Here is a 283,718-nt window from a genome sequence, read left to right as displayed (position 1 = left end):
CTAGTGATGATATATATGCAGGGTTTAGTCGGATTCTTGAAAGCGAAATGGGAGTTTGGTCTGAGATATCTCCATGTGGACGCTCAGTCAGACGTCGCAAGAAGTAGGCATCAGACAGATATTTTTAGACTCACTGTGGGTTATATTTACATACGTTATTATCTCTGATATGCATCAAAAACAAAATACCCGCAAAACTGCTTTGACATTTCTAGAAAACGATGCTGGAATGATTTTTGTGCGTGAATATTAGGTAGTGGGGGCTATTACTGGCTTGTTTGATTTTATAGGGTATTATTTTTTTATACGCTCATGTTCCTTAGCTTAATTGTAAACCGTCTGTCGTGCCAGAAGCAAAATAAACTGCAGATATTTTGGTAGCAACACAGGTTGCTTGGCTGTCACCATATTACTATGAAGCTGTAATCATCATTCATATTTGAGGAGAGGTGTCGGCATTTATTTATATGTTTGCACCATCTGTCATGGGGAATGTTTATCTTGGAGCACTTTTATCTTTAAGAGAACCTCTATGAATGTGTGCATGTGTGTACACTAAGACACACACACAATAATTTGACAAGTGGAGGAATAAAAACTATGCACCAATGCCACTGTAGCTACTTTTTAGTTTTTAAAAGCCACATGATTGGAGATTTTTTTTAATGCAAGTAGCATTGCAAATGGTATATTTTTGAGTATTGATATCAAGTTGAAAATCTTAGTACAGTGGTACCTCGACATACGATCGTAATCCGTTCCGAGACTGAGATCGTATGTCGAGGTTTTCGTAACTCGAGCGAACGTTTCCCATTGAAATGAATTGAAAGCAAATTAATTCGTTCCAACCCTCTGAAAAAACACCAAAAACAGGATATTGGATTGGAAAAAATGTTTTACTTCTTCTAATTTCACCATGCGCGTTGTGCGTTTCCTGGTCGAAACACGTCTGAATAAATCGTTCAGTCCTCGTAGATAGAGTAGTTATACACAAAAGAGATGCGGCAAAAAAGACAGTGCGCTACAATGATAAACAGCATCTCATGTCATGGCCACCTGGCTTGGTCGCATCTCGAAATTTTAATTGTATCGCGAGCGAATTATTCGATCGAATTTTTTGTCGTACCACGAGCATGTTGTATCACGAGGTACCACTGTATCTGGACAATAGTAGTTTTTATGTGTAAGAAAATCATATGCCAATATAGTCCAGGAAAGCTTAAATATGAATAGGACTGTTTTCTTGTAAAATTTGGTGAGTGTGGTAAACCTACGGCACTATAAGGCAGTGGGTGTTGAATAATTATGTACATGCATACAGTCAAAGCAGTCTGTTAGTAAGAACTCTACCCTTGAAGTATTGGCCGATTTCCCCATATCAGGCTTTGCTGAATTCTGCGTTCGTGCCAAACTGGAAATTGGCATAAACCTCGACTAAAATGAATTCTCTGATGAGTCAATTTTCTGCTTGGTTACACAGTTATCTCTGTTGCAGAGTGACTAGCTCCACTCTAAGACCACCATGTAAAAAAAAAAAAAAAAGTAAAAGACACAATGTCCTTCCAGTGTTAAATCCCCTTCAAGCATTATAGAAATGCCTAGAGTAAAAGCGGTATAGTTAAGGGATGGCTAGAACAGGACAAGCTTTAGATACTAAAAAAAGTTCCATGCACAGACCACATCCGTATATTCCTCGATGTTCCTGCAGATCTTTTGATGCTTGAGTATAGTTCATTTGCATTTCCCGCAGGTAACAGCATCACATTATCTTACAAAAAAATGTAAAGTCAATTTATAAACATGTATGCAATGTGCTCTACTGTATAGATCTTTTGATCTTCTCTATTCAAAAGTTTGACTAGAAACTGACTTCCAAAAGCTAATTTTGTCCAAGGTGACATCACGCACAGATTTCTCCAGTGTTTAAACAAGCTGATCCTACATAACGATGTCCTGAACAGATGATATAAAGTGCAGGGGTGTTCAGACTAAAGCCTGCGTGCTAACTGTGGCCCGTTGAGCAGTGTTTTAACCCCCAGCAAATAATGAAAATATCTTTGAATATGGCCTGCACAAGAATCTTGAGTTCATTCTGTATTGAGTTGCACTTCTCAGCTTTAACTTTAGTATGAGGAAGTCACTTAAACTGCACCTCTGCTTTAGCTCAGAAATCAAAACATGCTGAAATCAATGTAGGAAATTGTAAAATTGTAGTATTTAGTTTTGTATAAATACATTTAGAAAAAAAATCCATTGTAATAAATTCACACCTTGATTGTGGATTTCTTAACATTTTCTATGCTGTCTCTGGACATTTTTTCTTTGCTCTGGAAATGTGAGGTAATGACAACTGAGTTCAAAAGTAGCCCATTTAATTTACCATCGTATGTCTATCGTTTGCCTGCACAAAGAAGCCAACAAACTCCTAGTGAGCACCTACCGGCTAAAACCTGCTGAGTTCACCATAGCAACAAAAGAATTACCTCTCTCTGTTGTTCTGGGATAATTTTCTCAGTAGAGAAATTACGTGCTAATTTGGAAACCCAGCGGTAAGCCAAAGTTCCAAGTTAGTAAACTGATGTGTTCTTTTCATTTGGCTCCAAAGCCCTGAGCATCCAGCCACTTAGTCACTCAGTCTTCAACCACTTCCAATCCGGTCTGGGTGTGGCGAATGGATGAATTCGCCCCTAGCAATCAAAATGGATTGGATCAATCAAAGACGAGCATTCACAACCAGCCCTCCCAGTTTAAATCAATTGTCAAACAGTTCAATACAATGAAAAACAAAATTCAATTTTAGAGTGTTACTCGGGGCCCAAACAGTGTATATATTTCAGTTTTAATTCATTTTAATTGTATTAATGATGTATTTACTAGCAATGTAAAAATGAAATAACTATGAATAATAAAATATATCATAATAACAATACAGCCAATGCTAATTTTTTTTAATGACCAAATTAAGGGGCCCAGAAAATGAATCACTTGCCTACTAAACGTTGAAGGTCTTAAGTATCAACTTTTGAATAGTTGTAAGGAACACTGTCCCTGAAATGGTTAAGGATTGTAAAAAAAACACAAAAAAACGGAGACTAGCTTGAGCGCAAATGTAAGATTTGTCACTCTAACAGAACAGGCCACATACAAACAGAGAGACATATTTTGCCAAGGGGAGTCAAGCCCTCGCTACACGTCTTTGTGTGTATCCAAGGGGAATAGTGTGTTTACAGAGGTATGCATGCATTTGCATTTGGATCTCCTTCTCCTGTCCACCAGACTAAAAGTGACGCTGTTCTTTGCAGCACTGTCTATAAATCTGTTTTCAAAGCCTGTGTTGCACTGCACGTGTGTTTGTGTGTCTCTCTGTGTCTATGTACACGCTGTGTGAGCTTTTTAGAATGGGAAGCCGGGCGAATTAAAATGACCGTGACAAAGCCCGGAAAGGTTGCCGATCAACGACGATAAGCGCAAAGTCGCAGCTCAAATGCGAACTGTATTTCTTGGCTTTCAAGATAACGGGTCGTACATCATTTTAGTTCTGAATGCAGACAACCTTTTTCATAGACGTAGCAAGAAAATGAAAAATAAAGTTGTGTCAGATTCTTGTGAACGAAGAAGTCACGAATTGCCGCAAAAATGACAAGCTGCAATGAGATACAGATTTCCACTCAGTGCCAATTGGTCTTTGGGGATTTTTGACACATTTATTACAAGAGTGAGACAGGGTATTTGGGAGTTTTTTTTTTTTTTAAGCGCCTAACCAGATGGGAATTAAACCAAAAGACATGTCAGCCTGGTTGTTATTGCCCATGAAGCGTGCGTGCTAAACACATGGAGTTGCCTGTGGCTTTTTTTTGTTGATGTACTTTTAGTGGCTTCAATAAATACTGTAAGAATTAGGCCATGTGGTGTGAAACATACAGCCCGTGGGCCACTAGGGGGTCCGATCTGGCCTGCGGGGTTGTTCCGCCTGAAAGGTCTTTTATAGCTCATTCATACTGTACAAAAAGAATCAAATTATTATTATTTTTTCCTATCCATAGTCACATTGGTTCTTTCGACCCCTACAGTCAAAATGGCGGCATCGATAAGAGTTCTCCAGGAACATTAATACATTAATTAATACCAACAGTTGTTACAAATGTGGCCCGCCAACCAATCAGAATTTGACGCCCCTGTATTAGGCACTTCCATATCATCTTGTTAACAACCTCATGCCATTGTACATATTTAGATAATGAGGTTATTTTTCTGTCAGACGTTGCCCCTTACCTAATATTCCCAACAGAAGTGCTTAATGTGGTTCCGATAAAAAAAGACGAATGAAGCACAGCTTAAAACGGGATGAATCGGTTACTGTTTCAATTATACACACTGTTGCAATATGGCCTCATTTCCTAATAACCAAGTTTATATTCATCGGCTATTATCAGTATCACTCATTTGCCACATGAATAAAAGTCAATGAAATATTCATTCTATTAACTAACTGGTGCCCCTGCTTATCAGCTGTCTTTTTTTTCTGCAGACTGTGCAGTAGCAGTTATCAGTCACTGAGCTGCTGCCGCTCTTGCATTTAAATGCACAAATTAATTGGGTTACTGACGGTCTAGCCACATTTTCTCCAACTCCCAATTTTTACGATTTGCTTCCATAGCAATGTGGTACTTTCACACAGACCTATATGAATTAAAATATTACTATTTGCTTTTTTTTTAGAGACTCAGTTTCCCCAAACCAACGTAGTGAAAAGTTAGCAAAGATGGTACCAGTTAGCCGACCCTGAGCTAATGCAGATGCACGTTTTTAAGTTGCTGGCTCCATCTAGTGTTAAAGATGAGTAAGCGCGACAGAATGCAGGCTTAATTTGAGATTCTTGTGCAGGCTAAATTCTGATTATTTGCTACAGGCCCAAAAAAACCCTGTCAGAAGGCCACAGTTGTCCCACAGGCCATATTTTGGACACCACCGACTGAGATAGTTTAAATCTAAGTAGCTCAGTAATTTCCCAAGAGTTTTGCGGGATTATTTGTGGAAACCTGCCTCCTGGGAATATAAAAAAAATGGAGATGAATCAAAGCAGGGACATTCCAAATGGACAGCAAACAACGAGCTAAAACTCATTATAAAGCTCATTAAAGCGAATACGAGCTGCAGTGTCAGTCTTTCTCTCCTGCTTCATCACCATGAAAGGAGCCTTATTATTTTACTCCATTTGGCTGCCTTAAACACATGCTGGAAAATCAACATGGTTCCAGGCTGATGTGCCTCAATTTTGAGTAACAATTATTATAATTAATAATTATTGTAATTGCTATAGCAACATGGAAATGTACTTGACTGGCTATTTTATGTCGTTATTCCAGAAATACAATTTTAAATCATAAATGAGTTGATTCAACCATGTGAGTTGTATATTTCCCCATGGTTGTCAATAGATATAGAAATAGATGCTATTTTTATTTTTTGTTTGTATAATGGGCTTAATGTTTCTCGGCTGGCCACTGTAAATTTATACTCCGCACAAGAATGTAAACAGTGTCATCATCTAGCTTGCTTACCACAGCAGTGTGTCCTGACATTCATGTGATTATGAAAAATGTATAATGGCATTTAAAAAAAAATTGTAGCTTCCTAGACACTGACCATGGGAATCTGAATGCTATCAATAGTTTACTGACATTAGCGACACTGACCCATTGGCTACTCGGACGATTCGCCGAAAGACGTTTCGCCGACGGATGTTTTGCTGACGGACAGTTCGCCGAAAGAATTAAAGTGTTTAATTTATTATTTTATTAAGCAAATAAAAGGGGGGATGTTTCTCATTGTGTTGTTTTTTGTGCCGAGGTTGAAAAACATATACACACGATCCGGGGGCGGGGCGAGCGCACAAATCCCGTTTCGGCGAAACGTCTTCCGGCGAATCGTCCGGTCAAAAAGCTTGAGTTCAGTCCACATTGTTTTGCAGTTCTTTCAATTAATTGACTTAACCTTCAAACCGACCCCAAAATGCACAGGTTAAAACCAGCGTAATTGTCCCTTGCTCGTAGACCATTTTGAACAAGTTGAAGACAAGCGAGGGAAGACCGCCTGACTCCAAAATAAAATATATTAAAATAATTCCTCTGGTAAAGGCATGAATATGGAGCAGATGATCTAAATAACCACCGTATATGAGATAAAAAAGGGTGACCATGAAATAACTGAAACAGACTTCAGGCTGTACTTTTGAAAATGTACACCAGTGTCAATGATGTAGCCAAGAAAGCTGGAGAGGGCGCACAAAGGAAAAAAAATAAGAACCAAGGATGACAAGATTGATAGAGTGGGACATGATTAGATGTTTGGAGGATAGATAAAGGAGGGCGACAGAGAGCCAGTGATGTTGTATAATGTGAGAGCAAATCACAAAGAATGGGCTTGAGAAAAACTGTGTGCATTTGTGTGCATTTGGGGGGAGGAGGGTTGCAGCTTTGATGGCTATGTAGGAGGAATGAAAAGCCTGTCTCCTCCTCTTAACGTCACACATGCTTCATCTTGCTCTTTCTGCCTCATTTCTCCTCAACTTGTTCTTTTCTTCTCGCAGCTCACCTCTTTCTCCATCGCCTCAAACTCCTTTTATTTTCTTTCTTTGTTTATCTTCCCCTCTAATGATGCCAATAAGAGTCATTTTTGCTTTAACAGTATTTACAAAGAGTAAATACTTTGTGTAAGATGCGCACGTTTATGAGCCCAAGAACACTTTAGAAATACAATGAGCTGTCACACACAGTCAAAAACATCCTCTTTCCATTTTAGACTTATAGATGGATCCTTCCCACATATTCAAAATAATGTTAGATAGTGGGTGACTATGCATGGGGTCTTCTATAGGAAGGGTTGTATTAAATCTGTTAGAATTTTTAAGATGACATTATATGATCGTTTGTGCTTTTTACAATAAGCATTGTTTTAGAAGCAAGGTTTTCTTATCCTGTTTTTTTTTTCTCAACAATGTTTACCTTTAAAGTAGCCATGGCGAGAAAATACATAACACTTGATGCAGTGATGGTTCATTTAAATGTAGAGATAAATGAAAATTGAAAATTTGGTAGTTGAAAAGCTGAGGTCTGGGAAAGGTAGAAGGGTTGTCAGAATTTGACAACAACCTTCTAAATCTGACACAAGAAGATTGTCACGTCAGAGAGAATGGGGTGTAGCAGAGGCCCCTAAGGCTAATGGAGCTGACAGCAAGAGAAGTAACAACTTTAGTTATATGGGGCGCATCGAAGGGCGATGTCTGCTCCCATCCACGTTCAGTCACCTTTGCCAGTTCTCACTTATAGGAGGGGAATATTACCATATTAATGCAGTATTTCGACCAAAGGTATATAGGTCATTCCAGAATTGGAGGATGTTTTACAGCCCGTCCTTTGAATTTTAAGTAACCCACATACAAAATACTAAAGCAGTCAGTAAGTCAATGTACTTGTCCTCAGATGAAATAAAAAATAATAATAATAATAAGTTTGTATTATCACCTAAAATGTCTTTGTCTCTTTGTCCTTCATTACCACATTCATTTTTTTTTTATAAAACATGAAAGTTAAATATCACAGAGTATGAAGCAGAGTGAAGGTAGTGAAAAAGGAAATAAATGGCAACGGATTAACGCGGAGATGAAGAGAACCAAGCAGGGAAAGGGGGAGGAAAACATCCGACAAGAATATAGAAAGAGATTTATGTGTCATTCTGTTCAACAAATCAAACCATGTTAAAATGACTCTACTTCAATATTCATGTAACATTGAGCTATATTAGCGAATTAGAATTCGCGTCTGGAATTGATCCTCCCAGCTAAAAAGTTGAGAATTCTAAGCTTCTCATAAGTGTCAATTAAGCCAGTTATTTCAAATTGTATGCAATACTGGAGTAAATGCATACTATGTACTTTAGAGCAAATTTCAATGTGTTGACAGGAGGAGAAAATAGTGGTAAAGGATGTGTTTTGAACTACAATGCACATCTCTGTATTTTTTTGTGTATTGTGTATGAATTTGCTTTACGAGGTACATTTCTCTAGTGGCAGACACGAGGGCTATGTCGAAAAATAAATTGGTTTCTTTAAGCCTTCTGGACCTCGCTTTCATTCCATAAATATACTGCATTGCATTCCTCTTTCTTGCTACCATGAATTAAACCTGAAGGTCAGCTATAGTGTTTTTTAAATTTTGCATGGTTAAAATAAATGAATGTTTGACACAAACTATGCTCACACAAGTATGGATTAGTGTTTAAAAGTAGAAATACCCAGATTTACTGCAATTGTGGAATGGTTGAGTGCATTGATCCGGACTCTTGATCGTGGTTTGCAGATCCCAAAGATAGTCTCCGGCTCAAGCACACTGTAAAAAATAACAAAACAAAAACAGCCCTTTTTACAATACCTGTTCAAGTTAAAAGATATCCCTAATACAACTCAATGTTTGTGTCTTATAACCAGAAAATTACAAGCTTTTCTCAGATCAACACAATGTGAAATGTAGTTCTTTTCCATAGAATCTTGATGCATTAGTATGTATTTCTTCACAGGTCATTGGTCTGAATTGTGAGTGGACGGCGATGATGTCCATGCCAAGTAAGCAAACTATAATTTCTATTTTCCCCAAAATCAACTCTTCCTTCAATAATATTTCAAGCCTGTAATAACTGCCAAACCGATTACAATTGTGTTACTGCGGTACAATGCCTCTAAAAAGGTTTGAAAAGTGAGGTGTACAAGGACCTCAACCCTTTCGTACCTGAGTTATCACTTTTTTGTTTGACCTTGACAGTGCAGTGCTTGGCTTGCCATTGACAGCAAATAAAGTCCAATCCATTTTGATGAATGAAAGTTAATTAACCCCCCTTTCCATTCCTCTATTTAACAATAAAGTAGAAGGATTTTCAAGTTGGCCCTTTGTCCTTGGATTTTGGGAAAGTTTGGACACACCCGGTTAGAATGGATTTATTGCACATACATAAAGCGCATGCTTTTTGTTCCTGTAGTGAATGAGGCGGACAGTGTAGTGAAAGTGGCTGAATGGCAGAAGACCTACTACGCATCGGATTCTGGCATTCAATCAGGAGCCACCACCGTGCGGGATGACGACAGCAGTACTGGGTGCAGTGGGAGTAAAGAGTACACAACCAGTACGACCAGCACAAATATTGCCCCCACAACAACTGGGGCAGGAGTGGCAAATGAAGAAGAATGTGACACAGGTGAGACTTCCTATCAGTTTAGTGGCTATTTTTGGTGTCATTTAAAAAAAACTAAAGATCCGCAATTATTATGGTATCTATTTTTTTGGATTATTTGATCATTATTATGATATTCCTTCATTTACATACATTCCTGTAGGATTACAATGTTGACAAAAACTGAATTACTGATATTAAAATGGTTAAAAACAAAATTCCACACTGTTTATGGCCCCCTAGTAACATTGTAAAGTTATTTTTTCTTAGTATTTTATGGAATTGCATGCAATTGATGCCGGTTGACGTCCGATTCATTTAAACCGGGAAGGCGGGCCGTGAATGCTCAAAGGAAAATATTGAGGTAGGACATGGCACCTCAGGTATTGGTATAATCGTTTCACATCGCTTCACTAATGTGATGCAGCCTACAGAAATGGTCCGATGCCCGCAGCATATGAAAACCCTCAAGCTGTTTTTATCATTATGTTTTTCAATCACAATTTATATTTGTCACTTCAGATAAGGGATTTCTTTGGATTTTCTTGTTCATTGTGAAAAAAAGTGCCACACTCGCTGAAAGCAACCAATATTTATGTGAATCTGATTGAAGGCAATGGCACGGTGTGCTTCAAGAGAGAGATAAACCACAAAGCGAAAAATCCAATGGTTGTTGCTTATTGTGTAGGCTGAAATACCCCTTGCATGGCTACCTTAGAAGGATTAGATTTTCATACTTGAACAAGTATGCACTAAAATCAATTGATCCTCATACCTTATACAAGCTGGTATGTTCATTTTCAGGTCTGTTAGTCTTGCTTTATGTTGAAGTTTCGATTCCTCATAAACTGAAGTGACTCCCTTGGGTCCTATCTAAACGTGGTTCACACACGCACACAGCTTGAGAGCAGGTGAAGTGGGATGAGATGAGTAAATTAAACAGTTCGGAGAACAAAACGTCCTTCAGCAAACGTCTCTCGCTTCTATTTCTTGAATGCGTGCCTCAAGTACCTCGGCAGTGCTCGTCTCCCTTTTGCCAACTGCTTTTTTTTTGTCCTCGCATATTAGATTTTTCTAATTTGTTCTCAATGGATAGTATGACTTCATCTTCTCCCTGTCTCGAATTTCCTCCTCAGATTTAGATGCTCACTACTCATTAACTCGGGCCCAGCGCGTAAGGGCAGCCATGTTTCCAGAGACGTTGGTGGAAGGAGAGGCAGCCATACCTGTTCAAGCAGATCCGACACAGCAGAGCAACGTGCAAAGACTGGCTGAGCCCTCTCAGTTACTAAAGACAGCTATAGTTCACCTGATAAATTATCAGGATGATGCCGAGCTGGCCACAAGAGCGGTGCCAGAACTCACCAAGCTCCTTGCAGATGAAGATCCGGTATTATAAAAATATATTTCTATAGTCGCTTCTCCCCATTTCATGTTTCCATTATTGTTCCTACAGTATAAACTTTTCATATATATTTGGCGGATCCAAGCCGCGATGCGGTGAATCCGCGATAGTCGATCCACAATGTGGCGAGGTATTACTCTATTCCACAGGTATCAAAGTTGCGGGCTGGGGGCCAAATCTGGCCCGCCGCATTATTTTTTGTGGCCCGAGAAAGTATATCATGAATGCCAACTTTCTGTTTTAGGATCAAATTAAAATTAAGAGTATAGATGTATATTAAATTTCCTGATTTTCCCCCTTTTAAATCAATAATTGTAATTTAATCCATTTTTTCTGTTTTTAGTTCAAAAATCATTTTGTAAAATCTAAAAATATGTAAAAAAGCTAAAATAAACATTGTTTTAAATCTATAAATAACTGAATATTCAGGCCCTTTAATCCAGTTCATGTAATCCATTTATAAAAAAAATCTAAATATTATATCTAAAATGGTCCGGCCCACATCAAATCGAGTTGACGTTAAAGCGGCCCGCGAACCAACCCAAGTCTGACACCCTTGCTTTAGTTGGGTTCCCGTTAGGCTTTTTGTAAAGTGACTTGCAACTGAAACTAACGTGTTTGACCCCAAAAAGTTACACTTATTGATCCTTTTGCTTGGTTTTACTAGGTAGTGGTTAACAAGGCAGCCCTGATTGTCAACCAGCTGACTCGAAAGGAAGCTAGTCGCCGGGTGCTAGTGCAATCTCCAACAATGGTTGGAGCTGTGGTTCGTGCCATGACAGCAGCAGTTGACATGGAGACAGCTCGTTGCACTGCGAGCATACTCCACAGCCTCTCACACCAGAGTGACGGACTGCAGGCCATATTTAAATCCGGAGGGATACCCGCGCTCGTCCGCATGCTGAGGTAGAATGCTTTCCATTGGATGACTTAAGATTCCTAGCTTCAAAATGACACATCTGGTCCTGCTCTTGTATCCCACAAATCCGTGCCTATTTTGTATTTTAAAGTTTTAAAACATTCAATTAATAACATTCAGACTGGTATTCTTTGTCACTTATTTCACAGTTCACCTGTGGAGTCAGTTTTGTTTTACGCCATAACCACCCTGCACAATCTTCTACTGCACCAAGAGGGAGCCAAAATGGCTGTACGTCTCGCAGATGGCCTTCAGAGAATGGTGCCCTTACTAAAAAAGAGCAACCCCAAGTTCCTTGCCATTACCACAGATTGTCTACAGCTCCTGTCTTATGCCAACCAAGAAAGCAAGGTGGATTGCCGTTAGGCCTAAAGCAGACATTCATTTATAAAGTCTGCAACACAAGACTGTTTCCTGTTTTTCACAGCTAATTATACTCGCCAACGCGGGCCCAGAAGGTCTGGTGTTCATAATGAGGAACTACAACTATGAGAAGCTGCTATGGACCACCAGTCGGGTTCTCAAAGTACTGTCTGTGTGTCCCAGCAACAAGCCCGCCATAGTAGAAGCTGGTACAACTGAAGAAATAAAATGTTCATGTGGAATAATGACAGGTGATGAAAACATTGAGTCGTGCCAATCTACGTTTACATCCGTCTACAGGAGGTATGCAAGCTTTGGGTCAACATCTCACTGGGTCAAGTCAGCGCCTGATTCAGAACTGTTTATGGACGCTACGCAATCTGTCCGATGCGGCAACCAAGCAAGTATGTATGGCTCAATTTCTAGACTTTCAAGGATAACACCTACTGTGGAAACCAAATTTGGTTACCAGGAGAAGGTTGCAGAAACGATAACATTTCGCCCTCAACTGTTCTTGCTCTCCTCAGGAAGGTTTAGATGGTCTGCTCCAGATATTAGTCACCCAGCTGGGTTCAGACGATGTCAACATGCTGACCTGTGCAACAGGCATCTTATCCAACCTCACTTGTAACAACTCACGCAACAAGGTAGGCACATAAATGTATTTTAGGGCCTTTCTGAAAAAAATACACACATTTTTTAACTTTCAGTATTCATATATATGTATAAGCGTTAGGGGGTTATTGTATATTTAGCGATTTTCTTTTCATAGCCATTAATATTGTTGTGTTATGTTTTAAAACCTCCTTGACAAAGACTCTGGTCACTCAATTTGGTGGGGTTGAGGCACTGATCCATGCTGTACTGCGCGCCGGGGAAAAAGAAGACGTTGCAGAGCCAGCAGTTTGCGCTTTGCGTCACCTGACGTCGCGTCACCACGACGCCGAGCTGGCCCAAAATGCTGTGCGGCTTCACTACGGCGTGCCTGCTGTGGTCAAACTACTCGGACAGCCACATTATTGGCCTGTTATAAAGGTGGGTCAAGGAGCACTGAACTACTGCCCAGTTAATAATAATAATAATAATAATAATAATAATAATAATAATAATAATCGGACATAGGCCATGTCGTCATTACCACAACACAAAAAAGCCTACTTGTCATCACACGCAGAAACTGCGTGTGACGAAATTGATGGTGCTTCTCCATAAGCTACGTTTAATCGGCAAAAGACCTAAATAAGTGTAAGTTACGGACTTGTAATTTGTCATTCCGCTGTTGTGAATACAGGTCGCTTACCTCTCGATTACATACAGGTCGCTTACCTCTCGATTACCGCACACTGTCTGCCACTTACCTTCCTTCAAGTCAGCTAGGAGGCGGCAGATCACCAACCAAACATCTATTCATATGCCGCAGAAGGGAATGTGTGTATGTTAGCGCGAGTTTAGATGTCTGATGGATGTGGGGAAAAAACTGTCCTTAAGCCTATTTGTCCGAGCTTTGTGGGACCTATAGCGTCTGCCAGAGGGCAGCAGCTGGAACAGATTGTGACCAGGGTGGTAAGGGTCCCCTATGATGTGCTTGGCTCTGCTGAGGTAACGCGGGCTGGCAATGTCTTCAAGTGAGGGCAGAGAGCAGCCGACAATCCTCTGGGCAGTGTTAATCACTTTCTGCATGGCCTTTTTGTCTGCCGCCGTGCTTCCAGCGTACCACACTGTGATGCCGTACGCCAGGATGCTCTCTACAGTGGTTCTATAGAAGGTTCTCAGAAGATTGGAGCCCAAGTTGTTCTTCCTGAGCACCCTGAGGAAATGGAGTCGTGTCTGAGCCTTCTTGGAAAGCAACTATACTCGTTTAGCTGTCAAACATCAAAGTGAATTGATAGTCTGTGAGGCATGTCCTTATCGATTATCTTATGTAGGAATAAAAATACCTTGAGATGCAGCCACAGAGAAGAAAATAGGTATACAATACATCATAACACACATTTTCTATTATACTTTGACAGCACCTACTAGCATGTTGTGTCCCTGGAGGGACGCATGTTCTCTGAGTGCATCAGCAATTTGTGTTTGCTTTCTCAGCGGTCAGAGAGGGGAGAGATACTGGTAGTACTTAATTGAGGAGATTTTTGTTGCTGTCATTTCCACACTGACTAAAAGCACCATAACCAAAATTTCTCAAAATTGAAGAAAAGAACTTACACCCACTGCCCCTGACTATAAAGCACATTTATCTTTGTATTAATCAGATATATTATATGAAAGGCATCACTATATTATGTTATAATGTTTTGTAACTCTTTTTAAATTTGGCCAGGGAATCTATTCAGTGTTTTGTTGTTTCGTATGTAACTTTGAGGAAATGAATGAGGTGTTTAACGATATCTGTGCCTGCCTGCCTGTGTATGTTTGATTCCTTCCAGGCTACTGTTGGCCTCATCCGCAACCTTGCACTGTGCCCAGTTAATCAAGCGCCGCTTAGGGATGCAGGGACAATCCCCCGATTGGTTAACCTACTATTAAAAGCTCACCAGGACACACAGAGACATGGCTCTTCTTCCCAGCAGACATATCAGGTATGAAAATGCAACATACAGGTCGATACAAGCGAAAAAATTCAGAAAAATCGAAGGAAGCTCGGGCCAACTTGAAATGAATATTGGCTATGTCCCTGAACGAAAAAAAAACTGATTTAAAAAATATATTAATTTGTTTTTATTTTCAAGTAGTCACTCATTGGCTAATCAGGAAACATGATCACTCAAAGCAAAATGGATTTGATGTCTAGAACTGGGAATGGCAGTGAATGAGTTCAGGGCTACAAGAAACAATAATAATAATTCAGAACTAAAAATAATTTTGCAAAGATAAAATGTTTTGAAAATCTACAAAATTACCTACCTTGATATCAACGTATTGACAGGTTTTAACACCTGAACTAATGCAGAGGCACTTTTTAAATGACTGACTCCATCTAGTGTTGAAGCTGAAAAGTGCAACAGAATGTAGGCTGAACTTAGGCTTCTTGTGGGGGCCAATAAAAATGGTGTTGCAAGCCAAATTTGGACAGCCCTGATCTATTGCATACAGTATATTGCGTATATGTGGTATTACCGTGTTCATTTCTGTGCTAGATGTAGACTTCTTTTCTAAATATTTTAATAGGACGGAGTACGCATGGAGGAGATTGTGGAGGGCTGTACAGGAGCACTTCACATTCTGGCCAGAGATCCAATTAACAGAGGAGAGATTGCTAGCATGCAGACCATACCGCTATTTGTGCAGGTACACGCTGTTTCCAGACTACAAACATAGTCAAATTCATATGGTACAAATTGGAGAAAGTCAGTTAATTTACAAACTATGGAGATTACATTGGATTTAAAGGTTTGAAATTTAACAAACATGCAGTTGTAAGAATCTATATATTCGGCAATGGCAACTGATGACTAAACCTATAGATTTGTATGTGTGTATTTTATGTCTAGCTGCTGTACTCGTATGTGGAGAATGTGAAACGAGTAGCCGCAGGAGTTTTATGTGAGTTAGCGCTGGACAAACAGTCTGCTGAACTCATCGATGCAGAGGGTGCATCAGCGCCACTCATGGAATTACTGCACTCCAGCAATGAGGGAATTGGTATGTCTTTTATATGTTAAAAAAACTGTATATTTTGTATGTAGTATATATTTAACAATATTCTTGTTTGTGGCAGTGTCAAATTTACAAGAGTTTTAATTATAGTTTTTTTCAATTCACCTATATTTACCGCCATGAAAATTGTACTTTGCTGACAATCCTAAATATCTTTTTATCGTAAAATAAAGAACTATGTTGTACAATTTTGCGCATTGTGCATTAATCAGATGCAAATGTCCCACTTCTTTTAATTTGAAATTGCTGTCGATAAAACTGCTTTTATGTAGTGATACTCACTGTCTCCCATGCATTTACTTGCTGGTAAAAAAAGACTACATCTGCAGAAAATATGGATGTGTATACAAGTCTATTTATAAAACTGCTGCTTATTCTTACAACCTTAGATATTGGAAAGGGGCCTTCTTATCCGAGGTTAACACGAATTTGCACGTGGGCTAATCTAAACTTTGATTTATCTCCGCAGCCACCTACGCTGCAGCAGTGTTATTTCGGATTTCAGAGGACAAGAGCTCAGACTACAGGAAAAGAGTGTCAGTGGAGCTCACGCACTCACTCTTCAAACATGACCCTGCTGCTTGGGAAATGGTGAGAATTCAATTTGTGTCGTGGTGTCATCACGATAATTCGGTGTTTTTGTATTGATGTATTTGAGGTTTTATTTTATTAAAGGCGTATGGGCTTTATGAAAAAAAAGGCCAGGCTTTACGATCAGTGACACTCATAGAGAGACACTGTTTATGTGACTAGCACTATCTAGTGTTATATCTGGGAAGTGCAACGGAATGAAGGGCAAATTTAAACATCTTGTGCAGGCTATATTGAATGTTATCACAATTTGCTTGAGCCAATTCAAACTGGGCTGCAGTTTTCAGCTTTGTACATTTTTGAAAACAGTTCCATTGAATTTAGTGTACCACCAAAACATATTTTAGTCATTGAATATCATAAGAAGAGACTAAGCTGGTTTGGAATCTGTATGTGGAGTGAAGTATTGGAAAATGCTCAAGAAAAGAAACATTTTTGTCACTTATTATTTACCGTGTCAACAAACTCGGCTCAGAATCACTGATTTACATTATATTCATCATTCCACACATACAATATGGATATTATTATTTAATATTTTGCTTCTCTTTCAAGGCTCACACAGTTCCATTGGAGTCTGCATACTTGGCTGATGGTGAGTCTCAAATTTCTATACTTTGACTATCTACTTTTGTTATGTTAAGCCTGTTAGGGAAAATGTTCACTACAGTGGACAACAAGTTAAATGATTACCTTTAACCCTTTACAGGGCAAGCGACTATTTTTTCCATTGTATAAATCATTGCCTCCCATTGATGGCAGTAGATACCCAATATAATGCTAATCTTTCAGTGCCATTGATGACGCACTTTAAGATGGAAAAATATGACCTTTTTTTCCCCCTCTGTTCGCCTTTAGAATTAGATGGTCCATACCCTGCTTATGGCTACACGGACCTCCCTCTCGACACCCTGCCGTTAGACCCTGACCTCCATGAGTCATACATACCCGACATGACCTATGACCCAAGACAGAACTACCCTGAACCTCTTTAACAGGTAAGATGGAAAACAGCTTTACACTTAGAATTGACCTTTCAGCAAATTTCCGCCCCACTTAGACACTGTTGCTACTCAGCCAAGCTTTGAGACTCCGACTGTAGAATCTATGGTGAGAAAGCATTTACTGGAGTATGTCAGTGATTTGTTTTGGAGCAATTCCAAAGCAATATTCTCTAGATCGAGGCAGAAGGGCTTTGCATTATGCAGTGGAGGGTTGGATTTGCAATATAAACATTTGTAGCAAGGGGGAAACTACAACCGTCACAGCAAAATCATGGCTTTTCTGGGAGCTATTTTCTGGTGCCTATTTGTGTCCATTTTAGTGAGAGAATGTCATACTATGTTTGTTTTATTTCTTGCAGGAACATTAAATGACTGTTAAGGGGGGTGAAAAAAGAAAAGACTGGAGAAACTTGTGACGGAGGAAAACTTCTGAAAATCTTAATTACGAGGAGAATCAAGGCTTTTCAACATTTTTTTAAGGTGGAGGATATTCTATTTGGCAACCAAGAACTAAGGGAGAGCGATTATTAAATGTGTTTAATGTTGGTGTAAATAACACAATTAATATTTTGTTATAATGTCTTACAGTGGAGTGGAAATGTTACAAGGGTAACTTTAAATAGCAATCACAAATGTTTCATTTAGGGCATGTTGGATGAGCAAGAGTTACGATACAGCCGGTTTATAAAGATTAGTACTCCTCTCTGCTTCAAAAAGACACTCAATAAGAGGTTACGTTAGTCAATAGTTTTGGCTTATTCATTTTTTTTTTTTTACAAATAGACTTTTTTTTAGTTTACGTTAGGTTACTGATGTCATGTAACACAAAAAACGTTTTATTTTGACTAAAATTAATGCTAACAAATGCTACTCGTGTATCCCTGCAATCTTATAGTTGTCTACTCTGTGTATTTGAACTGTAACACACCCCAGGGTTCCATAAATGGTTGTTGCATGGTAGTGTAATGTGCCTACATTGACCAAATGTCCACCTTTGCTTACTGAAAAACAGGCATGAGAGAAGTGAAATGTATTAGACAGTATTTGGCCCAAAACATTTGAAATCAACTTGCTTACATGTTTATGGAGAAATTTGGTTCATAACCAACATACGTAACATAGATTGGTGACAGAATTTAAGATCTAATTAACACGACATTAAAGATTCAGGCTTGAAATAGTTTGTCAGTTGATGACTTTTTTCGTTTTTGCTTCTTTCATCAGGTTAAATTATTTTATCTGGTTAAAAGAAAATAAAGGATGAAATAAAAAAATGCACTAAAACATAATTTTTACTCAAACGTGATCAAATTTATGGTGTACCAGAAATTTGAATTGCATTAAAAGTCTTATTTAACTTTGATTTACAATACATCCGTACTACTTTCCTGTAGAACCAATTTAAATAGTATCTTCAGAATAGTTTTTTCTGCCATTTGCTACCCGTAATATTAAACTCTTAAATTTAAAAAACAAACAAACAAATAAAAACATCATATCACACTGAAAGCATTGGAACAGCTGAACAGTAGTGCCAAACAGTCATCATCCGTCTGAATTTAAAGAATATATTTTCACTTGCACTTGTCATCATCCACAGTCAATTCATGTTTAGTGTACAGTAAAAACATGTAAATCCATCACGTGGAGAATGGGCAGTGTCAATACGATGATAATAAAATTGTTTGAAATACTTGCTGCTTGTTCCCTTCATTTTCTGCAGCTCTGAAAACCGCACCCACGTATTACCTTAACTAGCATCACATTTACCATTCACAATGTGCCTACACCATGTAGTACGTGAACTGTTAGCTTAGCAATTAGCCAAGCGCGACTAGAACTAATCTCGTGCTAATCAATTATCATATTATTTGCACCATTACCACGGTACGTAATATTCAACCCTTCAAGACCCCGGACTGGTTTCACGATTTCTTGAACGAGACATAGATGATCACAATAACAGATTAAAACAATTTAGCATTGTGGCTATATCTATAAAATGCCTTGCTTACCGCAGCGCACCATGAGTATGTACTTGTTGATCACAGCTCTTCACAGCAAGATAAATGCACACGTCTTTGTCCTAAGAAGTAAACGACTCGTTAGACATCGATATAAATGACATTAACAGTGTTTTATCGGAGTTTGTATTATATTTCGTACCACAAACAATCTGCTCATTCAAGATGCTCATAGAAAGGGCGTGGCAAAGGTAAATGAGTTGTCATATTCACTGCTGCCGCTAGTGGTCAGTCTATCCGCCCAAACCGATAAAACGAAAGCGAGTTAAAAACAAACAATTACAACGCCATTCCAATTAAAAGATAAATCAAACCAATTCTATGATCAGTAGATCAGTATCTGCCGCCTGCTTTATGGATAGGCTTCACTATTCACATTTCTATTGGCATTTCCTAAAATATTGACAAAGTATTTAATGAGCCATGACCGATGGTATAGTACATTTTTAAATGTCACTCAAAAGAAAGGTTAGTCAATAGTGCCACCTGTTGGCCATGTAGAAAACATTTGTTAGTAGAATAAACCTCTTGCAGTTTTCAGGTAGAGGGGACTATTACTTTTGTGATGTAGCTATTTGACCACAAGAGAGCAGAAAAACCCCGTTAACAACATGGGCTTTGGCTGAAAGATTTCCATCTTTTAAAACAAAAGGTTTAAATTTAATGTAAAACAAACAAAAAACAGTCCGTTTTTTAAACCCTCACAGGGCACTTACTCATTGGAATAAACACCTACCGTTGATGTACACACTTTCCCCCTTTTTTTCTTGTGTCCTAAAATATATTGAATACGAAAAGCAAACGTAAGAAATTGAGAAAACCAAACTTTATTATTGACAAGTGGATGAACCATAGTACATGCACATACACAATGAAAGTGCAGGAAGCCTCATTTCGAACCACAACACTTACTGGAAGCAGCACTTAGATAAAGTAGTAGCCGAGTTGGACATTCGGCATCATCAGGACCTTCAGTCATCCTGTCTCTGAGCATACATCGTCTGTGGGAACATCCACAACTTTGAACTACCTTTAAGGGGAATTCGAATTTGAAAGGGATTATAAAAAAGGAAGATATGTGCATAACATCACCACAAATTGGGAGCATTTGTAAACTGAATGTGGTGCTAAAAGTGGCCTTTACAGCCAAATTCCCCAAGTAGCATCATTCAAATACATCACAGATTGATCTATATACAACATTAGCTTGCTGACAAATGATATATTTTTATATCTATATAATTGTGTAATATTTTGTTTCTTTTTTTTTTTTAGAGTTAAGGTTGATGGTCTAAAAAAGTAAGCCATGTCACAAAAATAACACAAAAGCAAAATCAACGGAATAAAAATAAGAAAATGTACATCTACAGCACTGATATGTCTCAGATTGATGTGAAAATTACAAGTTACATGTGCAAAAAGCGTAAACAATGGGCTCATATACTGCATAACTACAATGTCATTATGTGTGAAGACTCGTTAGAAATCGGAAAATGACTTGATAGAAAGAGCTAGTTGGCCCTAACAACTGATCTATGTGTCTAAATCTAAAACATTATACCATTATGTAGTTCATATAAGATAACATATTCACTGCACGGTTGAAATATCATACATTGTTTGATTATTACAGTATATCTTATCCCCCATTATTTATAAATTATCACACCATAAAAAGGCGCAAACAAAATACTTTTTTTGTTTTGTTTTGTTTTTTTAAACAAAAAGCATCCTCTGTTATAACAATTTATTGGAAATACTTAAACAAGGGGGAAAAATAACATTGAAATCACATTGCTGCTACTCAGGACTGAAATGCATTAGTTTAGTTAATTTATAATTAACTCATTGGCTGGAATTGACGGCAATAGAACGATATTCATTCACAAGCAGCACTGAAAGACTTCATATCTAAATAAAGGATTTGAGCTGCTTCTCATAGTCCTATTTTTTGATGTATTGCAAAGATAAAATAAAAAATCAGCCTCTCTTGAGATGCATGACTAAATCAATCATTTGTCCATATTTTAGCTTTCAAAATAATCAACTATTTACTGGACAAACCCCTTTTCAATCTCTGTACTATTCAGAAACTAATAACTTTGGTCATGACTACAATGGCATCTCTATGTAAATCAATGGAAGATGATTCTATTGTTTAAAATCCAAATTGGAGGTCATCTGTAAACTAGCCCAAAAGAACTAACTAAATTGCAGTGAAGCATCTTTGGAAAAGCAAATAGCTGTACAAACACAAAATAAATAAAAATAAAATCTAACAAAACACTTGTCTAAAATTCAATGCTGGATATTTTATAATGAACATCACTAAAATGCAAAGTGGTAGAAAAATAGTTCAATCGCCCCCAAAACAAGAGAAAAAAGAGTCATGATCTCCAGAAAGAGTTCAAATAACTAACAATACTTTGCTTCTCTATGTTTTTTTTTTACTTTATTTTTTAAAATTTGACCAGGGGTGTCCAAACTGCGGCCCGGTGCCTAGTTTTTATTTAAAAACACCGTGGATATGGCCTGCACATTAAACTTTGTTTGAGCTGACATTTTGCTGCGCTTCTCAGTTTTAACACTAGATGACTATTAGCTCAGGATTCAAAAACTGACAACATATTAAAACAAACATAAAAATCTGAAATCCTTACATCTCTGGAGTCCATGTAGACCTCAACTCATTTGCAGCGCTCCCACTCCAAACGGATTGGACATCCATCGCCGTCAATGGCAGCCAATGTGTTCATACTTAGAAAAATAAATACATATAAAAACATTTTTCTGAACGTAGCCCTCGGGGAAAAAAGTTTGGACACCCCTAAATTAGACTGCTTTGCTCTTTAATGTTCCCCCCAAAATTCTTCATTTTATATGGCAATGTTGTCAAGATCCCAAACCGAATCGAAAATGCATCCGTAAAAATTAGCAAGTGCAAATATTGAAGAGAAGAACAAGAGTTGAAAAGCAGAAAAAAACAATGCTAAGCCATGAAAAGCATGAATCTCTAAATTCTTGTAATATCCCACACACATACGCACACACTCCTGAATAGAAACAAAAAAGACACCTTTGTATCATTTTAGCAATATAAACAAGCTTTTGAGATACATGCTTTTCATTGGCTAGAGTGATTTAAAAATATTAACAAAATCTCTATAATACAGAGTCGGTCGGTGTTACCGTATGTACAGTACAATAATATGAATTCGATAAATATGTCCTGTGTCCTAATTTGGAACTTACACATTTTTCTTCTAATAGTAACATGGACAATATATTTCTACTGGTTAAAATGTGTAAATCTTTCGAAATTAAAACCCCACAATATCAAAATACACAGCACAAAATATCTGAGGTATAAGATGAAAAATATCAGCTGTCGTTTTAGTCCTATATACTGTATTTTTCTCTCTCTTAGGAGATGCTCAAAAGGATGCTTAAATTGCAAGTATTGCAATACCCAGGCCTCAGCAAAGTCTCTCTTCCGTCCACAATCATTCGTTCACGCACACACACTTAGTCGGGGTACACTCAAACACTCACTTTCATCCTGTCCAGTTGGAAGCTTGTGTTTCACTTGGGAAGTGTTGCTAATAGGGAGCAAAACGGCTGTAGCCTCCCCGGTATATACTAGCCTGGAGGGAGGAGAGCACAAGTCCGACGTCGTCAACATGGCTCCGTGTTTTGGCATCTGTCAGAGGGGTGAATGCATTCTGAAAAAGATGTGCAGGAAAAACAACACGCCGTTGTAAACAAACCAAAAAAAAAGAAAAAGAAGTTAAACCTAAGTAAAACCAACAACCAAATCTAAACCCGACATGTAAACACATGCTAACACCTGTCACTCAAGCCCCTCCCCTTCTCCCAGGTAGGCTAACAACTACTATTACAAATGCACCTTTACATTACCGTTTATCCAGTGCAAACCCATGGAGATAGATGGTAAGGCCTATGACGGCAGCAATCGTCATGCAGCAAGCACAGCAAGACACTTCATGCCAAGGGAACATGCCAATAGCTATGTGAAAGAAATCCAGTCAATAGAACCATTACAAATTGGATTAAAAAAAAAAAGAAATCTCAAATGGGTCATTTGAAAGTAAAGGTGAATTCTGATTGAAGATGGATTATTTTGAATGACCGTATTTTCTTTCTTATTGACCGCCTCTGCGTATAAGCCGCACCCTTAAAGTCAAAACGAATGGGACGTCTAGTTCCATCAATGGCACTGAAACAGGATGATTCATCGCCGCTCCTCTCAGTTTAAATGGATTAGCCATCGAGTTTTGTCAATGCTGGGAAATGAGTTAATTTTGGGTCACTTCCTTCCTGGGGATGTTTTTTTTTGGTTAAATCTGTGTGGACTCATGTTTTTGGGCACCAAGTAAGACGAGATACATGTTCAAATTTACTGTTTTAAATGAATAGGGCTTTTTTTGTTGACAAATCTGCATTTCGGGGTGAAATTGGTAGAGCGTGCATCACGTGAACATTTCAAACTTCGAACGGTAAAAGCGAATGTGCTGTGGATGGGGAGAAAAATACAAATATTTTATGTGGTGCCCCACAATATTAATAACTACATGCAAATTAGCATTAGATGGAACCATTTATTATTTTTTCATGATTAAAATTCAATATAGAAAGGGCATTTCAATAATGTCTACCTGCACCTCCCTCGATCACTCTAATAACAGACAGTATTTTTATTTATTTATTTTTTTTACAAGGCAAAAAGCAACCATTGCAATTAAGCAGCGAATTGATTGAGAGTGGAAGCAGAGAGCTTCGGCGGAGCGATTCGACATAATGAAAACTGTCTCGGTTTGAAGTCATGCTACATTTTAAAATGGACTTTTTGTGAGCTGATGTAATACACAGTAAGAGAGGTACGTCATAAATCATTCAACACAACAGGCAAGTTGTTGGCAAGTAGACACTGCGGCCATTTCACATAGTTATGGTGCGTCTTTTGGATTTGAATGGCGACAAATGATCCCATTTGAATACTCCTCTCTGGCCATCTCTCACTCAATTCTTCCTCCCGCACGTCCTCCCCGTGTCGGCAGCGCCACAGGAGATTTAATTATCAAAATGACTAATTATTTCATTACTGAGGAGTGCGGGGTGAGGTGGTATCCACCAAATTAGAAATATAATAACTAACATGGACTGGGCTGCCAAAGCATGAGGACATTCATCACCTTTTACAGGCGGGATTAATGTGGCATTTGGACTGCCGTTAGCGCCACAGACAAATTCAATTAAGTTTAAGTGAGGATATGTCAGCGCTGCAGAAAAGCTCACGTACAATGAGAACTTGGGTAAAGGTATGAAGAGCGGACAAAAAAACGGGCAATAAGTGGTATGTTTAAATGTTTCGGATAATGGAGCCATTTTTTTAAAAAGTTGATTGTACCTGTGCTCGATCCCATCAGCATTTATGCACTCCCGGATGAGCGTCTTACTAAAGTCAAAGCTGTCACAGCCCCGTGTAAAATAACATGTCAGTTCTGTGTGCTTTATTTTAATGTTAGTAACTTGTCTAGAGTATTTGAGCTTTGAAAATAATTTGCGATTTAAAAACTTTAGTTCGACTTAAATCGTCATTCTTGTTTACGTCGCAATGTGGTGACGTAAAACGTGCTGGTCATTGGTGGAATACTCTCCAGGTTGTATGTTATAGATAGGTCTACTTACATTAAAATACAACATAAATAAAATCAACTTGCCACGAGTCATTTTTTGTGTTTAAACATTTTCTGCATTACCAGTAGTCTAGACAATTTGTGCAAAGTCAAAAAGTATTTTTTGCAAATTTCTTTTACATGAAGCTCACTTATCAGATGTCATGTTTACTTTTTAGTAAAGAAATTAGAGAATGTGTGAGAATTCAAACTTTAGGTAAGAGCCCTGAATAATTGCACACCGTGTTATTAGTCTAGGGGTGTCCTAACTTTTTTCAACTTTAACATCCTTCCACTTTCATTAATTAAACACAATGATATACAGCATATTGTCATATTGTGCAGCACTAATATGTATGTATGTACATGCTAACACATACATACATATCTCTGCTAGCCTCAGTTGAATTGGATTGGACATCTATCAATGACAGTGAAGGAGTTAAGGGCTACAAGTAACAAAATAATCCAGAGGTATATGAAAATTGCGAGACAAAAAAATACATATTTATACGACTCTAACTTTTCAGAACAAAGAGGAACTGTCCAGTGACAGTAAAATCTAGTTCTCCCAGGTGTACTTGGGACTTCCAGCTGTATTATAACAAGCCCACTATCGCTGCTCTGCTTAAGTACACTGCCAAATGAATGGGTTCATAAGTATGAGTGCAATTATGATGATTAGCTCATTGTAATGTACAATTTGAATCGAAAATCTCAAATGGCCCGGAGAATTATCAGCATGATTTTGCCTTTTCCCTCATCAGTGAAACAAAATGTAATAATTGGCCACTTAGCTTGCATTATTCCCACTCCACTCCTGCCCACACCTACTGCGGTACTGAACAATGAAAACACAATTAAAGCAAGTGACATGCTCAGCAAAAGGAGGAAATGAATACAATATGCCATTGCTTTGTCCTCATAAAAGTAGCCAACAACAACAACAACAAACTACGGCCTGCGGGCCAAACTCGGTCCGCTGCCCTATTATTTTTTGGCCCTCAGCAAATGATCAAAATATCATCGAATGTCGTATCAGAAGCTTGAGTTCAGCCTAAATTCTGTTGCATTTCCCATCTTAGAATTTAGAATTTCATTATTTGTATTTTTGTATTTTTGCTAGTAGCCCTTAACTCGTTCAGTGCCATAGAGAGTTTTAATGGTCAAATCTGTTTCAACTGGATAAGGTTGACATTATATACTGCATTCATATTAATGTTGTACAGGAGCACAATATATTTAATTATTGTCTATTTTAACTAAGGAAAGTGGAAAGATTTAAATAACCCTGTATCCTCTGATCTTTAGAAAACAAAAATTGGACACTCCTGACAAAGACGGAAATGAGAAAAGGGTGTGTGTGGCAGGTGTGAAGGTCTTACCATGGCACCAACACTGTATGTGGCTGCTGGGGTGAGAGTGTGGTTGTAGGGATCGGCAGCATATACTCGTCCATAACTACAGAGACATGGGAGAAAAAAAAGAACGGATAGTTTTTTTTTTATTATTCATATATAAACACACTAGAATAAAACAAACAAATGAGATAGTTGGGGCTTATTATTAAAATGATTGTGGGGAAGCTTTGCATAGTGTGATTTAAAACAGACTGTCCATGCTCGTAATGGTCCAAAATGCCTTCAACTATAATCCAGGCCAAAATTCGCTAAATGTTGCTACCATTTTTCTGTTGGTCGAAATATTAGAAATATATTGGGAGAAAAATTCTAGCGATTGTAAACAAGTCAAGAAAATAACTATTGAGATAGCTCAATAGAATTTGCATTCAATGTAAATGAATTCTTAAATAAATTTAAAAAATAATTCCACAGTTTTCTACGTTGAACATCTGGTTCAGTTTTGACTTCTGAACTAACGTAGAGGTATTTTTCAAGTGACTAGCTCCATCTAGTTTTTAAGATGAAAAGTGCAACAGAAGGCGGGGTGTACTTAAGCTTCTTGCACGAACCATTTTCAATGAAAATGTCTTTCGGGTCAATAAAAACAGCTGCAATTGGCCGTAGTTTGGACTTTCCTACACAACGATTAAATCCAAAACAAGGGAAAACTGAAAGAAAAAAAATCAATATAACCTGAATAATTGTGGGACCATGAAGCACATTCTCTATAGCTTATAGTTTAACCGAAACACAGAGCCACCGCTTACTCGTCTAGTCATGCTATGTCTGACCAGAATCCCCCTCCGCCCAGCCTTCTTGTGTTAATCCTCCATGATAAAAGCCAATCAGGGGCTAGGGTGTGTGCCCATAATTGAGCAGATTTGCATAGCAGCCCAGTGGTTGAAGCGATTAGAAGTTAATCCCGATTAGTTTTGGACATTGCTATTCAACAGCAGCACCCATCAAACACTCCCACTCATCCCAGCACTGCATTTGACCTATCTTATCTCACAGTGCAGAGCCCTTACGACTCATCAGCGTGGAAGTGTGGGCTAAACCACAACATTTACACAAATTCTAATGCAATTTAGGTCCAATATAACTTTTAAAAATGACCGTGAGGTGAAAAGATAAACAGTGTAATATGGATTTACAAACAAGTTATGGTAACTTTAATGAAATATTTCACGCGGCAGCACACGGTAAAAGAGCTAATCAATAGCGAATGCTGTGTTTCATTGGCAATTTGTTGGATGATAACAGAGGTTGTTGTTTTTAAAGAGGACGACCCGTTGTGATGACTTTCATCCAAGTTTAAGATCAATCAGACAATGACATGATGCACTCACATAGCTTCATTAGTTGACTTCATGTGTGAATTATTAAGAGTTGAAAGCTCATATTTACCTGCCTGAGCACATCAACATATCTGCATGGGCGACTATATTGCGTTTGAATTAGTTTGTGCACAACGTAAATCGGGTTTGGGGCTTAAAAATAAATAAAATAATTTTCATTGTATAAAGAGACAAAGGTGTGTTAAAAAACTGCTAACCACTTTTCAGGGCCAATAGAAAAATGTAAATCAAGAAAAACAATTACCGCTGAAAAAGGCCAGCTCTTTGTTTTCCATCTCATACACTTTGGATGCCATAACATGCATTTTTTAAAACATGTTTAGTACTTCAATTGTTTCTGTTTAGCTTACCTGTCACTGTATGCAGCTGCGGCGGCGGCAGCAGTAGGCTGGGCAAATCTGTAGGCAGCGTAACCACCCTAAAACACACATGATATTGAGAGAACTATTGAAGATTGAGTTTATGATGTATACATGGATTTCAACATGTCACGTGGGAGGCGTTGTTTAAGTAACTAGCACCGTCCATTGTTCAAGCTGAGAAGCTCAATTGAATGTAGGCTGAACTCAAGCTTCTTGTGTGGGCCATACTCAACCACATTTTCATCATTTGACAAGTGAGGCCAATAAAAACTGGGCCCTTGGATACTCTTGCACGATGGCTATCATAATATGTGGCATTACTTAAATGCACCATCCGTTAATTTAACTTACATTACAGTCTTGAGTAAAAGCCAAAGATAACACGACAGTGGCACTCAACCTCCCTTCCCATGTTTCGCAGAGTCATTTTTATAATTAGAAAGACTGGGTAAAACACACGGGGTTGAGATACTTGTACTTTAAAGACTCACATGGGAAATTTAGTAGAATGCTTTCTGAGCACTTACTCCATCAGTTATATTACAGCTATGTCACACTCACAACACTAGTCTCCTTCCATAACATCCCGCATCACATTCCGTTTTTCGAGTAAGAATGCCAACAGCATTATTCTAGTCATTGAAATTGAAGTTAATTTAAACGTATTAGTTCAAAATAGTTAAAACGCCTCATAGTGGAATAACTGCATTTATTTCAAAGGATACGCAATATCAAACAAGAAATACAAATAAAAGATATTCATTAATGATTCATCGATGTTCAAGTGTAAAAAGAAATCTAGAGTGGCTATTTTTTAAGTGGTTAATAAAAATGAAATATCTACATATGATTAAAACAGGGTACCATAAATGTTTATTTCTTGATTTTAAGGGTTGGGCACATTTAAATTATTTTTTTCTTTTTAAACTTCGAACAGATGTTAAGTACTGCATCTATTGTTATCCTATTAACATACGGTAATTGCCAACCTCATTCATAAATGTTTATAGAAAACAAAATTGACTTGATTTAATTTGTGTGGATTAACAATCAGACCTAAAAACATTTCAAGCATGTACATTAGAATTTGTTCACTGATATAGTTAAATTAAGTAAAAAATGACTTAGGCAATTATGCTATTAGACTAATAATACCCCCCAAAACTAAAGCTCTCTGTCACATGAAGTCTCCTGCATTGGTAAAACACTCCTTTGAGCAAGGTAAAGAGTTTCAGGAGCACTTAAAGCCTTCAGTCATGTACACAATATTAATTTTCTGACTAGAAGTATTGATTCACAGGGTTGTTAAGGTGGACAAGCAAGTCAAAGGTTATAGGAGCAATCCCGTATAACACAGATTTAGCTTTACAGAAACAATGCAGAACACAACACTTGAAATCAATTTTCACCAAACACAATATCTCCAATACAGTCGTTTCTTAGCTACTAATTGAACAAAAAAGCAGCAGGTAAAAGGAAAGATTGTATTAACGGTAGGATTTTTTTGGGGATTCAATGCAATTACCGGAGATGGCTGTCACATGCAATTTCGTACCGGTAAACTGTACTTACATAAATATCTGCACCATAAAATCCATCCTGGTAAACAACACTGTAGAGGATGCAAACACAGACAAACAAACACACACACAATCAACATAACAAAACAAAACAAACAAATAAGAAAATAAAAAAAAGACATCCATATTAGTGCATGTTGACATGCAGGCACTTGGCTAACTAGTGACCAACTAATTCTCATATCCACAATCCAAACGAGACCCAACAGAAAATAAAGACTAAGACTAGAGTCAAAAAAAGAAAATGCAGCAAGCACCCCACTCTGGCCTAATGTGTAAAAAAGGGGAAAAAAATTCAGATAAAAACAGACAAACAGAAAATTGCATTTGAATGTCTAGAACACAGATCTCTTCCTATGACAATCAAACTGCCAGTTTGGTCAAATGAGCCCCTGAAAGCTATTCAAAAACCATGCGGTACTGAAGATTGGCTTTAAAAACGTTCAGTTGAAAAAAATGGCTTGCTGTTCATGGATTCATTTTGTTAAAATGAGCATTATTTATTTTTATGTCGGGGACGGCCACAAATGTCATTGAAGAAGGCGGTGTCCAAACTTTTTATCCCCAGGGCCACTTTCAGAAAAATCTAATGATGCAAGATGAGTCCCAAGTACAGTGGTACCTCTACATACAAGCTTAATTCGTTCCGGGACTGAACTTGTATGTCGATCTTCTCGTAACTCGAACGAACGTTTCCCATTGAAATGAACTAAAAACAAATTAAGTCGTTCCAACCCTCTGAAAAAAACACCAAAAACAGGATATTGGATTGGAAAAAATGTTTTATTTCTTCTAATTCACTATCTATTAACAAAGTAACACATAACTAGTGGTTTAATAGTTATAAAATGTGTTTAATATAACTAAAATTAGACTGATTACGCAGAGGGTACACAGACGGACATAGAAACAGGCGGGGGGGGGGGGGTCTTTATCCACGGCAATGCACTCGTAACCGAACAAACAAATTTAAATTAACTTGGATTAATATATACAGACACACTCAAACATACGTTTAATGTAACTTTACACAAAACTGAATTCTATTTTTTTTTTAATTTCTTTGTTCTCCGGGTTGACTCCACCTGGACGTTCAGCGGGAGTTTTTAAAATAAACGCATCAAGAGTTGTTTGTTTTTGCCTTCCCTTCAAAATATTTCGAAAATGAGGCGCACAAATGTCCTCACAATACGATAACCCGCGACCACTTGCCAGCTTGTCAGGGTGCCTCTTTTCTACATAATCAGAAAACTCTTGCCACTTCGCTAGGATGTCTTTGATATCCTTTGTAGCCAGGCGGCCCCCCTCGTCCACCTACTCCTCGCTACTGAGTTCCCGCAACACCTCCAAATGTTCACTCTCCTGGAGCTCGATTAAATCCTGTGTCATTAGTTCTTCGTGGTGCTCGGCGATTAGATCACTCACATCTGCCTCGTTAACCTCCAGCCCCAAGGAATTTCCAAGTGACACGATATCATCCATGACAACGAGCAAGCTCTGTGACACGAGAAAATGCAAGCTCCGCCCAGTGCTCGTTGATATCTGTTATACGCGAAAGAGATGCGGCAAAAAGACAGTGCGCTACAATGATAAACAGCCTCTCATGTCATGGCCACCTGGCTTTCTCGCATCTCGAAATTTTTCTCGTATCTAGAGCATCTCGTAGGTAGAGCTGCTCGTATGTAGAGGTACCACTGTAGTATGATATTGCAATATGTATTGCCACATTTTGATCGTATGAGCTAACAGAGGCAGCGTATAAGGAAATAGTTCTATCTAGTGTGCAACAGAACGTAAACTGAATTTAAGCTTCTTCTGCAGGCCGTAGTTAATGATATTTTCCTAATTTGCTGGGGGCCAATAAATACCGTCAGCGGGTCGCAGTTGTACTGAAAGATATTATTGTGTGACTGCAAAATATTGCACAACTTTGGAGACATTAATTCAGCATTTTGAAACCTAGGTAATACATATTTATTATATGAAACAGACGCAATGGCTCAAAAATTGCAATAACACAGAAAGTATGGTAGACGTTCAGATGTCTCACATACCACCCTCATACCTCATATTTGGGTTTTACGAACACTGAGGGAAAAGACGCAGCCTGCCGAACAATAAGAAATAGCAATCAAATGGTGTCAAACCACCAAGGGTTCATCCAATTGTTCTTTAGAAGCATTGGTGAAAAGGAGGCTAGAAGAGGAGTGGGGGCTTGGAAGAGGGTTTTTTTTTACCATTGCGTGAATTAGTGTACTTTGAATTGTAGATGACGACACATTCTGACATTATACCCAAACAGAGCGCAGTCCAAGGCCAAGTACACAATAATTTTCCATGACTCCATGAAAAGCAAGGCCTGGAGCATGCCTACGGGTTAATTCAGCATGCAACAGAAGTGGGGGAGTTTTTAATCAGTGTGAGGCTTGCATGCATCGCTTCGCTGTCTCGGAGCGGTTTTGGGGCTTGCGCCTCAGAGAACTCAGACAAAAACACTTGAACAGTGGAAGAAAATCAACAACAAAAGTAAAGAAAAAATTAAAGAAGAATTCTCACCCTCCATAGGCTGGAATGTGGGGAGGTGGAGCGGCTGCCCTGAACGTATTGTAGATTGTTCGTCCTCGACCTCGTAGGTGGGTTCCTCTGTATGCCGCTGCTGCTGCTGCTGCTGCACTGGCTGCTGGGTAGGGAAAACCTGGCACTGGAGAAAAAAATATGCCAGAATGTCACAGTTCCAAATTGACAGAATTATTGAAACCTGCGCATTAGAGCGCATAGGTGTCTAAACTGGTACTCGGACGTTTGGTCGCCCGGACGTTTGGTCGGCCGGACGTTTGGTCGGCCGGACGTTTGGTCGCCCGGACGTTTGGTCGGCCGGACGTTTGGTCGGCCGGACGTTTGGTCGGCCGGACGTTAGGTCGCCCGGACGTTTGACAACATGACAGAGAGTTTACTGTTGAAACCAGCTCTCAAAATTATATTCATGAGAGAGAGAGTTTAATATCTAAATATCTACTGTTGAAACCAGCTCTCAAAATTATAATCACCCTGGTGACCAAACGTCCGGGCGACCAAACGTCCGGGCGACCAAGCGTCCGGGCGACCAAGCGTCCGGCGACCAAACGTCCGGCGACCAAACGTCCGGTCACGGTCCAAACTATAGACATATAGATGGGTGCCTGTTTTTTTTTTTTAATTTGGAGCCCACAGAAAATTAATACAATTGAATAAGGCCATCACAAGAAACTTAAATTGAACCTATATTTTGTTGTGCTTCTTAGTTTTAAGATGAGATGAACATTGCCTGATTAAACAGTGCCTCTCCGTGATCTCAAGAGTCAAAACCCTAACAAATTGAAATCAAAGTAAAAAAAAATAATTCTATGTGATGAATTGGGCTTTCTTGGTTGTGATATATATATATATATATATATATATATATATATATATATATATATATATATATATATATATATATATATATATATATATATATATATATATATATTGCAATATCCTAATACCTCTGAATGACTTTATTGCTTGAAGCCCTAACTCATTTCCAACCAAGACATCAAATTCACCTGGGGGAGGCTACCATCGAGCGTTAATTTTTAACCGCTTGATGGCAAAAGATGTCCAATCCAATTTGACTGGGGCCAAGCATTGATCGAACTGTCCCTAAGGGTCAGAGCATATGTCAAAGGTCGCTTTCCTCCTGTTGCCCTGCACCAATTCGGTGTGCCTCATCTCCTCCCCATAGTTAGCCAAGATAGGCTCCAACACCCTCGTGAGAATAAGTGGTCCGGAAGATAAATGAATGCTATGAATAAAATAATATGACCCCCTGTGCCTGTGCCCCCACAGGCAGGAGTCATTTTTTCCTGCTTTTCCACTGTGCAGTTCAAGCCTTATAATCAAGCAGCAATTTCTCCTCATTTTATTTGGTAGTCATAACACACAAAGATGTGTATCGGAAATAGACCTCAGTAATGTAGTCGATATGATATGCAACGCTAAACTTGTAATTTTACCCTTTCGTGCATGAATTATGACTTTTGTTTACGATGACTGGGTTTGCATTTAGCGCGTTGGCTGCTGCTGACGGTGCAAGACGTCCAATCTATTCGACCGGGAGGGGCAAGACGTAGATTGGACGTCTATTGCCGTCAATGGCAGCGCCACGTAAGCATTCCAGTCCCCCCCGCTTAAATCAATTGGTGACACCAAGTGTAATTTGAGACCGCGCTGAGAGAAAGTGAAGAGGAAGATCGAGGAATGATTTCCTTTCCTAATTATGCCTCTCTTCAAAAGGGAGATCTAATGAAATGGTAATAGAAACAGTGAAGCATTCATTGACCTAATAAAAAAAAAAGGAACGCTTGGGCCAAAGGACAAGGGTTTCTCAAAGACAGAGTAGGAAAGGAGTGCGGTTGCCAATCGTAGCGATTCATCTTTTGTCACCTTGAGTTAAAGTAGGGACCACAATAGTTACTAATATCACTAAAGGAACATGACAAATCTCTAAATAATCCCAAATTGATGGCTGAGGAGTGATTCAACTTGAAATATATGCCAAAAGATAGATAATTAACAAGCAGAAGGCAGATAGATAAGTGAAAATGTTGACACTAATGGTTTTGTGTCTAGGAATTTCAGTCTTTTAACAACTACCACCACACATAAATACTCTTTGACCTGCGCTGACAGTGAATAAGTTAAAATAATGCTAAATTAAGGAAAGAACATTGATTCACCTGCATAGAATTCTGGGCTGTAGACAGCACTGACTACTGGATTCAACTTCCAGCCTGAAAAAAACACAAATCAAGAATGACAATATGTTTGAGTGTAAACAGGTTCATTCAACTGCTTTACACTTTTCAAAGCACAATTTCTCATTAATCCAATATGTCAGGTTTTAACATCTAAGCTAATGGAGACGCTGTAAAAGTGACAAGCTCCATTCAGTCTGAAAGCTGAACTCAAGCTTCTTGTGTGGGCCACATTTAACAGTATTTTCCCACTTTGCTGCGGGACAATAAAAACTGGGCATCTTGGCGATATGCAATGTATTCAGTTGGAAAAAAAATGTTCTACCAATTTTTCTCAACATATTAAAAACTTCCTTAAGATAATTCCACATTGTGTGTTGGTTCACATACTATGCTGCAAATATACAAGCATGTAGTGCGTTAGTACATTTATGTTAAGCTTACCATTTGCATATGGGTTGACCGTCTTCTTATTTGTCATTACTCGCGCTGTTGCATTGTTGACCTAAAAAGGGGTAGGGAGAGAACTCTGAATTATAACAATTGTGCAACTGTAAATAACAGCTTGTGAAAGTCTGCATGCATCATTTTCTTGTGTTGTGTATAAAGAATTTTTTTTTAGTAAGGAAGCAGCACAGGTCCGTATAAACATTCATGTCATTTGTGTGTTTTCACAGTTGCATTCAGAAACACCGGGGGGAAAAACACATCCAGAACAAATCACCTTTCCTTTCCATTTGCATATTTTCTATTATTTTTCACCATGCACTCTACTTAAGTGACATTTCAGTAAATAAATAGGCAAAAGAAAGAGAAAAAAATCAGATGCATTTTGGGGATTTCTCTAATTTTGTGAACACAGATGCATGCAAAAAGCAGGAAAATGAAACCAAAGGGAAAAAAAAGAAGAAATGTCAATAAAGGCGGGGAAGAAGAAAATATGCTGGAAGATTTATGCAACATCCAGTCAATCTTCGAAATTGAGATAAAGCACCAAAAAAAAACATTCACATTCGGACAACAGCCTGGACTTGCACGTGGAAACTAAAAATCCCAACAGAGATCGTGTCATCAAGTCAATCAACCACCCATTGAAATCATTCCAAAGATAAAATCAAAGTTAACAGGGAAAAGTCAAATGCAGATGCATTATCGTCAAACCAAAATCCATCAATTATTTTCCAACAATCTCTGACGGATGTGCAAAATGGATCATGTCTCAGTCCGTATCGCTTCAACACGCAATTCTAGGAGAACACTTAGTGAATGGACACGTTTACGGTCACTTAGGAAAAAAAATATAAAGTCAATATACAGCATCAACCCAACCACAATTCAAAAAGAAATGTCACGTGAGATTTAGCGTTGCAAACGTTCGAGAGGAAGAGAGAGAGGAAATGCTGGCAGAATGGCTTGCTCGCCCACACTTACCATTCCCAAACCTTTTGGCCCCGCCCACTTGTTTGTGTACTGTTACCGATGTAACTTTGTTGGATGGGGCCCTAAACAAGCTACCGTTGGAAGGAGGGAATGAGAAAGGAATAAGCATCATTGTATTCAGGTGGCCAAGAAAACTTTGCAATCATTCCACTGCACAAACTCTCTCTTCTAGCTCTCCACTTCTTTTTTTAACCCCTTAGTCACATGTGTCAAAGTGGCGGCCCGGGGGGCCAAATCTGGCCCGCCGCATCATTTTGTGGCCCGGGAAAGTAAATCATGAGTGCGGACTTTCTGTTTTAGGATCAAATTAAAATGAGTATAGATGTATATTAAATTTCCTGATTTTCCCCCTTTTAAATCAATAATTGTAATTTTTTAATCTTTTTTTCTGTGTTTTTAGTTCAAAAATCATTTTGTAAAATCTAAAAATATATTTAAAAAAAGCTAAAATAAACATTGTTTTAGATCTATAAAAAACTGAATATTCAGGGCTTTTAATCCAGTTCTTTTAATCAATTTATTTTAAAAAAATCTAAATATTATATCTAAAATGGTCCGGCCCACGTGAAATCAAGTTGACGTTAAAGCAGCCCGCGAAACAACCCGAGTCTGACACCCCTGCTCTAAGGGTATTTTGTCTTTTCATTAAACCAGTATAAAAAAAAACTGTTACTATTTCTGAAAAATAAAAGAAAACCTACTTTCAATCAGTCGCTTGTAGCAATGATTTAAGGACGTATTCATTCTGGAAAACCCTGGGATTGGTTAATAAATAATATGCCATTATTATTAAATAAGTTACAATAAGTCATTTAAGAGGCAAAATTATGTTGGAAGTAAGGGATTCATTATACAAGATGTGACGAACAGGTATATATATATATATATATATATATATATATATATATATATATATATATATATATATATATATATATATATATATATATATATATATATATATATATATATATATATATATATATATATATATATATATATATATATAAATATATAAATAGTTTTTTTCTTGAATGACCATCAATTCCAGTGACAGTGTAAAATGAAATATAAACAAGGATTATCAAATCCTTGTCATCCTTCATTCAGAGGAATTTGCTGCAAATACAAGCGGTTTAATATTCAAACTGATAAGCATGATTGCTTTTTTCATTGTCGCAAACACTCTCTTCATTTTGAACATGATGGCTGTAACATGTCGTGAACAGGCTGCAGGAAACGAAAGCCAAATTTGAGAGTGCAGACCCCCCAAACACAATCTCACGAACCAATGAGAGATGCTTTGCCCTCCAAGGAACGAAGTTCACTATGCCAATAGCGGCTGAAGTTGGAGAAATAAAAAAAAAAATGGGGGAAGTCTTCGAGTACCCCAGGTGTGTGGGGAAACCAGCTTGAGAGTGAATGAAAAACTACACTGTGTTTGTGTGCAAAATACACATTTCTTTTTTGGTCTCACTGTCTGAAGTCAAATCAGACTGAACCTTTCCTATTTCAGGTCAGTCAGGCTTAACAAAATTAATTGATTTTGTTGAAATAGAGATTTTTAGGAGAACTCGGACGCAAGAAAAAAATGAAAAAAAGCTATAAGGGCCCCATCCTGCAGATTTCCAGATATATTAGCCAAAAGTAATATATCAGAACTGAATAAGAGTTATAAGAGTAAACCGTCCTCACTGTAAACAGTAATTTTTCTAAAAACCTTCTCTCAAGTGCATTTTCCATGATTTACAGATATCATTCAGTATTTATATATTTTTTAATGAAATAGCCAAAATAACACTTTTGGCCTAATATTGTTTTTATAAACAAAAAGATTCATGTCATTGTGAGGCCGCCACAATAGTTTCTATTTATATTTTAAAATGCTCTTGTGTAAACGTGGCATGGGAAAGGTTCCATTTTCCATTTGATCCTGTGCAGGAAATGTGGTAGAGAGATTTTTTTTCCACCCTTATGCCACACTTTGGGAAATAATGCGCAACAAATAAAACCGCCTACTGACTGAATGTGGTTTTAAGAAAACTGCAGGCACATACAAAAGTAACACGTAAATTGACTTTTGAATGCCCTTTCATAGAAAATCTATAAGATGTGTGTGTTGTGGTCCACAATTGAATGCACACACAAACACACGATCTTTCTCTATTTTTCTTTGACATATTCATGTCCGAAGAATTTGTCTGCATGTCAATGGTCTGCAGTCCTCGTCCTGCTTTGTTATTGATTTGTTGGCATTGGTCTCTGTCATTAGTTGGCTTTTACCTATTGTCGTTTCGTGCCCGTTTTTAGGAATTTTCCTTGCAACTAAATCTAGAAAGTCACAATACCTTATTCATACGCATGTATCAATAGGTGACAAATAGGACAAGGAAAAGAGAGAAGAAGAAAGGAAGATTTGAGCACACATACCTCAATTTTACGGCCTTCAACCACAGTGCCGTGTAATTTCTCCCTGGCCCTGTCAGCTTCCATACTATGCTCGAATGTTACGAATCCAAATCCCTGCGCAAAAAAAGAGCAAAATTTGTATTTGTACTTTTGTCCACTTGTTACATTTATGATCACATTTAATTGCACATTTAGGCAACATTGGGGAAAAAAATACACTACTGTAGTGTGCTTTACCATTAAAACTTCACTTGGAAAATGAAATGATGCATGTGATAAAGTCATATGGCAGTAAGCTAGATAACATTAGTCCAAGGACAATATCTCAATGCTGCCTTATTGATCTGCCATGTCTCTTCAGTTTGTTCATTTAATTGAGAGAGGTGATATTTGATTATCTTTCAACACCTGCAACCAATACGCCGTGTAAAATATCAATGTGAAAATGTTGTTCCTCATTAATTACGTTAGTCAGTCATTAGCCCTCTTTTTTTTGCTGTAATTAATTTGTAACTATTTTGTAACTGCAGCCATCTACCCAGTTTTTTTGGTCAGCAGAAAATAAAGTGTACAATTCCTTTATTTTGTTCCACATGAATGGATTTATATTTAAAAAAAAATACTTCAACTGTCCTTAGCAAAAGAGTTAACACTAAAAAATAAATCCTTAAATAGAACTATTAGAAATGCTCAGAAAAATAATCACTGACCTTCGAACCACGCTCGTTGAAGATGATTTCCACATCTAAGATTTTTCCAAATTGCTGTTATTAAATGAAAACAGAGAGGTCACTTTTGAAATCAGCAGCAATACAGAGCATACCATCATTACAGCAACAGAAAATAATGTCAATAATTTACAGATACAATGTGTTCTAGGCTAAATAGTATTTTCCCCCCACATTTCATTTTCTGAAGCAAATCCGAGGGAAAAATGGACTGATATTTTGTACTCACGCCAAACATTTGTCTGAGGTCTGGGTCTCTAAACCTGAAGGGGATGTTTGAGACATGTAGTCTTTTGGGTTGAACCTTGCCGTCTGTGCACTCAGGTACAGTCTGCGTTGCTGGATGACTATCTGTCTGTGCAGGATCGTCTGTCTGCTGGAAAACACAAATGATTAGTAAACCGCACAATTAGGAACATTTTCAAAATGAGGAAATAATAAATGACTTCCATAAATGATGTCATGCACTCACTACGTTGTGTCTTTTGTTCATTATCCCATAATATAACTTTCTTAAGTGATACATTCTTAGGCCCATGGCTATGTTTATTGTCAATATTCAGGTTAAGGTCAATATTGTCTTTTTCTATTATTCTTAGGAGCTTAAGACCCTGCAAAGTAAGTTTCATTATTTTTGTTTCTAAATACATGAAGTATGTTAAATGCTAAAAACATGCAGAGTGGGTGTATGTACAGTAAACCTTCATGTATGATGTATTTTGAACATCTGAACATTTTAATAACAATGCATGATTGTGAAGGACTGTAGAAAAGAAAATATTTTACAATCTTACAACCCCTCAAATTTGAAGGGGTGGGGAGAAGTAATGACTTTGACAATTATAATTGCATTCCAAATAGTATCCATTTTTGAAATCTCATTAAAAGCACAGCAGAGATCTCAATTTTCAAAACGTCTGTTTCAATGGAGTTATTCACATATTCAGCTGTTTTCTACATGCAAACAGTTTGATTCATTTGGGGAAAATTCTAAGTTCTTGCCATTTAAAACTACAGTAAATACCTGGGTTTGCATAATAAACACGTATAAAATTAAGAGATTTCAATAGAAAAAGAAGAAAAAAAACATCCAACTAAACATATGCTACAAAAACTTAAAATCTTGTGCGTGACAGGTTTAAAAAAAAGTCATGCCCACGTACAACAATATTCCTCCCATTTCAACCACCTCTCTTTTTTTCTGCCTTGTGCTTAGTCCAAAGCTATAAGCTATCTAAAAATACAGCGACTGTGTGGGTTAGTGGTGTGTGTGTGTGTGTGTGTTTCAGATCAAGAAACAGAAGCAGCATAAGGCCAGCAGACTGCAAGTCTTCCACGCAATGCCTAAGTATACATCGGAACACGAGAAGAAGCGCGCACGTACCCAGCCACAACTGCCATCTGTGTGTGGCAACATCCGCCTACTCTCTCAGCAAGGATGTAAAACAAACAAATAAACACACTGAGCATCTCGTCCCGTTTGGCATCAGAAACTGATATGTGAAGTGAGGACAGGCTTGAGTCGGGCATATTGATGAAATCAAATGGAGTCTAGCACAAACATTGTTACCAATTAGCTTGGATGCAGTGTTGCCACACTCCTAAAATAATGGACAAAGTCATTTGGACTGTTTTTCAGTCTTGGCGGTAAATGAGTGAAGGCCTACAAACAACAAAATAATTTAAAAAAAATATGTATTACTATGTATTAGGGATATCCGCGATCTGATTATGTGATTGGTAATTATGTCCTTTTTTTAATCATTTAAAAGATCGATATCGGATGAAAAAGATTGGATTTTCAATATTGATTTTTTAAGTTGAAAATCTTTGCCTCTCCATTGACGCCAATTGCTGACCAATCCATTTTGACTGGGGAACCTGGCAGCGACTGTTCAATGTGTTAAGGGCTACAAAGCGATAAAATATGATATGCAAAGATATCGTCAAAAGAAACAAACAAAAGTATGTTTTGTACTACACAAAAGTTTTAGACGATCAGAATAAGGTGAAAAAATGTGTTTAACAACCATGAATTATAAAAATAATTATGCTGGACAAGGATATTCTTGTTTTCTGTATCTTCTCATTTTATAGTCTGAGATGCACTTTTGTAGGAGTAGGCAGGTTGGCATTAAAACGGAGTCTTCCTGTTGATCAACTTTAATTATGTGTTTAACTTTGTCTTATTAATGATCAAGCCATCTGGTGTAGTTTTTGTTTACCCCCCACTTTTAATTTTGATAGCTTTGTCCTCCGATGTTGACTACTTTCCTTTACCGATGGGTAGCTTTATTCTGCATCCCAAAACAAAATAAATAACTTTGGCCCAGTTACAGTAGACATCTAATTTGTGTATTAATATCACTGAGTTACTGCTGCTTTCATGTTATTTTGGGAATCTTACTCCTTGCAGGAACAAACAGTTGATGTGAAACGGTTGGAAGTTACACCCCCCAAAAAGAGAGGGAGCAAGAAGAGAGGGTGAGACAAAAAAAGAGTGTGTGTGAGAGACGAGGATAAGATTTCAGAAAGGAAAGAAAAATATAGCGGTGAGTTGATGTGTGGGAATGAGCCCAGCAGACAGCCAGACTGAAAGGAAAACCAATGAGCCCTCCAGATGCCTTTTTTTTCATGTTTCGTCCCCTTAAAGCAGCAGTGTCCAAACTACGGCCTGCGGGCTAACTGTGGGCCTCTGCCCATTTTTTTTATTGTCCCGCAGCAAAGAAAATACTATATCATTGAATATGGCCGCACAAGAAACTTAAATTCATCTTATGTTATGTTGCACTTCTCAGCGTCAACAGTAGGTGGAATTGAGTGATCGTGTTATTGTCATTGACAGCGATAAGCGTCCAATCCAATTTGTCTAGGGCAAGGGTGTCAGACTCGGGTTGGTTCGTGGGCTGCGTTAACGTCAATTCGATTTCATGTGGGCCGGACCATTTTAGATATAATATTTATTTTTTTAATAAATGGATTAAAAGAACTGGAAAAAAGCCCTGAATATTCAGTTTTTTATAGATCTAAAAGAATGTTTATTTTAGCTTTTTTATATATATTTTTTTAGATTTTACAAAATGATTTTTGGACTAAAAACACTGAAAAAAATGATTTAAAAATTACAATTATTGATTTAAAAGGGGTAAAATCAGGAAATTTAATAAACATCTATACTCTTCATTTTAATTTGATCCTAAAACAGAAAGTCGGCACTCATGATTTACTTTCCCGGGCCTCACAAAATGATGCGGCGGGCCAGATTTGGCCCCCGGGCCGCCATTTTGACACATGTGGTCTAGGGGCAAAAAGAAGCCTCCGGAGTCAGAGACATTAGCAACATTTGGAAAGGACCAATAATAGATAAATAAAACCTAATTCTCTGAAGCCATCCATGTTGAATTCATTGGACTATTCATCTTATGGTGTCTTACTGTGGCTGTGCCGGTGACTGTCTGACGGATGATATCTGGTCCATTCTGGTCGCTGTGGGTCTGTGGAGACTGGTACATATTAAGTGGATGCTCGCTGACAGAGGCCTGAACTCCAGAGTAGTCTTGAGGTACTGGGTGCTGGTGTGAATGCGGATGTGGGTGAGGATGCGAAGCTGTGAATTCAGCGGTAATGCCATTCTGAGGGGCGGGGGGAAACTGAGCTGATGGGTACGTCTGGGCCATGGATGGATCTGTGGGTGCTGATGTGTCCTGGTTACCCTGTGAAGAAAAGGAGGGCACCTTTAAATATTACAGCAACAAAAAAAAACATTGCGAAAATGAGCACCCACCCTATGGATACGTCATGACGCTCGTAGGACATTCATTCTGTATTTTGCCGTGAGAGAAGGAGAGTGCAAAACAGATACAGATCTTGGCTAAACGTGCTGCAGTGTAATAAGAACCACATTTAGAGCTCCGAAATATGTTTAACGTGGCAGAGCACTGCACACAAAAACCCGCCCACCAACCCATATGCATGAGCTCAATTGGGGGTGGGGGGCTGAGATTTATACAACTGTGACAGACATACCGGTGTATAGAGTTAGTTTTTACTGTAAAGAAAATACAATGCTGTACTTGCAATTAAGTGTGTTACATAGTAAAATGGCAATTTAAAGTAAGGCTTATCTTAAAAAGAAAATCTCACAGGAGTTTGAATCAAAGTGATCATTAGTTCTTTCAGTTGAGTGCAACAAATTCAACAATATTTCTTCACTCGTATCCTAGGAGGTAACATCATATTTATATGGGTTAGGGTTATTATTAAACCCTGTAGTATTATTGGTGATTTTTGCTGTTATCCTGTACACTACTAGCATGGCAGGCATACGGTTCTGCTCGATTCATTCATTCATCATGCAGTAATGTGTGGCCAACCTCAAGTCCTCTAACCAGCTCTCGGCCATCTGATGACCGAGCCAATCAGGGGAAAGACGTGATCAAGAAGCGGCCATCTGGTTTAATTCACTGGCGGCGAGCAAAGGGGTCGTTGTAGAAAGGTCAATTTCCAAAGTTTTTCTCAAAATAACACTTTGTTTCCTCATCAAAAGTACGTCATTAAAAGCTTTTTTGACAGGAAACGATGTTTTTGGGCACCTCCTTATCCAATACACGTCATACTAAAGTGTAGTAATGTGTACAAGAATAGGCATCGTCCAATCAGCTGCCATAAATGCCTTGAAGGTTCCTCCCACGAAAATGGTCTCGATTGGATCTTTTCTCAGATTGATGTGTGTAGTGTGTAGCAGACATCTGGAACAATCAATCTGGCGTGCCAGGCTATGATAGGGGAGATCCCCCAATACATCGATACATGTCTGACACCTATAGTGTAAGTGTATATTGTTTTACAAGTCAAAGGGAAAAAAATCAATTGTCCCTTGCATCCTTCAATTCTTCTGAAAATGGAGATCCCCTCCAATTCGTCAATTAAACCAACTCAAAATATAGTCGTAAAAGAACAATTTCTGCTGAACAAACACTTCTACATTGAGCAGATGCAACTACAGTACTTCCACTTTTTGTTACTCTATATAAACATAACCATTCCAACATGCTTTTGCACAGACGAAAACATAAAAATGGGGTTTACCGACGCTCTCACACACACAGACCACTGCTCACGTGACCCATAAAAGCGGCATACAGCAAGCTGCTTTCTGCAGTCACAGCATAAACAGCATGGTGCCACAGAGTAGCAGTAGAAGTGACAATGAGGAAGCGAGAGAGAGAGAGAATGAGAGAGAGAGAGAGGGATGAAGCAAGAAAAGAAATGTGTACAGTATTCTCAGGGGTACCTGCTCTACCATGTCGACTCTGCCTTCCATGCATATCCAGCTGTGCTATAAAGTCCAGCCCTGCAGTGTTTGCCTACAGCTAGCATCTATTATGGATGGCTCTGTGTCTGTGAATGTGTGTATACGAGAAAGTGTGTGTGAGTGAGTGAGTGAGTGAGTGAGTGAGCAGCAGGAGGAGGTGCTACTGGGAATGACAGAAGCATTCCTTAAAACTGTCCATGTTTTTTTTTCTTCCCTGCAACTTAGTTTCTCTTCAAACTTTCACTCTCATTTTTAAGCATAAGGAAAAGGACACCGTTCCCTGTAAAGAAAGACATTAGTGAGGTTTGGCATGATCACAGTTTAGATTTATAGTGTAGGAACAATAATACAAACACGAAATGGGGAAAAACAGACAAGTTAAAATTGGAGAGTATTTCACTGGCCTCTTTCTTCGGGGGTCAATCGTAGAGTTTTAAAATTCAAAATAATATTAAATAGACACCAAAAAAACATGATGTCCCTACATCGTGGTTATTCACCTATTGCGGCAGGTCTTGGAACTTATTAACCGTGATAAACGAGGTATTACTTGAACTCATGACTGCCATTGATACAGAGTGACATCCAGTTGGATTGAACATCTATCGCCGTCAATGGTAGTGAAAGATGATGAATCAATGCCAGCCTTTCTCGCTGAAATAAAATTGATGTCTATAACTGTCAACAGCAGTGAATGAGTTAAAGGGATAACAGCAAGAAAATAATTCCGAAGTAAAAAAAATCTAATTCTACCATTTGAGCTAAAGAGAGGCACTTTATCAGTGACTACTGCCATTTAGTGTCAAAGCTGACAAGTGCAACAGAATGTAGGGTGAACTCTGGAATATAATGTGGGCCACATTGAATGACATCTTCATAACTTGCTGCGGGCAACACTATGCCCGCGGCTCATAGTTAGAACACCTTGTTTTAGACCAGCCATTTCATTAAAGCCAATGAGTTGTGAAGACCTCCAACGTAGAGCACGCCATATGCCAGAGACGAGAAAGATAAGGGAAAAACAGTTAATGGAGAGAACCCCCTGCTAGTACAACTGAGCAATTCATTTGCGGGTAAGATGTACTGATGTGATTGATGAAATTCCAAAAGCTCTTTGCTGGAATGTTTTCCCATTAAATATCCATTTTCATACATTGACGACCTGGGACACCACTAACTGTAACAACGCTTTCAGATAGAGAGCAGATAAGCGAGGCTCAGCATTTATTTTTTCAATTCTAATCTTTCCTCATCCATGTCATGTGTACAGTATGCCATCATGTCGACAAATAATTGACTGACAGAGGGGAGGTGAATAAGCAAAAAACGAAAGCTGGTCAGCGACTTCTGTTTCAGCTGCTGACCACAAGTGCATTGTTGCTTGGCAAAAGCTCCATTCTCTTCTTCTTGAGGTTGTCCACTTCCTCTAGCATGACCTATCGTTTCTCTTTTTTGCACATTCCTATTCCTCGAGGTACAGAACTGAACAAACTGTTATAGTTATTTAACAATATGTAGTATCTTATTCCATAGGTTATCTACAATTACTCTCTGGGTTATCATTCTCCTTATGTTTAACCATAATACCCAGATTTTATTGGCCCGCCACAAATGATGAAAATAACATTGAATATATGGCAAGCACAAGAAAGCCTATATTCTGTTGCACTTTTCAGCTTTACCATTAGAAGAGTTTTAACAGTGCATCATAGACTAAGGTTCTTGTGTGAGCCAAATTCTATCATTTAGATCACATGTGTCAAAGTAGCGGCCCGGGGGCCAAATCTGGCCCGCCGCATCATTTTGTGTGGCCTGGGAAAGTAAATCATGAGTGCCGACTTTCTGTTTTAGGATCAAATTAAAATAGAGTATAGATGTATATTAAATTTCCTGATTTTCCCCCTTTTAAATCAATAATTGTAATTTTTTAAATATTTTTTTTCTGTTTCAAAAATCATTTTGTAAAATCTAAAAATATATTTTAAAAAAAGCTAAAATAAACATTGTTTTAGATCTATGAAAAACTGAATATTCAGGGCCTTTAATCCAGTTCTTTTAATCCATTTATAAAAAAAATATGTAAATATCATATCTAAAATGGTTACTAGCGACCTCTATCATGTGCTGCTAACCACTTTACTCACTTTCATATATATATATATATATATATATATATATATATATATATATATATATATATATATATATATATATATATATATATATATATATATATATATATATATATATATATTTTTTTTATATTTATATATATATATATTTTTTTTTATATATTTATTTTTATTTTTTTATGCCTGCATATGTGTGCACTTTAAAGTGAAGCTTCAAATCTCAATGTACTTGGATAATGGCAATAAAGGGATTCAATTCAATTTGCTGCAGGCTGCTAAAAATTGGGCAGCGAGCCGCAGTTAGCCGGCCAGCCGTAGTTTGGGCGCACTATCAAAATGGGTTTGCACATAAGGCAGTTATCAAGCCGATATTTCTACTTCATCTTGGCCTGTCTTTCCATTGGTTGCTTCTCACAGATGCTCCTCCATTTTTTTTTAAACACAGCCCACATACAATACTGTACATCTCAGGCTGGAAATGGCTATAGTTCGCAACATAAAAAAAATGACAGTAATAAATCACAACGCAAGCAGAGAACGGCTATACACATACTTGTACATAGGCTCACACATATACACACTGGCGGTGTATCATCCACAGATCAATGGCTCACTAAACTGGCATGGCCTTCTGACTGTCTGATGGCCCAGACACACACACACACACAGAGGAAGCGAATGGACGCACAAGTGGGGAAAGGGTGGGAATCATGGGTGGCATGTGTGTGTGTGTGTGTGTGTGTGTGTACGTGTCTGTGCGTCTGTGCTGGATGTGTGTTTATATTGGTCTTGTAGTTGACAGATGGTTTGGGATGAGATGAGGCAAGGTGTGCCCGAGCGGAGCTACAGCGAAGAATGAAGATTGAGCACGCGAGTACAAAAACATGCATGGGCGTGCACACACCCACACAAGTACACCAAGTATGTTTGCTCCTGTGGCCACTTTACGCAAAATGTGTATATAAGTATGTTACAGTAATTGTGGGGAAGCTTTGCAAAGTGTGTATTTGTAGTGTTTGTTTGTATATGTAGTATACTGTGTGATGTAGTGAGTGGCGTGTGCCAGTTTTATTAAACATTTGCTATTGTGCTTCACAAGCTAACAGATGTTAGCCCGTTATTGGGATCAGCATTTTCATTTTTGTTGCATTGAAAATCCATCATAACTGCATATGCAACTAGATGAGAGTGATGGTGGTTGTTAAAATACTAATGATGCCTTGATAATATTCACCACCCATCTGTGGTCCTGCGACTTGTACTTTACACAAACTTTGAAAAATGCTCATAAATAAAGACGTTTTAAGAGCAACTTTGTGTTGCCTTTTATGACTTAACAATATGCTCGATTGTGTCTAAACTAGACTAGATTGTCAACAGTCTAAAATGAAACCTTTCTGACAGCTAAGGAATTGGTTAGAAATGCACTTCAACTATTCAATGAATCGCTCTAATATTTTAATAAACATTAAGGAAACACTTTTTTTTGCAAATACTGAATGATTAAGCTTGGATCTTCCCATTTTAAAAGTCAATTGTCAGCCTGTAAAAGTTGAGGATGATCCAAAAAAGCTGAAGCACCGGGAGAGTTTGTTAATTTGATTAATTAAATGGTTAAGAAATTAAAGGCTGCCAATTGGCTCTTATCATAGAAGCCAATATGGCAGAGTGTGTGAATATGGGTGTATGCAAACATTTTGCAATCAGGGAAATCTTGCCATAACGCATTAAATACTTTTAAGTACTTTTTTTGTGTTAATTTTCAAAACCTTGCACGGAAATTGTAAGAGTTTGCAGAATGGAAGACGAGGTGCAGAATATTACCGTTTACTACCTGCAGTTTCATTTAATTAATCGTTTCGTTTAATGCGATCTTCTGAACTTTATGGTTTTTCTTTTATGATACATGCACTCATGTCTATGTTTACAATATCAAGGTCAAGTGGGTAGCTTATTTAAATATTTCCCTGAACTTTCTCAGTAAAGCGAATAAATCTGCTTGCACAGTGTTTTGCTTTTGCAAATCGTTTCATGAGGAAATTCTGACATTATCGTTGCACTCATAACTGGTAAGTTTCATGTTGTGGAATCTCCCCCCCAAAAATGACTAGGTTGCCTATATTCAACAACAAATTGAATATGTACATATGCCTGTCTTCCCGCGTCAAATTCTTCAGGGAAAATTAATGTTATGCAGGCACAAACACTCAACAGCCTGTTCCAGCGACAGTGTATTAGCCGAGTCAGACATCAGGGAGATTTCTGTTTCAGCAGCGAGCCAGCAGCGTTGGCTCGCTGCTGCCGCAGTCCCAAAATCACACGGGAGTGGAAACGTTATGCAACGGAATTGAGATGCACTCTCTGCACGCTTAACACCCACGGAAAATAGCAGGGTTCCCAAGCAGTACGGGCAGGCTGTAAATAATGCATGTAAGAATAAGAACGCAGAACACACGGGCGGGCGGGCACACCCAAGCACACGCATTTCCTTTCTAAATGAGTCGTCTTGGAAACGAAACAATATTATTTTATGGGTGCTTACTTTTACAAAAATGAGTGAGCAAATCAGGGTAATCTTCATCATCGTGTGTAAGTAATGCAATTGAACCTTTTCATGGATGAATGATGGTTTTTTTAAAGTCATTGGCTTCCAGGATGGGGCTAGATGTCCAATTCGTTTTGACTGGGAGGGCTGAATGAATGCTCTTAGCGTGCCTTGGGACTTTTAAAAGTGTGCCATGGCTTAAAGAAGGTTGGAGGGGGGAAAAAAAACTCAGGCGCAAGAAGACTGATAGGCTGATGCTCTGCTGACATGTTAGGTGAATGATATAAGTACTTCATTCATAGATAAGTGAACATCATGCGTCAGAGTCTTTGAATCAGTGGATATGTTGACATGCAGCTGATATTCAGGTTAAGGTTAACATTAGGTTTAATCGACATCGGGAATAATGCGTTTAGTTGTAAGGAGAAAGATAATAGTGCTGCTCCAGAAAGAAACACAAGAATTTATAGGCATGACTGCACATGACACCTTAAAACACATGTCAAAGTGGCGGACTGGGGGCGAAATCTAGCCCGCCGTATCATTTTGTGTGGCCCGGGAAAGTAAATCATGAGTGCCGACTTTCTGTTTTAGGATGAAATTAAAATGAAGAGTATAGATGTATATTAAATTTCCTGATTTCCCCCTTTTAAATCAATAATTGTAATTTTTTAATCCATTTTTTCGGTGTTTTAAGTTCAAAAATCATTTTGTAAAATGTAAAAATATAAAAAAAAAGCTTAAATAAACATTGTTTTAGATCTATAAGAAACTGAATATTCAGGGCTTTTAATCCAGTTCTTTTAATCCGTTTATAAAAAAAAAATCTAAATATTATATCTAAAATGGTCCGGCCCACGTGAAATCAAGTTGACGTTAAAGCGGCCCGCGAACCAACCCGAGTCTGACACCCCTTCTCTAGATCACATGTGTCAAAGTGGTGGCCCGGGGGCCACATCTGGCCCGCCGCATCATTTTGTGTGGCCCGAGAAAGTAAATGATGAGTGCCAACTTTCTGTTTTATGATGAAATTCAAATGAAGATTGTAGATTATTTCCTGTTTCCTCATTTTAAATCAATAATTGCAAAAAAATGTACTAATTTGAATGTCCAAAAATGATCTATCGATTAGCACGATCAAGAAAGCTGTCAATTTATTAATCGATTAATTTTGGCAGCCTTGTTGGAAGACATAACAGCCCTGCGGATGTAATCGAAACTACCATGTGGCCCGGGACAAAAAATGAGTTTGACACCCCTGCCTTAAAAGCTACAGTTATAATAATTCAAAAACTATTGACGCATTTAGAGTCCATGATTCAGTTTTGGCAAAAATCAAGATTAACATAACATTTTTTTTAACTCTATTAACCATTTTTTTCATGTGTATAACTCTACAAATGAGCTCGGTGGTTTCTGCTGGGCTGTTTTCTTTTTGGAAAAGGCACATTTAAAATGCAAATGTCATTATCACTTGCTCATAAATATAAGCAAGCCATAGCCCCACTTGGCCAAATGACAACATTGGAAAGGACTCTCAGGCTGCTCCAATTAGCTGTCATTAAGTCCAACATTTTAGATGATCAGTCACACTGGCACGCGTGCGGATTCACACAGGCACATCAGCACAAAAAGATCTACACACAATCAGCGAAACAAGCGAGAAGTTATTAAAGCTGTAATTAGGGTTGAAATTTAATCAGGCAGATTTTGCAACTTTTTAATTTTTAAATCCATCATGTCATAACACTTGTCTTTGGTCTTCAACGTGAAAAAACGTTTTGTCATTCTGTGCCTCGAGTCGTTCTTTAGCTTTCGACCAGTTCATCTCTTTCTGTTAGTATTAGATTTTAGAACAGAGTTCTGACAACGTTAGCCTGGTGTAAATACGCCCTTAGCGCTAAGACTTTTTTTTTATTCCAGCCACAAAGGGTTCAAAAAGACATTGTAACATTACAGCTGAACATATTAATTGGACATCAGACATTTGGAACAAACTCTGATTTTTCAACGAAGCACCTTTTGCCCTCAACCAAAACTTCAAAAAGACATAACAGCTCCTTAATTGACTCTAACTTAGGGGTGTCAAACTCAGTTTGCTTGGCGGGCCACATTAATGCCAACTTGATCTTATCTGGGCTGTACCAGTTTATTTATGGCCCAAAAAGTCAATTTACTGGCCGCCATTGACGGAGCGAGATGTCCAATTCATTTTGACTGGGAGGGGCGAACGAACAAAGTGCGAGTCAAAAGCATCTAGCGCCGTCAATGGCACTGAAAAATGAGCCTTCACAGCCAGTTTAAGTAAGTGAATTGGATATCTATCATTGTCAATAGCAGGCATTCGTTCATTTTGCGCCCTTTCTTCAATTTTAGGTTACTTCCAGGTCACTTTAGGTAAATCGTGTGTCATTACCTATTGATTTTGAGGGACTTTCCGAGATGCTTTGATGGCAAGGCACGAATGAACGAATGTGATTGCGGATAGAAAATTAAGCAACGCGCATTATAGTGCGCTCACTTCATCACACATTTCACAAACATCTGGTTTTGCGGCGTCCTTGTTGAAAATAAATGAAAGCATTGAATTCTGTATGTACACTATGAATGAGCTACAAAGTGGCCCCACATTTGACACGCCTGCTCTAACCCTTTCAGGTACAGTGGTCACTATTACATGACTTACAGTATTTTAATTGCCAGATTAGAGTAGCGGCCTGTAGTCCATTTGGACCCATAAAACAGTAGTCCAAAAGACACAGATGGGCAATAATGCAGGAAGTCAGTATAGCCATTTTTGTTCGACAATGTACTTTGCATCAAGGGGATAGTTACACACATTTTGGCAATTATGGCGCTAACAGTGCCTGGAGCTAACGGATGGGCAGAATAGTACTAAGTGATGTCTGTTTAAGGTGAAGAAATTTAATTGGGCGTTCAGTTCAGGCATTTGCTGTTATCACTATTTTGTTAAAAAAAGCAAACAAACACATTTAGTAGGTCAACTAATTCTCTATTACTTGAATTTTATGCCCTATAAATAAATCACGGAACAAATGACAGCTAATTTGTTTGTGGTTTATTAAACGAGGTTTTAGAGCCAGTCTTTTATACTGGCAGCTAGTTTTTATTTGTACTTTTCATGATCCAAGTTAACTGGATGATGCATTGTTACTAGTAACAAAAATGAATAATTGAGCAGGCAATCTGGAGCCTCTCTTTGCCGAGTTTGCGTGCGTTCCCTCTGGATCTTCCGGCTTCCAAAATCATTTATGTTAGGTTAATTGAAGATTGGAAATTGCTTGCCGGCCTGAATGCGAGTGTGAACGCGTGTCTGTCTCTGTGTGTCAGCTATGTGATGGACTGGAGAGCTGTCTGCCTTTCACCCCGAGTCAGCTGGGATAGGCTGGCGCTCCTCTGTGACCCAGCGCAGGACAAGTGCTATGCTTGATGGATAGATGGGTTAATTGGACCATTCTTGAAAGTCAAGCTAGATTCGGGATGTCCAATACCCAATGTTGATTGGATCTACGTAGTTGTGCTGATAATGTGCATCTCCGGAAGCTCATATTTAAAAAAAAAAATCACAGTTGCATATGTCACTTTACGCAGTTTCACAAGCCATCATTGCCTCTCTCTTCGGGGAAAAAAATAAAAACAATCCCATCAATTCATGTAGTCTTCCAAACTTAAGTTAGTAATAAAAGGAATAATCAAAAGGTATTTAAATGTGGCTTTATGTATGCTTTCTGGATGCAATTGCAATTCCTTCACTTATATTACTGTATATTCCGGAAAATGAATCAAACTACTAAGAAAAAAATGTGAAAACAAACCATGTAGGTTAAACCGAATTACACCAAGAATAGCTTTCTTACTTTATTTATAAATTTTCTGAACCGCTTATCTTCACAAGGGTGATGATAGAGGTGCTGGAGCTTATACCAGCTGACTATGAGTACAAGGCAAGGGACACCCTGGTTAATAGCCAATCACAGAGCACCAAGAAGACGAACCACAATTCACATATGTGGGGGAAACTGGATTACCCAGTGAAAACCCATGCAAGCCTGGAGAGACCATGTAAACTCCACACAGTGAAGACCCACCTGAGATCGAACCCTCGACCTAACAACCACAAACCTAACTTGCACTAACCACACCAAAAAATGACAACCGCATTAAAGTATTCAAAATTAATCATCTGACCCAGAATGTCACAATTGTTTCTTTAAATATATTGGACTGTCAAAAAAAATGCAAAATCCAATTCCTTTTGTGATACCCATAAATATCCTTACATTCCTCTTATTTTTTTTTTACATCTTCCTTAGCTGGTAAACCTTAAGAAAATTCTACATTGCAATGCATTGTGCTGTCGATAAACACCTCATTTTAATGAAAAAAAATGAACAAAAGGGTGTAACATATTGAACAATAATAACATATCAGAGAAAGTGCGATGACATTACGTGGGATTTTTTTTCTCACCGCATAATTAGCTAAAAAAGCGGGGAAGAGAAAGAGAGCAGGTAATTACAGCGTATGTGCAAGCACACACGCACAAATTGTACATGTGCACACTCTCATAAGACATTCAGAAATTCCGCTTCAGGAAAATTATCTGCGTGTAGGTGTGTGTGTATGTGCGTGTATGTGTGTGCGGCTCCTTTGCAAAAGTGCTTGCATCGGCAGGTTCACCCTGAGAGCCTCTCAAATCAAATGACCAAGAATAATGCAGTGCAGAGAACTGCTGAGGTTGGCAAGGCAATGCACATACACACACAACACACACACATTTACAGTTGTTTTCCCCTTTTTTTTCTCTCGTCTGTCATTAGTTCTTTCTCATATTACTTTTCTTCTTATCTTTCTTTCTAACGTTTCTTGGAACAGCTAAAGGATCCTTTGTTTTTTTGTTAAAAACACAAACATGGTCCAAAAGGGTAATTTTTCTGACTGAACCTCTGCATTATTTCTTAAGTGTTTTTATTACGTTCATATACAATAAGGATCTCAAACTTGGGGCCAAGAAGATATTTTGTGGTCTGTTTCATATCATTCAGACTTAAAAACGAATTAAAACAAATTGTAAGAAAGTTGTAAAAAACATGTATATAATGAAATTCAGAAAAAATGGTGACGTCACAGTTTAACTGCCATTGACGTTACTAGACGTCTGATCCATTTTAACGGGGAGCGACTTTTGAATAGTTGTCCACTTTCCCTGAAAAATTTAATAAAATATAATATGAAAGAATCTGAGACTGTATATATGTACAGTATATAATAATTTAATGTCCCTGTGAATTAAAATCCAAATATCTAAAAACAATGTATACATATTTCAGAGGTAAAATACTATATTTACTCCCACCAAAGACTGTTTGTGCATATTTAAGTATGTGTGGGTGCTATCGTATGCGTGTGTGTGTGTGTGTGTGTGTGTGTGTGTGTGTGTGTGTGTGTGTGTGTGTGTGTGTGTGTGTGTTCATGGTCCTGGGCCAGTGACTAGCACAGCGCACCATTGTGGATGCTGTATAACAAATAGGACCTGTCAGCCCAAGCGGGGGAGAGCGAGAGACAGCACAAATGATTGATTACTACAGTGTGTGTGTGTATAAGTGTGTCTCACACATGCACAAACACAGTTCTGAAACCAAGCAGAGGTGCTGGTGTCAACAATTTGTCCCTCAGAACTAAAGAGTCGGAAAAAAGCTGGTGTTGTTGGGGGTTTTTTTTGTTGTATTTTTTCCATAGGATGAATCAAATAGAGCAGGGGTCTAGAAACTTTTGAAAAAATGGGCCAACTTGTAATCCTTCCACTATCATTAGTTAGTTGGGATCAGCTTAAAAATAAAATATTACCTGTACACGGCCAATGTTTTGACTGGTAGGAATGATAGAGAATGAACATGGATAACAGTGGCATGGACATCAGATTATTCCTATTGGAAATTTATTTATGTAAAACAAAACATGGAAATTCTACACTGTTTTGCACAATGATGTCAACATGTCAGTTTGACTCCTGAGCTATCCCAGACGACCATGGGCAGCAGGCAGGGGACACCCTGAATTTGTTGGAAGAAGCCAACTGTATGATTGTAACATTTCATTTTCGAATTTAGTGCCCAGTTTTCCTGATTTTACTCCTCTGTTTGCAATCTCTTCTACTTTAAAGAAATATTTTATGTCTTGGAGAAGTAAAATACTATTGCTATTAGTTTCTGTAAACAGTAACAAACTATTCATAGTCGAATATTCAATTTTTAATCCCAATGTAATATACATTAATATCTAAAATGTTCATCCCAACCTTAAATTTCTAACTTGTATTATCACTGACAAACATTTCTGAAATATTGTAAAAGCATGAAAAGCGGATCAAACGATTATTATTAATTCTGAAATCATAGCATGCACACCTGAAACGCATCACGCACGATAACATGATTTATACCTTATCTGATTTAATTCACTAATCCCAAAAAAAATGTGATTAATCTCCTATCAAAACAGTTGTTTGTGGCAGCCAATGTGTGTGCGCGTGCGTGCATACAGGTGGAAACCTGAATGTATGGCCAGGCTTTTGTACGCTGCAATTAATCAGACCACAGTAAATGAGCACCCACATTATACACAGCAAATTTACACCCACACGCACATGCAGACATTCAGTAGTTGGGAGAAATCAATCAGTAGCAGAGATAGTCCAAGTCCATCAGTCTCACTCTCTTTGTGCGTTTGTTTATCTCGCTATGTCTCTCACTCTGTGCTCACTGTGATAAGTGGGTTAAGCTCCTTTGGGTTAATTAGACTGTTTCAAATGTGACTAATTTGCTCCATGTTGGTCCCACAATATGCTAAATGACCTGCGTGAACTGGGTTTTTGCTTTTAAACCCTCCTCTGAACTAATATTTCCCTCCCAAAGGTAGACACTACCCTCTATTGGCCAGTGAAATCTGACATGCCTTTCCCCCCCTTATTTCGTGTTTGTATTATTGTTCCGACATTATAAAATCTTCATACATATTCCAAGCTGCGATGTGGTGAATTCGCAAAATATTACTGCAAACGAAACAACTATTATTATTAAAGTGGACTGTCCATTCATTAAGTTCTATGTACGTTTTTATTTGAATTCTTTAATTGTGTGTGCTTCAATTCCGCTATCTTGTGTTTTGCTAAGTTTATTTCTAACTATAGCTGCTGGAAACTGGTCTGCGAACATGTATTTTTAATGGCTGGAGCTTTCTTTATCTTGACTGTGGTTGACAACATTCAGAGGGACTTTAAATGGCACAAAAGGAGCTATAAAAATCTTGGGACAGTCTTAAATTGTCTTTGTAGACACGTGACGGGAGGTATGAGGACTGAGCAGAGAACGGAGGGTATACTGAACGTTTTGAAGGCTCGCTGGACAACAACTTGGTCACTGTTATTTGTGACTGTGTTCAACGCGGCGGCGATGTCGACGTTTTAGCAACTATTCAATTCGTTTAAATAGTTATTTTGTTCCTGAAGTAATACAAGTGGTTTACCTCTGAGTAGACAACATTGGATACATTTCCCCCCCAAAAATTGGACTTAGATATAACTTATATCTACGATTGTATCGTCTTGTTTTTTTACGAGATCGACATGCACTTCATAGCGACCTATAGTCCGGAAAATACGGTCAAAAATATACCTTATTTCCTAATTTAGCTGTGTCTGGTTCCAAATGTTAGCGAAAAAGACACAAATCCATTTTAAGCGAGTCTTTCTTCCTGGGTATACTACAGTATACTATGTTGCCTAGTTCATTCAATAAGATGTGGTGTTTATATATCCGAGGGCATGTTTGTCACACACATCTCCCGCACACACAAAACAACCATACAGAACGACACTTTAATAAACGTAATCTCATGACTTCCTCTTGGTATTAAAAACATAAAAAGGGCAGGAGTAGGTTATTATTAAATTCCCCAAATAATATAATAACCCAGACGGTGAGCGAGCGGTAGAGGTAGGGAGGGACAGAATGAAATAATGTGGGTATAACTGTAGAGCAAACCCACAAAAGGCCATAGATGGAATGTTAAACAGTTTCCAGATCGATGTCAGCGAACACAACTTGACTAAACCATTTGTTCGGCCGTGAGAGATGTCAATACACCCATGAGGCTCCTCTGTCTCTTCTTTCAGTCCAGTTGTTCACACTCCACACTTTGAAAGCACATTAAATAGCACTCAGAAAACCAAATAGACTCTATTTTTCCATATAAAAAAAGGATAAGGCCTCAATACACTCCATGTCATGAAATCCAACTCCAAATCATCATCTGCGGGATTGTGAGCATCCAGTCGTTCACCCGAAACATTTCCAACACAATTCTGGAGGGCGACGTTTTATTCTTACGGAACGTTCCGATATTTTAACGTTACAGCGAGGGCGAGAATCCAGGAAGAAGAGAGTCTCCAAAAGATAAGAGAGGGGGAAAGCTGCATGGAAATGAAGAAATGGGGGTGGGGGAGTGGTAGACTCCACAACCTCATTATGTCTGTTGGCATTTTAACTCCTTTTGATGATTTAGTAAGAAGAGGGGATGGAGGAGGAGGATGGGAGGAGAAGATGTGTTCTCTTCTATGTCCACAACATCATTTCAATCCTCCGCTCACGCATCCCCCCTTCTGTTCTCCCCACGATGGAGAAGAGAGCACGAGAGAAGAAAAAGAGAAGAAAGAGAAGTGAGCGTCTTTAATTTAGAGGGATCCCAAATGCGTGAAATCCTTTATGCTATCTGGGTCACAGCGTGCCTTACAGGCTGAAGAAACACACCACAGAAAAGTGCCAGCCTGCTGGTTTGCTCAGTCATTCGCTCGCTCTGTTACGTGCGCTGCTCAGAGCGTTCTGGGATGTACAAGTGCTCCGATGACCATATTTGCTTCAAATCTCTATTACGACGAGTGAGCACGCTGCCTTTCTGCCCTCAGAACAGGATGTCTTGTTGTGAGTTCTGTTGGTAGGTGTCTGCCCAAGTACACCGAACAAGAGGGGTGCCCAAAGTTTTTTTGTTTCATCCTCCGAGGGGCCTCTTTCGGAAATATGGTCCCGCTAGAGGATCGGAAACTGAAGCAAAATATTGCGTTAATTTTTTTTATTCTTTGTGCAGGCCTCAACCAAATTGAAGTGGATGTTTATCGTCGTCGATAGCGGCGAAACAGGATCACTCAGAATTAACAGCTACAAGCAAATAGAAAATATCCAGAGGTTTTAGGATGTTGCAATAATTAGGTATTTCCATTTACACTACTGAAAAAAACTTTGTAGAATGAAGAACAGGATATCACAACTAATATAGTTCCATGAATCCCATTTAATTATTGAAGTAAAAGAAAACCCTAAAATTCTATACGGTTTCCAATATTGATTTCAACAGGTTTAAAGTACTGAACTAATGGGAAAGCAATGTTTAAATGACAAGTTACCTCTAGTGTCAAAGATGAGAAATGCAACAGATTGTAGCCTGAATTTAAACTTCTTGTGCGGGCCACGATCTACAATTTTACATAATATGCTGTAGATAATTCCAAATAAAATAACATATTTTTGAACAAATTCAAACTTCTAAATATGAACATTGTAATGAATAAGAAAATAGGAATAATAAAAAACAAATGTGGCCCTCGTGTATTTGACGCTGGGAATTTTCCTTTTAATTTAATTTATTTCTTTTTCTTGTGACCACATATAGACCAATTATTTTGCTGCCATTAATGGGGACAAACGTCCAATCCATTTCAACTGGGAGGCACTGGGAGCGATCGAACAAGAGCATTCATGTCGCCGTTTTTCCCCCATTATCTTTTTTCCATTGGAGCTGTCCATTCAGCACCACAAAATACAACATGACGCCAGTGGGGCTGATGCAAAACCTGTTCTCTCAGCACATTCACACTTATAACATTTTCTTATTATCAATCTCCTTGGTTTTAACCCCAAAAATGAATACATACAAAAAATTGTGATGCCAAATAATCACATAAGGATTCGGCAACATTGTCGTTTGCACTATCTAACATCTAACTTAAGCAGTGTGGGGGGAAATGTATTTTTGAACAAAGAATAGCAAAGTTAGTTGCCTTTGGCCTACTTCTGTATTCTCTTGCTTCTAATCCCCTTTCTTCATCCTTTCCACGTCGCCCGTCCTTTTCTCTCTCTCTCTTTCTGTCTGTCTGTCTCTCTCTCCTTCTCTCTCCTTCCATCTTACACTCCGTTCAAGCGTGCAGTGCTAGCGTGTCGTTACATGAACACACCAATCGCCTGTGCATGACGGTTGCGGAGTAGCGAGTGAAATGAGCAAGTGCAATGAAAGGTGAACGTGAGTCTGTGTCAGTGAGTAATATACGATGTGATGTATGGAATTAGTTATCTAATTCCACTTGAAAGGTAAGCATTTCAAATTAAATATTAAACAGTCAGGTGTCATTTTATATATTCCGTTACAAGTCTGCTTCTTATTCCAGCAGACTGTTTTGACTACAGAATTCTTTTTTTTTTTTTAAAGGAAAATCTATAGGTGCACTTAACGAAGCTCCACATATTATAAAACCTCAGCACTCCACCAGGAAAAGCTGAGCTCTGAGCTCGACTAACCAGAATCTTCTAAGTGTCTCTTGGACATGTCTTAGGAGATTGAGCTTTCCAGTTGGCAGCACCTAATCTTTGGAATAGTTTTTTTTAGGTATCTGGACTCTGCAGACACCTAAAAAGTGTAAAAGACAGAGCCATCCCATGGTTCACATTTTTTAACTTGTCCGTTTCCGCTTGACTGGGGCTAAATTATTCTTCATTTAAAAAGCCCATTTATGAACAGAATTGCCATACAATGTGTTTTGTGATATGACAATAACTTTGGGGCAGGTCTTCCAACAAGGTATAAAAGTTGTCTAAAACAAGAAGGTCCAAACTTTTTTCACTGAGGGTCGATTTTAGAAAAAAACATCTTGAAATCTTTACTAGAGAAGAGGTATTGTCTGCTATTTAGCAGTCATGCTATCAATGTTGGAGCCTATACTTTAAATGGTGGTAAATGTCAAACAGTAATAGCAGTCAGGATTGAACATTTTATGAACATTGACATTGACACGAGTATCCATAAAGATTTTAGCTTTGTTAAAAGGAGAGACAATGGGGAAAACGTAGGCGAGCAAAAGTGATTAAAATAACTACAGATTCTAGTGGATGTATAGCACAATCCCATAGTACGACTACTACCACTTCTACAACTTCTACCAGCACCACTACCACTACCACTGCCACCAATACCACTGCCACCCCCACCTCCACCACCACTACTACCAGCACCACCACTATAACTACCACTGCCACTAATACCAGCACCACCACTATAGCTACCACTACTACCAGCATCATCACTATAACTACCACTACTACCAGCACCACCACTATAGCTACCACTACTACCAGCACCATCACTATAACTACCACTACTACCAGCACCACCACTATAACTACCACTACTACCAGCACCACCACTATAACTACCACTACTACCAGCACCACCACTATAACTACCACTACCACTGCCACCACCACCATCACTACTACTACTACCACTACCACTACCACTGCCACCAATACCACTGCCACCTCCGCCACCACTACCACTACGACCATTACCACTACAGTACACAATCCGATGCCCCTTTTATATGAAACAAATTTCAAGATTAAATGCCATTCATGAAATGTATAGGGCACCTGAAATGAACAGAGTATAATACGCTATGCAGATACAGCCGAATATGATTACAGTAATGTTCAACATATATGTGATGGAAAGTATGGTGATGTACGGAATATATACTATAAAAGGCAGCGTTTTCACGCGCCGTGGCGTGGAGGATGATATGATCAGTCTGAGCCACAGTTTATATCAAACCTTGTACCTACTACTGCTCCTTCCATTACTTCGACCTCAAAATCTAATCTCACACACACATATACACATACACACACACACACACACACACACACACACACACACACACACGCATGGCTCAACTGACCAAAGCAGATTGCAATACACTCAGCCCGGTATTTTTTTTCTTCTTATTCTTTCTTCAAAGCTTGTGTTGATGAGGCAAAGGGGGATTGGTATAAATAATATTATGGAGAGCATCCTCTGGGTCTGATCTATATGCAAATATTTAACTAGACACACACAATTTAAGATGCAATGTTACCTATATTTTCTGAAACTGCACACGTCCCCGATCATTGGAAGCAAAAATCAATAAATCTGCTTTACAATCCCCCGATGTTTCCTAGTGTACGAAGCTATTTTATTTTAAGCAATTTCATCTTCCTGATTCCACAAGACAGCCCACACCCCTGGTTATTATTCCTTACTTTTAACGCTCCACTGCAATTCCAGTCTGGCAGCGTACTATATGACAGAAGAGGCGTTGTATGGTGCCATTCTTTAATCTGGTGCCAGTAAACATCATTTTGAGCAAACATTTATTCACAGAGGATTTAGGCTTGTCCAGAAACAAGTAGACAACAGCGAGCATTTACTGCATATATTAAATGAATACAAACAGTGTCATTTAACACTATTCAAAAGTTATCATTAGCTTCTACATTGACAACCAGTGTATGTGAAAGAATACGTTTTATGGTGGTTAGTAAAATAGGGAAAGCGATGTAGAAAACAACTACTGACGACAATAGATGTACACAATAGCCCCTTCCATTTCAATTGGAATGGTCGTCTATAGCCGTCAATGGTGGCCATAGAGTTGAGATAAGTGAGGTCACGAGAGATTTATAAAACAAAAAAAAAAATCATACCTCCAGGCCACACTTATTTGAAGTTGTCTTAATTATTTTCCCCTTTTTTACAATTATTCAAAATTTAATTTGATAGTTTTCTTCTACTTAATTTTAGGTAGAATTATTGATATTTATTACTACATTTTTTTATGTTCAGCCTTTATTGAAGCTATTCATTTTATTTAAAAGGAAGTATATGTATATATTTTCTTTATAGCCCATTGCAAAATAGGAGCAGGTAACACTCATGCTATAATTGAACATCGTAAAAGATTGTCTCCCAAGCTACTATTGGTCCTTAGGCCCCAGTTTCAAGACCCCTGTTATAAATCATAAATCACAAATCATTAATACTATTAATGTCAGGTTATTTCATGTGATGCTTTTGCCAGGCCAAACTCTCTAAATTTGAAGAATAGTGCATGCAGACTGTCCTGTGTGGACCAATGAACATTCACAGAAAAATATCTTTTGTGCTTTTATAAATAGAACATGTTTTGTATAAAAATAGAAACAATCAAACGAAACTGCCAGGTCTTGTTAGAAGCAGGATGAAACCTGTCCAACACCCAAAAAAAAGGAAATGAAAAAATCCCTTTAGCCAGACTAGCAAGTGATGGACCAGACCTCACATAGACATAGACACATTTATCTATATGCGAATAAAATGTTTCCTTTGACAAGGAATTGCATAGTACTTTCAGGTAAAACTACAATTCAACAGATTTAGGAAGTGAAAAAGGAAAAAAAAACAAATGTACTTTGAACACAAGTCATTAACCTTTTCAGGGAAAGTGGAAAATTACAAAAAAGAGGGAAATTGACATTCAAAACACCCTCAAATGATCGCTTTCAGCTTTCCCCAATAAAAATGGATTGGACGTTTATCGCCATCAATGGCGGCCAAAGAGTTAAGATAGCACACTGAAGACTACACAAAAACCTCAGCACTACTGCATTTAATGTAAATGCTCAAAGACCCGTTTTGAAGTCAGATAAAGCATTTCTGCGCTCTTAGATATGCGTGATGAATATTCACACATAAGCATGTATCCAAGAAAGACTCGGGCAAAATATGCCAAGACGTTAGCAAAAATGGAAATAAGTAAACACTGCTGTATGAAAACAAATGCTCTTACGCTTACTTAGACACTGCAAGATGGGATGAAAGGGCTGGATGAAAGAATGGGACTAATAACAGAAAGTTACTTAATGACAAATTGGGAGATTGCAGGAGCCATTTTCTCGCAGGACATCATCCACTAAAATATTCCTCTACTTGAGGCCAATCTCAGCCACACATTCTCCCCCTCTTCCTGCTTCCCAAATGCAACTGGGTAAAAAAAAAAACACTGCATTTCACACCGACTCATTTACCACGACAAAATGTTATAACGTCAAAGACAGGAGCATATAGTGTGTTGATACCAGGATTGTATCTGCCATATTATATTTGGAAAATGCTTTGACATGGTGTTACCCATAAAATCTTGCAGAATTCACAGCCAGTGCTGCATTATCAATATTATTTTTATTTATATATATATATATATATATATATATATATATATATATATATATATATATATATATATATATATATATATATATATATATATATATATATATATATATATATATATATATATATATATATATATATATATATATATATATATATATATATATATATATATATATATATAAATAAATACCACTCCAACTGACTGGTGGATCTCACAAACAATTGTAGGGCTACTTTCATCATACTGCAGAATTTCTGTTAATTGCGATATTTTGGTTGCTGTTCAAACCACATTTGAGAGTCGCAATGTGACAGCAATGCTTGCGTGAGCGCTGCGACATGTCGTCACGTGTCGCAGTGTTTATGGTAGTAAATAAGGTCCCTCAGGGAGGTCTTGGCCTTCACGCTTTTGTTCAAATTTCTGAGCTTTTTATGCTATCGGAGGCAACATTTCTTTGGCCTGATCGCTTCATGCGTGGTTTTAAGAAGCATATGGGATTTCTTTGTTTTGTGTTTTTTTTTTATTGTATTTGGTTAGCACAGAGGAAAACAAACAAATAGAAATAAAAATAAAATATACTGTGTGGGAAAAAAACAACCTCCCCCAAATAACTGTATATAGTAAACAGGCATTAAAAAATATACATAGGAAATACTAATATCAAAATATGCCCTCCGCGGCCCACAAGTTTTGAGATTCCTGATCTATAGGAATGTAATAAAAACATTTGAGAGAGAAAAAATCCTAATTCGTGCACGAAAGCGATTGAGGGTCGTTGGCCTTTCGCCCGAAGTCAGCTCGAAGTCAACTAGGATGGTCTCCAGCACCCCGCGACCCTGCCTGTTTAAAGTGTATGGATATTTTAAAACAAGTGCCAAGTAGATGGCACTGTACCATGACTGTCCAGAAGTTTTAACGAGTCCTGCTGACTAGAAAAGAGAAATCTGTGCGAGTTTGTCGTCAATATTGCGCGAGAAGTAATCACCATAAAGCCCCGACTTGGTAATATCTAATAATTTGCATTTTTTCTGCAAAGTCCGTTTAGTTCAAAAAAATGTTTTTGAAGGTGTGCTTCCCTGGCCAATTTCACCAAATCTTATCCTGAGCTTTGCGTATACTTCCTCAGGACATCCAACTTGCATCGAGTTGTCCAAAAAAAGCCAACAAAAAGTGAAGAATTCACTGTACTAGATGATGGTTTTGCAAAGAATGCAAAGAAATCTGCTTATTGGTTAACACGTAAAATGCGCTTTTGCTTGGTGCAACCTCATTCTGCTGTTTTAGTGTTGCGTTGTGCACGTAAATATGGCCCAAACACTGTCATAACAGTGAATATACTATTATGCAGATCTTCTTAATGTGCATTTTTAATTGTATTGTTTTTTAAACTGGCTGGTCTTAGGCCACACACAGAAACAGACATGCATTGGCAGTCACAATCACACAGGAACACCTGCAGCCTATTTGGTGTAAAAATAAATACATAAATCCAGATTTGGCCATATTTTTACATTTCACACCATATTCAATTACATTTTGCTTCTTGTGTAATTACAAATTTTGCACACTGTCGCTAAAGTACTAATATAATTGCTTGGGTTAACAATAATAAACACACACGCACACACAAGGATTATGACATTTTTTTCTGTATATATGCATTTTGCTCAATGTGGATTGACGATGAATTGAATGTAGTTTATGGCTAATAAAAAGGAAATAATGAGGATTCAAATACGATCAGATCAGTCCAATCAAAAGAAAGCAAATTAATTTACAAGGAGAAAAAACACTAGTAACAACAAATACACGCACACACAATATTAATCATAGTCCCTTATTATCATTAAAGTAGCAAAGAATACGTAATAAGCACACCCAAGAATGTATATCTACAGCTGGCAACTATTCCTCAAAAGAACCACAGAGCCGATTTATACCGCACCTTCACTGAATTGCAACTTCTAATGATTTTAACAGTGACTAAAAAATATTTGCCGATAAACAACTTGAACGTGATCTCACAAATTTGTCAGGTTAACCCTTTGCTATAATTCCTGAACTGAGTACGGCAAACATCCTTATTCCAGAAAACTGCAAAGCAAAATCTATCCAACAACTACTAAATGAGCATTTTTTAAAATTCCAACTCCAACTCCAATAGCTAATGTCAACTCTCTAATTTGTTGTCACACAACAAAGTACTGCTGGCCACAGTTCATCACAATACTAAATATCCCTCTCTGGATTTTACTGTATTCTCTGCGCTATTTAAAAATCATCAAAACATCCCTGGTTATTCCCCTTGCTCTATTCCTGAATGGAAAAAAAACAACAAACAAAACCAGCAGCATGCATTTCATACACACACTCACCTGCTGTAAATACATAAAGGTGAGGGCGGCGCAGGACAACTGAGGACAGGCATCCACATTGGGTAACGCCACACATGTTCCTCCAGGATGCTGCATGGTGCCTCCTCGAGATGAACGCAACCCCCTCGAACCCAAAAGAACGCACAAAACCTAATCTCAACAGCGAGGGGGGAAAAGGGGGACTCTTAGGAGTGGATAGAGACACAAGAGAAAAAGAAAAGCTGGAATGATTTTCAGGAGTGAACTGAAAAGATTAGGCTTCAAGGGAAGCAGCAGACAGTCCCATACGGTGGAGTACCAAGTGCTTTCTGCTCGCAGGAAGGCGAGATGAGCGCTTGCAGAGGAAGAGAGAGAGCGAGAGAGTGAGAGAGAGAGAGAGAGAAAGAAAGAGAGAGAGAAAATACTGTATTGCAGTGTAGATGTGAGAGTGTGAGGTTCAACGCGACTGTGCGTACGTGTGCATAGTTGTGTGTGTACGGGCACGTAAAATAGAGAAGGGAAAAAAGAGAGCAGTCCATGTGACTGCGATTGCTGGGGCGTAAGGGAGCCATAACATGGCAAGAGTGTGTGTGCACAGGCGCGAGTGTGTGTAACATGGCAAGAGTGTGTGTGCACGGGCGCGAGTGTGTGTAACATCGCATGAGTGTGTGTGCATGGGTGTGAGTGTGTGTAACATCGCATGAGTGTGTGTGCATGGGTGTGAGTGTGTGTAACATGGCATGAGTGTGTGTGCATGGGTGTGAGTGTGTGTAACATAGCATGAGTGTGTGTGCACGGGCGCGAGTGTGTGTAACATGGCATGAGTGTGTGTGCACGGGCGCGAGTGTGTGTAACATGGCATGAGTGTGTGTGCACGGGCGCGTGTGTGTGTTAGCCAACGTAGCGTCCGTGTCAGAGAGTTCAGTGGCGTGCCGTTTGTTGCCGCGGCAAAGAAATGCTGATATTTTCTCTCGTGCTTTTTGATGAATTGAAGTTCTGTGACATGTTACTGGAGGCGATCAAGCATGCTGACTGCAGCCCTGACACAAGCTTCGCTTTTTCTCTCGCCAGCATAAGTTTTTCTTTTTTTTTTAAAGATTTCGGTCCACTAAAGGAAAGTGTAGGAGAAAAGTGTTTCGGGACGAGGGGTGTCCAAATCTAAGCCAGTGGGCAGATTCTGGCCCACTGGACAATTTTGTGTTTTTTATTTCTTCATGAATAATTTGGATTTCAGTCATTTAGGGTCAGCTGTAAATTTGATGCTGGTTCGGTAATCGCTATGAGCGAATCGAACTATGCTGCCAATAGCAAATAAATGAATTATACAAGATTTCCCTCTGCAAATATTTGAAACTAAGAAAACCCTCAATCCAAAATATTTCAAATCGAGCCCTAACCATATCATTTTCATAAAGATCGGAGATCGGCTGTGCACGTAAATATGGCCCAAACAGCGTTTGATTTTACCCATTAACTCATTGTCATTGATGACGATCTACATCAAATCCAATTTTGAAACGTAATCACTCATTGGAATTGCCGTATAACTGTTAAATAACATTATATAACATCCGATCGCAGGCTGGTCCTCCCCATCAATTTTCTCAATGTTTCATCTTCTTTTTCAGTCCACTGACATTTTTTGGCTTTTCCTTGCCTGTTTGGGAAGCTTCCCATTCTTTTTAGAGTCTTTTTTGGGGTCTGTAAAACCCTTTGAGATGTTGTTGTGATTAAGTATGACATAAATGTGACGTGACTTGACCTTCAAGTCTAATGACTGTACACGCCCCGTAGATTCGGCTTTCCCGTCACAATTGCAAGTGGATTCCGGACTTCCTGAGAAATAGGTCACGCTGAATGGAGCTGGTGAAGTGTATATCTAGCTTCAGGTCTACTAGCGTTCTGTGTTCTGTCTTCGCCCAGTACGCAAACATCTGTATCTCTGTCCATTGAGCACCTGAAGCTCGCCGATTACACTTGTGGGCCGTTTCTCCGGGGAAGACAAGCCTGGTCCGCGATGGAGAAAACAGTTGGGACGGTGCTTGCCTTCGGGAAAAGAACATCCCCATTGCTTCACTTGACCTGAACATCACGGGCTCTTGTGAAAAAATGTTGTTGTTTTTTTGGTCCCTCAGGTATTGGCTGCCCTAGCAAGTACAAAATATATTTTCTTCAAAGTCCAATTGTATTTCGGAATGTTAAAATTGATCTTGGGCTTTTAATCTTTCAAGAAATAAATGTGATTCCTTGTTTTTTTATGAAATATAGATATATAAGAAAATGTATTAGGATACTTCTGATAACTACATTATCAAAATTATTCGTTTTTTGAACCACTATCCTCACAAGGATACAAATTATACCAAGATGCAATTTAGAGGGTTCAACCAGCCTTTTGGAGGATGAGAGGAAACCAAAGTACCCAGAGAAAACCTACGCAAAAGACTCTAAAAAGAATGTAAAGCTTCCCAACAAGCAAACTCCACACAGGTGGACCGACCTGGATTCGAACCCAGGTCCCCAAACCGTGAGGCCGACGCACTAACCACTCAGAGAACATGCGAACTCCACACAGTCAGGACTGACCTGGGATGAAACCATCGACGCCACAACTGTGAGCCCGATGCGCTAACCACTGGTCCGCTGGGCCGCCACGTTATATAATTGAAATAGCAATATGAAAGAGTGGAAAACGACAGGTAAAATATACATGATTATATTGCGTTTTTCCAATTCATATGTTGCATAGCATTTCCCCATGCTAATATTCCATTACTGTTGCATTTCATTTCATATTTGCATTTTAATGCAGCGGCTATAACGGCTCCTTTCTTATATTGTCTCAAATCAATATTAACAAATGCAAGTTGTCCCTCTTGTGTATGTCACAACTAAATCTTTTTGACATTTTTATGAGGCACAACCCCACATCACAAACAGCTGCTCTCAAATTGAATATTGATTCTAATGATCTCTTTGGAGCTGCAACCGCTTGAATCTTAATAAAGTGCGCAGAAATGTGCCTCAATCTCACATTCCTCCCCAAAAAACATATATTCAGACCTCTTGGGAAATGTTGAGGTAATCTTCTGGATTTGTGTTTCGTTTTTCGTTTTTTTTTTCTTCCCCTTAATGAATAATTCTGGTTTCAGCAGTATAAGGTCAGCTTGAAATGTTAGTCTGCCTCTGTAATCGCTACGAGATGATCAAACTATGCTGCCAATAGCAGATAAAGTAATTACCCCCTCTCTATAAATACTTGATAGGGAAGTCCCCGATCCAATCACGAGATTGGAAATTGGGCCCTATCAAGTCATTTTCAGATGCTGTTTGGGATTTTTTTTTTACTGGGTCGCTGGTCATTGCTCTTGTAAAGGTGTATATATGTAAGCATATATGTATGTATATATAAGGGCTCAATTTATTACTGGATTATTCTTATATAATTATTTAAAATGCTGAGATTCTACACAATTTGGTATATTGATTAGAAATAATGGAGGGTAAGTAACAAGAATTATCTAGCATTAAAGTTGAGAAGTGTGCCATAATGTAGGCTGTATTTAAGCTTCTTTTGTAGGCCATAGTTCACTGATATTATCATAACTGCGCGCCAAAAACTGGAAGTTGCCAGAGGGCGGAATTAAAAAAGAAATGTCAGGTGTACGCGAGTAGAGTACTATTTAAGAATTTAATATTTACGTCTTTAAAATACATTTCTTTTTAAAAATGCCCACTGGCCACCGAACCAATAAAAACAATTCATGAGCCTCATTTTAACTGCAAGTTTAATCTCTGTTCTTCTCATTTCTCTAATATCCTGAAGGAAATACTCATTCATACTATATTTATGGCTATAGTCAATTACAAAAGAAATTAAATTTGCTGGTAGCGGAATGTAGAGAGGATTGCAATAAGATGCCATGTCATGAATAATAACACAGAAGCCGATAGTTTATTTTTAGACTGAAAATGCACCCACAAATTAATGAGAGCTCTGCTGCATGACTTCAAAGCCAAAATGAAGCACCTTTGCCATAGCTGCATTTTCGAGGAGACTGATTAGAAATCAATTATACCGTCTATACTGTATGAATGTGTTTATTATTCCTGTAACGGTTCACGTGGATGTTTGGGTTTTGCACGTTCCGTTCGGTTCACTTGAGGATCATTTTGGGTTTGTTTTATTATGCATTTTTCCCCTTTAAAATGTATTATTGGCAAGAGGTTAAAGCTGTGTGTGGAACTAAAGTCCTGTGGGAGTTTCCGCACGAAGGCTTTATACGGCGGACGCGGGCATGACAAATGGCATCATGAAAAATGCAAGCGAGAAGCCCGAGTTAGACCTTTTCTCTTTGCTACGGCGAGAGACGCTTCCGCTGGTAACGGCGCCGTTGAACGCTTTTTGGCTTCCCCGTAGAAGGGGAAGACATTAAAACGATTTCATCTCTGATAGCTAAAAATAAATGGTTATGCTTCATGCCCAATGGCAGAATTCAACATCCAATCCAATTTTTATACTTTCATGTTGCACATGTTTTATTTATGGTAATTTTATTCCTAATATGACAGTTTTACAAATGTTGAGGTATCAGTAAACATTGTACTTTACATGTGGTACATATATTGCAGGCATTTCTGTTTTATGTCGAAATGTTTGAAGTTCATATCTGTTTGAGCGTTTTTTTTTTTTTTTTTAAGTCAAATGATATTTTAAACGATTTTTTAATGAGAATGCTGTGGTGTGCACGATACAAAACCCTCCAGGGGTTGAGAGCTAAGATGCAATGATGGAAAAATGAGGGTAGTGGTGATACGGGGTGGGGGGGGTGTATTGGCTTGGAGTTAAAAAAGATGCTGAATGAGCAGGAATGCTAGCAGTCCCCCAGTGGGAAGCTATATCTCAAACACTACTCAGCTCATAATAGGGTATGAGAGGGGCTGAAATATGATGAGAGAAAGGCAAATTCAAACAATGCTAAATCCTTAGTAATAGATATGACAGACTGTTATTTCAGATCTAATAATGTGACATGCAAAAAGCCATTTTTTATAGTATTTGTGTTTGCATGCACATATTCGTATACAAGTAATAGTCATTCATTTATCATGTGATTGGAAGTCATGCTTAATTGTGTTCTGTTCAGGGGAGCCAAATCAGATTTTAAAAAGGTATATTTTATGTTTTAAGAGTTAACTCATTTGCAGCAATGGACGTCCAATCCATTTTGACTGGAAAGGTTAGCACTCAAAAAGGGGGGAACCCAGTTGAAATGGATTTGATGAATCGAGAGGTATAAGGATATTGCAAAAATATATACATCAAGACTCTGTATGGCCAGATCCTCAAAAAAATGATTGTGACCGGTATATTTTCACTTTTAGGTTTGCAATTTAAAAAAGGAAATCATATCAGTTCCACTGTTGGAAACCTTATCGGACACAACAAAATTCTGATTGGACAAAACCAGCAGAAGGAAGTGTATTAAAAATAATAATAATAATTAAAAAAAAACACTGTTGACATTCTACTTGACCAATTTAGCCACTATTTGCCATACAGTCTTGCCCATGACCTTTGACCATTCATGAATTAAATAGTTAATTCCGTATGCAAAACTGAGCCGCAGGGTTCATGTTTGTCAATTTGCAATTGGCTATTTCGAACTCTAAGATCATTAGTGGAGCAGGTCACTTTCATTACCATGAATAGCTATATTCTATCTAAATGTAAAATGGATTACAAGTCAAGAATGATTGTGTGCTTTTCTCGGACTCTTTCCTTAATTAGTTTGACTCAAAGAGCAAATGAATCCTAATGTTCTCTAAATGCCTCCTTTCTAATCTTTGATCAGGAAAGAAAGTGCTGCATACTTTACTGTGACAGGCAAAGCATCCAAATACCAATGGAGAATATCTCTGCACGGCAATAATTGGATTATCTCACACTGATATCATTACAGCCAGTGATTCACTCTGATCATTGATTACATTTTTCAATTTACTTCACCATTAATGTGAGTGGCCTGAATGAACAATCTTCCGAGGAGTTTACGGCTTCGTAAATAGCTTCCACACCACACAAAAAAGTTTGTTATATATACATACTGTGTGTATGCATGTGTAAATATAAAAATATATCTATATATGTATATAGCTGGACCCCTGAACATCCCCACTCATGGTATTTTCATCACTATGAGTGACACTTTCCAACAAGCAATTAGTTTTGCATGAGTAGAGGAAAAATGAATATATTACAAAAAGGAAACTTGCCAGGACATGACAGTTAGAATGACAGAAATAATTATAGAAATCTCAAAAGTGTATGGGTTTTTGTATTGGCTTTCTCCTGTTGGCTATAATTTGGAGTGAAGGCATTTAACTCAGGTGTTTATTTCATTGCTATGTAAAAGGCCTGGATGTGATTAAAATCTTTGCTCTGGTAGAGAAAAGGGATGTCACAACTGATAATTCTACTGTTTTAAATCTGCTTTTTGTAACACTGCTAAAATGTTGAATCAGGAAAATTTAGAAAAGTTAAAAAAAAATGCTTTACAATTGATTCACTTGATTGAATTTTAATTTAGAAGGCTTAAAGAAAGAGAAAACAGCAGAAATCTTGTATCATAAACTAAAAAAACACAAAAATTATAGTTACATAATGTGGACCAATAAAAAAACTAGGCAGCAGACCACAGTTGGCTCGCAGGCCATAGTTTCGTACAACCCTGGTTTAGTTAGTTAGCGGCTATGTTGCAAAACACACACACAAATTATGAATCCGTTGATAAAACACATCGAAATATCATTCCAATTCATCCCCTATTAAAATATAGCACCATCTACACTTTATCTTTCCTTTTACACTACATTATTTTACCATCAACATTGGCAAAAGAATCCTTGCCTTGGCTCATGACTTTTCTTTTTTTTGCACTGTCCACAAGAAGTAAAACTGGCCAATGGCAGAGTAGCCAATCGAGTTGAAAGACACAAAGAGCTTTGCATTACCGGAAGGACAGAGAAGCGCGAGTAAATTAAGGCGGGCTGTAAAAAAGCAGAGAGCATAGCAAGATGGGCTTGCTTGGAGAATAAGAGCTTCCTTTTCTAATTCCACAGACCATTAAATTGTAATTTCAGAGCTTGATATATTTATGCATTAAAACATTATGGGAGCCTACCCAACCAATTACTATGCAGACGCAGCTTCTCACACTCCATAAGGATGTGGCACGATGATCATACGCTGAAAATATAGACACCAAATATCTCAGGTGAAACATTTTATAAAACATATTGTGCTGTGCTACAGAAAGAATAATAAAAAAAATCTTGCACTGTACCATTTCATTCATAAATTAAGTTTTTTTTAAAACCGTTTTTATCAAATGCATATAGGATGGGCCTACGGACTGCGGGGGTGCTGGAGCCTATTCGACCATGAACGGATTGCCAGACAATTGTAGGCAATTGACAAATAGACAAACAACTCTTGACAGGCACAATCTCATGAAGAATTCAGAGGAGAGGTGTCAAACATACGGGCTTCTTCTACCTGATGTGGCCCCTCCGGTCAAAACCATACCAATGAGTTTATAAGAAACCTCAAAATACCCCAAAAGCAACTAGAAGCAACTTGAAAATGGCCAAAAATCAGCAGAATGTGACAAACACAGAGGAAGTAGCCTGGAAAACTCCCCAAATCAATACGAAATGATCCAAAATTTACATTAAGTGAACTGTAAGTACTCTAAATTGACAAGGAATCTCGTTTCCTGCCATTGAAAACGATGGAGGTCCAATTTACTTAAACCGTGGATGCTCATCTTTCAGCTCCATCAATGGCGACCATTAAGTTACCTTTAATTGGCCAAAAATTAATATGTGAAGCCCAGGATGGAACTCTCGGTCACGAAACTGCAAAGAGTCATTGCTAACTAGTTAACCACTCAATTCCCCCTTAGTATATATTTCTATATTGCATGGCCCCTAATTTTACACAACCTAACACCGGCTATCCGTCTTTGATCGGGACACAAAATGGCAGCGCTGCCTCGCCTGAGATGTCAGACAGCTGCCAATTAGATCAGCTCAGCCCCAGGCAACTGGAATTCAGCCTTGCAACGAACCAGCAACACACACACACACACACACACACAGGGTGCCTATGTAGAGGTTGCTGCCCATTGCAATCCACTGCTGGAGTGGCATGTTTCAAAACGGAATAAATATTGTCAAGTTGTTGTTTACCTCAAGTGACAAAGATGGGAAAAATACACTGAAGAAATTCTTGCTCGTGTTTCCATCAAAAGTTTAGTTTGTTCAAAATACTTTCCAAATGTAATGAATAAGTGGTGATTGCACCATATTATGTTGTGTAATATTTTAACATGTGATGTTTAGTCTGTCTGTTTTCTTTACATAGCGTCAGGGGCCGAGCTAGAAAAATATTTATACAGTGCGAGAGGGAGGCAGGTACTTTAAATGCATTATCCATTTTTTAGAAAACGGCCTTAAATCAATTTACCATATTTTTACGACTATAAAGGTACTTAAAAGTCTTAAATTTTCTTCAAAATAGACAGGGCGCCTTATATATGGAAAACAATTAAAATGTGTCATTCATTGAGGGTGCGCCTTATAGTCGTGAAAATACGGTAATCCAAAATTATGAAGACATTCAACACAATTAGCACAAATGTACCAAAAGCAATTAAAAAAATACAAATTAGCTTTACTGAGTATCACAATTTTTTGATGAGCTTTTTGTTGTAAATAGATTTTTTAAACAAAACCGCATTTGGAAGCAATAATCATTTTGATTCAATCGAGTTTACCAAATCAATATATTGATCCCATCGGTACCCCGGCGTCAACATATTCTAGTTGTCAGATATTAGAATAAATTTACCCCAAACTCCAGCTGATACCCCGGAGACAAACGTAAACAATGGTGTCAGACATCTCATCCAAGTAAAATAAGTGTGGTCCACGACGCTAATGTTATACTGTTTAATCCCAGGCCAAACATTTCTGCCACACTGGTTAACTTCGCCTTCTTTTGTCTTTTTGCTTGAAGCTAAATCTGACACAAATGTGAGCAATGGCACAAGCAAAGAACTGCACGCTATAACATTTTTGTCACTCCATGTCCTACAGAAAGACTATCGGAATGTCTTCAAAAGTTATTCATTATTTCAATGTCTGGCTTTTGTCAAGTAATAAATTGTTAAATTACCCAACAAATGGAAAGAGTCAAAATGGGGAAAAAAAAGGAAGCTCATTTTTTTTCTCCCCCCTTTAGGCAAAACTTTTTAAATGAAACAGAATTCACAGCGTTACATTATCTGTGCCCAAATAATATGTTAGGGTGACCTTTCGGAGCCATTTTTAACTTGGAGAGCCTAAAGCCAGAGCGGTGAAGTGAGCCAGAGACAGGAATGTTATAAAGTCTTTTAATATCCGTCACCTAGCGTTAAGGTCTTCCCCCAGGCACTGCTCATTGAATCCCTGTTTGGCTGTATTTCAAAACCATGATCCAAGCTCTGCTCAAAAAGATGGCTTGGCCTTTTGTAAAAGAAAAGCCAATTACATTGGGGAATATAGCCTGATCCGGCACTTTTTGTCATTTCGTTTTTTAACAAAACGTTTTCTCGCTAAATGTAGACTTTCAATGGTGATTGTCATCACTAGGTTACATTACATTAGAAGGGTCATTATCATTATTGCTTATTTTTCCCAGGATCATAGAAAAAGCTTCACAGTATCATAATTGGCTAAATCAAAAGAGAGATCAAACCTTTTTGTTGACTTTGTATTATAGTATCGTATATGCCTGTAACAAGATAGCAATTTCTACGACACAATGTGGCCTGCTGGTTGTCACTTTGTTATGGGTCACATAATTCTATTTTACGATTTGGCCAATACTGCCCCCCAATCGTAGCCAAGAGCCAACCGAGAAAAAAACGTTGGGGGGATGCCTACTGCAGGGCTTTAATGTGCATAAATCATCCTAGTCTGGCCCTCAATGGGTTGATAGAGTTGCTAAAAAAATCATTCAACAAAAAATGGCAGTGCTGGTCAATCAATGGAAAAAGGTGACAGAGTCTGAATCTTCCTAACAACGGAAGGGCAGGTGCAACATGAAAGGAAAGGGAGGAGTAGACCAAGAGATAGTAAATAGGAAACGGCATGACTGGAAGAGAGAGGCTGGTGGATTAGTGTAAATCAGGTGAGAAGGTGGGGGAGGCATTAATATGTAATTTATTGATGAAGGATAGAATATGCGTACAGAGCGGACTCCAGAGTGGAGGCGAAGCAAATCCAAAGTGCCATGCAAGTCCCTGACGTTAGCATTATGCGCCTTTCCATTTATGCACTTCATACATACTAATACATTCTCTCTCACAAACACACACACACACAGCAACCTGCATTGCTAGTCTGTTTAGCTAATAACATCTACAAGACATTGGAAACATCAACAAGACACAGGAATGAAAGAAATACAAAATGTATTATCTATATACATGTGACATTGCAGCTAATTACTAAACTTTCTATTGGATTGGCATTGAAGTGAGTAATGGCAGTCAGACTCAACTTTGAAAAAGGGACATTTATTCCAAAAAGCCAATTAAGCATGAAAATACTGTTGCCATGTCATGTGGAATTGTAGGTTGCCATACATAAATTAAATTATAGCTATGACTACAAAATTGTATTAGTAATACGTGATAATATTGACGGTTTTCCCAAATAAGTACTTGTTTTTTCAACTGATAAGCTACATTACAAGCGAAACATACACGACTAGGAACGCATCGCACTGCATCCAAGCATCTGAGAATAGTAAATGCAACTGGGGAATTTAAAGCAGCCATAAAGTAATAATAAAAAAAGAAATACTAGTCTGACTGCTGCGATTGTAAAGTTGAAACAAGCAGAAGTATATGTGATGGTGGGTGGTTGTTTTCGTACATCACCGAGCTCCAGCATACGGATCTTTGGTCCTATTTTTTTTTGCAATCTTTCGTGCTAAAAGTATAGGGGACGGATCAAGGTCGTCATGAAAACCGGGCCACGCCCCCCACCCACCCAACCAATCCCTATTACCATCTTTACCTATTGCTTTTACAATTCGCACTAACCTATTACATGTTCAATGACTTGAAGCCATGCAAAATAGTAAATTATCGCATTGTTCTAAGCGTGTTACTTACATTTACTGTAGATAGACTTAAATGGAAAAGGATAATGTGCTGTGGCAAGCCAAAAGGATGCAGGGGGGAACGTGGAGGTTGCTAATTGATTAGCCAGCAAGGGAAAGTCAGAAGCTTCATTTATCAAAGTGCTGTTGGGGGTGTAAACTCCATCACCCCTTTCAATTGATACACTCTGTTAGACCTTATCAGAGTCAGTGTGATCAAGTGTGCCCCGAGCCTATTGCACGCTGTTTACCGCTATAACCGAGAGGCCTAATGTGCACACGTCTTCATCGGAATCGCATTTACCAAAACGTGCCTCCAATGCAACGCACGTAACGTGCATGGATGTGCATTTGCGTGAAAAAAAAATCAAACACTTTATGAGTCTATTTTTAAACACACAAAGGGTTGTGCAATTGCTGTGTGAGCGAGTGTCTGATTTTTTTTTCCACCAGGAGCTGTATTATTATACTCGCCCACACACACTACTCACAATAGCGACGTTAATATTAAATCCTTATGCAATAACAAATTGAGTCGCATTCCCCTCCCAGATAGATTAAGGCATGTATGTCGGTTATGTTATGTTTTTGATTGATGAGAATAGATTAGGACAATAATTCAGACTACACGATGCCACCTAACAGTCTTATGGGTCAAGAATAAAAATTGTGAGTAACTAATAAATGCAAGGTTTTAATCCTTTCACGCACAAATTATACATATGTTTTAAGATAAGCGAATCGGAAAATGAATGTTTTCATTACTTTCATATAGGACAGGGGTGCTAACAGGACAATATTGTGCCCCATTCAATTGTAACCATATTGTTGCCCACAAGTATTTTATAAAAATATAATCATGTGAATGTGTTTATAACTTTACCTTAGCATTTATCCCTAGAGCAACTTGTGGCTGCAATTAGCCGTTATTTTCCTAGAGACTAAAAGGGTACAATGGGGCTAGATGTCATCACTTGTCAGCCATTTTATGTCGGAGCCAGTGAGCCACTTAAACGAAGGTAGCTACAACTTTTACAAACAGTCTAAACCAGGGGTAGGGAACTAATGGCTCGGGAGCCACATGTGGCTCTTTTGATGGGTGCATCTGGCTCTGCCAACCTGTGAGCTAAAATATGGAAATCGCTGTTGACAGAACTGAGATATTACATTTAGAACTGCTTTAATCTTCATTTTTTTTGCTTTAATCTTCATTTTTTTTGCTTTAATCTTCATTTTTTTGCAGTATACTCTTCTGGAATGCATCCTCTCATTGATTAGCAACAGCACAAGAATCTTTTAAAAAATGTTCATTTTTTCCACTTTAAAAGTGGTGAAATTACAAAAAAAAATTGAAAAGGCACTCGTTTACATGTATGTATTTTGACTTTTAAATTTGTAGTATGGCTCACAAGGAATAACATTGGAAAATATGATTTTTTTGTGGCTCTCTTCGTCAAGAAGGTTCCCGACCCCTGGTCTAAACTAACAATGCCTCCCACCACTAGAGCAACAACAACAAAAGTACCAAATCTCAAATGAGTCACGACAAAATCGAATTAAAACAAGGACGAATAAAAGGTAACTGAAAACGACGGCAAAAAATTGACAAGACTCCAAAGTTGCCCAGTTTCACCTCAACAGGTGATTTCATTTTTTAGACCCAATCACACATGCGTGTGCCCACCTACGCACACCATGTAGTTCTGCTGATGTGGTGTTGGCTTGGGGAAAACTATTACAGCTGAGTGGTGAGGCCAGTGTCATAAACTACATTAAACCACTCGAAGCTCCTTTTATAAAAGCTGACCTGGATAACATACTCTATATCACCACTTAATTCTCACCTCAGGTTAACTTTTCCCACAGTCGTTCCTGGCTTCACAGTCGAGACTTAAAACTCTAAAAATGACTGAGCATGAACTCCAGAGTTCACCGTCTCAACCTCATAAATATTATGCACCACCTCACTGCATAAAATGACACGTGCCATTCAGGGCTAAAAATGTCCATTTAAATGAAAATGTGTTAAGTTAAATAGACCTTCTCCTCTTATGTACTGTATGTTCCCTGCTGGTCATATAATGGACCCTTCATTACATGGGTTGGGAGCTTAAAAAATAGATTTCAACTCTGGGAACATTCATTCATTTTACCGAACCGGTTATATCCACAATGGTCGCGGGGGTGCTGGAGCCTATCCCAGCCAACTATGGGTAATAGCCCGAGGACTCCCTGAATTGTTTTTTCCAGGCAATCGCGGGGCACAAGGCGATGGACAACTAACTAATCATAGCGTGCATGTTTTGGAGATGTGAGAGGAAACCGGGGTATCCGGAGAAAACCCATGCAAGCCCAGGGAGAACATGCAAACTCCACACATTGAGAACCCACGTGGGATCAAACCCACGACCCCAGAAATGTAAAACTGGCGCGCGACCTACTCGATCACCGGGCTGCCGCTCTGGGAACATTTACATTATAATTTCAGACCTGGAAACTGCAATTTCTGGAGATATTGTGTGGGGATGCTTTGCTTTCCCTAGGGTGACTTCCTTTAGATTTCCAGTCACCTATTCATTTTCAGGTCAATAAGTTGTTAACTCATTGGCTGCCATTGACCACGCTAGATGTCCTATCCATTTCGAATAAATATTGGCTTCCAAATTTAAATTATTTAGACATTTGTTGTTGTCAGTGGTGGAGAATGCACTAATGTTGGTCTTTTTTTGTCAATTTTATCTTAACTGTAGGTCACTTTCTGATGATTTTTGAGTCACCTCCTGCACATTAAAGGCAATGCTGTCTTTTCCCAATAATTTCTATCAATGGTAGTGAAAAATTAATTACTTACTGCCAGCCTTCCCAATCAAAATGGATTTAATGTGTATAGCTGCCAATGTATAATATATCCAAATACTACTGAAATGATACAGTTTCCCTACATTGCTTGGAAATAAAGCAGAGCCACTGTTAAAGTACAGCACAATGTAGGCTTAATTTAAACTTCTTGGTGGGCTATATTTAATGCAATTTTTTACAATTTGCTAGGGGCCAGTAGTAGGCTACATTACTCCATCCTTAAAGCTATGGTTTGGAAGAGCTGCAAATATTTTCGACGGGATTTTTGTGGCAATAAGGAACGTCTTTTTGACCCTCTTTATAATCTCCTCATTTTAGACAGACAACACAATGCATTGTTAACTAGAAGACTTAAAAGTAGAATAGACTTTAGGGCACCAGGTGGTGAAAGAGCGAATTAAAAAGTCACGGAATGAGGGCCCAAATACAGAAGAATAAAGGAGTCCGAAAGACATTGGAGGAGAAGTCTATTTAAAGAAAAACGATTTCCCAGCGGTATAATTTGCTGATACAGATGATACAGTGATGAAGAGAGAGTAAGATACACGCACACACACAAACACACAATTAAAGAGAGAGAAATCCCCAATGGCAAGACTAAGAGTAAAAAATAAGGTAGAAAAACTAATTAACTGATGAAGTCCACAGTGGGCCCTCTTCCCTCTCTCTCTCCATCGCACACTACACACACATAATTCTGCAAATTGGGAGTGTTCTGCCCCCTGTTGTTCACCCACACATGGAGTCATTCACGCTCAGCGAGTGTTGCGATCAAACAAGAAATATGAAACAGTTGGCTGACAATCGCTATTGTCAAAAAACGTAATTACTATGATGCATGGCACGCGTGTACGTGTGAGATGTGCAAACTGAATGCAGAGTCATGGCTGCATTCCGTCAAATCAGTCACACTCGCTTGCCGGCATAATCCCCACAATTTCTTGTCGTACAATATATTGTCATTCACTCCATCACCTGTTCGCAGGAACGAAGATGTATAATAAAGAGAATAAGAACACTATATAAATATGTCATGAAGCTATTCAGGGACACCTATTCAAAACTCTCTTATTACCATGTGACTGTTATAAAACAGATCATTAACCAAGTCTATGGCAAGTGACAAAAAAACGTAATATTAGCAATTATTATTGTATACATTTTTAAAATTATGAATCAGTATTGCATGTTTTAATATATTGATACAATGTTACGAAAAATTAAATTGCTAATTAAACCAAAATGCATAAAAGAACTCCACTGGTTTTGACCCCGGGTGACCTCAAAGTATTTTATTTTTCTCTTTTTTTTTTTTTTTTTTATATTTGACCAATTCCAAGCCACTGACGGCGTTAGATGCCCAAAATATACGAGGACCGGCTGTGAATGCTCATGTTTGAGTACCATTGATGGTGCCAATGCATTTAATTAGTGCCCTGTACAAGTTAAAAAAAATGAATAATTTGTGCAAGAGAGTTGTAATCAAAGAGGGGGCGTGTGGTTTTAACCCGAAGACCTCCCACTGCCTCCCTTAATAGGGACTATTCAAGAAGTTTTCAAATCTGGAAATAAAATAAATAAAAGCAATGAAGGCCACTCGGGAAATCATCACGGAGCAGGAGGTGAGAAACTGATATTGAATTTTGAATATGATTTGAGAACTTATTTACATAGCTCACCTTGGAAAAAATGCTTATTTATAAATGTAAAGCATATTCCATTTTGTGGGTTAGTTTTATGGGATGCCCCCCACTCTAATAATACACGGATTTGGTGAAATCAAAATAGAATGGGGAAAAAATGTATGACTTGCACATTACATAAGGGTTACCTAGAGCTTTATATAAATTTCATTTGCAACTCCTAGACAATTTTCAAAAAAATAATAAATATATATTTATATGTATATATTTTTAAATCAAATAAAATATGATTGTGTCCTCCACAAGGATTATTGCCTCATCTAGTGGCAACTGTCAGTTACGGCATGTGTTTTAGTTTAACTGGCAGACTATATATATACATAACTTGATGATATCAAATTCTTCCATTATCAATTGAAAATCAAACTCAGTATCACCATTACTAATATAACAATTATTTTTAAAACAATTATGATTACATGCCCCAGGATTGGCTGTCAACTTGTTTTAGTTGAGAGATGGGATACACCTTAAAGTTGTATAAATAAGTTTTACTCCATTGAGAATGAGGAATATCAAACATTTGAGCCTAAATAAAATGGACCCCCCAAAAAAACATACATACAGTAAAAGTTTTCCACTTAACATGGACAATAGGTAGTAATTAACAACACTGCAATCAGTCTGGAGCATGACTAGTGGCTTGAATGCATACAATGAGCCATCAACTATATTTCCAAGAATCAAATACTATTGATATTGCCTTCACGGATCCAATATATGAATATATAAACACTTAAGTGTCCACCACTGTCTGGGAATGTTTTCCTCCTTTTTTGCTTTACTATTTCTCTATTACTCCAACAAAAGTTACGTCTTTCTGAAGTATAGTATGCAAATGCGTGGACATCAATATGCAAAAGAAAATTTTAGTTAATAAATCCATTTTAAATAAGAACCGTTCTATCAGTACTTACTATTGTGATTGCTTAAAACAGCTCCTTTTTTGTCTCTGTCCAAGGAACACCAAGACAGCACATTGGCCTTGATTGGACCAACCTATGTAATCAACAGCATTTATCAAACTTCAAGACCCTTAATTTAGCCATTTATCACACTGCTTGGGCTGCCTGATTGGAATTATAAACTCTCATCCTTCTCGCCACTCCGGCTGACTCTGAATGAGGAGTCTAATTGAATAAGTAGAATCGCTACCTTGACTGATGACGCTTCTCACATGAACTGCTAAAACAGCTTTTCCCATAGAAAATGCAAGCGATAGATGTGCTTATTACTTCTGCTCGGGGCATTTTATGGCTGCAATCCTCTGCGAGGTCTAGAGAGACAGAACCATTTCTTTGACCGAGTCGTCGCATCTGATCAAGTCGATAACAGTAGCCTGATGGCCCAGTGTTAATATGGTATACTACTGTGTTGAGCTTCCACTTACCTTATGAACACAGGACTTACCTGGCCACTCCAAATTTGAAAGGAAATCCCTGCATTATTGCTCTTACCTCCAAAATTAGGTTTGCATGGTTGAAAGTCAATATTTACAGTTGTGGTGCACGTGTAATGAAAATTGACTCATTACTTCCATTTTTTGGGGCATAAATTTGAACTTCTGACATGGTGCTTAATTCAAACCAGGAATTTAATGGCACAAACCACTAACAACATTCAAAAGGGGATGCCAAATTAAAAAGAATGCACATTCACTGTCTAATTATTTACCTTCATCAATTATTCACCTTACCTTTTGCTGTGGGATGCTGAAAAGAAGGCTTCAGTTTTGTCCAAATTCCGGTCTTTTCAGGTATGTTGTGGTTTTTGGGGAGGGGTCAGCAATGAGACCAATCCATGCTCCATACGTTGGAAATTGCTGGAAAGTATATAGAGTAGATAAGCCTCAAAATATGAGAGCAGAGTGCATGGATTGACGAGAGGACGTGCCTGCCAATTCCATAATGCATCCAAAATATATGGGGAAATCCTTTAATATGAAGAAATTACCCAAAATACGAGGATTAAACAACACAAAAATTAATCAGTGGCAACAAGTGGAAGGCTAATTTACACTTTACTCCTACTCTAGATTAGCATTTATGACCAGTCCTCCTTGTTCAAATGAATAAATATCGTTGTCAATGGCATGCAAAGAGTTAAATATGATGAAAATAAATCTAAACTTAAGATTAGATTTAGATTTATATTATTTGTGGTCATAACCAGAGCGTATTTCAGTTTTCATTCAGAATGTCTCGTGCCTACTCCCCATAATTAACTGACATACGCTCCAGCACCCCCGTGACACTTGCGGATGCGGACATAAGCAGAATGGAAAATGAAAAAAGACTATTATCGATCAGATTTGTAATGACAAAAAATAGCCACTAAACTGCCCTATTAAGGGGTTAAAGGTCTTTAGTGTTGAAATAAAAAAATAACTTAAATGACCAAAAATAGTCACTTGCCCTACAGAAGGGTCAAATGTCTCAATTTATGAATAGCTGCACACTGTAGTGACCACTTTCCCTAAAATGGTTAAGTGGCAACGGCATGAGCAAATGCAGTTATCATTTTTATTGAGCGACACGTACATTACAACAATAAACGTTTTGGGATCCGACATACATACGTCACTTGCTTCCAGAAAGGCTTCTACCCTGCCTGCTTAATTTTTGACGCACTTATCTTTGAAAGAAATTCTCTCCAGCGTTATCTTCATTTCCTTTCTGATCCTCCGACTCTTTGTTTTGGGCTATTCATGCTTCCAATCCTTCCCCTATTTTTACTTGACCCGTCTTCCCCTCAATCAGGGCTTTCTGGCAATCCATTCTTTCACTATTCCATCTCTCTCCTCCCTATCTCGGTCTCAATGTGCAATGTATGCATACTCTGATTAAATTGGGATTAGCCAGGCTACGGAATAGGTACGTGAAGCTCGGCGGAGAATAATGATAAGATTGTCGAATGTTGTAAGCGTGCAAGAGGAAAAATGAGTACAGAAAAAAATAGCCATTGTATTACTGTGACCATAAAAGTACATACATATAGAATGATAGTGTATATTAAGGTAAACTGACATTTTTTTAATAAGCCGTTCAGGGACCATTATGATTATAGGTCAAGTGAACATTTTTAGTCGTAAAAAAAAAAATCTATATTATCAATTATTATTACTTTAATTTATTTCTCTATTTCTATAATTCTTCAAAATGATATATTTATATATTTTTTTTAAAAGCAAAAGGGAGATTTTTTCCCCTCATCATAGTAAGTTAAATGATACATGAATGAAAATGATAAATATTACAAAATAAATCGATTCTAGCTGAAGTAGTGGGCGGGTCTGTAAAATGTTAGAAAACAGGCCAAATTTTGGAAAACTACAAGTTAAAAAAAAATTTAATGGCAACCAAGATTTCGAAACGATTGGAATTTTCATTCTACATCGCAAGTAAACTACAAAACGTTACATTGTATTAAAGACAAAATGGAATCGGACAATACGATCCAACCCAGGCAGACATGGAACCTATATGACCAAAAAATGTCCACTATTAATACAAAAAAAAAACAGCAGCAGGGCGTTCCTTTCACAACACATGCTTGCATCCAGTCCGTCACGCTGTGCTGGAGTAGCTCTCTGCTAAACAGGCTGAACGCTTCTTGGTCATTTCATCAGATGGGAAACAGCACGTTGTGACTGCGCCCATATATCAGGTCCAAATGAGATGTCAGGGGTCAACTGCAGCGCAGCACATCGCCCTTTCTCCAAAGGCTGCCTATTTGTCACCACAAATGAGGAAAACAGCATCCTCTGGGGTCCTTGACACACTCACGCAAACACGCACACACAATCAGAAGCACTAATTAGGCAGCCCACACATGGCTGAGCGTACACTATAAGCAAACCCCCTTATGCCAATGAGCACACACACACACAAACCAATTTTGGGCTTCAGGGGGATTTTATGAAAAGCAAATTTCTGTAAATCCTTTTGAACTAAATGTGTTCCTCTATCACATGGGCATCAAAGTCCTGTCTTTATATTTTTGGGGCCACTGTTTGCTTAAAATATAGCCAATAAAACCCACAACAATATTCTGATATTACATTTTCACATAACTATTATCATTAAATTATTGGCACAGCAGCAAATATGAACATTAGCCTCGCAAAAAACATGTTTACTTATTTATTTTTGGATTTTTTTTATCTATGATAATATTTTTCAGTTTTTATTAAATACCATTTTAAAAAAATCAATATGTAAATAATATATATGCATATATTTGGTATACTTTGTGGTTGTTTATGTTGTTTGCACAAATGCAGAATTCATCTATCTGAGGCACTTTTGCAATGTTACGTACTATAAAACATCTATTTTAGTTTCTTTTGGAAATATCCTTGCCCTTCCAGATGATTATCTTTTGCTTTGTAGCTCTTAATCATTTTAACTAGCAATAAACACATGCTAAAAAAGTGATATTTTTCTCCCCGATTCCAACCCTCTAAAAAGCACGTGAATGAAAAATGCATGGGAAATACATACGGGGATTATCTCGCACTTTGATGGTGCACATATTCCCACCAAGTATGTCTGCTTGAAGTGGCACTATGGTGGATTTAACGGTGTTAGCATCAACATCTTAAGACAGATCGTGAATTTCAACTGAGTATAAATAGCTTGGTATCAGCAGTGGTCTTTCCTGGCAGAGACACTGAGCTTCTGCGCGCATCATGGCAAAACCTTTGATGTGCACAACCATTTTGCATGCTGCTGATCCCTTTCCTCCCTCTCCCTTCTGTACACAAACACACGCGCGAGTACACACAGCGCATCACACACAAGGAACGCTAGACTTGAGGTAGATGTCCAAGTTATCTAATGCTTTCTCTGAATGTTGTGCTGCCAGACTCCATCTGGTTTGAACCGCTTCCTAATGAAGAAACAGCCAGGATGCAAAATCAAACGTGGGAAAAGCCACAAACTGGATGAAAGGCTGAACGGCTTCTGTTAGTGTATCCATCGGTACTCTCCGTTTCATCTCGACTCATTTTGGAATGAGATGTTGAACGTTTAAGGAGAAAAAGAAACAAATATGATATCTTGCTTCTCTTACATTAAAAGTTTCTTTTCTGTGTTTTTATTTTACCATAAAACGAAACATGAGGACACAAATAGACATGGAGGACCCTATTTTTGGGTCCTGCGCAAAGTAAAGAGACCATATTTTAGTTCTTTGGTGGACTGGACATGCGTCAATATTTGCCTTAGAATGTTTGATAGGGAGTATTTTTGTATAGCAAGGGGGTCCAAACTTTTTTTAACATAAAAAGTATTAACTAGTTAGTAGCAAAATCCATATTTACTTTAATTAGATTGGACATTGATCACCGTCAATAGAATGGATTTGTGTCTCTAACTGTCAATGGCAATTGCAAAATATTGTCAAAAATACTATTTTAGAGTGTGGTTGGTTTACTTAAATTTTCTTCTCTTTAGTTAGGAATTCACCTCACTTTGTGATTTTCAAGTACACTCATTTTAAATTGTAGGGATTTAGTATTCAGAGGCATTATGAGCAATAAAAAGCTTCCGCTGTGTTTTGGGATGTGATTAGAGAAGTCCAGTGGGAGGATCCAGCTGTTATCTGATCGCATTTTAACCGGCTCACTTTACCTCTCCAATCGCCGCATAATATCTTTTCAGGTTAAGACCAGTGATCTTGGCTATCGCTTTGATATCCTAAGGCGCTCGCTGGGGCCCATATTGCTTCACTGCTGATTATTTTCTATGTCTGTCTGCGTTTACGTTTCAATTATCGCATCACAACATGGCTGTACAAGAATTAGCGACACAGTAATACCTCGCCACTTTGCGGATCGACTATCGCGGATACACCACATTGCGGCTTCGTCTTACCAAATATGAAAAGTTTATAGTGCAGGAACAATAATACAAACATGAAAATGAGGAAAAAAGGCAAGTCACAATTGGAGAGTATTTCACTGGCCACTAGGAGAAGACATTTCTACCTTCGGGAGTTAAATAATAGTACGGAGAGGGTTTTCAAAATACAAATAATATTAAATAGACACCATCAAAACACTGTCCATAAATCGCGGTTATTCAAATATTGCGGCAGGTCTTGGAACCTATTAACTGCGATAAATGAGGTATTACTGTAAATTTGCGAGGAAATCAATCTGGAAGATTCAGTGATACAGGGATTAAAGAGGGAAAACAAAGTTGTTTTGAAATGAAAAAATAAACTATCTCACAGACAATCTGTCAAAAACCTTTTATCTTCCCCACTGGACCTGACATATAAAACTGTCTGGTAGCAAATATAGATCTACGATCACCAAAATTAATTATTCGAGGCAATGAATCTATAACATCAGTCACGGCTGTGATTAGCATTCACTTTCTTTTTATTTTAAATTGAAACTTTTTTTATAGTTTCCCAAAAAAACAGTCGCTACCTACAATAAAATGGAAAAATCTAATCTATCGTGAATAACATTAAACGAAAATCAGGACGGCGGCTTTTGTGATGAAAGCATTAGATGCTACTTTTATAGCACCAGAAGATAATGCTGTTGCTTGTCTATTAATGCAAAGAAGCCCAGATCTAAGCAAATCCATCTTAGCAGACATACTGATAGCAGCGCACAGTTCGCTCATGTTCAAGCACATATGCAAAGACACACTGTCTTGTTAGCATTCTCTTCCGTATCCCACCCGCTGACATTGCTATTGATTACACCACGGACCTGAATGACCCTGCACAGTGAGGAAAGCAACACAAATGCATAATTTCTTCTTCACTTAAAAGGCTGGCCCTGAGGAGTGTCAGAGGTTTTCAACCAGGAAAACGTCAACTTAGTTGGTAACCAGGAAAATAATGACACATTATTATAATAATTAAACATTATTCGTGCTTAAAAGGGTTCAAATAAAAAATGTAACCTCAAACATTTAAAGGTAATGTAAAAACTTTCATCTAACAACTTGCAGTAAAATCTCAAGGGTTGTTTTTTTTCTCCATTACACAAAGCCTCATTTTTGATTAACTATTAAAATTGGTAATTACATATTCTCAATCATTACACACAGCCAAAGTGTGACAAAATGATCAAATCTAGTGGTCTAAAATAACCAGCTCCAATTTATGAAAGCTATGAGTTATGAGAGACTGTAGTTGCTTACTTCTCTAACCATATTTTTCCCGGATACAAAAATTGGGTCGTTCTATTGGTTGGGGGGAAAAAAATCATATTTCTGGACACCTATTGTCAGAGGCATAAGTGGATCATTCTGCTGTCTGGAAAAAAAAAACATGTGTGATAGGAATGTAAATCTTTTTCCGTGCCGGAGTGACTTGCAAAGTCAAAGGAGAAAATGTAAAAAAATAAATATATTAAAAAATTGGGCTTTGGTAGCAACCTGGCAAGGTAAAATAAAAGTAAGAAGTATCCTTGCAGATTGTGTTCTAGTAGCAGTTGTGATGCAGGATTTAAAATAAATGGGTAGACCTACACCTCAGAAAAAAATCAATGAAATATCACATAGCCTGATGTGAAATAAATACATATTTTAACTGTAATCTAAAGAAATAAAGATCATGCCTGCTAAAATGACTGAAGAGGTATTGGACTGCCTGCCATGAAATCCTAGGTGACATACATGTATAGCAAACAACCAATGACACTTAGTATAACATTTTTACATTAAAATAAAAGGGGGGAAAAGGACAAAATGCAAACCTGATAAGATGAATGATTTAGCCAAGATTCGAACACTCAACCTTAATGTGGCAGTTACAATCTCCTTAGTAACACTAGTGTATAAAAAACACAATTCCTACTTGCGCAATCATAGAAAAAAATGTTTACACAAATTTATTTCATCAATACACTGATGGGGGAAAAAAATCCCCGAACCAGCAATGCTTCCAAATAGAACAAATATAGTATAACCTTTTACAAACATTTGTGAATTCTATGCGTAATTGTTGTTTGTAAAAACTCTTAGGACATAAGTGTGATTACGCGCACCTGTGCGGTATGACTATGTGATGCAGTCATTAAAAGAAGATCTAAGCAGGCATTATTGGCGTTTAATGTGATAAATGCACTCACCTGATATTGTTATTATTATTATTATTATTATTATTATGAAGAGGCCACTTCCAGGGGGGCTTTACACGCCACGACCACCACGAATCCTGCACGCTCCCTGCTTCTCACTAATCAGCCGTGACAATAAAGTTAGCTAGCGGCACTGTGGCCGTGTAAACGGAAACTGAGTACACTGCCTTCAAAATAAAGGAAGGATGGCCGGCCGCAGATTCATGGTGTCCAACGTCTGGTTCCCATAGTTGGCTGGGATAACCTCCAAAATGAATAAATGCAAGCCTAGAAGGTTTGGAATTAAAAACAAAAAGGTAAATCTGAGTGTTTTTCTAGGCTGGAACAGTTTCAATGTGAAACATGAGAGTTTAGTGTACTCAAATTATGGTTTATTCAGAAAATGCAGAAAAATGAACAGAGAATATACTGATGCAAATTATGACTGACTAGATATGCTATGTAATATAAGTAGCTTTGCTATCACGATGTTACTATGTACTCTTACTATTTTGACTGGGAAGGTGCATTTTATTATTCATTTCAATTAATCGCTCTAAACGTAACCTCATAACATTTTTAAAATGAGTGACATGTCCCAAACCATTATTTCAGGCAGCGGTGTCAAACCAATTCCATGAAGGGTCAAAAGGTGAAAGTATTCCTCTCAACCAATGAAAAAGACACATTTTCACCTGCAGGTGTACTCAGTTGATTGCAGTCAGGTACCTCTTGTTTCCCCAGAAAATTCATTGGTTCAACTGCCTGCACTGCATTGGTTGGAACGAAATCAGGGACCCTCTTGACCTTTGTGGAATTGGTTTAACATCCCTGATTTGAGGACTTTTTCCTGGTAAGAAGCTTCCTGGCTTTTTGGAATATTTCTCCACAGGGAGGCATACATGAGGCATTATTGACAACTCCAGTTGAGGCTCATGTCATGTCGACAATTTCAACCTTTTCAAAATAAAACTTTTTTTTTTCTTTTGTTTTAAGGGTGACAGAGAGAGTAAATCCTTATTGACGTCTATTTCCGTCAATGGCAATGAAACATGATCACTCAATGCCACCCTTCCTTGTTGAAATGTATTTTGTCTATAACTGTCAAATGCAATGAATGAAATGTGGGCTACAATTATAATATATTGGAATATGTATGATTACACTTGCTCTACTGAAAGAAATTTGCAGAAGAAAGAAATAATATCCAGTGACAGCAAAAAAGTCAAGATAATCACCAAGATATTCCATTCTTTCTCATTTGATTACAAAATACTTAAATTCTACAGTTTCCTACATAGATGTCAAAATGTCTGATTTCAACTCTAAGCTATTGGAGAAGCACAGTTTAAGTGACCAGTTGTAGACGCTGAGAAGTGCAATACAATGTAGGCTTCACTCAAGCTTCTTGTCAATGATAACTTCATCCATTTTCATGCTGCATGCCATTCAAACTCGGCTAAAATGAGCCGCAGTAGGCCTGCGAGCCGTAGTTTAGACCCCCATCTTCTCGAGTAAATATATTTGAATTAACACATTGGCTATTTTCCTAGACAGAAAAACATTTTGGAATTTTGCATTCTTAATCAGGTTATGATCGACAATTAAATTCATTTCAAAAGTTTGCAAACATTTCCGTATGAAGTTTCTGGCTTTCGCTTAAGTGTCTCACTTGTAGCCACAGGGGAGAAATTGGAATGGAGGGGGGGTTAGAAAGAGAATTTCTACTGAGGGATTTTCCAGGTGGTGTGTGCTTCTCCGCCCACTATCCATCCGTCCCCCTATCAACATGTCCCCCTCGGGTCCAACCGAGCCGGGGGTCGGGGGGCCGGAGCTGACTATGAGGGTTGGCTTTGGGCGGGCCACTGTGACTGTGACTGAGTGCTCGCGGAGCCCACTCGGAGACCAGAGCCACACAACTGACGGGACATCATCACTCCTGCTACTCAGACATCTATGTGCCCATAAGCCACCACTGATTTGAATATTAATTGTTTTACGAATTCATTTTGGGAGAGGGAAAAAAAAACCACCAACTTTATCTCACCAGACTTAAATTGTCAACTTCAGACAGGATGTCGGCAGTCTCTGTGAATGACCACCTCGAAGGGATTTTATCAGATTTTGAAGGTATGTGAAGTTGTAATATAGAATTGCTTTATTGCTTTACTGGTTTTGTTGCTGTGGTAAAAGGAAATGCGTAAATTGCACCCTTGGGCTGTTTGCTCATTGACAAGTTTCTTGTCTGCATTGGGAAGTTGGATACAAAAGCTAAGGAAGGATAAAAGTATCAAATACATCTGAGACTTATTGCATGTTTATAGTGGCAGCTGTAATGAAAAAGAAAAATACCATAATGATAAACAAATATCTTGTATTTGTAGTATCAAGATTGTTGGATGAGGACGAATACACTCACTACATTGAATATGCTGAGTCAATTCCAAAAATGGATGGTCTCATAAGCGCATAACAACCCAAGAAAAGGGTCAAGTACATACTACATTATGAGCACTTAAAGTACTAGTACCCCTCTAATTAGATGGTGTGATTGAGTCCGATGAAAAACCCTCAGGAGACATAAGAGGTCATCTATTGCAAAAAATCTCAAAAGCATTCCTCTAATTTGTGTGGGAATGAATGAGTGTATCTCATCTGGAGATAATAACGTCTCTGAAGCAGCAGAAAATTTGGCGTGACGACCGAACGGCCTGTTCGAATCCGTCCCATCCTTTCCATAGCAATCTCGCTGTCCACACTCGTGGCCAAATTACTTAAGTAGCACTTTTTCTACATTTACCGCCCTCTTATCTTTTATCAATGCAGCCATTTATCGGACATTCTGGTCATAGACAGAGCAACACACTCTGTTCTTCACCTGGGTGATCCATCTTGTCGCAAGGCCCCGCGGGGCCAGAGCAACAAAAGATGCCCTCTCTCCTTTCATTCTTAACTCTCTTTCCACATTCCTCTGTTAAGACAGGTGTTGATCTGCGCTTCTAAAACAAATTAGTGTAGCCTTGAGTCATAGACAGCAACAGTAGCCTCTTTTTTTCACAATTGTGGAAGACTTATGGACACTGCGGATCAATGTCAGTCTTAAAAAGTCAAGTGGTCTGAGAAATCAAAGGGAAGTCATGTCTGTTAATCAATAAACTTGACGCAAAAAGTTGGATTTCAACTTTAATTTTTTTTGTAGACATTTAACCAATTGGCAGCCATTGATGATGCAAGATGTCCAATCCATTTTGACTGATTCTTCATTCGACCCAAAAATGGATATGACATTTGTCGCCGTCAATGGCACTGAATTTAATGCCAGACTGAGTAATTAATTAAAGATTATGAAAAAAAGTGTGACTAGTCAGTGTATTTCTTTTTTTTTTTCATTCATTTAAATTTTTAAATTTATTTCTTGTTTAAATTGTATGCAAGTGACTGGCCATCAATTCAGGCTGGTGCCAGTAATTGACTGGGATAGGCTCCAGCACCCCCGGTGACTTATGAATGTAAGATGATAGAATTAAAAATAATAACAAGAAATTAATTCCATACCTTCATTAACCTGATAGACAAAAGTAATGTTTGTTATTTCAAAAATGTAAGACTTTCCTCCTCTTTTATGTAATAAACACAGTGAGCAGAAGAAGTATATATTGATATTTGTAAATATATCTCCTCAAAATTACAACTTAAGTCGTCTCAATTTAGGTTTTGCAGTTTGGTGGCAAGACAGGAATGAAAAAAAAAAGTATACCCTTCCTATTGTAGGAAATGCGGGAATATTTAATGCATCAATTAGGTTCTATTCAGCCAGAGAAATTCCTTCCCATTTAAAGATCTTATTAAAACTGTAATCGTGTGAGAGAAATTAGGAGTGTTTTTTTGGTAAACACTTTCTTTGCAGACTGGCAATCAGATTTACCTCGTCTAAATTAGATATGCTAACAGTGGGACAAGTGTTGACGCTGTTCTGTAGCTGGTTGTGGAATGCAGGCTGAACGCTAGCTCATCAGCCCCCAAGGGTGTGTGTTAAAAACTTGCAGAATTTCACACACGCTAGCATCCAATACACACATCACATGGAGAAACCTGACGAGGCGTGATGGAACCAAACGTTTCTTCTTCGCAAAAATGTGTAATTGTGTGTGAAATACTTTTGTTGAAGTAATATTTCCCATTTACACGCTCACGAAGGGCAATGGAGTTTGAGTGATGAGACCTGAATGAGAAAAAAGTGTCAATTTTTTTTGTATAGATGAATTAGAAATGCAAAGAAACTGAATTGAATGTCACAATCGCAAATTATTTAGTATTATAATTATAACCTTCAGGTTACGGTTTGTTGGGATACAGTTCAGACTAATATATTCTATTTAAAATTACACTTCACATTCAATTTGTATTGTAATGATTTTTTTTTATTTCAAGCAATTGCATTCAAGCGTTATATTTTGAATTCAAGTCTTGCATTTCAAATTCGCCCTTTGAGGTCAAAAATATTTTTCTAAAAACTTTCATTGAAAAGCTACCATTTTAATACAACTTGCGCCATACTGTCACATGTTTTGTATATACATAAACACAATTAATCAATCAGTGCAAAAGCTGAGCAACTTCTAGAATCTAGACCTATTTAACAAAAATGGACATTGCAATGACAAATAATAGTCAGTTTCTCTCATTTTAGCAATACGACTTACTTGAACCTGTAAACACTGCCGAGGCGATTGATAGGCCAGTGAGTCAACAGAGTATTCAAGCCTTTGGGTGACCCTGCAGATTAGAAGAGGCCAGGGGGGGCTCAAAGCTGCCTTCCAGTCCCTGTCACATCCTGGTACCGCTAGAGATCAGAGAGGGTCCCATGACTTTCTGACCCAGTCACCCTTCACATACATACTATACGCGCACACATCCACGTTGAGGTCGCGGACACGTGCGCACCTACACACAAGCTCGTTCTCATTTCTCATAACAAGTTGTACTTACAAACGCATTCCAGCCTGTATTAGCATAGTGGAGGATATAAACCAAGGACCCAGACTGTCGGGAGTTGTTAAAGTTACAGAGAGGCAGAGAAAACAAAGGGGATACAGGTAATTGGATACAGATTTGTACATGCGGCGACCAGTCATTTTCTACCAGCACACAGATTTTTGTTGGGGTTTGTGCCTAGTCATTTCTATATTATTCTTTCTCTGAGACATCTGTCTCGTGTGAATCCGTAACCCCGAGCAGGTAACCCCGAAGGTGGCTCGCTGCCAAGCCATTCTTCCATAATGGATCAGTAGTTGGCAAGACATCAGTACACGCTGTCTTTTATTCTGACTTGTCTGAAGTTGTCAGGCCCTGACGACACCCTAATTATTTTATATTAACAAATGACAGACCAGGGAAAAAAAGCATTAGTGTTAGCTAAATATAGTTTATCATTGCACTAATAAGAAAATTGATGTGGAGATGATTAGTTATTTTTGCCTGCATGCCTTCCTTTTTTTTTTTTTGCAAGTTTACCCTAGTAATCTGAAATTAAAGGTGAAAACAACAGTGAATTGACTGTATCAGTGTCATTGGAAAGCAAAACCTAATGGTATGGTGGTCTGCTTCCATTGCAATCACGCGATTGGAAGTCAGGCCCAATCATGTCATTTTCAAAGTATTAAAGGCTGTAAAAAAAATTACTATACTACGCAACATTGGTTGTAAACACCGCCGATAGGAAAATGTTATGATAGCTGTTGTGGGAAGTTAACGGTAAATTAGCTTCATGCAAGAGTGATCTTTACTACAATATGCCAATATCTTACATTTGAATGTGCATTTTTTTCCTTAATTTATTGCCCACCATTGACAGTGATAGAGGTCCAATTTAAACTCGGAGGATTGGCTGTGAATTCTTATTTTTCAATGCCTTTGATGGCATGACACGGGCAATTATTTAAACTGGGGGAGTGTCGTCTGCCTTCTTGCAGTAAATCCGACGGCATTAACAACATGCCCTGCTTGAACCCTGAATAGGATGAAAATGGATGGATGGATAAATCAATCTTTATGTACAGTTCGCAAATAATATTTCATGTATTTACTTTACATTTTAATTCCAAGCAAAATATCATTAAAATGGCATTTTTTTGTTATGATTTTATGGACACACTTTAATAGACCGTTGCATCTTTCAGTCAACAGGTGCTTATGAGGTAAATAATTGCCAGACATGTGAAATAATCATAAGCACCAGTTGGGCTTTTGAGTTTGAATGTGCACATGCCTGCTTATGAGTTGCCTGGCCCTGTGTCATTTTCAGTGTTAAAACATCATTGCAAAGGTCTGCTTGGAATGTGTTTTCCAGATGTGCTCTAACTAAATGGAAGTTGTGTGTCTGTGAGTGTGTGTTTATGTGTCTGTACGAGTGTCATCACGGAAGTGGGTCCCGCAAAGTATCTATATGTATTCATTTGTGAATGTGTATGTCCTGTACATGTGTGTTGGAGCACATATTCATGTCAGTGTGCATGTTCTCTTATCTGTCTGGGCTACCTGTATGGAATGTGCAGGAAAGGGAGGGTTGCGGGGTTTGTGGGGGGTAGGGTCGCCAACATGCCTGGACTGGGCCTCCTCTTATTGTATGTCCACAGGACAAATTGGCCCTTGCATCTTTCCAGTTACTTATTGGTTCTCAAAATAATCCATCTCACTAGTCATCGCTGAATATTCATCATATTCAAGGAGGCCAAGCTTTTCTCTGTAGTACTGACAGTTTGTTTGAAATCTCAACATAACTAACGTCCTAAGAGGAAAATTCCTGATGACACAATATGTTCTTCCAACTTTTATCTACAAATTGGATGGGGTGTTCATTGCTGAAAATGCCAGCCAATGAGTTGATGCTTTCAAAAAAATTAAGACCAGATTTTTTTTAACCCTTTTCCCATCTTCACTTTGACAAATGAAAGCGGAAGAATTTGAAGTCGACCCCTTTTTTCCAAAGCAACCCCCATACAACAAAGTTTTGGACACAACTGATTTACTCTACTTATCAAGTGCACTCTCCTTGACGTGCCGGCATATTGTACAATGCCATCATCAAAATTATTTCACGCCACGTTGATTAGCTTGTTTTCATAATGATACCACACAGCGCGTAAGTTTAAATAGAGTTCCAGCATTCCGCAAGAGACACGCTCTTTGGGTGAGCTGCTGTACTTTCCTGGTGGTGTCACTTCTATGGACAAAGAAAAGGGGCCTGCTGCCTTATCGCTGAACATTCTGTCACGCCTTTCCTTCTTGAACGCAGTCCTGAGATGGCAGTGCAAAAGGAACTATTGTCCAGTGTTTTGACTTTCTTTTTTTTTCCAGCGAACATTAAGCACCCTATTTTCATACTCGTTATAAATCAGCAGCGTCCAAACTAAGGCCCGCTGCCCAGAATTTATTCTTATTACAAATTTTTAAAATGTCTTTGGATATGGACCATGTGAGAATCATCTTAAATTCTGTTGCACTTCTCAACTTTAAGACGGGATGGCGCTAATCACTTAAACATGCCTGGTGGCCTTATGTTCATATTAAAATAAATAAACAAATTAGTAGTAAATAAATAAGTAGTCAACAACGTAAATAAGTAGTCAACATAATAAGTAAGTAGTCAACATAGATAAGTATTCAACATAGATAAGTAGTGCTCATAGATAAGACGTCAACATAGATAAGTAGTCCTCATAGATAACTACTCCTCATAGATAGCTACTCCACATAGATAAGTAGTCCACATACATAAGTAATCCACATACATAAGTTATCCACATACATAAGTAGTCCACATACATAAGTAGTTCTCATAGATAAGTAGACAACATAGATAAGTAGACAACATAGATAAGTAGTCCTCATAGATTAGTAGTCCACATAGATAAGTAGTCCACATAGATAAGTAGTCCACATAGATAAGTAGTCCACATAGATAAGTAGACAACATAGATAAGTAGTCAGTATAGATAAGTAGTCATTGTAGGTAAGTAGTCCACATGAAAGAGTGGTCACATAAATAAGTACGTACAAAAAGTGACTAAAGTGGTTAGTGATTATTTATTGATTATTTATTTGTGTGCCTCATGGTAAAGCTTTAAATCTCATTATACAATAATAATACAAGCTTTTAGTTCAATTCAATCAATGGAGAAAACTGCAGAATTTCCGTATTATGTTTTACATGATAAAACCCGAAAAATTGGGCTATAGTCTTTTGCTTCCATCACCATTATTGACATTCAAAAGATTCTAAAACTAAAAGATCACTTCAAGTAACAAACACCCTTTTAGATTAATAAATTGTAGCATTTTGGCATTAGCGAGAGAAAAGAAGTTCAAGGATTTGTTTGTTAAAAGGCAAGTTGAAGTTGTACACAACTCTGAAAAGAAGGAGTAGAGCCAAAGGCTTTTCACAGCACTCAAACACACGCCACGCAAAGCAGAGACATGATGCACAATTGCCACCGTAATTATTTCCCTAGTCTCCAGGAGGGTGCCAGCAATTACCTGATACCAGGACTCTATCTTTTGTACTGGAGGCAGGTTCACACTTGTAACCTCAGTCAGCCCTCAACACACACACACACGCACGCACACACACACACACGCACACACACACCCCTCAGCCTGCCTGGAGCCTTCCGTGACCATGAGTCTTCTCAGGAAGGAACTGAAATTAGACTTTAGTGACTCTTTGTGTTTGTATAAAGCTACAAGCCCTAACGTTGTTTATTTTGTGATTTGTTTTCATCATGGTAGAGTCCCTTATCTACAAAAACCTTGACAAAAAGTGGGGCTTATCAGAGAAGGTGACATAATTGATGAATTTATTTCATGCATTATTTCAATAATTGTGATTCAAAGTGGGAAGAAAGAATAGTCAAGATACAGAAGACAGCTCAAATGTTAAAACAACAGAGGATGATAAGGACTTTGTTGTAGTCTCTTGGAAGCAACAGGATGTAACTCGACTCCAAGCAGTGATTTAAAACAATGGCACCTTTAAATAGACGACATGCGTAAACTCTAACCAGGGGTTTTCTCAGCTTTAGAAAACTCTAATTATGCAAAGATCAACAAAAATATGCAAAATATATGCTGTTAAAATGGAGACGGGACACAGAATGTAGACTGAATTTGAGCAATGTTTACAATTCCAATTGATAAACCGCTATTTCATTAAATGAACCCTATATGGAAAAAACTGTCAATATGCCCCCAAAACAGTGAGCTTGTCTATATGGTCCTACTGGGTCACTGGTCTCGTTGTATGACTTATAGAGCCTCTTTGAGTCTTAATTTTAAGTGAAATTACAGCATAGCTTATTCGGCTTAGTGCTGTAGATCAACACACAGTCCTCACCTGACGTTTAAATGCCCTGCTTTGTATGTTTTTTCCCCCTAAACAGCTCTGAAAGTAGAAATACAAACGTAAAAACATCACATGTCCGATGCAAGGTCATGTACATTTGCAAATAACTTTAAATATGAACTTGATACTGCTCCTCTAGGAAATACTATGAATAGTGTAACCCTTATCATTCAAATTTTCAATTTTCAAATTAAAAACTCATTTTTTAGCTAAACCACCAGTGCAATCGTTCTCCTTTTGTGTTGTATTGGTAATGTAAAACCCCACAAAAACTTAAGCTCCGACCTCAATCTTTCTTTTGTATTTGCAGCTTGAAGTAAGAGTGTTTATGTTCAACAGGGTAAAGGGACACCATTGCCATACAAAGGCAAGTGTCAAAGATCATTCAAGCCTGAGGAATCCGAACAAAAGGGAGAGAAGGCTGAGGAAATTAAATGTAATAATATAACCCCAAACAAGTACAGTCTATACAATATATCTATTTGCGTTGAATGTGTGTGGTCACGGAAAGATTTTGGCCATGAATTTATGTTTCACTCCTTTAAAAAAAAGACAAAATAGACTTCAAAGTATTTGTCTCCTCCATTTAGTAAAAGGAAACCAACTCAAATCAACACATTTCCAAGGTCTTGATTAAGAATAACAATGGCTGACTGAAAAGGGGGAGTTGCACCATGTTGTTTTGTAAATAGTAACACAAAAGTCTGATGCAGATCTAATTCTGACATTGAATCCCTCTGAAACCCATGTTGAAATTCTTTTTTAAATTCTTTAAATGGCTTTTTTAGTTAGTTTAATTTCCATTACTAACAAATGCAACAATTTTCCCCCTCAGCCTTGAAGAGATCCTTTGACATTGAAGACGTGGACGACATACCATCCTTCTCCTCGGCATCCACTGCTTCCTCCCCAGTCTCTCCTTCGCCCTCCCATTTCTTCCACAGCCACAACAAAACCAGTGACGTGAGAGTCGTAGGACAATCCCCTTCTTCTTCTTTCAACAACATCAACGCCCTAGGCTCCGCAGGATACCAGAACCGCCTGAGCCGGAGCTCCAATCCTAGCCCAGTCCTTAGGTCCCGCACGCTTGTCAGCAGCCTGTCCTTCAACCGTGGAACCACGAACAAGCCGGCCATTTACAACAACTCCAGTGTGAATCGGGCAGCATCCTTTCAAAGCAGGGTGAACCCCAACAGTGGGTTCTCTGTGTTGCGTGGACCAGGAAGTGACAACGACAGCCTTCATAGCTCCACTTCCAGCCTTGAATACTCTGGAGTGGGTGGAGGTTCACTTCAGTCCAACAAATTGATATCTTATCCAACCTCTCCACCCCAGGGTGAACACCCCCAAACCCAGCCTCAATTCTCACCGCAGCAGCTCCAAATAGGTGAAAACTTGAAGTTCTCCTCTCATGGGACTGCTTTAGACCAAGGGATAGGTTTAGTGTTGGGGGCACCAGATTCTCACGGGATTAATCATGGCTCCATGTCCAGTTTGGACATTCAGATTTGTGATGGAGGAGGTGGAGTGGTAGGCGTGCAAAGAGGCCCCGTTTCCTCTGGCTCGAGATATAACTATGCGAATGCCAGTTGGAACAGACGTCTTCAAAATGCGAATTCTCCTGAAGTTGACGGTAATTACGGCCCTAGCCATCAACATTATTCAGGCCCCCAGACGACCCAGCCCAAGGCCAAAGACACTCCGCGACTTGGTAAATTTCCCTTGGACCTGGAAAGCTTGGTGAGCACCACCTCTGTTGCTAAGATTGACCAACAACCCGTCAGCCCAAACCCCCCAAAGCCTCCCCCGAGGAGCATCGGGAGCCTACAGCATCACGTTGCTCCTTCAAGCCCATCTGCCCCCCGTTCTCCGACCCAAACCCTTCCCTTAGGAACACTTTGCAAGCCACAATTTGCCCAAGTGAACCCCGTCGCTGCCGTCTCTCCTAGTCCTTCCAATCGCAGAGCTGCTCGCCTTTTGGAAGATCATGCCGGAGATAGCGTTGGCTCCATTTTACAGAGGATTGCCTCCTTCTCACGGCCTGTCATGGCCGATACAAGCCCAGGACCAGTACCTGTCATCCAGCCTCCGGCGGTGCCAAAGAACGGAGCGCTGTCTCCTCAAGTCAACCGTCCCGCAGAGGTGGCGTTTATGGCGACGAGGGGAAATGGCAACAAGAGAAACAAAGGTAATGACGACAAATGCATCTTTCAAAGTGCTTTTATTATCTAAGAAATAGCTTTTGATTTCCGAATTTTTATGAATACGCTTGCTAAATTTGAAATCCTGTTCCTTCATGAGATCTAGTTGCATTAATGTGGCCCGCCAACTAAACTGAGTTTGACAGCCCTGCTCTACACACTACAAGTGTGTGTTTGTGTGATTGGGTGGCGTCTGTGTGAGCAAAAAGGTCTGTTAACCAAATGATGAACGGGGACTTCCCTGATGTCAGCTAAGAAAAACAAGACAAGGTTAACAGATGAGTTGCTAACCACACCCATTAGAATGGTTTCCTGCTCAACTGAGCTTTAGGACTGTATACAAACATAGAAACCGCACACAGTCATACACTTACAACATTTGTTTTTCACTGCTTACCTATGCCTGCTGACGAGGTCCAAATTGTTCATTTCTTTTACCATTTTAGGCTTGTTGACATATTTAAGACCTAAAATTATTAGACCGTAGTTCAAAGCCTCCTCTTTTTTGGCTTCTGCTTCCCTCCCTCTGACAAAGTGAGCCAAAAATTACGTGCAAAGTTCAGCAATCTCCAAGATGCTCGTCCTAAGTAATTCACTCATCAAATCAATACCTTTTTAATGTCCTGTGGTAGTCAAAAAAAATACAATCAATACTTTTGCACTGTTTTTTATACTCTTACACGACATTACACTACACTACACTGTACTACGCCCTGCGATTGGTTGGCAACCAATTCAGGGTGCATGTAGTTATCTGGGATAGGCTCCAGCACCCCCACAACCCTTGTGAGGATAAGTGGACCGGAAAATTAATGAATTTATACTGTACCATACTATAATGTACTATACTATACTAGACTATGTACTAGCCTACACTGAATTAGACTTGTATATATTTTATTCCAACCAATCTAAAACAGACAGTTTAAGTTTAACCAACCATGTTTCTACTAAAACAAAGCAGAACCTTAATGTTTTCTACTCATGACCCTTGTAAGACACCCGATTGGTGAAGTCTGGATCAGATTTGTCACACATTTGCATATTTTGACGGAGTCCTTTGCATTTCTCAAATTCTGTAAAAGCTTCCTTGACTTGAATTCAAACCTGTTTTATAATAATATATAATGTTACAAGATTATTTTTCTAATATTTAGAAATCTAAACTAGTCTCTGTGTTTTGCTCCCTTTTGGGGTTTTGTGTTCCGCTACAATGACATAACTTTGTAAAAGTTCCCTCAAAAAACTCACAGACAGCTCTTTTAAGGTAACTTTTAAAACTGTCTGAGAGAATAAAAAATGTCAAGAGGGATGATTCATTGTGGATTGTAAATCAGAGCTATGAGTAAGGCATGGGGACCATAAAAAGGTAATACTTCACTTGTGAGGATGTGCAATAAATCATAGCATCATCAACAGATGGTGGATAATAGAATTCTTAAAGACACTTTTTTGCGCTTCTTCACTTGCCCTTCACTTTTGTATGTGTGTATGTGTGTGTGTGGGACGTTGGATCCTAGAATGGTTTTAGATTTTGATGTTTTATTGTTATTGGCAAGAGGTAGTGGCATCAGAATAGATTTACAATGTTTTAATGAGTTGTTAAAAAAATCTGATAGGAGCGAAATAAAAAAGTAGGATTTTACATTGCCTTGGTTAGAATGACTTTGATCACCCTCCAAAAAAGACTTGTCAGTTTGATGTTAAAATGTTCACATTGTTGCATAGTTCATGTTCTCTGGCATGGCATGAGAGAAAATTAAAGGTAGAAAAGAATTCACATTTAATGGCTATATCACTCACTAAAGTCTATGACTGCCCTGAGTTAAATACACAGTGGTGCACTAGTTGACACTTGTCTTTTATCTTTAAATACAATACGAATATATTTCATGTTGTGAGAGTCTGATGTGAGATTAGACGCAATCTAACTCTTTATCTCCCTCTTAGTGTGTCCCCCCAAAAAAGATTCCTTGTTTTAACACATTTTTCATCCGAGCTAGACGCAGGTCTGTACATGTACAAGTGGTACCAGCACACACACTAAAAAGGGGGGAAAACATTTTCACCAGAGAATGTACAAAATTGAAAGGTCAGGAAACCTGTCCAAGTCACTAAATGTGAATGGTAAAAACTCTTGCCAAAATGCTGGCTAAACTTGGTCAGTAATGCATACCTGTCAGCCTTTTTCTCCATTTATGAATAATTGCAATTCCCCTTATTAAGCGATAATAAACTGTACAAATGCAACATGGCACATATTCTAAAATTTCCCCAAAATGGACGTAGTTCTCAATCAGTCGGTTTGCCTTCTGGTACTAAAATCAAGATTCTGTAGATGTCGCTGTATGACGTTGACTATCTGGGTACATTGCTTGCTGACACGCCATATTTATATAGTGAAAAGGCGGACTTGTGAAAGGGGAATGTGTGTGCGCATATCATGCTTATAGCATGACAATATTAGCAGTCGACGATGACGTTTTTGTCCGCTACCAGTGACCGAGACGATCCGATTAGAGCTGAAATGGGTAAAACGAGATCGGTTTTACAAAAAAATGTAGTTTAAAAAAATCCCATACAAAAGTTGTCATACGCCGTACACAATTTGAAATGATCAAAAAAACTAAAACTATGAAACACGGGAAAATCGTACAAGTTGACAGGTATGGTAAATCAAAAGCCTTTATTGTCATCATAAATGTAAATGTATGTATATGGTTGTATGTTTCAGTAATGTAAGATTACCGATAGTCTTCATTTATCCCCTGTCTGTATTTTTATGGGAGACCCACCCTAACCTTGGTTTGTGGGATTATTACAAACAATTATCCGTATCCAGTGAAGATTCAAGACAAGGTCATTCCCATGATCTGCATCAGCAAGTCCTTGTAATGTGGTCTTTGGCCCCAGGGTGCCCTGCATTCACTTCTAATCCCTCTAATTCAAGATAGAGAGAGGCATAAAGAGGAAGGTGAGCAGAGATGGAGCAACTTTTGCTCGCCAGACAAGGGAGGAGGACGGAAGGTTTAGTCAAAGGAAGAAAACAATCATGAGATATTCAGTTCCTTTCTCTGGTACCCCAAGGGAGTAATGTTCGTAGGTCGGCGTCATTACTTGACCCGAGTCTTCATGGCAGTGTATTATGTGTGGGTTTTATAAGGGTGAAGACAGTTGATTTATAACTCTATCCTTTGTGATTGTCTTATGCTTCTGACTTTTTGTATACGGTGGAAGGGTTCTTTAACAACTGTGGTTGGCGTAGATGCGTTTGTGATATACATGAATTTATCCTTGAGAATTCTGTCTTTTTTGGGTATTAAAATGGGGGTTCAATGTTTTAAGTTTGGAAAGATTTCCGGAAAATGCGTTTAAACAAGGGTGTTATGTACAGATACTGTATGTAAGGTTTTTAATTATGATGCCACAATACAGTTTGAAGACCAAATTGAGGTCAGTGTGCGGAGAACTGGTTGGAATATCAATAAATTCCATGAATAATGTAAGAGCAATGTAGAAGGAGTACTTTGTGCAAAATACTCTGTATGTGTGTGTGAGAGAGGGAATGGAAGCTGCCTGTGTTCCACCTTAAATTTGGTCATAAATGTCCTGACATTGAGGAAATACCCAAGATAAGCCTTATCATCAATGCAAACAAAGGTGTGTTTGTTTGAATGCATTTGTCTCTCTCTCTCTGGTGACAAACTCTCTGACCTCAAAACAAATGTTGTATTTTTCTGGCGTGTAATTAAAGCATAGGATAGGTATTTCTCATTTATTTTCTATGCAAGTATTTTGGAGTTGCTGTATTATCCCCCCAATATTATAAATAGTTGTTGTTTTTAAACAGCATAAACAACATAACATTAGACAAAAAAGCGTAATTTCAGACTAGTGTTTTATGATTTTGTGCAGTCATGACTTTTAGGCATAAAAATCCTCCACACTTTGGCATCAGTAAGCAGGTTATTTTGTAGTTCTTTTTAAAATACAGGAGAGTATTTCAGTGTTTGAAAGGTTGTTGTGGTCGCTGAATAGACCCGGTGGTGATTAATCATCACAGAAATGTGCACACAAGAGGAAAAGGCAGAAAGGTTGTGACTTTCCTCGCAAAACACATGCTGTACACAAGGAAAGAGTCGCTCATTGACCACATGTGTTTCCTGTATCTGATCACCATCAAACACGTTTTGTTTTCAGTTCACTGTCCAGTCACATTCTAGAAACAAAAAAAGACTGTTTTGGGCGTATGTAGATAGATAGCAAGCACGAAACATGTATGAAGTAAATATTCAAATCATTGTTAAGGTTTCGTAATACTTCTCAACTAAAGCTTGTATTTGCAATATGTTGGTTGTCATCATTATCAGGATTCTTACTGTATTGTCAACTTCCGTTGTACAAACCTCTTTTATTATGTGGTTAATCTTATCTTTCGTTTTGTACGACTTACACTTCCTGTTTTATTGGTGTAACTATGCTGTCTTATCTACCTTTCATATTGCACCAATTACATTTGCTGCTACGTGTAATTGATGTTTGTCCCATTTGTACTTATACTAGTTGCATATATCTATTTTTTTTGCACTTTATTCTTCTGACTGTGGGCTTGTGCTATTACAACACTTGAATGCCCCTTGGTAGCCTAGTGGATTGTGTAGTTAGTGCGTCGGCCTCACAGCTCTGGGGTCTTGGGTTCAAATCCAGGTCGTCCACCTATGTGGAGTTTGCATGTTCTCCCCGGGCCTGTGTGGGTTTTCTCTGGGTACTCCGGTTTCCTTCCACATTCCAAAAACATGCTGATTGGACACTCTAAATTGCCCTTAGGTATGAGTATGAGAACCCTGTGATCGGCTGGCCTCTGGCCCGAAGTCAGCTGGGGTAGGCTCCAGCACCCCCTGTGTCTCTAGTGAGGAAAAAATGGTTCAGAAAATGAATGAATGAATTTCCCATGTGGTGTAGCAATAAAGCAGGGGTGCTCACACTTTTTTGCCTTTTTATTTTTATTTTTTTAAACTTTTTTTAACTTTTCAAGGTTCCAACCTCGCGCCTTCTACTTTGTTGTTAGGTTAGGGTTAGAATTCAAGGGCCCCTGTGGGTGCACCTTTTTGTTCCACAGACCCCAAGTTGAAGTAACGAGGGGTGTGCTGAAACCAGAAGCACCTGATTGCAATTCACTGATTGCATTTGTAACCACAATTTGTGGACAAGTATCACACTTGAATTACTGCAGGTGTTCAATTTTTTTGCTCCAAGATCTACTTTTCAAGAAGGTAACCTTCCACCATCTATCTCTAACAAAGCTCAGCAATTATGTCATGATATAGACTATATAGCATCCCACATAAGGGTTAACGTAGGGGAGAAAAATAAAAACTGCAATATATGCTTTCCTCACATTTGCACTTAGAAAATCACCATTTATGTGCATGTTAACACATTCCCCAGTTGCAGATTATTTTTTTGTAAGATCCAGAAGCAGCGAAGTATCAAAAGAATAACAACGTTTGATGTGTCAACATTAGATCTCGTAAGTCCACTGATTTTATTACAGGACTTTAAAAGGAGAATTAAGTGACTGTGGAAAATACTCTTTTGGGAAGAGTGTCAGGCTCTCCTTTTAGGATCTGAAACTTTTACCCGTGTTAGTGCTATAAAAAGGGGCTAGTGGTAAAAACAACTGGTGCCAGGTTGAGAATACTTGCATACCTGTCAACCTCAGCCGATAACTGCCCTTATAAATGATTATGATTCCCCTTACAAACCCCCAAAAAACCTTACAAACACCGTATGACTCGTACGGTGTTTGTAAGGTTTTTTTGGGGTTTGTAAGGGGAATCATAATCATTTATAAGGGCAGTTATCGGCAGAGGTTGACAGGTATGTAACTTGTAACATGAAATGTATCACAAACGCAAGATCATTACAAATTTAGAGCTAAAACACATTTTCTTATGCATAAATCACATTCTTTCATAATAAAAAAGTGGAACGGAACCAGCTCAGAGACAAATCAGCTATTCTGTTGAAGACGATACATTTTCACCAATCTGGTGTCTTAAAAGTATAATCAGATGATTGGACTTGAGTGCTACTTGTTTCAGCAGAAAGCTGGGAGAGGCCCCAGAGACCCCCAGAGACCCCCTTTGCGACCCTCATGAGGATAAGCAGAACAGAAGATGAATGAATGAATTAGTTGTTGTGTGTACGTTGCAGCAAGTGGTGCTAATCAGGGACAATTTTAAACCTGAGCTCTCAAAGTATTTCATGTTTACCAACAATGAATTTAATAGGATTACCATGACTGTGAAATGTTCTTATGCAGCCCAGCTGTCAATCAAACAGTTCCAACTTTGGTGACCATGTGGAAACGTCATTTGGAGTCCCCTTTAAAGTGATTTATTTCCAGCCGTGAACTTGCGATCGTATCTGCGGAGAAGCATGCTAATGACTTATTAACCCTTGTAAAAATTTACTCGGATAGTTTTGCAGCTTTCCCATGATTGAAATGTCATTAATGCTCTTAGGCAGACATTCTCAGACAATTCCATCAATCAAGCCATTGATTCAGAAGATTCATTCCAAAAAGTGTTGGTCAAAGGGTAATTACAGCTGGAGGGCGGTGCTTTAAAGAAGGGTGAGGAGTTCATCTTCACCATTTAGCAGCAGTTGCCATGTTGGAATATTTCAGTGTTAAAAGGTTAGACTAAATATTTTCGGTTCTGCTAATGGCTAACCATTAAGGAAAAAATGTGACAGAAAATCAGATGGTTGGGAAAAATGTGTTATGAACAAGCTGCATTTGGAGAAATGAATCAGTATATGACAGTTCCTTTAAAAACCAAAACTTTTACAGGCACTGTAGCGAAGGGAAAGTCTTGAAAAAATTTGGAAGTGGAATAAATGTATTTATTTTTATATGACGAATTAGGATAGAAAACATTTTTGTAAGTTGTTTTTTTTTTACTTTTTTTTATAGAGAGCAAGTGTGATAAATAATTAATTCTAGTCATCAGTTGAATGGAATTTGATTCGATGGAATGACCAGCACACACAGATTGTGCAAATGTGCAATTTCATTCTGTATTTCAATTTCTACATTATTTCTTTAAACGAGAAAGATGAAAATAGACACATTTGAGCTTCAAATTGGGAACACGGGATAAAAAGGCAACAAATCTGCTTTCTAGCTTCTGTCAGGATGCTCTTGACACATAGTATAACAATTTAGTCGCGCTCTGGTGGTACACATCTGTATTACAACCCACAAATGCACTTGTTTCATTTTCACAAATTGAGTATACTTTTGCAAACATTTAATTGAAGCTCTAGTTATGAACTACAAAACACTTGGCATAGAATATAAAGTCTTCTTTACCATTGTACAAGATGGATATACTCTCTTTGATGCCTGGTGTATAAAATACGATAAAAATGAGGAACAAAAGTCAATCAAAATATAAAACAATTACTATTTACCATGAGAATCTTGAATGAGAGAGACTTTTATTGGAATTGGCACCACCCTGGCCTACACTTTTCCTTGCCTTCATCCTGAAAAAACACTGCGCCGTGCCATTTAAAGATTAAATCAACCTAGTACAATATAACCCATAATTCAGATTGAAGGGCCCAGTGGAGGTATAAAACAAGCAACAATTAATTTTGAAGGTTAAATCAACAAGACACATCTGCATAGTAAGTTTTCACTGCTGTGTTTTGTATTCTTAAATGTAATCCAGCCCCTCCCAATTGTAAAAAAATGGGCAGCCATTGCTGTCAATGTGTGTTTTTAAAACTCAATTTTCTTCTTTTACTGACTGCTACAAAAAAGGCTGAATGAGTTAAGCACAACAAATGACACACAAACCATCCAAACTTACTGCCTCAAGATCCATTAATTAATGTGGATCATATTTTTAGCATAATTTTCCAATGAATTTCCCAATGAAATTTTCCACTTGCTTAATACATTGTATAATCAGCATCAATTTTTTTTTAATGTGTTCAGTAGAATTTTACAATGTTTTCTACACGTGCATACTTGACCATGTCAAATACATTAGTTAAGTTAAGTTTTAAATGATAAAAGATATGATCGCCAGGTATCTGCATTTTCACAAAGATTTTTTTTATTGTATTCTTGGAAATATAAACCATGGGAAGCCCGTTTTAGTATCGGATGAAGGACAGGTATGGGAATGTGAGATGTCTGGGAATTGTATAATGTGGGCGATGTTGGAATGTTGTCATCTCTCAAGTGTTCCACAAACTTCACTCTCGATTGGAGAGGCGATAAACAGGCAGAAAGAAAAAAAAACTGAAGCCAGGTAATTGACAAAGCAGCCTATCCAACCCATCCATGGGAAAAAAATATTTTTACAAAAAAAGACAAATTGACAGCAGCCAGTTCAAAACCCAGATTTTTTTTAATTGAAAATGACAACACACCTTATTTAAATATGATCCTTCTATCTCCGATGACATTGCAGGCTTCACATAATTATCAATCAATCAAAGGGTTGACAAATGGAGACAGCTATGTGACAATCAACTATTCAACTTGCATTTGCACCTTTGGGCGTTTTCAAGGTGTCAATGAAAACATGTTTAGTGACTTCATGTGGACTGCCAATAAAGAACCAATAAGAAGCAGAACATGCAATCATGGAAAGGCATGAGTGTATCCCTAATTGGACCCCAGTGTTGCCCAATTAATTTTCAAAGACAAAAAAGGGGAGGAGAAAAATGCACCAAATTTGGTATACTTATATGGTGCATACCTGTCAACCTCTGCCGATAACTGCCCTTATAAATGATTATGATTCCCCTTACAAACCCCCCAAAAAACTTACAAACACCGTACGAGTACGGTGTTTGTAAGTTTTTGGGGGGGTTTGTAAGTGGAATCATAATCATTTATAAGGGCAGTTATCGGCAGAGGTTGACAGGTATGATGGTGGGTTTGGAAACTGGTTTTGATTAGATTTAAAACTAAACTTGGATTTCTGCTCTTAAAGTTTAGTCTTATAGCTTATTTAAGTACAGCCTCTTCTTCTTTGCTCGAATTATTTTGTGCAGTCGGATTCAACAAAAATGTGTTAGATGCATAGTGTTTTTGTGTTGGTTTATTGCTCCTGAAACATAAACAGTAAATGTAATGTCAATTTGCTAAATTCTTTGTCCATTCTATCAATCATTTAGTGACCATACAGCTGTAAAAATTTTAAGTATATCTAAATGACTGATTTGAGGGCCTTTTGGTGTGTTCATGTTGAAACAGTGTACAACTAACCCAAAAAAAAAAAATTGAAACCAGGAAACGGTCCCCCTTGCCCCAGGCCAGGAAATGCATCATCCTCTGACTGACACTAGCACATACGCACCATGATACACACCCCTCCTTACACACAGGCAGTGATATGACATCCTGCCCAGTTGTGTGTCACTCCTGAACTGCGAAGACTCCACATCAGGTAAAATTAAAACGTTTTCTCCTTCTTGTTTTTACACCCTTTAAACGTAACAAATTGAACCAGTTGTATATTAGCTATGTTTTCACTCATTTTTAGTTTTCCGTCCATTACAAAACTATGTCTTGGTTGGTAGTACTTCAGAACTGGATATGGGAAAGCTAGATTACAGTACTTGCTGTGTTTTATTTAACTTTTTGTGGATAGGAGTAAGGAGCAGTTTAGTACTGTGTTCTGTGTGGGAGAGGAAGTGGAAACACACGACTGTCAATATACTAGTGATGTCCAAATGTGTTGGCGACCATTGCTCAATCATAAGAGAGAAGTGTGGTTGTATGCAGGATATGAAAAATTGTTCAGAGTAACGCATTTTTACAAAAAGTTTGCTCAAGTTGACTGCTTGAAATCGCATTAAAATTAGAAAATGGCTAATGAAATTGATCTCGCATTGTGTTAATTAAGCCACATCTACTTTATAATAAGCCCTGCAGCCGACTGATTACTGGCTCGGCCTCACAGTACTGGGGTTGAGGGTTCGATACCAGGTGGGTCCTCACTGTGTGGAGCTTGCATGTTCTCCCCAGGCTTGTGTGGGTTTGCTCCGGGTTCTCTGGTTTCCTCCCACATCCCAAAAACATGGTGCTGGTTGAACACTATAAATTGCCCCGAGCTTTGATTGATTGTGCTTTATCTCTTTGTGTCCTGCGATTGGCTGGCCACCGATTCAGGGTGTCCCACACCTAGTGTTCGTAATTGACCCCCCACGACCTCTGTGAGGATAAGCGGTTCAGAAAATGAATGAATACTTCATAATATAAGGGTTAGTTACAAGTTGGCGTACATTAAATTACCATATTTTCCACACACTAGCCGGCAATGCGTCTTATAATCCGATGCGACTTATATATGGATCAATATTGCTTAACCATGGTATAAAATTCCCTTTACCACAGCTCCATCTAGAGTATGTGTTACACAACCCCCAACCTCTACTACTACTACTACAACGACTACTGCGCCTTATAATGCAGTGCGCCTTATATATGAAACCAAGTTTTAAATAGGCCATTCATTTATACTCTGACGCCCTTTGTAGTGCGGAAAATACGGTATTAGATCTGTCCGGTGATTGGTGAGTTGTGGTGTGAGGACTCCCAGACACCAGCCCAGCTTATGTCTAGAGAAACGTTTACATGAGAATGTCATGGACGTGGAGCTTGCACAGACACACCCTTTGGAGAGGAGAACTTGGACACCCCTGAGCGGACCCGTTTGTGAGATGTAAAAGAAGCAGTCTGGTGGCCGTCGTACTTCTCTCCCAGACAGGTCAGCCACTGCAGAGTAAATGATTCTGACGGAGGAGAGGGGGGGAGGACGAGGCAAAGGGAGGCCTCCTTCTCCACTTGGGGATTAGTGGAAGCTCCTTGGCCAATTTACATGTGAATGGATCCCGGTGCTGCTTTTAGCCACCGACACCCCCCTCTCCGTCCCTCTCTTTGGCCGGCTCCTCGCACTTCTCCTCACATCAGGGAGGAACAGAAAGCGTGAGGCAACCCCAGAGGGAAGCGTACAAAGCCAGGACATCACTGTTGTTGTTGTCGTTGTTGTTGTTGTAGGCAAACTTTGCAGAAAGGAGCGTTAAGTGGACAAGAGAGTTGTTCCGAACGGTTCTTTGCCAGAGCATCGCGCAAGTGGGGATTTTTCATGATCGAAGGTAGGAGTTTTCTTTTTGTTCTTCACATCCCCCATGGATATGAATAGGGTACGCTCAGTCTTTGGGGCTAACAATGAAAGCTGACAGAATCCTCCACTTTGGCGGTCAAAATATGGAAGGAGTGGAGGGGGGCTGTTGAGTAGGCCTCTTTGAAGCTCTCCAATCAAATACTCCTTAAACTTTGGTTCGCGTGGAATGCAAGATTCCAAATTGAATGCCATTTGTTCAGAGTTGATCAAGTTATTCAAAGTATGTTTTCTACTTTTTGAGTTTCAGTATCTCGCTTGCACACTACAACAATACTTAGGTGCAAAAATCCAGAATTGCAAAAGATTGGATTTGCAGAAGGGAAACAACAATCTGCTAAGGTGGACAGGCTGACTAATTAGGACCATTTTATGTAACAATATCAACAATTCTTACCAGATTGCACAAAATATAACTGTTGTGCTCATTCATGACAACCAATGCAACAAGTCGGTCAATGTGCTCAGAGTTATTTACCTGGATTTAGGAGTAATGTGATTGACCAGTGATCCTAATTTGGATAAATGGCCAACGTTGTATGTGTATACATAACAAAAAGAACATGTCCAATGGCGGCAAAAAAACCCTGAAGAAAATCACAGCCAAGACAGCTCTATTTATCACATTGTTTATATTTTTATATAAGTTTATTTATGTAAAATAAAATACTGAAGTTCCACACAATTTCTTACATTCATTACAACACGTCAGCTAATAAAGAGGCAATGTTTAAGTACTATCAGCATCTAGTGCTGAAGCTGAGAAGCGCAACAGAACATAGGCTGGACTCAAGCTTCTTGTACCGGCCATATTTTATGATATTTTCAGAATATGTTAAGAGCCAATAAAAACTGCACAGTGGGCCGCAGTAGTTGTAGACCGCAGTTTGGACAAACTACAGTATCTACAGCGTATAAAGGTTCCACCACTATATTTTTTACACATAATCACATCCTGACTCATGTTCATTAATACCTTCGGGGAATAGATTGCATCATTTGGGCTCGCATCCAAGACATTATTCATTGTCTGTCGTCACTGCTAGTGTTGACATACACAGACGTCTGTACTATAGAGATGTTCTAAGATCTTTCCACTACTTATTTGAAATTCTATGGAGGATTTTCTGTCCACAATCTTGATCTGAATTAATGAATGCATGGTTTGCTGTTTGTTTGCATCTAATATTTTACTCATACACAAGAAAGTTGAGTATTTCTCAAAACCAACAAAGTATAAATTTCTATTTATATATAGCCATAAATCACAATACCCCAAACGGCTTGACAGGCACAATTGACATTAAAAAAATGTATATACCAGTAAATGGGCAATGACCATAGTTTTTATTCTATATTTTATAATTCCACTTATTAATAATAAATAGAATAAGTCGTCAAATTTAAATAAATATTCATAATTTAAACAAATATACAGCAGCAGTTTATGATATGATGAGTGTTTCCGCTTTTACTAATAATTTCTCCTAAAATGGTATTCTTTACAATCTCTTTATAAATATTAGTTATTTTTTTCTTTTTTACAATCGCAATCTCATTTCCAGTTACATATTTTAAGTAGTGCATAAACTGTTTTAAAATGTTTTCAAACATTAAATCCATGATATTAACAGAAATGTATTCTTATTACATTTACGTGTTTGAACTGTCCAACAAAATTGGTGGAATATCTTCTCGTCTTCTCTTAGTGATGTGCAACATTTCTACAGAGTAGGAATACACACATGGATGTGTGTGTATACGTGTGTGTCCTTTTTGTTCTTGGTAAATGAGTTTGTGTCAGTTTCTTCCTTACAATGTGAGTGTTTGCCCTCTTTTTTTGTGTTCTTAGTATATGAGTGTGTCCGTTTCTCTCCGGCAATCTGACACACTGTTTGCTTTTCACATACATTACTACTCATTACACACTCTGCCTGAGTGGGTTTAAGTGCACATACATTGTTGACTTTGTCTTCTATATGTGTGTGACTCCTCTTTTTTGGGGCGGGGGTGAAATAAAATGCTCTGTATGACTAAAGTTCTAATAATGCAGTCAAATAATGCATGTAATTAACCCTTTTATGCATTATTTAGGTTTTTAAGCCACACAGGGCACTTGTCTAACTCCTTGGCTACTATTGATGGAGCTAGGCGTCCAATCTATTTTGATGAGGAGGTGCGAATGAACGTTCGGGTTTACATACATTGTTTTTTTTGCTGACAGAAGGTAAAAATGACAATTTTTAGCGCAGGATTTGTTATTGAATACAGCTTTAAAATTGAAGTATATGTGTGCTGATTGTTGCAGTATTTAAACAAAACCCAGACTTAAATGTGTTTCACTCCTCCTCTGTCTGCCCTCATCAGGATTATCGGACTCCCAATGGTTTTACAGTTGGATATTTTTAGCTGATTAAATGATTCAGATTAACACTGCTGGAGTGCTTCACATTGTGTGTGGGGTGTGTATTTTGGTTGAGATGGAATATGAGTGATTGGCTGGCCCCTAATACACGGTGACCCTCACCTGGTGCCCACATTTGGCTGGAATAGGCTCTAGCACCCTTTGAGGATTAGCGGTTCAGAAAATGAATGAATGACTTTAACACAAGTTAAATAATAATACTACAGCACAAAGGGAACTATTAAAATCATCAAAAATACTCCTTCAATGGATGAATGATGATACGTATATTTTTGTAACCTATTGGCACTATTGATGGCGCTAGACGTTTAATCCATTTTGAATGGGAGGGTCAAATGAAAGTTCTATTGACTCACAGGAGAGTGGTTGGAGGGTTAAACATTCCATAAACAATCGATTACATTTGGAAATGATTTTTTGGTGTCAATGTCATTACACAAAAAAAATGCATTTGAACAGGGTTGTATGTTTTTTTTAAATGCCCTATTCTATAAGTCATTCACACACACACACGCACACGTCTACTAGTCATGCATTTCTAAGCACACGTGCAAGCACTCATGTGTCAATCCTCTTACGGCACAGACCAGACGACAGACACAGACCGTACACAAACACTTCTGACACTTCACCGGTCCGATAAACCTGGAAGTGTTTATGTATGTCTGTTCCTTTAGTTACCTGGCCATGGGAACATTGGATTCTATTCATTTTACTTGTGCAGGTCATTCATACATATGTAAATATGTAAGTTTTATATATATTTTTAAATTATTACATATTTTAACTTATCTAACCATGACGTGGCTCGACGTCTTGTGCTGTCAATGGCACTGAAACATGAAAAATAGCCCTTTTACAGTCAGTCCTCCCAGTTGAAATGTGTAGAATTGGGTTACTTAATGTAGATTTTGGTGATTTCTTAGATCACATACTGTGTTTTTTTTTTTTTTTTTTGCCACTTGAAAAGGTATCATTAGTAGTTTAAATGGTTTGGACACTCAATAGAATGGAATGAGTTAGATACTATGAAGGGGGGAATCATAACTCATACTCATTACAATTGTAAAAAAAATGATTACGGAAAACGCTTAGGAAATAAAATCATGATATTAAATGCATTGTTCCAACTTTTGAATGAACAAAAATGCTCAATTTAACTCGGATTACAGTTCTTTAATTTACGAAAAACTGTTCGGTGCAGTGCCCACTGTCCCCGAAAGGGTTGAATTGGGCAAATTTGGAAATATGAAAATACATGACACGTGCATTTCAAGCTCTAAGTCACATTGTGAAATTTTAAAAGAGCAATCCATTACAATCCACCATATGATTCTAAACTGTAACAAAACTCACCTCTCATGGATACGCATGTCGATCCACAGAAAGTGCCGCAGAAGAACCTTCCCTGATGGAGGAACGAGAAGAGAAGGAGAATGGAATTGTGGAAGAAGATCAAGTCACTGAGGACAAGAGTCAAGCCATTTTAGCAAGCGACGTGACCCAAGATTCTGCCAAAGAACCAAAGGCAAATGGTTTGGAGGTCCATCCAGAGTTGGAGGAGAAAGAAAAGGAGAAAGGAATGGAGGAGGGAGAAATGAAGAAGGAGTTGGAATCAGAGCTGAAGGAGGAAGTGTGCCAGCCCGTCCCACTTGTCCCAGACCTGCAGATGAGTTTTATCCATGGAAGTGACCTTTTTGGCTATGTGGGCATTGAGGCAGTGCTGGACCAAATGAGACACAAGACCATGAAGGCTGGCTTTGAATTCAACATCATGGTAGTTGGTAAGTGTTCATGTCTATCGTGTGGTCTATGTACATACTATAAGAGTACTTAACTGATTATTAAGAAACCATAAAAGACAGGCTTGCTACCCCATCAATGAAAAAACATCTGACACTTATCATATGTTTACACTAGGACAGTAATTTGGGTTAAAATGAATTAATATGGATCAATATATTGATTTGCTAAGCACAATTCTCTTTTTAGCTATCTAAGTTGATTAAAATGTAAGGTGATAACAATTGCAATGTGCTGTTTTCTTTTTTTTCAATCATCAACAAAATTGTCACACATTAAAACAGATTGGTATTCTTTTATGGCTGTAGTTGCATTGGAGCTGATTATTTTAAATGCATTCACAGTTTTGGATTAAATTGATTCAGAGCCCCCATCGTAGAATATCGAATGAATTGATCACATCATAATCCACCATGAAAAAAAACTAACCGCCCCCCAATAAATATTTTACTAGATCCCCCCCTGGGAAAACTTAAAACCTAGCAGCAAACTAATGAAATGTCTTACCAACCTCTAACAGAAATTGTTATCTGCAGGTCAAAGTGGTTTGGGGAAGTCTACAATGGTCAACACCCTCTTCAAGTCAAAAGTCAGCAGAAAGTCCTGCACCCCAAACTACGAGGAGAAAATCTCCCAAACAGTCAAGCTGCAGTCAATGAGCCATAGTGAGCACACCCACACACACACAAATTCAGAGTTTTTTGTGATTTTTTTTTTACCATGGCTAAGAATTTACAGTCTGGGGGACATCCCCTATAAACATTTCCCTCAGCTCATGGCTCTTCAAGCCAGGACTACACATCACCTCTGTAGTACACACACTGAAAAATAGAGCACAAGAGCAAACTTGTCCAGAAGGCTTCAGCCGTGCAGAAACGTAACAATAATAGCAATTTGTTGAGGTCCACGAAAGTGAAAAGCCTTGATATGGTCATGGAACTGAAGCGTGCAAAGATTTTTTTTACATGACAACCTCATTTTTCTATTGTACTTCTTTTAACAACATTCATAATGGATGGAGGAACATTTATGTCACATCCTTATAATAAAGGTCTCCCACTTTATGAATGTTTAATTAAACACACACACAAAATGGGCTATTGAAAGAAAAATTGAGGAAGTAAACTTTACAACCACATGACGAGAAGTTAAAAATGAAAAACAAATGTTCCTTAAAACTGTCCACACTAGGACCCGCTTCCCAGTTTTTATTAGCCCGCACAAGAAGCTTCAATTCAGCCGAAAGTCTGTTGCACTTTTCATTTTAGATTAGATTAGGCCTAAACCCTGACATGTTAAAATCAATGTGGCAAACTGTGGAGATTTTCTGAACTTTGTTTTACATATTGGCCATTGCAAGGCGACACTATTTCTAGAATTGGATGATTTTATTAATATTATTTTTTTACCAAGCTCTACAATGTCTGGAGTCTGTCTTGCTACAGCAACCAAGAAATTTCCCGAATACGGGATGAAATAAAGTTCTAATCTAATCCAATCTAAATCAAGTACCTGTCCTATATGAATGTAATATAAACAATCTTGTAATTGTTATGTGAAAGAGTTAAAGTCGCCCTTTTTTGATTTCTGTCTAGTGATTGAAGAGAAGGGGGTTAAGATGAAGCTGACAGTGATTGACACTCCGGGGTTTGGAGACCAGATCAACAATGAGAATTGGTATGCTACACAAAAGCTGAGGCCATAGAAAACACACACATTTAACACACACAGTGGATTTGGAAGTTAAATCAGGTTGCATTTATCACAAAACAAGATTGAATCTTGTATTCATTGCCACATCAGATCTTAACAATTTTAAGTATTGTGCATTTGAATGATATTTTGATATTGATATTTTTGGATTGCTTTTTAAAGGAATTTTATGTGTTAATTTGATTTTCTTCCTAATCATTTTTTGCTTTCTTTAAGTTGGGAGCCCATTGTTGAATACATCAACGAGCAGTATGAGAAATATCTGCGAGAGGAGCTTCATATCAACCGCAAGAGGAGAATACCTGACACCAGAGTTCACTGCTGCGTTTATTTTCTGGCTGCAACAGGACACAGGTAAAAAAAAAAAGGAGGGGTAAAAATTATCCATTTGATCGGCGGGTTTTAGTCATAAAAAATAGCAAATTGAATCGGCTGCATGACTTTTTCTTTCGGGAAAAAAAGTTCGGACATCTCTGTAATAGAACCGCCGATAAATGTCTTGTTTTCTGTGTGCCTTTTACAATGCTCTTCATTTCAATTAACCCAAGATGCACTCCGCAACCAGGTTACGTCCCATCGACGTGGAGTTCATGAAGAGATTGGGAAAGATAGTGAGTATTGTGCCTGTCATCGCAAAAGCTGACACACTAACCATTGAGGAACGGCAGGAGTTCAAAGAGAGGGTAAGGACGTCAGCATGTAAACTCACGCAAACGCTCATGTATTTCCCCTCGTTGACCTGCGATTGACCTTTCAATCAACAACAGATAAGGCAAGACTTGGCAGGCAATGGGATTCGTGTTTATCCCCAAAAGGAATACGACGAGGACGCAGAGGAGAGCTTTCTCAACGACAGGATCAGGGTGAGAATCTAATAAACCTGATTATAAGCCACACCCACCAAATTTTACAACAACTCTATATGCTTATATTGCTATACATAAACGTATATAGTAGTATATAACTTGGCGGCTAGCGACCCGGTCGACGAGCGGTTAGGGCGTCGGCCTCACAGTTCTGGGGTCAATGGTTCGATCCCAGGTCAGTCCAGTTTGCGTGTTCTGTCCGAGCTTGTGTGGGTTTTCTCCGGGTTGTCAAAAAAATGCATCCTAGGCACGCTGGTTGAACATTCTAAATTGCTCGTAGGTATGATTGGTTGCCCTTATTCTCCTTTTGCCCTGCGATTGGCTGGCCATCAATTCAGGGTGTACCCCGCCTTGGTGCCCAGAATCAGCTGGGATAGGCTCCAGCAGCCCCCACGAACCTTGTGACGATAAGCGGTATAGAAAATGAATGAATACATATGAATTGAATTACTGTGGAGACATAATGCTTGTTTTTGTCAATGTATGATAACAGGTCAAATTGATTTGTTTTCAGGAAAGCATTCCCTTTGCGGTCGTGGGGACGGACAAGGAGCATCAGGTCAACGGAAACAAGGTTTTGGGCCGTAAAACCAAGTGGGGAATTATTGAAGGTGAGAGGAAAAATATAATCCCATCAAACTCAAAAATAAAGCGGTATAAGGTGAAAGCTAGAGTTGTCTAAGAATCTTTTTACCACATTCTAATTAAGATTGAAAAATGACTGCACTACTGCAATTTGACAACACAGGAAAATAATGATTCATGTATGACGGCAACAAAAACTTCATTTCCCATGATTCATCCCTTTTCATATGATTTTAAATGATCTGATTCTCCCCTTTTTCACAGTGGAAAATGTCGCACACTGTGAGTTTGCCAACCTGCGAGATCTACTTATCAGGTGAGCTAGAATTCTGAGGATAATATTAACCCTTTCATGCACAGTACAGTAGACATTTTTAAAAATGTAAACAAAAACACTTAACAATACATCTCTTTTTCCTCTTTCTTTAAAGATCACATTTGCAAGACCTGAAAGATGTGACCCACAACATCCACTATGAAACATACCGTGTGCGACGGCTGAATGAGAGCAACATGAATTTTATTGAACAAGGACTTTCTAGCTGGCCGCTAGAAAACGGAACTGCCGACAAATTTGAATCAGATAGCCACCTCTGATGCCTTCAAAATGCTACTCAAAATGAAAGATGGGACAAGAGCATTTTTACCGCATGAAGCGGGTTGGGGAAATGTTCAATTTTTGTTTTGTTTTTTATCATTACAGTGACCAACTATGGAATGGTCTTCATGAAAGTTTTTATGGGAGACAACAAAGTACTGATGTTATTGAATGTGACTAATTTTATATACATTTATATATTGCTAGATACATTTAGTTATGTATTACCATTCAGCTTTAAGTGTTGCACCAATACCATTTTTTTTGCTTTTGATATCAATAACTGGGAGTGGCTGCAAACATGCATACACTTATCGGGAAACTTCACCATACTAGTATCAGTGCAATGTTACTTATAACCATAACAGAACCCACAAAAACTCTTATAAATGAAAAAAAAACATACTCACCTTTCTTGTACCAAGTGTGCCCTGTAAATTGTGTTTAAAAGAGTTAAGGTTCTTATGTAGTAGGTAGAAAATAAAACGTGCAGTACCCTGGGGAACTAATTTTTACGTGTTGACAACAATTTTTTTTACCCATTTTTTGATGAAATTGGGGAAACAATGTTTTGATTTGCCTATCTGGGTGCATGTAGTTAAAACAAATGACATGCTCGAGAAAAACGGGATTCAGTTTTGGTATTTTGCACCTAAAAAGTAGCCGTCAGACCTCAAATAAACAATTACATACATAACTATTGATACTGTACAATATGACAATTGTTGCTATTGTCATGTGCAACAAATGAAACTGGAAGGATTTCAAGTTGCTGCTTTCATCCTTCCATTTTCCTAAAATCAGCTCTCGGAGAAAAAAAAGTTTCGACACACCAATGAGCAACATTATTGTTCGATATCAAGTTTATTTTGAAATAACATGATCTGTGTTCTCTTCCATCAGCTCACTGTATTGCTTATGACTGTACAGTACATCTCACTACTTCCCTATGTGTATCACCAAATGTTTTTGGCCCAGCATAAAGAGTTGGAAATATGAGCTGGCCTGTTTAATTTATTGTTACTGAATTGTAAACTATACATTATTCGCTTAGTTTTTTTCTGTCTTCTGATATTCTGTCTTTGCCGTTCAACACTCCGTTGCTTTGATTTGTGTTTACTTCATTTTATCAATCTGACCCCAACAAAAGATACACATGCACACTATTTCCAAACTATCACGTTCGTCCGTCTGTGCCTTAATATGAATTTTAAAGAAGGCAGACATTTAGCTTCTGCAGTACAAGTTTAATACAGCATATTGAAGGGTTGTAATTGGATCAGTCCAATAATTATTCCCCTACTGTTTTGGTTTGCAATGGCTATGTATTTTTGTCAAGTAACATGCAATTTATCTGTTTTTCCTACTACAGTTGCAGATAAATTAGAGTGGTCTTAAAAATTTCATTTTATATTTTTTTTCCATCCATTTTAGATGCATTCTTGGAGGAAAAATTCATGGTAAATAATTTAGAATGTACTAAATAAACCTAACATCTTGAAATACAAACATACCAGACTACCTTTTAATTTTCATTCTCATGTTTGACAATTTTTTTTGAGAAACAGTCATTTTTTTGTTATTACCCAGTTGATATTGATGAATGCATTCATTTCTAAAATTAAGTATTTTTTTATGTTTTACTTATTTCATATGGGCACCCAAGTTCTGACATACGCACATAATTTCGGTATTTTACCCTGTAATAAACAGAACATGTTTAGTCAAGACGAATTACAATATAGTACTATATATACTACTATATATTCAATATTTAATGGATGGTCCTGAAGCAAAATGGCCGACAAGGGAAGATGCTTGTCCCCATTGGTTCACATGGCGCACCAGACATCTAGCTACATTTCTGTGTGATATCTCAGTTCACGCCAACCACCATAAAAGCGTCGGTGTTTTTCTTCGCTGAGGCTAGCACGTAAGCCTACACTTTAATAAAGACAAATACTAACAAAATGACTGTATTAGTACTTGTTTGTAACCTAGTTTTGCTTACACTTGCAAACTTTATTATGCATGAACAAGTTTTGGGTTATACCGCCGGATCATTTTAACAGGTCTTTTCTTTTTGAATGAAATGATACTTTGACCTCAGTATACAGTACGTAGATGCTACAGACAAACAACTATACCAGTCGATAGATAAAATAATTATTCTATTTGCAAAACGAAATATTGTTCAACTTAGTGTTCCTACAATAATTATTTTGTCTATTGATTCCCTTTTTTATTTTGTACCACCATCTGATCTTGTGTCCCAAAAGATTTAACTTTTATTAAAAATTTATATTGTATCCATTTTCAATCAATCAAAAGCCTTTATTGTCATCATACACAGCTGCGTATAACGCAATTCGTGGTGCTACTCCACAAAGTGCGTTTTCCCAGTAAAAAAAACATAAGTAATATGAAAATATAAAAATATAAAAGGTCACGTCCTGGCAAGGTAAATTCTAAAATATTGCACTATCTATCTATCTTCTTAATACTAATACAAATATTTTAAACATATAATAATAGTTATTTTATTTATTTTTTACAAATTTTAATGTCATTTGTTGAAATATGAGTTTTTTTTATAGTGACCAAAAGTATTAACTATACTAAAGAAATTGCTTATGACTTGACAAAATGTCAAAAGAATATTGTGTTCTAAGTATACCTGTTTTTTTGAAATACTAATTTGTAAACAAATACCCCAAAACAGTACACAATGGTTATGTAAAAAATGCAAATTGCTATTAAGTGTTAACAGTGTTATAAATGTCAATCTGTGTTAACCCTTATCAATATCCACAGATATTGGAAACATATTTTTCTGAGGTTCTACTATTCTAAGACCATGATTGCAGAGCCATGGACCAAATCACCTTTCAACATGATCGTGTTCTGTCAGATGTCCACATGTTGCTGCCCAATGCCCACCACGTAATGGCACGCCTCAACCAAGTTGGACAGCCTGGTCAGTATATGTATAAGGCAAATATTTATTTTTGACTGTAATGAATGCAATGAGTTATTGAGAGTTTACCTTGTTGGTTGTCGTTTTCCTTTCTGCAAGCACAAACTTAAAATTTGAGACCATGTTATATATACATGGTTGAGTGAGTTTTATTTTTAGCACCAGCAACACCTGCTTGGTGATACTTAAACTGTGAGTAAATCAAGGCTCTTAAGTTAATGACAACTGCATATTTTCATCAAATTATACAAAACTAATTATTATTTTTACTCATACATTTGAACACAAAGTAGACGTGAAAAAAAATCAAAATCACAACTAAGGCAAGTCAACTTATCATAATGGATTGTTTTTAGTTTATTTTATTATTTTAAACAAAATATCGAAACACGACACAGTTTATTACATTTATTAAAACATGTAGCACTGTTTAGGTGACTAGCTCCATCTAGTGTTAGAGCTGAGAAGCACAACTATATTGTTTCTCACTCAAGCTTCTTGTGCAGGTCATTTTTAATGATATTGTAATAATTTCCTCCAAAAAGTGGCGGTACTTTGGACGAACCTTTTTAAAGATTGTGATAAGATGAACTTTGGCGCGAAACATCACTCTAAATTTCTGAAACTTGAATGCTGGAATCCAAAATGGCAAATTGATATTTTAGGGTTGACAAAATAATGTTTGATCATTTTTTAATGAAAGCAGAACATATACACACTGATCACATTATTTAAAATCCGTTGTGGTGCTGTCTGTATAAAGTATGGTTGTAAAGAGTATGTTTTTTTTCCCACACAGTTTTCATATCCAAATTCAAGTTTTTATCCAACGCCGAAAAGCAGGACAGTAAGTGTCAGGCAAGGAGTAAAAGCAGTGATTCTGAAGCACACGTTCTACAAGTAGAAGACAAAGAGGAGAACCATGAGAAAAACGAAGAGCCAGCTTTGGATGAGGATGGAGATCTCGACATTCCACATCGGTAGGGAAAAGCTCCAATCGAGTTAATGTTGTCGTCTTTTAAGACATGTTGATTTCTATCAAATGTTGCTTTGAATTCACCTTTCCTTTAGACCTAGGAATAATCTTTCAGGGGATTCCACCAGGGAGGTGGTCTGCCCTATCATTCTCAAACAATCGTGTACAGCGGCGCAACAAAACGAAGATGATGACGCAGATGAGTGCTTTGATGACATTATACGAATTGGTAAGTACCAAAGTGCTTGGTCATACGGCTAGATTGAAGCACTTAACATTAAAAAAAATAAAATAAAATGTGTCATTGAGAATGACTTTATCGTATAACACAGGGTAGAAAAAATTCAGGGGCATTGGCTTAATCCAAGTTGGGTTATTTTTAATTAAGTCTACCTGTGCTGTGAAGAAAAGGATTCATTACATTAATATAATAAGAGAATTGTAGTTTACTGGCATTTGTGTTCAAAGGAGGAAGAAAAACTTAGTTGCGTTCCAATTTGCATTTATAAAAATGTGTATTTTTGCAGAGCATACGATGGCAACACCCCTAGAGGATGTTGGCAAACAGGTCAGTAAATTGACTTTTATTTATTAATTTTAATGTCACATTCAGCACAGTAAAATTATTTTTTTCCCGCTTGTGTGTGTGTGTTCTAGTGTTGTGTCAGTTAAGTTTAATGATGATTTAATTGGTCAATGGAGAATGGATCAGGAATAACACTATAATATTGTTTTTTCTTTCTTTTATCAGGTTTGGAGAGGAGCATTACTCCTGGGGGACTTCATTCTTTCAAAGCCCCTCATGTTCAAAGGCGCAACCGTTGTTGAGTTAGGAGCTGGTGTCGGCTTAACCAGCATTATTATGTCCACGTTAGCCAAAAAAGTGTACTGCACAGGTAATCACTTATAGAGAAATTCGAATTTCTCCTGCTTTTAATCCACTATCCACTGACTTTGTTTGAATGTATATACTGAAATGAGTATTAAGTACTCTAATTTTGTGTTACAGATGTCGGAGAGGACCTTTTAAGCATGTGCCAGAGAAATATAACTCGAAATGAACACATGATTGAACTTGCAGGTGAGGAATTTGCAACAACAAATTATTGTTTGTTATTTTAAATAACATTTTGTTAGGGACATTATCAATGGTGGGTTTTTTAAACAATAATTTCACAAATCAATTATTTTCCCACACTGCAAATTAGGGATTATATGAACTAAACCTTAGATAAACTTCCATTTTGAACCAAAATATCTGTTTTCAGTTAAACTTATTCTTCATGCACAGCTTTAGAAAAATAACTTGAATGTGCGATTTTACTGTTCCGTTGTGATTTTCTTTTAGGTGGGGAAGTGAGAGTGCGACAGTTGGATTGGCTTCGATCTGATCTTTGCACAGGTCATTTAATTATTCATTAGAACTACATCTTTATATTTCAACTTTCACTTTTATGCTTTAAAAATAAATTCATTCCCTTTGTCTTGACTATAGATGCTGATGTGGAATTTAGCTGGACAGAGGAAGAAGTAGCTGATATTTATGACAATGTCCGTTTCATCATTGCTGCTGATAGTAGGTCATCCAGAATCTTTTTTTAAAGCCAAAGCTCATATAGTTGCAGTTAAGGTTTTCAATTAAAAGGATGAAATAAATAATAAAAGGTAAATATACTAAGGCTATATACATTCAAGGTCAATTCACATTTTTTTGCCCAAATCATGTAATTTGCATGCAGTGTACTATGAACAGTCCGATTCCAATGTCTTGAAATCCAATCTGGGCCTTTTTCCCCAATGAATATAATTGAGTTGTGTTAGGGTTTTTAACGGCACACAACGCTCATCCGCGAAAGTGAAATGAAATGCGATGAGTTCCTCATCGCTAGATATAATACCTTACTGATAAATTGGGATTCTGATTAGATATATCTGCATTTTGTAGATGGCAGTCGTAACACTGGTGTAAAAATAATGTGTTTTATGTCCATAGTTTGCTACGATGACGAGCTGACCGATGGTTTCTTTCGAACACTGTACCGACTGTGCAATAATTTTGGTCATGATTGCACCATCTTTATTTCCATTGAAAAAAGGTAACATTATCTAACTGTTGCTCTCGTGTAAAATACCGCAGCAATGAACTCATCATTTTTGGGGGCATGTAACGCAATCATTACCTAATAGCAGGTTTATTACAATTTCCAAAAAGCACTCTTAAAAGGTGCTCACATTTATTGTGTCATAACCAGAACTAAACCAGTGTTTAAAAATATTGTGTGCATATCAAGGTTAATTTTGTACATAAAAAACCAATCTTTTTTTTTTTTTTACTGAACTAAAACCCAAGTGATTGATCATTTGTCATGTTGTTTTCATCAAGGTTTAACTTTACCTTGCGAGAAATGGATGTATCCTGCGACGCTTACAACCATTTCGAACACTGCCTGTCCCAACTGGAGGAACTGGTGGATGGCCAATGCAGTTTCAAAGTAGAACAGCTTCCTTCTACGTTCCCCCAATTTCTTCAGTATGAACGCTTAGATCAATTGGTAAGAAACACACCTCTCTTATAACTTCTACATCACTTGTTCTACTATTAGAATTTCTATTTTAAAATAGAATAACAGGATAAGAAAAGACAGACAAATGCAATTTTACAGCGTTTTTTTCAATGCTTAGCACATTTACCTAGTGCAGAGGTATTGTTAATGTAATTGGATAATATTATTGAATATGCCCCAAATATGAAGATTAAATTCAGCCTAAATTCACACTTAGGCTTCAGTTGGATTGGGTCATCCCGTAAATTAAAACTTCAAAAGTTACACTAGCTTTTACATTCATTTTGGGGAACTATCAAATATATTTTGAGTTTAATTTATAACGTGAGATTGCACATTCCCAGTTTTTCTGCCGAACAGCCATAGACAACTGGTACAGAGACAGATTGATTTTGTTTTTATATGAAAATTATTCGGTCCGTTCTCTTGTTATTTATAATATCTTTACATTTGACTCCTAGTATCCGTTTTTTTAATAGCGTTCCATTATGAATCTGTCATGATTCCAGGAGCTATGGAAGGTGACTGCCAAAAGAGTGTCATTTGACAAAAACAAGTCCAATTCCAAGGAGCTTACATCTTGACCAGTACTATCTATCACCACCAGTGGACAGCAGTCCTCTCCCAAGAAACCCCCTAAATCTCCAACTTTTAGTTCATGCGCATGTCCGTAATTTCTTTGGCTTCAGCCAATTATTTATTAATTAGGTGCATCCCTACTGTAGTTATGACTCCACTCCTGAGAATTAACAGGTGTCTGATACACACTGTGCATCATGTTGAAAGTGCAGTTCCTGTGTGGTAATTATTGTTGTACTGATACTGATAAAAGTATCTGAAAAGCCGTAATCGGCGTGTAGGGAAGACATCATGCATGGATGTTATGTAATAAGAACAGGGCAAGATTTAGTTGTCCAACTCATAATGGAATTCTGCCATAAAAGAAGCAGCGCTTCCCAAGATGGCTGACAATTACAAGTGAGTTTGCAGTAATTTAATATTAAAAATATATATCTTTATATCTTTTCTTTTTTTATGTCGTACAGTATCAGCATCGGGAGCACAAAAAATGTTTCAACACTGCTAGCGATGAAATTGTCTTAAATTGGAATCACTTTAGACTAATTTTATATGAAACTAATTATTTGAAATCTGATGATCATCATGATGGTCAGATTAAGTAGTCACTTAAAATGGCCCCTTGTAATCAAATGTTGTCAATAGCCTGTAGTGTTATTTTTTAACCATATTTTTTTATATATTTCTGCAGTATTGACCTTATTGGGGGGGTTGAAACATTACGTAATCCGTCTTTTTGGGGCTTTAGGAAAAAAAGTTGTTTTCAATTGTACTTGCCACTAGGGGGACCGAAAGGATGACAAATGCACAGCGGGGAAGCAGCCAATCATACGCGGCTCTAACGGGGAGGGCAACTCGGTACGGGGAGAAAACTGCACCGTGTGAAGCAATCAGCCCGCTTTTGTAAAGGCGTTCTAGAAAAGAACGATCTCCCCCCGGATCCGTTGGCAGTGGAGAGGCAAGCACGAGTGGTCAGGCCGACCGACCACCAGGACCGGAACCGCGAAGCCGAGAAGGAAGAAGCCCCTCCTCCCGCCCGGAGCGACCTGCACGGCGGCTGCAGTGGAGCCCTCCTCCGACTCAGCCGTCCGATTTCGCGGTGAGTAGACGCGTGTGTGTCACGGGGGTGGGGGGTCTGCGTCGACATCCCATGTGTCCCCCCCCCTTGCGAGCCCGAGTGTGAAGTGAGAAGGTGGTCCGCAGTGTCCATGTCAATGATGGTGCAGCCTTGCAGGATATTTAAGAGAAGCTCGGTAACTCAGATGTTCTCTACTCATTCATACATAACACCTCATGTGGGATCCAGTCGGATCCAGTTGGAACCAGATTGGAATGAGGACCCCGACGAATAGTTCCAAACCAACATTCAAAAACAAGTTGTCATGGTAGACTTTAGATGGGCTATTTGCCGTGGAAAAGCTTTGCATCCATGAATAATAATAAGACACTGTGTTTGACCTGCACCTGACTACCAAAAGTTCTCTCTTGAATTTTTGCATAGTGCAGATTTACATCTTTTTTTAGGCATGAGCCCATTTAATGACTTTTTTCCTTTTTTTCCATACCTCACAATTCAAATGTGTAAACTGTTTTGTGTTATAAGGTCATACAATACATCAATATTTTTTTAAATGGGCAGAAACAAAAAAAAAACAATTGCCTTTTTACTGTGGGTTCTGGAGTTTATAATGTGAAATTGGATTGCCTGTGGAACCGTTACAGGTTAGATAAGTGGTGTCCAAAGTGTGGTCTGGGGGGCCAACTGCGGTCCGCTGCCCAGTTTTTATTGGCCCGCAGCAAATGATGAAAATATCATTGAATATTGCCCACACAAGAAGCTTAAATTCAGCATACATTCTATTGCATTTCTCCGTTTTAACGCTCAACCGAGCTAGTTATCTAAACAGTGCCTCTCCACTAGCTCAGAAATCCAAAAAGTAATGTGCATTTTTGTTCGATCGCTGCCATCCCTCCCAGTCAAAATGGATTGGACGCCTATCACCGAAATCAGCAGCCAATGTATTCATACTTCAAAAAATTAATACATTGATATTTTAATTAGCATTTTTTTTACCAATGTCCAATCCTCTGTTTAACAAATGAAAGTGGGTGGTTTATTTGCATCTTTTGAATTTGGTGAAAATGGCCCTCAGAGAATAAAACATGCTTGCAAACCTGGTGAGAGTAGTCAAGCAGCTCTGCTCTTTAGCATTGCAATACTGCAGTCACGGTTACACAACAGTCCATTTGTCAATGCACTTGCAGGTCATAGGACAGACAGCTTATTTGATTGGTCCAGGCCAATAGTGGGATACTCACTCTTTGGATAGTATAATTCTCAGTCCCTAGTGCACTTTATATAGACCCAATCTGGATGGATTTTTTTATGATGGTTTGCACAGGAGTAAAACAACCTTTCGTAATGTTTACATCAAAGTAGTACTCGTAGTAGTGCTGTTGATAAAATACAAATATGTCATCCAATGGTAGGAAGATGTTAACCTTTTGTGTTGATATTGGCAGGTTAAATATTGAAAGAAAAAAAAAAAAACATTGTCAAACATTGTTTTGAATGCAATCCTTCTGTTGTTGGTTTAGGTACATTGTCGAGGAAATTCAACAAGCATATGTTTGTTATTATTTTTTATACAAATGTTGCTCATGCAGTATGTTTGCTCACTAGATGTTGGAGATGGGAATTTGCCCTGAATTGGTTATCACATTCTGTAATGTTAAAAACTTTTGGAATGGCCAACAAACTTTTAAATTAAAAAAGCAATAGACTTCAAATGGATTGGACGTCTACTGGTGATAAACTCATTGTTTGCTGTCCAATGTTCCTGTAAGGGTTAATGACTTGCCACCACTGACTGAGACAGATTTCTCTCGGAAACAGAGTATGTGGTCATATTAGACATGAGATTTAATCACCCGAGATGTGAGAGTTAATTATGAGAGTGTTTGGCCCAGTCATGTGATTATTTTCTCTCCAGCAAATCGCTTTAGTCCTTGACACTTATATACAGACAGTGGGTGTTTTGGATGAGAAATCTTAGGACATTCCAAGTTCAAAGTCTGAAGTAAACAGAAACAGAAATAAATCATTAAAAATAAAAACACACCTCAAACAAGGAGAATTGGTTGAAATTGGTTAAAATACATTTATCTTTATTTTTTTTTCCATTTATTACATTTTTTTTTAATTTATTTTATATACATCATTATATATATATAAATATTTTTATTTATTTGTCTTAAATTGCCCATTGGAAAATATGTTCAGGCAACACTAATATTATAATTTTGTGTTAAATTTGGGCCGCAAACTATTCTCCCGCGGCCTGTATTTGGCCCCTGGGACCGCAGGTTTGAAACCCTGTCATATGAATGTAATAACATTTTATGCTGCAGTAAAAAAAACAACATCTTTTGTTTAAAATATATATATATATATATATTTATGACTCTTAATATTACCCCATCCTACTTCTCTTTCCTAACACCAAAACAGATGCAGTCTTGTGTAACACTCTCGGAACCAGTTTCATCCAGTTCGCGAGGTGTTGCCAAGTAACCGGCTGTGATGTGTGCGATAATCGGGGTGTCCACTGTGTGAAAGCTGGAGTTTTCCCCATTTTGCACTCGATATTACATAAGCATTCGGAAAGCAACACAACATAAAACTCATTTTCTGATATTACTTTTAACAGAATTTGAAAAGTAAAGTAACTTGTCTAGCAGACTACGTACAGAATGTATATATACTTGTATAATGTCATCCATTTGACTCAATTTGCATGTAGGCCTCCATATTAACCCTTTAATGTACAAAATATGATTTAAAAAATAAAGGTCTTATATAATGTATATAGTATATAATATTGTATAGGTCAGGAGTTTTAAATTTTAGACGGTGAGGCCAATAATTTGCAGTATTTTTGCAGTATTTGTGTTGCCTGCACATATTTTGCAATGGCCAATATAAAGAAAAACTAAACAAAAAAAGCTCTAAATCAATTGAATGAATGGATTAAAACATTTGTTTTTGGCAAAAAAATCTGTTCAAATAAGCCCCCTTCCCCACGATGTGTTTTTTATGTTTCTCTCTTTCTTCATTGTGTTTTTTTCTAGCTAGTATGACTCTCATTGCGATTTGTGGTTATAAAATTTGGGATAAATGGTTGACTTGAATAGGCGTACCTGTTGCCAAATATAATCCTTATTTGTCCTGGCCTTTCCTCGCTCACCTCCTCCTTTTTTCCCAATCCCAGCTGACCTGGTTGGTGAAGGTATATAAGGGCAGCCACTGCCTCTCACCAATTCCATCTGACACCTGCCATGGCATCCTTCGCCATCAGCCGTCATCTTGCGCTGTCCTTCCACAAAAACCTACGCCTCAGCGTTACAGGTAAAGCCATTGTCCTGTTCAACAAATACAAATATCTGTATAAAAGTCCTTTTTTAATTTCATAATCACTGTAATCAAAGTTAAATTTGATTTGTATCTTTTTCACTGTTTACCTTGTATACAAGAACAGACATATCTGGAGTATTCATGCCATTTAAATAAAAAAATGTAGTCCTTTATTTCTTCCAGTCAAATCAATGAAGACTATTTCTTCATGAAATTTAACCAATGAGAATGTGTTTCGAGAGGATAAGGGAAACTTTCTAGGTATTTTAAATATAGGTCAAAGTGAAAATCACAAAGGTCAGATTGGGTTTTATGAAAGCGCTTGACAAAGTTATGTAATCTTGATAATGTTTGACTAACTTATGTCGGCATGAAGACAGGGAAGGTTAAAGTGCAGGTGGAAATCAATATAAGGTACTTTAGTTTTTGGACTATAAGTCGCTACTTTTATCTCACAATTTGAACCCTGGTGCTCATTATTTTTGGAGGTAAATATTTCCAGATGGCATTTTAAATGGAAATTTTCTCAGAACCCTGATAAAATGGCTTTAAAGATTTAATAAAGAATGTAAAAAGGAAAAAAAAACTCCACCTTTGCATTTTCAGGATGTCGTTATGCTAGCAAAGCGGCCCCAAAAGCCCAGGTGGACTTTGATTATGATGGACCCTCCATGAAGACCGAAGTCCCTGGGCCGCGATCACAGGTTAAGGACACACACAAACAAGTAGCCAGTTGATAGATATGTAATCATATTCATATGCCGGACTTTTGCTTCTCTCTTTAGGAGCTAACAAAACAACTGGGAGAAATTCAGGTAAATTGAAGTGTGTTTGTGTGAAATGGTGCACATGCGTGAGTGTGTATTACGGTTGAGTACATTTTGAAGTGGAGCTCCAGGATTACAAAAAAGATATGAAAAATTAGACCTACCTTGCATACATTTGGGATGTGGGAGGAAACCCGAGTACCCGGAGAAAACCCACGCAAGCCAGGTAGAACATGCAAACTCCACACAGTGAGGACCAACCTGAGATCGAACTCTCGACCCCAGAACTGTGAGGCCGACGCACTAACCACTCATCCGCTGGGCCGCCAAATATATTTATTAATTTAAAAAAAAAATCATCCATCTATTTCTCCCGCTTACATTGATTTAATATAACGAAATACAATATTTATTCATTGTACAATAATATAATTGAGTCTGACATCCACATACATGTAGACCACACTTGACTAAAATGTCTTTATTTTTTTATTTTTAAATAACTACTCTATGTATCTGCGTCTGGCACGGAATAGCATCCTCAATTCTATCTGCCCAGTGAACCAGTTAAATTGAGCCTGTAGCACTAATGCTCTGCTACCACTTGCCTCTGTCCTCGTTTTCTGCGTTCTTTTGCAACGTTATTGCACAAGTGATGCTTGTATTCATCATCACGCCAATTATTGAGAGTTGTTTTTACAAAATGGTGGGGTCTTCTTTTGCTAATTTAAAAAATATATAAAATGGAAAGGAATAAAAACTGAAATACGCTAATTATGAGCCCCAGAGGAACTCTAAAGTTGATTCTTTTTTTCCCTCCCAAGTATTTAACTCCTTGCCTGCCCATGACAACAATAAAACAAATACAAACAAACTAATTAGATAATGAAAGTGTCCATTAAAATACACGCGAGTATTAGTCGCAGGTCCAGCAAGTTAGTGAAATTGTGATTTCTAGTCTGGAAATTATGGTATCAGCTATTCACGTTTTTATTAAATGGAATTAATGTTGATTGACTGATGTCATTAATTATTAAAAGCATGAGCAAGTACTTATAAGCTAAAATAGTCAGTAGAATAGATTCCTACATGAAAGTACCACAAGCAACAGTGCAGTTTCTTGAATGAATCTTGTACTGACTTAGAAAAAACATAATAAGAGTGACAGCTGCAAATATGTACACTTTGTTTTCAGCTCGCGGTAGTTTAATACCTGCGATGCAGTCATCTTCTGGCACTGTGAATGAGAGAGCACATTGGAGCGCGCTGCCCGGCAATTCCGTATGGCCACAGGGCCCAGTGGCTAAATATTAATCGAGCGTGATAACAAAATGAACCTTAAAATCAACTCATTCAAGCGCAGTGAAAGGAGACTAACACGACACATGCAAACGGAACTGCCATCTGGTGTAGGTAAAGTACTGACTGCCATGGATTCAACTTTTTTGTCAGTGTTTGAAATCTGTCAGCTGGAAACCCCTCAGTTACTTCCTTTCCTTCCAAGCCAGCTTTTTTTGTTTATTACAGTTGAAGTCTTTTTTGTATTGTTTTTGAAATACATTTACAATGAAAAGAGGTGGATTTTCTTAATTTAAGCTCCTCGAATACCACCAGTGTAATATTCCTCCCTCTCAAAATCAAATGATTTTTTTTTTCAATTTAGTCCAGGTGTCTTTGCACTTGTGCACATTTTTTTCTTTTTATGAGATTGTTCCCGTTTGATCCTGCGATTGGCTGGCAACCCATTCAGGGTTTCCCAGACGGTGGTCTAAATATGATATGGTTTTAAATTCAATTGTGTTTGTTTTCTGAATAGAAATTATGTCTCTTCCCAGAATGTTGGCGCCGTCAACTTTTTCTGTAACTACGAGGAGAGTAGGGGAAATTACCTGATTGATGTGGATGGCAACCGGATGCTGGACATCTACACTCAGATCTCCTCTATTCCTATTGGTTAGTGGCAAAAGTGCACGCTGCAGTTATCAATGCATAACCTGAGTAATGATCAACAATGCATCATGACTAGAGATCATGTCTTTTTCAGAGGATGGTGTTTATTTATTTTGAAGTATCAACTCATTGTCTTTCCTCAGGATACAACCACCCTGCTCTCCTCAAGCTAATGTCTAACCCCAACAATCTGGTAGGTGTCCATCTCAATATCATCTCCTGCCAATAGGTTACAATTCATTGTGTTGAATCCCGTTGGGTTGCAGAGTACCATTGTGAACAGACCCGCCCTCGGAATTTTGCCACCAGAGAATTTTCCTGACAAAATTACAGAAAGTCTTCTTTCAGTGAGTTACTTTCACGCAAACTAGATCTTCTCGATTTAGTATTCATGTTTAGTAATGTATGGTATAATGCTTGCTGTTTAGCTTTCTTTAATTATATATTTTTGTCTTTTTCAGGTAGCTCCGAGTGGAATGAGCCGGGTGCAGACAATGGCTTGTGGCTCATGCTCCAATGAGAATGCTTACAAGGCCATGTTTATCTGGTATAGGGTGAGGACACTACGTATGCACTCTGGCAAAAAGAAACTAAACAAAAAAAGATTTAGCAAAATGACTGTAGATGTTTAGTTATGCTGATTATTATAGAAGCATGATGTTTCTGAAGATGATTGGTCAGAAGTTTGTGACTTCTGTGAATGGAATAAAAACATTACAGGGGAGAAACATCATAATTTGTGCATGGAAGGGTTAAACATCATATAAGTCGCTGGCGCTGACAAACTATGAAAAATGTATAATTGCGAGGCGCCATTTTAAATGTGATTTCAAACCAAATGTTGATGCAATTTTCTCTCAATTCTTGATGTAGAATAAAGAACGAGGTCACAACTCACCATCAGAGGAAGACATCAAATCCTGCATGGTAAACCAGGTGAAGAAAACACTATTCTTTGGATTCTCCATCTTTCTGTCAATCTTAGTTGTGACCCTTTAATTTTCCCTTTTTTTCCGCAGGGTCCGGGTTGCCCAGACTTCAGTATTTTATCTTTCATGGGCGGTTTCCATGGCAGAACTATGGGTAAGTGACAAATGTAAGATTTACAGAAACAAATATCACTTTAGTCTATTGGGAAAAAATCCAACTTCAATTTCCTTTTTTTTCCCCCAGGTTGCTTGACAACGACACACTCAAAAGCAATACATAAGCTGGATGTGCCCGCTTTTGATTGGCCGATTGCCCCATTTCCCAGACTGCAGTATCCATTGGAGGAGTTCACCAGAGAGAATGCACAGGAGGAAGCTCGCTGTTTGGAAGAGGTTGGCATGCATGCATGCATGCATTTTGTTGTTTCCTCCCTTGTGTATTTCCATTGTTCGCTCTTTAGTAAAGCTGTCAATCATCAGGTGGAGGACCTGATCGTGAAATGGCGACAGAAGGGAAAGCCTGTAGCTGGGATTGTTATTGAACCCATCCAAGCTGAGGGAGGAGATAATCACGCGTCGGTGGATTTCTTCAGAAGTCTCCGCAAAATTGCAACCAAGGTAACAAGATAAGCATCTTTATAGATGGTTTTGTTAATAAAATGATAAATCCTGGTTGGTATTACCATTTAATACTCATTTATTAGAAAACAGTGTAACAATGTTGTTAAAAGAATTCAAAGACTTTGTACTTAGTGTTGAAATTACAAAAAAAGCTCACATTTTTATATGTTTTTACTTTCAAATTCTGGCTCTCAAGTAATAGCATTTCATGACACATCATGAAATGATTTGTTTATGGCTATCTGTAAAAAAACAAGGTTTCTGACCCCTGATTTCAAGTATTGGCCCGCACGTTGAAAATACTTTTTTTCTGATTTGTTTTATTTCACAGACTATAGTGAATTTTTCCTTTTGTTCATGCAGCATGGCTCTGCTTTCCATGTGGATGAGGTCCAAACTGGAGGAGGGAGCACAGGAAAGTTCTGGGCCCATGAGCACTGGGGCATGGACGATCCTGCTGAAATTGTGTCCTTCAGCAAGAAGCTCCTGACGGGGGGATACTATCATAAGGTCGAATTACAGGCTGATAAGGTTTGACATGTTTTACTGCATACGTCATAGTTGGTTTTATAGCTCTTTTTACTTGTAATCTGAGAATTTTTCTTTTGGACAAAATACTTATTAGTCATGGTCATGTTTTAGTTATTTCTCAATGTGTTATTTTTACTTTATTTCTGCTTTTCAAATGCATAGCTCACGTTATTTAATAGCTTACAAGGAAGTATACATGACATGTTCTACTCTTACGTTAGCATGCTGTAGCTAGCAGTAAAAGAAAGCTTAAATACTAGGCTCGATTTTCACTAAACATGGAAATCATTATAAAAAAATTAATGATGACTAAACTGAAATTGTATGTTAAACATATCTTGTTTTTATTTAAAAAATCAATTAATCCACTTAGTTAGGAAAGCCGTAGGTAGAAAAGAAAAATGTTGCAGCTTATAGTCCAAAAAATACGGTAATTAGAATACAGTGTAACCAAACAAATCTTCTCTACACATTGATGGGGGGTTCGATTGCTGTGATAGCATTGTCACATTAATTTTTTTGCCTGTTTTCAGCCCTACCGCATCTTTAACACATGGATGGGCGACCCTTCAAAGAATGTGTTACTGGCCGAGGTGCTCAATGTGATTCGCAGAGAAAACCTCTTGGTAGAGGTCAATCGTTCGGGGAAAGCCTTGATGAATGGCCTGTACGATTTACAGGTAATGTATTTGAGCCATGTTAAAGTCCATTTTATACTCAATGTAAAGCTACTTTTCTATTGACTTACTTTTTTTGAAGCAATTTGAAGTAGTTGTACGTGAAGAATCCCAAATCGTATTTTGAACATTGCAATATAGTATATTTCTATTTGATACTGATGTTTGCACTTCCCAAAAACTAGAGTATGCTTAATTAGCAATGCATAGCTCTGAAAATCAGCAATGGGTTCTAGCTTGACGTTAAATAGAGCATGACCTAGATGTCTTTGCTCCTCAGGCTCAGCATCCTGGCATCCTGAGTCGGGCTCGAGGACAGGGAACCTTCTGCGCCATCGATATCTGCGATGATAATACACGCAACGACATCCTTCTAAAGGCCCGTAACAAGGGTATGTGATCTTTCACTCTTCAATTATTTTGTCTTGTTTTTTCCTGGAGACAAAATATTCATGTTTTCCTACTAAAATGACATCACAACAAATAAATATACACATTCTGATATGGGATCCAAGAGTGAATTTATTTTTAATTCATTCGTATAGGACCGAGATCTCAAACTTGTGGCCCACTGGACAATATTTTGCGGCCAACCTTTTGACATCCATTTGTAGTATTAGTGTTGCACGCACATATTTTGCAAAAAATAATATATATCATTTTAAGCGAAACGGATAAATTAGTTCAAGGATCTGTTGTGGGGGGAAAAAAATCTTGTGCTTCAAATGGCAATAAATGAATACACAAAAAAGGCATAAGCATTCATATTTTTTTCTTAAATACGACATTAAAATTAATTTTGAAACATCGAAACTTCAAAAATAAATTAAACAGAAGAAAGACTAATTTAAATGAGTGTATTTTGCTCTGGAAATATGATTTGTTTATTTTGTGTTTCAAAAAATTCTGCTGCCATTGCCAAAAAAAACCCCGAATTGATCAAACCAACGTGACAGGACATACACTGATCTAATTTCTTGACTTTGTTTTGTCAATAGGAATCCTTCTGGGAGGATGCGGGGATCGCTCCATCCGTTTCCGTCCATCGCTGGTCTTCAAGGAGTACCACGTGCACCTTTTCCTCAACATCTTCAACGACGTGTTGGCTCAGATCAAATGAAATGCCAAACAAGGACATTCCTTGACGCAATTCTGCTATAGGCAAGAGGGAGGGGAAGCTCCTTGTAACATCCATGACCAGATAATCACAAAGCACAGTAATGAAAAAGACCCTTGAATGAGCCAAGGTAAGGTGAGATTACCCAAACCATAACAAGGATAACATTGTCACCGTACATGTGATGTCATTAAGATGTAGATTAACATCTTCACGCACAAATTATGACCTGTTTTGTTCTTAATGTTTTGATTACGTTCATATAGGACAGGGATCTCAAACGTGCGCCCCCAGGGGGCACTTGCAGATGGCGGGTCAATTTTTGTCTTGTTGGAGTTGAAGTATTTTGCGATGGGCAATTTTAAAAGGTGAGGAATAATTTTGAATAAATTGAATTATTTGAAGTATCCATTTTGGATTTGCCAATTGGACAACTGTTATGGTTACGGTTTGGATCATTAGCTTTGTTCATTGTTCTTTTTTTACCACCTAATGGCCAGGTTTATAGAAGGAAAAAGCAGAAGAAAGTTACGTGATATAAATAGATTCATCTAAACTGTTTCAAAAGTCTTTCATAATCAACATGCTTTTAAAAAAGGTTTGGACATCGGCTGAGATTTTTTATTTTTTTTAATTGGCATTAGCCTTTGAAAACACCATATCTGTAATACCTCCAATTTAAATAGTTACTAATTCCAAAAAACTAATTCAGAAAAAGCCAGGAGTGCTAAAAATTCAAAATGAAATAACATTAATTTGAAATAAATTCACTTAAAAACATCAATTTAAAGAAATTGGAAAAATGTAGACCAATTCCAATAAATGTGAATGTGTGTATTTAGCATTGAGAGTTTTATAAATGTATATTTTTTGGTTTTGAGCCCTCATATAGCTTAACTCATTGGCTGCCATGGGTGGTAATAGGCGTCTAATTCAAAAGTTGAAATGGATTGGATGCCTATTGCCGTCAATAGTTGTTTTCAATATCAATTTCCCTTTTTTACTCACAACCATAACACACTCTATGACCTAACCTGGCAGTGAAATAGTTAAGCTAACCGTAGTGGTCACTGTACCTGAAAGGGTTACATTAGTAATTCAAATCATTGACATTTCTCTATAAATGTGGGGATGGCAAAAACAAAACAAAACAAAGCGAAGCAGAATCTGTCACATCTTAAAAGACGTCGTAGACACGAGCACAAATTCCATCACTATATTCTGTATTCTTTGCCAAAAACATCAACCAGCCTTTCTCAAAACACATCTTTCACCAGCTTTTACCAACACAACAAACTGTGTATCTTTCATCTTTAAAAAGATGTCATCATTTAGGCAAGGACATCGCAAAACAAGGCCTCTTTAGTCCAACCGTCTTAAAAATGCAAAACTGTTATTTACACACAAAAATCCCTTTCTTTCATGGTACAAATAAATTAGACTAAAATGTTTTTGGAGGTCAGAGCAAAGTACTTAATGAGGTTTCTTTTAGTTTATTAATGGTGATCCTGTCACTAAAATGACCATAGATGCTCATTTGAGAATGCCCACAGAAATCTTTGGTACAGGATTCAGTGTTAGTGATGAGTACTACGCCAGTCTGCATGTAAGTGTCCCATTTCGTAATGATTCTGCCTGTTGTCTTGCTATGAATAGGAATGACTCCGCTTGAAATGTAGCCCACACAAATGCCAACCTTAAATTGACCTGAAAAATGTCTGCCAATTTTTAGTGCCTGCACCTGCATGAAAATAGGCATTTTTTAATTTTAAACTTGCTTTTTCTACTCATGCAAATACTGCAGCCCTTTACATAACTTCCTTTTGCATATTTTTTTTTACCATAAAGGGACCACACTGCATTTGTGTTTAGTTAAAAAAAGTCTGTTGAAGTAAAAGTAAAAAACTAAAATATGGGATCCCATGACAATGTGATGATTTTGAACTTAACCTTGAAACAGAGTGATATTTGCTCTTTCTAGTCATGGTCTCTTGCGATGCTTGTAGATTTTACAGGTGTAATTTCAAGTTCAGCAACTCACGTTATTCTTGTGATTTTTACAAAGATGTAGCACATGTCTAACAGCTTTATAACACACGTAAATGTTTGTGTCATTTCGGAAGATGCAGAATGAATTACATTTAGTTCATTGGCTGCCATTGATGGCTACAAATCTGTAATTCATTTAAATTCCCCTCATACAAATGGATTGGACGTCTATTGCCGTCATTGGCAGTTAAAACGCTTCTTCATGTTGGACTGTTTTCGTGAATGTTCAGAAATGCGTATCACGTACGATACCATCCGTCTTGTATGAATTACCGTAGTTTAATGCTGGGAATACCATAGTAATAATCTTTCTCCACTCCTCAATCTGGATTATTTACACATACACATACATAAACTTCTTCAAACATTTTGCACTTGTGATAAAAATCTAGATGATTATTGATGTAATTATTTTTAGATGGCTATAACTGTTGTCTTTTAAATCTATAAACACACTGTCAACGTGCTGTGATAAATAAATTACGTTTTGATCAATTTGTCTCTTAGTTTTATGTGTTAAATACTATGACATTTGTCATCACTGCAAGTAATTTTGTGACAAAATAATAGAGGTATTCAAATAACACTATGTTAGAATCCTCAATTGTCTTGCCTACATTTGCAACACGTAGTCATGTAGTATTTCAAGTACTTTTACAGTGTTTCGTCACTTTTAAATTGAGTAAACGTAGCCCTTGAACTTGGGTGGCAGAAAACTCATACAAGGGGGTTCACGTCTACGTGACAACGTGGCGCTTCAAAGCCAATAAGAAGGCTCGGAGCGATCGTATTTAAGATGATTGGTTAAAAGCTTCTCAGCCACTGTCTTGATTGGGTATTCAAATATCAAATCCCTCCCCTCTCGACAGCTTTATTTAAAGGTAAAGAGTGCCAACGCGGACAGAGTTTCTGCGTGGCGTCAAACTTTTCATCGAAGGATCCCAATTAACTTGGAAGACAGTGGTAAGTTGTTCATTAATACATATTTTTAGCTCGATAGCATTTTTAAAAAAGCATAAAATACAGGCTTTTCAAAATACGATCGCTCTCCATCGTGTTCCATTTGCATGGCAATGAATTGACCCTAACTGCTAGTCTTGTTAGTTATTAGGATGATGAAAGTTACATTTACGAATGTTTTTCTCTTGTGAAGTAGTTATAAAACTATAACATGCAATTCATATTACAAACGATGTGAAATAAAACATTTCTGCGTGGAAAGTTCACATGCTGATCCTAATGCTCCTAATTGTTACATTTCTCAAGTAGATGAATGATGATTCGGGATTTCCTTAAAAGGAAAGGGTGACTCTTGCCAAATTTTTGTTACAAATCGCTCCACTACTATTTGATCAAAAGTAGTTGACTAAACTTAAGCAAACTTAATATCCTGGTTAGGATGTCTTTGTCCCCCAGTTTCCATTCCCCACTGTGACAATGGGTGTGTCCCTTTTTTGTCCAAGTGAGTTAATGTAGCAAATTGGATGGCCCATCTCTGTCACTTGACTGTAGCTTCATGATATTTTTCAGCTAGATCCATACTTTGCATTCAATATAATCATGAAATGTGGCCATTTTCAGGTGCTAGCAGGTGATCCAAATGTTGCTGAAGTCCCTCGCATCCTTGTGTCTCCTGGCTGCCACAGCCTTTGCCGTCCCAGCTCAGGAGAAACGTGTCCATCACCACGCCGACTTGAGCGACCACGCCCACAATGACGGTGAAGGCTTCCAGTACGATCACGATGCTTTCCTGGGCAAGGAGGAGGCAAAGACCTTTGATCAGCTGACTCCTGAGGAGAGTAAAGACAGACTGGGGTAGGTTTGGCTTTTGTCTGAATAACAGGGACTGCTACACATCATACACGCGTCATATTCCTCGTGATATTGAACACTTACTAAATTGTTACTTTTTTCAAGGTGGTATTTTGGTAATGTTGTCGTTGTCATAAGCACAGAAGAAATTACGATTTAGAAAGACGACACATCATCATATGGCAATTAAATCTCGTCATGAATAGTGTCCAAACTGATGACTGGTCTATACAGGAAAATTGTGGGACGCATTGACCTCGATAAAGATGGCTTCATCAACCACTCAGAGCTGCATTACTGGATCAAACACCGACAAAGGAGGTACATCGAGGAGAACGTGAATAAGCACTGGGACGACTATGACAAGAACCAAGACGACAAGATAGCCTGGGGCGAGTACAAAAACACCACCTATGGATTCTACCTCGGTAAGTTACACTCCATTCTCATGGGAATATCTGTCAGTCTGTTTTTTTTTTGAACCCGCGAACACTTCTCCCTTCTCAGGCGAGGAGTTTGACGACATCGAGGACAAAGACACCTACAAATCCATGCTCGCCCGAGACGAAAGACGCTTCAAGGTCGCCGATCGTGACAGCGATGGGATCGCCACGCGCGAGGAATTCACGGCCTTCCTCCATCCTGAGGAGTTTGACTATATGAAAGATTTGGTCGTACAGGTACAGACTCAAATTTTATACAAAATTGTGAATTACTATTTGTTGGAATACAACTACCGTCATTTCTGCAGCATAAGCTGCATTGCCCAAATTAAAAAAAAAAAGGAAAAAATCAATAATGCCCTGTGTCCATGTCTTAATATGGGACATTTACATAGAGATGTTGCAAAGAAAACTTTAATGAAAAATATTTATTTACCAAAAAACTATTAACACCAAATATGTCCTTTGCACTCAGTGGCCTGCAGAGGGAGGCAGACACCAAAAGTATTAGTTGCGTAAGTCTGAAACAAGGGGAAGGGGGGGGGGGGGGGGGGGGGGGGTCGCTAAACATAGGTACGTATTTAAATGAAGCCCCCTCTTTTAGAAAAATTAGAAGATGCTAGGGCCAATTTGGAATACTTCCACTTTCATTTGTTCAAGTAAAAAAACGGTTTATTTTAAAGTATTAACTCATTCTATGCCATTGATGGTGATAGATGTCCAATCCAATTTGACTGTGGGGCTGGCAGCAATCAAATGATCTTTCTATCCTCAATAATGGCGATGAAACGTGATCACCAATGCCAACCTTCCCAGCTAAAATGGATTTGATGTCTATGGCAGTGAGTCAGTTAATCTGCAGGAAGCAGTTTCATACCTGTCAACCTCTGCCGATAACTGCCCTTATAAATGATTATGATTCCCCTTACAAACCCCCCAAAAACCTTACGAACACCGTACGACTTGTACGGTGTTTGTAAGGTTTTTTGGGGGGTTGTAAGGGGAATCATAATCATTTATAAGGGCAGTTATCAGCAGAGGTTGACAGGTATGCATCATACAGCGCTGCATATAATGAAATGGGTGAAATATCATTCAACAAAGGTACTCTTAAATGAGTCAAAATGGTCAAAAGTCTGCATTTTGATGGCCAACATTTACAATAGGTCCAGAAAAAGACTTGGACTGGCTTGGAGAGTCTGCAACAGGGGTCCTCGAGGGCCGCTGTGGGTTGGGCCAGCATTTTGTTCCGAAACATCCAGCACAGACTCGGACTCAGTTGAAGCAACGGGGGTTGGGCTGCAAGAAGCACCTGACGGCAATCCACTGATTGCACTTGTAGGACACTAGTATTGTGGAAAGCTTGCTCTTTATGAAAACCTACATTTTGTGGAATAGTTTGAAATGAAAGCTTAGTTTTATGGGATGCTATGCCTTTACATCAAATCAAAAGCCTTTAGTGTCATCATACACCGCTGCATAGAATGAAATGGGTAAAATATCATTCAACAAAGGTGCTCTTCAATGAGTCAAAATGGTCAAAAGTCTGCATTTTGATGGCCAACGTTTACAATAGGTCCAGAAAAAGACTTGGACTGGCTTGGAGAGTCTGCAACAGAGGTCCTCGAGGGCCGCTGTGGGTTGGGCCAGCATTTTTTTTTCGAAACATCCAGCACAGACTCGGACTCAGTTGAAGCAACGGGGGTTGGGCTGCAAGAAGCACCTGACGGCAATCCACTGATTGCACTTGTAGGACACTAGTATTGTGGAAAGCTTGCACTTTATGAAAACCTAGATTTAGTGGAATAGTTTGAAATGAAAGCTTAGTTTTATGGGATGCTATGCCTTTAAATCAAATGAAAAGCCTTTAGTGTCATCATACACCGCTGCATATAATGAAATGGGTAAAATATCATTCAACAAAGGTGCTCTTCAATGAGTCAAAATGGTCAAAAGTCTGCATTTTGATGGCCAACGTTTACAATAGGTCAAGAAAAAGACTTGGACTGGCTTGGAGAGTCTGCAACAGGGGTCCTCGAGGGCCGCTGTGGGTTGGGCCAGCATTTTTTTTTCGAAACATCCAGCACAGACTCGGACTCAGTTGAAGCAACGGGGGTTGGGCTGCAAGAAGCACCTGACGGCAATCCACTGATTGCACTTGTAGGACACTAGTATTGTGGAAAGCTTGCACTTTATGAAAACCTACATGTTGTGGAATAGTTTGAAATGAAAGCTTAGTTTTATGGGATGCTATGCCTTTACATCAAATCAAAAGCCTTTAGTGTCATCATACACCGCTGCATATAATGAAACGGGTAAAATATCATTCAACAAAGGTGCTCTTAAATGAGTCAAAATGGTCAAAAGTCTGCATTTTGATGGCCAACATTTACAATAGGTCCAGAAAAAGACTTGGACTGGCTTGGAGAGTCTGCAACAGGGGTCCTCGAGGGCCGCTGTGGGTTGGGCCAGCATTTTGTTCCGAAACATCCAGCACAGACTCGGTCGGACTCAGTTGAAGCAACGGGGGTTGGGCTGCAAGAAGCACCTGACGCCGATCCACTGATTGCACTTGTAGGACACTAGTATTGTGGAAAGCTTTGCTCTTTATGAAAACCTAGATTTTGTGGAATAGTTTGAAATGAAAGCTTAGTTTTATGGGATGCTATGCCTTTAAATCAAATGAAAAGCCTTTAGTGTCATCGTTTGTAAGGTTTTTTGGGGGTTTGTAAGGGGAATCATAATCATTTATAAGGGCAGTTATCGGCAGAGGTTGACAGGTATGCAGTTTGGAATGATTTTTGTCATCTCATTGTCTTTGTTGTCTACTAGCATATTATTGGGAAAAAGTTGCATTAGCACTTTTCAGAATTTTATTGTGATTTAAAAATGACTGATACTTTGTGGGGCAGTATGGGTTAAGGTCTGCAAGCACGTTTTCTTACCTGGGGGAAAAAATACTTCTTTTAGGAGACAATTGAGGACATCGATAAGAACGGCGATGGCAAGATCAGCTTGTCGGAGTACATCGGTAAGTTAGCAGCTGATCAACCGTTGCCTTTCAATCTGAAGGATGAGTGTAACATGTTGCGTGTTTGTGTCTTGTGTCCACAAGGTGACATGTACACACCAGAAGAGGGAGAGAATGAGCCCGAATGGGTGCAAACTGAGAAAAAACATTTCACCGATTTAAGGGACACCAATAAGGTAAGGTGTCCATTTGCACAATTTTCCACTTTCAATGATAAATAATATTCCTAGTACTTCCACTTACACAATACCAACACTAGATGGTTCCAGTGTAATGTTTCTATTCGTACCGAATACCAAATGACAGGTTCCCCCCAAAAGTACACAAACAGGTTACATACCTGTCAACCTCTGCCGATAACTGCCCTTATAAATGATTATGATTCCCCTTACAAACCCCCAAAAAACCTTACAAACACCATACGGTGTTTGTAAGGTTTTTTGGGGGTTTGTAAGGGGAATCATAATCATTTATAAGGGCAGTTATCGGCAGAGGTTGACAGGTATGAGGTTAAGTGACAAATGCTACAAATATGTAGGAGTTCAATCTTTATAAACGTGCATTATATGTCACACAGGATGGTCTCATGGACTTTAATGAGGTGTCCAATTGGATTTTGCCCGGAGAAGTTGACCATGCTGACAATGAAGCCTCACACTTGATCCACGCGACAGACACTGACAAGGTAGCCTTGCCACACACGTGACACTATACACGTACTTTAATACTTTTGGAAAGTGGTTGTGAAAACTTGACAGGTACATGCCCAAAAATGGACAGCCAAAAATACATTGCATGAATGGATGTAGAAATATCAATCAATTGATAACAGGTAAGAATGACACAGGAGACTGGGGTGTCCAGACTGCAACCTGTTTTTATTTGCATGCACCAAATTTGAAAAATATTGTTGAAAATGGCCCACACAAAGCTTTAATTCAGATGCAATTTTCAGATGTAACACAAGATTGAAATATTCGCTTTATACAGAGATTAGAGAGGGTCGAAAGGTGGCATCGCATTGAAATCTATGTAAGAAAATATTTGATTTAACCATTTTTATCTGTCTAAAAAGATTGGATGTTTATCGCCGTCTGTGGTAGCCAATGAATCGATACTTAAAACAGGATTTCAAGTTGGCCCTTGCATTTTTTTTAAACCGGTCATAGGAGGAAATAGTTTGTGCACTCCTTCAGTAGATGGTTTGAGTCATAACCCCAACTGGCATAATTCTTGAATAATTGTGACTAAGTCATGTTTTAATTAACACAGACTAATTCTCTCCTGGCTTAATTTCTCTTCCTCAATCATACCAATGTCGGACGCAAATGCGGCAATCAATCATCTCATCAGGATGCGAAAATAACCAAGAAGGAGATCTTGGCCAACTGGAACATGTTTGTGGGCAGCCGGGCCACCAATTACGGAGAAGATTTAACAAAGAGTCACGATGAACTTTGAGGAGCTGTCGCGCCCCAAGTGGAGCCTTGTGTTATTTCAAATGGCGTCCGTGCGCCACTTCTGGCACCGGTCGCGGGGTATCGTCACCCTCAAAGAAACTATTCCACATGCAGTCACATACCGTGTATGTGGTCACAGGTGATTTGTACTCTGACATTTTTTTTTTTAATCCAAGTTCCAAAATATTTCAATCAAGTCCTAGGAATCTGAATATCTTCCACCGTGCACTGATATTAAACGGTGTTTTGAGTTTGACCTTTTAATTCTCAATAATACCAAACTATAGCATGGTGACATTACACTATTGACCACCTTGTTGTTATTTGACTTGAATATCTTCAATGTTCTTTTTTTGTACTTTTCATTTAAAGTGATTTTATTGGCTTTTCTAATTGGAATATTTTAATAGTTGTTTGAATGACTTACAATTTAACAACTTTATCTCGTCAATTTGCTGTGTAGGTCAGAGACCACTTAGTTCAAATGGTAATGTTACTGCAAATTGGACAAATAGTTTTATTTTTTATTCTGGAGTATTTGTCCATTGTATATTGGGACCAGTCGCTTTTCACTATTTTTCCTAACTACTACTTCCATTTATTGTTGCTTTTTGTTTTCCCCATCCTCCCTGTTACTGATTAACAGGATGGACTTCTGACATTGTCTGAGATGCTAGACAGGTTGGATTTCATCAAGATCAGCACCATAACAGACTTTGGAGCTATGAAGGTAGACGAGCATGATGAACTCTGAACATAAGTACCACTAAAGAGAATAAAAATGTCTGTTTTACAATAACAGCACTCTTCTAAACAGCTTGTCAAGTGTACCATATTGTGACTAAGACTGAGAAATATGACGATATAGTTAAAATTACTCTAATAGTGATAAATGCACGAGATATTAGGAGGGGAGAAAAAGTTCTTTAAAAATAATACCGTATTTTTCAGAGTATAAGTCGAATTAGTAAAAAAAAACATCACTGGACAAAAGAGTTAACATTTTTGAAGGAAAACTATATATGTTTGCCATTTATTGCCAATTGTACCAAGAAACAAAGTCACTAGTATTAATTTAGGAACAAATATAACAAAATGTACTGAGAACTTCAATAATTAAATCAAACAACTCAATCGATATCAACGCCCTATCGCAGCTCGTCACGGGCTCATCCAAAGTATGACAAAAAAAATACGACTTCTAATCTGGAAAATATGATACTAATTGCCTTGTCTTTCACACTTGCATTACTGGACGAGCTTCTTTGGCCTTGAGTTCGACTCCAGCGCCTGAAAAACCTGTTCCTCCCTGTCAAACAGACACCAAACCAAAATCTTAACAAAATTTATAAAAAATAAATAAATAATGTTACTGTGTACTGCATACTGTATTCTACTATTGTACTAAATAACATGAAATACAGATACATACCCTCTGGATTGGGATGATGTCTTTGTCAGAAAGCTTTTCTCCATTCACGGGATCCGTCATGTCTATCTTGATGAGCCTCTCCACGCATTCCTGCGTTACCACGCACCCCCTGAACACAATGCGGAGAGGGGTGAGCCCACCTTTCCAAACTTTCCTGCGAAATCATGCGTGAGTTATTTGGATGACTCACGAAGGTCGCAGGACAGCGCAGGGAACGCTGTTGCCTAAAATATCTTTGGTGACTGCACACACGTACCGGTCCTAAAAAAAGAAGAATAAAGACAGGTTGGTGAAACTGTGACTATAGTGTATTTTCCGGACTATAAGTTGCACTATTTTCATAGCTTGGATGTGCCTGCAGCTTATATAGTATTAATATTTCACGTTTCGTTTCTACAAACTGACCTGGCGGTTAATTAGGGCAACTCGGGCCAGGCTCGGATCTACCGGGTTAAAGCGAACTGTTATCAGCTCGTTCATCTTGATTGGCCGTCCTGACATCGGACACAACACGGTCTTGCTCTGATGAGACATTGGAGAAGAAAGGGTCAGTCGCTGAAGCAAATTCTTTGCTTCCGGTCACATTTTGAAGCCTGTGGACAAGGTCAGCTGATCATCGACGTATAAACAAACAAAACAGATAAAGGACACCATGACATTAAATTTGAAGGCAAACGGTTAAAAGGCATCTCACTGGGCAAGTATTCAAAAGGTAAGTCATTCACTGTCACCCTAGTTCAGGTATTGGTGTTGTTATAGTTAGTAAAAGTGGTTAATTGATGGCCAGATGTCCAATCCATTTTAACTGGGAGGAACTGGAAGCGATGAGTCGACTACTCCCAGCTAAAATGGATTGTATTTCTATTGCCATTAATTGCGAGGTCAAAAAACAATAGCTTCTTTGTGTGTTTTTCTTATTACGATTTAAATAAATGCTTTCCCCCAAAATTGATTCTTGAATCTATTATTTCATTTCATTTATGTATTGTCCATAACTAAATATGTACAAGCAACACTAATACTACAATTGGATGTCAAATAGGGGCTGCAAAATATTGTCCTGCAATTTACAGAACTGATTTTTTAACATCTTTGGACAGAATGTGCTAGGATTTACAGCAAGTACAATGGACCATATTTAGTTTTTTTAAGGGTTAGCTTTTGTTTTTTGATGGTAGCGATTGTGTAAACTAAATTACCACAGCTGGCTTTTAGCTTCCTCAAGTTAATCCATACGTGTCCGAAATAAAATGAGTTTGAATTCTTGGCAATACACTGGGAAGTAGAAAATTCACATTTTCAGCAAATTTACATCCAAGGCAGCCACTCACTGGTTTCTTGAGAAGGGTGGGCTTTGCTACTGGGGTCAGTGAAGGAACCCAGAAGCTTGGCAAATTCTGGCTGGAGGAGGCCACTGAACTAGTGGAGGAGGAGGAGGAGGATGATGATGATGATGCTGTTGCTGATGAAGAACTGCTGTTTAGTCCGATCTTCTCACCTACTTTGCTTTGCCCTAAAGCAAAAAACACGGTTGATACATTGCGAAAATAAATACCCAACAATAGAAATGTAATTATTAGTGTTGGGTGTTTAATTTTCTGCGCAAGCCATGATAGCATGTAGTATGCAGTCATTTAATTTTGAAAAATAAAAAATAAATACTTATTGTTATCTGTATCCAAAGCAAAAAAAAAAGAGTATTGGTGCAACCCTAGTGATGATCACAGTTGGATTTTGACAACCACATACCCGAAATGAAAGGGTTGATGGGTTTAGATACGATGCTGTTCTCCCTGGTTTTAAACTTTTCCACTTTCTCACGTTCCTCTGACTTGGACACCAGCTGACTGTCAGTCTTTTGTGCTTGTTTCTGCTTCTCGTATGCCTTGAAAAAAAAATCCAGGAAAATGCTGTTTATTGTCTATAATACTGGACGACTCGTGAACTGCTACGATATTATGAATACATTCCAACATCCTCAAGAACTTACTTTCATCTTTCTGGCAATTTCTGTCTTTTGATGCAGAATGTATTCAAGAATGGCTTGTTTTTCATACAAGAATCCATCCGGACTGACAAACAAAATGTTCATGTCATGAAGAATCAGTATTTTTGAAAATTATTGTTTAGAAAGAGTATTGAAGAACATACGTAACCACAGGATTCTGACAGGGCTGCAGGGATAAGCAGCAACAGTCAAAATCTTTAATGGCGTCTTTACCCAGGCGGATGCTCTGTGTGCCGTAACCAGACGCCGCTGACGGGAAAAAAGATATTAGCCACGTACAAAAATTGCAACTGATTTTAGCAGTGTTACTTAATCCTCACCTGTATCTTTCTTTTTCTCGTGGTATGTGTAGACGGCTCCAGCAGTGCAGTTCTTTCCGTGGCGAGTCATTTGCTCAGTGTAGTGTGACCAGTTAATTAAATTTAAGATCGCAGCTCGTCGATAACACGGAAACACGTTTTATTTAAAAAGTATGGAGACGGAACCGTGTTTAGAATGAATCAGTCATTCTCACCAGTGTTTTTTCTTTTTTAGATTGCATGAAATTAGTATTCCCTCACCGATCGAGTAAACAATTGTTTCCGTTCACGGGCGCGCAGACAATGACGTCATATTGTGTCGCAAAAAATTAACGTCACCTTGTATAGTACAGTGCGTTCATGTTAGGTACTACTATATCATACTATTCATTCATTCTGGAGCCTAAATTGACTTTAACCTTTCAGTTTTACATTTCAAATAAAATAAAATAACTCTAATCCTATGATAAATTCACTAATCTTAATGAAAAATGCACTTTCTGTAAGTCTGAACCTGTTGTGCATTTATTTTATCACCTTGCTTATATGTAATATCTTTTACACTTACTTGTACTTATAATAATGTTTTTATTACTAGATTATTATCTCGGATAACTGGGAGAAAGTTGATGAATTAAGGTTAAATGCCACATGACTATATTCAATTTTTTTCCACTGTCTTTAAAAGAAGTTTAAATCCCCAAATGTCATTTTCCTGATGAGAAAACTATCCTACGTGCTTTAGATAACTTGTTTATTTGTCCGTCTTTCAATAGCATTTCCTGTCTTTGCTACTGTGAATTTCCTGTGAGCAGATCCCCCACCCATTGCAAAAATCTACATCTAACACAACTGTGTTGCAGTATATATACTGTAAATATAAGATACATCATCATTACTATCCATCACTTATATCAGAGTAAGCACACAACATGAGCAAATGAGAAGCATAATGGTCTATATATCCCTAAAAGGGGATGTCCAAACAAACACCTGTTGATCCTCGAGTTTTTATGTTATGTTATGTGCAGAAATATTCAAGCAGTAACTGTCTTAATTAGTGCTGATGGAAGGATTCATCAGTATTAAAAAAAAACTTCTTTCATAAACAACAATCCTCCATGGAGACCCGCCCTTCACTTATCCAGAGCATTTAACTCCTCTTTATCTGCCCTCCTTGAGCTTGTGGAATATACTGTATCACTCCATCAGCACCCTCATTTTGCAGCAGTCTTTTCCCATCCTGATTCCCACTCTTTTTCTCTTAACTTTATCAGCACATCCTTCAGTAAAATGCTTTTAGGAATTTAAATTATGTTATTTTTCTGAGGGCTGCATTCAGAAAATCAAAGTATGCCAAGTCCACCTTGAAATACTACCACTTTAATTTGTGGAAAAAAAGACCAAAATTGGGTACAACATTTTTTTAAAAATGTATTTAAGTATAAACTCTTTGGCATCATAGGCTCTAGCACCTCCGCCACCAGTGTGCTGATAAATTGCATGGAAAATTGATGAAACTAACTTTGCAGAACAAAATGAAATGTTACTTCAAGAAATTAACAAGCGAGATAGCTCAATTTATCACATTGGATTCTTTTATATCTATATAGGTTCATGTATGTAAAGCAATATACTGAAATACACATTTTCCTACATTGATTCCAACATGTCAGGTTTTGACTCTTCATCTAACAGAGAGTACTAACTCTCTACATATATTGTTAAAGCTGAGAAGTGGAACAGAACATAGGCTGAACTCAAGCTTCTTGTTTGGGCCATATTCATATTCAACGATATAGTTTGGACACCCCAGATCTTGACAGAGCATAAGCAATATAAGTGTTAAATGTCCACATTGACCTTTTCCTGGCCTCCAGAGCTGGATTCAGAGCCATCAAACATCTGCATCTCTTTATCTCCATCTCTCATTACCTCCCCCAAGCCTCCCTCCTCCATGATTCTCTGGGTGTTTGTTGTTCGCTTCCTGTCACAGAGGAAGTGCCTCACCCTGCCGTCTTGCACGCTATTGGTCCCTTCTTTGATCAACTGGGATTTTAAGGCAGTTCAAGGGCTTGCAAAAGGATACAAAAGGGATTGGGATGAGGACCCGGTCAAACTGCAGAGGAAAGTAGGCTGCTCACGATGCCTTTCTACTTTATAGAAGGAAAACACATTTGTGGTGAAGGGAAGGTAAGAAGGTTGCCGCTAACTTTACACACTTGGAAGCTCAGTTATTTTTTTGGGAACTGATGTTTGTTGTAAAATTGTATCCTACTGTTGACTGTATAGCCGCTGTCAAAGTTTTTGAGACCCATTTTTGTGTATACATGTGAGATTGTGTTGTTGTCCATATGAATTTATTTAGAATATACAGCAAAGGGACATTTTTATAGATATTTCTATGCATGTATATGCAAAATTTATACAGTTAGATATATTTGGTATTGTTTTCTTTTAAAAAATACTTTTGTTTGACCTTGCATGTAGTTTTTCAATTTATTTACCAACCATGTGGAATCAAGTCTTATCTAACTACAGTTTAGATGACAGTTGCAATTCCTTTTTGATGTATGCTGCCAGTCTTATGATTTCTTGGTGTGGCTACTCCCAATCCTTGTACCAGTGTCTTGATTCCACACGGACGCTGGACTGGTTTGGGGGGAGTTGTTCCAAGTAAGAACCACTGGAACTTTATTGCTCTTTTCACAATCATATTTCATTATGAGTCGTCAACACAGTATTGTATGTTTTCTTAAATGAAATTGATGAGAGAGAAAGAAAATGTTTCACTTTTGATGGTCAAAAATGTGAACAATGCAAAATACAGAAAGTTCCTACTGTTTGACAAGCAGATTTTGTTGATACATGTGACAAATAAAGTTCTTATCCAATGAATTTCTTGCTTTGTCTGTGTTGAGTCCAGAAAATGTTTATTCTTAATTCTTTAGTTGACACTTTTTTATTAATACCTTGCACTGAGCCTGACAAAAAAAACAAATGGAGCAATGTAATGGAGGATTTATTATTGTTTGTAATTTAGTATATTAAAAAAATATATATATATATATATTTCAAATGTAGAGTGCACTGTTGGTGTTTGTGGTTCACGTGCCTCACTTCCGTGAATCAATTCATATTAGCATAGGTTTCAGTTCCTGAGAAAAATATTCTAAAATAAGTACAAATAAGTAAAATTAGACTTAAGAGAGAGGAATTTTGACGTCAAAAAAGAGGAGAATAAAGACATAACATTCAAATAAGTGGCAGCCCCTGACATTATTAATATTCTCATTATTATTTAGTTATTTTTTATACAAGAATGGTGGTCTCGTCGGCAGGTTCAGCCCAGTCAGCCTGTCAATATGAAAAGCCCTTCTTTGTATTTATTACTGCTATACTATGTTTAAATAATTGACCCACCCCATGGCCTTGTACAAAAAGTGAAATGTAAGGGAGAAAAAAACGACACCTTGCGGCCAAAGTAGAGAACTATAGATACTAGAATGAATTAGTGTATGACATTAAGTTTGGGGACGTTCCAGTCCAGGCGGCGCCTCGTCTCCAGCTCTTCTATCAAAACTTGGAAATCTCACCACCCAAAAAGGTACTATTTGGAAAATATTTCCTTACAGTTAAATTTGACACTACCTTAACTATTTTTACAGTATGGGTTTCTTTAGTATCGATTTAAAGCTCGAGTATCACCCAGGCTACAGGTTGTACTGTACACACCTTCGTGTATTGCTAAGGCTATTCTAATAGTTATTTAATTCAATTCAACGCATGATATTTTTAAACAACATCCTGGTTTATTCTGAACTTTTCACGATGCTATGTTTAATCGGTTGCTAACTTTGAGTTCGATTCTCGCCGATGAGTTCTACTTTCACGGTTTATGTTTCTCGCGAGTTCGTGTTAAAACTTCTTATAAACGATCCATTTATCCTTTCCAAAGTCAAGTTTAATTCATTATGTTGTCAAATTTTATGAGATAAAGTCAAAGGTTTGTTAAACGTGAGTGAAACGCTAAGTTTGTGTCTAAAAGCGTCACTGTGACGTCACAGTTTTTCAATCGCCCCATGAAAAGAAAACCAATAATATTCTATCGTCTTTTATATCTAAAAATGTTTTGTTGTTGTTATTTATATATGTATACATTAAATCTATACACAGAAAGCGAAAGAAGGATATATGTGATGCATTTTGGGAAATCCCCACGGCACACACCTCAAGACAGTATTTCTCGTTTTGTTGTTGTTTTTGTTTTTTAACCTTTTTATGATACTTTATGAATGTTTAATGTCGTTATTACGTTCATATAGTACGGGATCTCAACCCTGCGACCCAGGAAACAGCTGACAATTTTTTGTGTCCCCTATTTGACAGCCAATTGTATTATTAGTGTTTCCTGCATCTGTTTTGCATGTGCAATAATAATATGGATACATTATTATATATAAAATGAATTAATAAAGTGATCTATTATTATTTTTTCAGGGGGTAGATCAATTATTTGAATAGTAACAAATACAAATCAAAAAATAAACTGAAAAAATAGATTATGTACTATTTACATTTTAAAACAAATAAATCAAACTAGTCTTAAATGGAAAAGTCTTATTTTGAGCTGCCCCAACCCAATTAGTATATTGGATTCCAAACTAGGATCCATTTAATGTATCTCATCTTTCATTTTGTAACCACTGTAACAGTAGATAGAATGCATTTTCTAATCCACCATTTTTTCATTCATATCAGTGATGTCTATGATTCGCTCTTCGTCGGTGTCCTCCATCTCTCTACTTGAAATCAAAGCTGAGACCCGTCTAGTTCTGCAAGCGTTCCTCAAACAGACATTGTCCGTCCCGTTTGTGGAGCGGCCAGGAAGAGTAGGAGGGGGCTACAAGGAGCAAAACAAATTCAGGTAACCTCCTGGTAAAATTGTTTTTTTTTCAAACTCCAATGGAATTCATTCATGGACTTTATTTTCATGTCATTGGGGGGACTATAAATCAAAGTGTATTCTTTTCACACTCCTATTTGACAGTGCTAGTGTCAAGCCAAACCCAAAGGCAAAAGATGGGTGCGATTCTCAAGGTGAAGATCCGAGTTCTGCAGACGAGAAGAAGAGAGGATTTAAGGATTTGGTGAAGCAACTGCCCCGGCGTAGTGCGCGCTCTTCTGCCAAATCTAGTTCTTTGGAGAAGGACACCAAGCCCAAAGCGCCAAATATTAAAGAGCTATCTGAGGTAAAGAAATGACCCAGTGGATAAAGATTTTCCATCCTGGCCGGGGAGGTAGAAGTCAGGATGTAAACCTGCTGGAAACCCCTCGGTTACCTTTCCCTTTTCTACAGTGTATTTTTTTTTTGTCGACATGTCAACCCTAAATGCTGACCGTTGAACCTTCTTTCTGCAGGAAGACCTTTTATCTCCCTCCTCGACATCGGAAGAAGATGACGCTGAAAAGAAAACGAAAAAACTGAGCAAAAAGAAGCTGAAAAAAAAGATTTCACAGTTTTTCAAGAAGAGAGAAAGAAAAGAGAAAGAAAAGGAGGATCATGATCAAGAGGAGAAAAAAGGAGAGGTGAAAGAAGAAGCTAATTCTCAACCTCAAAAGCCTTCCACATTGGTAATAGACGAAACAGCCGAGCCAAGTCCAACCCTTGTTCCACCTAGTAAGTTTCTCTAGTTGAAAAAAAAGAACTAAACAAACCAGCTTTGCAAACCACAACAAGCGTTGGAACCGCTATATCATTACCTAGAAACCTGATGTAATCTAACATTATTTACGCCATGTTAAGGGGTTGATTTCTATTTTCTCTTTTAGTTTAATAACAAGTTCACTCCAAAAACATAACCGTGCATACTAGCTATTGTAGCAAGTAATTAATCTAATACCAATGCTTTTCTACGCCACCTGTAAAATGACATGAAGCATAACCTTTATGTTTTTTTTTTGCCGTGGCTTTTAGATCACCCTCCTGAATTCTATTATGAAGTTGCAGACAAGCTGAGAAATATCGCCGAAAATCGGCCTTCGAGTACAAAGAAGTTGACTCCTTCAGGTACCTAACACACCTGTGTACATACAGGCATATAAATCTTACAAGGAAATAACTGTAGAATTATTTATATTTTTTTATATCATTTATATATATATATTTTTTTCATGATGTATTATTTTTATTACCCATGAAAAGTTTAGCCATGAGAAATTACAGTACTAAAAATAGTCAGTCCTTTAATGCCACACGTCCAATCGGGTCAAAACTCATGAAATGCTTTTTTTTTGCCGTGGCTTTTAGATCCCCCTCCTGGATTCTATAAACTTGTAGACAGGGTGAGAAGTGTTGGCGACGTTCGGCCTCCGAGTACAAAGAAGTTGACTCCTACCACTCCCCCGCAAGCTTCTTCAGGTACCTAACACACCTGTGTACATACAGGCATATACAGTGGTACCTCGACATACGATCGTAATCCGTTCCGAGACTGAGATCGTATGTCGAGGTTTTCGTAACTCGAGCGAACGTTTCCCATTGAAATGAATTGAAAACAAATTAATTTGTTCCAACCCTCTGAAAAAACACCAAAAACAGGATATTGGATTGGATTTTTTTTTTAAATTTCTTCTAATTCGCCATCTATTAACAAAGTAACACATAACTAGTGGTTTAATAGTAATAAAATGGGTTTAATCTAACTAAAATTGGGCGGATTTCGCCAACGGACGGGAAAGAGAGACGCACAGAGGGGGCGGGGGGTTCGGTTTTTTTTCCACGACAACGTACTCGTAAACTGAACAAACAAATTTAAATTAACTTGGATTGATATATTGATATATACACACTCAAAAATACGTTTAATGTAACTTTACACAAAACTGAATTCTAATTTTGTTTTAATCTTTTTTTTTACCTTCGTTCTGGCCGGGTTAGTTTATTTGCCACGCCTCCACCATCACGTTCGCTATCGATGGCATGCCATTGATTGTGGGTAATGAAGTTTTATTCTGAGAAAGGGTGCCATTGACTATTGGTGTTGTGTGCACGAGTATACTTCATTACCCAGAAAGCCCTCTTTTTTCTCGCGAATGCGTGTTGTGCGTTTCCTGGTCGAAACTTGTCTAAATAAATTGTTCGGTGCTCGTAGATATTGTTATTCACGAAAGAGATGCGGCAAAAAAGACAGTGCGCTACAATGATAAACAGCCTCTTATGTCATGGCCACCTGGCTTCGTCGCATCTCGAAATTTTAATTGTATCGCGAGCGAATTATTCGATCGAAATTTTCGGCGTACCACGAGCATGTCGTAGGACAAGCATGTTGTATCATGAGGTACCACTGTAAATCTTACAAGGAAGTAACTATAGAATTATTTGTATTTTTTTATATCATTTATATATAATTTTTTTCATGATGTATTATTTTTATTACCCATGAACATTTTAGCCATGAGAAATTACAGTACTGAAAATAGTCAGTCCTTTAATGCCACACGTCCAATCGGGTCAAAACTCATGAAATGCTTCTTTTTGCCGTGGCTTTTAGATCTCCCTCAAGGATTAGATAACCTTGCGTACATGTTGAGAAGTATCGGCGAAGTTCTGCCTCCGAGTACAAAGAGGTTGACTCCTCCCACTACCCCGCAAGCTCCTTCAGGTACCTAACACACCTGTGTACATACAGGTATATAAATCTTAGGAAATAACTATAGAATTATTGATATTTTTTATATCATTTTTATATTTTTGTTATATTGAATTTTTTTCATCATGTATTATTTTTTATTGCCCATAAAAATTGTAACCATGAGAAATTACAGTACTGTAAAAAGTCAGTCCTTTAATGCCACCCTTCCAATCGGGTCAAAATTCACATTAAATGATTCCATTCCTTTTTTCATCAAGCCGTGGATGACAAAGAGCTGGTGGTCCAACAGCTAGTTCAGGTTCTGTCTGTCGAAGCCGATTCTATCAACAATAAGGTGAGCTTCATGGTCATGGGATATAGGGATATACATAAAGCTGTATTTCAGCACCACATCATTACCAAGTCTCCATTTTTACTCCTGCTCCTTCCACATGTCCAATCTGGCCTACTTGGCTTTTCTATTGGATCAATCCATTTTTTTGTGATCTTGTAAAGATCCAGTTGGATCCATTTCTGCGCTCGAGTTTGGCTCGGCTATCGTACCCATCCTTCGCCAGGCTTCTGGACACCGTCAGCGACACTTGGGTACCGGACGTCCCGCTCCACCCGCCCACGGAGAGCCCGACTTTGCGCCGCATGGCCGTCTCCATGGAAGTCTCCAAGCGTATTGTGACGGCTACTGGCGTCCATCGCATGCAAGGCTATGCGGAGTGCTACATGGAGACTTTTACACCTTGGTTAAAGAGTCGAGGAGGATGGGTAAGTGCTTATTAAACAATCATGTTATATTGTTAATACGGGCAATGCCGTTTTACATTTTAACATTTTCAGATGGATTTTTTTTTAATGCAAAAAAGTGGCTAAGATCTAAAATCGTTGGAAAACATGTTTGTGCGTGTAAGGGTTAAGTGTACATCACGTGTCATCCTTAATAGAAAATGTTTTTCTACTCTATTATGAGCTTCAGCCCCATGATATATTTCATTTCATCCTCAGGAGAATGTGGTGGTTATGAAAGATCCTGACGAATACGACTGAAGACGGTGTTTCTCTTTACTACATAAATTAGGTCGATCGTGCTACTGAGGTCAGTTATTATTATCATTATTGTTGGTTATTGTTGAACCAATTTATTGCTGTGAATACTCGTCAAAATTGGATTATTGTTCCGTCAAGGAACTGTTAAATATTTTTAATGCGACTGAAGTTGGCTCAGGAATAATGACATAATGACCGTTCGTAAAATCCGCCCCCAAGATGACCATTGACTCAATTGTCTAATAAAATCATTTGGTGGTTACTGTAAGCTTCTCAAGCCTGCCAAATGCAAAAGTTAGGGATTTAACTCAAATAAAAAAGCGTTAAGGAATAAATGAAAATATTCCATTTTAAGAAAGTTCTCTTCTAATAATACCTGCAAACTACAGTATTTGCAACATTTGACCATAATAACGTCATTCCTAGCAAAATGCTTAATACTACCTCCATTGAATATGTAGATTTGAGCTGCTGGGTTTACCTTGTTATGATTTTGTTGTTGTTTTTGTTGCACAATCGAAGGTAACAGTAACAATCATGCACCTCTGTGTACAAAAGTGTTTTTTTTATATGACTGTTTTTTGGAATAAGTCTTGAAAATGTTGGAGATATGCAAGTTATTACATATGTGTCATTTTTATGTGAGGATAATTAGATTTTATTTTTAAATTGTTGGTTTATGGTGGTAGGACTTTATAACCAGTGCAAACAATATTTTTTTTATACTACCAAAAAAGTTTAAATACTTGAAAAAAAATATTGCCGTTTAAATCATTGATTTTTTTTTTTACAAAAATGGAACATTCAATTAAGTAATTTTATTGTTTTATTCTGTCAGCCCTTCAGGCTAACACTAATACTACAATTTGATGCCAAAAGATGTAAATAAAATGCTGCTTTTACTGTTGGTGGTATCTATAAAAAGAATATTTTAAGACAAAGAAAGCAGCGATATACCGTATATTTATTCACAGCCTGAACAAGTTTGTCACTACAGAATTTGAGGAAAAAGACGATTATTAACGAGTTTTAGCAAGTCTGTGAAGCAAGGCCACTTTATGCATAAGTGCCAAAATATGAGCTTACTGTTTTTGCACTGTTTTTGTATTGAGTGTACATTTTTTACTTTGTTTTATAAAAATAAGATCACAATCTGAAATATTTAAAAAAATAAAACTTGACTGGAAACAAGTTTTTTGGAGCATTTCATCCATGGAAATATCCAATAGACAGTAATTTAGTGTAGACAAATAATCAACCTTATAATAAACAAGGACAACAAAAAAATGAAACATCGTGAGGTGAAGAAACAAAAGCCTAAAAAAATATCACGGATCATTGTTGAAACTAACAGCCTGACAACAAACTGAAGAAATACTTTTTTTAATCGCAACTATGCCTAATAACAATAAGGAAAATATTTCCAAATGACGGCTCGCGGGCCAACTGCGGCTCGCTGTCCAGTTTTTGGTGGCCCCCAATGCAAATGATAAAACTATCATTGAATACGGCTTACACAAGAAGCTTGAGTTCAGCCTGCATTCTGTTGCAGTTCCGATCTTCAACACTAGATGGAGCGACTCACCTAAACGGTGCCGCTCAATTAACTTAGGAGTGAAAACCTGATGTCGGAAACTAGAATTTCAGTATTTTCTTTTACATGAATTTCTATTAAAAACAGATCGCAACGTGTGTCAGTTTGGCAGTGTAACTGTAGCTTGGCTTGGTAGTTTAAACAGGAAGCAGATCCACAGTCAGTCCAAATACTTCTCGGCGCACACAATTTGGCAGTACATCAGCATGGAGAACACCAAAGCCAAGATCTGATTGGGAATAAGATAAAATATTTACACGTCAAGGCATAGCAATTTAATAGCACTCATGTAGAATGAATGCCCTCAAATAAAACCACATTTTGTCTTTAATCTATTGCTATTGTGGTTTTTATAAGGGTTTCTTGACGAGTTTAACATGTTGACAAGTACCTGAATGACACCAATGCAAACTCCAAAGACCAGAACGGATGGAATGTTATCCAGAAGCCAGTCCCTGGCTTTTTGGTAACAAGGCTGCAGAGGAAAGAATATCATTTCAAATCTGCTTTGCCAAACATTTTAAATGCGACTAAAAGCAGGGGTGTTGAAACTACAGGACCACCTCTGAATTCTACCCTCCTCAGTGCTGTTTATGTGAAAGAATTCATGCATCTGGACTGAATTTAAAACTCCTGAGAGGATTGAGGCTTATCATTTCAAAGCACATTTCTGTTGATGTTGTCGTGTATGCAATTGAAAGTCACCTCAATCCATCCTTCAGTGCATTGGTCAATCCTGGCGGAACAGCAGGACGAGGGCAGCGTTCCGTTCAGTACTTCATACCAATCGGTTTCATTGGTGACGCCACAACATTTAAACTGGAAGAGAAGTGTAAGACAACTAGGATTTTCTTTTCTTCTGCGGCTCCAGTATGTCATCATTTCTAATGTTTTGCTACACTTTGTTTATGCGTACCATTTTTTGGAGATTATCCCACGATTCTTTAAGGCCGGGTTCCGATTCGTAGTTTTTCATCCCTTTCTTTAAATCGCCTTGTGCTGTAGAATCCAGCTAGGAAGAAAAGGGGGCAATAATGTTAATTGTCATGTTAAGATCTACATACCTGTCAACCTCTGCCGATAACTGCCCTTATAAATGATTATTGATTCCCCTTACAAACCCCAAAAAAACCTTACAAACACCGTACGAGTCGTACGACTCGTACGGTGTTTGTAAGGTTTTTGGGGGGTTTGTAAGGGGAATCAATAATCATTTATAAGGGCAGTTATCGGCAGAGGTTGACAGGTATGCATCTAGCAAGTCAAGATTAGCTTCCACATTTTTGTAATCCGAAATGAACCCTAATCAATGGCAATGGCCGTGTTTTCCGGAAGGGTGTGCTCTCCGCGTGATTATGAATGTGTTCCACCTGCTGCGTCTTTACTGCCTACCCTCATGTGACCCAGGTGTTTGCAATTGCCTTGTCATCCCCTGCCTATGTATTTAAACCCCGTGTCATCGTCAGTCTGGGTTTGTTTATTCTGTTAGGATTGCGCCTCGGCTGTGGAGAAGAGTGGAACCCAGTAGCAGGAAGCAGGCGAACGAGAGGAAAGTGCAGGTGTGCAATTGAGGATTTTAACGAAAAATAATAATAAAAATGGGGACTAGATCAACAAAAATACAATCTTATCAGGGGAGACGCACACCGACGAACAGGCAAACATCACCCGCCAGGAAACAAGAGTCCCACAAGGACATACAAAAACACGGGGTTTAAATACACAAGACAGGCTGATAACAATCGCAAACACCTAGGTCACACAAGGGGAACAGAGCCAAAATGGACACAGCAGGTGAAACGCATACAATCACTAGAACAGAACGCATGGAAAACATGCATCCACCAACCCCAACTAAACTTGATGGCATTACATTTCTTTAATCATTGAGCCTTTAATGCTAAAAAAATAGAAATAATAATGTGTCTCATATCTATATAATACAAATAAAAATCCCACTTTTTGTGTACATTTTGCCTTTCCATGACTGTCTACACAAATTGACTGTAAAAAAAAAAATGTGTAAAAGGTGAGCTCACCTGATCCCGAAAGATGTGTACCACCAGTGCGAGACCCACTTCTGTCAGAACCAGGAGTAACAGGATCACAAAAAACTGCAGAGCGAGGTACCCATTTAAACTCTTTTCGTGGCCATCCCTAATGTGACCTCATTGGCATCTTCAGCATCATTCGTAAAAAAAAAAAGAGGCGGTCCTACCATGAACAACAGGCATCGCTGCTCCTTGAGCGCTCCGAGACAACCAAGGAAGCCCGTAACCATGGTGATCCCCCCAGCGACCAGCAACAAATTGGCCGCCGAGAGCGACGGGAAAGAAAGAGGAAGAGATGAAAACTCGGCTTGAGTGAAAGACAGCCAGACGCCGACGCCAAACAATCCGCATCCTCCCAGCTGTTAAGGACACACGGTATGATATTTAAATTCAACATAAGCCAAAGCATCATTCACCGTGTACTAAATGTATCAATATAATTTGGGGGAAAAATAGGCCATTACTTACCCAGAAGATGAGGTTAAAAACAAACATCATATATTTGACGCAGCACAAACATTTCCGAGACGCTGACATCCTGAAATAAAACATTAAAGGTAAACATCAGTTGTAATCCTGTTATCACCAATCCTACTTTATTAGTATATATAAAAAATTAAAACGAATTGCACAGTTTCACATTGATTTCAACATTTGACTTGTTACCAACCGTGAGCAAATGGAAAAGCACTATTTAATTGACTTGTTCCATCCAGTGTTAAAACTGAGAATCTAGGCTGAACTCAAGCTTCTTGTGTAGACTATTTTCAATGATGTTTTAATTATGCAGAGCGAGCTATTAAAAACTGGGATGCGGGTGCATAATTTAGACACTCCAGCACTACAAGTAAAAAACGTGGGTCCCGACCGAGTGCAATCTGACACGTGAGCTCACACAGGAAGTCAAAGCGCTGGTAGGAAGGAAGCTTCCTCCCAACCTCAATAGACCTAATAATACTACAGAAAGCATTTCCCATGGCCACCATGAACTTGTGACCCACAAAAGAACCTCCTTCAGCTAACTGCTACGAATGTGTACTGCGTAATAAACAACGTGACATTTGAACCCTTTCGCCAACTAATGACAGGGCACTCATTGACGTCATTGGCTACCATTGACGGCAATGGTCGTCCAATCCATTTTCTTGAAAAAAATGTTACACATGTTATACATGGTATTTTTTTTCAAGAAAAAAAGCCTTACTATACAATGTATAGTAAGGCTTTTTTTCTTGAAAAAAATGACCATGTATAGTATACATGGTCATTTTTTTCAAGAAAAAAAGCCTTACTATACATTGTATAGTAAGGCTTTTTTTCTTGAAAAAAAAATGACCATGTATAGTAAGGCTTTTTTTCTTGAAAAAAATGACCATGTATAGTAAGGCTTTTTTTTCTTGAAAAAAATGACCATGTATAGTAAGGCTTTTTTCTTGAAAAAAATGACCATGTATAGTAAGGCTTTTTTTCTTGAAAAAAATGACCATGTATAGTAAGGCTTTTTTTTCTTGAAAAAAATGACCATGTATAGTAAGGCTTTTTTTCTTGAAAAAAATGACCATGTATAGTAAGGCTTTTTTTCTTGGAAAAAAAGACCATGTATAGTAAGGCTTTTTTTCATGAAAAAAAGACCATGTATAGTAAGGCTTTTTTTCTTGAAAAAAAATGACCATGTATAGTAAGGCTTTTTTTCTTGAAAAAAAATAGAGGAAAAAGGTATTGACCCAGGATGGAACACTGAATCTCATGACTACAGGGTTGACACTCTAACCACTCGGCCATGGTGAGACTACTTTTCTGGTAATAATAAAAATATGGATCACATAAAATAAGGCTTTTAGTTGTCAAAAAGACTGTCTAGTAAGGTTATTTTTCTTTCAAAAAGAACAGGCAATGTATAGAAAGCCTCCTTTTCTTGTGAAAAAGGTCCAGACAGAGTATTGAACCCTGAATCTCAGATGTGTGAGGGTAACACACTAACCACTCAGCCACAGTAAGACTATTTTGAAAAAAAAGACCTTGTATAGTATGGCTTTTAAAAAAAGACGATGTATGTAAGGCTTTTTTTTGTAAAAAAAGACCATGTATAGCAGTGGTCTCCAAACTATTCCACAAGGGCCACAGTGGGTCCGGGTTTTCATTCCAACCCAGAAAGAGGACACCTTTTTTCACCAATCTGGTGTCCTACAAGTGCAATCAGTGGATTGCAGTCAGGTAATTAACCTCAGTAAAGCTTTTTGTGGAAAACAATGAGCATGTATAGTAAGGCTTTTTTTCTTAAAAATAATTACCATGTATATTAAGACTTTTTTTCTTAAAAATAATGCCCATGTACAGCAAGGCTTTCTTTTTCTTAAATCTAATGACCATATATAGTAAGGCTTTTTTTCTTAAAAATAATGACAATGAATAGTAAGGCTTTTTTTCTTAAAAATTAATGACAATGTATAGTAAGGCTTTCTTTTAAAAAAAAAATAATGACAATGTATAGTAAGGCTTTTTTTTCTTAAAAATGATAATGTATAGTAAGGCTTTTTTTCTCTTAAAAATAATGAGCATTTATCGAATGACTTGTTTTCTTAAAAATAATGACCATGTATAGTAAGGATATTTTTTCTTTTAAAAAAAAGACTATGCATTGTAAGGCTTTTTTGGTTTAAAAAAATCATGCATTTTTCACCATCCTTTGCTCCGCCAGGGGCCGAGCCTCCCCTTTTCTACTGACGCCCCTGGTGCATGTTTTTTTTTTATTCATACTGTGCAAACCTCAAAACGATGACATTTAAGATTCCGTGCAGTGACAGCAGGTTTTACCTGATGATGGCTTTCACTTCTGTCCAACGTTGTTGATGTTGTTAGGTTCCGTTTAGAACTCCCAGATTATTTTTTATAATCCCCTCTTTTTCCTCTTTCTCTCCAGGAAGGAGAGTTCCCGGAGCAGGCAAATACCTCAAGAAGTTTTCTTTATGCTTCTCCACAGTGTTCTTCTTCCACTGTGGTCGCCTCTTCCCCCAATTAGCTTGTCCTCTCTCCCGATTCCCAACCTTTTGACTTCATGTATTTTTCCATCTGGGAGGCTTTATCCTAGTTTCAAAAAAGTTTCCAGATGTCTGAGTTTTCTCTGTCCTGCTTTCTGCTCCTCCCCTCCTCATTCTTTCCATGTACCCCCCCCTCAACCACCCACAACCCACTACCTCTACATTCGGCCTGCCCCATTGCAGCTCGGCTTTCTCATTGTTCCCAAACATTGTCAAGATGACTCTAGGAAGGCCGCTATTTAATACAATTGGACGTAGAGCCTTTCAAACTTTGTGGAGGATTAGACTTTATTTGCTATTGGAACAAACTTTCAATTGTACAAAACCAGCTACTCATTTTCAAACATTGTTTTTGTTTTGTTGGTTCAATTACATTTATAAGTTAGCAGCCTCTTTCACTTTGTTGCAAAGAAATGAAGAAAAACATATATTAGAATTGTTTTATATAGTTTTGCTATGGGCAATCAGGACTGTCAGAGCCTACAAGGACTAAAACATATCTGAATCACAGACTGATGTTAATTATATTTTGGCCATGAATACTTATTTAATAATTCCAAATTGTCTGTCAGATTCCTTTCATTGCTTTTCCTCTAGTTGCGCTGTTTCCAGATATGTTTTCACATTTAACCCATTATATTTCAGCCATCACAATCAGTTCTGTAGACCCTGCAGCGTAAAAAAAGGCGTGGATAAAACTGTTGCTTTAACCAATCAGATTTCGAGTTAGCAACACCAAGGCCTCCTCATAGGCGTAGGTCACGTCATCGCTTTCACAAGTTTGCATGGAGATGGTGGGAGAAAAAAACCTTACAAACACCGTACGACTCGTACGGTGTTTGTAAGGTTTTTTGGGGGTTTGTAAGGGGAATCATAATCATTTATAAGGGCAGTTATCGGCAGAGGTTGACAGGTATGATGATGACACTAAAGGCTTTTGATTTGATGTAAAGGTATAGCATCCCATAAAACTAAGCTTTCATTTCAAACTATTCCACAAAATGTAGGTTTTCATAAAGAGCAAGCTTTCCACAATACTAGTGTCCTACAAGTGCAATCAGTGGATCGGCGTCAGGTGCTTCTTGCAGCCCAACCCCCGTTGCTTCAACTGAGTCCGAGTCTGTGCTGGATGTTTCGAAAGAAAAATGCTGGCCCAACCCACAGCGGCCCTCGAGGACCCCTGTTGCAGACTCTCCAAGCCAGTCCAAGTCTTTTTCTGGACCTATTGTAAATGTTGGCCATCAAAATGCAGACTTTTGACCATTTTGACTCATTTAAGAGCACCTTTGTTGAATGATATTGTACCCATTTCATTATATGCAGCGGTGTATGATGACACTAAAGGCTTTTGATTTGATGAAAAGGCATAGCATCCCATAAAACTAAGCTTTCATTTCAAACTATTCCACAAAATGTAGGTTTTCCTAAAGAGCAAGCTTTCCACAATACTAGTGTCCTACAAGTGCAATCAGTGGATTGCCGTCAGGTGCTTCTTGCAGCCCAACCCCCGTTGCTTCAACTGAGTCCGAGTCTGTGCTGGATGTTTCGGAACAAAAAAAATGCTGGCCCAACCCACAGCCGCCCTCGAGGACCCCTGTTGCAGACTCTCCAAGCCAGTCCAAGTCTTTTTCTGGACCTATTGTAAACGTTGGCCATCAAAATGCAGACTTTTGACCATTTTGACTCATTGAAGAGCACCTTTGTTGAATGATATTTTACCCATTTCATTATATGCAGCGGTGTATGATGACACTAAAGGCTTTTGATTTGATGTAAAGGCATAGCATCCCATAAAACTAAGCTTTCATTTCAAACTATTCCACAAAATGTAGGTTTTCATAAAGAGCAAGCTTTCCACAATACTAGTGTCCTACAAGTGCAATCAGTGGATTGCCGTCAGGTGCTTCTTGCAGCCCAACCCCCGTTGCTTCAACTGAGTCCGACCGAGTCTGTGCTGGATGTTTCGGAAAAAAAAATGCTGGCCCAACCCACAGCCGCCCTCGAGGACCCCTGTTGCAGACTCTCCAAGCCAGTCCAAGTCTTTTTCTGGACCTATTGTAAATGTTGGCCATCAAAATGCAGATTTTTGACCATTTTGACTCATTTAAGAGCACCTTTGTTGAATATTTCACCCATTTCATTATATGCAGCGGTGTATGATGACACTAAAGGCTTTTCATTTGATTTAAAGGCATAGCATCCCATAAAACTAAGCTTTCATTTCAAACTATTCCACAAAATGTAGGTTTTCATAAAGAGCAAGCTTTCCACAATACTAGTGTCCTACAAGTGCAATCAGTGGATCGGCGTCAGGTGCTTCTTGCAGCCCAACCCCCGTTGCTTCAACTGAGTCCGACCGAGTCTGTGCTGGATGTTTCGGAACAAAATGCTCGCCCAACCCACAGCGGCCCTCGAGGAGCCCTGTTGCAGACTCTCCAAGCCAGTCCAAGTCTTTTTCTGGACCTATTGTAAATGTTGGCCATCAAAATGCAGACTTTTGACCATTTTGACTCATTTAAGAGCACCTTTGTTGAATGATATTTTACCCATTTCATTATATGCAGCGGTGTATGATGACACTAAAGGCTTTTGATTTGATGAAAAGGCATAGCATCCCATAAAACTAAGCTTTCATTTCAAACTATTCCACAAAATGTAGGTTTTCCTAAAGAGCAAAGCTTTCCACAATACTAGTGTCCTACAAGTGCAATCAGTGGATCGGCATCAGGTGCTTCTTGCAGCCCAACCCCCGTTGCTTCAACTGAGTCCGAGTCTGTGCTGGATGTTTCGGAACAAAATGCTGGCCCAACCCACAGCGGCCCTCGAGGACCCCTGTTGCAGACTCTCCAAGCCAGTCCAAGTCTTTTTCTGGACCTATTGTAAATGTTGGCCATCAAAATGCAGACTTTTGACCATTTTGACTCATTTAAGAGCACCTTTGTTGAATATTTCACCCATTTCATTATATGCAGCGGTGTATGATGACACTAAAGGCTTTTCATTTGATTTAAAGGCATAGCATCCCATAAAACTAAGCTTTCATTTCAAACTATTCCACAAAATGTAGGTTTTCATAAAGAGCAAGCTTTCCACAATACTAGTGTCCTACAAGTGCAATCAGTGGATCGGCGTCAGGTGCTTCTTGCAGCCCAACCCCCGTTGCTTCAACTGAGTCCGACCGAGTCTGTGCTGGATGTTTCGGGAAAAAAAATGCTGGCCCAACCCACAGCCGCCCTCGAGGACCCCTGTTGCAGACTCTCCAAGCCAGTCCAAGTCTTTTTCTGGACCTATTGTAAATGTTGGCCATCAAAATGCAGACTTTTGACCATTTTGACTCATTGAAGAGCACCTTTGTTGAATGATATTTTACCCGTTTCATTATATGCAGCGGTGTATGATGACACTAAAGGCTTTTGATTTGATGTAAAGGCATAGCATCCCATAAAACTAAGCTTTCATTTCAAACTATTCCACAACATGTAGGTTTTCATAAAGTGCAAGCTTTCCACAATACTAGTGTCCTACAAGTGCAATCAGTGGATTGCCGTCAGGTGCTTCTTGCAGCCCAACCCCCGTTGCTTCAACTGAGTCCGACCGAGTCTGTGCTGGATGTTTCGGGAAAAAAAATGCTGGCCCAACCCACAGCCGCCCTCGAGGACCCCTGTTGCAGACTCTCCAAGCCAGTCCAAGTCTTTTTCTTGACCTATTGTAAACGTTGGCCATCAAAATGCAGACTTTTGACCATTTTGACTCATTGAAGAGCACCTTTGTTGAATGATATTTTACCCGTTTCATTATATGCAGCGGTGTATGATGACACTAAAGGCTTTTGATTTGATGTAAAGGCATAGCATCCCATAAAACTAAGCTTTCATTTCAAACTATTCCACAACATGTAGGTTTTCATAAAGTGCAAGCTTTCCACAATACTAGTGTCCTACAAGTGCAATCAGTGGATCGGCGTCAGGTGCTTCTTGCAGCCCAACCCCCGTTGCTTCTACAAACCCTTTGCCCACCCCCCAGCTAATTGGTGACGGCGAGGAGGTGATCGTTACGATCCGTCCCAAAAAATGGCAAATGAAAAAGCACTATGTAAACGCTAAACGATTATCCCCCGACTTAAACCCAGCCGGGAAGAAAAATATCATGGAACATTTCAGGATGAATACTTTTAGAGTGACCTCTTCCAAAAAAAAAAAAACAATCGCCTCCGCCAAGGACCTTTTTCAATTTAACTTTACGTGACAGATCTCCAATCCATACATATTGCGGACATACGGTTAAATAAATGGTCAGGGAAAAATGTATGATGACGCAGAAATTATTTTTTTTGCCTTGACGGAGACACTGGCGGCGATTGTTAAACAACTTTAAAAATGTTTCAAGGGAAAAAAAGCCTTACTATACAGTGTGCTTGTTTTCTGGGAGTTTCCACTGTTTGTAAATCCATCTGGCAGTTTTAGCCAGCGGCGATGACAGATTTTAGCTCCTGGATGCCACAAATTAGTCATAATGGTTGGACTCTAGTCATTTTCTCTTCCTAAAAATCCAAAAGTTAATATGTATTTGACTGCGGTTTCAAAGTAAACCATCACACACACACACACATACACACACACACACACACACACACACACACGCGCGCACAAACGCGCGCACAGACGCGCGCACAGACCCGCGCACACAGACGCGCGTGCGCACAGACACACGCGCGCACAGACACACGCGCGCACAGACACAGACACGCGCACAGACACAGATACGCGTGTAATGGTTTACTTTGAAACCACAGTCAAATAGTCAAGTACAAGTTTTGGCTTTTAAGGACGAGAATATATATATATATATAAATGGGTTCAATAAAACTGAATACAGCAGTTTCAAAATAAACCATTACACACACACACATATATATATATATATATATATATATATATATATATATATATATATATATATATATATATATATATATATATATATATATATATATATATAGGGGTTCAATAAAACTGAATACAGCAGTTTCAAATTAAACCATTACACACACATATATATATATATATATATATATATATATATATATATATATATATATATATATATATATATATATATATAATGGTTTATACTGTATTCAGTTTTATTGATTTGAGAATACACATCTCTTTGGTAGCTATACAAAATAGCTCTGGTCCATCTTATGGTGCCGATATAATTCCGTTTTTCAAAATAAATCATTCATTGATTCAATAGTTTTCCGCACCGCTTTACTTCGCAGGGGTTGCAGGGATGCTGGAGCCTATCACGGCCAACTATGGCTTGCCAGCCAATCACAGGGCACTGAGACGAAAACACGCTGATTAACTTCAAATGACTTCAGGTGGTGGGGCTAGGCACACTGTATCTCAGACCTATTGCACGCCAGTCAGGTATAACAATAATTATAACATTTATTTTAATGTCTTACGAGTTAGTTGCTTGTTATAATGAACAAGTGTGCGTTTATTTTGATGTCTTACGAGTTACTTACTTGTTATAGTGAACAAGTATGCCTTTAGTTTGAGCTGAAGATCGCCATGTTGAGCTCCGCTAAGCAAGCATGGGTTAAGGTTAAACCTCAAGCTTAAATTTTAATGTTATTTTGCTAAATTATGTATTGGGCAAGTATTCATAAGAACCGAGCGGTGTTCTTAACGCGGTGGTTATTGTTACGGGATTCCAACTGTCTTTTTTTGTGTGGAAATATCATGCTAATGAGCGATTAGCACGAGGCTAGCGCTAGCCGCGAATGGCTAATCGCTACGCTAGCAGGGAGTCCACGTAGTGCTTCTAACTGTACTTTATTGTGGATGCTAAATGAGCGTTAGTTAAGCTAATGTTCATACTCCTATGATTTTGTTTGTAAAAATACACTTATTTGTCGGTGCGAATGGGCTCAAAGTTTTGGTTAATGATGTTAAATGCAAATGTGATTGATTGACACACATTGTATGGCATGCACTTGTTGTAGTGTATGTACACGATGGAATGAAGGCTATAAATGTTTGTTTAGAAAGCAGACTAAACTCTGTCCCTGTGTGGCTTTTTTAAGTTGACGGACATCTTCCTGGACAGCGGCTTGAGTTCTAAAAGGCCTGGGGCCACCTGGTCTGACTGCACCAAGCAGGCTCAGTACCTCCGGGACACTAAAGTGAAGTTCAACCTGGACGGCATGGATGGACGGACGGACGGCATGGACGGACGGCATGGACGGACGGACGGCATGGACGGACGGCATGGACGGACGGCAGGGACGGACGGCATGGATGGACGGCACAGACGGACGGACGGCGGATTTATGGATACTTCTTCACAGTGGAGTTTTGGACACTTTTTTTACCCATGGATTTATGGACACTTCTCCCCAGCGGAGTTTTGGACACTTTTCTCCCCAGTGGAGTTTTGGACACTTTTTGGACACTTTTCTCCCCAGTGGAGTTTTGGACACTTTTCTCCCCAGTGGAGTTTTGGACACTTTTTTACCCGTGGACGTTTGGACACTTTTTTACCCGTGGACTTTTGGACACTTTTTTTACCGGTGGACTTTTGGACACTTTTTTTTACCGGTGCAGGTAAGTATTTTGGTCTTTTGAGTTTTGATTTGTGGACACTTTTCTCCCTAGTGGAGTTTTGGACACTTTTTCTCCCCAGTGGAGTTTTGGACACTTTTTGGACACTTTTTCTCCCCAGTGGAGTTTTGGACACTTTTTCTCCCCAGTGGAGTTTTGGACACTTTTTTTCTCCCCAGTGGAGTTTTGGACACTTTTTTTCTCCCCAGTGGAGTTTTGGACACTTTTTTTCTCCCCAGTGGAGTTTTGGACACTTTTTTTCTCCCCAGTGGAGTTTTGGACACTTTTTTTCTCCCCAGTGGAGTTTTGGACACTTTTTTTCTCCCCAGTGGAGTTTTGGACACTTTTTTTCTCCCCAGTGGAGTTTTGGACACTTTTTTTCTCCCCAGTGGAGTTTTGGACACTTTTTTTCTCCCCAGTGGAGTTTTGGACACTTTTTTTCTCCCCAGTGGAGTTTTGGACACTTTTTTTCTCCCCAGTGGAGTTTTGGACACTTTTTTTCTCCCCAGTGGAGTTTTGGACACTTTTTTTCTCCCCAGTGGAGTTTTGGACACTTTTTTTCTCCCCAGTGGAGTTTTGGACACTTTTTTTCTCCCCAGTGGAGTTTTGGACACTTTTTTTCTCCCCAGTGGAGTTTTGGACACTTTTTTTCTCCCCAGTGGAGTTTTGGACACTTTTTTTCTCCCCAGTGGAGTTTTGGACACTTTTTTTCTCCCCAGTGGAGTTTTGGACACTTTTTTTCTCCCCAGTGGAGTTTTGGACACTTTTTTTCTCCCCAGTGGAGTTTTGGACACTTTTTTTCTCCCCAGTGGAGTTTTGGACACTTTTTTTCTCCCCAGTGGAGTTTTGGACACTTTTTTTCTCCCCAGTGGAGTTTTGGACACTTTTTTTCTCCCCAGTGGAGTTTTGGACACTTTTTTTCTCCCCAGTGGAGTTTTGGACACTTTTTTTCTCCCCAGTGGAGTTTTGGACACTTTTTTTCTCCCCAGTGGAGTTTTGGACACTTTTTCTCCCCAGTGGAGTTTTGGACACTTTTTTTACCCGTGGATTTATGGACACTTTTTTACCGGTGGACTTTTGGACACTTTTTTACCGGTGCAGGTAAGTATTTTGGTCTTTGAGTTTTGATTTGTGGACACTTTTCTCCCTAGTGGAGTTTTGGACACTTTTTGGACACTTTTCTCCCAGGTGGAGTTTTGGACACTTTTTGGACACTTTTCTCCCCAGTGGAGTTTTGGACACTTTTCTCCCCAGTGGAGTTTTGGACACTTTTTTACCCGTGGAGTTTTGGACACTTTTTTACCCGTGGACTTTTGGACACTTTTTTACCCGTGGATTTATGGACACTTTTTTACCCGTGGATTTATGGACACTTTTTTACCGGTGGACTTTTGGACACTTTTTTACCGGTGCAGGTAAGTATTTTGGTCTTTTGAGTTTTGATTTGTGGACACTTTTCTCCCTAGTGGAGTTTTGGACACTTTTTGGACACTTTTCTCCCCAGTGGAGTTTTGGACACTTTTTGGACACTTTTCTCCCCAGTGGAGTTTTGGACACTTTTTGGACACTTTTCTCCCCAGTGGAGTTTTGGACACTTTTTGGACACTTTTCTCCCCAGTGGAGTTTTGGACACTTTTTGGACACTTTTCTCCCCAGTGGAGTTTTGGACACTTTTTGGACACTTTTCTCCCCAGTGGAGTTTTGGACACTTTTTGGACACTTTTCTCCCCAGTGGAGTTTTGGACACTTTTTGGACACTTTTCTCCCCAGTGGAGTTTTGGACACTTTTTGGACACTTTTCTCCCCAGTGGAGTTTTGGACACTTTTTGGACACTTTTCTCCCCAGTGGAGTTTTGGACACTTTTTGGACACTTTTCTCCCCAGTGGAGTTTTGGACACTTTTTGGACACTTTTCTCCCCAGTGGAGTTTTGGACACTTTTTGGACACTTTTCTCCCCAGTGGAGTTTTGGACACTTTTTTGGACACTTTTTTACCCATGGATTTATGGACACTTTTTTACCGGTGGACTTTTGGACACTTTTTTACCGGTGCAGGTAAGTATTTTGGTCTTTTGAGTTTTGATTTGTGGATACTTTTCTCCCTAGTGGAGTTTTGGACACTTTTTGGACACTTTTCTCCCCAGTGGAGTTTTGGACACTTTTTGGACACTTTTCTCCCCAGTGGAGTTTTGGACACTTTTCTCGCCAGTGGAGTTTTGGACACTTTTTGGACACTTTTCTCCCCAGTGGAGTTTTGGACACTTTTTGGACACTTTTCTCCCCAGTGGAGTTTTGGACACTTTTCTCCCTAGTGGAGTTTTGGACACTTTTTTTTACCCGTGGATTTATGGACACTTTTCTCCCCAGTGGAGGTTTGGACGCTTTTCTCCCTAGTGGAGTTTTGGACACTTTTCTCCCCTGCTGAGTTTTGGGGACGGACGGCAGGGACGGACGGCAGGGACGGACGGCAGGGACGGACGGCAGGGATGGACGGACGGACGGCACGGACGGACGGCACGGACGGACGGACGGCACGGACGGACGGACGGCACGGACGGACGGACGGACGGACGGACGGCACGGACGGACGGACGGCACGGACGGACGGACGGCACGGACGGACGGACGGACGGCACGGACGGCACGGACGGCACGGACGGACAGAGGGATCAAGGTGAGTGCAAAATTCAGCACACCTTGCTAAAAAAATGTAATTAATTTATTGGAAAAATTTCAAAGACTTGAACCTTTTTTTCCCCCGTGGACTTTTGGGCATGAACGGACGGCAAAGATGGACGGCAAAGATGGACGGCAAGGATGGACGGCAAGGACGGACGGCAGGGACAGACGGAGGGATCAAGGTGAGTGCAAAATTCAGCACACCTTGCTAAAAAAATGTAATTAATTTATTGGAAAAATTTCAAAGACTTGAACCTTTTTTTCCCCCGTGGACTTTTGGGCATGAACGGACGGCAAAGATGGACGGCAAGGACGGACGGCAGGGACGGACGGACGGCAGGGACGGACGGACGGCAGGGACGGACGGACGGCAGGGACGGACGGACGGCAGGGACGGACGGACGGCAGGGACGGACGGCAGGGACGGACGGCAGGGACAGACGGAGGGATCAAGGTGAGTGCAAAATTCAACACACTTTGCCAAAAAAAAAATATTGGAAAATGTTCAAAGACTTGAACTTTTTTTCTACTCTGCGGACTTTTGGGCATGGACGGACGGCAGGGACCGACGGCAGGGACAGACAGAGGGATCAAGGTGAGTGCAAAATTCAGCACACTTTGCAAAAAAAAATTCCTTAAATTATTGGAAATTTCCAAAAGCTATAACTTTCCCCCCCCCCCCCCCCCCTGCGGACTTTTGGGCGTGGACGGACGGCACGGACTGATGGACGACAGGGACAGAGACAACTGCGGTGAGTCGGCCACGCCCGCCGGCCCGTGCCGTCGTCCAATCGCAAGCCGAGCCCATTCCACCCGTGTTTGCTCTCTTTCAGCGTGCTTCACGGGTACGTGTAAACTAGGAGTCTTGAGGCCCTGTCGTTGGTGTTAGTGACTGGCGGCCATCTTACGACAGACACTCTGAATTGGCTCAATTCTTCAAACGTTTTGGTTGGAAGGAGGTAAGTGATCCAAGATGGCGGCGCGGGTGGATGCAGCTGGCTCTTGCTCTCCAGTTTGGTGTTTTGTTTCCTCAGTCTTGTCGTTGTTTGCTAACATCTGCCAGGCAAACCTTTTCTACAGTCGCCAGGATTTGGTTGCTCTCGGGAGGAGATGCCATAAATCCATCAGAGCAGATTGCCAACGAACCTGCCGCATGTCCCCGAGGACATCTCGAGACGACCAATTTCGTCATACGCTGCTGTGTATGATGACAATTAGGCTTTTGATGATTCGATGATGATGATCAAGCCCATGTCTGAACAGTTAGCAATCCCTCATTTTCTGTTGCTTTGGGGATATTTTTGCGCCACTTCCTCTTGATTTTGAGGGAATTGATCGCATCACTCACATTACAAAAAAGATAGGGTTGTTGGAAAAAATATTATAGAAAATAATTCAAATTCACAAGATGGGGAAGACGTGCTGGCGGCTGTCATGGAGTTCCGTGCGCATCGGTCGCGCCATGCAGGCAAGCCCCGCCCCCCCAGGGATGGAATTTGTCCGTCCGTCCGCTTAATCGGGTCTTTGCTTTCAGCTGGACGAGAGCGGGAAGTCGGTCTTCACCGTTCTGTGGGGGGACGTGGCCGCTGAATTGAGGAAGGTGAAGAACTGCGTCATCTGTTACGGTGGGTAGCCACAAGAGATTTGGCCGGCTTTTGGTCGGGGGAAAAAAGGCTTTTATCTGTCCATCGTTAGGCTTTTTTTTCCCCTAAAAAATGACAATGTTTACATAGTCATTTTTTGGGAAAAAAGGCTTACAATAGATGGTCGTTTTTTTTTTGTTTTTTTTTAAAGCCTTATACATTGTTTTTGTTTTAAAGCCTTACAAAAAAGCCTTAAAAATGACCATGTATAGTAAAGCTTTATTCTTAAAAAAATATATAGTATATATAGTAAGGCTTTTTTTTCTAAAAAATAACATAATATAGTAAGGCTTTTAAAAAAAAAAACGACATAGTATAGTAAGGCTTTTTTTTTCTTAAAAAAACGACAAAGTATGGTAAGGCTTTTTTCTTAAAAAACGACACAGTATAGTAAGGCTTTTTTTCCTAAAAAAGGACATAGCATAGTAAGGCGGTTTCCCCCTAAAAACGACATAGTATAGTAAGGCTTTTTTCTTTAAAAAAATTACATAGTATATAGTAAGGCTTTTTTTCTTAAGAAAAAACGACAGTATAGTAAGGCTTTTTTTTTTTAAATTAAAAAACGACATATTTTAGTAAGGCTTTAAAAAAAGACAGATAGTAAGGCTTTTTTTTAAATTAAAAAACGACAGATAGTAAGGCTTTTTAAAATTAAAAAACGACAGATACTAAGGCTTTTTAAATTAAAAAATGACAGATAGTAAGGCTTTTTTTAATTAAAAAATGACATAGTATAGTAAGGCTTTTTTCTTTTAAAAACGACATAGTATAGTAAGGCTTTTTTTCTTAAAAAACAACATAGTATAGTAAGGCTTTTTTATTTAAAAAACGACAGTATAGTCAAGCTTTTTCTTAAAAAACGACATAGTATAGTAAGCCTTTTTTCTTAAAAAAAACAACATAGTATAGTAAGGCTATTTTTTCTTAAAAAACGACATAGTATAGTAAGGCTTTTTTTCTTAAAAAAACGACATAGTATAGTAAGGCTTTTTTTCTTAAAAAACGACATAGTATAGTAAGGCTTTTTTAATTAAAAAAAATGACATAGTATAGTAAGGCTTTTTTTCCTTAAAAAACGACAGTATAGTAAGGCTTTTTTTTCCTAAAAACGACATAGTATAGTAAGGCTTTTTTTAAAATTAAAAAACGACATAGTATAGTAAGGCTTTTTTTAAAATTAAAAAACGACATAGTATATCGTAAGGCTTTTTTCCTTAAAAAACGAATCAGTATAGTAAGGCTTTTTTTCCTAAAAAAAATGACATAGTATAGTTAGGCTTTTTTTCTTAAAAAACGACATAGTATAGTAAGGCTTTTTTTCCTAAAAAACGACATAGTATAGTAAGGCTTTTTTTCCTAAAAAAACGACACAGTATAGTAAGGCTTTTTCCCTAAAAAAAACGACATAATATAGTAAGGTTTTTTTTTTTTTCTTAAAAAACGACATAGTATAGTAAGGCTTTTTTCCCCTAAAAAACGACATAGTGTAGTAAGGCTTTTTTCCCTAAAAACGACATAGTATAGTAAGGCTTTTTTCTTAAAAAACGACACAGTATAGTAAGGCTTTTTTCTTAAAAAACGACATAGTATAGTAAGGCTTTTTTTCCTAAAAAACGACACAGTATAGTAAGGCTTTTTCCCTAAAAAACGACATAATATAGTAAGGTTTTTTTTTTCTTAAAAAACGACATAGTATAGTAAGGCTTTTTTCCCCTAAAAAACGACATAGTATATATAGTAAGGCTTTTTTCCCTAAATAACGACATAGTATAGTAAGGCTTTTTTTTTCTAAAAAAACGACATAGTATAGTAAGGTTTTTTTCCTAAAAAACGACATAGTATAGTAAGGCTTTTTTTCTTAAAAAACGACACAGTATAGTAAGGCTTTTTTCTTAAAAAACGACATAGTATAGTAAGGCTTTTTTTCCTAAAAAACGACATAGTATACTAAGGCTTTTTTTCCTAAAAAACGACATAGTATAGTAAAGCTTTTTTCCTAAAAAACGACATAGTATATATAGTAAGGCTTTTTTCCCTAAATAACGACATAGTATAGTAAGGCTTTTTTTTTTCTAAAAAAACGACATAGTATAGTAAGGTTTTTTTCCTAAAAAACGACATAGTGTAGTAAGGCTTTTTTTTCCCTAAAAAAAATGACATAGTATAGTAAGGCTTTATTTTTTTTAAAACGACATAGTATAGTAAGGCTTTTTTTCCTAAAAAACGACATAGTATAGTAAGGCTTTTTTCCTAAAAAACGACACAGTATAGTAAGGCTTTTTTCCTAAAAAACGACACAGTATAGTAAGGCTTTTTTCCTAAAAAACGACATAGTATAGTAAGGCTTTTTCCCTAAAAAAACGACATAATATAGTAATGTTTTTTTTCTTAAAAAACGACATAGTATAGTAAGGCTATTTTTCCCTAAAAAACGACATAGTATAGTAAGGCTTTTTTTCTTAAAAAAACGACATAGTATAGTAAGGATTTTTTCCCTAAAAAAAACGACATAGTATAGTAAGGCTTTTAAAAAAAATGACCATGTATAGTAAGCCTCATCTCATTTTCTGAACTGCTTTATCCTCATTAGGGTAGCGGGGGATGCTGGAGCCAATCCCATTTGTCTCCAGGCCAGAGGCGGGGGACATCCTGAATCGGTGGCCAGACGATCTTAGGGTACAAGGAGACGGACAACCACGCACTGTATAGTAAGTCTTTTTTTCCTTAAAAACGACATGGTATAGTAAGGCTTTTTTTCCCTAAAAAAACGACATAGTATAGTAAGGCTTTTTTTCCTAAAAAACGACATAGAATAGTAAGGGTTTTTTTCTCAAAAAACGACATAGTATATAAAGGGTTTTTTCCCTAAAAAACGACATAGTATAGTAAGGCTTTTTTTTTCTTAAAAAACGACATAGTATACAAAGGGTCTTTTCCCTAAAAAACGACATAGTATAGTAAGCCTTTCCCCCCCCCCAAAAAAAACAGCATAGTATTGTAAGGTTTTTTCCCTAAAAAACGACATAGTATAGTAAGGCTTTTTTTCTTAAAAAAACGACATAGTATAGTAAGGCTTTTTTCCCCCAAAAACGACATAGTATAGTAAGGCTTTTTTTCTTAAAAAACGACATAGTATAGTAAGGCTTTTTTTCCTAAAAAACGACATAGTATAGTAAGGCTTTTTTCCCCCAAAAATGACATAGTATAGTAAGGGTATTTTCCCCAAAAAAAGGACATAGTATAGTAAGGCTTTTTTTTTCCTAAAAAAACGACATAGTATAGTAAGGCTTTTTTTCCCTAAAAACGACATAGTATAGTAAGGTTTTTTCCCTAAAAATGACATGGTATAGTAAGGGTTTTTTTCTTAAAAAAACGACATAGTATAGTAAGGCTTTTTTTCCTAAAAAAACGACATAGTATAGTAAGGCTTTTTTACCTAAAAAAGGACATAGTATAGTAAGGCTTTTTTCCCCAAAAAATGACATAGTATAGTAAGGCTATTTTCCCCCAAAACGACATAGTATAGTAAGGCTTTTTTCCCTAAAAAAATGACATAATATAGTAAGGCTTTTTTTCCTAAAAAAACGACATAGTATAGTAAGGCTTTTTTCCCTAAAAAAAAAAAACGAAAGTATAGTAAGGCTTTTAAAAAAAATGACCATGTATAGTAAGCCTCATCTCATTTTCTGAACTGCTTTATCCTCATTAGGGTAGCGGGGGATGCTGGAGCCAATCCCATTTGTCTCCAGGCCAGAGGCGGGGGACATCCTGAATCGGTGGCCAGACGATCTTAGGGTACAAGGAGACGGACAACCACGCACTGTATAGTAAGTCTTTTTTCCTTAAAAACGACATGGTATAGTAAGGCTTTTCCTAAAAAAACGACATAGTATAGTAAGGCTTTTTTCCCCTAAAAAACGACATAGTATAGTAAGGCTTTTTTTCCTAAAAACCGACATAGTATAGTAAGGTTTTTTTTTCTCAAAAAACGACATAGTATACAAAGGTTTTTTTCCCTAAAAACGACATAGTATAGTAAGGCTTTTTTTCCTAAAAAACGACATGGTATAGTAAGCCTTTTTTTCCTAAAAAAAAACAGCATAGTATAGTAAGGTTTTTTCCCTAAAAAACGACATAGTATAGTAAGGCTTTTTTTCTTAAAAAAACGACATAGTATAGTAAGGCTTTTTTCCCTCAAAAACGACATAGGCTTTTTTTCCTAAAAAAATGACATAGTATAGTAAGGCTTTTTTCCCCAAAAAATGACATAGTATAGTAAGGCTATTTTCCCCAAAAAACGACATAGTATAGTAAGGCTTTTTTCCCTCAAAAACGACAGGCTTTTTTTCCTAAAAAAACGACATAGTATAGTAAGGCTATTTTCCCCAAAAAACGACATAGTATAGTAAGGCTTTTTTTTTCTAAAAAAACGACAGTATAGAAAGGGTTTTTTCCCTAAAAAACGACATAGTATAGTAAGGCTTTTTTCCCTAAAAAAACGACATAATATAGTAAGGCTTTTTTTCCTAAAAAAAACGACATAGTATAGTAAGGCTTTTTTCCCCTAAAAACGACATAGTATAGTAAGGTTTTTTCCCTAAAAATGACATAATATAGTAAGGTTTTTTTTTTCTTAAAAAATGACATAGTATAGTAATGCTTTTTTCCCTAAAAAACAACATAGTATAGTAAGGCTTTTTTTTCCTAAAAAAACGACATAGTATAGTAAGGCTTTTTTCCCTAAAAAAACGACATAGTATAGTAAGGCTTTTTTTCTTAAAAAACGACATAGTATAGTAAGGCTTTTTTTCTTAAAAAACGACATAATATAGTAAGGTTTTTTTTCTTCTTAAAAAACGACATAGTATAGTAAGGCTTTTTTCCCTAAAAAAACGACATAGTATAGTAAGGCTTTTTTTCTTAAAAAACGACATAGTATAGTAAGGCTTTTTTTCTTAAAAAACGACAATACAGTAAGGTTTTTTTTCTTCTTAAAAAACGACATAGTATAGTAAGGCTTTTTTCCCTAAAAAAACGACATAGTATAGTAAGGCTTTTAAAAAAAATGACCATGTATAGTAAGCCTCATCTCATTTTCTGAACTGCTTTATCCTCATTAGGGTAGCGGGGGATGCTTGAGCCAATCCCATTTGTCTCCACGCCAGAGGCGGGGGACATCCTGAATCGGTGGCCAGCCGATCTTAGGGTACAAGGAGATGGACAACCACACACACTGTATAGTAAGTCTTTTTTCCTTAAAAACATCATAGTATAGTAAGGCTTTTTTTCTTTAAAAAACGACATAGTATAGTAAGGCTTTTTTTCTTTAAAAAAACGACATAGTATAGTAAGGGTTTTTTTTCTCAATATACGACATAGTATCCAAAGGGTTTTTTCCCTAAAAAACGACATGGTATAGTAAGCCTTTTTTTCCTAAAAAAAAAAAAAACAGCATAGTATAGTAAGGTTTTTTCCCTAAAAAACGACATAGTATAGTAAGGCTTTTTCCCCCTAAAAAACGACATAGTATAGTAAGGCTTTTTTCCCTAAAAACGACATAGTATAGTAAGGCTTTTTTCGTAAAAAACATGACACAATGTATAACAAAGCTGTATTCATTAAAAACGACATAGAATAATAAGCCTTTTTTCTCAAAAAAACGACCATGTATAGTAAAGCTTTATTTCTTAAAAAAAACGACATAGTATAGAAAGGCATATGTAAGCTACAGCATGGAGGAAATGTTCCCCGCAAGTTACCTAACGCCTTGCCTTGTTTGTTGACAGACTTGTACCGGCGCCCCACGGATTGCGCCTGCATCCAGGAGTCTCCGGCGCCCCAGTGAGCGGAGGCTGACACGGTCATGCAGTTGGGACAGATGCACATCGCCACCGCCTTCGTCATGCCAGGTAGAAAACCGTGTCGCGACCGTAAAGATATTAGCACCGTAGGACAAAAATGTTGTCATCTTAGGCAGTGTTGAGAAATAATTGTCTTTGTGTCATGACCGATGCATTGGACAACGTGGAAGAGGAGTGGGAGGAGAAGAACGGGTGCAACCGACCGATCGACAAGTCAAGTCCTGCTTGCCTCACCCCTGACAGCCGTGGGTTTGAGGTGTGTCCCCGTCATTCGGCATACGTGGATGTGGACGAGGGCGACTGGCAGAACAACGCCACCATGCGGTTCTTCGACAGCCGGCGGTTGTGGTGGGAATGCCAACCAATAAAAGTTTGGGTGGCTTATTTGAAATCCTAGCTAATAGCCAGTGTCTTGTTTTTTTTAGGCCAATTCTTTTAACTAATTTTTATGTAATGTTTAAATGGAAAATTTAATTTTTGAAAGTTTATTTTAGAAAAAGGTAATTTGTCTTATGTCGCAGGTGTCTCTCCCCGCCGAAGGCGGGGAGAGGCACCAAGAGTACGTCTGCGGGACGCGAACCAGCTTCCACTCGGTGGTAGGCGCATACTCTACTGTGTGCGCCAAGGGGCCCACCCACACACCCACTAAACTTCGACCGGCTAAGTCTTTTCGGTAAGAGGGCGCTGGAGTGATTTTGGCTAAGTGTGTAAGACGCCTCCGTACTCAGCATGGTCCTGTCCAATAAAAGTTTTCTTGTCTATTGTTTTTTTAGGCCAATTCTTTTAACTAATTTTGATGTAATGTTTAAATGTCAAATTTAATTTTTGAAAGTTTATTTTAGTAAAAGGTAATTTGTCTTATGTCGCAGGTGTCTCTCCCCGCCGAAGGCGGGGAGAGGCACCAAGAGTACATCTGCGGGACGCGAACCAGCTTCCACTCGGTGGTAGGCGCATACTCTACTGTGTGCGCCAAGGGGCCCACCCACACACCCACTAAACTTCGACCGGCTAAGTCTTTTCGGTAAGAGGGCGCTGGAGTGATTTTGGCTAAGTGTGTAAGACGCCTCCGTACTCAGCATGGTCCTGTCCAATAAAAGTTTTCTTGTCTATTGTTTTTTTAGGCCAATTCTTTTAACTAATTTTGATGTAATGTTTAAATGTCATATTTAATTTTCGAAAGTTTATTTTAGTAAAAGGTAATTAGTCTTATGTCGCAGGTTGAAAGTTTATTTTAGTAAAAGTCCTGCAAGACAAAAGTCACAAAATGGTTAAGAATGTGTGACTGTACTCAAGTCTCGTTTAATGGGCCAAAAGGTCTTACACTCTTGACAATTCTGGCATTTTAAAAGAAAGCTGGAATTCCTCCTGCGTCAGCCCCTTGGTGAAATCAACATCCGCAAGTGAGTCTAAGAAAAACAAAAGAAAAGAAATATTTTCTGCACAGCAACATGAATGTCTCTTTTAAACTTACTTTTTTTGTCTTCAGGTGTCCTCGCTCTCGCTTTCCTTTGGGAAACCTTTTCGTTGGAAGACTGTCCATCCCACAAGTCATCCATTTTTGCCGTTGTCACTCATCTGAAAAAATAAAAATAAAAGTTGACAGCAAAGTATCTCTTGTTCTATTATGTGACCTTGACTTTGATTTATTAAAAAAAAATGTTTCATTCGAAAAACTATTTTGTAAGGGGATGTGGGTATGCACACGCACTAGGATCGCTGCAACAAGGCAAGACATCACCTACCGAGTCAATACAAAGGCGACCGGTCGGGGCGGCGCTTCATCCGCAAGCTGGTCCCAAAACTACTCCATCCTGTCAGAAAGATCATTTTTTAAAGAAAAAAGCCTTACTATACCGTCTTTTTTTAAAGAAAAAGCCTTACTATACTATGTCGTTTTTTAAGAAAAAAAGCCTTACTATAGTATATCGTTTTTAAAAAAAGCCTTACTATACTTTGTCGTTTTTAAGAAAAAAAGCCTTACTATACTATGTCGTTTTTTTTAAGAAAAAGGCCTTACTATACTATGTCGTTTTTTAAAGAAAAAAAGCCTTACTATACTATGTCGTTTTTTAAAGAAAAGAAGCCTTACTATACTATGTTGTTTTTAAGGAAAAAAGACTTACTATACAGTGTGCGTGGTTGTCCATCTCCTTGTACCCTAAGATCGGCTGGCCACCGATTCAGAATGTCCGCCGCCTCTGGCCTGGAGACAGCTTGGATTGGCTCCAGCATCCCCCGCTAGCCTAATGAGGATAAAGCGGTTCAGAAAATGAGATGAGACTTACTATACATGGTCATTTAAAAAAAAAAGCCTTACTATACATGGTCATTTTTTTTTAAAGAAAAAGCCTTACTATACTATGTCGTTTAAGGAAAAAAGCCTTACTATACTATGTCGTTTTTTAGGAAAAAAAGGCTTACTATACCATGTCGTTTTTTAGGAAAAAAAGCCTTACTATACTATGTTGTTTTTAGGGAAAAAAAACTTTGTATACTATGTCATTTTTTGAGAAAAAAAAACCTTACTATACTATGTCGGTTTTTAGGAAAAAAAGCCTTACTATACTATGTCGTTTTTTAGGGGAAAAAAGCCTTACTATACTATGTCGTTTTTTAGGAAAAGCCTTACTATACCATGTCGTTTTTAAGGAAAAAAGACTTACTATACAGTGCGTGGTTGTCCGTCTCCTTGTACCCTAAGATCGTCTGGCCACCGATTCAGGATGTCCCCCGCCTCTGGCCTGGAGACAAATGGGATTGGCTCCAGCATCCCCCGCTACCCTAATGAGGATAAAGCAGTTCAGAAAATGAGATGAGGCTTACTATACATGGTCATTTTTTTTAAAAGCCTTACTATACTTTCGGTTTTTTTTTAGGGAAAAAAGCCTTACTATACTATGTCGTTTTTTTAGGAAAAAAAGCCTTACTATATTATGTCATTTTTTTTAGGGAAAAAAGCCTTACTATACTATGTCGTTTTTGGGGAAAATAGCCTTACTATACTATGTCATTTTTTGGGGAAAAAAGCCTTACTATACTATGTCCTTTTTTAGGTAAAAAAGCCTTACTATACTATGTCGTTTTTTTTAGGAAAAAAAGCCTTACTATACTATGTCGTTTTTTTTAAGAAAAAAAGCCTTACTATACCATGTCATTTTTAGGGAAAAAACCTTACTATACTATGTCGTTTTTAGGGAAAAAAAGCCTTACTATACTATGTCGTTTTTTTAGGGAAAAAAAAGCCTTACTATACTATGTCGTTTTTTGGGGGAAAATACCCTTACTATACTATGTCATTTTTTGGGGAAAAAAGCCTTACTATACTATGTCGTTTTTTAGGGGGAAAAAAGCCTTACTATACTATGTCGTTTAAGAAAAAAAGCCTTACTATACTATGTCGTTTAAGAAAAAAAGCCTTACTATACTATGTCATTTTTTTAGGAAAAAAAGCCTTACTATACTATGTTGTTTTTTAGGGAAAAAAGCATTACTATACTATGTCATTTTTTAAGAAAAAAAAAAGCCTTACTATATTATGTCATTTTTAGGGAAAAAACCTTACTATACTATGTCGTTTTTAGGGGAAAAAAGCCTTACTATGCCATGTCGTTTTTTTTTGGAAAAAAAGCCTTACTATATTATGTCGTTTTTTTAGGGAAAAAAGCCTTACTATACTATGCTGTTTTTTTGGGGGGAAAAAAAGCCTTACTATACTATGTCGTTTTTTTAGAGGAAAAAAAAGCCTTACTATACTATGTCGTTTTTTGGGGGAAAATAGCCTTACTATACTATGTCATTTTTTGGGGAAAAAAGCCTTACTATACTATGTCGTTTTTTAGGAAAAAAAGCCTTACTATACTATGTCGTTTTTTTAGGAAAAAAAGCCTTACTATACTATGTCGTTTTTTAGGGAAAAAACCTTACAATACTATGCTGTTTTTTTTTGGGGGGGGGGGGGAGGGGAGGCTTCCTCTACTATGTCGTTTTTTAGGGAAAAGACCCTTTGTATACTATGTCATTTTTTAAGAAAAAAAAGCCTTACTATACTATGTCGTTTTTTAGGGAAAAAACCCTTTGTATACTATGTCGTTTTTGAGAAAAAAACCCTTACTATTCTATGTCGTTTTTTAGGAAAAAAAGCCTTACTATACTATGTCGTTTTTTAGGGAAAAAAAGCCTTACTATACCATGTCGTTTTTAAGGAAAAAAGACTTACAGTGCGTGGTTGTCCGTCTCCTTGTACCCTAAGATCGTCTGGCCACCGATTCAGGATGTCCCCCGCCTCTGGCCTGGAGACAAATGGGATTGGCTCCAGCATCCCCCGCTACCCTAATGAGGATAAAGCAGTTCAGAAAATGAGATGAGGCTTACTATACATGGTCATTTTTTTTAAAAGCCTTACTATACTTTCGGTTTTTTTTTAGGGAAAAAAGCCTTACTATACTATGTCGTTTTTTTAAGAAAAAAAGCCTTACTATACTATGTCATTTTTTTAAAGAAAAAAGCCTTACTATACTATGTCGTTTTTTAGGGAAAAATAGCCTTACTGTACTATGTCGTTTTTTTAAGAAAAAAGCCTTACTATACTATGTCGTTTTTTAGGGAAAAATAGCCTTACTATACTATGTCGTTTTTTAGGGAAAAATAGCCTTACTATACTATGTCGTTTTTTTAGGGAAAAATAGCCTTACTATACTATGTCGTTTTTTTAAGAAAAAAGCCTTACTATACTATGTCGTTTTTTAAGAAAACCTTACTATACTGTGTCGTTTTTTAATTTAAAAAAGCCTTACTATCTGTCGTTTTTTAATTTAAAAAAAAAGCCTTACTATCTGTCTTTTTTTAAAGCCTTACTAAAATATGTCGTTTTTTAATTTTAAAAAAAAGCCTTATATACTGTTGTTTTTTCTTAAGAAAAAAAGCCTTACTATATACTATGTCATTTTTTTAAAGAAAAAAGCCTTACTATACTATGTCATTTTTAGGGGGAAAACGCCTTACTATGCTATGTCCTTTTTTAGGAAAAAAGCCTTACTATACTATGTCGTTTTTTAGGGGGAAAAGCCTTACTATATTATGTCGTTTTTTAAGAAAAAAAAGCTTACTATATGATGACAAGTAGGCTTTTTGTGTTGTGATAATGACGACAGGGCCTATGTCCGATTATTATTATTATGTCGTTTTTTAGGGAAAAAAGCCTTACTGTACTATGTCGTTTTTTTAAGAAAAAAAGCCTTACTATATATACTATTTCGTTTTTTAAGAAAAAAAGCCTTACTATACTATGTCATTTTTTAAGAAAAAAGCCTTACTATACTATGTCGTTTTTTAAGAAAAAAAAAAGCCTTACTATACTATGTCGTTTTTTAGGGAAAAAAGCCTAACTATACTATGTTGTTTTTTAAGAAAAAAAGCCTACTATCCTATGTCGTTTTTTTGGGGAAAAATAGCCTTACTATACTATGTCGTTTTTTAAGAAAAAAAGCCTTACTATACTATGTTGTTTTTTAGGGGAAAAAAGCCTTACTATACTATGTCGTTTTTTAAGAAAAAAAGCCTTACTATACTATGTCGTTTTGCAAGAAAAAAGCCTTACTATAATATGTCGTTTTTTAATTTTAAAAAAGCCTAACTATTCTGTCATTTTTTAAAGAAAAAAAGCCTTACTAAACTGTCGTTTTTTAAGTAAATAAGACTTACTATACAATGTTGTTTTTTAAGAAAAAAAGCCTTACTATACTATGTCGTTTTTTAAGAAAAAAAGCCTTACTATACTATGTCGTTTTTTAAGAAAAAAAAGCCTAACTATACTATGTTGTTTTTTGGGGGGAAAAAAAAGCCTTACTATACTATGTCGTTTTTTTAGAGGAAAAAAAAGCCTTACTATACTATGTCGTTTTTTGGGGGAAAATAGCCTAACTATACTATGTCATTTTTTGGGGAAAAAAGCCTTACTATACTATGTCGTTTTTTAGGAAAAAAAGCCTTACTATACTATGTCGTTTTTTAGGAAAAAAAGCCTTACTATACTATGTCGTTTTTTAGGGAAAAAACCTTACAATACTATGCTGTTTTTTTTTTTTTTGAAGGCTTACTATACTATGTCATTTTTTAGGGAAAAGACCCTTTGTATACTATGTCGTTTTTTAAGAAAAAAAAGCCTTACTATACTATGTCGTTTTTTAGGGAAAAAACCCTTTGTATACTATGTCGTTTTTTGAGAAAAAAACCCTTACTATTCTATGTCGTTTTTTAGGAAAAAAAGCCTTACTATACTATGTCGTTTTTTAGGGAAAAAAGCCTTACTATACCATGTCGTTTTTAAGGAAAAAAGACTTACTATACAGTGCGTGGTTGTCCGTCTCCTTGTACCCTAAGATCGTCTGGCCACCGATTCAGGATGTCCCCCGCCTCTGGCCTGGAGACAAATGGGATTGGCTCCAGCATCCCCCGCTACCCTAATGAGGATAAAGCAGTTCAGAAAATGAGATGAGGCTTACTATACATGGTCATTTTTTTTAAAAGCCTTACTATACTATGTCGTTTTTTTTAGGGAAAAAAGCCTTACTATACTATGTCGTTTTTTTTAGGGAAAAAAGCCTTAGTATACTATGTCGTTTTTTTAAGAAAAAAAGCCTTACTATACTATGTCGTTTTTTTAAGAAAAAAGCCTTACTATACTATGTCGTTTTTTAGGGAAAAATAGCCTTACTATACTATGTCGTTTTTTTAGGGAAAAAAGCCTTACTATACTATGTCGTTTTTTTTAAATAAAAAAGCCTTACTATACTATGTCGTTTTTAGGAAAAAAAGCCTTACTATACTGTCGTTTTTTAAGGAAAAAAAGCCTTACTATACTACCGTAATTACTCGAATATAACACGCATATTTCTGCTATATAATTAATTCCAATAGTTGGGGGTGCGTGTTATAATCAATAACTAAAATAAATTACAAATTTTCGATCGAAAAAAGCATTGTCAAACTCACTTTGACGCACGGACATTGTGCAATTTCCAACTTTGAATTCAAAATACACGCATATTAAAGATCGTCAAGCCTCACAAACATCACAATCCTGCATTAATAAGCTGGAAAGTAGAATACTACATTGTAGTGTAGTACGTACTTGTATTTAGAAATATGTCCAGCGGGGGGCAGTACATTCCCTTGTTACATGTGATAGTCTTTTCCATTGTGCATATCTTCAAATCATTTATTTATTCAATTTGTATGTTCCTTTTCTTGTTTGAGAATGACAATAGATATTTGAATTAAAACATGGTATTGTCAATTGAAATGTAGTCAATGTTCAAGGAAGTCTAAAAGGTATTGCAACATAACATGTCTACATGATATGTTTGTCCACTCTGTGTATCATCTATTGCCCTAAAATTCAAACGCATAACTCCACCAACTGGACGACACTCGACACGCTCGTACCTGAAGATTTCTCTATCCGGTTTTGAACAAAACAATCGTGAAACGAAGAAAAAAAGGTAAGATTTCTGATTTTCGTCAGCGGGAAATTTTAGGTGCGCACTATATTCGAGTACTGCGTTTTTCCAGATTTTTTTGGCCCAAAATTACCTGCGTGTTATTTTCGAGTGCGCGTTATATTCGAGTAATTACGGTATGTCGTTTTTAGGAAAAAAAGCCTTACTATACTGTCGTTTTTTAAGGAAAAAAAGCCTTACTATACTATGTCGTTTTTTTAATTAAAAAAGCCTTACTATACTATGTCGTTTTTTAAGAAAAAAAGCCTTACTATACTATGTCGTTTTTTTAAGAAAAAAAGCCTTACTATACTATGTCGTTTTTTAAGAAAATAGCCTTACTATATTATGTTGTTTTTTTTAAGAAAAAAGCCTTACTATACTATGTCGTTTTTTAAGAAAAAGCTTGACTATACTGTCGTTTTTTAAATAAAAAAGCCTTACTATACTATGTTGTTTTTAAGAAAAAAAGCCTTACTATACTGTGTCGTTTTTAAAAGAAAAAAGCCTTACTATACTATGTCGTTTTTTAATTTAAAAAAGCCTTACTATCTGTCATTTTTTAATTTAAAAAGCCTTAGTATCTGTCGTTTTTTAATTTAAAAAAGCCTTACTATCTGTCGTTTTTTAATTTTAAAAAAAGCCTTACTATCTGTCTTTTTTTAAAGCCTTACTAAAATATGTCGTTTTTTAATTTTAAAAAAAGCCTTACTATACTGTCGTTTTTTCTTAAGAAAAAAAGCCTTACAATATACTATGTCATTTTTTTAAAGAAAAAAGCCTTACTATACTATGTCATTTTTAGGGGGAAAACGCCTTACTATGCTATGTCCTTTTTTAGGAAAAAAGCCTTACTATACTATGTCGTTTTTTAAGAAAAAGCTTGACTATACTGTCGTTTTTTAAATAAAAAAGCCTTACTATACTATGTTGTTTTTTAAGAAAAAAAGCCTTACTATACTATGTCGTTTTTAAAAGAAAAAAGCCTTACTATACTATGTCGTTTTTAAAAGAAAAAAGCCTTACTATACTATGTCATTTTTTAATTAAAAAAAGCCTTACTATCTGTCATTTTTTAATTTAAAAAGCCTTAGTATCTGTCGTTTTTTAATTTTAAAAAGCCTTACTATCTGTCGTTTTTTAATTTTAAAAAAAGCCTTACTATCTGTCTTTTTTTAAAGCCTTACTAAAATATGTCGTTTTTTAATTTAAAAAAAAAAGCCTTACTATACTGTCGTTTTTTCTTAAGAAAAAAAGCCTTACTATATACTATGTAATTTTTTTAAAGAAAAAAGCCTTACTATACTATGTCGTTTTTAGGGGGAAACCGCCTTACTATGCTATGTCCTTTTTTAGGAAAAAAAGCCTTACTATACTGTGTCGTTTTTTAAGAAAAAAGCCTTACCATACTTTGTCGTTTTTTTAAGAAAAAAAAAGCCTTACTATACTATGTCGTTTTTTTTTTTAAAAGCCTTACTATATTATGTTATTTTTTAGAAAAAAAAGCCTTACTATATATACTATATATTTTTTTAAGAATAAAGCTTTACTATACATGGTCATTTTTAAGGCTTTTTTGTAAGGCTTTAAAACAAAAACAATGTATAAGGCTTTAAAAAAAAAAAAAAAAAAAAACGACCATCTATTGTAAGCCTTTTTTCCCAAAAAATGACTATGTATACATTGTCATTTTTTAGGGGAAAAAAAAGCCTAACGATGGACAGATAAAAGCCTTTTTTCCCCCGACCAAAAGCCGGCCAAATCTCTTGTGGCTACCCACCGTAACAGATGACGCAGTTCTTCACCTTCCTCAATTCAGCGGCCACGTCCCCCCACAGAACGGTGAAGACCGACTTCCCGCTCTCGTCCAGCTGAAAGCAAAGACCCGATTAAGCGGACGGACGGACAAATTCCATCCCTGGGGGGGCGGGGCTTGCCTGCATGGCGCGACCGATGCGCACGGAACTCCATGACAGCCGCCAGCACGTCTTCCCCATCTTGTGAATTTGAATTATTTTCTATAATATTTTTTCCAACAACCCTATCTTTTTTGTAATGTGAGTGATGCGATCAATTCCCTCAAAATCAAGAGGAAGTGGCGCAAAAATATCCCCAAAGCAACAGAAAATGAGGGATTGCTAACTGTTCAGACATGGGCTTGATCATCATCATCGAATCATCAAAAGCCTAATTGTCATCATACACAGCAGCGTATGACGAAATTGGTCGTCTCGAGATGTCCTCGGGGACATGCGGCAGGTTCGTTGGCAATCTGCTCTGATGGATTTATGGCATCTCCTCCCGAGAGCAACCAAATCCTGGCGACTGTAGAAAAGGTTTGCCTGGCAGATGTTAGCAAACAACGACAAGACTGAGGAAACAAAACACCAAACTGGAGAGCAAGAGCCAGCTGCATCCACCCGCGCCGCCATCTTGGATCACTTACCTCCTTCCAACCAAAACGTTTGAAGAATTGAGCCAATTCAGAGTGTCTGTCGTAAGATGGCCGCCAGTCACTAACACCAACGACAGGGCCTCAAGACTCCTAGTTTACACGTACCCGTGAAGCACGCTGAAAGAGAGCAAACACGGGTGGAATGGGCTCGGCTTGCGATTGGACGACGGCACGGGCCGGCGGGCGTGGCCGACTCACCGCAGTTGTCTCTGTCCCTGTCGTCCATCAGTCCGTGCCGTCCGTCCACGCCCAAAAGTCCGCAGGGGGGGGGGGGGGGGGGAAAGTTATAGCTTTTGGAAATTTCCAATAATTTAAGGAATTTTTTTTTGCAAAGTGTGCTGAATTTTGCACTCACCTTGATCCCTCTGTCTGTCCCTGCCGTCCGTCCCTGCCGTCCGTCCATGCCCAAAAGTCCGCAGAGTAGAAAAAAAGTTCAAGTCTTTGAACATTTTCCAATATTTTTTTTTTGGCAAAGTGTGTTGAATTTTGCACTCACCTTGATCCCTCCGTCTGTCCCTGCCGTCCGTCCCTGCCGTCCGTCCCTGCCGTCCGTCCCTGCCGTCCGTCCGTCCCTGCCGTCCGTCCGTCCCTGCCGTCCGTCCTTGCCGTCCATCTTTGCCGTCCGTTCATGCCCAAAAGTCCACGGGGGAAAAAAAGGTTCAAGTCTTTGAAATTTTTCCAATAAATTACATTTTTTTAGCAAGGTGTGCTGAATTTTGCACTCACCTTGATCCCTCCGTCTGTCCCTGCCGTCCGTCCTTGCCGTCCATCCTTGCCGTCCATCTTTGCCGTCCATCTTTGCCGTCCGTTCATGCCCAAAAGTCCACGGGGGAAAAAAAGGTTCAAGTCTTTGAAATTTTTCCAATAAATTAATTACATTTTTTTAGCAAGGTGTGCTGAATTTTGCACTCACCTTGATCCCTCTGTCCGTCCGTGCCGTCCGTGCCGTCCGTCCGTGCCGTCCGTCCGTCCGTGCCGTCCGTGCCGTCCGTCCGTCCGTGCCGTCCGTGCCGTCCGTCCGTGCCGTCCGTCCGTCCATCCCTGCCGTCCGTCCCTGCCGTCCGTCCCTGCCGTCCGTCCCTGCCGTCCGTCCCTGCCGTCCGTCCCCAAAACTCAGCAGGGGAGAAAAGTGTCCAAAACTCCACTAGGGAGAAAAGCGTCCAAACCTCCACTGGGGAGAAAAGTGTCCATAAATCCACGGGTAAAAAAAAGTGTCCAAAACTCCACTAGGGAGAAAAGTGTCCAAAACTCCACTGGGGAGAAAAGTGTCCAAAAAGTGTCCAAAACTCCACTGGGGAGAAAAGTGTCCAAAAAGTGTCCAAAACTCCACTGGCGAGAAAAGTGTCCAAAACTCCACTGGGGAGAAAAGTGTCCAAAAAGTGTCCAAAACTCCACTGGGGAGAAAAGTGTCCAAAAAGTGTCCAAAACTCCACTAGGGAGAAAAGTATCCACAAATCAAAACTCAAAAGACCAAAATACTTACCTGCACCGGTAAAAAAGTGTCCAAAAGTCCACCAGTAAAAAAGTGTCCATAAATCCATGGGTAAAAAAGTGTCCAAAAAAGTGTCCAAAACTCCACTGGGGAGAAAAGTGTCCAAAAAGTGTCCAAAACTCCACTGGGGAGAAAAGTGTCCAAAAAGTGTCCAAAACTCCACTGGGGAGAAAAGTGTCCAAAAAGTGTCCAAAACTCCACTGGGGAGAAAAGTGTCCAAAAAGTGTCCAAAACTCCACTGGGGAGAAAAGTGTCCAAAAAGTGTCCAAAACTCCACTGGGGAGAAAAGTGTCCAAAAAGTGTCCAAAACTCCACTGGGGAGAAAAGTGTCCAAAAAGTGTCCAAAACTCCACTGGGGAGAAAAGTGTCCAAAAAGTGTCCAAAACTCCACTGGGGAGAAAAGTGTCCAAAAAGTGTCCAAAACTCCACTGGGGAGAAAAGTGTCCAAAAAGTGTCCAAAACTCCACTGGGGAGAAAAGTGTCCAAAAAGTGTCCAAAACTCCACTGGGGAGAAAAGTGTCCAAAAAGTGTCCAAAACTCCACTGGGGAGAAAAGTGTCCAAAAAGTGTCCAAAACTCCACTGGGGAGAAGTGTCCAAAAAGTGTCCAAAACTCCACTAGGGAGAAAAGTGTCCACAAATCAAAACTCAAAAGACCAAAATACTTACCTGCACCGGTAAAAAAAGTGTCCAAAAGTCCACCGGTAAAAAAGTGTCCATAAATCCACGGGTAAAAAAGTGTCCATAAATCCACGGGTAAAAAAGTGTCCAAAAGTCCACGGGTAAAAAAGTGTCCAAAACTCCACGGGTAAAAAAGTGTCCAAAACTCCACTGGGGAGAAAAGTGTCCAAAACTCCACTGGGGAGAAAAGTGTCCAAAAAGTGTCCAAAACTCCACTGGGGAGAAAAGTGTCCAAAAAGTGTCCAAAAATCCACCTGGGAGAAAAGTGTCCAAAAAGTGTCCAAAACTCCACTGGGGAGAAAAGTGTCCAAAAAGTGTCCAAAACTCCACTGGGGAGAAAAGTGTCCAAAAAGTGTCCAAAACTCCACTGGGGAGAAAAGTGTCCAAAAAGTGTCCAAAACTCCACTGGGGAGAAGTGTCCAAAAAGTGTCCAAAACTCCACTGGGGAGAAAAGTGTCCAAAAAGTGTCCAAAACTCCACTGGGGAGAAGTGTCCAAAAAGTGTCCAAAACTCCACTAGGGAGAAAAGTGTCCACAAATCAAAACTCAAAAGACCAAAATACTTACCTGCACCGGTAAAAAAGTGTCCAAAAGTCCACCGGTAAAAAAGTGTCCATAAATCCACGGGTAAAAAAGTGTCCATAAATCCACGGGTAAAAAAGTGTCCAAAAGTCCACGGGTAAAAAAGTGTCCAAAACTCCACGGGTAAAAAAGTGTCCAAAACTCCACTGGGGAGAAAAGTGTCCAAAACTCCACTAGGGAGAAAAGTGTCCAAAAAGTGTCCAAAACTCCACTGGGGAGAAAAGTGTCCAAAAAGTGTCCAAAACTCCACTGGGGAGAAAAGTGTCCAAAAAGTGTCCAAAACTCCACTGGGGAGAAAAGTGTCCAAAACTCCACTAGGGAGAAAAGTGTCCACAAATCAAAACTCAAAGACCAAAATACTTACCTGCACCGGTAAAAAAGTGTCCAAAAGTCCACCGGTAAAAAAGTGTCCATAAATCCACGGGTAAAAAAAGTGTCCAAAACTCCACTGGGGAGAAAAAGTGTCCAAAACTCCACTGGGGAGAAAAAAAGTGTCCAAAACTCCACTGGGGAGAAAAAAAGTGTCCAAAACTCCACTGGGGAGAAAAAAAGTGTCCAAAACTCCACTGGGGAGAAAAAAAGTGTCCAAAACTCCACTGGGGAGAAAAAAAGTGTCCAAAACTCCACTGGGGAGAAAAAAAGTGTCCAAAACTCCACTGGGGAGAAAAAAAGTGTCCAAAACTCCACTGGGGAGAAAAAAAGTGTCCAAAACTCCACTGGGGAGAAAAAAAGTGTCCAAAACTCCACTGGGGAGAAAAAAAGTGTCCAAAACTCCACTGGGGAGAAAAAAAGTGTCCAAAACTCCACTGGGGAGAAAAAAAGTGTCCAAAACTCCACTGGGGAGAAAAAAAGTGTCCAAAACTCCACTGGGGAGAAAAAAAGTGTCCAAAACTCCACTGGGGAGAAAAAAAGTGTCCAAAACTCCACTGGGGAGAAAAAAAGTGTCCAAAACTCCACTGGGGAGAAAAAAAGTGTCCAAAACTCCACTGGGGAGAAAAAAAGTGTCCAAAACTCCACTGGGGAGAAAAAGTGTCCAAAAAGTGTCCAAAACTCCACTGGGGAGAAAAAGTGTCCAAAACTCCACTAGGGAGAAAAGTGTCCACAAATCAAAACTCAAAAGACCAAAATACTTACCTGCACCGGTAAAAAAAAGTGTCCAAAAGTCCACCGGTAAAAAAAGTGTCCAAAAGTCCACGGGTAAAAAAGTGTCCAAACGTCCACGGGTAAAAAAGTGTCCAAAACTCCACTGGGGAGAAAAGTGTCCAAAAAGTGTCCAAAACTCCACTGGGGAGAAAAGTGTCCAAAACTCCGCTGGGGAGAAGTGTCCATAAATCCATGGGTAAAAAAAGTGTCCAAAACTCCACTGTGAAGAAGTATCCATAAATCCGCCGTCCGTCCGTCTGTGCCGTCCATCCATGCCGTCCGTCCCTGCCGTCCGTCCATGCCGTCCGTCCATGCCGTCCGTCCGTCCATGCCGTCCGTCCATGCCGTCCGTCCGTCCATCCATGCCGTCCAGGTTGAACTTCACTTTAGTGTCCCGGAGGTACTGAGCCTGCTTGGTGCAGTCAGACCAGGTGGCCCCAGGCCTTTTAGAACTCAAGCCGCTGTCCAGGAAGATGTCCGTCAACTTAAAAAAGCCACACAGGGACAGAGTTTAGTCTGCTTTCTAAACAAACATTTATAGCCTTCATTCCATCGTGTACATACACTACAACAAGTGCATGCCATACAATGTGTGTCAATCAATCACATTTGCATTTAACATCATTAACCAAAACTTTGAGCCCATTCGCACCGACAAATAAGTGTATTTTTACAAACAAAATCATAGGAGTATGAACATTAGCTTAACTAACGCTCATTTAGCATCCACAATAAAGTACAGTTAGAAGCACTACGTGGACTCCCTGCTAGCGTAGCGATTAGCCATTCGCGGCTAGCGCTAGCCTCGTGCTAATCGCTCATTAGCATGATATTTCCACACAAAAAAAGACAGTTGGAATCCCGTAACAATAACCACCGCGTTAAGAACACCGCTCGGTTCTTATGAATACTTGCCCAATACATAATTTAGCAAAATAAAATTAAAATTTAAGCTTGAGGTTTAACCTTAACCCATGCTTGCTTAGCGGAGCTCACCATGGCGATCTTCAGCTCAAACTAAAGGCACACTTGTTCACTATAACAAGTAAGTAACTCGTAAGACATCAAAATAAACGCACACTTGTTCATTATAACAAGCAACTAACTCGTAAGACATTAAAATAAATGTTATAATTATTGTTATACCTGACTGGCGTGCAATAGGTCTGAGATACAGTGTGCCTAGCCCCACCACCTGAAGTCATTTGAAGTTAATCAGCGTGTTTTCGTCTCAGTGCCCTGTGATTGGCTGGCAAGCCATAGTTGGCCGTGATAGGCTCCAGCATCCCTGCAACCCCTGCGAAGTAAAGCGGTGCGGAAAACTATTGAATCAATGAATGATTTATTTTGAAAAACGGAATTATATCGGCACCATAAGATGGACCAGAGCTATTTTGTATAGCTACCAAAGAGATGTGTATTCTCAAATCAATAAAACTGAATACAGTATAAACCATTATATATATATATATATATATATATATATATATATATATATATATATATATATATATATATATATATATATATGTAATGGTTTAATTTGAAACAGCTGTATTCAGTTTTATTGAACCCATATATATATATATATATATTCTCGTCCTTAAAAGCCAAAAGTCAATATGTACTTGACTATTTGACTGTGGTTTCAAAGTAAACCATTACACGCGTATCTGTGTCTGTGCGCGTGTCTGTGTCTGTGCGCGCGTGTGTCTGTGCGCGCGTGTGTCTGTGCGCACGCGCGTCTGTGTGCGCGGGTCTGTGCGCGCGTCTGTGCGCGCGTGTGTGTGTGTATGTGTGTGTGTGTGTGATGGTTTACTTTGAAACCGCAGTCAAATAGTCAAATACATATTAACTTTTGGATTTTTAGGAAGAGAAAATGACTAGAGTCCAACCATTATGACTAATTTGTGGCATCCAGGAGCTAAAATCTGTCATCGCCGCTGGCTAAAACTGCCAGATGGATTTACAAACAGTGGAAACTCCCAGAAAACAAGCACACTGTATAGTAAGGCTTTTTTTCCCTTGAAACATTTTTAAAGTTGTTTAACAATCGCCGCCAGTGTCTCCGTCAAGGCAAAAAAAATAATTTCTGCGTCATCATACATTTTTCCCTGACCATTTATTTAACCGTATGTCCGCAATATGTATGGATTGGAGATCTGTCACGTAAAGTTAAATTGAAAAAGGTCCTTGGCGGAGGCGATTGTTTTTTTTTTTTGGAAGAGGTCACTCTAAAAGTATTCATCCTGAAATGTTCCATGATATTTTTCTTCCCGGCTGGGTTTAAGTCGGGGGATAATCGTTTAGCGTTTACATAGTGCTTTTTAATTTGCCATTTTTTGGGACGGATCGTAACGATCACCTCCTCGCTGTCACCAATTAGCTGGGGGGTGGGCAAAGGGTTTGTAGAAGCAACGGGGGTTGGGCTGCAAGAAGCACCTGACGCCGATCCACTGATTGCACTTGTAGGACACTAGTATTGTGGAAAGCTTTGCTCTTTATGAAAACCTAGATTTTGTGGAATAGTTTGAAATGAAAGCTTAGTTTTATGGGATGCTATGCCTTTAAATCAAATGAAAAGCCTTTAGTGTCATCATACACCGCTGCATATAATGAAATGGGTAAAATATCATTCAACAAAGGTGCTCTTAAATGAGTCAAAATGGTCAAAAGTCTGCATTTTGATGGCCAACATTTACAATAGGTCCAGAAAAAGACTTGGACTGGCTTGGAGAGTCTGCAACAGGGGTCCTCGAGGGCGGCTGTGGGTTGGGCCAGCATTTTTTTTTCCGAAACATCCAGCACAGACTCGGTCGGACTCAGTTGAAGCAACGGGGGTTGGGCTGCAAGAAGCACCTGATGCCGATCCACTGATTGCACTTGTAGGACACTAGTATTGTGGAAAGCTTTGCTCTTTATGAAAACCTACATTTTGTGGAATAGTTTGAAATGAAAGCTTAGTTTTATGGGATGCTATGCCTTTAAATCAAATGAAAAGCCTTTAGTGTCATCATACACCGCTGCATATAATGAAATGGGTGAAATATTCAACAAAGGTGCTCTTAAATGAGTCAAAATGGTCAAAAATCTGCATTTTGATGGCCAACGTTTACAATAGGTCCAGAAAAAGACTTGGACTGGCTTGGAGAGTCTGCAACAGGGCTCCTCGAGGGCCGCTGTGGGTTGGGCCAGCATTTTTTTTTCGAAACATCCAGCACAGACTCGGTCGGACTCAGTTGAAGCAACGGGGGTTGGGCTGCAAGAAGCACCTGACGCCGATCCACTGATTGCACTTGTAGGACACTAGTATTGTGGAAAGCTTGCTCTTTATGAAAACCTACATTTTGTGGAATAGTTTGAAATGAAAGCTTAGTTTTATGGGATGCTATGCCTTTAAATCAAATGAAAAGCCTTTAGTGTCATCATACACCGCTGCATATAATGAAATGGGTGAAATATTCAACAAAGGTGCTCTTAAATGAGTCAAAATGGTCAAAAATCTGCATTTTGATGGCCAACGTTTACAATAGGTCCAGAAAAAGACTTGGACTGGCTTGGAGAGTCTGCAACAGGGGTCCTCGAGGGCGGCTGTGGGTTGGGCCAGCATTTTTTTTTCCGAAACATCCAGCACAGACTCGGACTCAGTTGAAGCAACGGGGGTTGGGCTGCAAGAAGCACCTGACGGCAATCCACTGATTGCACTTGTAGGACACTAGTATTGTGGAAAGCTTGCTCTTTAGGAAAACCTACATTTTGTGGAATAGTTTGAAATGAAAGCTTAGTTTTATGGGATGCTATGCCTTTACATCAAATCAAAAGCCTTTAGTGTCATCATACACCGCTGCATATAATGAAATGGGTAAAATATCATTCAACAAAGGTGCTCTTAAATGAGTCAAAATGGTCAAAAGTCTGCATTTTGATGGCCAACGTTTACAATAGGTCCAGAAAAAGACTTGGACTGGCTTGGAGAGTCTGCAACAGGGGTCCTCGAGGGCGGCTGTGGGTTGGGCCAGCATTTTTTTTGTTCCGAAACATCCAGCACAGACTCGGACTCAGTTGAAGCAACGGGGGTTGGGCTGCAAGAAGCACCTGATGGCAATCCACTGATTGCACTTGTAGGACACTAGTATTGTGGAAAGCTTGCTCTTTAGGAAAACCTACATTTTGTGGAATAGTTTGAAATGAAAGCTTAGTTTTATGGGATGCTATGCCTTTTCATCAAATCAAAAGCCTTTAGTGTCATCATACACCGCTGCATATAATGAAATGGGTAAAATATCATTCAACAAAGGTGCTCTTAAATGAGTCAAAATGGTCAAAAGTCTGCATTTTGATGGCCAACATTTACAATAGGTCCAGAAAAAGACTTGGACTGGCTTGGAGAGTCTGCAACAGGGCTCCTCGAGGGCCGCTGTGGGTTGGGCCAGCATTTTGTTCCGAAACATACAGCACAGACTCGGTCGGACTCAGTTGAAACAACGGGGGTTGGGCTGCAAGAAGCACCTGACGCCGATCCACTGATTGCACTTGTAGGACACTAGTATTGTGGAAAGCTTGCTCTTTATGAAAACCTACATTTTGTGGAATAGTTTGAAATGAAAGCTTAGTTTTATGGGATGCTATGCCTTTAAATCAACACAGTAGAGTATGCGCCTACCACCGAAAAGAAACACAAGAACTTTAGGAGACTGCTCATATGTGTCAGAGAGATTCTGCTCTGACAACTGAGCTGAACTTTTATCTGTTAAGATTGTGCATGGCACAACAGAAAGTTAATGTTCCATGGCTTTTTTTCTATGAAGAACCCAGAGAGAGTTATTTAGTTCTTATTTATTTCATAAATAGTGTTATTTATTTCCTGTTTTTTACGTGAAGAACACAGAGAGGGTTATTTAGTTATTATTTATTTCATTAATAGTGTTATTATTTGTTTTCTGACTTTTTTCTGTAAAGAACCTGGAAAGGGTTATTTGGTTATGTGTGGCTTTCTGGAAAACAATAAAAAAAAAATTAAGCTCCCCTACGATCGTCACACTTTTTCTGTTACAAACTGACACCGGCCCCCCATCAGAGAAGGGAAAAGTTATGTGGCCCTCACAGGAAAAAGTTTGGGGACCCCTGCCCTAGGATATAAGAAAAATAATTATGCATAAAAAGGTTCAAAACATTTATTCATTAGAATAGAATCAAGTCAAAAGCAAGTTAAAACAGTAGTTTTGAATAATTATCTATGTTAAATTATGTATGAGCACATTTAATAATAAGTCAAATTTATGTCTACTTTTCGGAGTATAGTACAATATCAGATTGCTCAAAAATAAACGTCTCGCACGTGATTATCAGAAGTAAAGTTCTGTAGACATCTTACTATAACTAACAGATTCCTTATTCTTCGTTATACCTTATTTCAAAAAAAAAATCTTAACATGTTTGTCATTGAACTGAGGGGAATAAAATTCATGTTACTCAATATCCTTGTCTTCTTCCCTGGCCTCTGGCATCATGTCAATATCTTGACCTTCATCCTCAGCTTCCTCTTGCAAAGTGCACACTTTCATTTGTCTGTGTAGTGGAGCAAGTCTCCCATCCATGGTCACGGCATACGGCTGAATGAAGCGATTTCTAGGCGTACACCAAGTCAAAGCCGTGATGCAAATTCTCAAACCGGGTATCCGGGACGACAGATATTTTAAAGACTTACCGCGTTAGTCGGTTTATCATGCCGATGAGTTGACAGGCCTCCTCCTCCTTCTCCTCATCCGTCATCCCCTCCATCGGGTCGGGCTGCTCTTCCTCCACCCGACCCGTCACCAGGTTAATCCTGGCTTTGGCCTCGCGGTACTCTTCCGTGTCCGAGTCCGAGTCGCTGGAGTATTGGCTGGCGTGCCGAAAATCGGCGGAATTTCTTCTTCCGTTCAGCAGCCCTCGACCCGCCAGCAGACCGGCGGCGTTTCCGTAACCCGTGTACTTGACAAAGCGGCTGACTGGCGACAGAAAAACTAGCGATGATGGCACGCTACAGTTTTCCCGCAAAATCTAATGATTACGATGGTGGTACGGTGTAATGCGGGGGGGTCCAAACGTTTTTTTTTACTCCTTTGAGCCTGCACTGTTATTGTGGCAGTCAAGTGTGCTGACTGCTGAGCTAAAAGGCAAGCCTGGTCTCAACGGAAAAGGTTTTCATGACATTTTTGCACACACGCTACCGGATTAAAATAGCTCAGTAGTCAGCATGCTCGACTGCCAAGATGGCTTCAAATGCTGTTCATGGGGGCCACTATCACATGTTAATTTACTGTATTTGATAGATTGGACTCTGCTGAGACACAACCTATACTCCTTTTCCTGGTAAAAATAAGATAAATAAAGCACATAAAAATAATTTTAATCCCATTTCGCTGTTGGCCAGAGTTGTACAGTTGTTACCAAGTGACGTCACGGGCATACGCCATCTTATACCAGTGTTAGATGGTTACTAGTGATTGGCATGGGAACCAAAACAACAAAAATCAATGGGTTTTATTTCGTGTGGGAATACAGTAGCTATATCCCGCTAAGCACTGATGTGTTTCTTAACTGCAGTGACACAAGAGAGTCATTTACCGTTCTCCTTGCAGAGCACAAAGAGCAGCTCGGCAGCGCAGTGCTTCACATCTGTGTCAACATGGGTCATTAGCCGGACCAGCTGGCCTCTCAGTGTGGGGTCCTGCTCCGGACGGATGGCGACATCCCTCAGGGGAGGTAATATCTGCGGTCGTTTCAAAGACAGCATTGTCAGCACGGGCTACTGAATATTTCAAGGCTTGTATTCACAGATGTGCATTTGTCACCACACAAAATTCAAAAGGGACTCCCATTAGTGAAGCCAGATGCTAATATGCAGTCAATAACATTTGAAAATCAGAGCAAGAGCAACAAAAAATATAAAAAATGTACCTGTTGTCTCAAATAGTGGCGCGTCTCCCGGTGCACCCGAGAGCTCTCAGTCAGTAGATTTACTACAAGAATGAGTTTCTCCTTCAGCTTCTCACCCTGAAAATATGATGATAACTATACTTTCTTTCTAAACAGCTGTGAGTTACAGTCGAATGTGGATAGCCGGAAATGACTAAAGTTGCAGAATTGATTTAAAAATTGTTCCGGAAGATATCTATTGCAGATTTATTATTTTTATTATACTACATTTTTGACTGTCATCTAAATATTCATGCTCTCTACTTGACTACTGTAATTATGAGAGGCAAAAAATGACCCAGAACCAACAAAAAATACCCAGAAATCATCAGAAAGGAGATTGGAAGAGATGCATAAACAACAAAAAGCAACCCATAGTCAACAAAACGTGACCCATAAATTCCCCAAAAGTTATAAGACGTGATTCCCAAGAGTTTATTGGCCACTAGACCAACGTATCCCCACGCAATTTCTCTGGAAATTGCATTTTCTAGGGCACATACCGTATATGACACACTGGATTTATTGTTTTGGCAGTAAACAATTACATGCACTTGCCCTGTTCAGCCGTCTTTCCATAAACAGCAGCAATGTGTGGACACAGTCCATGTTGACACCTTCCCATTCGTGGGAGGCTTTGTCAACATGAACAGACAGCAGGACATCCAGACATGTCAATGGCAGTGCCGATAGCATGTTTACCGTATGCCTATAGTGAAGTGGGTTGAAAAATATTATTGAGGATTTTTCTGATCTTTTATGACGTAGGTGCTGCTTATTTGTCAGATGAATTTACATGAACACTTGTGGAACTGACCCCTGAATTTCCTCCTTGGAGTCCTCGTCAACAAATGTTAGTAAGAGGCAGTGTCGTAGCACAGCTGCTAGTCGACGATACATAGCCGCATCCGCCTTAATAAAACAGAAAATGGTGGTTATTTCTGTTGGATGGCATATCGTCGGGGAAATAATTGACTTCCTAAGTCAAGGGTGTCAAACTCGGGTTGGTTCGCAGGCCGCATTAACGTCAATGCCATGTCATGTGGGCCGGACCATTTTAGATTTAATATCTATATATTTTTGTATTTTTTTAAATTGGATTAAAAGAACTGGATCAAAAGCCCTAAATAGTCTGTTTTTAAAGATCTAAAGCAACGTTTATTTGAGCTTTTTTTTCTTAGTTATTGGAAAAGGTCTTTTAATCATGTTTTTTTTATTTCAAATGGAAACAAAATGTTTTTTTAAATTGGAAAACAGAAAATATTTGTATATTTATTTTTAGATTTTACAAAATGCTTTTTGAACTAAAAACACAAACGAAAGAAAATTTGATTAAAAAATTGCAATGATTGATTTTAAAAAGGGGAAAATCAGGAAATGTAATGTACATCTATAATAATTTGAATTTGATCCAAAAAACAGAAAGTCGGCACTCATGGTTTACTTTCTCGGGCCGCACAAAATGATGCGATGGGCCAGATTTGGCCCCCGGGCCAGCACTTTGACACCTGTGTCCTGAGTGATAGTATACAAAAATGTGGAGTGGCTACACAACCTACAAATGCATAATTAAGTAAGTAAGTAAATATTAGATTAACTGACTGAATTATTGTAAACAGTTGAGCATATCTCGGTGAATTTACTTTCCCTTTTAGAGTTGCACCTGAATGCAACACAATGTGAAGCATTTAAAAGTGTAATTTTACTTTTATATTTAACTTTCACCTCATTAGGCTCCTTCCTGTCGAACTTGTGTGCGATGTTGAAGAGCGTTTTGAGGATCTCAACGGCTTCGTTGGAAGTCTCCTTAGAAAGAGGAGGCGCTGTGGTGTCACTAAGCACTTCATATCCATTACCCCAGCTCACTGCCAAGCATTGCTCCAGAGCTTTGGTTAACACCGACATTCCTTGCTCCTGACACAAAGGCAAAACCAAATGATTCACAATGTTTTTTTCAGTTTTTTTTTTTTAATCTCATGTGCTTACATTAACATTTTTTTTCTCTGTGGCTATGTGTGACAAGGTTTTTTCACCTTTTCAATTAGTTTAAAATTCTATTTTCTTGGTTAAGTAAGACTAGTGACTGGCTTTGAGCTACTGGGCCGACAACATATGACATATTTCCCTCCATGAATTCAATTTTTAGTGTTTTTTTTTGTCTGACGCATTTTTGACTGCTTCGACTTGTAGCTCAAAGTGATTTATAGCTCGGAAAATACGGTATTGTTGGTCTAATTGAAGGTTTTGTACCTGCTGTAGCTGAAGCCTGAGTTCTGGCCTCAAAGCTGTCAGCAAGAAAAGTAATCTGAGCCTATAAAACTGGACACTGTTTGGCTTCCTGCTGTTGATGCCTTGCTTCACACTATCCCAAACAGCTTGCAGAAACCTAAAACAACATGAAGTGAAAGGCAGCAGCTAATGACAATCCTTTTTTCGTATAGGCCTGTGTACGGGTCAATGCACATATTGGGCTTCAAAATTATTGCAAACAGAAAGTTAAATTTTTCTGTTTTCATGTTGATAATAGTACTACATGTTCCCTATGTGACTTCTTAGGGTTTTTATTGGTTTCTCACCTGAGGGCGCTGACTCTTTCCTGTGCCTTTCGGCTGTTGTAGATAACATTGCACAAGGCCTTCAAAGCCTCCTTCCTGCACACATCTTCATCTTCTTCCATCTCTTCATCCTCCTCTTCTCCAGTCCGAGCTTTCTCCGACGTAACGGGGACCACAGAGACGACATCTACCAGACTAGCGTCAGAATGAATTTGACTGTGTTTTCTTTCTGAGCCATCTGCGGCTATTTTCTGCTGCCGTGGAGAAGCCTGTAATCGGACGCCTCCCAGGCTTGCCAATGTGGCAAGGGCGCCATCGGTGACCATGGGTCCCAGGCCCCGCCTATCACGGGACAGGATACGCAGCGTTTGGAGGCATTCTCTTAACACGGACGGTTGTAGCTGACTGCTGATAAAACTCAGCAGGGCAGCGGTAAGGTGCTGTTGAAGTTTATTAGATAGAAAAGAGACAGCAATTAAGATTCAGGCATTTTTTGGGACCGGAAGACGCACCCGAATATAAGCAGCACCTGCCAATTGTGAGAAGGAAATTGTATTTTTCTATATATAAGCCACAATGAAATATAAGATGCAGGGATTGTCATATTTAAAGACTAAGGATGTGAAAATATTATGTTTTCAACTGGATTGATACTTAAAAGTAGCGCCTTATAGTCTGAAATTTACGGTAAACAAAATATGAAGAGACTCAAAGAGTCTGAAACTGAAGCAAATGTAAACAAAACAACAACAAAAAATTAACTGGCAAACTGGAACCATAGACTATAAAAATACCGGTAAGTGATAGTTAATAATTGACTGACTTCAAATGAAGACCCAAAATGTCCAGAGTATTATTTTTTTTTTACATGGGACAATTCTACTTTTTCTGTATTGCTCATTTATTTTAATGTTCACATTTTGGAGCATTTGAAACCCCCCCAATTTAATGAAATGTTTTTTAAGCCCTTTAAATCGAGACATGGACCACCAATGACTGCAAAAACAATCTCGCTAACCTGTCGTAGAGGAAGATCTGGCTCTTCATCGTCAGAATCCATGTCAGAATCGGGAACACATTCCCTGGTTTTGTTCTTCCTGAACTAATCATTCAAGAAAAACAAAGAGTAAATAAAATTGTACACTCTCTATACTCTCAATAGAAAGAAGAAATAACAAAGTACTATTCCCGTGTCTGCGGATTTACTTCCCAGTGACCTACAACCATACTTTTTTTTAATAAATACTATATTCTTTGAAACATCTACACATATTCCCTGTGGTGTGAATATTAATTGTGCTGAGTCACGAAGCAAGCAACTAGTTATGATTAAAAATGTGTGTGGGAGAGTATATATATTGTGTATAGTGTCTGTCTGAGTCACTATTGTAAACACGTCCAGCTTATTGTAATACCATGAACAAATACAGTCAGCTCATCTCCTTGTGTGTGTGTGTGTGTGTGTGTGTGTGTGTGTGTGTGTGTGTGTGTGTGTGTCATTTACTTCTTCCAGCTCTTGTTGCTGCAGTCATTTAATCCATGAAATCCACGAATCCATCCATAGATATGCATGAGTAAAAATAGAAATGATAGCATCAGGGAGATTAGGGATGCCTTTTTATAAGGGTTTGACATAGAATAGCACAAATACTGTATATTATCTGAATGTGCTTTTCTGTATGTATCACCCGCATTATTTTACATGTAACCGTCAATGACAAGTGAATAAAACCCAATTTGATTATGTGTTGGTACTGACTCAGCACTTGTTCTATCCTATATTGAAAAAAAAATAAAAAAGGGTCCTCTTGAATGAACTGACAGTACCATAGTACTAAAGGATTACTGAAATGGTTTATACATTTGGTTGTGATTATATTTATAATGACTTATGAAAGCAATATGATTTTTTAAAACAAGTCAGTAATAATTGAATATCTCTCGTGCCCATTAGTTGTGTATGATATCCTTAAACTATAATTTGATATATTGATGGCATCAAAAAAAATAAACAGCTGTATTTAAAAAAATGTGTTTGATTGACATTATACATATTAAAAGGGGTACTTTGGTCATCTATTGAGTTACTGACCTTTTTTCTTTCATGTTCCTCACTGTTAAAAAAGAAGCACTCAGCATACTACAAGGGGAAAAAAAAGCACATTGAGGTCATAATTATTTGAATGCACTTCACTAATCTTCACTAAACTGAATTTATGGTCAAAGCTTGTTCAGTCTTTACAGATTCAACGTGAGAAAGTGAAAGGAATTGAAAAAGTTTCTTTTCAACAGCCATTGCAGATACTTTTCGATATGCTTTTTTGCTACAATTCACATTCATAGGGAATTATTTTTCTTCTTGAAATCGATGGCTGCAGTTGCCATGGAAACAGTGACGTACCTGGGCGTTATAATCCCGCAGGTAGCAGCGGACGCTGTCCTGGTCTCCTTGAACGATGCTCTCGATGATCCTCTCCATGGACAATTTTTCTAGACTGCAAACATAGCCACACAAACCAGTTTTTTTATGTACGTTTGCCAGTAAGACTTGGAAAAAAGAGACACTTAAAAAGTAGGGGAAAAAAACTGTTATTAACCTGGGCAGTACTCACCCATAAGCAGATAAGACGTAGATGCGTAGTCGTAGACTAGCACTGCAGGCTTCGGCACCCTCTGCTCAAGTGCTGCTGCATAATCGTATTTCTCAGCTAGAGCCACACACCTTGCCTCCCTGAATTACTCTCTAAGTAGTGGATTTAACCACACGACTGCAATAACTGTGGATCAAATTAAATCATCAATTCCTCTAAATTAAAGATTGCCAATGTGAACCTTTTAAATGTATTTATTTTGATCTCAAGTATTAACTTGATTCTGGTCAATGACATGGATTCGATGTCAAATTGGCTAATTTAAATAAAATATATTAGGTTTTTTTCTTCTTAAATAGGTTCATGTAAGATATGTTAGGATTTGAAGAGTGTAACAGCATGTAGGCTGAATTTAAGATTCTTGTGCAGGCCATATTCAGTCATATTTTCATCAAATGTCATCACGTGTCAATCGAACTGTTTTATTTGCGTTTGCCAAATACAGGAATTTCATGTACAGAAGAAGGTGGAAGTGAAGAACGAAGAAGCTGTACATTATTTACACATCATAACAACAAATATGCTCTGCGAGAGTTCAAATGATGGCAAATATCAATCGACAACAGACAGATAAAAAGGACGCACGGAAACACGGACGTTTAAGCGTTTGGATCGTTTGGATGGTTTCATGTCACTCTTCCTTTTAGAAAGCTTGTTTTTTCATTCGTGTTTTTACAGGAATAAACTCCTCTGTGTGCTTGTCTTTTCAAGAACAAGCACCAAAAATATATGTACAGCTTAATTTAAATACATTTACTGCTTTCAAACAGAGGCGAGTAGAAACAAGGAGACTATTACATAGTCATTTTAAACCTAGTTTTACCTCTGGAGGTCTTAAGACCCCAAAACAGCAAGTTGGCCGTTTCTTGTGGACTCCTTGAAAACATCATCCAAATTATATTTACAGACCTCAATCCCTTTAGGGCGATTTCTTTTTTTCTTCTTCTTTTTTTGTGTGAAATGTCTTTGTATAAATTATACAACCCACATTTGTCAATTCAACGAGTTTGTCAGTGTGTGCGCATACTGAGTAGACCTTCATGGAATTGTGTTGGGGGTCCCGACCGGATGATCTGGGCTCCCTCAACGTCCTTCACATTGACTTCAAAGTGCACGAATGTTCATTCTTCTTCAAATGAGCATCTCGGAATGAGACCTTCCTCAAAGAAATGAACGGTCATTTTCAGTTTCCGTAAAAAATAAAAAGCCTCCATTTTGTTCTCACTTCCCTCTCACTGTAGGTTTGTCCTTCAGGTTTTGCCGCTGAGGCTGAGCAGCTCCATGAAGGAGTTTAAGAGGCTCTCCAGCCAGCTTTGGTTGGCCATGCACTGCTGCACCACTTCCTCCTGGCCGGGGTCATCTGCCGCCTGCTCGATGCTGTCCGTCTGCAAACAATACCAATTTGTCATTTTCCAGAGTGAGATTGAAAGTATACTGCGTTTACAGCAGCATTATAATAGCTACCAATATTATTTTGTGATGATTTCATTGATTCCATTTTCAAATTCATGATCATTTTGAGTCAACATTCACATGTGCGGTCGATTGGTCGCCGGTCTTTTGGTCGCCGGTCTTTTGGTCACGGTCTTTTGGTCGCAGTCTTTTGGTCGCTCCGACCGCGACAACGGGTGACCAAAAGACCGGCGACAAAACAAGGTAAAACAACACGGTCTACGCATCAATAAAAGCCAACAATGGCCATGAGCAGTTTCACTGAGCCGACGTGTGAGTGTAGAAGAGTTTGTATGTATACATCCGTTGTCCCTTTAAGAAGCTACGTCAGTCAGGGTCTTAACAAGTTCTCTAACAAAAAAGAATAAAAGTCCGGGAAATTTGGAGCTTTTCTTTAGCCTAATAATTACTAGCGCATTAAGTATGACTAAATAGTAATTCGCAGTTTGTACGTTAAACTTGTGTTTCTATTTGTCTGACTCATTTTTTGCCAAGTTCCCTTTGGACGGAGCTACCGCCACCGGCTGCCACTTGAACGGCGCCATCTCCGTTTTAGCTACCGCAACCAAGATGGCACCGTTCAAGTGGCAGCCGGCGGCGGTAGCTCCGTCCACTCTTGTTCGTTTTGTGTTTTTGCTGCTTTTCTGTCTTAATGATTTGATTTGGTGATTCTTAATGATCCCATTGACTTTGATTTGCTTTGTACTTTGTGATTTTGCTTTGTTGTTCTGTCTAATCACCCTGTGCTACTGTCACAATGAAATTTCCTGAATACGGGATGAATAACGTTATCCAATCCAATACAATACTCCAGAGCGACTTATAGTCCAGATAATACGGTAGTTTTAAAAAAGGGGAAAACAGTCTCCGAATCAACCAAAAAGCTGTAATTTAGCATAAAGCAGCATGCTTACTTCCTTCTTGCAGTGCAGGAAGGTGTGATACTTATAGTGGTGAAGGGAATGATACAGACTGTAGATTCGGCAGGTTTCAATGGAGAGCTTCAGATCCTAAAAAGTCAATAAAACAAAAAAAAGAGAGAATTGTCTATGAGCATAGAGTCCTTTGACAGAATAAGGAATTTATAGCAGGAGAAATACTTACTTGATGCTTAGGAATGCTCCTCTTTCCACGGTTGAGAGTTTTGCGGTTGTAAGCCTCCCCACCGAGTCGAACTTTGACAGTCCCACATTCCAACGGGTCTGCTGTCATTTTAGGGAATAGATGAAGGGCCTCCTAGCAAGCGAGAAAAGCGCACACAGACACGGAGGGAAAAACAAAGTCAAGCTTTTCTGTGGCCTGTCCTTCGTGTTTGTTGTTTGCATACCTGGTGCTGAGCACTCATGCTGACTCTTCTCAACAAGCGTTTCTTTTGTTCATTCAGCAGGCTGTCAATCTTCCTCATGGGCGGCAGGTACAACTCATCTATGTCATGAAAAAAGAAAAAAAAGTGTTTTTCCCCAAAAAAATTCTGAGGAGAAGTTCTCACCATCCGTGTCCTCCAGGGCTTGGATCATATCGGGATCCAACGCCGTGCTGACCAACATCTCCACGTAGCTCCTGAACATTTCCCTCATGGCCCGGCTATTCATTCCCACCCGCAGAGTTCCTGCAAAACAAAGGCGATACTGACCACCGAGCCCAGGAGAGACTAATCTTACACACTACACGTCCATTGCGACACCGACCTTCATCTTCGCTGGGGAGGGAGGAATCCGATTCCGAGGAGGAGGACGGCAACTCCTTCATCCACTTCTTCCTCTTCTTCGGGGGAGGCTCGGTCTTCTCCATGGAGGTTTTGGCCCTGGGGTGCCGCAGCATCTTCTTCTCAACTCCTCTTTTTTCCTCCTTCAGCGTCACGCACGGCGCCGTTCCTCTTCGGACTTGCAAGATCTCCCTGGCCAAGTTCCTTCCTTGCTCCTTGCGTCCGGCCTTTTCCGCGACTCCGCTTTCTGGCCCCGGTACGTGGTTCTCGTCGGGCCCGTCCTTGGCCCGCTTCTCCTTTTCCTGGCATTCCCGCTCCTGTCGCTCCCTTTCTCGGCACGCCCTGTCCTGGTCCTCCTTGCTCCTTTTCTCTGTCTCTTTTTGTTCCCTTTCCAAGTCTCTCAGCTCCTGGTTCTTCTCCTCTTTCTGCTCCTGGTTCCTTCTTTCACTCTCGCGTTGCAGAAGGGCTGTTTGGTTTTGAACGTTGGGCTCCCTTTGCGCCTCCTTTTCCGCATTCACCTTTTCTTTCCGTTCTCTTTCTCTCTGCTCCTTCTCCTTTCTCTCCCTTTCCACTTTTTCCTTTCGCTCTCGTTCTTTTTGGTCCTTCTCCCGCTCTTTCTTCTCTTTCAGTTCTTTGGGTCTCTCTTTGTCCCTGTCGTCTCGATCCACTCGAGGTGGGGTTTGATTGTGAGGGGCGGGGAGTTGTTTCGGTAGCGACTGGCGTCTGTCGGAAAAAAAAGGAAAAAAAGACAGGTTGAAGTTTGTAAGGCTCAACAAAACGCCGTTTTCAGCAGGTGGTGGATTCTGCATTTTTTGTGTATTTATGATCCGCTTGGTCAGATTGTTTTCAAAAATATGAATAAGCAAGAGTGTACTGGATAGGATTGACGTGGTATTTAGATTGGTTCATTTTCAATCTTTTAAATCGTAGAGATTTTTTATTTGAAAGGTTTTTAGTGGATGATTGAATCAATTAAGTGAACACAGTCAACGCAGGAAAAATGTGTTTGTTTTCATTTACCAATTATGTTTTCCTTTTTTAAATGTTTTTTTTAGAAAATTAATATAGGGGATTGGTCCCAAATTTGCGACACAACTGCCTGTTGCACCCGTCCAGTTGTAGTATTAGTGTATGTAATTTTAAGCAAAATGAATGAAACATTATGAAGAAAGTATCTATTTTGGAGGGGAAATTTTTTAAATAATAAAAGATTTGAAAAAGCCTAATTGACAAAAATATAAATGAATCTAAATGAAATTGAATAATTTAAATAAAAATTACAGCTCAACAATTATAGGGAAGATTAAAAAAAAATAATCGCTCATTTGCAATTCTGACCTCACAAAAGCATGAATACATATATTCAGTACATACACAATAAAATAATAGAATAACATTTTAATTGTTTCAAACATGATCTGGTACTAACTACATGACTTACCTCAGAGTTAGACCAGTTCTGTGCCATGGCTTTCTGGAACACACTCTGACGTAGTCTTTCTTGTTGACATTCTCCAGGAACTTCACATACAAACGCTGGTATCGCATTTTAGCATCCCCAAAATAACCCAGATACTGGCGGGAGGGAAATTAGAAACAAGAACAAAGAATCAGAATAGCTACATTCTGCAAACAATGCTGATCATTTCGAATATTTTTACAGCAATATGGATTTTCTCGCAAAAGAATGGCAAAACTCACATTACTGGTTGCACAAAACTGCCTTTGACCATCTTTGATCTCGGGACTGAATTTCTGGAGTAAAGCTTTCTGCACTCTCCAGATGGGTGGGGGCTCCCGACCCGTCTGCAAAGCCATCTGAGGATGCAAACAAAAAAAATAAGATGTCTGCTATTTCTAAGCCATTATTAACCTCCATTTCAGATTAGGAGGACATTTGGCTTCAAAATTAGGCAAAAGTGAGACATCACTTTTTGCCTATTCGGCTACATCGTCAATTAAAGAACAGGAACTAAATGACCAAAGACTTTGTTACAGATAGACTATATCGTGGGATAGCAAAACTATTCATGTTGGCTTTTACTTGTGAGTACAAGCAAGTTAGTTAGCTCACCTTGAGGGTGCCGATGTCCTCGGTACGAATAACAAACTCGTCCCTTTCCCGGAAGATTCCCTCCCCTCCGCTCTCACTGTCCTCCTCCTCGCTCTCCCCCGCGATGGCCGCGTCCGCCTGCTTCTTGGCCAGGTGCAGGGCGGCGAGACGCTGGGATACCGGAGCCTCGTCCGGGGTGGGAGGGGACGGAGGCGGCGAGGGGGAGGCCGAGGGAGACGAGGACGACGGGGAGGAGGGGGACGCCCGCCCGGCTTCGGCTTCCTGGTCGTGGTCCGAGCAGGATGGGGGCGGCGTGGTGGACGGAGGGGGTACAGAGTGACTTTGAGGAAGGTTGGAGAGCGGGGGGGAGGGGATGGCTGGGGGGGAGGTCGAGGGGGGTGGGGAAGTGCCGGCCGTGGCGGGGGCCGCTTGGTAGGGGGCCTGTTGCGGTTTCCGGGGAGAATGAGAGGGGTCCGCCTCTTCGGGCTGCCGGATGGGCTGCGAGGAGTTGGCAGATGCGGGCAGACAAGCGGGGGAGCAGGTGGCATGAGAAGGGGAAACGGAGGGAGGTCCGGCCGGAGCTGGAGTGAGGGCAGGGCCCGATGGGGAAGCTGGAACACAGAAAATTTGCTTTACCTTCTGCTAGGCATCGCTAAGAAACTTGATCAGTGTTGCAAATGGTTTCCAGCTGTTATTCATATTTTTTTTTGAAGACATCATCAATGTCCATGTGAATTTAGACTTCAGAGCTTTAACTCCCAATGAGTATATACATTTTAAAAATTGTTATTTTTATAAGTATCCATTTATTTAAATTATTACTGTATTTTTGGATGTTTTAAATAATATATTTTGAATTATTGAATTTATTTTTGGTAAAAATAAGTTAGTGCATCGAATAAAAAATAAATAAAAATAGAAATAAATCCTGGTTACAGCCTCAAAAAACACGAGTTCTTTCCCCATAATATCTGATGCTTGGATTTATTGTCTATTTATTTTACTTCTATTACCTTCTTCATTTTATGAACAATATATTAATCGCTTCCCAGCTGAAATTGGACATCTATTGCCATCGAGGGATGTTTTCAATATCAATTTCCCTCTTTTACTAACTGCCACAACACACAAGTGGGCTGTCATTGAATGAGTTCAGCTGATGGGAACTTTTTTTTTTTCAATAAACTGAGGCCTTACCTTCATTTCTCAAAGCTTCTGACGTCCACGTGTCGGACATTTTCTCCTCTTCGGTCACCCTCGTCTCTTCCAAAGTACCCCGCTGCGAATCGGGTGGATCTGTTTGCATTTCCTCCTCGGCGGCCGATTTCCCTCCCCCTTCCTCCTCCTCCTGGCGATCTCCGCACGGCTCCTCTTCCAGTTCGCCGTTGGATTGCGAGGAGACAAAGTTGCTCTCGTCCGGAGCGCTGGGCCCGTTATTATACGCGAGCGTCCCCACTTCGCCATTGGCCCCGGCGGCGGAATGGGCCGGGGAGGTGGCGGCGGGAGGCAACGGGCTGAGTTGCGGCTCCTGCGGGGTGGGCGGAGACAGAGTCGGCGGGACTTTGACCATAGCCGAGGCCACGGCGGCGGCCAGAGAGTGCGGGGTGTCGTAGAGGGCCGAGATGGCGGAGGAAATGCTTTTCTGCAAGTCTTGGTTTTTACTGACCGAGTCTTCCTCGTCCGAGGAGAAGGAGGGCAGAGCCTCCAGGTTCCCTTTCAGTTCCTCGTCCAGTGGTTTACAGGGACTCGGGCAACTACTGAGGTCGCCGACCCTCTCCTCGCCGTATGACCCCGGAGGCTGCTGCGGCGTGGTCGGCGAGAGCGGAGGCGTGGGGGTTATGGGTCGGATCCCTCCTTTTAGAGAGGAGCAGGCGTCCAAGGAGTCCTGTTCGCAGCCCACGTCAGCCAGTTCCAGGCCGGACTGTTTTTTACCCGTCTTCAGGAAGTCCAAAAAAGAGGAGACGAAACCGGGTTTGAAGTCAAATGCTTTGTCATCAACCTGCAAGAAGATGGGTAGAGGAGCGAGATTATTGTATTATGCTTCAGAATGATATTAATATTAGAAAGGACCCGATTAGGGATGTCCCGATTTGAGACTCAGTAGGGATATCGGAGCAGGTGCGCCTATATTTTGGAGTATCGGACAGTAATTTGTCACAAGATCCCGTCTAGTAGTAGCATTGGATTGGATTGGATAACTTTATTCATCCCGTATTCGGGAAATTTCCTTGTAACAGTTTTCATGTGTTTTTGACTGCATTAACTCAAACCACAGGGCAAACATGTCTGCTGTGTGGGACCATTTCTCTTTAGAAAGTAATTATGGTAACAGAGCCTCTGGCATCAGTGAAAACATATCCAAAAAAAAATCTACCTCTATCATGTGATGCTAAGCTCTATGGTCACTTTCCTACACTCTCATTTTTATTGTACTTGTATGATGGCAATAAAGGCATTCAATTCAATATAACCGCACTAACATTTACATACCTGTCAACCTCTGCCGATAACTGCCCTTATAAATGATTATGATTCCCCTTACAAACCCCCAAAAAACCTTACAAACACCGTACGACTGCCCTTATAAATGATTATGATTCCCCTTACAAACCCCCAAAAAACCTTACAAACACCGTACGAGTCGTACGGTGTTTGTAAGGTTTTTTGGGGGTTTGTAAGGGGAATCATAATCATTTATAAGGGCAGTTATCGGCAGAGGTTGACAGGTATGATGATGACACTAAAGGCTTTTGATTTGATGTAAAGGTATAGCATCCCATAAAACTAAGCTTTCATTTCAAACTATTCCAGAAAATGTAGGTTTTCATAAAGAGCAAGCTTTCCACAATACTAGTGTCCTACAAGTGCAATCAGTGGATTGCCGTCAGGTGCTTCTTGCAGCCCAACCCCCGTTGCTTCAACTGAGTCCGAGTCTGTGCTGGATGTTTCGAAAAAAAAATGCTGGCCCAACCCACAGCGGCCCTCGAGGACCTCTGTTGCAGACTCTCCAAGCCAGTCCAAGTCTTTTTCTGGACCTATTGTAAATGTTGGCCATCAAAATGCAGACTTTTGACCATTTTGACTCATTTAAGAGCACCTTTGTTGAATGATATTTTACCCATTTCATTATATGCAGCGGTGTATGATGACACTAAAGGCTTTTGATTTAATGTAAAGGCATAGCATCCCATAAAACTAAGCTTTCATTTCAAACTATTCCACAAAATGTAGGTTTTCATAAAGAGCAAGCTTTCCACAATACTAGTGTCCTACAAGTGCAATCAGTGGATTGCCGTCAGGTGCTTCTTGCAGCCCAACCCCCGTTGCTTCAACTGAGTCCGAGTCTGTGCTGGATGTTTCGAAAAAAAAATGCTGGCCCAACCCACAGCGGCCCTCGAGGACCTCTGTTGCAGACTCTCCAAGCCAGTCCAAGTCTTTTTCTGGACCTATTGTAAACGTTGGCCATCAAAATGCAGACTTTTGACCATTTTGACTCATTTAAGAGCACCTTTGTTGAATGATATTTTACCCATTTCATTATATGCAGCGGTGTATGATGACACTAAAGGCTTTTCATTTGATGTAAAGGCATAGCATCCCATAAAACTAAGCTTTCATTTCAAACTATTCCACAAAATGTAGGTTTTCATAAAGAGCAAGCTTTCCACAATACTAGTGTCCTACAAGTGCAATCAGTGGATTGCCGTCAGGTGCTTCTTGCAGCCCAACCCCCGTTGCTTCAACTGAGTCCGAGTCTGTGCTGGATGTTTCGAAAAAAAAATGCTGGCCCAACCCACAGCGGCCCTCGAGGACCCCTGTTGCAGACTCTCCAAGCCAGTCCAAGTCTTTTTCTGGACCTATTGTAAACGTTAGCCATCAAAATGCAGACTTTTGACCATTTTGACTCATTTAAGAGCACCTTTGTTGAATGATATTTTACCCATTTCATTATATGCAGCGGTGTATGATGACACTAAAGGCTTTTCATTTGATGTAAAGGCATAGCATCCCATAAAACTAAGCTTTCATTTCAAACTATTCCACAAAATGTAGGTTTTCATAAAGAGCAAGCTTTCCACAATACTAGTGTCCTACAAGTGCAATCAGTGGATTGCCGTCAGGTGCTTCTTGCAGCCCAACCCCCGTTGCTTCAACTGAGTCCGACCGAGTCTGTGCTGGATGTTTCGAAAAAAAAAATGCTGGCCCAACCCACAGCGGCCCTCGAGGACCCCTGTTGCAGACTCTCCAAGCCAGTCCAAGTCTTTTTCTGGACCTATTGTAAACGTTGGCCATCAAAATGCAGACTTTTGACCATTTTGACTCATTTAAGAGCACCTTTGTTGAATGATATTTCACCCATTTCATTATATGCAGCGCTGTATGATGCATACCTGTCAACCTCTGCTGATAACTGCCCTTATAAATGATTATGATTCCCCGATTCCCCTTACAAACCCCCAAAAAACCTTACAAACACCGTACGACTCGTACGGTGTTTGTAAGGTTTTTTGGGGGTTTGTAAGGGGAATCATAATCATTTATAAGGGCAGTTATCGGCAGAGTTTGACAGGTATGCATTTACAATAGTGTTGGGTTTGCTATATTATCAGTATCTGGAGTCAGAAAAATGGTTTGCTTCGAAAAGTTAATAGATTTCATTCACTTTGACACCATATTCAGTAGTAAGGCTTAAAAGACAGCAGGTGGCAGCAAGGATCCTGCAGTAAAAAAAAAAATACAGTAACCATAACAACGGCTGCCGTGGTAACAGTGCTCTCTCTTCTTTCTTTTGTCAGTCAGAGAAAACTGGCTGTCACTCAGCTCAAACCTTCCCTTTTCAACCCCAAATCCTGTGATCGAAAACCAGGGCAGAATGCTAGATAAAAAAATATATACAAATTTTGCATACGGTAGATATTTTCTTACTCTGATAAAACTAGTTTACGGCATTACTTCCCAATTGAAAGCATACATGGAAGTGGATCGTGTGGGATAAGCTTGACACACAAATGTCTTTGCATATTTTTGGGGGATTTCAACTTACACAACTGGTGAGTTTTTGCAAGGTGCCCCAGCCTTCAGGGTTCAACGGATCTTCAATTTCTTTCTTCCATGTGATCTATGGAGCAATCGGAAAAATAATGAGGTTGGAAGAACTGGAGTAGTAAAGATGTAGGCGTTCTTTGTTTAATATATGAAGAACGTTACATGTTTTGCTATGTTGCTCATTGTTCTTTTTGTCTTTAAAAAAAAATCCCCCTATTCCTAGCAAACAACTTTACAATGAGATCTGTATAATGAGAGAAATTAATTGCATGGATCACTAGGAAATGCATTTTTTGGGGGAAAAAATTGCAAAGGGATGCTTTGCTCTCCCATGGGTGACGTTCTATTATTTTGGGGCTATTTTCAAGTTAATTTCCTTGTTAATTCATCATTAGTGGCCACTGACTAAAAAATAGCAATAAATTCATTTTTTTGGTCGGTCCTTTTGTAATTTTAGGGAACTTACAGGTGTCACTTCTTGCACATTTTGGAACATTTCCTGATTTGTAGATTTTTTTAAATGTCACTTTCTGTTTCAAATCAGGTTACTGAGTTTAAATTAGTTAATAAAGGGATAGTACATATTAATGAATATATACATGGGCCTTTTTTTCTGTTAAAAAAACAGAAATGCTGAGACAGAATTGGAAAAAAAGATAGCCTGAATTTTTAAAATCTGAATATTATAAGCCGGGAATTACATTTCATAATGTGACTGATATATAAAGCAAGAGAGAAGGAAGCACGTACATTTCCGACAAGCAGAATTGTCAGATTGATGATTTGGGGTCGAATATGAATTGTTTTCGTCTCATGTCTTCATTTTCAATTGAAATATATAATGGGGAAAAAAATCAGTGTTCAGCCACTGATTTGTTCTCCAAGCATTTCTCATTTATTTGTCATTCTGCCACTCCCCAGCGAAAAAGCCGCTTCACTCGCCCTCAAGCTGTTGTGAATAATTTGACAGAGGAGATGAGAAACTCTCAGCTTTGGTCACACATTGCACATAGCCAATCCATTCATATTTGCAGAGCTACCATCTTAGAAAGATCCTTTTATTCTTCCTCTATTCAGTTTCCCCCCCAAATTCACCGTTCTACCATAATTTAAATTATTGACTGCATTTTTCTTTAAAAAGTCAACTTATTTCCTATTGAACAATAAATATTTCAGCTTCAAAACCTTGCCATTCTTTTTCCATGATAGTCACACGAATCCAACTTTATATTCACCAAACATTTCTCAAATGTTCCATTCTTATACATATTTCTTTTTTATATACGAATTTTATATAAAATTGCATCTTCCAGTAAGTACAAAGGCATTTCAAATTGGCACCATTTTCAAAACATCAATCCAGAAAATCCAAGAGTTATTAGAAAAGAAAATAATTTCATCAGTTAAACTAATGAGAGGACTCAATATTGTACTGTATAAGGAATAAATAATACATTGTATTTTAGTATTTTAGTATACAGTACCTCTCCAGAATTCTCGTGATGCATCCGTTCCTGTGTTTGGTTTGGTTCATTTCTGCTGATGTCCATGTTGGTACTGGGTCCCGGACTGGGACCCAGTGATGGTGCCGATCCCAGAGATCCATCCGACAGAGCGGGATCGGTGCTGGACAGTGAATCCGTCCTCAGAAGTGATTGTGATGGGGTCATGGCAGGACCGTGAAGTGGGACCTAAAAGATGCATTGACACCAATATCATTGAAAGGTAAATCCATCACCCCCTTTTCAGTTCAAATGGATTGGACTTCAGCTATGTGAGGTCACAAAGCAGGAAATAAATAAATAAAATCCACACACATTTTTTTCTTTCTTGGATTTTTTTCAATGTATTACAATTTATTATTACAATTATTTATTTATGTATTTTTATTTGGATTGGATTGGATAACTTTATTCATCCCGTATTCGGGAAATTTCGTTGTCACAGTAGCAAGAGGGTGAGGATGCAGAAATAGGAAAGGCATTTTAGACATAAATAGATAGGTAATAAGTAAGTTAATAAATAAATACATGAATAAATATATAAATAAATAAGCGTGTTGCTGAAATATACACATACACATACGTGTACATACACATTATTTGGGATAATCTAGTTTTTTATTACTCATAGATTTTTCATTTGCCTTTTTTTATTTAACTACTATTTTTTTCCAAAATGGATCTTCCAATTATTTAGTTGATCTAATTTTTTTTTTTTTTATAGTAAAATAAGTGCAACACTAGTACTACAATTGGATGTCGGGGGGCGGGGTGGGGGGCAAAAACGTGGCCAGCCAATCACAGGGCACAAGGAGACAAAGGACCTCCATCCTACCCTGCATGTTTTTTTCGGGATATAGGAGGAAATAATAATCATATATTAATGAAATATATTTTTTGTCACTGTACCTTGATGGGACTGCCTGGCTCTTGTTGCAGTTGTTGTGGTGGTTGTTGCATATGCTGTTGGTAGTTGTGTTGCTGTGGTTGGTGATGCATTTGGTGGTGGGAGGGGGGCACGTGGTGATGCAAGGGATGTCCTTGTTGCTGTTGCGCTAAATGGTGGTGCTCTAGCTCTTGTCGGTGATGTTCATGCAGATCCTGTTGGAGAAGCTGCGCTTGGCTGTAATGTTGCGGCGGATGCTGCTGCGGGTGATACGGCGATAGGTGATGTGCTTTGTTCATATCTTGATGAAGTTCCATGAGACCTTCATCCCTCCTGCCTCGACCCCTACCTCTCCCTCGACCCCTCCTGCTTTCTCCAGCGGCCGATCCCATCGGGCTGCGGTAACAAGAAGGTTCTGGAAGGGGGCGTATCCGCGGTCTGCCCCTGGGCCGAGGAGGGCCTTCACGCTTTGGTTTGGTGGGTTTCCTCCCTCTTTTCTTTGGGCCGTCGGGGGCGGCGATTGGTTGGGACGGTCCGAGGGAAGGATAGGCGGGTGCGTGGCAGAAGTCCATGTCGCCCATCATGGGGCTGAGGCCACTGACTCCTGATGCAGCGGCGGATTTTCGACAGCTAGATATCAAGTCGGGGAGCATTTCGGGAAGGCGTCGACTGTTCAGACGTATATCGGCAGGACCGTCAGCTTTGTCTTCGTCGTCTTCAAATTCATATTCTTGGGCGTAATTTTTTTTGCTTAGTGGTTGTGTCTCACGTCGCTGTTTGAGCAAGTGATATGAACTCGTCTTCAGCAGTTTTTTGGGTCGAGATGAACAAAAGATTGCAGGGCTCATACCAGGATTGTTTGAACCGCCACCAACTCCCATTGACCCTGTCATTTTGTTGACTGGGTCTTGAGCAAGAGCCGAGGTCTGGGACTGTATGAGGCCAAGTTGATCAGTATTCACAGTTGAGGGGAGATCGTGGGTCTTCATAGAGTTGGGATCTACGTTTAGATTTGCATTTCCAGATCCAGAGAGACTGTGACAGTATTGTCCATAGCCTTGATCGCCGTGATGTCCAACCAGACCGTAGCGTTGTCCGGCGTCTCCGGTTTTTAGGACATCCATAGCTTCTTGCCCACGACCTTGGGCAATGCTCTCTTGGGAACCCTGTCCGGTCACCGAATCCCCAGCACAACTCGACTTATACGTTGCCGAGCAAAACATGTCCTCCATTCCTGGAAAGAAAGACCGGTCTTCGTCATTTAAAAGAGAGTCGGAAAAGCAGATAGATGTTAAAGATGTAAACTGCTCCTGTTGCTGATTTTGATTCAGGTTGGATTTTCCACCACGGCCGACGTCATCAAACTGATGTGGCTTGTGTCTGTCCATGTGTGTGTGGGATAGATGGGTTTCTGTCTCTCTTGCTTGGGATTGTTGCAGTTGTTGGGGGGTTCCTATATTCCCCGCCAACCGATGTGTTGGTGGATGAGCTAAACGGGAATGGGAAATTGGATGGTGAGCTTGCGGTTGGTGGTGGCCGTGTGTTGGAGGTTGGTTGACGTGGTGCAAGTGAGGGGTGGCTGGTAAACCCATATCTGGCTCAGACAGAAACCCATGAAGCTCCGGGGCTGTTTGTTGAGAATGGTGGTGGGCTGAAAGACTGTTCTGTCTATGTCTGTCTCCAACAACACTATCACCTTCTGTAATATTGGCGTCGATTCTGATGGCATGTCTGTCCAAAGCTCCGCCACCGTCTCTGCTCCTTGCCTGTGAAAGAGGCTGGTCCAACATATCCAGCGTGGACACCGAGGTCTGGCTTATTCGATTTTGATCTCTCGGAGTGCCTAGACTGTAGCGTGTGTCCAAATTCTGATTCTGTAGCTGCAGTTGAAGCTGTGAAGACTGACTCTGTGCGTGGGGACCCACCCCTGTGAGCCCCGATCCTCGACTTGATCCCATGACACCTTGCTGGCTCAGAGGATGCTGCTGCGGTGCTTGTTGGGGTTCCATTTTGCTCCGAGACATGACCGGGTGCAGCATCTGAGTTTGCTGAGGGCAGTCCGGTGGCGAATTCATCATCTGGTGTGGAATCTGGTTTTGTCTTGCCTGCTGCACATCTGTGGTAGTGCATAGGTAGGACCTATCTGTGCTATCTGAAGACTTTTTTAGCTCCATATGCGGATGCTGTGGGTGGGTATGCTGGGAGCGATGGGAAGGCTGCGGGTGCTGGGAAAGTTGCGATTGCTGACACTGTTGTTGAGAATGTGGTGAGAGGTGGGAAATGTGATGGGGAGGACCTGAATGTTGGTGCTGGGCGTAGGGGTCCCCTCTTCCGTAGTGACCAACCGAAACCATGGAGTCATGTTCTGATGGGTGGGAGTGGGTAGTGCGTGAAAGGGAGTCTGTTGCTCCGCTTACCCCTTCAGTGGTTGATTTTGATATAGTCAGCTCACTTTCGGTTGGGTGTTGCTTCTTCTGTGCTATTTCCAATTGGCTATTCAATCCACCTGGTACTTCACTACTAGACGTTTCCGGCTCAGAACTGCTATTGGTGCTGTTTGTACGAATTACACTGTGCAGGTGGTAACGTTCCTCTGAGATCTTGTCCATGTCGTAAGGTCTTCCCTTGGCCTCTGTATCTCCAGTTAGAGGAAGCTGTTGTGGTATCTGACCAGGTGGATGATGCTGGGCAGAATGAGAAGTTGAACTTTGGGTATGCAGTAGTTGTTCGATGAGGAACTCCTCATCTTCTTCTGCCTCTTGGGAGCGCTCTGCGCTAAGCATGTTGGGCTGTGTTTTGGGTTTGGGTGGAGTGGAGTGGTAGGGCTGTTGCCGCGTTTCAGTAAAACTTTGTGACGATGACATAAATGCGGGGGAGAGCATGGAGGGCAGGTATTTGCTAGCCCCTGAGGCGCCAGGGGATTGTGCGGGCCGAGCTGAAGCGGGAGAGTGCAAACCGGGGTGAGGGATGGCAGAAGTGATAGAGGGCGATAGACTAGACTCATGCAAGTGGAACGAGTTGCCCACATTGGCACCCCCTGAACTTGCAGCACCAAGTCCAGAATCAAGCGTGGCAACTCCCGATGCCCCACTTCCTTTTGGTCCTGTAGCATTTCCATACCCCAGAGAAGGACTCTCTGCTCTTCTGTGGGAGGCTGAGCTAAAGTTTGATTCCCCAAAGACAATTTCTGTCGAAAATGAGCGTCCACCTGACCCTAAATCGGCGAAACCCTTCTCTCCATTTCCTCCTGCTCCAGAGCTAATATCATGCGCGTTAGGGGAACTAAAGCTACCACAAGACTGGGTCATGTGAGTCGACGATGGCTGGTTAGGAGAGTATACTTGGGCTTGTTGTTGGGGAGGGGTCTTGCCTGACAGGCTTGTGCTAGATTTAGCTCCAGGTGGAGAACCGTAGGTCGCGAGACATGGTTTGGCCGTCGGCTGTGTGGACGAAACCATTGGTGAAGGTGGTGCTGTCACCGATTGAGGTGGAGGCTGCTGGCGAGACGGAGCAGACAAGGTTCCACTGTTGGTTTTGGGGTTTGAAGATGATGAAGAGGGGTTGCATGATGCAGATGGTGCCGTGTGTGAGGTTGTTGAGGAGGAGGATGCTGGGGTCGATGAGGAGAAGCCACTAGTAGAGCTCTTGGATTCTTTAGTCCCAGACGAAGAGATGGCTGAGCTGGAGGAGGAAGAAGTGTAGGTCGGTTGAAGGTTAGGCCGGTATGGCTGAGACTCCAACTGCAGTGAGGGTTTGGGATCTGAATGCGGACTCCGCTCCCCCAAGGGACTACAAGAGACACCGGCGTGAGGGTGTTGATTTGGTATATGCTGGTAACCTACTGACCCACCACAATTGATATATTGCTGTAGTGGAAGTGGTGTGGAATGCGTCGGGGGTGAGCGTTGGTAATGCTTAATAACGGTATCCTGTCGGGGAATCGCCCTCTCCTGTGGCGGGAGTGGCTGGGGGAGCGTAGTGGGTATCAGGGCTGGTGTGGAGGAGAACATGGAGGAATTATAGAGCTGAGAGGACTGGTTGTGGAGTTGGGATGACAGCAGGTTAAATTGATGAGGGGATAGGTGGCAACTGGAGGAGGTGGGCGGGGCGTGGTTTTGAGGAGCCGTCGGTAGCTCCTGGGAGCTCCGGTAGGCGCTACTCTGGGAAGACAGCAGGCGGTCAAATCCCAGGCTGGACTGGGAGGGTGTTTTAATGTGCAGCAGGGGGTCGTGGGGGGACAACAAACCATTGGAACTTGGGCTAAAGGTGGGAGAGTCCTGGAGTGAAAGCGAAGGATTAAAGGAGCGGCTGGAGAAAGAGCCAGGATGCTGATATGCGGAAAGGGCGGAGGAGGAGGGAAAGGAGCTGGAACCAGGAAGAGCTCCTGAGATAAAGAGCTCCGTTGGGGATGGTGCGTGCATCGCTACAGGACACAAATCAACATTACATGGATAGTGTCAGTCAATACAAGTATTACTTCAAATGTAACACATTTGGAAAGTCTCCAATTTGAGAGATTTTAATTATATTCGTGCATACATTTTTTTCTTCTTCATATCAAACTTTTTCTGGATGCTATTTTGACAACTCATTCTTATGGCCAAGATAGCTGAGATTTTTTTTAATTCTTTGCAAGAAACTAGGATTCCCCTAACAAGTTGACACATACCAGTCTGCCAAGAGGGAGTGCGAAATTGTGTGAGGAGGGAAGAAGCAGAGGGTGGGGGCTGTGGACCACGGGAATCCAAAGCAGAAATCAGATTCATGACGGATGGATCAGGACCCGAAGGGCCCGAGTGGTGAAGACCGGCATCAAAAAGCCCGGACAGGCCTGGTAACAAACCACATCCATGAATGTTTCACATTCAAATGTGATCATATATATATGACACTTTACTTCTGACAGTAATGTCTGTCGGACAAAGTAAAATCCGTAGCTATAATTTGCTAGAATTAACGTCTCTCGACCAGTTTCTTACCCAGTGTGCGTCCACCCCAAGCCCCACCCTGTCTGGATCCTCCGGGGTGGTGGTTGGTTGCATAGCCCTGGAGGGGATGAGGGGTTCCGTAGGCCTGCCGGTGGAGCAGCTCTGAGTCTGGGTGGGATGACCTGGCACTCCCATACATGAGGCTGAAGACATGAAAAGAATTATTGTTGCAACAATACCAACAAGGCATTAAAAATCAGGTGGGATGGGCTCGTACTTAGAAATAATGCACCAAAGCTGCGCAGTATATAGTAGTCTTTGAGATCTAGTTTGCAAGCACTAGTCATGCTTCCCAAGTACCCCACCAGTTCCATACGTGGATGAAGACGAAGAAATAAAGAAATGTCTTTTTTCCCCCACGGAGTGTTTATTCTCAAAAGTGTTGTTGAACGCGCTAAATTTACAGTCATTTTTTATGCATGGGCCTCTATTTTAAATTGTAGACAATTGTACATGCCACCCATGCAAGGTAAGGCGCAAAGTTTGGTTAGCAGTGTCTGATCTAGCCATGATAGTATTTATTTAACATTCGAGTGCGTATGGGGTAATTGAATTTTTTTTATCAGCAGAATATCGAAGAATATAATATAGCAGAATATAATATATTACCAATTTCATCATACACAGTTTCTGGGTGTGATGACAAGTAGGCTTTTGTTGTTGATGATGACGACAGGGCCTATGTCCGATTATTATTATTGTTATTATTATATCGATCAGTATCAGCTGATTTCATACTGAAAAAACTGCAGAACAAAGAAAATCTGTGAAAATCTTGTTTCCTATGTTGTTGTCAATGTTATCAGATTTGACACCAAGCTAATGAAAAAGGCACTGTTGAAGTGACTTGTTCAATCAAAAGTGAGAAGTGCAACAGAATTTGGGCTAGACTTATGATTCAATATTTTCATCATTTACTGCAGGCTGTAGTTTGGGCAAACTTACTTTACCTGCTGTTCCCACAACGCGAAAAGTTATCATTTTAACCATCTTATTTCAACATAAAGCTCACGGACTCCTCGATTTTCCAAAGCTGCTTGGCCAAAGAATGTATGTGATGGAGGACCAATGTGGTTGTCAAGGCGACGGCTAAATGAAGCAGCCATGCTAACTCCGCGAGGTAGCCCACGGTAGCAACACATTCCAACACACGATCTGAAATTGGCGTGGCAAGAAAATTGCCCCCATGAATCATTTATACGTCGAAGTGTGCGCAAGTGAAAGGGGGGCGACATCTATCCAGTTTTGAACGGTGTACGACACCAGCTTCCGTGCGTGATAATTAGCCCGCTAGCTAACAACGCTTTCAAAAACAGTCATCACGCTCGCCATCCACTCGCGATTACGCAGCGAGTCGACAGCATCCACGGCCGACCCACGACGTGATAGCGAGTGCAACTTGCCGGGTTTCGAACGCCACTCTTTCGGGGTCATCGCATCTAATTAGCTGACGTTTAATCCAGCGACACCGGGGGCACGTTCCCCAAGTCGCGTCACGTGACCTCCTGCTAAACGCTGTTTACTAATACAAGTAACATCGCCTGAATTATTTTTGGGACACTGCATCTGATTTATCGTTACGCAATTATTATTATTTCAAATAATATGCTTGAGCGAACATGTGTTCGTGACCGTCTCGCCGTGGACTGTTGAATGCACGAATAGTTGTCCGGCATCGGCGGAGCGTGTCCGGCTCAGCCGCAAGTGTCTCCGGTGCGAAGCTGTCACGCGTTTACGTTGTCTTGAGGCAGACAAAGCTGCAGCCGTGATGGATAACAATGCAAGAAGCCCCTCCGCCCACCACGATCCCCCCGTCATGTGTCATCCATCCACGCGTGCACATTTCCACCCATAAACCACGCCGATAGATCGCATCCCTATTAACCTTCCATCGCATTCCTTCCAATTAAGAGACGCCCCCTCCCTTCCATCCCCCTTGGGGGTGGTGGTGGGGGGATGATGACAATACAGGACTGAGTGTACCTGAGCAGCCGTGCACGAATGCAGTAAGGAGACCCCGCAAGCCCCGCTTCCGCTGGCGTTTTACCTCGCTTTGGCCGTTCTGTCGTAACTCCATCCCGTCCCAGAGGCGAGATCTCCAAATCCAGCTGCGGGATAATTCCTCTCCATGAAAAAGGGGGGGAAAAAAAGAAAAAAAACAGGGGAGGGGGGCTGCCTGGATGAAGATGGGCAGCAGATAGTGCGGGTGGGGTGGGGGGGATGGGGAGAGGATAGAGGGAAGGAATGTCCTCTCTTCTTCCTTCTCTCTGCGTTTGCTTCTGTTTATTTCTCTGCTTGACGAGCCTGTAGACTGGGAGGAATGGAAGGAGGAGGAGAAGGAACGAGTGGGGGGAGGCAGGGGAGGGGGAGGAGGGGGTCACAGCAGCCAGGAGCACCTCCTCCCCGTATATTTCACTGTCTATTGTCTCCTACGTTCCTCCGCTCCACAAAGCTATTTTGGCCCATTTTCTTCAAGAAGACGCCATATTTAGGACGATTCTTCTCTATTCGGCACCCCTCAGCCTCCCCCCTGCGCCCCCTTGTCCTCGCCTCTCACGCACGCAATTTGTCACGCGCGGCGTATGGAGGCCTTTGGAGGAGAAATTGAGATTTTTTTTTACGGTCACTCGTCTGCTGTTTTAACGACAAACACATGCTGGAACGTGTAAAAGAATGGCGAGCTGACATCTTCTCACCGTGCACGCGCGTGTACTTGTCTGTACTAGCCAGACAAGTTGGCTGCAATGCGTGTGTTTTCCAAGTCACATTCGTCTTTTTTTTTTGCTATATATGGGCGTCCTGGTGGATTTATTGGGAATTTGGAAGATCAGAAACACAAACGTGGACGTACAAAGCAATCGCGATCCTGTCAAAAAAAAAGCCCGACCTTCACCTGCATCCAATTAAGTCATTGGCTGCTATTGTTGGGGCTAGACGTCCAAGCCTTGTTGACTGGGAAGGCTGGGATAGCATGTCAGCCTGTCCCTGTCAAAGTAAACTTGGACATCTTGGGCCATCAATTCCGAGTCCAAATGGATTGGACGCCTAGGGTCGTCCTTCCCATTCAAACTAATCCAACGTCTATTGGCAGACTGAGAGCTAATAATTCTATTGGGCAAGTGACCAATTTTGGCCATTTCAATCATCTAGAAATATTAAACATATATATTTTTAAATAAATATTATGGTTAGCGGGTTGGCCTCACGGTGGGAGACATGGGTTCAAATCCAGGTCGGTCCACCTGTGTGGAGTTTGCATGTTCTCCCCGGGCCTGTGTGGGTTTTCTCTAGGTACTCCAGTATTTCCTCCCACATTCCAAAGACATGATTGGACACTCTAAATTGCGTATGAGCGTGAATGGTTGTTTGTCTCTTTGTGCCGTGATTGGCTGGCCACCCATTCAGGGTGTTCCCTGCCTCTGGCCCAAAGTCAGCTGGGATAGGCTCCAGCACCCCCCGCAACCTTAGTGAGGATAAAGCGGTTCAGAAAATGAGAAATGAGAATAAATATTCAAACCAGCTGAAATCAATAGAAACAGAAATACACTCCGGTTATGATCCCTAAAGACACTAAAACTTTCCCCTCAATGTCATAATTTTAAATGTGAATAAAAGGTTCATTCATTCATTCAATATCTGAACCGTTTTATCCTCACTAGGCTCAAAGAGGATGCTGGAGCCAAACCCGGGCCAAATTGGTGAGCACTCAATCACAGGGAACAATAAAAATTAAAAAGAAAAGAGTATTTACCTCATTGCAGCGTTGTCAATAACGATGTAAGAACTTGCTGCAAACCTTCCCACTCAAAATGGATCCAACAAAAAGCCCCTCAAAGGCAGCCAATGAGATAAATGCATCTCCTATCTAGAGTCATATTTGTACTATAAAAGAATTTTCTTTGCGAGTTTGGCTCACAACTCCGTCCATAAATACGTTACACAACAAACAATATTGAAACTTCATTTGAAGCAGCTGTGGCTGGCTCAGGTCTCACTCACTCGTTGTCTCTTGGGTCTGCAGGCTCCGATGGCGCCCCCCTGTGGTCAAACAAAAAAGCAAGTATTTTTCCGAGTTAGGCAATTTAAAACACATGCGATGCAATCGATCGATATTGTGATATATAGCAGACTCTGTATGGTATGCAACGGCTCGATATGTACCATTTTTTTTAAAAATATGTCACTTTTTCATAAGGAAAACATGTTTCTACCAAAATTTTCCACGAGAAGTGTGTGTCATTGTCTGCCATTGTAATATTTTGCGATGGGCAATAAAATAAAAGATATCATCTGAATTCATGACAAGAAGTATCCATTTTGGGGAAAAAATCATTATGTAAATAGTAATAAGGAAAAGAAAAAAAATTAAAAAGCCAAAGACAAAAAATACAAATAATTCTTAATAAAATTAAAAAGACATGGTTCCTGTACATTTTTTGCTCTTAGAATTGTATTTATTTATTTATTTTGCTATTCTTTTATTTTTTTTGGCTGCAATAGAATGATCCATCGCTCCAAGCCCCTCCCAGTTCAAATGGATTGAGCGTCTATTGCTGTCACTGGCTGCATTCAAAATCAATTCCCCTTATTGACCAGAGCCAACAGTGAATGAATTAAGCTAGTGCTAACTTTTAAATAAATGTCCACTGTCCCTGAAAGCGTTAAACAACAAATGTGTTTGTGCATAGGAAATGGGGAAAAGTGCAGTCTAGACCACACTTTATCACGCAACTCACAAAAAAATGGTTTTGTGGCGCCCTTGTCCAAAAAAATTAAAGCATTTAATTCAGTATGTACAGTATTAATGTGTCTGTCAAGCAGAACAACCCCACAAGCCGCACGTTTGACACCCCTGCAATATACTGTAAAATATATAGTATGTACATTAGTGCTGCACAGAGTATTAATGTTGTAAATTTGACACAAAACATAGCATCATTCGTCCCCTTCTCATTTACCGCTACGAGGTGAGCTTGCCTGTCTGCAACGGTCCAATATGGATGACATATTTGTGTCCTTAAACATTGACCGTGAACATTCTTAATGCCCATCCAGCTGACTTAACAACATGGCTAGCCATTAGCCTGAATTGATGTTGATGTTGCAGGATGACACCGCCACCATAAAATAGTGATGCGGTCAGCAGATTGTCTCTGCTGCTCCCGCCAGATGTTGGCTGAGGAGGCACTTTGACTGTCTGCCAAGTGAAGATGTCATCGATTGAATGTCGTGCATGTGTATGAGACCACGTCACCGCAAAATCTAGTACGCAAACGCCGGCGTGGACAAAAGCCTCATTCTCATTCTAGAGTCTCGCTTTTCAAAATAAGACTGCACGCTGTGGGCGGAGAAGGACTACTTGTTGAATAGCAGAAAGAATCTATCACCCTCACACTGTGAAACGTCGCAAAAGAAGAAAAAAAGCCAGACAGTCCCCCCCACCTCCGCCCCCGGAGCGACCATCGACTCCCCTACATTTGGCCTTTAATCAGTTGCAGCGTACCAATTTGAAAGATATATACACATTATAATATCCCATCTATTAAAGAAGTATAATTTTACCTTTAAAAAAGAATGTTTTAAATCATTTAGAGGTATGCTGGCTTTTTTAAAAAGGAGAAAGGCATCGCTCTCGTTGCTATGGAAACTCTGAATCACCTATTTTTGCAGTCTCTACCAATTTTTGGACCAGCCTATCCACCTCTTGTGGAGTGTTAGTACTGTAATTGGCACTGCAAAGTTAAGAGGAGTGCCACCTATGATTAGGAGTTATGTGTATTAGTACTTGGATTCTATCAGATGGAGTTAAAATTTAACTTTTGATTTCCATATCTTTTTAACGATAATCATCCAAGTCATTTTTTTAATTCAGGAAGCACAAACAGTTGCTGGGGGTTTTCATATTTACTAGCAGTTCCATTTTTCGGACTATTAGCCGTGACTTTTTTCTCTCCGTTGTACCCTGCGGCTTTTATAAAAAACAAACGAGACAAACAGGCTTCCTATTTTTCCATTTGAAAAATATAATAATGTTTCCATTTAATTTCGCGCCACGGTTCGGCACTTCGAGATGACATTCCCACTTGGGGTGCGTTCAAAGTCTCTAACCAATGTTCAATTTTTACACCCTTGAGTTCCAATGGATATCTGGCGTACGTGTATTATATTCTCCAAATTTAGCTAGTTAGCTTGCCTTTGTCCAAAAATGAGTTCATTTCAAATGTATACAGTATATCTTACATTGATTGTAGTTTGCATTAATTGTCCTAGAGAAAGCATCGACTCACCCTGAATAAGGTGGCGGCGGGGCATCGTGCATTCCGCTGCGGTTTAGAGCCTCGCCGTAGCTGGGCAGACCCGGGGCGGTTGCCAGGGGTACCATCTCGGGGCCCGGACGCCCATCTTGCACCATTCTTACAGGACAAGAGATGCAAAAAAATTAGACAAAATTGATTCACAGACAGATTTAACAGGTCAACTTAAGTCAGTGTATGACAAATATGACAACATGAAAAGTCCTGTCACCATCGGGTAAAAAAAAGGGAGGGGCCAATAATAGTTAATTATTTTTAAGTATTAACTCATAGGCTTCCATTGACCATGATTCGAATTAGATACCAAAATGCTCCAAATAATGGTGAGAAATTAGGGATCAATAGGTTCCCACCCGTAGTATAAACTGAGTATAATTATACTTGATTCGTAATAATAGTTCAATTGCAAAATGAATCATTTCGCAAAGCATATCTTTCTGTTCTTATCTGGTGTGCGGGGCAGCAGAACCCGCCATCGCAAGTTGCCATGGCGACAGTAGGGTTCACGTGATTGATATGTGATCATTTTACATTGGGCTTAGGAGAGATCTGCCTAGCAACAAGTGGCACACAAAGTTAGATGAAAAAAAGGAAAAAGACAATTCCAACCATTGTAAGCTATTTCCATATAAACCAAACTGTGAACTTACTGCACGGGTCTCCTCCCCCCCTTGTTCTTGGACTTGTAGAAGTAGAAGCCGAGCACTGTGGCGATCACGCCGCACACTAGTATTGCCAGGATCCCCGCCACCAGCCCTGACACATCCACTCGCGGTGCATATGCTTCAAACACATGACAGCAATATACGTAAAAACTACTGACAATCTTTAGCGTGTACGTCCTAAATCAGGGGTGTCAAACTCAGTTTGTTTGGTGGGCCACATTAATGCCAACGTTAACTTATTGGCCGCTATTGATGGCACTTCCATTTTAGGGTACTCACTAAATACTAAATTTTGGATCATTTCCTATTGATTTTTAGGGACTTTCCAGGATCATTTTTGTCCATTGGTCAGTTGCTGCTGATATTTGGGCATTTCCAGGTGGCCGGATCGGGAACCCTAGTGTGCCACTTACGGCCGATGGGCCGCAGGTTTGACACCCCTGACCTAAATATATGCGATTGATACTGTTGGAATTTAGATGTCCAATTTGCCCAAACAGCAGTGTAAGATTACTAAAACATGATACACAACAATAAAATTATGAAAATACACACATATATATATAGAATAAATATAGCACGTTACCATGGCTTTCAACATAGTCCCTCCAAAATATTTCCTGAACATGGAAACAAAAGAAAAGTATGGTTAAAAAAATCAACTTCACATTTTATACATGAAACATTAATTATAAATAGTTTGCAATGCTTTCAGTCTTTTTTGGGGTTCTGGATCTCCACTTAAATACAGTACGAGTATTTTTTTTTACGCCTATGAATTGACATATGTATTGACATTTTTGTTACTACTAGTTAATGGAGCGTGTTGCTTGGATGATATTACCGTCTGAATCTCATCCTCAAACACTTCCCTGGCTTCTTCATAACTGCAGATCTCCTCCTGACATTCTCTTTCAAGGCTGTCCGGCACCACTAGTTCAAAGTCCCAGCTGTTATAAAGGAGTGAGCGGGACAGGAAGGAATTAGCGGCCTGTTGGTCCACTAATGGCGAACTTCCTGGAAGGCACGGTCAAAAAGGAGAAAAATGACAAAATCATGAATTATGATGAATCCACAAAAAAAATGAATTGGACATCTAGCGCTGTCAACGGCACTGAAATATCTAAGCATTCGTGCCTTGCAATTAGATAAATACTCTAAATACTTTTGAGTGTTAACTATGGACTTGCCAGAGGCAATTCTTCTATTTACTCATTATAATTTCACAAATTTGCCTTTTATTAACATTGTTCAAAGGAAAAAAAAAACATCTTGACTGAACATATTGATGTAAAAAAAAAACACAAAAAAAAGGTATTGGCATTCTTAACTGTTGTGTCAAAATCTTTTTTTCTTTATCTGAAACCTAAATGTTTATAGTATCAAACAAAAAGAGAAATGGGACTTTTCATGTTCCAATATTTTTGTGTATGGGTATATATATATATATGAAAATGTGTACATACATAAATACATATACACACATGTTATTTGCTTGTGTATACTGTAAATATGTAAATACATATTAGTGCCATACAACATGAAAATATAGCGTATAAGGTGTATTTCAGATTGGGCCTTGCACACTTGGATTTTTCTTCAAGGGACCACCTCCGGACAAAACAAAAAAGTCTGAAAACCCTTGTTCTATTTGATTTGTAAATGAAAAGAGGTGTGGTTTACCTGAACTGTGTTGGTAGGTGAAAGAGCAGCAAACTAGCTGCAGGAAGGTCAGTAGAGGAACCCACATCATTGAGGCACCCATTGAAACAAAAACTACATGGACTCTGACAAGGAGAGGTTTCGGTTAAACTTTCAAGAACACGTCTAAGGTGAAACCCGCACCCAGCACGCTCACCTGATGGCCTTGGTATCTTCCAAAGACGATGTGTGGTCCTTCCACTCTTCACAAATCCATTGGGAGTTTCCAGAAGGGCTTTAAAACATTTTTTTTGGTCTGAAAACTCAAGGTACAAGTGTCACACACCAGAGTCGTCTTCCCAAAGCAAGCTCATATCACAAAACCTGTTGGGCAACATACCAATTGGAGGGCGGGACTGCTTCTAACTGCTTTTTTTGTTAGTTTTTGTGTACACAAGCATTTAAAAATGTATTGACCATTTTGTGCTGGAATTCCATTTTCTATTTTTAATACCATCCCATTATGACGAGTGTTTTGACAGCTTTACCAAATTTGAATGATGACCCAACTTACCAATGATACGAAATGGCTTGAAAATCACGAGAAAAAAAATATCAATATTTTCACTCCATTTATGGGAACAAAATGCATTTAGAAATGTTAAAATGATGTACAAATAGTGAAGCCCTTTAACTCCAAACACATTTTAATTGCAATGTTTAAAATATAATATAGTATAAATGCAAACAATTCATTCATTCAAAAAATGACAAAAGCACGACGAATAAATGACATGTAAAACAGGATTATTTGGCAAATAAGATACTCAATTACAATTATTAACACCATTATCAAAGTCTTTGGTGGGGGGGCTAAAGATATTAATTTCTATACTTCAAAAAAAACATCCAAATAAAAAACAAAAATGTGAAAACTCAATCTTCACAACTGCAGCTGGCAAAAAAAAACGAGTCAATAGTATGTTTAAAAAATATTTGGTGTAATTGAGTTGAGCTCAAAAGTACTGAAGCACGCCATTTTGTGTCCAAAATGGTGTTCAATAGAAAAAAAGCTAGATTTAGAACACTTTAGAACACTGTAGAGTACCATCAAAAAGATACTCCATATGCAATAAAGCCCTTTCATCTAGTTTCCCTTAATCTTCTTAATTAAAGTATATTATTGCCTTGAAGACAAAACCAAATCTCTCTTTGATAAATTTAATGGCTTGAGTGAATCGGTGATTAGAAAAAGAACCGACAAATTTGGAAGGTCTACACATCCTAACAGGCACTTAACATTTTCATGCGCAAATTATGACTTTATATATCTTTATAAAATCAAAACAGAAATGGTAAAAATGAGGGGAGCACACATTCAAATAACCGGGGCCCATGTGTAGTATTTAGGTACTTTTTCATTCATTCATTCATTCATTTTCTGATCTGCAGATTTTATTACATCCATATTTTTTGAACTGGCAGTTTTTAAGTTAACATGCTCCCCAAAATTGTCTTTTTTTTGCCCATTGGAAAATACATGCGAGCAAAAAATATTGCAATTTGCTCCTGGTTTGGAAACCCTTGTCTTATATGACTGTATTAAAAACATATAAGAAAATAAAATCTTAATTTATGAATGACAGGGTTAAATGCCCCTCAATAGAGGCCAGTATTTTTTCCTTTTCTTAATCAAAAGCCCAAGTGTAGTAGCAGCCAGTACATATTAATAAGAGTAGCCTGATCCAAACTTTACCTTGGTTATTTCATTCCAAAAAAAAGGAATGATCAGAAATACACGAGGGCAAGTGATAAGCTTCTAATGTTCCTAATGCAAAGCATGGCTACGAATAAACAACGAGGTGTCAACTAGTTTGGTCAACATACTCCTGTAAACCGTTTGTAAATATTGATGGAATTCAATGAGTAAAGGTAAAGCTGCAGGAACAAAATTAAATTGCATATTTGACATTTCAGCTGTCAGCTTACGCACTTAAAATGCGTTCATACCACTCTTCACTTAAACAATTTCACAAAACACTAGAAAAGCCAATAGTCAGTTGCCAATCTCTCAAATGTTGAAATGCAGAACATGTCTGAAATGTTATCAAATTGTGGTTCCGTTGCCCCCGTTTTCCAAATACTGTCGAGAATAAATGTATCGGTATTTACAGAGTCGGAGGCAGTCATATTGGCTGAAATGAAATGTGCTCCTTTGCTATTTTCTCTGCCGCTGTCCTTCTGCTACTCCCTGCAGGACAGCTTGGAACATTACACCACCACGATTGGGTGTGACGCACAACATTTTTTGATTTTTTTTTTTCTTCCTGCATCAACTAACTCGGCAGGAGTTGGAGTACCTAAAACGGCGACGTCTCGCTGACAGCAGTACCAGAATGCCACAACAGCAACAAAATATTTATAGCACGCCCTAATGTGAGGGTGTCTTTTTATGGACTGTAACTATATACAGCCGCGTCATTATTATCCCGTGTGGCCAACACAACTATGCCTGCTGCTGTTGAAAACGCTTCCCTTAGACTAAAATCATTTGGCGGATTGATACATTGCTTTTGGTAAAAGTGCAAATGAATCCATTCTATGGATAACGGATGCACCTTTTAATTCTCCTCACTCTAACCCACTTCGTTTTGGACAGCTTATGGTGTCCATAGGAACGCCGCTTAGAGAAGGACGCAGGGGCAGCCGCCACTTTTCTGCTTCCCAGTGTGATGAGCAGGAGGGGGAGGGCACTCCATTTCCTGAAACCTTCTGTAAGGGTAGAGGGGAAAACTGCATTATTGTCTGGATCTTCCACACTGTACTATGGCACAACCAAAAGACTTCAGTTTTCTCAAAATCCGGCAGTGCGCCTTATATATGGATCAATATTGATTAAACATCGTATGAAATTCTCCTTGGCATAGCTCCATCTAGCGGATGTATAACAAAATCACCTACTACTACTAGAGCGCCATATAGTGGACGTGTAACACAATCCCCTACTAGTACTACTACTACTACTCCTACTACCACCATTACCACCACTACTACCACTACCACCACTACTACTACTACCACTACTACCACTACTACTACCACAACTACTACCACCACTACAGCTCTATATAGTGGCTGTGTAACAATCCCCTACTACTACAACTCAATATAGTGTGTGTATAACAATCCCCTACTACTACTACTCCATATAGTTCATGTATAACAATTCCCTACTACTACTCCATATAGTTCATGTATAACAATCCCCTACTACTACTACTCCATATAGTTCATGTATAACAATCCCCTACTACTACTACTCCATATAGTTCATGTATAACAATCCCCTACTACTCCTCCTCCATATAGTTCATGTATAACAATCCCCTACTACTACTACTACTCCATATAGTTCATGTATAACAATCCCCTACTACTACAACTACTACTACCACGACTACTACTACCACCACCAACACTACTACTACTACCACCACCACCACCATTACTACTACTACAGCTGTATATAGTGGCTGTATAACAATCCCCTACTACTACTACTCCATATAGTCCATGTATAACAATCCCCTACGACGACGACTACTACTCCATATAGTCCATGTATAACAATCCCCTACGACGACGACTACTACTCCATATAGTCCATGTATAACAATCCCCTACGACGACGACTACTACTGCTACTACTGCTACTACTAATACTGCTACTACTGCTACTACTGCTACTACTGCCACTACTGCCACTACTGCCACTACTGCCACTACTGCCACTACTGCCACTACTGCTACTACTGCTACTACTGCTACTACTGCTACATTTCCATATAGTGGATATATATCACAATTCCCTACTACTACTACAACTACCACCACTACCATGTCCCTTGAATATAAAACAAATATTAGGATAGGCCATTCACTTAAGGTGCGGAAAATACGGTACTTTACTTAAAAAGGACTCACCAACTATTTATGCCAATGGCATGAAGAAAAAAATAACATGTACAAGAATGAAAAATACCTGACAATTCGCACGAGCTCCAAGAAAGCTTCATCTACATTGTAGCGGTTCTTAGCTGAAGCCTCCATATAGTGGATCCTATTTTCTCGGGCAAATGCCTGAGCGTCCTCTCTGGATATCTAAGACAAAACAAGATTTACTGTTGAGTGGAAAATGTACCACTGATTACACTTAAATATGAGCTGCATTGACGGCACTAGGCGTCCAATTGATTTTGACTGGGAGGGGAGACAAGAACGGGCATTCACGACCAGTCCTCCCAGTTTAAATGAATTGTTACTTCTACTACTACACAATATAGTTCAATTTTTGTATATTGTATAAGTTATTATATTGTATAAGATGTGTTTGTTACCACTCTATGTTGCTCCAGGTCTGCCTTGTTTCCAACCAGCAACATGGGGAAATCATCCCGATCCTTCACTCTAAGGATCTGGGTGTGAAACTTCTGGACTTCATGATAACTACAAGGACATTTAAGAACAAAATAAGTATCTTCGCTTATTCGCTGAAAACTCATCTATTTGCTGTTTTGATCCAACACCAAAACAAATAAAACAATGACTTTGTGCCAAGGACCAACGTTGTACTCATTTAAAATGGAACCCTCTTACTGGGAAAATTTCAATTACTCACAGATGTTTGCTTTTGACTAAAACTACTACAGATTGCATCAGATTCCAATCTTCTGATTGTTCTGAAAGAGGTCCTCCCCAAAAAAAGTTGGACACCCCCATTGTCCTCTGACACAACAGTCTTGAAAATACAATCCCCTTTTATGACTCTAGATAAATTCTTAATATAGACAAATTGTTATCAGCTACTGGTTTGTTTGCATAGCGCCGAGGCCATGTTTATGCTAACGAAGAATACAAATGCTCTGTGTAAGATCACTCGATTACGAGCGACCTGGCAGACAAAAAAATTGTTTTAAAAATATCAACATATCCAGCCCTTTAGTCAGACTAAACGTGAAGGGCGAGGATTACTTTAAATCTTGAAGTTGATAAACATTTTAGCCATTTGAGGACAACATTGCCCCTTATGGTCAAACTCGGTCTGCCAAAATTGCGTTACATTTTTCAAATGGAGTGATACCTCGAGGAACGAGAGCTTCGTTAAAAAACAAAACAAAATCATTCCACGCAAAGATTTAGAAAGCCTTTTTTTGCTTCATGTTACGGAAGACGGCGTATGACTCAATGGAAACCAGTAGTTGAAACTCGTTGTTTTTATCATGTGACGAGTTGGAATACGAAATCAAAATTGGGAATTAAATGGGGAAAAACATGCTTACTGGTAGATTGTGGTGTTTTGAAGCGATTGGAAGAAATTAGGCAATTTACATGTTTCCTTTTACAAAAACCACTCCGGTATGAATTCACTTTGTATCTCGAAATCCATGAACAAGGTCCTAAAACACTTACCTTCCCCGGTCGTTGAGTGCAAACACCAGCAAGAAGCCTTCCCCTGAGCGCATGTACTGCTCTCTCATTGCCCCAAACTCTTCCTGGCCTGCTGTATCCAAGACTTTCAAAATAAACAAAAATAACATCATTACATATGAATAAAGGTCAACAGGTGGGACATATTACTGTCGTTTGTAGTTCTTCCCTGGTGCACCAATACAATAGGTAGAACTAAAAGCGCAATGGTATAACATTAGCAAAGTGGTAAAATCTCGGTGGTATCAAATACCATGTTTGCCGCCAGGCGCACTAAAGTTATGTTTTTTTTCTTCCAAAATATAATTACTACGAATCAATTATCAAATTAATATTTCACTTCTCTGTGACTTAGGTTAGCACCCCGGCGGCTGAGTGGTTAGCGTGTCAGCCTCACAATTCTGGGGTCCTGGGTTCAAATCCAGGTCTGTCCACCTGTGTGGAGTGTGCATGTTCTCCGTGGGTTTTCTCCGGGTTGTCCGGTTTGGTCCCACAAACATGCATGGTAGGCTGATTGGACACTCTAAATTGCCCCTATGTATGAGTGTGAGCGTGAATGGCTGTCCATCTCGTCGTGCCCTGCGATCGACTGACCACCGATTCAGGATGTCCCCCGCCTCTGTCCCGAAGTCAGCTGGCATGGGCTACAGCACCCCTCGTGACGCTAATGAGGATAAAGCGGTTCAGAAGATGAATGAATGAAATGAATTTGTTTCTCCATTACAAGTTTAGTCACACAAGTGTGACTGACTGTAACAAAAGTCACATGTCAAATCATATCCAATCCAACCACCCTGTCATTGACCTGTAGCAGAAGCTCCGCCCCTCAAATATATCTACACTTTATGAGAGGAAATTGGAGTTAAGAAAGTAGGCTGACAGCCATCTACTCGTCATTGTGTGTCATAGTATATGTTGGGCCCACCCTTCACCCTTGAATTGTATCCAGGGATTACAACACCCATGTAGTCATTTCTCTATACTGAAGAGTTAAACATAAATGAGCTGCCAAGTGCAAGTCCTAACAAGGGAACATCCAGAGAGCAAACACTGCCTTTGTCATATCACGTCACATCGTAACTGCAACACACCCTCGGCCTTTTTCCCCCTTTTACAAATGTCCTTCAGAACTGTGACTAACGCAGATATTTGGAATCCACATTTAGTGCGGATTAATCTTACTGTCCAGACGGGTCTCCTTCCCATCCACCGTGCAGATCTTTGTGTAGGAGTCTTCGATGGTCGGATCATAGTCTGACACGAAGTAGGACTGTGAAAAAAAAACAGTCAGAGTTAATACCTTTACCTTCTCGTCCCTTTATTTAGTTTGACAAAGCCGCTTTATCAGGAAAGGAGGAATTTCCTTCCACTTTAATGTGGACAACACCCAAATTTATGGGCCTCAAGAAAAAGGGCAACGGATATTCACTCCCGTCATCGCTCAAATGTCTCGGTGATGCAGTATAAAGGCCGGCCTTGTTGGGATTAAGATGTGCAAGCAACTTGATGCACTGTGCTTGCTTCTAGAGTGCATAACTCCAGTTGGGTTAGATTTGACATATTGCATTATGTATTCACATTTCATCTGGAAACCCAATAATATGTACTTTAATCCTTTTTGACATCATTTGACTCATTGGCTGCCATTGAACAAAAAAAATCTATTTTGACTGCGAATGATCACTGTCAGCTCTCCTAGTCAAAATAAACTGGACACTAACTGGAACTGAAATTTGAGCATTCAAGTCCAGTCCTCCTAGTTTAAATGAATTTGACATCTTTTGTTGTCAACGACAGGAAATGTGTTAAATATGCTAAAATTTTACAGAGTTATTAGAAAACATAGACAGTGTATTTCTGTTTTTACTCATTATAATGTTATTAATATTAGCATTTGATAAACTTATTTTATTAATTAATTTAACATTATGCATACCATATATGTATGTGTTATTATTTTTGCTAAATCCTTAGATCTTTACTTTGTAAAGGCACTGAATGATCATGTTCCACTGCCATTGACGGAGAAAGACGTCTAATGAAATTTGATTGGGGGGCTGGCAGTGATGGTTCGATCAGTCAAATGAGTTAATATACTCTTTTTTAAATGAATACATTTTTGTTTAAAAAGCCCTTGGCCCTTGAATCTTCAATTATTCTTAGAGCGGCCTTCAGAGAAAAAAAACTTTTGACGTACCATTGACGTATATAGACGTCAGGGTTAAGTTCATTATTTTATGGAGTAAAAATAGTCACTTGTCGTACCCCCCCTTAAGCAATTATCCCCCACCCCTACCCACCATAAATGCCACCAAATGACGCTTAGATTAGACAGCAACGCGTATAAAGTTAAATGATCTGGGCGTTGTTGTCAAAAATCTTACCTGAATGAACTGGATGGTAAGGGCGCTCTTCCCAACTCCTCCGCCTCCCACAACCACCAGTTTGAATCTTTCCTCGTCTCCGCTCATATTTTGTTTTGTTTTTGAATGAGTCCGGACTAATAAAAATGAAATCTTTCAACCGACTAGCTCAAAGTTCGAATGAAATCCTGATAGCGGAGAACAACTTCAAACTCGACTTGGTAACGGGAAACTCATTTTTACTAGGTTCTAAACGCACCATCGGTCGAGAACGGGAAAAATCTCCGGAATGTTAGCCCAACAAAGCACGGTTACAAAACCGCAGTTTTTTTTCCGGAGAAGTTTGACTCTTTGAAAGGAGTCGAATCGTCGTTTTTGCTTCTTAGCTTTCGCTCTGCTATCTCAACTCGGGGCGGCTTGCGAGGGCGGAACTGCTTCCTCTTTTCCTTCTGGAGAAAGTCAAGCTAACACGCGCAAACACATACAACGGTTTTTCGCTCAGTCAACTGCCCACTTTAGCTTAATATTCACGCTAATAATTAGACATATGCGAGGCAAGATAAGTAGTTATTCCCCTTTCGTCAATTCACTTTGGTCCTGGAACAAATTCCCTTTTAATTTGTTTGGTCAGATACCTTATATGGTCATTGGGAGTAACCATGACGTCACACTCACAAGCGATGTTCACTGTTCATACCTAAAAGCGGTAAATTGGTGTTCATGGTTTATACAAGACCAAATTCTAATGTTGATTTGAGAAATATTGTTTGATTCCTCCATTCGATCGCTGACGTCTATATCAGTCAAAGTATTGAGCTATGTGAGGTCCCAAGAATTTTTTTAAACAAAACAATAAATAAAATTCCCAGCACAAAACACACAGGCCCCACTTATTTGAATTTTTAATTAAAAAAAAAATGTATTTCTCAATTCATTGCAATGTGTTGTTATGTTTTAATTTGAGTCATTTTTTTAATTTTTTTTTCTATTATTTCTCGTTTTTGTGTGTGTGTTTTATTCTTTTTTTTGGAATACAGTCCAACCCAATCAGAAAACAAACAATTGAAAATGTCATCATTGGCAGAAATATGCACACCCTGTGTAAAATGAATGGTTTAAATTCAATCTTTAATCAGCAGCAAACACTGTACAATTCAGGTCAAAGCAACAGTTCATTAAAAATATCCCCATCTTACAAAGGACAAGATGACAGGGTTGAAAATCAGCAGAAAAATTGAGATTTTTTCTCTCTCATTCCAGTAATAAATAAACAAGGACTTCCTGCAGACTACTTGTGTGTAGTTTGTATAATAAGTGGTGACATTCCTTTGGAGCAGGGATTTCCAAACTTGGATTTTTAGTATTAATTTATTGGCTGCTATTAAAAGCGATAGAGGTCCAAACTAAATTGGATTGGACGTCCATTGTCGTCAATGGTGGTGAAACGTGTTCACACTCAATGTCAACCTTCCCAAATTAAGTTGATTTCTTAAACTGTCAATGACAGCCAATGAATTAATGGCTACGAGGGAAGAAAATCAAGGGGGATTTATATTTACACTACTCAAACAAACTCTGCAGTAGAGAATGTGCACACAAAAAATCAAAAACGATAGCTCAATTTATCACATTGCATTGTTTTTAAATAAATTTAATTACATTAAAAAAATCTAGTCTCAAGTTTTGACTCCTGAGCTGATGGAGACACTGTTTAAGTGACCGGCTCCATCTAGTGTTAAAGCTGAGAACTACAACATAATGTAGGCTGAACTCCAGCTTCTTGCGACGGCCACATTGAATAAAATTTTCCTCATTTTCCGCGAGCCAATAAAAACTGGGCAGCGGGAGTAATTTGGCCACCCCTGCTTCGGAGAAACATGCACAAACACATACACTCGCATCATAGACGGTCCCACTCAGCATCTGTACGGCAATGCCGGCTGTCCCATCTTGACGGGGTGGGCAAAGACCCCACCCAGCAACATTCGCTCGCCCCAGTCCAGCAATTTGTTGAGCGTGCAGCTGAGCGGCGACAGCAGGCCTTGCTCCTTCACCTCAGAGACGTTTTGTTTTTCCTGTAACGGGCTCTGATCCTTGCGCGTCTCGCCCGCCTGCCTACTAAACGTCTTTGCGTCCGATTTTTCAGCCCAGTCCCTCTGCATGCCTCTGGATAACTCGGGGGTCTTTGCTTGCTTGTCGTCCAGCATCGTCGAGGGGGGGCAGATCCCCAAGGGGGTCAAAGAGAGGCTGAGGCTTTTGCGTCTCTCCGAGAGCGAAACGGGAATTGCCGGGAGTTGGACTTGAGAGGGCTTCGGTGCCGCTTTTCTCGGTACGCAGGAGGTCGGATTGGATACGCTGAAAGATGACTGAATGTCCTGCGGATTAGTGTTATGAGTCCAAAGTTTCCCCGACCAGGACATTTCCTGGTTTCCATTAGCGTCAGGATTGGAGTGTCTCTGCTGGTTGGAATTCTTGCGGGATGAGAGCATCTCTTCGGATGGTCGGCCATTATTGTCACTGTCTTGGTATTTCATGATGGGAATGTTAACGGATGACGAGGTGTTGTCCAGCTGCTGGCTTTTGAACCCATCGCCGGAGGCTTTTTGACGAAGGGTGCCCTGGAAGTGCTGTAATTGACCCAGGAAGTTGAAGTTTGGCGAAATGGAGGGCCGGCGCTCTTTCACAAACCTGAAAAGCCAGGGGACAGTGGAAGTGAAGTTATAGTCAAATGTGATCAGACATTCAGTTCATTTGTCGTCAATAAGGAAGCGAGCATGCCACTTCACTTTCTAAATAAATCAATGGTTTGACATCGCAAAAAATGTAAAAATTATTGAGAATGTTTCAAACTGAATCGTCATGGTGAGTTAAAATGGCGAGCCATTGCTACTTGTGTGTGTGTGTGTGTTTGTCAACTTACACAAGGGACTAAAGATGGAAATTAGCCCTCGGCTACAATTTTACATATTTACATATATATGTTCATTAACATGTATGTGAATATATTCATTAATATGTGCTGTCCCTTACTAAATACATCAAACTCAAAATGAAAACTCAGCATTTTCATTTACATTGCTTTTTTTCATAGTTTGATATAAAATTTTGTAGTTTGGGAAACATTGGCATAGTAAAATATGGAAGATTTGTAGTATTAGGCAGCTCTGCATAACCCAGGACCGCACTACTAAGTGATAATTTTGTGATATGATTGCAAGTCAACCTGTAGGCATGGTCCAGATCCATTCCCGAGCTATACATGATGTAAGCGACGGCCAGGGCCGGAGAGCGTGAGATTCCAGCCGCACAGTGGACCAGCACGGAGCCGCCGGAAGACATAGCCGAGTCTGCGCAAACAGCAAAGATAAATAAGCGGGGGCTATTTGCGTCCAGATGACGTCCAAAGCTGTCAAACGACGAGTCCTGACCGATGAAGCCCAGCGCCTGAGGGATCCAGGGCAGCAGGTCGTCCCACAGGGAGTCGTCAATGGGGATGCGGAGGTATCTAGAACAGGGTAGGAAGGAGGGTCGGGGGCTGCAGCGGCTCACGCTCAGCACGTAGGAGATCCCCAGAGAAGCCAATCGGTCCTGCGTGCACAATCAGACACACAAAAAAATCTGGAACACGTCTACAATTGTGTTGAAGGGAGTCGGAAGGATGATTGTTGCGACCCCCCCGCCCCTACGCAGCATGAAGTGTGATAATACCTGCGTCACATCGCTCTCTGCTCCCAAGTAGAGCTTTGGCAGGATGATGGACAGAGGAGGACGGTCTGTGTCTTCCTGCCTTGACCAAACCATATCTGCAGCACAATAAACAACATAGATTCAATTCAATGTGGATTTAATAGTGCATGAAAATGATGACTCTTGACTGAAAAAAAAACATGCAAGCAACTGAATATTTATTTAATATTGCATGCAATTGCTGAGCTATAGCTGCAGAAAAGTGCATTTGAGACGAGTATTAGTTGAATTGGAGTATGAAAAAAATGTATTGAATTTATGTAGTTAAAAGCCGTTACCTCTTTGTACACGACTGATTATTATAAGTTCATTTTTATCTTATATTTGTGGGAAATTTTAATGTTAGTGCAGTTGCAGCAAAAAAATATTCCTGCTGCAATGTTGCTGAAGTAATTGCATATGGATTTTTTTTTAAACAGGAGGATTAAAGGTTTTAAAAAAGATAACAAAAATACTGTACTCGGAGAACTTGGAATATTATGATTTTGCACAGGAAATCAATGATGCCATTACTCACTGTGATTTTTCTTTTCTTCTCAAACGGCGTTTTTTCCTCAGTGAAAGTCCGTCCCAGTTGCAGATCTGCAGATCCTTTCAGTCCACGCCAGTGAAGTCCTGTTTTCTCTCCTTTCACCCAGAGACTGATTCAAAACGATGAGCTCATCCTCTTACCAACAATAAACCTTCAACGGTGATGTCATTTTCAGCCAATCGGCTCTTCGCTGGACATCCACACGCGCAGACGCAATAGGGTGACACCGCCCCCCTCCACCCCCTTCCCACCCGGGCTAGGGATGCCTGCCGGGTGTAAAGGGGGCGGAGGCTGTCCATCTGGCAGACTGTCAGTGCTGCCTCATCACCCCCATTCCAACATCTCTATGCAAATGAGGTCCATTTTTTTTCCACCACTCGGGCAATTCTGCTCGTATCAGATAGCCGGGGAAGTTGCACACATTGCTGGTTGTATTGAATGGTTTTTGTTCTGGTGCTCAATGCGCACTTTTGCGCACATGCGCATGATGTCACGTTATCTGCGGTATTGTTTGTTGCTCAAACACGAGGAAAGGCGATGTCACATGAGCTCATCAATATCATGCATGAGACAAAGGGGAAAGTTAGAGGGACAATCATTCACTCATGAGACAAAGAGTAATTATATCGAATTCTAAGAACTCCACTTGGCTAACTGTACAAAAACGGGTTACTATTGTGGAGTCACAGTTCTGGGGTTCAGGGTTCAATCGTTGTGTGGAGTTTGCATGTTCTCTCTGGGGTTGTGTGGGTTTTTTTCTGGGTACTCTGATTTCCTCCAATCAAAAACACGCATGGTAGGCTAGATGGTTGAACACTGTAAATTGCTCCTAGCTATCCATGGGGTTCAGGGTTCAATCATTGTGTGGAGTTTGCATGGTCTCTCTGGGGTTGTGTGGGTTTTCTCTGGGTACTCTGATTTCCTCCCATAAAAAACATGCATGGTAGGATAGATGGTTGAACACTGTAAATTGCTCCTAGCTATCCATGGGGTCCACGGTTCAATCATTGTGTGGAGTTTACATGTTCTCTCCGAGGTTGTGTGGGTTTTAAAAAACATGCATAGGAGGCGAGATGGTTGAATACTGTAAGTTGCCCCTAGCTATCCATCTCCATGTGCCCTGCGATTGGCTGGCCAGTAATTTGGGGTGTCCCCCATCTGGTGCCCATAGTCAGCTGGGATAGGCTCCAGCACCCCCCACAACCCTTGTGAGGATAAGCAGTTCAGAAAATTAATGATTGGAAAAGAAACCTTCACATTTCTTAGCAATGTCTTATTTAGAAATAGGTACTATGTTAACCTGGTAGTACCATGTTAATTGTAGTATACAAGTTTTGCCCATATGTATTTTGATATGCAAGAATTTATAAAGAAAGTTTAAATACTACATTGAATTTAATCATTGAAAGATCCATTTCAGGGAAAATAATCATTCATTTGCTATCACTGGGGAATAAAATGTCATGAAAAAGATTGTTATCGTTCTCTATATAAGGTTTTATGTGCCATCTGTTATCTGTTCTCTTTTGTCACTACTTTCGATATTTATGTCACACAAAAAAAAAAGAATGCAAACAGTGAACACAGGATGCGTCATGACTGATATATGGCATAGTTTTACTTTCACATTTTTCATTACAGAGTAAATCTTAATTCTAACACAGGTATTGGACATTTTTAACATCAATACATGAGGCTGAATTAGCTAGTGGATACTGCATAGACACACACGCACGCACGCACACACGCACACGACAACAAAAAAAGACTACGCTTTCCACTACAATTTTTTGTGATTGCGGTGCAGCAGCAGATTGTAATGTGTCTCCAAAATATCTTCAAAAATTTGATTTTACGACCTGCTTCCAATATCAGTCAAGTTCTCACATGAACAGAGTTCCCTGTAATAATAATGAACAACTCTTGTACTTTTCCACTACATCACTACTGCTACCGTGTCCAAGAGGAAGCCCAAATAAAGAATAACAACAATAGGACGCGTGAATACAAATATTTGGATGGAGTTCTGGTACTAGAAGAAAAGTGCCGCCGTCGCATTGACTGTTGAAAAAATGGCCGCATTTAATCGTCAGTGTTTTCCAGAATATTCTCAAATTAACAGTTGAGCATATAAAGCCAATTTAACATGATTGGGACCATTTCATCTGATGGATAAAAAAAAAATCCTAATAAGTGTAGATTTGAATAAAAAACAAAAAAACAGGTATGTCTCCAAAAGACAAGTAGGCATCTCTTGAAAAAACAACATGTTTAGGTTGTACAGTAGAGCAGCTAATGTTACACCTGGACGTCCCTCCAGGTAGTGGGTATAGAGATGTCCTAACGGTTTCCACTCGGAAAAAGTGGCCGTGTCAGTCCCCGAAATTTTCATTTACTACCGTTCATCTACATGGGCAGCCTGCGCAACGTTAGGTGGGAATGTCTACCATGAAAGCAATATAAAGTAACACACTGCTGCATATTTACAGACACATCAACAAACAAAACCATCAAGGTCATTGAAATGTAGAGCTACTCATTACGAAGCCCCAGGAGAGGAATCGGGTGGATCACACAAAGGGACTCATGCTGGAGGGTCTCACATGGAATCCCCAAATCCTTAAGTGCATTTTCACTGGCCAATGACAAAAGGGGAATGCTCGCAATTAGAATACATACTGGACCTTCAGGTCTCCCTTCATTACTGGACCCAATGAGGGGCCCCAAGGAACCACGTGTGTGTGTGTATGTGGGCGGGGTGTGTGTAAATATGCTGGGAGTAAATGCGTGCAAGTGTGAAGAATATCTCCCGTTTGTCGCCGAGGAATGATCTATCAATTGATCAAAAATAAATCAAGTACATACACACGCACGCACACTGTACATATCGCATCAGTAATACAGAGCGGCCAGGATGAAGCAAAATACGACACGCACGCTCACACACACTCACGCACGCACACTTGCGCAGTCCTGGCCCCCAACACACACACATACACACACACACACCAACTACACAGGTAAACACCATGGAAAAAGAAAACAACAAAACGATAATGTAGCATTTTGTTAATAAACAAATTGAAGATGAATTAGAGTAATGACGATAATATGGTCACCGTTGCTAGCGGTGACTGCTTTTTCCCTTATGTAGGTTACACCTTTTTTTTGTAATTAAAGAACCTTTGTTGGGAAGAGGAGGAAAAGAGGAGAGGGCTCGCTGAGGGAGGGGTACTGGTCTTGATAAAGTTCTGGAACTCTAGAACTGTTCGGCCAGCAACTCGCAGAGACGCCTTGACACAGAGTCTTTGCTGCTGCGCAGAGTCAGTCGGTACATCTGCGGACACACACACGTCGACATTCAATTGTATGTATGGACCTGACAATGTACCCCAAAAGATGTCAACAAAACCAACCAATGTAATTTGGATTATTTCAGGGACAGTGGACAGCCATTCCAAAGTTATCATTAGCTTAAAGGTACACTTTATTTAAGACCCCTGCTTTGAGTCGTACCTGAGCCTGGGCATTGGGCTCCAGTCTTAGCAGACAGCCAACTTGCTGACCCTTGGTCTGGATCACTCCAGCAGACACGTAGTTCTCCGGGTTTGGATCGACGTTATCCAGCAAAGCGGCTCCTAGTCCCAGTAGCTAGAATGAATCAAATCACCACACAATTAGTTTGCTTGCTAGGTAAAACAAAAAAAACAAGTGGTGTTGTACCTTAGCCTTGAGTACTTCTGTGTCCATGCCGTGATTGGCCTTGAATATCTTTTGTGCTTCTTGCTGAGGCCTAATGGCAGTTCAGAAAAAGAGCTTTAATAATCAACCTAAATCAATGACACAACACTCACGGAATCCAAACTTACTGGCTAAGTTGTTTCCAACGCTGGAAGAAATCATTGGAGGTCATTTCAGTTGGCTGGAAGAATTTGTTGATGGTGACAGGGAGCTTGAGGCTCAAGTTCTGCAGAGCGCCTCCATATCTGTAACAAAGAAATTAAATACACACTGTCATTGCTGCTCGGAGACAATTTTAGGGTTTAGGTTCCTAAACTTAAGGAACACAGAGAAAATCAATAGGGTTTTTCACAATAAAGCTAGGAAGTGCTGAAAGGACATATGTTTCAAATGTCAGCAGTCAACGAGCTGCTCATCATATCCTAAAGTCCAATTGGGCCTTAGAGCATACCTGAACTTGATGTTAAGTAGAGGAGCGTCGGAAAAATCCGTTATACACTCAATGTTGAGGACTTGCTGGATCTGGGCTCCTCCCTCTACCAGTGGTTCCACTGGTTTGGTTTGAACGTTAAGCTGTGGCTTGCCGTCAAGGACCATTAAGCAGACGCTAGATGAATGCGAAACACATCTTACTGGAAACTCTGGTATTTTTATGCAGTGGTAAGAGCTCTGATATTTTAAAAAAGGCGAGTTTAAGCTGGCAATATTAAACCAGGCCGTCCGTGTAGCTTAGCTAACAGAATAGCACGCTGACCATCTTTTGACATGACAAATAAAAAGATATGAGACTGGAGCTCTCCAGGACAGGTGACCGTGGTGGTGAAGCTGGCGAATTGTACTGACGTCTTGTTACCGTAGAACAAGTACATTCTCCCTAAGAGAAAGACAGCTTGTTAATTAACACACAGGAAGTCAAGTCACATTGTTTTACCGGTATTTTCAAACCTATAGAGAGCTATTATATTTTTTTCAGCTGAGGAGTGACGCTACACATTAAACTCGTCAAGCAATTCTGTTACTCACCAAGATTTTGACGATATTCTGACTTGATACCAATCTGTAAGAGTTGATTCTCAAACAAAACACCATTGTTCTTGCAAACAAACCTGTTGAATTTTAAAAAAGATCATATTGACTCAATAAAGAACTAGATGGTGATTGAAGAACATAATGGAAACACCAAATCAGTAACACAACACAAACACCATGCGCAATGTGCCCATAAACGACCCGTGAAAACTGCTCGTTAAATGATACATTGATCTGGGACACTTCAAACGTGTGCTGCAATCATGCTTCAATTGAATGCCCTGAGCAAGCCGTCTCAACTGGGCTCCCTCTGGACTAAATGTTGCCGAATATTTTCTGCAGTTATCATGCTGAACTGTGCAAACAAGACGACAAAGCTTTAAGCGGAAAAAGCGCTTACTTGTTAAGGAGTTCATCAGCTTCAGACAGAGGGGGGGCAGGATCCTCAGAGGGAGGAGCAGAGCTGAAAGACCAGAAGATAGCGCAAGGACGGAGAAATCCCGCAGAGGAGAAGAGTGATATGGGTGGAGAAAAGAATTAGGTATCCACGCAACACATGCGGGTAGTAGGCAATGGTGATGAAAATTTGTTAGGACATAGAAGAGAAAAGGGAGAAAAGGATAAAAAAAAGATGGTTAGTAAAACATCAAAATACAGTTTGTGCAATAAGTACAATTACAAACACAAGCAGTATGTATTTGGACATTTTCTGTTATTTTGGCCGAATATTTAATAAATTACAGTATTAGGACAAGGAGGACACTATACTGTAATATAATTCAAGCTTATAACTGACAAGGGCATTCAGAATTATTATAGTAACATGCAACACAGACAAACTCCAAAAAGAGGCATACAATAGCAATATTTAAATGACCACTTCTTAAAACCCTTTTCAATTTGGGTTTTAGGACTATATGTAAATCCAAAAGAAGAGAAAATGAATCACTTTCCAAATACATTCCGACTGCAACCCTAACACACAGGCACAGTTCACTCAAGTCAAGCAATGCAGTCCAATTTGCAGTAGCTTGATGCCAAAGACTGAATGTAGTATTACTGCAACTGTATTGATGCAAAGTTGTAATGCAACCTGTTAAATGTAAGAGCCCACCATAAAAAGCCAGGTTAATACCACAAATGCTTTAAAATAACTAGGTTTGGTAATTACACTCGGTAGTTGATTTAAAAAAAGATCAATCAATTTTACTGCATAAAATTAGGTGCAACATAAAAATATGCCATATTAAAACCTGGACATATAGTCTAATGCAGCTTACGTGTTTAGTTTTTCTCAAATTGTATTAAATTTGGGTGGTGCGGCTTTTAGTCAGGTGCACTTTTTGTAGACAATTTAGGATAGATAATTTTAAGTCATGTCTAATAACATGTAAACCGATCTGGTAAATATATTAAATTCTGTCGACTGTGAGGATCTTTTGATGCCAATTTTGTCAAGTGAAATGGTTCAGCAAGCTACCCATCCACAGAAGCATAGGTTACCATCAATGCACTATATTGTAGCATTGCCATTATGACAGTAAAAAGTTGTCATAATTGTGCTTTTCTAGCCAAGTCTGTAGTTGACTATAGGGCCCTTACTCCGAGTCACCAGAACTCTCCACCAAAAGGGAGTCAGAGGTCTCGGTGGGCTGTTCCAGATCTCTGTCAATGTTCAAACACGGTAAAGGACAGACATACATTCAAACCGAAACACACACACGTCCACAGACACACGCACGCAGGAAAATGGAGAGAAGGGAAAGAGAGAAAAAGACGAAAGACAGTCACATACATAGTAAGTTGAAAAAAGAACAGACATAAAGCAAACATGCCAACCGAGAGGAAGAACCCTCAAGAATTAGAGGGCCAATCGCTAAACACCTGATCAAATGATTAGGAGGCATAGGACGGACGGCTGGGCAATTTTAGGATCAAGATTGAAACTTTACTATTATTATATAGCTAGTCTTAGAACCAAAAATTAATGTGTTATATGTATGGTGAACGAAATATTTCAAATAAGCTATCAGGAATTCTGTTTTGGGAGTTTTATTACCTGCACAATAATTGCCTTGAACACTTTTTGGGTTGTTTTATAACCAATTTTTGCTCTGGAGAAGAACAATAAACATGTGAAATTTCTATTCGATTTTTTTACACTCATATTTATATTACACCTTACCAGGAAATGATTCTATTTTTGCTGCAGTATCATTTGTAGGTCAGATCACCCCACCCCAAGATTGTTTTATAGATTTTGATTGGGATGAGGACAACATTCTGCAGCTCTAAAATGTCATAAAACGCTTTCCTCTAGGTTGGCAGATTCATTACACAAATATAAATAGAGTACAAAAACAGTGTCAACCAAACAGACAAGATTTTGAAAAAGCAGTTAATGCCAGACATACAAACAGCAAAACCATGCACATTAAAAAACAACAAAGTATCAGTTCTTGGCTCCAAAACGGATTTTTTTCCCAGCTAGAGAAACTAGCCATTAAAGTCTTTTGGTTACAACAGACTCAACTTAATTTGATTTAAAACTTTGTTATCATAATAGCTAAAATTGTGCTATTTAAAAGATTTCACAGTCAGTACAAAGTCTTAAGGGGGCAGATGAAAGGCAATATTTTCAGATATTTCTAATAACTTGGCTTACATCTTTGGTCAGTGCCAGAGCTAGAAATAAAACGAGCTCAAACAACGTTATCTACTGTCTGTAATTTTGTTCCAAAAATGATGTCAACAACGAAATAGGACATAACAATCAGACAGCATAAGATGTATCTATGGTTATCTGACAGCCAAGGTTGAATTTTTTTTCACAATGTGATAAAAATATATCAATAAATGGCTTTTAAAACAGGTCTAACTGGACTTTATCTATGGATTCTACAAGCGCATTTTAAAATGAACCTTCACCTTAGGAAGCCGTCGTCATTCACTGCTGCAGAAGGTGCAGTGGGCCCTGCTTCAGAGAACACGTCCACCAACAGACTACCAGCGCTGGTTGGAGCGGCACCAACAAGTGGTCCTGCTCGAATCCCAAGAAGGTCTGCCGATGGTGACGGAGTGGACTGGAACAACAAGTGCATTTGCATCAAATCGTCAGTAGGAAAAAACACAGCAAAAGGGCATGCAGTCAACTTACAGCATTGGAGGCAGCCATGGCCGATGGATCTTGGCCCCTTTCGCTACCTCCGTTCAACTCTCCGCCTTCCCGTTTGCTGTCTTCCAGGTCTGTTACAGACACTGCACCGGGCCCCTTCTTTTTCTTAAGCTTAGCCAAGATCGAAGACTCCCTCTCGGGGAAAGGAGGCATCTCTTCCAGAACAGTTGCCTAAGGGGTGAAAAATGAAAAAAAAATCATACTATGACAAACTGAGAGAAAGACAGAGGACCACCATGTGCATAACAAAATTAAATCACTGTCTTATTTGAAACAGTACTCACTGGACTGAAGTATTAGGATGTGCAAGAATAATGAACATTTCTTTAAATGCTACATATTACGGTTCCACTCAATTATGATCAGGAATTTTAGGTGACGAGAAAAAGGACTAGAATGCAAATTCAGTACGCAAAAAAGCAGTGTTCCATAAAATAAAATAATATACTTACCAAGACATCTGTGCTGGCAATGGAAGATAACTTCAAATACTCGACAGCGCGTTGCTGCAGCTCTACGTCAGAGTTGCGAATCTGGCTGTCGCAGCGAAGAACCTCCTGGATCGTGGCCTTGGTCTCTGGGAACAAGTTGATAAACTTGATGTAGGCTGACAGCAGAAGGGCACGAGTGGGCACAGAGCATAAGTGGAACTTTGAGTGAAGAAGGTTGAACTGGACCAGTGGGCTGGAAAACATAGCACAAGTTACTTTCAATCTTTGTCACTGATTATTTTGTCGCCTGAAAAAAACATGTACCTGGAACGGGGGTCCCCTGCAATGAGGTTACCAAACTCTCCAAGAATATATCCTCCGACTTTTACCATGTTCTCATGACATGCGGGGGCTTGCAAGGCCTGAAATGAACAAAAACCGGATTTCTCTGGGTTCTATTTTCAGTAGTATTGCGTAGAACGGATGAGAAAAGTACAGGCGTAAAAGGGGCGGCAGCAATCCTGATGTAAAACAATTTTAAGTAGATTTTCCAATCGTCAAACTCGATGTTCCTCAAAGCACAAATACCTCAAAGACCGTCTTGGCAGCATAGCCTTGGACATCATCACGGTTGATGACGATCTGGATGACACGGTACCATACTTCTTCACTGACATAATCGCCAGCGATGCGGATGAGGTTAAGAATAGTGTCGACGTACCAGGAGTAATCGACAGCATACTTTTCGGCCAAGATGGCCACTTTGAGCACCTGGAGATGAGGTACCGCTCAGTCATTGGTTAAAATTACTCGAAGGGAAAAAGTTGGCAATAGCTTTTTCAGGCATGCACGAATTGGGTTTGTATCAATCAATGCATTAGAAAGCAACTCAATTGTCCAGGATGGATGGAATCATACGTTTGGTTCAGTTTACTCCAAGAAATATGAAGCAGAACCAAATAAAATGTTCCTAGATAATTGTACGACGATAAGGAGCAAAGGGGGAAGAAAACACATTCTGATTTGCATCAGTTTTGCACACCATTTCCTCTCTGATGGAGTAGTCAGCTGTCTCGAGGTAGCTGAGCATCTCGGCTACTATCTGCTTGGCATTGCTGCGATCGCACATGGCGTACAGCAGATCTGCTGCCCTTTGTCGAACACTAACATCCCGCTCGGTCTGCAGAAAGATCATTCAGAACAATTGCGCACGCGTATTAGAATGAGAGGACATCCCAACATTACTCATGGTTAGTTGTAGCGTGTTATTTCCACATTTCGGTCGGTCATTGTTGGCACCAGCGAAAGGGTATAAACTAATAAAATGAGTCATCAATCACCTTAAGAGCGTTAATGACAGTTTCAATGTGTGTCTTGACTGCTTCATGAGAAAACTCAGAGCTGGCCAGAGTACACATGCTTTCCAGAGCCAAGTAGCGTAGGTTAGTCTCCCGATGCTGCAGAAACTGACCCAGTTGGTTACAAGCTCGCACCAGCAGATTTGGCTCACTGTTTGAAAAAAATATACATCAGTAACTTCACTTAAAAATGTCTGTAGTTTGGGCAATCTTTATCTTTTGCTCCAAGCACATTGTTTTCTCACCTGTCATAGTGGATGATGAGAGAGATTGCCTCAAAGAGGATAGCATTCTTGGCATTGGAGTGCTGTACTTTCTTTGACTTGGGTGGTTCCTGGGCCTTGTTGAGGATGGTTTCCAGACACTCCACCAAACGGCCCTTCACCGCGCCATCTTCGGGGGGAGGGTAGCACTGCAGCAGGCGCAGCAGTTTACAAGAGAGCCATGGTGCTGGGACAAAGTAGTAGGTGTAATCTTGCAGGTCAGTGGAGGCCGATGAGACAATCTAAAAAAAGCCAAAGTTCACGTCAGAAATGTCATTCATTTGGACATACATTTGGAGAGAACACGAGAGATTAGATAGCAAAATATATTGTAAAAACTTTAAAGGTCATTGGGTAATTTAACAAAATGTAAGTATTAGCAGTTACTATACTTTATATTATTTTTTAGTAAGTGAATGCTAACTACTTACCCTGCTGAGTCGAGACACTGCCAGGGAAACACAAGTCTTAAACTCATCTGGATTCTTCTGGCTCAAACAGGTGATAAGAGAAATGGCTGCTGTCACCACACCCTACATATATTTAAACAAAAAAGAAAAAAAAACTGTTGATTTCTGGTATCTTAGAAGTGCAGATGGCAGCAGCAATGCTTTAAACAAGAAAAAAAGAGACAAGAAATTGCCAAAAGCATAAAGTAAATTGGACTTATTACCTTAATAATCAACATTTAAAAACGCAATTACAAAATAACTTTGCAAGTTTTGCCCCCCAAATCTAAACAAACGTGAAAAAATATGTTCTTATCTGCAAAAAATCCCCCCTTCCAAAAAAAATATTTTTGCATGAACAACATTATTTAGTCATTATACTGATTTGCGAGTGCACAATTTTTTTTCCGGGCACTTTTTTTGTTGCGAGCACATTTTTATATAAGTGCTTTAAAACGTATATATTAGAAACACAGATGCATACAAGATGACTGGTCCGAGTCTACACAAAAAATAAAAAAGTTTAATTCCCCCATCCCTCTTACCATGTGTTGGTCATTGAGAAGGTGCACCACACGGGATGTCCATTCTCCCATCAGCACCAAGTCCGGAGAAGTTTTATAAAGCCGCAGCAGACACAGGGCAGCCGACTGCTTCACACTGTCCATTGTATCGCTTTTGCAGACATTCACATGGACAACATGTTAATTGTCGCCAATAAGTATTCCAATGGAGAACAGTTAAAACAACTCACCCAGCAACTAAGATGCGGGGGATTTCACTGGCAAAGGCCTCGGCCATCTCACGACTGCCCACATTGGCAATACAGTGAAGTGCCAAGCACATGAAAGTAGGGTTGCGGCTAGAAAGGTCATTTTTGATGGCATTGTTAATCAAACGGATCAGTTCGCTGTTGCTGTTTACCAGCACTGAGATGAACAGGTAGCCCTAGGGGGGAAAATGAGTATAATTGAGTGAGAGGGAAAGGTAATATACTATACGGTATGAATCATAATTTTTCAACTTTGGAACAAAAAAAATACCGAAAGATCTCAGGCGAGCTCATTTTAATAAATACAAAAAAATGCAATTTGAGTATGTATTTTGTTCCTCCAGGTTTCTCCTGAATTTCAACCTAGGCTACTTTCGGCCAATGAGAAGCAGCCTGTCAGGGGTAGCATAGTAGTAATGATGTTTTGTTTTCTCCACGAGGGATTAAAGAATGACATCATTGGCTATAGCAAATGTAACGCTTCGGGTAGAGATAAGATAGTTGATTGCTTTTGTTGTTTATTGATTTTACTGACTGGTCGGTACACCTTTTCAATGATTATTTTTCAAGCCATCAAGGTAGGAAATTCACATTCGTTTCAACTAAGTGGTTTGTATTTATTACTTGTATTTTATTTGAGGTTTTTTTTAAGTATTAAGCAGGAACCATGCTGCCTTGAGTGGTATAGCAGTCAAACCTGACCCTTTGCAAAATGACTACTAAGTACATAATTCTGCTTACTCAATGTTTCCTGTTCCTGTGACAACGGTCAAAACCAAACAGCAGCATTAGCAACTTTGCATTACGGTCTACAGATAGGTGTCAAACTCAGTTTGGTTGGCGGGCCACATTAATGCCAACTTGATCTGCAGAGTGCAGTAGTGCACACACTTGATTACAAATCACAAACACTTGGTTTTGCACGCCATTGTCAAAAAAGTCAAATGAAAATATTTAATTATGTACGTGCAGCTGGGCTACAAACTGCCGTCAGGGAGAAACTATCTAGATTTTTAAGATGTCCTTACTATATAAACGTGTCGATGTCAGTTAAGGTTACGCTATTTGTATAATTAAAGTAATTTTACTTTCCGTGTGGAGGATGACACTGAGGTCTTTGATCCCCAGTTCTGTCAACAATGACAGTCATCTCCTTTTATTGTAACCGTCTGTGGTTAATGCAAAAGAATGTGTGCAATCAACATAGTGTGATAATATCTGTGTGAGTATAGGATTAACTCTCTCATGCACAAATTGTTTTTTTAAACCTGGAATAAAGTGTAATTTCTGATTTGTAGGTACACAGTCAAAATTGTTGACCAAATTATTTTTAAAAATGGCATACTGTGGTACCTCTTCTTACAACTGCTTCTACATAAGAAATGTCGAATGAATTTGATCAACACGCACAGAGAAACTTACAATCTGCTTTTCTGTGTACTTGTTGGAACTCAGCAGGTTTACCGCCTCCATATGTCCAAAGTCAATGTCATGGCCAAGCAGGAAGATAAAGAGAAGCTTGCAGACATATTTCTTCTTGCTGTAACCATCCAGGGCTTTGTCCCCTTTAAATTTGGAGCGAATATTGGCCAGTTCTTTATTGATCCGCTTGATTTCGGCTTCCTTGCTTTTACCTGGTGAGTCAATGACAGTCATACAATATGAATCATTTATTAGAAGACATCATAACTTCTATTGTGAATTTGAAAAAAAATTGAAGACGCAAGCTGCTTTCAATGAAAATTTATCTTGGTGAACTTCTTTTTCAGTCTCAGTGCACAAAACATCCCTACATTTGCTTTCACATATGTATAGTAAAGTGCAATATTTCCTTAGTTTTTTTAGGGTTTGCAGTTTTAATGACAATCAAAAATAATAGGAATGTTTAACTATCATATCTAGAACACTGTGACAGGCTATTCATGTTTCTTGGAGTTAACATTGTCACTATTTGTTTGCACAGGCTTATTGATATGTGTTGGAATCATATCAATGCCTAATGTATTATCAATATAGCAACTTGGATCGCTAACAGTTTTATATATGTTGCATTGAGCTGGTATAATGTTAAATGCTTAAACACAAACATCAACAAAAATAAGGGCATTAATTTCTTTGCTTTTTGATAATAGGTTGGATACTTTGGATGAGTTGAAAGATAGTCATATTTGGACCTAAATTGCATTTTTAAAAATGTATATAGAACTAACAGTTTTGGACTTCTCAAATTTCCTAATTCTATTATAGAATAATACATATTTTCTAATTCTATACACTTGCTGGCTTTCTTAAGAGTTCCAAGTGGGAGATCGCTTATTTTGGCTACCAATAAATAGCAGGTTAAATTCACCAATAAAGTCTAGGTTATCATAACCTACAACACACAGTTTTGACTGATAATAATTCAAATAAATAACTAATAGTAATTAAGATTTAAAATTGTATCTGGCGTTTTGTTGCAAGATCCGGTTAAAAAAATAAAATGTTTGTATTTTGACAGTAGCCACCCCCGGAAACAACACATTGGAATGTGAGATTTTTTTTCTACTACGCTATAACCATGCTACCCAAAACATTTGTTTTCCAGACTACACATTCTTAAAACAGATGAGGGTTGGAACACGTTAGAACGCGAAAAGACGAGAATCGCCAAACGATTTTATCAGTTTTGGCGGATGGCTGCTAACGAGCATGCAAAAAAAATGACAAATAAAAAGAGAAAGAAAGGTCACTTACAATTCCTGATGTCCGAAATGAAAACAGCTAATCCGCGCATTCCGTCTCCTTTCGACACAGCCGGCATTTTTGCAGGTTTTTATGCGGTCTGAAAGTGAAAAATAGCCCCTGTTGGTCAGCTTCTTCGATGGACAACTTGAAGTGGACGACGAGCTAGCTTCTCCGTCGATCGTAAAAAAAATCCCCAAACTTTTATGATTTAGTAATTTCTACTACAATATTCGGATTTCTATGTATCTCTAATTGTAAGGTTCACTGGATGTTAGCGATCAAGGCGAATAAACCTTATCCCCGTTAACTGGCTCGTTTCCGCTGGCTATATGTCAAGCTATTTCATTCAATCCTTCTCGAGCGAGGATTAAACGCAAGGAACGCGACACACGGCGACAGTGGAAATCGACTTTATGTCTGACTCTTACACGGTGCAATAATCTCGCGGCCGATCGTAATAATATGAAGGAAAAAAAACCAGGAGGCGTTGATGAAAAAAACGTATGAGAATACGCCGTTAAGTTCCCCTCGAGTCGCTAGCTCCACAGCTAGCCAACTAGCTGGCTAGCGATAGCCTTCAAATGCTGCAATACATCACCGCTTGAGCGAAAAAAAGCATCAAAAAGGAGTTTATTGTCAGCCAGCGCCACAAAACGTAGCCGCGGTGTCTTACGCGTGCAGGGTAAACGGACAAACGAATATATACGGTAGAATTGCTGCCCGATCTAATTCTGCGAGCCTTTACCCCGCTGCCTGGATCAAGCTCGTGACAGCAGCAACGCTACAGCGTGACCGCGCGACGCACTCGTGAACGCGCACGCTCCTCCAGATCACTCAAATGTCCACCAGAAATACTACATTACTATACAATTCTACACGACTGACGTAGGCCGCCCTAAAGATCCTAAGAAATACTAGTGAGCAAGTCAAAAGATCGAAATGACTAATGCACTAATGTAATTTTGCATTAAAAAAATGGAATTCAAATCTCGCCGTATTGAAGCATTTCATAGTTATTTTATCCAAAGTAATGGAATAGGGAACGCTCATTCAGCAATTCTGGTGTGACGTCATATGCATAATTGCTAATCATGCTGGCAGAATGACCGAGAACACAACAGAATAGGCGTGGTTGTGACATTTTGGAGAATTTTTAGTGTGCTGGACAAAAGCATCTGAGAAAATAAGTCTTAAGTTATTCTCTACTTTCATTATTAAGCATTTTATGTTAGTTTTGTGTCAAATACACTTGTAGTATTTGATTCACATATAACCCACAAAATGGATCCTTCAATTAATTCCATTTATTGATTCAAACATTTTTCTTCCACTAATCCTAGTTGTATGTCAAATGGGTGCCGTAATTTAATTAGCGCATGAAAACATTTGGCATTTGGTGGTGTAGTTCCATTACAAAACAGTAAGAGGTGCTACAGCAAAGATTTCGAGTCTCACTCATGACCCAAGGTAACGAAGAAGAGTCGAAGCCGCTTTCTTTGGTTGCGCAAGAGGGTCTTCTACAGTATTCGGGCTCGCGCAGTCAGGCACAAGAGCGAAATGGCGGCGCCAGCGGAGAGGATGGAGGTACAATATTTAATATTACCGCGTCATTCACATTTGCTCCCGTACTTGATCGCTTTCCTTTCGCCGTTACGGCAAACGCAAATAACCCATTCACATGAACTTCTTCACGTTTAGGCGTTTACCATACACGCACAAGTGATTCATCCATTTTAACTCGGCTACTTAACATTCACAGATAAATATTTCTTTAGAAAAATCTTATAGCTTAATTATAGCATAAATCGTGTCTATAAATGTGTAACCTCGACGTTTTGTTGAAAAATCGCTGTTGGCTTAGGTTTCTTCAATTGTCTTAAAGACCGCGTGGGTACCAGCGTGTTAGCTTCTAGGCTATGAAGCTACTAATCACGTATGCCGGTTCACACTCAATTTTGGTCCTCTTTGATTTTATGTTGCCGTTTAAATAGGTTTGGCAATGGCATGTTTTCCCTCCCAGTGTCGCTCCGGTAACTGTTTAATTTGCCGCTCTTTTCTCCCTCGCTCATTGATGACCAGCTAATTTGTAGCTTGTTACACAGCTCATTGATTCAACGAGAGTGTTCAATATATATATAATACACATGGATTCAACATGGGTGCAGGTCAATGGCCGGTAAATGTTGAGTTTTTTTTCTTTAACTTTAGTCATTGATTTTGAGGACATTCCTCGTCTTCATGGGCAAGGCCGACATCACATCGCAGTATTTCAACCATGTGCTCCCCCTTTGTGCTGAGGGGGAAGCTATATATTTTATGGGTAGAGGGGATACATGTATAGTGCATTTGAACGATAGATAAGATACATTTGGAATGACGGTGTTGGTGTTATAAGTGTGTTTCATGGTTTTCTTGAAGTAAAATGTTAACTTTGGTCCTTAACTTTTTGTCTGCCATTGGCGGCCATAGACGTCCAATCTTGGGATGTTTATAGAGTTTAGCACATGAGTCAGACTCACTATTGAGGGTCTGCATATATGCCTGAAATGTTTGGAGGGGAGAAAATGCACCCAAATGTCTTTTTTTTTATATCCAGTTGGAAAAAAAGCAATCCCAACTTTGCGGGTTTGTTCCATTATTATGAATATAAATATGTACATTATGTAGTAAAATACGTAGTGTATGCATAGTTTTTTTGGCTATAGCCTTTAACTCATTCACTCCCATTAAAATATTTCACCACCATTTAGGACGTCTATTGCTGTCAAAGGCAGCCAATGGGTTATTTCAAAATAACTATATGATACAAATACACAATGTTTAAAAAAACAAATGTGCTGGTCTTGGCTTAGTGACTAAGGCCCACCCTAAGAAGCACAATTATGATCATAACTAAGGAATTCATTGCGGCGAACGACTTTAGATTGTTAATCTCGTGGATTGTAAACGTGTGTCTTTTTGTCGAGGTTTCTCAGGGGGATAATGTGACAAAGCCTGCTGCTGAAGATATGACGTCCAAGGATTATTACTTTGACTCATATGCTCACTTTGGGATCCATGAGGTAATTTCACTGCCGTTTTTAACAAGACCTTTCTTCTAGTTTTTCCGGCACAAGTTTGTTAATCTTGGCTCTTGTTGACAAATGTGCTAGGAGATGCTCAAGGATGAGGTGCGGACTCTGACCTACCGCAATTCCATGTTCCACAACAAGCATCTATTCAAGGACAAGGTGGTGCTGGATGTGGGTAGTGGCACGGGTATCCTCTGCATGTTTGCTGCCAAGGCTGGAGCCAAGAAAGTTATAGGGGTAAGTTTGCTTGCCCGCTCTCATCCACGATTGCTAAATGGTGAAAAAGATGAATGGAAATAATGCTTTTTTTGTATGTCTTAGATTGAGTGCAGCAGTATTTCAGACTATGCTGTGAAGATTGTTAAGGCTAACAAGATGGATGATGGTGAGTAAACTAAAGACTGGAGTTGTACTACAATTAAAGGAGGCCTGTGTTTTTTTTGTGCTAATATTACAAAATAATTCTCAATAGATTTTCCAATATTTAAAGTTTATTGGAAGTCTGTACTGCGGATATTTCGCCATCTACCAAACTAAATAATTTGGAATACTGAACACAGAGCAGACAGAATTTTGCCAAAATGTAGATTGTAGTGTTCATCTGGTAACCCAAAAGGGGCAGGAATGTTGTGCGCTTCAATATTTTTTAAACCTAATCAGAAATTGGGCCACCAATCTTGCATGCGTCTCCTGTAATATAACTGCTATTTTGGTGGTTCACGGGATTTAGTTTAATTTCTATATTTTGTCCCCAGTGGTGACTATTATCAAAGGGAAGGTGGAAGAAGTGGATCTACCTGTGGATGGAGTTGATATCATCATATCCGAGTGGATGGGCTACTGCCTTTTCTACGAGTCTATGCTCAATACAGTCATCTATGCCCGTGACAAATGGCTGGTATGTGTGTTCATATGAACTTGAATTTCCTTCACTTTTTTCTGAGTGACTGTCGGGTGTATTTTGTCAGCATCATTGAATTACATATGTCTATTCTGTCCGACAAATTTGTTTGCAAGATTGACTTTGTATCCCCAACCAAGCACCATTTGTTCTGTTTTGTACCCCTACAGAAGCAAGATGGGCTCATTTTCCCAGACAGGGCAACTCTTTACGTGACAGCAATTGAAGACAGGCAGTACAAGGACTACAAAATCCACTGTAGGTGACATGATATCAAATTTGGCCAACAAGTCTGGACTTGTGAGGAAAAAATCACCATTTGAATCGGCATAACTTTAATTTCAGTGGTTGACAAGTGTCCATGTTTATTTCAGGGTGGGAGAATGTGTATGGATTCGACATGTCGTGTATTAAAGAGGTGGCCATTAAGGAACCCCTGGTTGATGTGGTGGACCCCAAGCAGATGGTCAGCAGCGCTTGCCTCATCAAGGTAGATTAATAATAATGAGAAAGAATTAATTTGGGCCAGTGTTGTGTTAATGCTAGACTTTCCAATTTAATGTGTGCAGGAGGTTGACATCTACACGGTGAAGCCGGACGACTTAACCTTCACCTCACCATTCTGCTTGCAAGTGAAAAGGAACGATTACATCCACGCTCTCGTTACCTACTTCAACATCGAGTTCACCCGCTGCCACAAGCGGACCGGCTTCTCCACCAGTGAGTTTACCCGCCTTGCTTATTCTTATTGTTTGCATTTGTTCGCTTCGTCCCAGAGGGAATAAATCACTCCCAAACAGGGGGCTTTGAAGCCTTATTCCTCACACCTGGTGGTCATATTGAAGTTGTTTTCTAAATTTCCATTTCAATGCTTTACCACCAGTTTAAACTTTGTTTGTCCTCCCAGGTCCAGAGTCCCCATACACCCACTGGAAGCAGACTGTTTTCTACCTGGATGATTACCTGACTGTCAAGATCGGGGAAGAAATCTTGGGCACAATTAGCATGAAGCCGAACGTGAAAAACAACGTAAGATTGTTTAAAGAGCTTATTTTATAGTACTTTATGACGATCAGTGATTTTATACAATAATGACCAATTAATGACATTGCCTTGGGCTTTATATAAAATGTGTTAGTTTAGGTCCCTCATTAACCCTCCCATGGGTGGTGATCACTACAATGGACAGCCTTTAAAAAGTTTGCACTTAAGACCTAATAACTGATTATTCCATGTCTTTTCTGCAGAGAGACCTGGACTTCACTGTAGATCTCGCCTTCAAGGGCCAACTGTGTGAGGTGTCCAAGACGTCGGAGTACAGGATGCGTTAGGAATCTCGAATCTGCCTCCACCCCGTCCGTGTATGTTTTGTCTTTAGGGGCTCACATGTACGGCTTGACCGGCCGGGAGTGCTAACAAAAAAAAGTTAAAATGCCCCCTGCAGCAACATTTTTAGAATATTTTATTTTCTGTTTTTCTTTCTCAGATGTTTGCCATATTTAAACATTTTTGGGGGAGTGAGTGTGCAGTATGCATGTTTTGTGTCCAGCTTCTTGGGTTTCCCTTTTGTTCTTTGCACAACTGGGGCCCAAAGGCATACACTCATGACAAAACAGCTCAAACAGTCACAGGCCATTTTTGACTGTGTTGAAACTGCAAATCAATAGGGTTTTTTTTGGCTTTTCTATTCAAAGCCTAGCTAGCTCCCCTTAATCCAATGGCAGTTCTGGTTTGACTGAAACTGCCACATTTCAGGATTACTCCCTTAGTAACTTGAATTCTCTATTTTAAAATAGAGGCTGTCACTGGATTATGAAGTCGTATTGCATTCACAGAAGAGAGAGGGAAAATGAGACTACAAGAATAATTTCATGAGATTAAAGTTGAAATATTTTGAGACTAGTCATTTTTTTAAATAAAAGTATAAAATCAAACATTGTAGTATCATGCGAAAAGTCGTAATATTGTGCATCTAAATGTGAATGGTGGTAATTCATTTTAATGGAGGCATAGCGCTATGTAAAGTACGTTGAGTCTGATTTATCAGAATTAGAAATACTACATTCACATTGTGTATCATAAAAATGCGTAATATGACGACTAAGATCTTCGCAGCCTTTTTCTCCTATCATTGCGATTCTCGCGTTACCGCAACTTACCCTGTTCTCGTAATATTTTGGCTTTAATGTCATGGTCCTGTTGTTTCCCCTCTTTCTTTGTTTCCCCCTAATACTAAGAAACTGACATTTAAAAATACTTGCTGTAGGAATTTGAATGTCTATACCCTGTTCTCCTGTAAACAACTAGGATTTGTCCTGTTCTATGAAGTGTCCATTGCCATGCCATCTGCTCTTCTCCAATTTTTTTTTTAGCAGGTCAAACTTTGCAATTTTGCAAACCAAGCGACACCCAAAGTTAATTTTTTTTATTGTTTTCATCATGCAATGTTTTACAAGTGCTGGGCCGAAAGAAGAAAAGAGACTGCCTGGTTCCAGCTGGTTGCACAGCAACATAGGTGTCTTGAGGCATCTGTGTTCGAGTATGCCTTCATATTTTTGTATGAGGCTATTTGAGTCTGTCTAAACTGAAGTAACTGTTGACGCGGGACTGACATGACTCACCACACTGACCTTTTTTTGGGGTTGTATTTTGTCCGCTGCTTTTTTTTTTATAGTGAGATTAAATCTGTAAATTAAACTTTTTTGCATCAGCTCCATTTTTTGGAATCTTTTATTGTGAATATGGCTATTTACAGTCTGTTGAAAGCAGTCCTAGGCCTATTGTGAGAAAGCAAAAATTGATTTTAGAATTCAATTTAGAGTTTAGCAGAAGACTGATTACAACCTGTAGTCTACCCACTGGCAGAATTGCATTGACAAAAGTTTCGATTAGTATTTTTCCTGTCTCCAAAAGATTTGTAAATAATGACAGAGTTATGGTAGCAATTGTTTTACATTCAAAGTAGTGTTCTGTAATTTAGTAAACTTTTTTTTATTTAAAAGGCCCATTCGTAAAGTTTTAAAATTGGTCCATACGTTAGCCGAGATGGGGTATAAACGCCATGGTTCATAGAAAAGAATAGTGGCTTATAGTTGTAAAATTAAAGTAGGTTCATAATGTTAAAAAAACAGACTTAGCAACCACAAAGCAAAGTGCAGTCCGGTTGACGTTGGCAATGATGTTTAAACCACGTGACTGATCCCGGAAGTACTTGGCTTTCGCGTCATCAACCAAAATTTAAAAAAATAATGGGCGGGGCAAAACATTAGTTGAACACCTGTTTTTCATTTGTTTCCCCTATTTGTTTGGCCTACTGTACTTACAAGTAATTTTAAATTGAAAATGGAACAACAAAAAACTATTTCTTTCACCTCATCACTCTTAGTAAGGTCAGTCTTGAAATGATCACATAAATACGTTTGTTTTTTAATCTCACAATGGAGAAATGAACCATTACGTAACTCTCATAGGAATACAAATGGTTTAAAAAAAATCATAAACATTTATGTGCGTCTGTGTTGCCGCAGACGAAATGTTTCTCGTGAGTGCTTTAGCGGAAATCTAGCAACTTCACATTATGACCGTCAAGTAGCGCTATAGTTTAGGTGATTCATTATTAAGCATCCGTACCTGTATACTGCCCCAGTTTGCTAAAAGTACTTCACAATGAGTTTTATTGCCTTGCATTAATTAATACAATTATTTATATATACCATAAGAAATACACAAACTATCCATTTAAAAAATATATAATTATCGTGAAAGTGGTTAGAACATCTGCCTCACAGTTCTGAGTTTCTGGGTTCAATACCTGGTGGGTTCGGACCTTCCTGTGTGGCGTTTGCATGTTATTGTATGTATGAGAGTTAGCTTGAATGGTTGTCCGACTCAATGTGCCCTGCGATTGGTTGGGAACCAATTCAGGTTGTACCCCACCTACTTCCCACAGTTGGCTGGGATAGGCTCCAGCACCCCTGTGACCCACGTGAGGATAAGCGGCATGGAAAATGAATGAAGGGATTTTTGATAGAAATAAAAGCAGCACCGAGCGACTACGTGTGTACGAAGCTGCGCATTGTGTAACTTTTACAATAATAACATTTTTGCTAAAAGTGCTGTATTTATTTATTGTGTGAACTGTGAGGAGTTGCATATTCATTGAGTAGAGTGAGTGACATCACAGAGTGGGTGAGGTTTCAAGATTCCTAACAGGTTGTCACAGCGTGAGAAAGTAACAAGAAAGAGAGAGCAAGGCGGGATGAAGAAGACCAACAAGGTAGACAAAGGCAGCACTGGTGCAAAGTCTGAAATTAAGAAAGAGAAAGCTAAGGTATGTGACCTCACCATCACAACTAATACACACAGTTTTACCATGTTGCAAGTTTCTTTCATTATTTTTATGGAGTGTCATAAAGTGTAGTTATGTTTTCATAACACGTTCTCCAGTCAATCTGAATGTATTTCACAGAGGGAATATTGTGCATTTTTGCACCAAATAATGAATGCACTTGCATATTATTATATATATTTTAACACGCAAGTTTGGGGGGTCTGTCGGGGGTAATACGTAGTATTTAAACGTGTAGGTTTATGGAAAACAGGGAACACACAGTCTGGAAAAGAACAGGGAACTGAGCAGAAGTGGGTAGGTGAACAGGTCCAACCAGTCCTCATTCATTCAAAGTTCTGATGCTTTTGCTCCACAACCTTATTAAACATACTACTTGAATGCACTATTGTCCGAGACCATTGCACTCATGCCTCAGTTTGAATGACATTGAATTTTTTGTCAGCTTGTTCTTGACTCACCTTTATACTTAAGTAATTCATCCTGATTAGCTGCCTTGACACGGAGAACAGGAATCTGAGCCTGTTTATTTGCAAAACAGTTTTAAGGTGTCACATGGTGGTTTCAAGTACTGCTGTGGTACTTTGTATTGCCTTGTTTGGTTATTAAGAGAAAGCAATTGGATATATTTTATAGGGGCGGCAGAGAAAAATAGTAATACAAAAAACATGACTACTATAAATATGTATTCTACCTAATACAAGTAGCACTGCTGTCCCCCGAGCAATGTGGATACTTAGTAAGCGAAGGGTGATAAGATAAGACAGAGAGTGTTTGTACAGGTGAGTGCACAACAATGTTATTAATTTGTAGCGGGGAACACAGTATTTGGACAAATGTGAGTATTAATAAATGCACATTCATTTCAGGGGTGTCTATAATACGGCCCGCTACCAAGTTTTTATTGGCCCGCAGTATCGAATATGGCCCAAGTGCAGACTACATTCTGTTGGACTTTTTAGCTTATTTACAATAGTTAGAGCTATTAGCTCAGAGGTCAAATAAATCTTACTGCCGTCAATGGCATATATAATCCACTATAGTGACCAATGTCCCTCCCAAAAATTATTGATTGATTTCAAATTCAATACATATATTTCAGACTTGTGCAAATCCACCAATGCTTTTCTTGTACTCAGATTTGGATCCCCAAGATTGTCAAAAAGCGAGTGTGCACTACATTTGTTGAAGATGCTTCCAGGTACATTTTTGATAAAAGTGCCAAAATCCCTTGTGAAATTGTGATGCACACAATCCAAACGTGAGACCTAAAGCTTGCGCATCTGTGTTATTGCGTTACATGCTAGTGAGGGAGTGCTGTGTCAGTGCGGTCATGTACGGAACGTCCATAACATCTTGGATACGAGGGACTCCAGCGGGGCTACGGTTGTCACCCAGTGGGACAGTAAGCTGCACACCACCGAGTCCAACACGGATGCCTTTGGAGAGTTGGAGTTTGCCGGCGCTAGTCGCAGACACAGTTATGTGAGTGGCATTTCCGTACACACACCAGATGGATTGAACTCAAGGCTTGGGCCCACCATCTTTTTTTCATGTGACCTGCAAAAGAAGATCACGTGCAAGAGTTTCTCTCAGAAATGAAACGGAATACAATTTCTTGACAACATCTTTTTTGTTCTTTCTAGTTTCTGCGGCTATCATGTGACACACCACCTCAAAACATCTACACACTGATGACAACACACTGGGGAATGCCCTCACCCAACTTAGTGGTTTCAGTGGTGGGAGGCGAAGGCTGTAACAAGATTAAAACGTGGGTGAGAGAAGTGCTCAGAAACGGCCTGGTTAAGGCTGCACAGAGCACAGGTAAGAAGTTCATCATACACACCAACACACTTTTCTGTAGAACATTATACTAGAAGGAAATAATACTTTACTTTAAATAAACACAAGTTACCATGAAACGACATACGACTAGAACTCACTGCAATTTGTCCATCTATTTTTTCCCCTCTATTTTTCCAAGTCTATGAATCACAAGGTTGTCAAACTATATACATTCCTTATGTCACATGTGTCAAAGTGGCGGCCCAGGGGCCAAATCTGGCCCACCGCATCATTTTGTGTGGTCCGGGAAAGTAAATCATGAGTGCCGACTTTCTGTTTTAGGATTAAATTAAAATGAAGAGTATAGATGTATATTAAATGTCCTGATTTCGCCCCTTTTAAATCAATAATTGTCATTTTTAATCATTTTTTTTCTGTTTTAGTTCAAAAATCATTTAGTAAAATCTAAAAATATATTTTAAAAAGCTAAAATAAACATTGTTTTAAATCTATAAAAAATGGAATATTCAGGGATTTTAATCCAGTTCTTTTAATCCATTTATTAAAAAAATCTAAATATTAGATCTAAAATGGTCCGGCCCACATGAAATCGAGTTGACGTTAACGCAACCCGCGAGCCAACCCGAGTCTGACACCCCTGTCTTATGTTATCCAGGGGCCTGGATCTTAACCGGGGGTCTCCGGGAAGGCGTATCCCGCTGCATTGGAGAGGCGGTGAGGGACCATGATGCCGCAGCCCCGGCTCTCTCCAAGCAGAAAGTCATAGATGTGGGAATCGCACCCTGGGGGGTCGTGCACAACAGGCAGCAGCTTGTGAATGCTGAGGTACGCTCATTTTAATTGTTGTATCAGGTATGAGGTAGCTTTGTCTCTTCTATGATTAAAAAAAATGCTGGATATCCGAGGGTAAAAAAGAGTGAAATCAGCAGCATATTAATAGACTAATTGTTGACTCTGAAAATATTCTCTTGTCTACTTGAAGGGAAGCTTCCCCGCTTGCTACTATGTTCAGAATACATCACGCGACACCTGCTGCCTTGACAACAATTGCCAGGCGTTCCTGCTCGTGGATGATGGGAGCACCGGTCGAAAAGGAGGGGAAACGGCTTTCCGTGCCAATTTGGAGGACTATATTTCTCAGCAGCGTACTGGTATATGGGGTGAGACATGCATTGGAATTTTAAGTGATTTACACAAAACTCTTTTCCCTTAAAACATCCAACTGTGTTTCAACAGGCAGTGGAAATATTGAAATCCCAGTGCTGTGTATGCTCATCTCAGGAGATGCCAAAATGCTAGAGGTGTGAACATTGCACCCACAACACACACATACACACCCCTGCGGACCTACACACAAACAGAGCAAGGTCAATAAACGCAAACGGGTTTACGAGAACTATATCAGTTATCTACATAACAATACGACATTTGACAAAGCCTGCAACGGTTTGAGTCGATTTAATGTCTTTCGGTTGACACCAAGTGCATATTTAGCCACTTAATTCCCAAAAAGGATAAAGAAATTTGGACTTTGTCAACTTTTTAGACGTGTTAATAAAGAATACCATTTCTTTCCACAGAGAGTAGAATCTTCTCTAAAAAGATTTACACCCTGGCTGGTTCTAGCTGGTACTGGTCCAGCTGCGGACTTCATCAGCGAACTCCTGTTGAGTTCTGTTTACATGTCCTTCAATCCGACTTCCCAATCAGCAGAGGGCGATTCTGAGGAATGTCTAGCGGATATCCGCGACATGATTCACGACAAGATCAGACGATTCTTCCAAGGCGAAGCTGACCTGGAAAAACTGGTGGAAAGTGTGAGTTCAGGCCTCACTAATAGCTCCTCTGACTCTATCAATTGAATCAAAGTAAAGATCTATGAAAACAACACTTTAACTCATTTCACCAAATAAACTATTCTGGCTGTAATTGGTTAACTTTCCCTTCCCCTCCTCCTGTGTAACCAGGCATTGAGTATTTATCTCAACAGAGACCTCATCACCGTTTTCCATGGAGAGCAAGAAGGACTATATGACTTTGACACTGTAGTCCTCAAAGCCCTCGTTCGAGGTATGTTTGATACATACCTGTCAACTTATACGTTTTTCCCGTATTTTATACGTTTTTTGATCATTTCAAAGTTTGTACGCCGTATAACAACTTTTGTACGGGATTTTTTTAAATTATGTTTTCTGCAAAACCGATTTCGGCTCTAATCCGGATCGTTTCGGTCACTGGCAGGAGATGAAAACGTCATCGTCGACTGCTAATATTGTCATGCTTTAAGCATGATGTGCGCCGTGACCGGACGTTTGGTCCGCGGACGTTTGGTCCCCGGACGTGTGGTCAACCGGACGTTTGGTCGAACGGACGTTTGGTAGAACGGACGTTTGATAGAACGGACGTTTGGTAGAACGGACGTTTGGTCGCCGGGTTCGCTCGATGTCAAATTATGACAGAGAGTTTACTGTTGATATTTTGATATAAGATATTTAGATATTAAACTCACTCTCTCTCTCATGATTATAATTTTGAGAGCTGGTTTCAACAGTAACAACCCGGCGACCAAACGTCCGTTCTACAAAACGTCCGGTCGACCAAACGTCCGGGGACCAAATGTCTTTTGACGAAACGTCCGAGTACCGATGTGCGCACGCGCATTCCCCTTTCACACATCCGCCTTTTCATTATGTAAATATAGCGCATCAGTAAGCAATGTACCCAGACAGTAAAGCCGTCAGCGTCATACAGCGACATCTACAGAATCTTGAATTTTGTGCATACTGATTGGGCACCCTGTCCACTTTGGAGAAAAAAATTAAGTGCGCCCTATGTGAGTAAATATGTGGCGCGTTGCATTTGTATGGATTTTTATCGCTTAATAAGGGGAATTGCAATCATTAATAAGAGGAGCAATTGGCCGAGGTTGGCAGGTATGTTAAAAAATATTGTACAAGTATTAAACAAAGTAAGAAATGGCTAAAAAAAAACTAATAACTTGATGATAAAAAACAATACAATAATCCCAAAAAGTGTGGCCATAGTGTATTTTGCTCTGGAAATATGATATATCTTTTGTTTGGTGACCTCACATAGCTTAAGTGGTCTCTGCGCGTTTTGTGTCAAGCTAGTAAACGTCTGTCGAGAGATGCCAGCGAGTACATCGAAGAATTGAAACTGGCTGTCGCCTGGGACAGAGTGGACATGGCCAAAGCGGAACTCTTCACTGGAGACATTCAGTGGACGGTAAAAGCCACTAGCTTCTCCAACTCGCTTCACCGTCCAAATTCTTTGCTCGTCACACATGCGGATTGCATACAGTGTTGGCTCACTAGATGTTTGTGTTTTTAGTACGAAGACCTGGACGGCTCCATGACAGACGCTTTAATCAATGACAAGCCTCAGTTTGTGCGCCTCTTCTGCGAGAACGGCCTCAACATCCTGGACTACCTCACGTACCAGCGCTTGGAAAGCTTGTATCGCTCAATCTCTGACACCACCCTGGTTTACACTCTGCTCCAGAAGCATCTGAGTGACCGTCTAAGTCTATTTGGATCCTTGTCAAGTCTTGATAGAGCCAAAATTGGACCACTAACACAGAATGAAATGCTGGGACCTACTTCAGGACAACAGCTTAGCCTGTTTGAGGTGATCTCAATTGAGTAGCAACATTCAAGGTTCACCTCTTTTGAGAAGCTTCTTAACATCATCCATTCCCAATGTATTTATTTATTTTTGCCGTCGCAGGTATCACGTGTTCTGTCGGACTTGCTGGGGGATGTTTGTCAGCCTTTCTACTACAGAACCCTCGGTCTGGATCCCAAAATAGGCCCTCGGAAGACCATCAGAGTCAGTAACCAGCACTTTTCACCCCTTAAAGTTTTCACACAAGCCTAAAATTATAACATTTTTAGACAAAGAATAGGACAGCTGCCGTGCAATCATCAATACTGTACCCTAATATCTCTATTTTCTTTTTTTTTGTCCTTAGCAAATTAGCGGGTTGTTGCAGGGGAAATGTGCGTACAGGGACCAACACTGCCAGTCTCCTTGGGCAGCCCTCTTCATCTGGGCTGTTCTACAGAACCGCAGTGAAATGGCTGTTTATTTCTGGGAGATGGTAAGAGATCATAAAAGATCATCATCATCTGTTCATTTGACAGAATTTTAAAAACCTGTAAGAAGAAAAAGTCAACTGTTTTTCCTCCTCACTACCACAACACTCACTCTGTGGGGAACATGATGTGACCTTTTTCTCCATTCTTGGCCAGGCGGGGGAGTCGGTGCTGAGTGCACTAGGTGGCTGTAAACTGCTGAGGGAACTTTCTAAACTTGAAAGTGAGACTGAAATTAAAGTGGCCATGACAGATCTGGCGCAGAGGTTCGAGAATCTTGCGCATGGTGAGTCAGAATTCACAGTAAAAATATCAAAAGAAAATATCTCCCATTAAGCCCATAATGGAGCTAAAGTAGAATACTATCGATAGTTCCAGGGGCGCTCACACTTTTTTGCTCCAAGATCTACTTTTCAAGGAGTTAAACTTCCGCGATCTATCTTTTTTACAGACCACTGACAAAGCTCAGCAATTATGAAATGTTATTAGATGCTATCAACATGTATGGGAGCTTTAGCGATTCACACTAAAGCTTACTGCGGACATGCCAAATAGTTCCTTGGCGATCTACTAAATGAGCTCCCCTGGTTTAGTACCAGTAAGGTTATAGTCAGGTTCATGTACTGTACAATCACATAAATGAAACTCTTTGTAATGAAATGAAATTCAAACAATAATTGCCAATGTTCCAGTTTTTAATGACCAAAAGAGCAGCAGCAGTACAGCAATACTGACTGCCAATTACCTTTATAGTATTCTTATATACTTTTTAACCCAGCAATGCTTCCAACGTACTGCAAAAATACACTGTTTCTATAAAATATTGAATCGTTCTGCATTCTGTATGCTGCTCAGATGTTTTTGGAGAATGTTTCCAGAGCAGCGAGAAGCGCTCATTCAAACTCCTGATAAGAGTAAGTCCAGTGTGGCTTGGGAGTACTTGCCTGCAAATGGCCACTGCCGCCGATGCTCGCCAATTCTTCAGCCACGATGGAGTTCAGGTGTTTAGCTGACTATTTTTGCTTTGCGTCGTGACTCCAGCTTAACCCTTTGGCTGTCAGGAGGTGTTTTGATATTTTTGGTAAAGCTGCCTTTCTGGGCTGTAGGCATTGCTCTCCCAGATCTGGTGGGGAAGCATGGATAGAGATACTCGGGTCTGGAGGTTGGTGACAACTTTCTTCATACCCCCACTCATCTACACAGACTTAATCAACTTCAGGTAGGTGTGGAATTGTCCGCACGGTACTTCTATGATGGTTTGGTTGTCGTGTTTCCGAGAGAAAGTTGCGCACATGCAGGAAAGTGAAGGAGGAAGTCATTACTCTCAACATGGAGACTGACAAGATGGACAAAAATGATGCTGCGGTCTTCTCGTTGGAAGACATGACACCAAAGTAAATACAGTAAAACTTTTCCAAAAAAAAACTTTCTCCGAATGATTGATTGCTTCATTGTTATACACCAACAGGGATTGCGCTACAGATGAACTTAAGCCTCTTAAAGAAAATCTGAAAGGTGTGTCATTCATATATATATCCTACATACTACATAGCCAATTGTTGTTTATTCATTCATTTTCTGAACCGGGTCGTGGGGTGCTGGAGCAATGTGTAAAGGCAAGACTAATACTACAATAGGATGTCAAACGGGGAGTGCAAAACATTGTCCGTTGGTGTCAATGGGCCCCTTGAGACCCCTGTCCAATTTGAAAATCCAAAAACCAAAAACCACCACATGATGCTGAGAAACTTTTTGATTGGTCCCACAAAATAACAGTTTGTCTTTCCATTCCAGCCTCATCCTCAACCAAGATTAGGAGACCATTCATTGTGTCACGGTGGAGACAGTTTTGGTTTGCACCCGTCACCTCCTTCCTGGGCAACCTGATAATGTACTTCCTATTCCTCTGCTTGTTTGCCTACATCCTGTTGGTGGATTTCAAGTCCCCATTACAGGGTGGCCCATCCGCACTTGAAATTGTGCTCTACTTTTGGGTTTTCACCTTAATTTGTGAAGAGATTCGACAGGTCAGTGATTCAAATGACTGTTGCACTGATACTAATATCGCAAAGGGCCTCGATATGGCACTAAAATGCAGTTGAGTTGGAAGAAATAATCCACTGATGCTGTGCCATATGAACTCTTTGAGATTTCATTTGTAAACTCGGGTGGTTGCCAGGTATTGGAATCAGCAGCAAAAAAATTATTGGAACCACATTTGTGCAAACATGGCTGATCCACTAAGTGAAGTCCAACTTTTAAACTCCTTTCTCGACAGGCCTTTACGGGCAGCAACTTGTTGATTCAAGGAATGAAGAGTTACATCCAGGATTCTTGGAACAAGTGTGACCTCGCAGCCATCCTGCTCTTCATTTGTGCTATGTGTTGCAGGTAATAAATACCTTATGTGTGTTGTGTTTGCCTCTGTATCCTTGTAGAGTGGAACCTGTCAAATTAAAAACATAAGAGCCTTGTGTTTGATATCCCTGCTTTGTTTCCCAGAATGTTTTCATGGTCACTTCAGTTTGGTCGAACTCTGATGGCCTTGGATTACATTGTCTTCTCGCTGCGCCTGATCCACATATTTGCTGTCCATAAACAGCTTGGACCCAAGATTATGATGGTTCGAAAAATGGTGAGACAAAAATACCAACACTGTAACTCAATCTTCAATTATTTTAGTGTCAATATTCAGTAATTTGCTTCCCCTTCAGATGAAGGACATTTTCTTCTTCCTCTTTCTCCTGGCTGTCTGGCTGACGGCCTATGGAGTAGCCAACCAGGCACTCCTCTTCTCATATGATCCTCGACCTGAGTGGATATTTCGCAGAGTCATTTACAAACCTTACATGTATATTTATGGCCTACTTCCCGAGGATGAAGTGGATGGTGAGTGGCATAATTTGAGCAAATGACTAAAAATGGCAGATTTTGCTTTTTTGCCATCGTTTTTATTGATAGAATATGATTCCCCATGACGCTATTAAAAATCAATTGGTGAAGGGACTAAAAAATGCAGTTCCTGGAGAAATTGCATGTATTTTCACTCTCTTTCAATTCATATATAGATTAGATTAGATTAAAACTTTATTTTATCCCATATTCGGGAAATTTCCTTGGTTGCAGTAGCAAGACAGTAGCAAGCACAGACACAGAAGACATTGTAGACCTAGGTAAAAAAATGGAGCCACACAGGAAGTCCACAAGGTGGGGACCTTCTGCAGACTGAGACTGAGGTTAAATATGCAGAATCACTCTTTCAAGATGATCCGCACAGTCCCTCAGTAATCTGGAGGTGATCATCTTCCTTGCCTAGATCCTCCTAAGATGTCCTATATACTATATAAATACTATAGAGGTTATTTATAAGGTTTAGAAATATACAAAACAGATGCTAATATGATACATGTAACTTTAAACATCTTTTCTATGTAGCTGAATTATTTCATCAAACCAAGTGTACCAACAACAGGACATTAATTGAAGCAGGGGCAGAGCCTTGCATGAACACCTATGCCAACTGGCTGGTTATCCTCCTTCAGACTGTCTATCTGTTGATTACCAACATGCTGCTAATCAATCTCCTCATCGCCATGTTCAGGTACCTTCCAAACAATTCAAAACAAATACAAGAGTACTATTTTCCCATTTACTGGCCACCATTGGCTAGTATTTTTTGGTCCCGTTCTGCTGCTTGAGACAAAATGAATAAATCTGAGGTTCTTTAAATGCTAGGACAGTTATAATGTTCCACATGGGAGTTTGAGGAACACACGCTGTGGTTGGTTTTGTTGTCTAGTTGCAATTTGCAATTGTCTTTCTCTTATTTCCAACAGTTACACTTTCAATGAAGTTCAGGAACGCAGTGACACTTACTGGAAATTTCAGCGTTACAATCTGATTGTGGAATACCATTCGAGGCCTTCCCTTGCGCCACCTTTTATCATCATTTCACATCTAAATGTTTTTATCAAGAGGTTCATTCGCCGCATCCCTTCAGAAAAGAGGAAACATTTCGGTTAGGCCTTGGATTAAATTATAAAAATGGTATCGGCACTACTGGTGAGGGTTGACTTTATATTTTTTCTACTAGTTTTGGAGTTGCTGGGCAGCAAGGCCAGCCGACTCAACATGTGGGAGGCTATCCAGAAAGAGAATCTACTCTCGGATCAGAATAAGCAGCAGAGAGAGAGTGACACAGAGCGGCTTAAACGTACATCTGTAAAGTAAGTGCTTCATTTTCATCCCCTAAAGTGAAAGGCAAGGATAAGTAAAAACAATGTCATTTCATTGACCTCCCTTTGACAAAAAATATTTACAACACAAACATACTAGTATCAAATTAACAACACAATATTTTAACTTTGATAAGGTGCCACCAATGTTCCCTTTAAGCTGCGCGCGTGCGCAATTGCGCACTACTCTCGTCTTCTCTGCACACAGCAAATCATATGGAGCGCACAAAATAAAATCCCAATTGTATTTTATTTATTTATTTATTTCAGCTGTGAGACCGACGCGCGAACCACTTATCCGCCAGGCCGCCCATTCATAGATGTTAATCATTACATTTTATTATTACTAAATCATTTATGTGTAGTAGACATGCACCTGCTTATGGCAGGTGTGATACTGGTGTGTGCCCATAGCGAGCAATGATGATGTTGCTCACACCGGTACTCAGTATGCTCAGGGAGGTTGTCATTCCGCCCAGACAAACAAAAAATTAGAGGGAACATTGGGTGCCACTCAAGTTGTGGAATCAGATTTTGATGTCCTACTTCTTTGCCATTTGTGAATCAATTATCTACAAACTTAGAGTCAATGTAGCATACGTGAGTTTCTATCAATCCACAGTCTTTTTTGGTCACAGTCTTATTGATTGAATTCATTAATTGAACACTTGGCTTTAGGACTTTGTCAGTTAGTTGTCAGTAGATGGCAGTTTTTAGCCTGTTTAGCACACAAACAACCACAAATATTGAGTACACTTAACAAAATGGGTGTCCTGTACTTCTCTAACTTGATGTAAAAGGAATACGGAGATCAGTTTTGGATGATTTGTTGACTTTTTTATTTGCATGCCTGCCTTTCGCACATTTATGTGTGTATTTGTATGTGCAGAATGGACAGTGTTGTGAAGCACATGGCTGAGAGCCGTGACCACGACCGGCGTTTGCAGCTCCTGGAGACAGAGGTCAGCCATAAATCAATACATAATAAGTTCCCCATATGCCTAAAAAAATGGTGCATGAATCACTTTGTCCAATTATCATCAAATTGTTGTAAAAAATCAGTAGTAGCATAAAAAAAAGAATGCTCATTCTATTTTTGTCTCGCAGATGGAGTTTTGTTGCAATGCCCTCTCTTGGATGATGGATGCTATGTCTCAGAGTAATCTAATTACAACCAACCGTGCCCCTCCACTCCTAAGAGGTAAAGATATATCTTCCCAGCCCTAAATGAGGAACACTTTCTTCTTTGAAACATAGTCATGTTGTCATGAATGTGGGAAATTTTGATTGTCTACTGACGAGGTGGCATTGTGTTTTCTTCCAAATGTTTTAGATCTGTAGCCAAGGTGAAGCTCCTGAAAATGGTTCACAACTGACTCGCGCATGTACACACATTGATGCGCATATTGTATACTCAGGGGAAAAATCTATATTATTTTCTTTTGTTTTGAAAGGTTTCTTTTGAGCTGAAGTTCAAGTGTGAGTGGAAAGCAAAATTCCTATCCTGATCATTTTGGGAAAAATAAATATTGTGCATATTTTGTAATTATGCGTATGAGGTTGGATTTTAATATATGTAGTGTATATATGTATACTACACGAAAAGCGGTGTAGAAGTGGTTAGCATGTCGGTCTAACAGTTCTGGGGCCGAGGGTTCGATCCCAGGCTTGTGTGAGTTTTCTCCGGTTACTCCAGTTGAACTGATTGAACACTCAACATTGCCCTTATTGATGATTGGTTGTCCTTTGTCTCCTTGTGCCCTGTGATTGGCTGGTCACCAAATCAGGGTGTCGCTCACCTGGTGCCCGAAGTCAGCTGGGATAGGCTCCAGAACCCCCAACCCATAAGCGGTACAGAAAATGAATGAATATATAGTCTAGTAAAGTAATAGTATTCAGTCTTGTCTACACTTTTTTCAGTACTTTAAGTCATATTAAGTCTAAGACATGAATTCATTTTGCATTACACATTCATGCCGCTGAACTACACGGCCCACCCATGAGCTTGCTTAAAATCTGGCCCCCAGTTTAGCCTGTCCCTACTTGGAAAAAGAAGGCGAGTGATCATATTGAGGGATGTAGTAAATAAACCCAACAGGGGTATTTCCAATCTCCCTCACCAAAAGACTGACGCAGCACACTTTGCTATTTATTGTGTGAAGTGTGAGGAGTTGCACATTTATTGAGTAGAGTGAGTGACATCACAGTGGGTGAGGTTTCAAAATTCCTAACAGGTTGTCACAGGGTTAGAAAGTAACAAGAAAGAGAGAACAAGGCGGGATGAAGACCAACAAGGTAGACAAAGGCAGCGCTGGTGCAAAGTCTGAAAAGTCTGAGGAAGCTAAGGTATGTGACCTGACCATCACAACCAATACACACAGTTTTACCATGTCGCAAGTTTCTTTCATTATTTTTATGGACTGTCATAAAGTGTAGTTATGCTTTCATAACACTTTCTCCAGTCAATCTGAATGTATTTCACAGAGGGAATATTGTGCATTTTTGCACCAAATAATGAATGCACTTGCATATTATTGTATATTTTTTACACGCAAGTTTGGGGGGGTCTGTCCAGAGTAATACGTAGTATTTAAACGTGTAGGTTTATGGAAAACAGGAAACACACAGTCTGAAAAGAACAAGGAACTGAGCAGAAGTGGGCAGGTGAACAGGTCCAACCAGTCCTCATTCATTCAAAGTTCTGATGCTTTTGCTCCACAACCTTATTAAACATACTACTTGAATGCCCTATTGTTCGAGACCATTGCACTCATGCCTCAGCTTGAATGACATTGAATTTTTTGTCAGCTCGTTCTTGACTCACCTTTATACTTAAGTAATTCATCCTGATTAGCTGCCTTGACAGGGAGAACGGGAATCTGAGCCTGTTTATTTGCAAAACAGTTTTAATGTGTCACATGGTGGTTTCAAGTACTGCTCTGGTACTTTGTATTGCCTTGTTTGGAAATTAAGAGAAAGCAATTGGATATATTTTATAGGGGTGGCAGAGAAAAATAGTAATACAAAAAACATGACTATAAATACATATTCTACCTAATACAAGTAGCACTGCTGTCCCCCGAGCAATGTGGATACTTAGTAAGCGAAGAGGAGAAAGTGATAAGCAAAGACAGATAAGTGTTTGTACAGGTGAGTGCACAACAATGTTATTAATTTGTAGCGGGGAACACAGTATTTGGACAAATGTGAGTATTGATAAATGCACATTCATTTCAGGGGTGTCTATTATATGGCCCGCTATCAAGTTATTAATAAGCCCAAGTGCAGACTATACATTCTGTTGGACTTTTTAGCTTCTTTACAATAGTTAGAGCTATTAACTCAGAGGTAAAATCTTACTGTCGTCAATGGCATATATAGTCCACTATAGTGACCACTGTCCCTGAAAAAATATATTGGTTGATTTCAAATTCAATACATATATTTCAGACTTGTGCAAATCCACCAATGCTTTTCTTGTACTCAGAGTTGGAGCCCCAAGACTGTCAAAAAGCGAGTGTGCACTACATTTGTTGAAGACGCTTCCAGGTACATTTTTGACAAAAGTGCCAAAATCCCTTGTGAAATTGTGATGCACACAATCCAAACGTAAGAAAGACCTAAAGCTTGTGCATCTGTGTCATTGCGTTGCGTGCCAGTGAGGGAGTGCTGTGTCAGTGCGGTCATGTACGGAACACCCATAACGCCTTGGATACGAGGGACTCCAGCGGGGCTACGGTTGTCACCCAGTGGGACAGTAAGCTGCA

The 283,718-nt window shown here is 39.2% G+C and overlaps 21 protein-coding genes and 1 long non-coding RNA gene across 83 annotated transcripts in view; 11 read left to right on the top strand and 11 right to left on the bottom strand.

The window, feature by feature from the left end:
• Positions 1-18,857, top strand: part of LOC144089143 (junction plakoglobin a-like) — a 20,361-nt gene extending 1,504 nt beyond the window's left edge. For all 3 annotated transcript variants that reach the window (XM_077620045.1, XM_077620042.1, XM_077620044.1), the window contains exons 2-17: positions 8,575-8,620; positions 9,031-9,246; positions 10,359-10,612; positions 11,295-11,533; positions 11,696-11,897; positions 11,974-12,118; positions 12,210-12,313; positions 12,437-12,556; positions 12,726-12,944; positions 14,339-14,491; positions 15,081-15,200; positions 15,404-15,554; positions 16,039-16,160; positions 16,716-16,755; positions 17,019-17,158; positions 17,524-18,857. In XM_077620045.1, the coding sequence (XP_077476171.1) occupies positions 8,605-8,620; positions 9,031-9,246; positions 10,359-10,612; positions 11,295-11,533; positions 11,696-11,897; positions 11,974-12,118; positions 12,210-12,313; positions 12,437-12,556; positions 12,726-12,944; positions 14,339-14,491; positions 15,081-15,200; positions 15,404-15,554; positions 16,039-16,160; positions 16,716-16,755; positions 17,019-17,155 (2,238 nt within the window). In that variant the 5' untranslated portion in view covers positions 8,575-8,604 and the 3' untranslated portion in view covers positions 17,156-17,158; positions 17,524-18,857. The remainder of the gene's footprint in view (positions 1-8,574; positions 8,621-9,030; positions 9,247-10,358; positions 10,613-11,294; positions 11,534-11,695; positions 11,898-11,973; positions 12,119-12,209; positions 12,314-12,436; positions 12,557-12,725; positions 12,945-14,338; positions 14,492-15,080; positions 15,201-15,403; positions 15,555-16,038; positions 16,161-16,715; positions 16,756-17,018; positions 17,159-17,523) is intronic.
• LOC144089145 (mitochondrial adenyl nucleotide antiporter SLC25A23-like) overlaps positions 1-19,378 on the bottom strand; it is a 36,024-nt gene extending 16,646 nt beyond the window's left edge. For all 3 annotated transcript variants that reach the window (XM_077620050.1, XM_077620051.1, XM_077620049.1), the window contains exons 1-3: positions 19,331-19,378; positions 19,180-19,250; positions 8,293-8,387 (exon numbers count right to left, since the gene is read on the bottom strand). The gene's annotated coding sequence lies outside the window, so the exon portion shown is untranslated. The remainder of the gene's footprint in view (positions 1-8,292; positions 8,388-19,179; positions 19,251-19,330) is intronic.
• Positions 19,379-19,999: 621 nt separating this feature from the next.
• On the bottom strand, positions 20,000-89,674 carry rbfox1 (RNA binding fox-1 homolog 1). 9 transcript variants are annotated; one of them, XR_013304853.1, is made up of 13 exons: positions 65,683-66,029; positions 42,374-42,652; positions 39,169-39,315; positions 38,922-38,975; positions 38,233-38,325; positions 34,807-34,867; positions 34,345-34,398; positions 32,144-32,288; positions 29,580-29,619; positions 27,996-28,063; positions 26,270-26,345; positions 23,107-23,215; positions 20,000-22,910 (listed from the first exon to the last, which is right to left on the bottom strand). XR_013304853.1 is itself a non-coding variant. In XM_077618712.1 (13 exons), the coding sequence occupies exons 3-13, from the start codon at positions 42,614-42,616 to the stop codon at positions 22,788-22,790; spliced, it is 1,104 nt and encodes a 367-aa protein (XP_077474838.1). In that variant the 5' UTR covers positions 42,617-42,652; positions 83,135-83,260; positions 89,537-89,674; the 3' UTR covers positions 20,000-22,787. The 9 variants fall into 9 exon arrangements, 7 of the variants coding, with proteins under 7 accessions (XP_077474838.1, XP_077474836.1, XP_077474835.1 ...); XM_077618712.1 differs by lacking the exons at positions 23,107-23,215; positions 65,683-66,029 and adding exons at positions 83,135-83,260; positions 89,537-89,674; XR_013304854.1 differs by lacking the exon at positions 29,580-29,619 and having other exon boundaries at positions 65,683-66,031.
• A 1,713-nt stretch (positions 89,675-91,387) lies between these two features.
• On the top strand, positions 91,388-121,327 carry septin12 (septin 12). Its single transcript, XM_077618223.1, has 11 exons — positions 91,388-91,654; positions 99,760-101,112; positions 116,149-116,547; positions 117,103-117,231; positions 118,162-118,243; positions 118,496-118,633; positions 118,845-118,962; positions 119,047-119,142; positions 119,660-119,756; positions 119,995-120,046; positions 120,162-121,327. Exons 1-11 carry the CDS (start codon positions 91,600-91,602, stop codon positions 120,325-120,327), a joined length of 2,685 nt encoding a protein of 894 aa, XP_077474349.1. The 5' UTR covers positions 91,388-91,599; the 3' UTR covers positions 120,328-121,327.
• Positions 121,328-121,924: 597 nt separating this feature from the next.
• Positions 121,925-127,864, top strand: mettl22 (methyltransferase 22, Kin17 lysine). The gene is made up of 12 exons (XM_077618222.1): positions 121,925-122,261; positions 123,143-123,305; positions 124,105-124,285; positions 124,377-124,510; positions 124,809-124,849; positions 125,033-125,177; positions 125,291-125,362; positions 125,630-125,683; positions 125,777-125,857; positions 126,275-126,377; positions 126,665-126,833; positions 127,355-127,864. Exons 2-12 carry the CDS (start codon positions 123,200-123,202, stop codon positions 127,427-127,429), a joined length of 1,161 nt encoding a protein of 386 aa, XP_077474348.1. The 5' UTR covers positions 121,925-122,261; positions 123,143-123,199; the 3' UTR covers positions 127,430-127,864.
• A 378-nt stretch (positions 127,865-128,242) lies between these two features.
• On the top strand, positions 128,243-140,974 carry abat (4-aminobutyrate aminotransferase). The gene is made up of 16 exons (XM_077618221.1): positions 128,243-128,523; positions 131,696-131,832; positions 132,445-132,542; positions 132,624-132,653; positions 134,441-134,558; positions 134,699-134,748; positions 134,822-134,902; positions 135,017-135,109; positions 135,429-135,491; positions 135,575-135,638; positions 135,729-135,877; positions 135,965-136,102; positions 136,469-136,636; positions 137,170-137,316; positions 137,594-137,705; positions 138,312-140,974. The coding sequence occupies exons 2-16, from the start codon at positions 131,763-131,765 to the stop codon at positions 138,431-138,433; spliced, it is 1,503 nt and encodes a 500-aa protein (XP_077474347.1). The 5' UTR covers positions 128,243-128,523; positions 131,696-131,762; the 3' UTR covers positions 138,434-140,974.
• Positions 140,975-141,292: 318 nt separating this feature from the next.
• rcn3 (reticulocalbin 3, EF-hand calcium binding domain) lies at positions 141,293-148,039 on the top strand. Of its 3 annotated transcripts, XR_013304908.1 has the most exons (9): positions 141,293-141,442; positions 142,061-142,294; positions 142,526-142,719; positions 142,799-142,971; positions 145,705-145,765; positions 145,850-145,941; positions 146,343-146,450; positions 147,119-147,364; positions 147,872-148,039. XR_013304908.1 is itself a non-coding variant. In XM_077619121.1 (8 exons), the coding sequence occupies exons 2-8, from the start codon at positions 142,080-142,082 to the stop codon at positions 147,977-147,979; spliced, it is 951 nt and encodes a 316-aa protein (XP_077475247.1). In that variant the 5' UTR covers positions 141,293-141,442; positions 142,061-142,079; the 3' UTR covers positions 147,980-148,039. The 3 variants fall into 3 exon arrangements, 2 of the variants coding, with proteins under 2 accessions (XP_077475247.1, XP_077475246.1); XM_077619121.1 differs by lacking the exon at positions 147,119-147,364; XM_077619120.1 differs by having other exon boundaries at positions 147,119-148,039.
• nosip (nitric oxide synthase interacting protein) lies at positions 146,623-151,284 on the bottom strand. The gene is made up of 9 exons (XM_077619122.1): positions 150,986-151,284; positions 150,809-150,914; positions 150,648-150,729; positions 150,407-150,542; positions 149,989-150,170; positions 149,063-149,179; positions 148,848-148,918; positions 148,658-148,766; positions 146,623-148,534 (listed from the first exon to the last, which is right to left on the bottom strand). Exons 1-9 carry the CDS (start codon positions 151,053-151,055, stop codon positions 148,463-148,465), a joined length of 945 nt encoding a protein of 314 aa, XP_077475248.1. The 5' UTR covers positions 151,056-151,284; the 3' UTR covers positions 146,623-148,462.
• Positions 151,285-154,509: 3,225 nt separating this feature from the next.
• Positions 154,510-160,849, top strand: bcl2l12 (BCL2 like 12). The gene is made up of 10 exons (XM_077617971.1): positions 154,510-154,570; positions 155,724-155,891; positions 156,015-156,216; positions 156,386-156,644; positions 156,942-157,034; positions 157,275-157,385; positions 158,518-158,628; positions 158,877-158,953; positions 159,115-159,378; positions 159,616-160,849. Exons 2-10 carry the CDS (start codon positions 155,728-155,730, stop codon positions 159,655-159,657), a joined length of 1,323 nt encoding a protein of 440 aa, XP_077474097.1. The 5' UTR covers positions 154,510-154,570; positions 155,724-155,727; the 3' UTR covers positions 159,658-160,849.
• Positions 160,603-166,441, bottom strand: tspan4b (tetraspanin 4b). Of its 2 annotated transcripts, none has more exons than XM_077618009.1 (8): positions 166,117-166,441; positions 163,771-163,840; positions 163,470-163,661; positions 163,291-163,365; positions 162,168-162,263; positions 161,957-162,070; positions 161,643-161,726; positions 160,603-161,480 (listed from the first exon to the last, which is right to left on the bottom strand). In XM_077618009.1, the coding sequence occupies exons 2-8, from the start codon at positions 163,837-163,839 to the stop codon at positions 161,412-161,414; spliced, it is 699 nt and encodes a 232-aa protein (XP_077474135.1). In that variant the 5' UTR covers position 163,840; positions 166,117-166,441; the 3' UTR covers positions 160,603-161,411. The 2 variants fall into 2 exon arrangements, with proteins under 2 accessions (XP_077474135.1, XP_077474136.1); XM_077618010.1 differs by lacking the exon at positions 166,117-166,441 and adding an exon at positions 163,973-164,185.
• On the top strand, positions 162,739-166,980 carry LOC144087897 (uncharacterized). The gene is made up of 4 exons (XR_013304783.1): positions 162,739-162,810; positions 163,281-163,377; positions 163,482-163,677; positions 166,223-166,980. It is a non-coding gene; the product is annotated as an uncharacterized LOC144087897 (long non-coding RNA).
• Positions 166,981-171,713: 4,733 nt separating this feature from the next.
• On the top strand, positions 171,714-175,490 carry LOC144088274 (uncharacterized). The gene is made up of 4 exons (XM_077618599.1): positions 171,714-171,767; positions 172,435-172,533; positions 173,006-174,101; positions 174,140-175,490. Exons 1-3 carry the CDS (start codon positions 171,714-171,716, stop codon positions 174,077-174,079), a joined length of 1,227 nt encoding a protein of 408 aa, XP_077474725.1. The 3' UTR covers positions 174,080-174,101; positions 174,140-175,490.
• A 29-nt stretch (positions 175,491-175,519) lies between these two features.
• On the top strand, positions 175,520-183,893 carry LOC144087896 (uncharacterized). Its single transcript, XM_077618011.1, has 12 exons — positions 175,520-175,625; positions 175,691-175,812; positions 175,903-176,084; positions 176,168-176,225; positions 176,366-176,382; positions 176,464-177,098; positions 177,165-177,255; positions 179,864-179,981; positions 180,983-181,100; positions 182,394-182,513; positions 183,060-183,182; positions 183,307-183,893. Exons 2-6 carry the CDS (start codon positions 175,726-175,728, stop codon positions 176,483-176,485), a joined length of 366 nt encoding a protein of 121 aa, XP_077474137.1. The 5' UTR covers positions 175,520-175,625; positions 175,691-175,725; the 3' UTR covers positions 176,486-177,098; positions 177,165-177,255; positions 179,864-179,981; positions 180,983-181,100; positions 182,394-182,513; positions 183,060-183,182; positions 183,307-183,893.
• On the bottom strand, positions 182,935-198,399 carry LOC144087890 (uncharacterized). 36 transcript variants are annotated; one of them, XM_077617974.1, is made up of 16 exons: positions 198,127-198,399; positions 193,999-197,464; positions 193,812-193,881; positions 193,582-193,698; positions 193,441-193,473; positions 193,284-193,300; positions 193,077-193,202; positions 192,568-193,001; positions 192,411-192,501; positions 189,475-189,592; positions 187,351-187,463; positions 185,798-185,915; positions 185,258-185,377; positions 184,877-184,945; positions 184,606-184,709; positions 182,935-184,540 (listed from the first exon to the last, which is right to left on the bottom strand). In XM_077617974.1, exon 2 carries the CDS (start codon positions 197,342-197,344, stop codon positions 196,175-196,177), a length of 1,170 nt encoding a protein of 389 aa, XP_077474100.1. In that variant the 5' UTR covers positions 197,345-197,464; positions 198,127-198,399; the 3' UTR covers positions 182,935-184,540; positions 184,606-184,709; positions 184,877-184,945; positions 185,258-185,377; positions 185,798-185,915; positions 187,351-187,463; positions 189,475-189,592; positions 192,411-192,501; positions 192,568-193,001; positions 193,077-193,202; positions 193,284-193,300; positions 193,441-193,473; positions 193,582-193,698; positions 193,812-193,881; positions 193,999-196,174. The 36 variants fall into 36 exon arrangements, with proteins under 36 accessions (XP_077474100.1, XP_077474101.1, XP_077474129.1 ...); XM_077617975.1 differs by having other exon boundaries at positions 192,568-192,972; XM_077618003.1 differs by having other exon boundaries at positions 198,127-198,393.
• A 3,741-nt stretch (positions 198,400-202,140) lies between these two features.
• LOC144089166 (chaperone Ric-8A) lies at positions 202,141-209,399 on the bottom strand. 2 transcript variants are annotated; one of them, XM_077620089.1, is made up of 14 exons: positions 209,108-209,399; positions 208,897-208,990; positions 208,588-208,635; positions 208,000-208,017; positions 207,514-207,597; positions 206,517-206,935; positions 206,191-206,326; positions 205,666-205,854; positions 204,758-204,852; positions 204,499-204,649; positions 203,923-204,018; positions 203,590-203,734; positions 202,688-202,970; positions 202,141-202,608 (listed from the first exon to the last, which is right to left on the bottom strand). In XM_077620089.1, exons 2-14 carry the CDS (start codon positions 208,972-208,974, stop codon positions 202,449-202,451), a joined length of 1,902 nt encoding a protein of 633 aa, XP_077476215.1. In that variant the 5' UTR covers positions 208,975-208,990; positions 209,108-209,399; the 3' UTR covers positions 202,141-202,448. The 2 variants fall into 2 exon arrangements, with proteins under 2 accessions (XP_077476215.1, XP_077476216.1); XM_077620090.1 differs by lacking the exon at positions 202,141-202,608 and having other exon boundaries at positions 202,755-202,966.
• Positions 209,400-209,547: 148 nt separating this feature from the next.
• Positions 209,548-230,669, bottom strand: prr12b (proline rich 12b). Of its 5 annotated transcripts, none has more exons than XM_077620084.1 (16): positions 230,530-230,669; positions 226,770-226,921; positions 226,460-226,621; positions 221,814-226,213; positions 220,887-221,093; positions 219,401-219,475; positions 215,554-216,355; positions 214,378-214,967; positions 214,005-214,121; positions 213,745-213,878; positions 212,287-213,026; positions 212,088-212,207; positions 211,926-212,023; positions 211,703-211,834; positions 211,513-211,608; positions 209,548-210,531 (listed from the first exon to the last, which is right to left on the bottom strand). In XM_077620084.1, exons 1-16 carry the CDS (start codon positions 230,532-230,534, stop codon positions 210,397-210,399), a joined length of 7,965 nt encoding a protein of 2,654 aa, XP_077476210.1. In that variant the 5' UTR covers positions 230,535-230,669; the 3' UTR covers positions 209,548-210,396. The 5 variants fall into 5 exon arrangements, with proteins under 5 accessions (XP_077476210.1, XP_077476209.1, XP_077476211.1 ...); XM_077620083.1 differs by lacking the exon at positions 230,530-230,669 and adding an exon at positions 228,826-229,089; XM_077620085.1 differs by lacking the exon at positions 230,530-230,669 and adding an exon at positions 228,182-228,356.
• On the bottom strand, positions 229,568-235,783 carry prrg2 (proline rich Gla (G-carboxyglutamic acid) 2). Its single transcript, XM_077620092.1, has 7 exons — positions 235,616-235,783; positions 235,441-235,544; positions 234,602-234,774; positions 234,344-234,377; positions 233,743-233,875; positions 233,066-233,191; positions 229,568-230,816 (listed from the first exon to the last, which is right to left on the bottom strand). Exons 2-7 carry the CDS (start codon positions 235,520-235,522, stop codon positions 230,774-230,776), a joined length of 591 nt encoding a protein of 196 aa, XP_077476218.1. The 5' UTR covers positions 235,523-235,544; positions 235,616-235,783; the 3' UTR covers positions 229,568-230,773.
• A 304-nt stretch (positions 235,784-236,087) lies between these two features.
• On the bottom strand, positions 236,088-243,879 carry rras (RAS related). The gene is made up of 6 exons (XM_077620091.1): positions 243,270-243,879; positions 242,068-242,155; positions 240,868-240,970; positions 239,796-239,904; positions 239,441-239,559; positions 236,088-238,170 (listed from the first exon to the last, which is right to left on the bottom strand). The coding sequence occupies exons 1-6, from the start codon at positions 243,354-243,356 to the stop codon at positions 238,083-238,085; spliced, it is 594 nt and encodes a 197-aa protein (XP_077476217.1). The 5' UTR covers positions 243,357-243,879; the 3' UTR covers positions 236,088-238,082.
• A 471-nt stretch (positions 243,880-244,350) lies between these two features.
• On the bottom strand, positions 244,351-247,680 carry LOC144089149 (uncharacterized). The gene is made up of 5 exons (XM_077620058.1): positions 247,513-247,680; positions 246,957-247,051; positions 246,677-246,836; positions 246,472-246,595; positions 244,351-245,936 (listed from the first exon to the last, which is right to left on the bottom strand). Exons 2-5 carry the CDS (start codon positions 247,047-247,049, stop codon positions 245,165-245,167), a joined length of 1,149 nt encoding a protein of 382 aa, XP_077476184.1. The 5' UTR covers positions 247,050-247,051; positions 247,513-247,680; the 3' UTR covers positions 244,351-245,164.
• Positions 247,681-249,123: 1,443 nt separating this feature from the next.
• On the bottom strand, positions 249,124-262,498 carry ap2a1 (adaptor related protein complex 2 subunit alpha 1). 4 transcript variants are annotated; one of them, XM_077618128.1, is made up of 22 exons: positions 261,482-262,496; positions 260,168-260,379; positions 258,728-258,921; positions 258,519-258,648; positions 257,956-258,057; positions 257,507-257,766; positions 257,244-257,412; positions 256,946-257,083; positions 256,492-256,674; positions 256,228-256,325; positions 255,925-256,156; positions 255,455-255,643; positions 255,226-255,380; positions 253,900-253,962; positions 252,698-252,760; positions 252,292-252,374; positions 252,053-252,142; positions 251,720-251,843; positions 251,397-251,513; positions 251,251-251,320; positions 251,044-251,178; positions 249,124-250,864 (listed from the first exon to the last, which is right to left on the bottom strand). In XM_077618128.1, exons 1-22 carry the CDS (start codon positions 261,546-261,548, stop codon positions 250,787-250,789), a joined length of 2,952 nt encoding a protein of 983 aa, XP_077474254.1. In that variant the 5' UTR covers positions 261,549-262,496; the 3' UTR covers positions 249,124-250,786. The 4 variants fall into 4 exon arrangements, with proteins under 4 accessions (XP_077474254.1, XP_077474255.1, XP_077474252.1 ...); XM_077618129.1 differs by lacking the exons at positions 252,698-252,760; positions 253,900-253,962 and adding an exon at position 251,909 and having other exon boundaries at positions 251,720-251,847; positions 252,058-252,142; XM_077618126.1 differs by lacking the exons at positions 249,124-250,864; positions 251,044-251,178; positions 251,251-251,320; positions 251,397-251,513; positions 251,720-251,843 and having other exon boundaries at positions 251,946-252,142; positions 261,482-261,569; positions 262,218-262,498.
• A 391-nt stretch (positions 262,499-262,889) lies between these two features.
• On the top strand, positions 262,890-268,160 carry prmt1 (protein arginine methyltransferase 1). 2 transcript variants are annotated; one of them, XM_077618131.1, is made up of 10 exons: positions 262,890-263,056; positions 264,448-264,534; positions 264,625-264,780; positions 264,865-264,928; positions 265,299-265,441; positions 265,615-265,702; positions 265,819-265,934; positions 266,014-266,164; positions 266,352-266,473; positions 266,692-268,160. In XM_077618131.1, exons 1-10 carry the CDS (start codon positions 263,030-263,032, stop codon positions 266,773-266,775), a joined length of 1,038 nt encoding a protein of 345 aa, XP_077474257.1. In that variant the 5' UTR covers positions 262,890-263,029; the 3' UTR covers positions 266,776-268,160. The 2 variants fall into 2 exon arrangements, with proteins under 2 accessions (XP_077474257.1, XP_077474256.1); XM_077618130.1 differs by having other exon boundaries at positions 262,896-263,056; positions 264,439-264,534.
• Positions 268,161-268,732: 572 nt separating this feature from the next.
• On the top strand, positions 268,733-282,716 carry LOC144088165 (transient receptor potential cation channel subfamily M member 4-like). Of its 3 annotated transcripts, none has more exons than XM_077618445.1 (29): positions 268,733-268,833; positions 269,657-269,774; positions 270,932-270,993; positions 271,100-271,277; positions 271,439-271,619; positions 272,257-272,426; positions 272,584-272,761; positions 272,838-272,902; positions 273,182-273,418; positions 273,569-273,671; positions 274,729-274,847; positions 274,953-275,249; positions 275,349-275,450; positions 275,593-275,721; positions 275,873-276,002; positions 276,572-276,717; positions 276,823-276,935; positions 277,015-277,110; positions 277,185-277,231; positions 277,511-277,743; positions 277,995-278,107; positions 278,219-278,351; positions 278,431-278,605; positions 279,152-279,317; positions 279,553-279,734; positions 279,810-279,942; positions 280,841-280,913; positions 281,059-281,152; positions 282,186-282,716. In XM_077618445.1, the coding sequence occupies exons 1-29, from the start codon at positions 268,787-268,789 to the stop codon at positions 282,206-282,208; spliced, it is 3,843 nt and encodes a 1,280-aa protein (XP_077474571.1). In that variant the 5' UTR covers positions 268,733-268,786; the 3' UTR covers positions 282,209-282,716. The 3 variants fall into 3 exon arrangements, with proteins under 3 accessions (XP_077474571.1, XP_077474572.1, XP_077474570.1); XM_077618446.1 differs by lacking the exon at positions 282,186-282,716 and adding an exon at positions 281,285-281,497; XM_077618444.1 differs by lacking the exon at positions 282,186-282,716 and having other exon boundaries at positions 281,059-281,497.
• Positions 282,717-283,718: the final 1,002 nt, after the last annotated feature.

The sequence above is a fragment of the Stigmatopora argus genome, chromosome 14 (assembly GCF_051989625.1).
Source record: "Stigmatopora argus isolate UIUO_Sarg chromosome 14, RoL_Sarg_1.0, whole genome shotgun sequence".
NCBI lineage: Eukaryota > Metazoa > Chordata > Actinopteri > Syngnathiformes > Syngnathidae > Stigmatopora > Stigmatopora argus.
This window is presented reverse-complemented; position numbering and strand designations above follow the sequence as displayed.

Coding starts and splice junctions, on each gene's coding strand:
- rbfox1 (XM_077618709.1), bottom strand. CDS start 65,778: ATGCAGCATCCTGGAGGAACATGTGTGGCGTTACCCAATGTGGATGCC. Junction 38,976..39,168: donor ACCTCAGACAAATGTTTGGC/GTGAGTACAAAA, acceptor ATTTAATAACAG/CAATTTGGAAAAATCTTAGA. Junction 34,399..34,806: donor GGTCAACCCATATGCAAATG/GTAAGCTTAACA, acceptor TGTTTTTTTCAG/GCTGGAAGTTGAATCCAGTA.
- septin12 (XM_077618223.1), top strand. CDS start 91,600: ATGTCGGCAGTCTCTGTGAATGACCACCTCGAAGGGATTTTATCAGAT. Junction 118,634..118,844: donor CTGGCTGCAACAGGACACAG/GTAAAAAAAAAA, acceptor CTCCGCAACCAG/GTTACGTCCCATCGACGTGG. Junction 118,963..119,046: donor GGCAGGAGTTCAAAGAGAGG/GTAAGGACGTCA, acceptor AATCAACAACAG/ATAAGGCAAGACTTGGCAGG.
- mettl22 (XM_077618222.1), top strand. CDS start 123,200: ATGGACCAAATCACCTTTCAACATGATCGTGTTCTGTCAGATGTCCAC. Junction 124,850..125,032: donor TAGAGGATGTTGGCAAACAG/GTCAGTAAATTG, acceptor TTCTTTTATCAG/GTTTGGAGAGGAGCATTACT. Junction 126,378..126,664: donor TTTATTTCCATTGAAAAAAG/GTAACATTATCT, acceptor GTTTTCATCAAG/GTTTAACTTTACCTTGCGAG.
- abat (XM_077618221.1), top strand. CDS start 131,763: ATGGCATCCTTCGCCATCAGCCGTCATCTTGCGCTGTCCTTCCACAAA. Junction 131,833..132,444: donor CCTACGCCTCAGCGTTACAG/GTAAAGCCATTG, acceptor TTGCATTTTCAG/GATGTCGTTATGCTAGCAAA. Junction 136,637..137,169: donor TCGAATTACAGGCTGATAAG/GTTTGACATGTT, acceptor GCCTGTTTTCAG/CCCTACCGCATCTTTAACAC.
- rcn3 (XM_077619121.1), top strand. CDS start 142,080: ATGTTGCTGAAGTCCCTCGCATCCTTGTGTCTCCTGGCTGCCACAGCC. Junction 145,766..145,849: donor CAGCTTGTCGGAGTACATCG/GTAAGTTAGCAG, acceptor TGTGTCCACAAG/GTGACATGTACACACCAGAA. Junction 145,942..146,342: donor ATTTAAGGGACACCAATAAG/GTAAGGTGTCCA, acceptor TATGTCACACAG/GATGGTCTCATGGACTTTAA.
- nosip (XM_077619122.1), bottom strand. CDS start 151,055: ATGACTCGCCACGGAAAGAACTGCACTGCTGGAGCCGTCTACACATAC. Junction 150,730..150,808: donor TGTCAGAATCCTGTGGTTAC/GTATGTTCTTCA, acceptor TTTGTTTGTCAG/TCCGGATGGATTCTTGTATG. Junction 150,171..150,406: donor CATCAACCCTTTCATTTCGG/GTATGTGGTTGT, acceptor TTTTTGCTTTAG/GGCAAAGCAAAGTAGGTGAG.
- bcl2l12 (XM_077617971.1), top strand. CDS start 155,728: ATGTCTATGATTCGCTCTTCGTCGGTGTCCTCCATCTCTCTACTTGAA. Junction 157,035..157,274: donor AAAGAAGTTGACTCCTTCAG/GTACCTAACACA, acceptor CGTGGCTTTTAG/ATCCCCCTCCTGGATTCTAT. Junction 157,386..158,517: donor TCCCCCGCAAGCTTCTTCAG/GTACCTAACACA, acceptor CGTGGCTTTTAG/ATCTCCCTCAAGGATTAGAT.
- tspan4b (XM_077618009.1), bottom strand. CDS start 163,839: ATGTCAGCGTCTCGGAAATGTTTGTGCTGCGTCAAATATATGATGTTT. Junction 162,071..162,167: donor GGGATAATCTCCAAAAAATG/GTACGCATAAAC, acceptor CTTCTCTTCCAG/TTTAAATGTTGTGGCGTCAC. Junction 161,481..161,642: donor TTTGCATTGGTGTCATTCAG/GTACTTGTCAAC, acceptor ATTCCCAATCAG/ATCTTGGCTTTGGTGTTCTC.
- LOC144088274 (XM_077618599.1), top strand. CDS start 171,714: ATGACTTCAGGTGGTGGGGCTAGGCACACTGTATCTCAGACCTATTGC. Junction 171,768..172,434: donor CTCAGACCTATTGCACGCCA/GTCAGGTATAAC, acceptor GGCTTTTTTAAG/TTGACGGACATCTTCCTGGA. Junction 172,534..173,005: donor AGTACCTCCGGGACACTAAA/GTGAAGTTCAAC, acceptor TTTTCTCCCTAG/TGGAGTTTTGGACACTTTTT.
- LOC144087896 (XM_077618011.1), top strand. CDS start 175,726: ATGAACGGACGGCAAAGATGGACGGCAAAGATGGACGGCAAGGATGGA. Junction 175,813..175,902: donor GGACAGACGGAGGGATCAAG/GTGAGTGCAAAA, acceptor TTTCCCCCGTGG/ACTTTTGGGCATGAACGGAC. Junction 176,085..176,167: donor GGACAGACGGAGGGATCAAG/GTGAGTGCAAAA, acceptor TCTACTCTGCGG/ACTTTTGGGCATGGACGGAC.
- LOC144087890 (XM_077617973.1), bottom strand. CDS start 197,344: ATGGATGGACGGACGGACGGCATGGACGGACGGCATGGACGGACGGAC.
- LOC144089166 (XM_077620089.1), bottom strand. CDS start 208,974: ATGGAGAGGATCATCGAGAGCATCGTTCAAGGAGACCAGGACAGCGTC. Junction 204,019..204,498: donor TGGAAAGACGGCTGAACAGG/GCAAGTGCATGT, acceptor TCATATTTTCAG/GGTGAGAAGCTGAAGGAGAA. Junction 203,735..203,922: donor GCCACTATTTGAGACAACAG/GTACATTTTTTA, acceptor AAACGACCGCAG/ATATTACCTCCCCTGAGGGA.
- prr12b (XM_077620083.1), bottom strand. CDS start 228,908: ATGGAGAGGAATTATCCCGCAGCTGGATTTGGAGATCTCGCCTCTGGG. Junction 226,922..228,825: donor GACAGAACGGCCAAAGCGAG/GTAAAACGCCAG, acceptor TCATGTCTTCAG/CCTCATGTATGGGAGTGCCA. Junction 212,024..212,087: donor AGCCCTGGAGGACACGGATG/GTGAGAACTTCT, acceptor TTCATGACATAG/ATGAGTTGTACCTGCCGCCC.
- prrg2 (XM_077620092.1), bottom strand. CDS start 235,522: ATGGGTGCCTCAATGATGTGGGTTCCTCTACTGACCTTCCTGCAGCTA. Junction 234,775..235,440: donor CACCTACCAACACAGTTCAG/GTAAACCACACC, acceptor CGTGCCTTCCAG/GAAGTTCGCCATTAGTGGAC. Junction 233,876..234,343: donor GGACTATGTTGAAAGCCATG/GTAACGTGCTAT, acceptor ATGTGTTTGAAG/CATATGCACCGCGAGTGGAT.
- rras (XM_077620091.1), bottom strand. CDS start 243,356: ATGAGCGGAGACGAGGAAAGATTCAAACTGGTGGTTGTGGGAGGCGGA. Junction 242,156..243,269: donor TTACCATCCAGTTCATTCAG/GTAAGATTTTTG, acceptor TTTTTTTCACAG/TCCTACTTCGTGTCAGACTA. Junction 239,905..240,867: donor GCACTCAACGACCGGGGAAG/GTAAGTGTTTTA, acceptor ATGTCCTTGTAG/TTATCATGAAGTCCAGAAGT.
- LOC144089149 (XM_077620058.1), bottom strand. CDS start 247,049: ATGGTTTGGTCAAGGCAGGAAGACACAGACCGTCCTCCTCTGTCCATC. Junction 246,837..246,956: donor CAGAGAGCGATGTGACGCAG/GTATTATCACAC, acceptor TTGTGCACGCAG/GACCGATTGGCTTCTCTGGG. Junction 246,596..246,676: donor TCAGGCGCTGGGCTTCATCG/GTCAGGACTCGT, acceptor CTGTTTGCGCAG/ACTCGGCTATGTCTTCCGGC.
- ap2a1 (XM_077618128.1), bottom strand. CDS start 261,548: ATGCCGGCTGTGTCGAAAGGAGACGGAATGCGCGGATTAGCTGTTTTC. Junction 256,326..256,491: donor CTGCCAAGACGGTCTTTGAG/GTATTTGTGCTT, acceptor TGTTCATTTCAG/GCCTTGCAAGCCCCCGCATG. Junction 251,514..251,719: donor CTACTTAACATCAAGTTCAG/GTATGCTCTAAG, acceptor TCTTTGTTACAG/ATATGGAGGCGCTCTGCAGA.
- prmt1 (XM_077618130.1), top strand. CDS start 263,030: ATGGCGGCGCCAGCGGAGAGGATGGAG. Junction 263,057..264,438: donor CGCCAGCGGAGAGGATGGAG/GTACAATATTTA, acceptor CTTTTTGTCGAG/GTTTCTCAGGGGGATAATGT. Junction 265,935..266,013: donor GCAGCGCTTGCCTCATCAAG/GTAGATTAATAA, acceptor TAATGTGTGCAG/GAGGTTGACATCTACACGGT.
- LOC144088165 (XM_077618444.1), top strand. CDS start 268,787: ATGGAACAACAAAAAACTATTTCTTTCACCTCATCACTCTTAGTAAG. Junction 273,672..274,728: donor CCTCAAAGCCCTCGTTCGAG/GTATGTTTGATA, acceptor TTTTGTGTCAAG/CTAGTAAACGTCTGTCGAGA. Junction 277,111..277,184: donor TTGGAAGACATGACACCAAA/GTAAATACAGTA, acceptor ATACACCAACAG/GGATTGCGCTACAGATGAAC.